The sequence below is a fragment of the Colletes gigas genome, unplaced genomic scaffold, assembly GCF_013123115.1.
Source record: "Colletes gigas isolate AHSC1104 unplaced genomic scaffold, ASM1312311v1 Colletes_gigas_Sc00001, whole genome shotgun sequence".
Classification (NCBI taxonomy): domain Eukaryota; kingdom Metazoa; phylum Arthropoda; class Insecta; order Hymenoptera; family Colletidae; genus Colletes; species Colletes gigas.
In genome coordinates this window covers 7,116,472-7,374,553 of record NW_025106630.1, presented here as the reverse complement: position 1 = coordinate 7,374,553, position 258,082 = coordinate 7,116,472, and the positions used below count along the sequence as shown (strand labels likewise).

The following is a 258,082-nucleotide window of genomic DNA, read 5'->3' as shown; positions in this document are numbered from 1 at the left end:
ATCGCGTGAGCGAACAAAGCAAGACCTTTGTATACAAATTTTCCTTGGGAAATTATGGTTATACATAATTTACGTTAATAGATCGTCCTGTGGACGTCACTGTCATTGTAAATGAAACGTCACTGGATGCTAACTGAATGAAGTCCGTGTGCTCGTTTGGATAATGGTGAAAAGTCAATGTCGCGATCATTCCGCACGTCTTCCAAGAATGCTTTAAAATAAATATTTTTCAAGCGCTGGGAATTTATTTAACTTAAATATTAGTCGTAATTCTTTTTTACGGCGCAATTACGAACGATTTTTAACGCGCAAAAAGTTATTTTCGGTCGAACGACACCGCAGCGTCGCGAAGCCGGATTTAACCGGTGCCACTAATCGACCCTAATCGAATCGACGTTTCCGGTGGGCGATTACACCCTCGCGTATCTGCCCGCGACTGAAATTACAAATGATATGTCGCGAAAGGATTGAACGTCGCAAAATGTCAGTCGATCCCGTGAAATACGAATCCTCGTTGTCCGTTCGGTTCGATTCGGTGTATTATTTTCAGCACGCTCGCCAGAAAAATAAATTAAAATCAAACGTAACTTCGTCGCGGGTTGCCGATGTTCGATAAAAAATAATTATTCGATTCTCGAAAGGCGTAAAACGCGTTGTACGGAATATCTGCGAATCGAGCGATGAAACTGTGTCTATATGTTCAATGAGCAAAAGTACAGAACAAATTTACCGAAGCATCGTTTGTGTGTTTCTATGTTTATATAACATTTTTCTTTCAACTCCACGACTCGTGTATCTACGTAATTCATTACATTTCGAATTACAATAATTTTGATCCTCCGCGTACCATGTGCAATCTATAACTGCACCTGTATCGTTCTTTATCTCTACACTGTACGACTAGAAGTCGAACATACGATAAAAATATAACAGTGGGGGGCAACTGCAAAGTTATTTTAGAGAAACGTCCACGTTAACAAAATGTATTCACGATGATGTTTGATCGAACACATTCAGGCTATCTATCAGAATTTCTTTTCCGTTGATCTATAACACAACTACGCGCGTTTAAATTAGTCATCCTCGAAATTATTGAAAAGAAAAATCATCGTGTACGACATCATTGTTTTTTTAAATTGAATTGCAAATGATCGAATCAAGTAGAACGTGTTCGAGCGAGTACTAAATTAGACTTTGATACCACTGAATGTGTTGTACGTTACTTTAATTCATCCTGCATCGAAAGTCTATCGCTTCGAAACTGCTGTTGACGTTTACAACGCAATACTGCCACCCCTGGATAATAAAGTGACGCGGCACACAGCACTGATATCTGGAAAGAATCGACGCGCGAGGTTTTGATACGCCAACGATCGTACAGATCGGAGGGAAAAACAATGGTAAAAAATTATATCAGGTTCCGTTGTCGTTTGCGCGCAATTGAAGCAAAATATCGTTTCATCTCGTACGTTTTCAATAGAGGCACATCATCACACTCAGAGTATCGATATGGAACAATAAACATTTATATAATGACAGTTTTTTCTTTTACAACGATCCAAATCTATCAAAGTGTTCAGATATTAATAGAAAATCTTTGTCGACTCGGTGTTCATGTAATGAAAAAACTTATTTCCTTAACGTTAGAAAAGTTTGACGGAAACAAGAGTAAAAATCGCGTAGGAACGATCGATCAGCCAAAGTACGAGTTAGCATCTGACGCGAGCTAAAAACGCAATACCCTAATAGAGAAGCTGCCTACGAGCCGGTGCCATGTCTCGCGACGCGTTGGTCAATTTCTCCCAATCTGCACGGTGTGTAACAGTAATGGAGCGAGCGGTAACGGTGTATTGTAACGAATTATAGATAGCTTCTCTTCGCTGAGAACACGTTCGACAACTCGAACGGCCACGATCCCCGAGACAAAACTCCGAGCCGCTGGCGACAACAACGCGCGCCCGTGGAAATGTTTCCAAAACAAATCAACAGGTACGACGACATCCTATATCGCCGCAACGGGGAACTACGCACGCTACGCGTCTTCACCGTACGACCAACCGAAATTTTGTCGCGCAGATTTTCCTAACGGTTTCGCGATCGACAATGCAGCACCGAGCCTTTTCGTTTTTGAAAGTTACGAGCCGTTCACAACGGTTCTATGCACGCCATTAACAGGTTTACCTCCAAGGAGAAAAAAATCCAAATTTCTACCAACACTTGCCAGCCGGTTGCGCCTCTCTTAATTTCATATTTGCTGTTTTAAATAGAAATAAATAAAATAACTAGGTTTTTCACGCTAGCTGTAATTTTGTAATTTTGCAAACGTAACGAATATTTAATTCTGCAAAAATATTTCGATCGTCGGATAATGGTTTCTTCGATACGGTATAATCTACTAAATTTGACTAGATAACGTGTAATTGGTTATCGTACGCGTGAACTTTGAATTTGAACTTGCCCGTCCTGAGTTTTGAATCGTCGAATCTGCTCGTGCTACTTTGTGTCGAGCGTGTCCTTTCTTAGTATATTAGTAGTCGCAAACTATAACTATACTAACTTTCAATGCAGCAGTCGCCGACTGAATGACACTGTTAAAAAGGAATTTCCTGAATCATTGATGAATATAATAAATATAATAAGCGATGCTTAGAGTTAGATTCCAGACGCGTACAACCTTCGTTCGGGCACACTTTTCGAATATCGATTGATAAATTGCAAAACTTTCTACCGAGGGACGAAATGTGTACTCTTTACCCTAGTTTGCCATCGGGTATCGGAATAAAATTCCGCGAAACGTTGTAACGGACGAACCACACGCGACAACGAAGAAACTTAACGAAGAAACTTAAAACGGAGCAGAGAACGGGGAACGTTTTTGACAGCTAAAGAATGGCTATAAATAAAAAGCATAGAGCGGAGCGAATGAAAACTTGACTATTTTTGCTCCGGATCGCGAATATTGTTATTGCTTACCGAACGAGCGTAACCAAACGCGTTACACAGTGAACGTATGGTTGTGTGGCACGTCGATGATCCCGCGCGTAACGCTCGTTAGTATCGCGCGCACGACGAATTACGTTACACCGACGAACCATGATTTTCTGTAGGTTGTATTATTTAACGAACATGTGATCCGTCCACCGAACCCGGTATCTCTCCCCGTACAACGCGATTAACTTTCTTTTTTTGCTGCACCCGTAAATCGTATCGAATTCGAACGACAACTCCGTAACGGGTGTCCGTTTCCGTAGCTCGCTCTTTAAAACAAATATCTCTACCGCATTCACGAGCACGTACAGAGAAATTGAGATTTAAACGACGTTGAAAGTGTACATATTCGACGACATTGACCGTGCACGATTTCTCGACTCCTGTTCTTCGACGAGACACAATGACACTCGACGATAAACAACACACCGTTACATAAACTCGAAATACTGGCAAGCCTCGAACCACGTCCGTGCGTTCCTATTCCGGCGAAAAGTAGCCGCGAATAATCGAGAAGCAAACGTTAACGATCGTCTGGTAGCCGTATGAGAAAAAGAGGAGCGTGGCATCGTAGAAACTTATATCTGCAAACTCGTTTCATCGCACTGGTAGAAAATCTCACGATTCCCTCGAGACGAACGGTTCACGCGTGATCGCTCGCGAATAATAAAATGCTCGTAGAATAAAACAAAGAAGGAGCGTACCTTTCTGTTTCTACCCTCGTTGAAACCGTCAGTTAGTTAACCTTCTCAGAACTAGGTGACGAAATATGTACCGCCTCGTTCTTGATGTTCCAATGACCGAGAGCGCACAATGCAACAAACACCGATCGTAAATGCGTAAATGAAGTACGACTTCTTCTCTTTTAAATCTTCCTCGACGAATTCACCCTTTGCTCGCAAACCATAGAACCAAGCGACGTGACAGCGAACCAAGACTGAGATGCCGGCACCACGCGGCCAGAGCTAAATAGGATTGCCGACGAGCACGAGTCACGGCGACGAACGCGCTCGCGACGCCAGGCGGAAACACCAGTGGCGCCGCCACGCGACGCTTGGACGAGCTTCTCGCGACACTCGAAAAGCAGCGGCCTACGTGATCGTTAACCGAAAGAAATGCCGGACAAAAACATTTCGACGATCTCGATGTCTGATTATTCGTGCCGCCAGTCACCGGTTGATTAAAATTTCTCTGTTTGCCTTGAATACCGGGAATTACCGACTCGGCCAATTTTATAATGCGCACTATGCGAGAACATCCGACTTTGTTTATTTTTCTTTGTATCCCCCGGCTATTCGACCCTGTTGCCGTATCCGAAAACATGACCGACGCAGGAAACGCGAATCGTGGATTCCACAAATCGTTGGAAAATCTTTTTGTCAGTTTTTAGCGATTTTTTTTTAAATATGGTCGAACCGAGTCGTACGTGACGAGATTATTTTTTGCGTACAATTCCGTCCTTTCACGGCAAACAAAGCGACGGTGATTTTAGTTGAGATGTTAAATACCTTATTTATCATTATTTTTGTGCGCAGTCTATTGAAGTCTACGTCAACGAGGCAACGCGATTTTTTTCACGGTTTGAATACTCGATTCGATTTCACTCTCGCGAACACTTGTTATTTAAATAAATTTTTCTCGGAAGTCGGCCATTATCTTCGGTCGGTCATGTAGGTGCTGTTCTAGTTACACATGAATTGATTTCGTGCACCATGAAAGATTATGAGTAAAAATTTATATATGAGAATATGCATTTCTTCCATATAGATAGGATTGATAATTATTTGAATTCCTATTCAAGGATTTTGGAGCAAATTTCAGGATTTACGAAGCATCAAGAGGTATCTGTTACTTGTAAAAAATCTCTAGCACTTTGAAACAATAATTATAACGTAACTATTTATGCTCATGAAAAGAATAGATCTCCTGGACCAGTTAATTGAAAAGAAAAACAGCTTATGACATATTACTTTGACGATAGACTATGCAGTCACAATGAAGGCAATTAGTCGCCGATGAATAATTTTGTATAGTCTCCAACCCCGAGATTGAGGAGTCGTTCACGGATCTCAAAGAAAAATGCGATTGCTTAAAAAACCGATTTGACGCGTATTTCAATTTCGTCGTCTCGAATTTAATCTGCGATTCAAAGTCCAATTCTGCTACGTCCCGTTGATGACTCCACGCCATCATACGAAGCGGATGATGACAGAATCAGGGGAATGATGTAACTTGACCGAGCGAATCGACGAATTGCCAGATGCACTATGAAGTGTCATCATGGATTCTCGTCTACGAGCATCGTCGTATTCTTGGCCACGTAATTGACCGCTACGTGGTCAACTTTTGTTCTGCTGAATCATCCGAGTGAATTGAACTTACAACTATCCAAGCGAGAACTGGCAGAAAATATAAACAAACGGTGCTATCGATTATCGATAGATTATCGATATCCAAACCTTTTGTAAAAACCAGCAAGTGAAATACAACGCTATTACACATTACTACTTTTTTGCTCTGATAACGTCTCATAATTACGACTTGACCCTATCTTGTTTAAAATTAATGATTCCCGAGGGACGGACTGTTCGATGTTTATGCACAAAGTTGACTTACATGTTTAGAGATATTGAAGTTATTTAAATTGTATATGTTAGCGTCAATTCCTTTTTCATGGGGTGACACGTGTCAAGGTCAATGCATTTGAGGCTATGACCAGATTCTCAAGAGTATCGTAGGTATCGATACCGGAACCATAAGTCTGTCATCAGACTTGGCCCACTCGAGGCGCGACGAATTCTAGGAGTCGCGGATGTTTTGTTTATATGTCGGCGATAGGGAGCCCCATCGCCGATTCTCGAAAGGTACCGTGCGTGTGGCCGATGACCCGAAGTCATGGTGCTGTACGACACGTGTAGTACGATAAGGATTTTCTAGAAGGATCTGGCCACGGAGTGGGGAAGGCTTTGCCTTTTGGTAAGAGGACTGTGATGAACCCCACGGCACTTACCCCAGAACCTTGGTAAAACGCGGATCGTAAAAAGATTCTTCTAACATCAGAAGTGGGATAAGTAATCCAATTTAGTCCGTGCTAGTTACAAGCGGTATTGCACTATAAACTATTTCGCGTATAGCTATACTGTGCTTTCGCGTGAAATTATTTTGTGGGTAACACTCGTGTCGTGTGATTATTAAAAGACAATAATAATATTAAAAATGGAAAGTGATAGTGCGGCACTTAATATGGAAGCTATTGTTCAACGAGTGTTGGAACAAGTCAATAGGCAGTTTACGTCAAAACCCGTGAGTGTTCCCGTGACAATCTCTCATCCTCTGTTAAATTCGATACCGGAATTCGACGGTAATGAGTTAGGGGATGACGCGACGGTGTGGTGTCGTTTGGTTGAGGAAATAACCGTAGGTGTTAACACTCAACAAAGACTCAGCGTGGCTACTCATGCATTAAAAGGTGCGGCTAAAACGTGGTACCGGGAATGGAAGGGAAGGCCCCGTACATGGGAAAAATTTCAAGAAGACCTACGGGCTGTTTTTGTTTCTGAGAAGAAATTGCATGTGCGATTACAGTGAGCGTTATCATACAATAGTGATGGTGCATCTACCTATGCAGAATATGCCAGAACGAAACTGACGTATTTAGAGCAAACGCAAGTAGGTTTCACACCTGACGAGCTAGTGGAATTAATAAATGCCACGATTGTTGACCAAAACGTGCGACAGGCAATGATCAATGGTCAGTATGAAACCACTTCGACTTTGCTTGTTGGTATTTCCCAATATGTTAAAGGAATGAAGGATTCTAAGGATTTTAAGGAGAGGAAAGGCTCGAACGACGAGTACAAAGAGCGGGACCAGAAACAGCGTTCGACCAGGAAGCGCTGTTACGGCTGTGATGGGACTGACCACGTTGTGAGTGAGTGTCCTAAAAGACGGAAGTTTGCGTCTGATACAAGTGTGAGGAGCTATTCAGCACGTAAGCAAATTGTTTCGTGCACATATTGTGCTAAGAAGGGACATGAAGAATCTCACTGCTGGATCAAACAACGAACTGTCCGCAACAAGGAAAACTACAGAAAACCAGCTGTAAATGTCTGCAATTCCAATTTTTGCAATTTAACGCCCATCGTTATGCGTAACACAGCGCTCCAGTGCTTGTTAGATAGCGGAGCAGAATGTTCTCTAATAAGAGAGGGCATCGTAAGACAAATTGGTTGTCGGGTAACCTTGCAGTCAGGAGCGGTCCAAGGATTGGGTGGCCAGCAAATAAAAACAATAGGTCGTATAACAGAAATTGTTCGATTTCAAGGTACCACGATCGAACTGGAATTGCTTGTGGTGCCAGATCCTCATATTGCGCAGGACGTAATTATTGGAAAGAACGTGCTGAAACAAAGCGGCATGAAGATGGTGACGGATGCTACAGGTTCGAGACTGGAGTGTGTAGCGGATCTATCTGGACAGGACAAACCTCCGACTGAGCCGCAATGCCTCCTGATTACCGGAATCGAAGATGCGGTGCAGGAACCTTTGAATTCGCTGCTCGGACGATATCGAGAGATAATAACAACTGGTAATCCCGTGCGTCAGGTAACTACTGGCGAGATGAAAATTGGGACGCAGGAAAACAAGGTAGTAAATTATCATCCGTATCGATTAGCGCATGCTGAACGCGAGAGAGTTTGCATTATAGTTAATAATTTGTTAAAAGATAGTATAATTAGAGAAAACTCATCTCCGTTCGCTAGTCCTGCAATCCTCGTCAAAAAGAAGGACGGGTCGGATAGGCTATGTATAGATTACCGAGCGTTAAACAAAATTACTATCCGCGACCGGTATCCACTTCCGCTAATCGACGACCAACTCGATCGTCTAGAAAAAGGAAAATATTTTACCACTTTAGATATGTTGTCTGGTTTCCATCAAATACCCATAGCTCCTGATTCTATTCATAAAACTGCTTTTGTAACACCAGATGGACACTACGAGTATTTACGTATGCCATTTGGGTTGACAAATGCACCGGCTGTTTTTCAGCGAGCCATTAATACGGCTTTAGGCAATCTACGTAATAAAATAGCTTTGGTGTATATGGACGATGTACTCATTCCATCACAGACGATCGAGGAGGGTCTCGAAAGACTAGATAAGGTTTTAAATGCTCTATTGAAAGCCGGATTTTCTCTGAATGTTAAAAAGTGTAAATTTTTTCAAACAACTATTGAGTATCTAGGTCGAGAAATATCTGCCGCAGGAATTCGACCTAGTAAAGAAAAAATAAAAGCATTGCTCGAGTCCCCGGTCCCAACGAGTGTGAAGCAAGTAAGACAATTTATGGGGCTTGCTAGCTATTTTCGTAAATTTATACCGTCATTATCAGTTCGCACAGCTTCTATTACTAAATTAACAAAAAGTAATCAAACTTGGGAATGGGGTAAAGAACAAGATGAGGCTAGGCAATATATTATAGAAAAGTTGATCAGTGACCCGTTATTAATTATTTTTGACCCTGAAAGAGAAACCGAGTTGCACACCGATGCTAGTGCTATCGGTTATGGTGGAATTTTATTTCAAAAAATAGATGGAGATTTACGGGTTGTTTCTTACTTTAGCCGGCGAACAAGTCCTGAAGAGTCGCGATATCACTCTTATGAGCTGGAGACTCTGGCCATAGTAAATGCTTTAAAGTACTTCCGGGTTTATTTACTAGGTATTAAATTTAAAATTGTCACCGATTGCAATGCCATCAAAGCAACATGTAACAAAAAAGACTTGGTACCACGCGTTGCGAGGTGGTGGATCTTTTTACAAGATTTCACCTTTGATCTTGAATATCGTAAGGGAAAATATGTAGAGCACGTGGATTACTTGAGTCGTAATCCTCGTCCTGATTATCGGGTAAACGTAGTTTATGAAGGTTCGTGGCTCGAGGTGGCTCAAAGAAATGATCCGGAAACAAAAAAAATAGGTGAAAGAATTGTTGCAAAGGATTCCATTATTAGCGATTTTGAATTTAAAAATAACATTCTTTGTAGAAAGATACTCAAAGACAATGGTCGAACTATATATCGGAATTTTATCCCGAGAGGGTATAGAATAGGATTATTGAGGATATATCACGATGAAAATTCTCATGTCGGTTACGATAAAACATTTGATAAAATAGCACAAAAGTATTGGTTTCCCCGTATGCGGCATTTTGTCAAAAAATATATAACTCATTGTATAACTTGTTCCGTGAATAAACGACATACTGGTCCGAAACAAGGCTTTCTGCATTCGATAGAAAAGAAACCTATTCCGTTTGATATGGTCCATTGTGATTGTGTAGGGCCTTTTGAAGAATCGAAAGATGGTTACTGTTGAGAATAGATATATTTTCAATGTCTAGCATTGCGATTTTTCCCTGCTCGACGTCGACCCAGGTCGGGTCATAAAACCCATAGGTCTGCCGATGATTTGGCGACGCCTATAAAGCCGGGCTTTTTCTCCGTTTGAAGTTAGTTGTGCGACAACCCTGACCGCGGAGAAAGTCTCTCACTTAGATTTTCGCCTCCGTGTCTTGTAATATCCATTATTATACTTTTCAATAAACCATTTTTTCTTCTGCATGTAAGCGGTTGAGTTCAATCTTTCATAACGGTAGATCCTCAACAGGTTATGGGCCCAGCACGCTTCCACTGCGCCCGCTAGAAAGAATTTGTTTGTTGATAAGCCACGCTGGCTAAGTGAATAAAGGTATATCTTTACTGAGTACCAATTGTGTAAGTGATTTCTTCGCAATGTCCGACAAAGAAGTTGGAATGGAAATCGTGAAACTGGACGGCACCAACTACTCCATGTGGAAATTTGAAGTAGTGATTGCGCTAGAAGCAAAAGGTTTGCTTGGTTTCGTAGATGGTACGATAGTAAAACCTGCAGAAGACAAGGCAACGGAGCTCAAAGTGCACGGTCAAAAATCAGCGCAGGTAAAAATGATTATACTGAGTACAATCGCCCCAAATCTTCGCCGTAATTTGTACAACTGCTCCACTGCAAAGGAAATGTGGAACAAGCTGAGGGACCTGTACGGAGATGCAAGTGAAGACGCTGCACAAACTGCCTGGGAGCAGTTTTATAACTTTCGCGTTAATGAAGAGGAGCCAATTGCAGATCAATTGGAGATACTGGAGAGCATCTGTAGACGCTTGCAAGATGCGGGTGAGGAACCGTCGGACAAAGCTGTCATGACAAAACTGCTGCGCAGTTTACCCGCGAAGTTCTCCATTTTCCGCCACACGTGGGAATACATTCCTGCTACGGGAAAAACAAAAATGAACTTGATCAGCAGACTGATTAAGGAAGACAGGCGTTTTGCTGAGGATGAAGTGTCGACGCTCGCACTTCATGTCCAAAAGACGTCCCTGAACGACGCAAAGAGAAAGAAACGCTCCAAAAAGGATATCGAGGAGCTGAAAAAACGAACGCGGTGTGGAATCTGCAAAGAAAAAGGCCACTGGGCACGTGAATGTCCGAAAAATCAAGCTGGAAAATCATCGGACAGTTCAGCGAGAAATGCGCCGGCGTTGGTGTGTGACATTGTTGCAACATATAAATGCACCCGCGAAAGTGACAGTGACGTGTGGATTGCGGATTCGGGTGCCGGAATGCATATGACTTTCCGCAAAGACTATTTTTTGGCATTGCAGCCGAATTCAAATGGTCATGCGGTTAAGGTAGCGGATGATCGCATCATCTTAGCGGCCGGTATCGGAACAATTAAAATCCAAGAAGTGCTTGAGGGAGTGCTATACGAACGCGAATTACAAGATGTGCTCTATGTTCCAGAATTAAAGTGTAGTTTGTTTTCTATAGGGTCAGTAAATAAAAAACGGTACTCTTTTCATTCGTTTGAAAACAAATGTGAAGTTCGTGATAGTAAAGGAAAACTCGCCGCACGTGGAATACCGCATGGAAAACTGTTTAAAATGTGTTTCAAAGTGAAAGTGCCAATTGACTGTAAAGCGTTGAAATTAGCAGATGGTCAAGAAAAATTAAAACTTTGGCATGAGCGGATGGGGCACGTAAATGTGCGCGCCGTAAAACACACGTGTGAACAACTCGGCATCGACGGAATTGAAAAGGACAATTTGACAAAGTTTTTTTGTGAAGGATGCATTATGGGCAAGCAGTCCCGAAGGCCGCACCCAAGCATTGGGGTTGAAGGCAATTACGAGCCAGGGGAGAAAATTCATACCGATGTCTGTGGCCCTGTAAACATAAACTCACCGAGCAACACGCGGTTCTTTTTACTGTTTAAGGACGAGAGCACCAGCTATAGGAAGGTATACTTCATGAGCAATAAATCAGAAGTGTTCAGCAAATTTAAGGAGTTCGAGGCATTCGTATCGACGCAAACAGGAACGAAAATTAAAGTCCTGCGCTCGGACAATGGGACGGAGTATACCTGCAGCCAACTCCGGGCCTTTTTAGAGGAAAAGGGTATAATCCACGAATGCTCGTCACCATACATTCATCAGCAGAATGGTCGCGCTGAACGCGAAATTCGTACGCTCATTGAAAGTGCACGTTCTATGATTCACGCAAAGAACATGGATCAAAAATTATGGGCAGAAGCAGTAAACACCGCGTGCTACCTGCTGAACCGGACCATCCTAAAGCCAGGTGAGACAATTACTCCGTTCGAGAAGTGGTTTAAACGCAAACCTAAAATAAACCATTTAAAGGTTTTTGGATCCGTAGCCTACCTGAACGTACCGAAGGAAAGACGGCAAAAATTCGACCCAAAAAGCAGGCAGGTCATATTCGTCGGTTACGATGGAGAGTCTACTAATTATAGACTCTGGGACAATAGAATAAAGAAAATTTCTATAAGCAGTGACGTAACCTTCAACGAAAGTGCCCTACCAAGTGCCGAAACGCATGCCGAAACCGATATAATCATCAAATTCGGAATTGAAAACGAAGTAGAGACGACTCCTACTCCAGAAGATGCAGCCGAACACCAAGCTCCAGTTGTGGAAGATGTCGCCGAAACACGAGACCTGGAAAACAATAGAAATGAAGAAAACGCAGTTTTGCCAGAAATAGAGCAGGTAGCAGCCAATGAAAATGCTCGGGAAGGTAGAAAATTGCGCAATAGAAGCACGTTACAAGCACCTGACCGATACGGCGTACCTATCGCTTTTTTGGCTGATACGGTGCCTATGACCTACACCGAGGCAATATCCAGTGACGACACCAGCAAGTGGAAGGAAGCCATGGACGAAGAGATGCTGGCTCTTGAAGAAAATCGCACATGGACCATATGTGCATTGCCGCAAGGAAAACGTGCAATCGGGTGCAAATGGGTTTTCTCAATTAAAAATGATACAGCTGGAAATCTGAAGAGATACAAGGCGAGACTTGTAGCGAAAGGATTCAGACAACGAGAAGGAATCGATTATTTTGACACATTCGCACCTGTTGTTCGCTACGAGTCCATCAGAATTCTTCTTGCGATAGCTGCGAAAGAAGATCATGAAATAATGAAGTTCGACGTGAAAACCGCTTTTCTATATGACGATCTTCAAGAAGAAATTTACTTGGAGCAACCTCCAGGATACGAAATTGAGAGCAAACCGGATGCAGTCTTCAAGCTACATCGGAGTCTGTATGGAATGAAGCAGTCACCCAAATGCTGGAACGAGAAGTTCACGAGGTTTCTGAACGAATTTAATCTCGTGAACATCGCAAGTGATAAGTGCGTGTTCGTCGGTGTAGTGAAAAATTCAAAGGTGTATTTAGCCCTGTATGTGGATGATGGTTTGATTATGAGCAAAAGCGAGAATGCAATTAAGAGCGTCTTAGATTATTTGAAAGGTAATCTTAAAATCACGGTAGATCGGGCCGATGAATTTCTCGGTTTCGAAATTAAACGCGATCGCGAACGTCGACTCTTAAAAATTTCTCAATCGGGCTATATTAAGAAAATATTAAAGACTTTTAACATGCTTGAAGCAAATCCGTCAAGTGTACCTGCGGAGCCAGGTATGCCCTTGCAAAAACAAACACCTGCAATTGACAGTAAAATACCGTTTCGTGAGGCAATAGGCTCTTTATTGTTCGCTGCACGAGTTTCTCGCCCTGATATCGAATTCGCGGTCAATTACGCAAGTCAATTTCTGAGCTGTTACGATGACACTCATTGGCAATCGGTAAAGAAAATAATGCGTTATTTAAATGGAACACGTGATCACGGAATAGTTTACGGAAACAGTGGGAGTTCGCTTGATATTTCGGGATTCACGGATGCAGACTATGCCGGATGCACAGAGACTCGAAGATCTAGGAGTGGATTTGTCTACATTTTGAATCGTGGACCAATTTCGTGGTCCAGTCAATTGCAAAAGGTTGTTGCCCTTTCAACTGCTGGGTCTGAATATATCGCATTAGCTCACGGCGTGAAAGAAGCGGTTTGGTTACGTCGTATGTTGAATGAGTTGGATGTTGTGTGCAATATTGTCCCCGTTTTTGTTGATAACCAAGCGGCAATAAAAATTGCTAATAGTTCCGAAAACCATAAGCGCTCGAAACACATTGACATAAAGTACCATTTTACTCGTGATGTCGTTAATCGTGGAGAAGTAGAAATTAGGTATGTTCAATCGAAAGAACAATTGGCTGATATCTTCACTAAGCCTTTGCAAAAACAGCTATTTGGCTATCTGAGAGAAAAATTAAATGTTAGCGGACATTCAAAATAAGTGGGAGTGTTGAGAATAGATATATTTTCAATGTCTAGCATTGCGATTTTTCCCTGCTCGACGTCGACCCAGGTCGGGTCATAAAACCCATAGGTCTGCCGATCATTTGGCGACGCCTATAAAGCCGGGCTTTTTCTCCGTTTGAAGTTAGTTGTGCGACAACCCTGACCGCGGAGAAAGTCTCTCACTTAGATTTTCGCCTCCGTGTCTTGTAATATCCATTATTATACTTTTCAATAAACCATTTTTTCTTCTGCATGTAAGCGGTTGAGTTCAATCTTTCATAACGATAGATCCTCAACAGTTACAAGCATATTTTAATCATTATTGATGCTTTTACGAAATATGTCCAGTTGGTTCCGTTAAAATCTTTGAGTGGACCTGAAACTTTACGTGTATTTCGAGAACGCCTTCTTTTATTTGGTAAACCGCGTATTGTTATTCTGGATCGAGGAACTAATTTTACATACAAACCTCTGGAACAATTCTTAAAAAAAACATGGTGTTCTATTACATCTTATTGCGACAGGAGCACCGAGAGCCAACGGACAAGCCGAGAGATATGTGGCGACAGTTATAGATTTACTCACAGTAGAAATATCAAAACTTTCAGAATGGCCGAACAAGCTCGAAAAAGTACAGTCTTCACTAAACACCACAGTGCAAAAGAGTACTGGGTTCTCGCCGATGCGCTTGCTGTTTGGTATAGAACGCAGTGTGGGACCGGCGGTACTTGCCGAGGCGGAATTGACAATTCCAGAGGACAAAATTGACATCCAAAACGACCGCCTACTTGCGTTTGAGCGATTGAAAAAGAATGCCGAAAAACAGAACGAACGGTTTAACAAAAGACGTAGAAATAACGTAGTGTTCAAGGAAGGTGACAGTGTTTTTATACGTTCTAGTGATTTGCGCAGGGCTAAGTTAAAACCCAAATATACAGGACCTTTTACGATTAATAAATTATTAGAAAATGATCGATATGAGATCTTAGGTAGTAGTGGTAGACCACAAGTAGCGCCCAAAGATCGGTTGAGATTGTGGAAAGGTGAATGGTCTGGCGAGGATGACATTGATTTGTCGGATGAACCGTGTTAGCGGTTTAATTTTATGTTGTTGAAATATATAGTTTTTCATATATTTTATTGTTATTATGTTTTTCTATGTATTGTATTATCATTATGTTTATATTGTGTTTCCAATATATAATTGGTTGAATTGATATTTTTGTTTGTAAACTTATTTATCCTGGAAGGATGATAATTTTTACTAACTGCGACACTTTGTGTGTCTTGGCCTTTGAGCTGTTGTGAGACACTTTGTGTGTCTTGGCCTTTGAGCTGTTGTGAGACACTTTGTGTGTCTTGGCCTTTGAGCTGTTGTGAGACACTTGTTGTCTTGACTAATGAAATAAATGCAAATTATGGGTGGATGCTTCTCGAGAGCGCGAAGCATGTCAGGTTGGCCGTGTTAGCGTCAATTCCATTTTCAAGGGGTGACACGTGTCAGGGTCAATGCATTTGAGGCTATGACCAGATTCTCAAGAGTATCGTAGGTATCGATACCGGAACCATAAGTCTGTCATCAGACTTGGCCCACTCGAGGCGCGACGAATTCTAGGAGTCGCGGATGTTTTGTTTATATGTCGGCGATAGGGAGCCCCATCGCCGATTCTCGAAAGGTACCGTGCGTGTGGCCGATGACCCGAAGTCATGGTGCTGTACGACACGTGTAGTACGATAAGGATTTTCTAGAAGGATCTGGCCACGGAGTGGGGAAGGCTTTGCCTTTTGGTAAGAGGACTGTGATGAACCCCACGGCACTTACCCCAGAACCTTGGTAAAACGCGGATCGTAAAAAGATTCTTCTAACATATATTTCTGCTAAAAAAAACTAGGAAGTGTTTTAAGTTTTCTGAAACAGGTTGTGCGGTAAATTAATTGTATTAATCATATGAGCGTATTAACTAACGAATACAATGATGCTGTCGATCGCTTTTGCAATTCAAATCAAACGATCTTTCTTTCGTTTTAAAGAAGCTACGAAAGTTCTGATATCTAAGAGAATACTTCTATTGTATAGTTATTTGTATCGTCGTTGTTCAAAATGTTACATCGGGGTTCGTTCGTTGTTATTATTTTAAGAGAATGTTCTCGTTCTACGAACGAGTTGCGAACACGAACTTTCGTAGTAACACGGATTCGTTTCAACGGTAGCATCGATTGCATCAAATCAATCGATTTTCTGTCGACGCATAGTAAATACTATTATCGACACATCATTGTCCTCGTTTGCGGATGTTATACACAAACGTCGATATAACCGTTGCGCTGATTTTTCTAAACGAGTAACCCGATTTCACCTCGTTATTCTCGACGATGCCTTTAGAAATTCTCCCGCAATTTCCCCATTTAAATTATAAACCGCTTCATCGACGGTGACCGTAAAAGGTGTCCAAGTTAAACTGCAAGAACGAACATTTGATAATTAAATTTTAAACCTCCAAACAAGAGACCACTTTGAAAGCAAGAATAAACAAAAGTAATGCTATCTAGACCGTCACTTTTTCGGCTTTTAGTCGAACAGGGAAGCCCCTAGGGATTTGGAAAGTAATTAATCGTAGTCGAAGTGTAAAAAACGTCGGAAGCACCGGTAAAATATGAAAAACTATTCCGCGTTCGCTGACTCATCGTTGTATTCTTTTGTTCGGACAATAGTAACCTTTAAAACTTGCTTTCCGATATTGGATATACACCCGTCCCTCGATTTACGTCACGTATTACGCGAAAAAATATTGGAAATACGTAATTATTTCACGTAGCTTAACAAACAAAATAATTACGACGTTTGCAATTTGAAAGAGACATTTGCTAGATCGCACTCAAGGAAGAATCGTCGTTCGACGATCCATTTCCTTTCCTCTTGGGGGTTGGTGATTAGCAAGAACTGACACCGCGGGTGCAATTAATTCTCTCGGATAAAAAATGGGTGTTCCATCGATCACTATATGAAAACTAATTTTTATCGCATGCGTTGAAGCAAGGACGAGTCGAAAGGACTTCTTAAGATGATCCCCAGTCTGTATTCGACCGCTGTCTAAGCCGTTTCGTAGCTCATGCGGTCATCGACGAAGAACTAGAACGAGGTGCTCGCATTTCTCGTTATTATTAATTAAAATTACAAAAATCTGAACCTCAGCGACGACCAAACTCGCAGAAAAATGAGAACAGGATTTTTTATATCTACTTTCTGCTTGGCCACGGGTACATGCATCCTACCCTCGCCGTTAACGTTGCAATTAATCCTGGAATTTTCTAAATTGAGATCTTGGGACCAAATCGTGCTCTTCGAGAATTTAAGTTCTCTAGGTAAGTGAAATTCAATCTACCATACTTCACAAACATTTTAATTTAATTTAACTTCTCTTGCCTCGTTCAACACTCGGTTATAAAATTCTGGCCGATATATTCGTGGTAAATTTTATTCACGAATAACAAGTAAATATTGTAGTATCGTTCGTAAACTAACTTCCGTCCACGTTTCACTCGTAGATTCATTAATAAATTAGAATCCATCAACGAACGTATAAACCCAGATCCAGATGAACGGCACTACGAACGTAAGAAGGCTTACGAATAAATTTCGTATTTGTATTCATTATTCTTGAATAAAATTTTATTTACTCTGACACAAAACTATTGTACTTCGCTGAAAGCAAAAGTGTGTGGGAACCCGGTAGAAATGTTAACGTTTCTCCTCTAGAAACGTCTGAATTATTAATTGGAAATTAAATATATGCGTTTGGCTATTCGATGACAACGTTTACTTGTTTTATTTATGAACTGAAACACTTCAGTCTTCCTAAGGCAAACGAAATATGCTATTTTTCTTATATTTTCTCGTATTTTGGCAGACTGTGTGTTTGCTTACGCCAGACCTCTGATCTCGTGTCTCGCCGAAAAAGGAATTAGCGTGTCGGTTCAATCAGCCATCAATCCCAATATACCTGATGCCCTTATGATCCAGAAGCACCGAATTGGATCGATCGTACTGCTGGACGGGCTCAATCTCACGTCGCCAGAAAACGTGCTTCACGTGGTGAGAAGCATACGTAGTTGATTCATAAATAGCTTGTGCACGTTACGAGCGAACGTTTAATTACCCAATTCATCGAAATCATAAATAATGCTAATGAAGTAGTTCGTAAGTAGTTCGTAAGTTCCGCGTCTCGTACAAGCAGAAAATTTATGTTCCAAACTCTCGACTCGCCTGATTCGTAAACATTTATTTTAAAACGACCAGCACCAGATAAGTGGTAATCCTTCATTTTCCGTCTAACGGTGGAGATTACTTCGGATAAAAATATTGAATTGTTACGATGTTCTTTCAAAACGGTCGTTTGGAAACACCGGAAACTTTCAGGATGACCCAATAATTGCGTATTCCCGTCCCGCCTCTGCTATCTGTTGTAGACATTGCGACGATTAAATGCTAAAAAGTTCGCAGTTGTAATTATCTGCACTCGTTAAGATCACGCGATAAATCAGGTTGATTTGCATCTGATGTACGGAGGTATCCCTTAATGGCTCGCATAATTTAGATGAAATTGATTCTGCATGCAAAAGTAAGTCGAAATCGTTGAATAAAATATTTACGTTTTGGAATATGAAACCCGATTCTAGCCGTTTACTAGTCGTTGATGGATTTTGAATGACTCTCTATAATCGTTAAAACTTTATAACACCGGTATCCTTTCGTTGGGCACGCGATCGTTATTGCAGGCTTCCCAGAAACTTCTTTTCAATTATTACGTCTCGTGGCTGATGATAACTGCAAGAAACACGGACGCGACGATTGATAACGTGCTTCGACATTTGAATATTGGCATCGATAGCGACGTGATTGTCGCGATGTCCTCTTTGACACACGAGGCGATGCAAAAATTCTACTGGAACAGGTATTAACAAATTGCATCCGATTGCTTTTTGCTATTGCACTGATTTTTTTGCGTTTTCATCAGAACCTCTCTGTGTTTGCGTCGCTATGGGAGTCATTACGAGTTTCGGGAGCCTCTCGTCCAGCGAATCGACGAGAACGCGACGATCAACCTAAACTACGCCGTTTTGAAGAACAGAACGGTGGCCTTCTATTTCGTCCATGTATACAAGATTCGCCACAATGACAATACCAGTTTGGTGACCGATTCCCTCGGTTCCTGGAACCCGGGCTCCTGGGAGTTCCGGGACCCACCAAGCGTGAAACTCAGAAGCAATTTTAACGGACTTCCGATAGTTTTTGGTGTTTTGAATGGTACGATCGATGGAGAGATGGACGTGACGGATCTAGTCGAGGCGAACGACATCGCGCCGCTTCTCGATTTCGCCAGATTTATCACCAGCAGCGTAAATGCAAGGTGCGTATCGACTAATAGATCACAATCGACTGGCAACGATTAGAAAAATTTCATTCGGAGGATCTAAAAGTTTGTCAGTACAATCAGGAGAATCATGGTTATCAAAATGTGTACAAAATGTGTTTCTTCGTCGGTTACAATTGCAAGAATGATTGATATTACCTTTCGTGCGCGATACAAAAACCCATCAAGATAAACAAAGTGAATATCGTATGAAACTACTTGTTGTGTGTTTGCAACATTTCAATAGCAAAAACATTGACAAGACGGCTATTCCATATGTATCTCGAATTAATATCTCTATTATTAAGCGCGATTTAAAATTCATACGCGTTGATATTTTTAATGGTAAACTTCCTATTTAAATAATAAGAGAACGACATACGTATAATTCTGTATACTGCAAACGTCGATGAATTTTTTCTAATCTCATGTTTGTAAAATGAAAAATCAAAGGCGCAGATATTTCCATCATAGTTAAAGTTAATTTGTAAAGAAATTACTAATATTCTAGTCGCGAGCACACAGTCGACTTTCTGCTAAGATTTAGAATGTTACCAAATCTCGGAGCTACTGCTATGTAATTTACAAAAAACATAATCTTATTTTTAACGAATGTACCTTGCACCGTGGACTAACGTACATACGTACGTGTATAAAAGAATCATTCTCAATCTTCAAACATCTGTTCAGGCGGAATTTAAAATTTGCAAAGAAAGAATATTGAAATAAGATAATATGAATGACGTTTAGGATTCTTAGAAATATTCACGTAGATTTATTTCTTGAGCTATTTGAAAACTGTAATAACAATTTTCGTTCGACCACGCGATTTCTTTAATTACAGTAATTATTAAATTACCACGATATGACGTCTGAAAAAGTACAATATTTTTCTACATAAGAAAAAGTTATAACGATTGAAACCGTAATACTTTGCAAGGTATCTCAGTTTTTATGCAACGTCTCGATGATGATCTTAATCGCAAATAGAAATATTAGCATCAGACAATTTTCAGCATAGAACTGGTGCCGCACGAGAAACTTGGCACGTTGAACAACAAAGTTTGGAACAACCTTCTCGGGGACGTCATTGCTGGAACTGTTGACATTGGATTAGGATACATAACCGTGAACGAGGAACGACAGGCAGAAATGTTTTTCAGCCACCCTCTGATTCGCTATATGTAAGAACATTCGAGTATTTCTAGAAACTGAGTATTTTCTAGAAACTGAATTCCATATTTCCATCCAGGAGAAATATTTATTATCATCCACTGGAAAGTGGTACCATGAGAGACATATTTCGCCAGCCATTCAACAATTGCCTTTTGGGATGCGTCGCGTGCACGTATTTTGCAATACTGATCGCAATGGGCCTGATAATTTACGCTACGAAAACCGTTCTGCATCACGAAGAGGAGAAACGCGTTGGAATAGGGGAAGCAGCGTTATGGTGCATCAGCATAATGTGCATGCAAGGTTTTCGTTAAAGACAACCTATTCGAGTTAGATGACGAGTTATGTGACGTATTTGTAATTTAAAAAAATTAATACAGGTTCGCCATGGACACCGCGTAATCCGTCTGGGAAAACAGTATTATTGTTCAGCTTAATGTTCGCTCTGGTAATGTACAACGCGTACGCTGGTTTCATTACCTCGATACTGTCGGTACAAGCAAGCGGTATCAAATCTATCACCGACCTTTTGTCGCACAATTTCAAACTGGGATACAGCATCACCGATGACGAATACATTCGCGTGAGTTTATTCGAATAACATCAAATTCCATTTAAATTCCAACCGAAGGATTATTCAGATTAAGTATCACGTTTCATGAACAAACCATCGCGGATACATTCAAAGTTCGTTTGTAGCTTGTTTTCGCGAGCTTGGCAAAATTTTTCTGCCTGAATAATCAACTTTTTTTACCCTTTATTAATGAGCTTGTTATATTGACAGCTAGGAACGATCAACATTATCAAAGTACGATTACTCGTATTTTTAGTCGAAATTGGATGATACGGACGTGAACGACACGTGGTTTTAACGAACTAACAAACAATATTATAGTTGTTATTAACGAAATCGAGCCCCAGCTGTGTGATAATATAACGAAGAATTGGGTAAAACGAGTCGAGATCGTGAAAAAAAGCCGAGAACATTTTATATCAATTTAAAGATGTGACACTCAATTTAGATAATTCTCCTAAATAACTCTCTCAGCGCCGAAGATACGAGTGAATGTTCCAGAGGTATTTCAAATTGTTTTACGAAGAAGTTTCAAGCTCGGTATGGATTTTTTTTAACGTTATAGCGATAAAATTAAGGTAGCATATGCTTGAAACGTTCTTGACCCTGAAGTTCAAGAGACAAGCCACTTTCACTGTACAGTTACATCTAGATATCGCAAAAAATTTAATTCGTGTTTGTAAATAGGGTCCGCTTGTTATCTCGTTTGTTCTACAAGGCCACCTACCATCAATTCATTATCTGAGGTTACCGACAAAGGTTACATAATATATGAGCAATTAAAGTATTACAGTGATTTACGTTGCAAACAAAATTATTTGTCCGTCGTGTTTCCGTGAATATCATCTCTTCCACAAAAATTAGAATAATTTATATCGATCAAATTCAACGTAAATAATATTTATCGAATAATGTAAATTCCAACGCAAGGAGTTGAAAGAGGAACGTTAATCTTGCACAGTAATTTTGTTGGTTTTAGAACGTGAACGACAGTAATCTTCGCGAGCTGTACATAAGAGCATTCAACAACCGAGAGTCTCGATTAGACACGACTTCCGGTCTCGCGAAGGCGGTGCAGGGACAATACGGTTTCTTTGTCAGCGCCACCCTCGCGCGACGTGCTCTCAGAACGACGTTGATTCAAGAGCGATGTACTTTGAAGGAACTATCCATACCGCAAACGTTCACGATGGTGGCCTTGCCGATGTCCAATTCCTGCCCTTACAAGAAAATTATTAACCTGAAGTACGCGAACGATACTCTGAAATACAAAAACCCTAACAATGCGTACGCGACATTACTTTTTAGAAGTCTCCTCCAGACTGACGCAGAATTCTTCGACACGCGTTGATCCGTTGCGATTGCAAAAATGAAATATAATTTTTAGCATTCTGAGGATACGGGAACGAGGTGTCCTGAACAGAATAACGGAACAAATGCTACCAGAAATGCCGCAATGCAAATCACCGACAACGTTTCACAGCGCCAGGCTGGCCGACGTCTATTCCGCCTTCTTCATACTGATCGCTGGAGGTTTGACGGCGATTTCGATCTGGATCGCGGAAAGAATCTGGAACAAGAGACTGCAAATGAAGAACAGCATCGTGCGAGGGATGCGTCAGCGTCATCTGATGTCGAGCTTGTCTAATTTGCCTCATTTGCGCCATTTCCCCCCGTTTTCTCGTTTCCCTCATCTGCATTTGCATTCCCATCGCGGCAAAAAGCGGGATTTTCTCGCGAACCATCGGATGCAACGCGACCCGACGAACAACGACGAGCGCCTCGTTACGGATTTTACCATCGCTACGCAGGATGGACGACCGTGGAAATCGATCTCGCCCTTTGGGGCAAAAGAGGCCGATAGGGTGGCAAATTCTGGCGAGGAAATCGATCGCCCCCGTTTCGAGCCAAGATTCTATAATTGGAGAAGACGGACCAGCTTTAACGGGACAAGCGTCTCTGATTTGCCGACAAAGAAATTCCAAGCGATCGAGGAGGACCGTAGACCTACCGATAACACGGTTTTCCCGTTTCATCAATGAAGTATTGTTTTTCATCGCGAACAAGTCGTTCTAGAAAAATTACTCACGATATCGATTAAAGTCTAAAAAGCAATCGATCTTGATCAAGATAAAAACAAGATTTATCGTGCGACCAACCAGTATTTTTGCATTTTTACGCAATTTCGTGCAATGAATCACCGATGCGTGAAAGATTATTCATTTTTTCGGCCGGCAACGGGTAAATATTCATTAATTGTTATTTTTCAAACCGAGAGCGCAACTATGTAACGAACGAGGCGTCTTCTAGAACAGATAAGAAATTATTGGTTGCACGAAGTGCGAACGTGATAACTGTATACATACAATCGCATCCAAAGTTTAGCATTGAATATAATTAAATGTGTAGGTTTCTGAAACTGATATAATTTATTGTAAGTTGTTTGGTATTAAATTTACATGTATCAAAAGATAAGAATGTTTGTTATATTCGTAGCAAGTTTTGTCGTTTCCGGCATAGAATAAATGCGCGTAGAAAATGTAAAGAGCTATCAAATAAACGATTTAATCGCCGTCTACATTTCACGCGATAGATCCTCAATCGTCGTACTTTCCGTATTTATCGTACGATGCGATGACTGATACTTTGGCATTGTATGGTTTAAAGGGAGACTCGTATTTAGCCATGTCGACCATGCTTCTACAGTCTCGTAACGTACCAAGTGAGTTTCTACAAAAAAATAAAGGCGATAATTGTTCGTTCTACGAGAGCTTTTCTTCTTTTATTACCGGCACATAACGTTCGTCAAGTTGGGAAACTTTTCATCGTCCTTGCACCATTGCTGCCATTGCTCGTAAAGTGCCACCTCCCCGATCTCGTCGAGATAATAGTGACATAGATCTTTTAGTCTGAAGAAAATCAGGTGTTAAGAAAGGAAAAATCTGTATCTACTTTTCGATAGTTGTTAATGGAACCAAAAATTTTCTTATTTAAATTAGGAGGCAAGATACTGACTTCTCTCCCCAGAGTCCATCCGAGGACGTGGTCACCAAAATGGAACCGGGCAGCCTGTCGGAAATGAATCTTATTCCGTCAGCTTCTCGAAGACTATAGCTATGAACATAACAGTATAATCGATTTTATCAGTAATGGAATGGATTAACATCGAAACTTGGGCGAAATTTTATCGGATAATGGTTGACAATTAAATATCTGGAATAACATGTTATTTGCCCTCGACGAATTAATGTCTGTTGGATTAAACTTTGTTTTGGTGTTGTCTATATTGAAAAGATACGCTTACTATTGAAAAGAGTGGTCGCAAATGGTCCTCAAGAGAAGTTCGACTTCGGTATCGTTTAAATTCGAGTTGGAAGCCATCATTTCGTGGACGTCTAATAAAGTTTGATTTATCTGAGAAGAATTTAAGCTGTTGTTAAATAATTCTACTGGATTAAAGGTAACAAATTTACCTTTTCAGCTATAGCGAGACACATTCCGCATCTAATGCAGGCGGATGAGAAATTAATATCTATAGCGTCACACGTGGAACAAGTCCGCACATATGGAATCTTCTGTACTATGCCGAATTCGGTCGAATCGCAGTCGTAATAATGATCCATCGCAATTTGATCGTCAGGGGGATCACGAAGTTCGTTTAAACTCTGCCCGTTTCCTTTGCGACAGCCGGAACTCGATCCATTTGACGTTAAAATTAAAAATATCAATATTACGAAAAAGACTTTCGCCATTGTGCTTCAGTCTTGCCAAAATGTTCTTCCTAACAAATGTTTTATAAACTTTTACAAACTTTCTTTGAATAATATTTCATTAATATGCCTCTAGTAAAAGTATAAATGTTTATATAGGTTATTGTCGTACTCTTTACGTAAACATGTCAAAAATAGAAACAGAAGACAAATTTTGAAGTTTTTCGTTTAAAAATAGGGATGGTAATAAATATTGATTCAATGTTTCCTTTGATGCCGATAGGCGCCGCCACATAATACTAATATCTTTCTTTCGTTCAAATGGATCGAGCAACCACGTTGTTTAGAAGTTTTTGAGGTTAGGAACTGGAATACATACAATAAAGTAGAACCATGGTGAGATTCAATTTATCTTTATACGATTTCTGCTAAGGAATATTTTCATGTTCTCACGGTGAACTCTGTTCCCTTAACGAATACTTTTTTTCACAGTCTGTTGCAATGAGAAAGGAGTACTTAAAAGCAAAGAAGATTCTACATCCAAATAGCAGGAAGTCTCTTGCTATTGCCAAAAGGGCCAAAAAGTAAATCAGATTACCTTTAAACTACACAAATGTTTTGTATCTAAGTTCTTCCAAGTCTTGACAGAAAAAGTATAAGATGCATTTTGTTTCAGAATAGTCAACAGACAGAAGACAAAAATGTCTGGTTTGATAAAGCAGAGTTTAGTGGGAGAGAAGATGCTATGGATCCAAGAACACATGATTCCAGACGTGTGCCCTTATACCCCAGAATTGACAGCACGGTTGTTAGAAATGTAGGTGAATAAGACACAAATATCAAAGCCGTAACTACTAATAATTGTGTGTTTGACTCAAAGGTACATAGCAAGAAACGACGAAGAATTGGAACAAATTGCTATAAAACACTCTGTGGGTGGTAAAAGAAACAGACAGCATGCAAGCAGGGAAGACATAGTAAGGATGACCAAGGAACGCGAGCAAGAAGAATACAATACTTGTGGAATAGGTAAGCTATTAAAAATGCTTTGTTTGCGAGAGCCTGTGTAATTGTTTTATATTTCAGAAATTCCTGATATTCTTAACGCTGCTCAATGCGAGATGTTGAGAAAATGGGACGGTGAACTAAAGTACCTACCCAATTTTAAATTTAGGAGATTCGGTAAAAACCATTTAAACGATGCGTTACGGAAGGCAAATAAACAGCCAAAGGAACACACGTCCGAGACGCAAAGTAAAAGTCTCGAAAGATCAGGAAATCGGGAGGAAGAAATTACGTCCGAAAACTCAGACTCTTCTATGAACTCAGAATAAATTAACTATAAATATTTTATTTCATCCCGTATTTTATTTCTCTTTGTCTACCCTCTCCTACTCCTGCTCCCTCAAAATAGCGATTTTTCTCGGAAAAACGAAAGCGGATTGCTTCGTTCGTTTTCGCTTGCGTAATTCGGCGCGCTGCGTTAATTGCACCACTCTCGTCTCCAGCAGGGAACAAAGGTGTCGCGAGGAAGGAAATCACGATAGAAAAAAGTTCGATTGCGAAATATGCAGTGAACGAAACTGGAACATGTGAATGAGTTGTGTGCAGCTCGCAAATCCGCCGAACTCCATTCTTGGATTTCCTCGATCTTTATTCGCTTTACTTCACTTACATTTTTTCTTATTACGTAAACTCCGAAGGAGATTCATTCTTTTACCAATCCCACGAGCTTACGCTCTTTAAATCGTTCCGAACCATATTTGTAACTAAACGGAAGATTCGAATTGAAGCGATTGTGATCAACGTTTTTACGCTAACTTCCGGTAAAGGAAGGGTTAGTTGCAAATAATCTTGTCGATCTTGCTACCCAAGAAGATGGACTCTCATCTTCCTCGATTTTTCAGATAGATCGGTTAATAAACTGTACGCTTCTGGCGCAGTTGCAGTCGCAAGGAATGTCTCTGGAAGACCATGGATCATTCTGGCGGAGAAAAGCGAAGAGGGGGACGACGATCACGTGAATAAGAGTGAAAGTTAGCGGGACTTATGCTTTGCAAAATTATCGGTACACTCTGCCTCCTTGTAATAAGACGATAATCCTTGATCTTTTTGTATTATTAGCGTGTCTATCACGTATGACATGGAGAAAACTTGCAAGAATTTATTCGTAAATAAGATTGGTCATACATTCACAGGGTGTGTCATCTAAACCAGGCCACCTAAATATCTTTACCAATTGCAAATAATATTTTTACTTTAAAGTAAAATGTAAAATTTGAACACTTAAAACAAGTCGTTTAAAATAAACCAGAAACAGAGGACACGAAAAACAGAACCGTTATAGCTTGTGCTGCTAATCGTAAAATATTTGAAAGCGCAAACAGTTCCGGTTCGAACATTTATTATAACGACTTGCTAATAAGTAATGATACGACTCTACTTCGATTTGAGGTGTGCGTAAGTACGCTACTCCGATCTTTGCAGCATATTTTAATATATCGCGTCCGGTAGAAATGGTGGTGAAAGTATTATAAAGATAGAATTCCAGATACGTAAAGATAGAATTTTTCCACCATAGAGGCGATACGATAAAAGTAAAACGTTCTTTCTTGCGGAGAATGTTGTATCTTTGGTAGCGCGTGCCGCGTTCCACGAACGAAGCAATAAAAAAAGAAGTAATGGAAAGTTATTATTATTATTGTTTTCGCGAAACGGAATAACTGTTACGCATTATCGTATCTGGATTACGCAAGCCTCGATAGCCGGCGGATGGTAAACGGTAGACGTTTCACGCCAGTAATGTCGGTCGATGCAGCCGATGGTGCATAGCAATAGGCAACGGTGAAGCCGTCATAATTCTCGTCTAGATTCTGTTAGACTATCGGGCAGATGTCATCGACTCGAGAACCCGAGCCACCATTTTTACGCTCGCTTAAGCTTTACGAGTTTTTGACGTCCTTGCGTTCTGCCGACTCAATTATACGCGACGCTAATCCACCGCGCCGTTAGACAGATCCGTGCCGTCGAATTAGAAAGTCAGTCGTTCAGCCGCGGCCTTTTCAAGTTTGTCTCCGGAATTGTCTGCGTGCACCTCGGAAACGTTATGCGGAAGAACGTTCGCGGATGATGCGCTGTGCTCTGATAATTGGTGCTCGAAAGACGCAACACCGTACAGTCCGCAACACCGCTCTTCTTCCAACGAGGGGACCATTAAAACTCGAAATTTTATGATTCAAGAATTTTGAGAAAGGCTTCGAATCGATTTAAAATCGCTATTCGTTGTTCGCGAATAGAGTTCGCCCAATTCTGATGGACACACATGGCCGCTAAACTTCCCAAGTTATATTTAACTATTAACAGGTACCGGTTTGTACAGGTTGAATGTTAAGCCAACTGGCTCTCGGAGCTGTTTTCACCACGGCGACGTCAGCCGTTCAATTTCGCGGTCCACGAGCGTGACGTCCACTCGAGATGTAAAAAGAGAAGAGGAAAAAGAGACAGAAAGGGGAGTAATTTCTCCGGTGGAATGTTCGGCGACGGAATTCGAGAATCACTCGCTAAGCGAGTCAACCGACATCGGCACGAATACTTTAAGAGACGGGGGCTTGATCGAGCCAGAGGCCGCGGAGAGAAGACCACGTTCGTAAATGTAGGTCCTCGGGTCGCCACCTATAATACGAACCTCCCACCTTGCGAGTCGTCCCACTAATCGTACAGGTTCCTCCAACAACCGTGCCCTCCGTCTCTTGGCCGAGTTCGTTCGACGCGACAGGTGGACCGCCATATTTGGAAACGTTCGATGAGCCTCGGTTTGACAACCCGAGGCTCGCGTCTCTGCAGAGATGCTGCTAAGTTCGCAAATAGTGTACTCTGTTATTTAAGGCGCTGATTAACTTCTAAACGAGGGGTGGCGAATTGGCGGTTCGCGAGTCCTTCTTCCCCTACTTTTCTGTTCCGTTCAACCGCAAAAGACCTCCCCCTCTATGCCTACAATGCAGAGTTGGGACTGAGGCTCGCGCTGAGACCTAACTAGTGTGAAATCGGGAGACGCGTAGTAGTAATTTTTAACAAGATTTCGATTGCAAATTACCTCTGCTAACTAAATATGTAAAATGACACTTATGGACGGCAAAATCGTGTACAGATTCCACACGAAACTCGCGGACATTCGAAGGGGACATCTCGACTGTGGGTCAACGTTTCGAGGCGACGATTCCGCATAAATTTCTTTTCCACTCGGAGAGCCGTAAAATCGCAGATCGCGGGCGTTCCGTTATTTTTGAAAGTAATTTTTAACAGCCCGCCCAAGAATAGAGAGTTTTGTTGATTTCGACGCTCCTTTGGCTCTTCCGCGAATTTTCACCGCTTCGAACTTTCTACCGAGGTCCAGGGACGTTTCTACTTCTAGATCGTCGATCGAAATTTAATCGAACAGAGCCGAACACGCGTGAAACTAAAATCGACGTTCAGTTTACCGAAATCGATATTTAATATCGGTATAATTCTTTTAACGATTGCATTTCATCGCGTCGTTGCCGAGAATGATCGAGGGAAGTTATAAATCGAACAATCGATAAACGAGCGGTTTGACAGGCAAATTAGCGCAAATGTAACAGCTGCTGTGATGTCTTGCGTCGCTATTTGCTCCGGTTGGAGTTACGATCTAACGGGTGGACGCGTGGCACGGTAGAGTAGAAATCGATCAGAGATAAGCATTAATCCAACGAATTTGTTACAGATACTTTACGTTAGAATGAAATTCTCGTCTGTTCGTGCTGCGCATTGAAATGCAGAAGCTTGGAATCCGCGAATCCTGTCGAAATGTCGGTTTTCATTTCTAACTGTCCCCTTCTATCCTTGCAGACCGCCCCCCCCCCCACCAGCCGAAAAGGAATAGGATACGATAGCAGCCAAGGCCGCGTTGTCCGCAATAATTTCGCGCGAACAGCGTGCGCAATTACAATGACAATAAGACAGCCTCCAGAGGTAAGAGCAGTGTGCCTCGCGAACGGTCCTGTTCGCCACGAGGAAGAAGCTGGGAAAGGGTCGGTTGGACAGAGAGAGAGAGATTGTTGGAGGGGGCCTGAAACGGGAGGGGGTAAAGAAACGATAGAAGAGGGGCCTTACCGGCTCGCCTCTGGCCTCTCTCTCGATACACCTTTCTCCGGTTCCCAACACCCGGCCGCGGGCCTTGCTTCCCCTTCAGTCCTCACCGGGACACAGACAAAGTTACGCACCCGGAGAAAGGTCAATCGGTCGGTCGTCGAGTACCGAAGCTCTCGTTTAACGCGCTCTCTGTCCGGTGAACCAGGTGGACAAATTTTTTCGACGTACCCCGACACGCAGGAGCAAAGAATCGTGTCTCTGGGTGCCGTTTGTTTTGCCATTTTTCTTTTTTTTGTTATTATCTCGTTGACAGAAACGCGAAACGCGGACAGAGCGGGAAATCGGGACTCCGTTCGGGCAAGGTGATTTTCCGTGGTGCTTGTTCGCAGTTGGAGCTTCCGCGTCGTTCGGTTTTTGGTACCCATGTAACGGGCTACGTTTCTCCATCCGGGCCGGAATATTGTGGCACGGTTCCGTGCGAACGGGGAACAAATGGCCAAAGACATGTGGAGGCTCTGGTTCACCAAGTTGCTACTCCTGGCGGCCCTGATGCTCGCCGCGGAGACGAGATCCGAGGGTGAGTTTCCTCTTTTGCCTCTCGCTGAACAACGTCAGAGTCACGTGGAGTCCTGACCACGAACCGCGAACCATTACCGAATCTTTCGTAATCTTGAATCTCGGGTACACGACGGTCGCGAGCGTTTCGTAAACGGCCTTTGCATTTCGTCGCGAATTACGCGGCCCATAGAGCGGCTGGAAAACTTGTTAAACACTTTCTAATTCGTCGCCTCGAGAAGGGAAGAACGACTTGTTTGTCGCGGAAAGGTGTTGTGCAATTCACGATGCAGGAAGAGCACCGCGGAGAACTCGATTTTGGCGTGATCGCGTTCGACCGCTTTCGAGAATCGACCGTCGACGGAAACACTTTTGTTTGTTTTTTTCACTCCTTTATTTTCCAAGTCGCGAGGCCAAGCTAGCGCGACGGTAATTCCTCCGGTTAACAGCTGTTCTTCCGCGTGGCTGACGAGATAACGTAGTTGTCTTCCGTTAATAGGACATCCACTTTTAAGTGGCTCGTGTTAGCTCTCACCGGGGGAATTGTCCGGCGCGAGCAACTGTTTCCCTGGCAATTAAGATGCAACGATGTTAACGCGCGGGGACAGGCACTAACAAACGAGTCGCGTGTACCCGCGAGCTTCGAACCGTTCGTTATCGCGAACGGCCAAGACAAAGCTCCGTACGAACTGTTTACGCGTGTAAATTCTACGAGACGCAATTACGGTTAGAATAAACACCTCTTCCAACATCTTCGGAGTCGCCATTTACAGTTAAACCCTGCTGCACAGTGAATCTGTACTTCAGGGTTAAATATTAATCTTCGGTTATTGCACGCATGTTATATTTTTGTTAATTTATCACAAGAGTATAGAATATTTCGTCTGCAATTTCTGACGTATTAAAACCAGTAAAAAGTTCACGTTGCAAGGGATAACATTGAATTAATGCGAGCAGAGGCTGGGGGAATCACTGAATGGAACTAATTTTAAGGAACGCGTTGCACGGGTTCGTTAAAAACGTAACTCAGCGACCGGAGGTGTTGCAAACCGCGTAACGATACGACGTAACAATTCAAAATTTACAGCCAAGTCGGGAAACTTAATTCTGTTTCGCCAAAAATTAGAGAAACGTTCGTTTCTGCTACCAACGAGGTAGGACAATCGGGTAAAAACGTTGGCAGAAGACTAATTCGTACCAGCACGCGGCCGAGACGGTAAATTACGAGCGTGTTTGCGGAATCGTGGGTTGTTTTTCTGATCTCGCGAGCGCGCAATCCGAGTCATCGTTCGAAACGATTCCTCTTCTGGAATTAATTGAGGTGTAGTTACGTGCTGGCTCGCGTTTGCGAACGGTTACATGCATATTTAATAAAGACTCGTTCGTTGTATCGAAACGCAACGACCGTTAAATTAAACATTCGCGAACATCGAGGGTATTTCCAAGGGAGGGAATCGAACGCGTGAAACGTACACGTCGAACCCGATCGCCGATATTGGATCCGATCGAGGGATCGAAGAGGCAGATGCCCGAGTAAAACGCGCGCCACTGAGCACCACGAGCCGCGCGAACCGTTATACCCGTTCCTAACACACAAAGCATCGGCATTATTTTCTAATGTGTACGCGGTTCGCAGGTCCTAATTTCAGTCGGATTATATGCCTCGTCCGCGTGAAAATCGGTTTCATTCGCTAGTTTCTGCTCCATTTTCGCGGCACGATGATTGCTATTCATTACGAAAGCGGTGTAGATCCATTAAAAATATACGGAGTATCCGCGAACGGTAATTAAAGAACGCTCGTCTTGTCTATAAAGTAGTTTTAAAGTAGACGAGGTAAAATTTTTACGATCGCGCCAGAATTCGATTGCTAAAGAGAACGAGCAGCAAAGCAACTCCCACGAAAATTTTCAAAGTTTCGAAACGCATTTTTCTTTAAACGTGTCTTCCATGAGACGCCATTTGCTACTTCGAGGGATACATGACCAGCTGTATAATGTCACAGAGGCGCGAAAGAACGCTCGGAGTCGCTCTTATTCGCCACGTTTCTATCACCGAGAACCGGATATCAAAAGAAAAATAATTGTTGCGTAACCGTGAATACATTCACGTTTCGAATGTTCTTTGTCTTGGCTCTTGTCTTTTAACATAGCGTGTACAAGAAAAGACGAAGATTTCAGTAAAATCGACCAGCATAGATTGCGTAATCATGTTTTATTCCGGACCGTTTACGTTTCTTACATTCAGATTAGGCGGAGAATGGTTTAGTCAAAAGTCCTGATTATTCGAGATTCAAGGTTTTCTAAAAATGACTATGGCTAACAGCGACGTATTGTTCCATCTATTATTCGAATTATTGCATCTAAGGATATCTTCTCTTGGACTTTTTCTGTTTGGTTTTATGTAGTCTATAATATTCCAGCGACTCGAGCAGGGACTAGTATACTATGAGGGTTTTTATCAGCGGGCGGTTGGCCTCGCGGACGGTTCCATTCACTGCTGCGAAACAGGAGAGATCGTCGTGGGCCCGATCGCCGCGAGCCACCAGTCGTTCGTCTTCTCGGTGAAAGAGTCGTCTACGGCTCGTGAATATGTAATATACGATTCTATCGGTCCTTACTGCGCGAGCACCGCGAGAAACCCGCAAACGGACCGCGGCGCAGCTTGCAAAACGCCGCCGTAACGACGATCTTATCGCGAACGCGGTTTGTTTTTCGCGGCGTATTCGACGGCTCTTCTCCGAGCAACCCCCTGGTGGTTCGCGTTAAAGCGAGGACATTGGCCCGTTGGATTCCTACGACTATGCTTGCTAAACTGCATATATGCATTCATCCAACCGTCAGTCCTACTATTAAATTAAAATATTGGCTCTATTTTTTCTAAAACGCAAACTCGAAGTAGATACTTTCTAATGGAAATGAGTAAAAAGAGTCAAGGTTTCAAAACCATCGAGGAGTCTTCCCTACGAGTTCCTAACTATTATTCAAATTGCCAGACTGAAACTAATAGGATAGCATTGTTTTCGTCTGAAATTGCCGAGAATATGGAAAATCTGATTCGCAGGCTTTGATACTGCGCGCAATTTTCACGACAAGGACGTTCGCTTTCGTGCTTGTCCCCGACAAAGCGGTACGAGAACGTAATAAAAGTTAAACGAAATTAATTTCCGTAATTGGGGCCACGGATTATCATGGTCGATCGTTCGCGTCGACGATATTCAAGGTCAATGAAAATCGTTTTGCCAATTATGGGAAATCGCCGGTAAGAGAATATTTCAAGGGGAAAGCTTTCGATCGAAGATACAGATTAATGTAATTGGAAATCTCGGTCACAGACCGTAAGAAAAGCGATACCGCGTTTCGTTGCCTTTTCCGGAAGATCGTATTGGGAAATCTCTGGAAAGTAAACTGAGAATTAAACGTTTACCATCGTTGGTCAGCTATAGAAGTGCCCGAGTAGCTTTAAAATACGATCCGTGCTTAGTTTGAATAGAGAAAACCATCGAATTTATCTGCCACTGCAAAACGAATTGCAGAAAAAGAGAAATAATTCCGTCGTCGCAAACATCGTTGTCTCGGTCTAATAAAGTCGGTAATTAACTTCGGTCTAAGAGACGTTCCAAGAGGGAACAAGAGTATACGAATAAATGAACCAAAGCAGAAACAGTTCGTTGGTCGTTTTCTCGAACGAAAAAGGGAGCTACACTGTTGCGGCAACAGTATCCCAACGCTTTTTTCCCGGCCTTTGTCCTCTTTGGCACATTTCTTCTCCCTCCGCAGCCCTGAAACTTTCTCCACTCGATGGAAGAAGGAACCAATGCCACCGAACTGACGAGAAACGGTGCTACAGTCCGCTTTGCGCAATTATTGTCCGTCGCGAGCCTTCTAAGGGAGGAATTCCTCTTTACAGTCTTAATTTGTCGACGTTCCGTAATGCCGGATCAACGCTCCGACCAATAACGACCAACCTGCGCATTCCTCGACATCTTGTTAGTACATTAGGTCTTTCTTCCATCGGAACAACTCGGTATCGGGGAAAATTGTCTCAAGATCAGGAAACTTGCATTTTTCTAACGGTAAATCGAACGAGAAACTAATTCGTAAACATTTGGTAAAAATAAGTGAAAAGAATTTTAAGAACGAATAAAAGGGTAACCGTATATAGAGTTTCTTGGAGCAATTGTGACGGTGAAGGTGAATGATACTAAAACTCGTACACCTAATTCCACGACAGAGACCTGTTCGGTTCGTTCAGCGCGTGCAAAGCGATTGGTTACAAGTTGGTGGAGCGACATTTTCGTGACATTTGCGTCAGACATTTCGACTGCCTACGTAAAAGGATACTGAAAGACAGATGTAGGTCTATGGTACAAGTCCAATATAATTATGTCGACATGGCATGGTTAATACAGTCGATAGGATTGAAAAAATCTCGCTTGAGATCGAAAGTGGTGTCGTACCTGAGATTTTAAAGAGGGAAAACGATGATTCCAGTATCGCAGAAAGAAGAACAGGTAGTTTGTAAACTTCGTTTAATCGAAAGCTTAGAAGAGTCCGATCGAAGTGAAATCGCGACGAAATATCACGTAGCCCCGTTTTCTCCGAATGATCACGATGCCGCCTTCTATACGCTCTCGACAAGTGCCAATTACAGGCACAAAGCCGCTTTTGCCATTTATATCCATTCTGTTCCTCTCCGATGGTAGCAGTCTATCTTTGTTCGCCGGTATCGGTCGCAATAGAGTCCATTCAAAGCGCCAGAATCCCTGGGAATCGTGTCCAAACATAGTCTGAACAGCGAAAGATTCCCCCGAGCCTAAATATATCCTCTAGGCAGCCGTACTTATTTCCGTGCCGTGGTCGTACGCCGAGTGAAGTAACAGTAAGTCCGATTCAGTCTTGATCAAGGACGACTCGAGAATTCGAAAGGGACGTGTCGGGTCACGGTCATCGCAAACCAGTGTCCTTACGCTGCACCGACTCGATGACGTTAATCGATTTTTCTAGATCCCTGCCCGGAGATCTGGACAAGATCTCGACGATTTTTATTATACCGCGTATGAAATATTAAATTTATTGCACTGATTTTTAACACTGAAGTTATATTTATATTACAACTTAGTTTTCCGAAAAAATATTCATAAGCACAAGGTACTTTTAAAGCTGTTACGCTGGTATACCGTTTTCCAAGATGGTTGTAAAGAAATTAAGGTCAAACCTCGAAGACGCGTACATACCAACCGTCGAACGAGTAATTTCACCGAATATTTTACTTCGAAACGTGTCGAGGATGTGCCGACGAGGACGGTAAAATCTGAGCATCCGTAGAAGAAAAATGTACCACGGTGGGACTCGATTCATGAAAGTGGACACGTGGATATCACTCTCTCAGCATTCGAGTGCTCCGGGCGATGAAAGTTCGCGTTCTCCTTGTATCGAGTCCTCGGACCAGGCCCTAATTTCGCGAACGTGAACTCATCCGTGAGCTCGAACGAGAAAAGAAGCGTGCTTCGATCGTTTCCTCTTTATTCCCGAGAACGATATTAAATTATCGAACAATAAATTAAAAAATTCAGCAGTGAAACAATTACCGAATGTAATTATTAGCTTGGCACATAATTTCAAACAGATTCTCTCGTATATGTATCACGCGAGCATCATTAATCGACGGCAGATATTGAAACTACTCGCCTATCGTATGCTACCGTTACGGTAACGCTGCTTGCTCCTAATAAACGAACGAACATAAATAAACATTTTCCGTTTCCGTATCGAGTACCATCGACGCCTGGGATACGAATTTTTCTACACTTTCGTTGCTCGTATCTAGATGACTATCGCGATGCAGTTTTATCATGATCGTAGGAAGAAACGGTTCGCTGGCGGTGGAATTTCTCGATGACAGATCACACGCGATCGGCTTAACGGGCCGAGCGTACGCGGCGGGCATTCTAAGCCTAAACAAAGGCATCGGTATGCCAGATGCAACGTAATTTAAAGGCCTACGAACCGCGCGCCGTCAATCGACGTCCAGATTGGTTTCGCTCGTCGCGATTGCCGGCCTAGATTTTTGCATAATCTTATGCAACTGTGTTAATAAAATGCTTTCCTAACGGATCGTTACGTGACATCACTGGCAAATCTCTCTTCCTTGTTTCCGAATGATCCTCTCGCTGCCGAGAGTGGAACAGTCCTCGTTGGGGACACCAATTCAAGTTCACGGTGTCCGTCGAAGATCGAGGACAAAACGCTTAGACGCCAGTTCCTACTTTCCCTTTAGATCATAGATCCAAATTCGAGTCGGTGATCGAGCTCTCGTTCCTTTCGGTAGGATGATTTGAATTTTAGATAATTTTCCTGCCACCCGTATATCGATAACGTGGCAGTCAGAGTGCTAAATAGGTAGCTTAACGCTTTACCGCGCATTGAAATCACTCTGAGATCGTTCCTTTCCATGCGTTCAAGTCTCCCGAGCGGCCCACACTTCCTCGACGGCCTTATTTAAAATTTACAGATGGAGTTTGTTTTTCTTCTGAAATTACTGAATTAAGTTAGAGATCTTTCGTTATATGACCTTTTAAAAATGTGGAACACCTTGTGTCCATTTTTTCTTCTTCATCTTGCTCTTACTCTGCGTATCAAAGGGTAAATGTCGAATTAAAATGACGAACGCAGCGTACCGATACAGAGTTGTACTTTGTTGGGTTACTGTCGCAAGATAGTATCGGTCGATTGAAAATAACACGCCTTTAGAACGGGAATTTCAATGTCACTTTTTTGAAACAGAATGGCCACGAGCTTAACGTATTCTCCTTGTTTCGCGATCCGATTTAGTTTCAGACTCGTCGGCCTATCCGACAGAACTAGTTTACGTAAAAAATTCGTCGTAAGCTAGAAACCTATTTACGTGTTTTGCTTGTACTCCCGTCCTCGTGGCCTGAGAGATCGACGACTCGGCATGAATTCTGATTTTCCACTAGCACTTCGACAGTTACGACCTCAAAATGCCTCGTTCACGTTCACATTAATTCAGGCTCGAGCACACGTTGCGTTAGTTTTCCCATACGTTCTACCGAATTCCTTTGATTCTCTTGCCGCGACGAGATTTCACAATTCCAACGAATATCTACGCGAAAAAAATAATTGTTATACCAGACCTAATTGAAAATTTGAATAGTCTGGTGCAAGCCTTGGACAAAGGACCAAGTTTCCTTCCACATCGAGGCGTTGGAGAAAGTACGCGTAAGAAAGAAATTCAAGCGATTCGCGGGAATGCCCGTCGATGTAGGAATGTCCAAGTTCCTATAATTCAATTTCACAACCACTGGTTAGATAACGAGAATCAAGTCGACTCGCGGATAATCCAGAAAGGCGCGAAGCTCGATCTCTCGTTGAACTCGATCGAAATTAACTTTAATTAACGTTAGAGGAGGTCAATTTAACAACAAGGTGCGTATCTCTTCTCTGTTCTTGGATCAAGAAACGAGAATCGAACTTTTACTGGTATTGCTAACCACCGACTACGCTGTAAATCATAATCGATGTAATATACCTTCTAAAATTTTGTCTTTTTACAGAATAGATTTTACTTCGTTTACTCTCTACGAATTATTCAATGTGGAAACTCTCCTTGGACGTTTCTCTTAATTTCCCCGCTATCAACGACGTTCTAAATTTATCCGTGATCACAACGGTTCTGTAAAAAAATGCACGCTAATTTACGATTCGTCGGAATGGTTCGAGATTCTAACAGGTCCCAAATCTTGCGAGAGCTTAATAACACAGGGTGGTCTCCACTGTGGCAAATTCTGTCGTGACATCAAACACAAAGAACGCACAGTCCGGAACCAGTTTTCTGAAATTCCATGCTGGATTTTTTTTCCACGATTCTGGCCAGTCCCGCGATAATTTCGAGGTTCTAATCGTTTTGTATCCGACGGTGGTACGAACGGGATAAGATAAAATGGATGAAGCGTCCATAAATTTACCGGTCACCGAACGAGACAACGTCGCCGATTCTCGAAGAAGAACCGTTTCTACCTCTAAAATTCTGGGTGTTTCTATCTAGCGTAGAATAAATTCCAGAAATCTATTATTTTTTAGTGTTAGAAATAGCTGGCAACCTACGCACTCGCTGTTAACAATCATCGACAATGGCGAGTAGAAAGGAAAAGGACTCACGCATCCTGCGACAAACTACAGCCTTCGTTCTATCCTAGATCGCACAATTCGCGAGATCTCCCATCCGCGGCTGGGTAATACCGTTGCCCGTGGCAATCGTTGCTTTAACGAGCTGTTGGCGCACAATCGAACCAGCAACTCGGTGTCCTTCGTCCTAGGACGCCTTCGTCGTCGTTTACCGTTGTAACGCGGCTCTCGTCCTCCGCATTCTGTCACCTTCCACCTCCGCCTTCTCCTAGAATCGCTATCTTGTCGCTTTATAACACGAATGGAAAGTGCAGTACAGTAGAATTCCAATTATTCGACATACTCCGGGACTGGGGCAATACCGGATAATCGGAACTCCGCCATATCGGGAATAGAGGCCGTCGAAGCACAATATCCATCGAATCTGGCGCGTGTCAAAAATTAAGTCGTTCGAGCACGGAAAGACGGTCGATTAGAAACGACGTTTAACATTTTTCTCCATTATCGTAAGCGATTAGCTCATCCGCGAGTCATCGACGCGTCCTCGGCGCTCAAATACGGAAGACACCGTCGATTTACCACGGACGTCAACGATATTTTTACGTAAGAAGAAAGTAAGACAAACGGTCGCCGCTGCAACAGGCTCGGAAAGATCAGCCACTTTGTTATTATAATACGCGTCCTTCCATTCCTGCGATCGCAGATTAGAAACTTGCGTCGGAAAATTGTCATATTTTCCACCTATGACGCAACGGCTCGCAGACCAAAGCGATCTGAAATTCCATTCGTGTTCCATGAAATTTGTCCTGGTGCTTAATTTTGTAATATATTTGAAACTCATGAATCCTTAATTTCTAAAGTTTATATAAAAGTCCTGTGACATTTCATTTTGAGTTGAATAATTCATAGTATGGAACACAATGGACGTCCCACGAAATACACAACAGTGCCTTGCGACCATGAACGTTTCGCTTTGGCTGCTTCGGAGTACTTTCGCCCCGACAGACTTTAAAGGAACGATTATTCGAACGAATATGCCTTAATACGTGATGCTTTTTTACAGAGGTTAGCTAACACAATGCGGAAACTAACATAAAGGAGTAAAAACGCATTGCAACATCGTCTGCGATCAAAAATATGCCTCACCGTTAAATAGTAACATTAATAAGTTTGAATTCTTTTAGGCATACGTACTACGATCTTTTCACATAGCTATTCCCTTGCATTTATCTATTATTTTTTCTCGAAACAGCTGAATGGACGAGGGAACGTTTACGGGTGGGAATCAGGGCACTTATCGCCTACACTCGAGGCTCGAGATCGTAAATAACGATCAACGCGGATCGTCCGTCGCAACGATCGTGATCGAACGACCGGGGAAAAACGGAATGCAAACGCGACAGTTGTCCGCAAAAAGGCAAATGTATACGATCGTAGCGGAATGCGGAATAGCGATGCGAAAAGTCTCCGCGAGGCAGAGCGGGTCCGCGCCACGGATCAGTGACACGCTGCAGCCGTTTCGTACCTATAAATATCTTTCCTCCTTCGAGTCGATGTCCTAAATCTCGATCCTCCGCGGTTCTTCTCGTTAAAACCGGCACGGAACGAAATTTCAAACCGCGAGTCGACGCACCGGTTGAAAGCGTTACGCAACCAGCGTAGAAAGTCGTCTGTCACACGCGCGTGGACGCCGCGTAAAATCAAACGCTCCGCGGCGAGGAAAGCCCCGCGATCGTAAAATCTCTAATACCAAGAACAGCGGGGCCTAATTCTTAGGATTGGGATTCGACGAAGGAAGATACCTTACAACTTTTGAACTCGAGTTCGACGTTCGATATCCCGGAAGACAAACTGGGTCACCAGTCGCAGATATCGAGGAAACATCCCGAATGGTGGTCAAGGACAACGACAAACGTTCCAGCCGCTCGTCCCTAATTACGTGCTTATTAACGTCCCATCGTCGGGACTCGCAGGCCGCGCGTTAATAGTCAGACTCGGTGGATGCACGCACGTCCTGGCACGTGCTGCAACGACCGAGTAACTGTAATGTCCGACGATGTTCGCGGAAGACGACTAATTAAACCGTATAAGCGGTCGATCGTGTAAGGCACAGTCGCGTCTAACGCGAGGGAAAAAGCAACGGGAGCAAAACTGTTTCTTTTTTGGCGTCGTTTTCCGTCGCGTTGCGATGACATAAGCGCCCGGTTGTCGTTGCACGGAATTAGAGCGGCGAGCCGCAACGAAAGCGAGCAACGCTCGTCCATTTTTACGTCGCGTGAATTTTTCTTCCCGCCGTTGATTGAATCACAGGCTCGAGCAGGGATTTATAATACTTGTAAAAGGTAAGGGCGCGCCATGGCGCGTTTATCGGCATATTTCCTCGGCCCACGTGCCAGCAGCCTACCCTTCGTTCTAGCGGTTCATCGTTTGCTTGGCCAGCGATGCAATCGTTGCATTGTCCATTATGCGCCGGCCATCCGAGCAAGTAGGTGGCCACGGCAACTTTTACTGGCGCCGAAGGTAATAACTACAGGCACCACGTGCCGATCGGGGTTTCCTCTCTTTCGAATTTCGCGCGATTTTACTCGCTGCGCGAACAGAGAGACTCGGCAGCCGCCGTCTGACCTGGAAAGTCGAAACGGTTTTGCTCGAAGGAGAACGAGAAGTTCCTTCCTCGCGTGGAACGCGGAGGAAATATATTTATTGGAACGTTCGACGGAACGGAGGAAAATACTGGGGTGTCCCAGAAATTGTTCAGAGTTTAGTCACCTTGCTTCCTGTTATTCTAATTAAAAGTATAATTAACCCAAAGCATGGTTGAAAAGTTGCTCTGTTCGAGTATACTTTTACCAAGCAATGGCGTAATCGAACGTGGATAGTTATGCGTATTTTCTTTCCATCCAAATGGTATTGCAGAAAAATGCAATTGCTTTTGCAACGAAGGCAGATCCATGATAAAACGTATTATGTTTTAAAATACCGTAATGACTAGGTATTTAAGACCGAAAATATTTTCCGTTAATAAAGGTGGCTAAAGTAGGACGCTAATGGTACAGAAGACTGTGTATCGGAACGGAGCATGGCGCGAGCGATAATTACGGTTGTTTGCTGTTTCCCAAAGTGTAACAGTATTCCTCGGACTACTCCTCGGAGTCGATTTTCATGCAAAGACTGTGCTCGTCGACGCGCGAGGCACGTGGCGATTGGTATTCCGAATAATCGTCGGCCGTACGCGAAACAGTGCGTCGTGCGTGGAAATATGCGATCGTCACAGTAACACGGTGAACCGATTCGCAATCTGATCCGCATCCTCGATGTTGCGTGGTCTGTGACGCAAATTAGTCACCAATGGCGCATTTTACGGACGCGCCTGCGAGTATTTCGAGTGTTAGCAAAAGTGCTCGTCAAATACTTTGTACGCTTCTGTAAAACTGGGTCCTACATAGAGTTAATAATATATTTGCACGTTAACAACGTCGTTTATCTCGATAATCACATAGCCAAGAGTGAAAAAGATATAATTATACGAAGGAGAACACTTTAATGAAAAACCAAGTAGTGTGAAACATCGTCCGCCTCTTCTAAGGAAAGAATGCATACATTTAATTAAAACGTATCTCGGGACTACCGTTAAGTTTCGTGCGCGTTAATAAAAGAAAAATAACTATCGGTTTATTCGTTGATCACGAACTGGAGTAACGAATTGTAATTGTAATCGAACTAGCTAGCTTGACACAGGACCACGAAGGGTTAAAGCAAACTGGACTGAATCGAGATGGTTTTAAAACTGTCTTGGCGCTTTCGAAACTGGCCTCAACGCGTTTCGTGCCCTCGCCGAACCGGTCCACGACGCGTTTCATTTATCACCGGTCTCGAGAACTTTTCCGTGAGCTCTATAATTTCGCGGGACGAAAAAACCACCGCGTGTCCATGGCTCGTTTCTCGAAAAGGAAATTAAATTTAAGGCAACGCTCGAACGCGCTCGCGTGACTCTGGCGTGTTTCCGATCGCGTGAAACCTCGATCGTTTCGATGGATTACACGTATTCTTTTTCACTCGCGATGCAGATAGCGAGAACTCGACGTTTTCTCAATGAAAACACGACGCACGGAGGGAGCACAACGAAGGGAAATATTCTTCCGAGATCTTATTGGCGGCGATAAAGTAGAACGGCGTAATCGGGTTAGAAGTCTAAGGTGGGGGAGGCGAGGATGAACCGTAGTCTTTGTTTCGTTCCAGTACGATCACGCGCCGCGGAGATACGAAACTTCAAAGTACATAATTTCAAGTTTAGCGGCTGAAATGAATGGATCGTAACTGGGTCACGCACGTTGTCTAAGAAAAAAAATAACGAATGTCAGTGGATAGTAATCGTACGCTCGCGTGGTAATCGCAGGGAAAAATGCTGACTCGCCGTCTTTCAATAACTTCTCAGTGAAAAAAACTGTGGCTGATTACTGGCGCTTGGCTGACCAGGCCCCGGACGATACCACTGCCGGCTCAAAGCCAGATACGATTGAAATTACGTTTCTTCTATCCTCCCGAAACAAGCTTTACAGTGGACTATGTGAAATAAATAACTAAGAAAAAAAAAAGAGAATCGATCACTTTTCCCTTAGACGATGCAAGTCATGCTGATACCGATTAACAAAAATTTTAATTTGAAATTTGTCCTAGTGCTTATTTTTATTAACATTCCACCGTGATTTTCTTAGTTCCAATGTAAAGAGTCCTGTGATCCATATATGGGTCAGGTGGCGATCAACGCGTTGGCAGGCAAGAAAATGTAGGTTTTTTGGTCCGAGCTCGATCCGTGGAAACGATTATGCTGTCGTCGAGCGCGCATCCTCGCCCTTCTCCGATCGATTAACGATCGAGGCTGCCCCGATCGATCACGCTCAACGTGGAACGAAAGTTGCATAGTGGTCGCGGGGTGTATCATCGAATCGTTACGGCGTTTCGTTCCGCGTTGAGAACTCTTGTTTTTTCGTCTTCGATTGTTTTCCACGGCTTCATAGAGGTAACGACAGGTTCCGTAGTTCCGCGTAAGCATTACCGTTATAAACATAGCGATCGCTCGAGCGGAGGTTGACATTCCGTCTCGTGCCGTTACACGGGGTGTCTCGAAACGAAAGTATACCGTCTATGGATCCAATTGAAAATGCCTATTCAAAGGATAACGAGCCCCAGCAAATGTACGATCGGAAATTGTTCCTTGGACCGTTCGATCGATTGCTGTTATTGTTATTAGAGATAAATTCACTAGTTTGCAGTATTAGCATTTTAAATATATAGCTAGATGCTGGAAGCGTTGATCAATAACGGTGTTTTCAAAAGTTCAGCGAATTTTGCGAGCGACAATTTGTCTTGCTTCGCGTTCGACGGAATATCGAACGAAAAAGACGCAAACCGGACTTGAAACTGCGAGCCGTACTAGGTCAGGCGTTTTAGTCAGCCGTCTCGAGGCCTGCAACTGATTAAAAGTTACTCCACACCAGTGGTTCTTAATCTTTTTTTTTCACGAACCCTGCTTGACAGTTTAATGGACCTAGTGGACCCTTTCTCGGAACAACGTTCTTAAACATTAGTGAAATTAATATTTTTCAAGCAAGGTTGAAAATCACGACTCGTTCCTAGCTACTAGCACAAGTACGAGTACAGTGTTTTCGTAGTTGTATAATCTAATCCTTATAGATGAGTCTATCAATTAGCGTGGTCATGAAAGTGTTAAGAACCACTGCTCCGCGTCTCCTAATCAGTGATCGATCTTTCTTTCTCTTCGCAATAGGTTATTAGCGACCTTTACCGGCCGAGAATGTCGCAATTATTATCATTATCGAACAAAAACCGTGTAGCCGAGATTAATTGATATCGAAATGATTTGCGTTGTTAAGCCTGGGACAGGTATCGCGATAGACGAAGACCGTTCGCGTAACGAGACAAAATCCCATTGTTCGTCTCGTGTGAATCTTTGCGAAGCCGACGCGTCGGGACGCGTCGCGAGACGCAAATGTAGAATTAACTCGCAATCAGAGGCGAGCGTGTAATTGAAGCGAGCTGGTGTTACGAATCCGCGTCTCTGTGGGAAAGGGAGCCGACGCGAGCTGCGGAACGTGTGTCAGGTTCTTGCCCCCACCAACACGCACGGCGACAATAAAAAACGGGGCCAAAATGTTAACCGCTTTCTAGAGTCTCGAACCACTTGGGTTTACGCGATCCGACTAATTAACGGAAATAATTATAATCGAACGATCGGTGGTTCCCAAACGCTGCTCTTCGTCGCGGCCAGTGGGGATCCATCTTCGAAAAAATTATACTTTGCGTTCCTTTGACAATTTCAGTTTCTCTTTCGTAGAATCGTTCGATTAGATTTATCGAGAACACGAGTAAAACGCCGCATGGAAAGTGACAGTGAAATAAAAATCGTGACTTGTTTTCGGCCGATTAAATTGCAAGGTTTACGCGGCACGAGCGGATTTATTATTTCGCCATTGTTGAAGGGGGCGTAATGAGAGACGAGTTCAACATCTCTGCTTTCTACTTAATTACTATCCACTTCGTTAGGCAGATTGTCTCAGCGAACACGACGGTCAGGAAAAGGTTACGCAACGAGGAGCAACGCATCCGTGCAACAGGTTAAACTTCTTACGACACGCGTAATCTCTCGTTACAGTGTCAAGACGACGATAAATCTCGCAACAGTCGCGAAAGAAACCTCGAAACCGGGGATCGGAAAACTACGGGGCCGCAAGCAGAGTCGGGCACCGTTCCAACAAATTTCCATTCGTGTAATCGTTCGAACAAAGGTACGAATGATTTTTCGAAAATGTACTAATTTAAAATTATGCACGACTTATGAACCACTTTCGAATCTTCGAGGGGGCCGCTGCTTTGTCGCGTAACAAAGGAATGGCGGTGTTCCGTTTTGCCAATCGCCGCTGGAGTTGCATTTGGCTCGCCTGTCAGAACCGCTTTTACATGGGTTCGCTATTAAACGATACACGTCACTGACTTTGACGTAATAGGATTTTTGTCGACCGCGTTTAAGAGCTACGAAAGCTCGATCTGGCGCGTTGGATTCGGCTACCGGTTGGATAGCTTTTCCGGTTTCTTATCGCTGCCTGTGACGAGTTTCGTTCGTACACGCCCACGAGCCGTGCCGTTTACTTGTCATTTCTTTTAGAACGGCCTTCCGAAGCTTTCACTAGCGCGTTAACTCGGTTATTTTTTAGGAATCGGGTAATGTCGAAAAGAATGCACGGGACTTTAACCCAAATAAAGTTTATTAAGCCTCAAAATAGCGAAGGAAAATCACATTCCACAAAAGTGGACCAACGAACAATAATACTGGAGGGTTTTTCGAGCATCGAGAATGAAAAAGGTCAAGGATGGAACGAACGAGTTTCAAGGATCGGTCGCTCGAAATTTTCTGGGTTTCGCGATTATCGAAGCGTTGAATTTGCAGGGCGTGTAGCTTGACCTCGGTCTGTCACTTGGTCGGAATAGTTCTTTTTCTTCCGCGAATTAAGCCGCCACGACTGGCCGTTCCGGCTTTTCTCGCCGAAGCGTGTCGCAAAGGTGGTTAGGTGGCCGAGTTTATACAGTGTATTTTTTTTTTTTCACCGTACGAGAACGCCGAGAGGCGGCTCGCAGACGTCGTATCGCAAACGACTGTATGTACTGTTAGCTGAATGTGGGATACAAGGTGGATGTTCACCGGCCCCGGCTACTGGTTTCATTATCGTTCCAGATAATATTTGCGGCCGATCTCAAATCGATGCTCGACGTGGCAGACTTTGGCGCGTCGAAATCCACTCTAGAACTCCGTTTATTGGATTGCAAACTAGATTCCAACACATTTTTGAATGAATTAAAGAGCAAAGACAAACTCAGACTGTCCTCGCAAGTTCCAAGATTACGAAGATTGAAATATTACTCTAATCCGAAGAATGAATACGATCGAACCCACTTATCTGAACGAGATCGCCGATTATTTGAATGAAAGATTGCAAATGGCGGGGATAATCAATGGACTCCTATTATACGACCCTAGCTGATTATATAAACTGCCTGCCTCCCGTTTGGGTTCTGAACGAATAAATGGACTTCTACCGTATTTGGCTACTCGATCGTTCATAATTTTTCCAATTCATTTTCACGTTCATGGTCATCCTAAAATGGTACACGGTGTATTGCAACAAAAACAAACACGCGCAAGTGGGTCTCTCTCAGGATATAAACAATTAAAGAATCAAAGGCAATATTAAGTGAGACGATCGCGGAGTTTTCGAAGTATTGTGTGTCAGAAATGTGGTCGAACTAGGCTCCGCGGGTTCCCAAGCGAGCGTCGACGATTTCGCAAAGCTCGGCGGAACGTTGGCAGGAGAGGAAGGCGAGATAAGATCTAGGCTCGTTGCATAAGGATGAAAGTACCGACTGACTGAGTAAATAATAACGGTTACGTGGCGTGGAGACGACGGTTCTTCTTCGTTGAAAACACCGTAACGAGCGGTCGGGGTATAAAGGCGTCCCGGTGCGTACCGTGGGATCCCTCACGAAACCTGGCCCATTGATCGTCACGGAACGAGCAGCAATTATCGTTGCCACTGTGCAACAATTATTTCCGAGACTCAGGCGTGAATCAACTCGGCCACGCGGTCGCAACTGCTCCGTTCCAACGAGCTTTTGCTCCTTTTCTTACTTTTATCCGCGCGCCATACTGTACGCGGCCATTTTGCAAACTAGGACAAGCACACAATGTTTGCTTCACTCTATTTATCCATTGTCGACCGATCTTTGAACATAACGCAAAATAACAGCCCGAAATTTATTCGTATCCATTGAAGATGAAAGTGCACTTCCGCGGTTATTCCTTTTCTAATTGTTTGCTGTAAGAAGGGGTTACAACCGTCGCTTTCTTCTTCGAAGTGAAAATCGTCGACGATAATGCGCGAAGCACGTTGACAGGTTCAAGGATCGAACGTAAACAGCGGTTGGTCATTAGGTATAATTTGTACGCGTACCGACGCAGAGCGCCCTCCACTTCCGGAAAGTGGTTGGGTTCGAAACCGTGCAATCATCGTTCCCACTCGCGTGAAAAACTTCCGGAAAGCCTGGCTGCAAAGTGTTCCCCATAAATTTTCTTCGATGTCTTTCAACGCGAGTAATTTTTATTTCAAGGTACGTTGCAAAATGGCCGTCGAAAGAAACGATGAACGATAAAATTTCGAAGGATTCGATGAACGATCGCGATCGATGGTGGGGTATGACGTCGGTAAAAATCGATCGTCGACTTTCCCTGTTTTCTAACGGCGAGGACGTGCAGGCAGGGACGATCGCGTGGCACGAAACGCGATGAACTCGATAAGATCCGTAAGATGTTGCCGCATGTGCTCTTCGAACCATGTAAACACGACTTTACACGCGAACCAAATCGCACGCGTAGCGTGCATTCGGGGCATCTCGTCGATGCAACCTCCTGTTTCAGTTTCACTGCCGCTTCCGTTTATTTTCCGCCCTAAACTCCGTCTAATTGGCTCGCAATTTCCGCGAAACATCGTGCACGATTAATAATATTGACAATACCGGCGAAGGATCGATGAATTTTTAGATGTAGCGTTTCGACCTCGTAAACTTTGCGTCGCGAACGAGCGCGAAACGAATTACGAATTCGATTATCTTCGCCTGGTCTGCGCTGAGTACCGGAAATGGAGTATCGGTCTCCTAAAACGAGGCACAGAACTCGGGAATGCGATTGCAACGCACGAGGAAAATAGAAAACTACAATGAAATTGAAATATACTTCTATAATGAATTACGTTTCTATAAATAACGTATCTCTTCTTTTCGTTTCAGGTGAGTATCGTTCAACTTCCAAGTCGATGATTGAAATTCCATTCGGTGAGCACCAAGATACTCGACACTCGACAATAAATTGCCTATTACGTAGCGTGTTTATCCAATTTTCATCCGTTTTTTAGTCCACGTTCTGTTCGAAAGTCTGGGCGCGTTTCGCGAGACTGGTAGCATAATTTATGCGCGACCGTGAAAGAATCGTCCCGTTTGCGTAGAATATCTCCGCGAAACCCTGTAAGAGTGTTTCGAGTCTCGTTGAAGTCGTAATACGGATAAACGTTGAAATTTGACGGACAAATAGGAGGAATTACAATATACGTTATTGGAATGTTAAGCAGCCCCGGTGGAAGTCGAGGCTGCTATCTCGACTTCTGTTTCATTACACTTTTCCACGCTCGAACGTTCTATTGTCCTATCCGTCGCGTGTCCCTATTGGAGCGCACAATAGAACTCTGTATTTTCTAGGTGGAGAAATTGTTCGACGAAATTAAAAAGTTTCAAATTACTCTGGAAAAGTTATTTTCGATTGCAGGGGTCCGTTACAATCATTTTTGGCCAATAGACATAACCTCGAATTCTTAACCATTTTCGAGACAAAAATTCTTTACCGAAAATATAATGTGTGGCCAGAAATGGGGCTCTAGAGCCCCCAAAAGATAGGCCGAAAAAATACATTGGATGTAAGGTCTACTCGTATACCTCGTCTTAAATCACTTCATATGTAAAATTTGTACTATTTCTATTCGAAATCCTTATAGAAATCTCTTTGACTGTAGTATATCCAGTTTGCTAAGGGTCGACATAATTATAAATAGTAGCTGTTTACCCAAGAGATATCGAGTCGTTCGTTCGATAGTGGCACCGTATAATCGACCAGTCGATCGACGGGTTGAGTAACAGGTCGAAAAAACGCCGATGAAAAAGTACATAATTCCTAGGCTGGAGGCGAGAATCGATTCAGCAACGATCCCCTTTGCTTTATTTCGCGTCATCGCGGTGTGCTGTTGGCGAAAGTGTTTTGTATCCTTTATCTACCGTAACGCGATGGATTTCATCGACGTTGGGCGGGATAATACGATCGAAGAACGCGCGGCATCCCGTCCGAGCACATTACTTAACGACATTCTTCTCCGAGAAATGCTTTTAGCGAATCGATAGAAACGCAATGTTTTGAAACGAAACGCGCGACATTTATTCGCGGAATTATTTAAACGACCAAATGGTCCTATTTGCGAAATAATGATAAACGAGCGCGAATGCCATGCGTTTCTGTCATTCCGTTGCTTAATATATTGCTCAAGATGATCAGGGGAATCTCTGACGACCTCATAGTGGCCCGAGCGCCACTCTTTTTACATCATTTATTTATTTTACTAGCCATATAATTCATTACACTTTTCTCGACGCAACGGTTTCAAATTTGCGTCGTTTTATCATTCCCGGTTAGTGTTCCATCAATTTCAACTAAGTTGAACGATGTTCTCTAGTTGAAAAACACGAATATTCTTGGTAGATTTCACGCAAACGCGTCCGATCGGAGGGTTTTTGCCGAGGGTTGCGCGAGTCGCGTTCGGAACATTAATAATTAACCGTTAACGAGCAAACGATTCGCGATGTTCGCGTTTAACCGGGACGAAACGACGATGCAACGATGTAACGGCACGCTGAAATTCTTCATCCCGCTGTAGGTTCTTTCATGGTTTCGCAACGCGTAGAACTTTAATGGCGCGGAATAATCGACGCGCGACGTTGAACAGGTGGCTCATGCGCGTAACGCGCGCAGGGTCAGCGTTTACGGAGATTGATCGCGTCGGTCATGTTTCTGCCGGCATCCCGCGAGATCGTAAAGCGAAACGATCGAAGCTCCCCCCTCGAGTAGGAGTTAAATCTTCGAGAGATCTGAAATTATCTACGAACGTTTACGAAGCTAACAACTTATCCTTACTTAATCTTTATCGGTCGAAAGATTAATCGATAGGAAGCTTAGGATTTTTAGTCGAATTTTCATGACAACGAAGATGGAACGACGAAGCTCGTTAGGATCGCCTGTCGTTGGATACGCAGGAATGCACGCTGAATAATTTCACTTGCAAAGATACCGGGAAGACTGAACTTGTAAACCGAGAGTTTGCCTCGCGATGCATCGCGGTTGACTGATGATGATTCGATTTTATCCGAATGGAACCATTTGGCCATCTTTCTTAGAGGTAATATACCTGTGAAAGAGAGTAACTAGAACCCTTTTAAGATCTTCCGGCCCATAAATACATCGTAAATGTTTCAGCGATTGAACGATTAAGGAGATGATTTTCATCGTTAGAGTTTTTAATGTACTAATACAGAAAATTGATATGTAGAAATGCTCGTTTCAGAGTGCAGATTATCAGTAGAGGATCAAATAATATACCCATTTGCGCAAGCAGAACGTAGAATATGACGATAAAACTTTTATGGCTACTTTTAATCTATTTAAAATCGTTTGAAACTATCGGTTCTTCTCTATCGATTAGAGAGTTACGATTAAACCCTCGGTAAATATAAAAATTTACATCGACGCCTGCATAACGCAAGCTCCGGATCATAGATATAGCGAATTACTCCGTCAAAGGAATGGAATGTGAAAATCTTATGCTGTGACGCAATACGTAAACAAGTCTACGAAAGGAACGAAATTGTAAGCAGAGTATTAAATGCACGCATTTAGAACGATTATTACGCTCGCGAGTTGCTGCTCGTTGCTTCACTCGAATTGTGTATAATCCCTTAATGATGCGAAGTCGCCGTTTGAGGACGAAAGATTGCGTAGAAAGTGTCTGGGAAACTGCAAAGATCCACGTCGACGCTCTGACGTAATTCTCATGCTTTCCCCTCGAGTCATCATACTTTTCGAGCAAGAAACCTCGCGACGGAGAAGAGTGACTGGCCATTGGTCCATCCGATCGCTAGGACCAGCAAAACAGAAGTCTTCGATCTTTTTCATTTGTTTTCCTTTCGCTTGATCGTCTCGCTGTCAGTTTTTTTTACCACTCCTGTTTGCAGCTTCCATAAAATCTTTTTGTTGTATTATATCGATTTATTTTCCACAGTTGTCGTATAATCTGTACACTTTATGTTTTGTGGAGCTGTTTTCTAGATTGTACTGTTAGATTTTTTTGTACATTTAGATTTCCATCCGATAGTTTGATAGAGTCCATAGTTTCGATTTTGTAGTTACTTGACAGTAAAAATGTTCAATGTTTTAACAACTTAGAAAGCGTCGCAAACGTCGCGGTGGTTTCGTCACCAGTTTAGAAATCAAACTTCTTTTGCGGAACGCGTTTTGAGATGCTCGCTTCGACGGAATTTCGATTAATAATTTTACGGGAGGCGATGTCTACGAGGTTCGACGTGACGAAACGAGAAATATCGTCGGATCACGTATAGCGAAAGAGTTTACGAAATTCGATGCTGGCCTATGAATATAAAGACGAATCCAATGGGATTCGTACAATAGCCTTATCTCGCGAGGCGACGGCGGCGTGTTTAATTAATGGCTTGCTCGTTGCAATCTCGCTTTTCAGACTACAATTATATCCGGGGAATCTGTACGGCTCCTTACAACTTCCAGATCCAAGTACCGCTTTTCACGACATTCGCGAAGCTGGAATTTATCTGCTAGAATTCATCTCTTTCGCGTTTGACTCGCTAATTAAGTCGATCTGATACTCTGGTCTGGAGACGAAACTGTTTCTAATTTATTTTATATGGGCTGGATAGAGAATTAGATATACGGCGTAACTATGCAAATTTAACTAAAAACACGAGCGGTGCTTTGTTAATAATATTATCGCGAATGAACCCGTTGAGAACGAAGCGTTTTCTCTGAATTACAGTACACGTTTGTACTCCAAGCACGTGTTTTCGTTACGAAATATATGAAAACAATATCAGAATGAAATTTCTACAGAAATAAGGTCTCTAGATTCTAGATTGCACACGCTACATTTGATCGTGAAAAAGAATATACTGATATTTGGATTTTTCCCCATTACGCGATGCTCTTTGTGCGGTGGCGCGTTACCACGCATTGAAATCACCTGTATGGCGGCACGTTTACGCGTCCGTGGAACTTTTGCTACACGATTTACGAAAGGTCATAATTATAAAATGTTCTACCTACATACTGTAATAAAAATCAACACTTATAAAATTGTTTCGTCGACGTTCGAGACATCGAAGAATAAAGACTGCAAACTCGCGTGCGTCGGATCGGAGAATAATAAGATCGCGGAACGATTATCCGTATCGAGGATCTAAAATTGTGCACGAAAAGAGAGTTACTCGCCGATATAGGCGGGGACGGTGCATTCCCCTCGCGAATGGCTAAAAATAATTGCGCCACGAGGAGGTGCGAATGCGATCCACGAAGACGATTACGGTAAATTATTCCAGCCAGACGGATTCTACGTCGATGGGTTTACGTGTTCTCGCAGGCATGCGTTTCGAAAGTGCAAGTGCACGATGCTCGAGGATGCGCCTCACGTTGCTACGCCCCTGCCACTGACATTTTCCATCGGTGCATGCTCGGATGCAAAACGCGAACGCGACGGCCTCTGAAATCTCCATACACGCGAATCGCCGAGACCGTGGCGCATTCCTCCAGCAAATTTCTTGCACTTTTTCGCCGCGAGTCGACCGCGGATATTCAAACAACGCCCGAGCGACGTTCTTTTTTCAAAATCAAGCAAATCGGGAGACGCTGGAAACAAATACGTGTCTGCAATACTCTTTCAACACGTAGACAAGCATCGAGAACGTCAGATTTTCTGTACAGTCCTTTCCCCGCAGATTTGTACGAGGGTTGACGTTACGAAATCGGGGAATTTCTCTATTTCACGATTTTAATTTCTCTTTTCGAGCACACGCAATAACAGCGACCGCGAGCTAATTGTCTCTCTTAATGCGTCGCGTTACCATTGAGAAACTGACGGTGTCAACGTGCGAAACATAAGGGAACGAGTCTATTATGCTACGTTTTGAATCGCCGGCCATTCCGAATTCAATGTTTGACGGGCATTGATATTTCCCTGGCATCCAGCCGTTCTTCTCTGCATCTGTAAACGGTGAATTCTCGCTTAGGAATTCGTCGCGAATGCCAAGTCGTGTTGTTGCGAACTCGATTTCGTGGGCGAGGCAACCGCGAGAGTCGAGGGTGCTTCGATCTTTTCGATGGGATCCAAACACTTTGGACATCGATAAGAAAAGACCATGCGTCACGAACTGTCCATTTATTACGTCGATGCATTATTTAGGAACGAAATTTTCTTTCTAATCCTACGACCGGAAAGTGCTCCTGTATTTTATGCCGGCTCCGAACGCAGAGTTTCCATGGTTCTCACGTTAAAGTTCGTCGGTTTCCCTTCACACGATTCACGGAACGATACACCGCGAGCGGGACGAAGAAAATGATCGTCGAAGAAATCACGCCCTGACCTCACCCACTCGATCGGTAGAACGATTGTACAACCACCGGGGACACGATTCGGTTTTAACTTTCTTCTTCGATGCTACCAGGATGCTCACCGATTCTCGGATAATTAACGCTCGGTTTTGCGCAGTAAAAGTAGCTTGAATGCTTTCGTGAAAATTTTTAATGGTCTGCGCAGCCATCAAAGTGTTAAGCCGGTGCAATCCCGGGATAAATGCTTTGTTTACGTCCGACAGCGTTTAATTCCCGTCGCTGGCCACACTTTCTGCTCTTTTGACGACCATACTGATTAACGGAATGTCCTGCGTCGCGCGGGGGCTGGCTCATCTCTCGCGATCGTTCGAAACCCCTCCCATCTGCTTTCACGAGACGCTTTCTCGCGGATCGAAGTTCGAACCTTCTCCAGGAAGTGGTCGCTCGGATTTGCAGCTCGTCCGGGTAGCCAGATCCTCGAGGAAAAAGAATTCCACGCGGAGAGCGAGTCACTCGACGCGTGTCTAGTTGCGTAAGCGGCTATCGGTTTCACCTGCGCAGCAAGGTAGCGAGAAGCTGCACGCAAGTGCAACCATAATTGTCTACAATTCGCGACCAGAACTCTCTGAACGTTTAAATAATAACGCGGATTGTTCATCGGCATCTGTTAATTTCTATGCACGATCTAGAATGCGAACAAGTAGAGCGACTTTCCACGTTCCTAATCATTCGCGATTAAAGCAACATCATCTACGCCGAAACTTAACTACTTAGACTACGTAACCTGCTGGCTTTGAAACGCGATCCCTTTCGAACGTTCTCAGACGAAGACAGTCTTGTATTCGTAAAGAATAAAGATAGCAAGAAGAGATCGTCCCAATTGAGCGGCTCACCTTGCGGATTCTGATCAGGAAACGCAATAAATTCCTGCAGTTTCACGATCGGCTTTTCCAGCCTGCTTTTGAGGAAGTTTCAGGTCACCCGCGAGATTCTGTGCCGTCGAATCGAGGTCTGATCGGTTTATGCGATCTCGAACGAACCGTCCGCTTACCTATTTTCGACTTATCTCGCGATCGCGCACACTAGATTACGTGTACACGGGGGATTAAATTCATTCGACGAGAAAGTACCGAGCGAAACGACGACCTTTGGCTTGTTTTATGGCAGGAGAAACTACGCCGCGCATCCGTCCTCTGTTTTACTATGCATCTTCGATAACGTTCGATCGAATTCCGTGTAAATCATTGACCGGCTCGAGAGCGAGATCTCACGCGAAAGCAACGAGGTATTTTTTTTCTTTTAAATCGAAACCAGTCCGCCGGATAGTCTTACCAATTAATCCGCTATTCAGCGAATCCAGGACGAATCGTACCTTGTCCTTTTGTTTCCTTCGCCTATTCATATTGTAATCCCCCCATTAAACGTTCGAACCTACGAAAACGGACAAGCATACGCAAATGTTGCGCGTCTCGCCTTATACGTACGACTGTAAAAAGTGTTCGTGAAGCAATTAAATTCCGAAAGAAACTTTCTATAGTTTCGTTTCCTGATACATTATCATAATACAATTTGTACGCGTTTCTAGAAATCTCTGGAATAAATCTAATACGAGAGAGACTTGAACGTTTGCGTCGTTTACGAGGATAGAAGAGATCAGACGTAAAGTATTTGTATCGTTATCACCATTAAGCAACAACGAAGTCGTAAGTAAATTCCTTCGTATCGGTGTTTTGCAGGATTAATTGTCGTGCCTCGAATTACATCGAGCGTGGCCATAACTCGTGCCACTGAAACGACGAATTTATACGTCTCCGAGTGTTGGAGGGTACGGCCAGAACGTAGAAAGGTGCGGTATTTGTGCTAGTAGGTCGTTTATGGACCAAGCCCGTAGAAGTTCCTCGGCTTCTAGCGGCGGGATCTCGCAATGACGCATTCACGTCGGCGAGGCCGAGGGAACAATCTTCGATTTCCGCGCGATCGAGCCTCGCCGCGATGAGAAACAACGCACAGGAACGCTTGGAGATCCTAGATCGACGTTCGATCGACTAATGAAATCAACAGGAACGATCGAACCAGTCTAAGAAGGAGCCTGTAAATTCCCAGCTTATTTAACCACGAGAAACGCCCTTTATATTTATGTTCATTAAGTCCAAAACACCTTCTACGAGATAGCAACTCCTTGAATTCGCGTAACGTGCTATTAAATTCACCGTCGTGAACGCCTTAATTAGAAATCGCCGTGGTTGCTGGCCCCGGCGTAGGTATCGCCTCGATTTCATTATCATAACATCCCGCGGTCGTTCATATTAATCGAGCGCTGTGAACCGAGTGTGCGTGTACGTACACGCGTATCCCACTCGAAGTGAAAACGCTTTCTAGCGGGGAAATTATTCGAATTCCGAGAGATCGAACACGCTCGACTCGGCTATTAATCACTTCCGTTTCTTCTCGCGAATAGATGTGCGTTGTTCTTCGATCGGATCGATGTTTTTCTTTGAAAGATAACAAAGCAAATCGGGTCCCGAATAATGTGTAGATACTCGTATGTACGTAGGGACCGGCATCGTTCAGCGAAGAGAAGGCAAGAGTTTCTTCTTGGGAACGAAAGTCGCTGACGCCCATTCCATTCCCATAGCCCGCATTAAGATCGTGGAAAAGCCCGAGAGACTGGAGCCACGTGCGTGTAAAAGGGTGTATCCGTGACCATACGAGATTATTTATCCCGTGTCATCGTTACTTCGAACCTATGTACCAATAGAAATGACTACCATAAAATCCTAGGGAAAAGAATCCAACGATTGAAATTACTATTGCGTACGCCAACTTCCCCTACGGCTGTCTATCCTTCATTATGCAACTACGAAAGCAAAAGATTCATTCGGAGCTCGTTCGAAAATTATTCACTTTGTTAATAAAGTAAATAAAATTCTTCTTCGGCTTCAAGTTTTGCTTCCTCCGCGGATCGCGAATATCTTAGCGATCGATGCGATTAATTCTCCAGCCAGTCGCAAAAGACTTGCCCATTCCTTTTGCTACGCATCGAAATACCATTCTACATTCCGCCGCTGCTCTGCATACTGGTATAATTCGTTCTTTCTTACGTTTCCCGGTGTACTTTTATTTTCTCAAGCGTGACGCGCTACGTTCGTACGATATCATTGTTCGTAGCGCTCGGTAAATTGATAGCCCATTAATTAAACGATTCCACTCTATCCTGAGATTATCTCCCACGATATCAAATTTTTTCGATGACTTAAACATTGCTTTAAAATACTTCAAAGCGGACTTGTTTCTTCGTACAACGTAAAGCATGGTTTCGCGAAGGTATCGTTAACGCAAAATGAAAGATTATTCGATCGTAAGCTGTAATCGAGAATTTTGCTTCGGACTCCATCGCGGAGAAAGCTGGCCGCGGAAACCAGAACACGATACGCGTACAGTGCGTTATCACACACGATCCAGAGACTTAAATAGTAAACTTTAGCAAAAGCTAAGAGACTATCGAAGATTTTTCCGGGTCTTCGAAATATGTCGTCGAAAGATCCGAAGTTTGTTTAAACGGGAGCGCGATAACGAGATTGCTGGCGACGATCGCGAAAGTAAGACCGAACGAAAGAGAACACACGCACGGACACATAATAAATAGGAATTGCAAATTGCACCGAGGCAGCACAAAGGAGTCGATTAGCATGCGAGTGGGCACGCAGCCCGCGCGTATTTGCATCGGGCAATTACAAGGAAGAGTGTGGTCGTCGATGAAGTCAGTGTGCCGTTCCGTTATGGGCCCCAGGCTATCGGGATTTCGGTGGGACAGTCGGCCCACATCGGGCCTCGTGAGACCGCCTGGTCTCGTAGGCCCAAATCGAGAGAAAATCGAGGACTCGCGACGAACGCTCCTCTAACGCCTCGATGACCATATTGGTACGTTCGCTCGGTTATTAACCGATTCTAACAAGCAAATTACGGATCCACGGATAGCATCCCTCCTACGCCTCATCCATTTAATAATTTGTGTGGAGAAAAATAGGTAAAAGGCAATCGTCGGTTTCGAGGACGAGGGATCGAAGAAATCGGTAAATAAAGAACGTATCAAACTTTCCATCGTCGAAAGGCTCCGTTCGTTGACGTGTTACGAGCGGTTTCCACGGGAAAGGCGAGGCTTACTCTTCCGCGACGATCTACCCTCTTCGGTTTCCGATCGTCGGGCGAAAGAATCGCGATGATGTTCAGCCGGTCAAAACGCGCGCGCTGGATCGGTGACTCGCGGCGCGTGTTTTTCGATCCAGTCAAGGCCAAGTCGCCTTTCGCCGCATCGGAAACTCGAAAGGAAGGCGGTACGGTCCGTCGACCGATCCGATCCTACCGCAGGTGGATCGAAGCCACGCTCGATGGGCCTGCGAATTGGGTCAGCGAATCGCTCGGCTTGGGCCTGCGATCAAACAACATAGATCCTCGCGATTCTCAGCCGCCACGCATGCTCCTTCGCCTACGACGCGACGACGATCCTCGTTAGCACGCCGATTAAACAAATCTAGTCAACATATTGTGTAAATTTCGATACTTTAAGATGCTCAAGATATCAGAAGGGTGGCCCACCTAACAATTTTTTTACGATAGAATAAGATATACATGTGTATATATACTCTGGGCTGCGAGCCAGACGCGAGCTTGCAGACATTTGTTTCACCAGATACCTATCGTGGATTCTATGAAACGTCGATTCATTTTGGAAGTCAGTCAATGCTAAATATAAGCTGAAAGGGTTCCTTGATGCTATGATAATGGACGACTGAACCGTGTATTACGATTGTAACGTTTGCTAGCCTGTTCGTTACGCGCTTCAAATCTGTTTTTGCGCGTATTAATCAACGTACTACCTTTGAACCCAGTCATTATCCCCGCTCGATGTCTGTTTTTGATTTGACATTCAGGGACATCAGTGCCGACGTTGATCGAATACCTCCGATGCCCTTTGACACGTAAAGTTCTTTTTTATTAAGTATAATCGTTATAATGTTGCTTTTTAAAGGCGACGATGTCGATGGGATCATGAATTATAGACTAATTATGGCTGGAATTCATGAGCACATGATTGCTAAAACCTTTGCTATGTATCTCATTAATATTATTTATGATGCAAAACGTCGCTTCGCTAGTGGAAGATTTACAATTATACTGCAATCATGTTTTTTCTGCCCCAGGATAAAGATATCAGTCGTATGTTATTTACACAAACTTTTTCGAAGCATTTGTAAATTCTGCTCTATTCAGACCATACTGTTACATACCAGAGTAAATTTACCATAAGTTTCTACGTTTCGTTCCAACATGGTTTTCCTGCGAGTAACTTGTATCGCGTTCGCGATAATATCTTAACTCGTCTTGGAAATGCGTAGAGATATCAACTATCCGATCTTTCTCTCTAATATCATGAATAGTTTTATTAAACGTCCACGATTACTCGAGAGAATCAATATTTATGTTGGATCTCTCGAGATACGCATACGCTATTATTTATATCGACTTTTTATCTAAACTAGATACCATTCCTCGAATATGTAATTTCTAATAATATATTAACTGTTTCTCGCGAAACGTCCACCTGCAAGCTGCATTTTGTAAATTTATCTAACGAGTCAATTTCTTTTTCTTTTAGCAATCTAGATACCATTCCTCGAGCATATAATTTACACAATATTAACTGTTTCTTGTGAAACATCGGTCTGCAAACGCTTTGTAAATTTTCCAATCTACCGATGCTTTAATATCATTACAATTTCTGTAGCTGTTTGCTGTTTTATATTTGTCTAGTCGAAAATCGTCGCGATCTGTGGTTTTCTCGAACGCTCTTACGCGTCGCTGGTTCGTTTCACGGCGAAAAGTGTCGGAAACAGGTTGCGGGTGGGCCGAGATCGAGGGGATTGCAGAATCGAATGAGCGGAAGCTCGCGATTCAGCGAGATCGGCGAACCGCGGAACGAAGAAATCGAATGGAGAACGGAAATGGCGAACGCGTAATGCGCCTTAAAGTGTTGGTGCACGCGCTCGACTATTTCGCGTGACACAATCGCCGATTCAATTCTTTCAACGATATTTATCGATCATCGATCGTTGCCGTAACGTTTGCACGGTGTACTTTTTCCAAAGGTGCATTTCGATGTCTTTTAATTAAGCTTACAAGTCACTCGTACGCCAATTAAGAAATTTTTAAGCGATTCCATGATGCGCGCTCGTTGAGCAAGCGATAAGAAAATTGCAGTAATTTCACGGAAAAACGTTTTTCAAACTAATCGCGAACATCGCACTCTCATTAAACGCAAAGGAAACTTTTTTCTAGATTTTTTTTATCGCGGCGCTATTTCATTTCGCGGTTGGATCGACGCGCGATAATCTTATCGAAGAAACGTTTATATTTATAGAGAATTCGTTGACCAAAGTCCTGCCGAACGATTTCAACCAGAAACATAAACAACTTTCTTCTAGTTATCATTTAACGTCGTTTTTTCTAACTAATCGTTTAATGTTAGAATTAACTCTCGTGAGATAAGGTGCCAAGTAAAGTAAACTTATTATTGCAGAGACATCCGCTTTCGCGAAGAAACGACGAGCGTGTTCGTCGCGGAGCGCGGTATCGTGAATTTGATCGTCGACACAGTATTTGCGTGATTCTAATCGCTCCTCGAGGCCTAACGATAATGGGCTGTTCCGTCTAATGCTCGCGCTTATCGATTCACGGATATCGTTAGGACGTCGACGCAATTAATCCGGCGCATCGAAATAATTGGAAGCGATTTCGAGGTCCCAGATAGATGCAGAAGCTGATCTCGATACGCGAAACTTTCGAGATAAACTGGTTCCCTGTACGCAGATCGGAATTTGTCCCCGATACATCTCATTAGCTTCGTGCATCCTATCCGAGACATCGATAACGAGCAGCTTCTTGCATTCCACGTCGCGGAGTACGCTGTTACGCCCGATTGTTGCCATTTCCTCGGACGATAGAAATTATTTGGGATCGCGATCGGTCGCGCACCGTCGCTTCGATGTCCGGGATCCTCCACTGTACAACAAACACATCGCTTTTACGATGCATCTAGGCTGCCATAGGTTACTATTTGTTAGACTATAGAAAACTGAATCTACTATTTTTTAAAATAGCATCTGCTCCGAGCGGAACTCGTCGGTGTTGTTTACCATAGTTGCTTTGTGATTCGACAAGATATTCGAAAAAATTCGTCGGTAGAAAGTAGGCGAAAGAAATCCCATATTATTACGCACGTGTTCGAGAAGTGTTTGACCAGCTGTTGACTCCGGTCACGCTAATTGTCATAAGCGAAGAAAGTCTTGGTTATATTCACGGGGATGGTTGAAATCGAACCGTCGAAAAGGAATGCAACCCATGAATAATTTAACATCGTCCGCGGCGAGTTTCTATTTGAAAATTCATCGGTTGATTCTAACGGCTGACGCTGCTTGTAAATCAGACTTTGCGTTATCTTTGTTTACTATAATACGATGCATCGCGTAAATAAGACCTTCGAGTTTCGAGACGTGGGCGATGATAGAAAAGGCACGAAACAGGAAACGATGTAGGCGAATCGCGGACGCGGCCATTTGTCAAATTGCTTCGGTGTAACGACTTAATTTTGTTTCATGCTGCGCGGGTTTCTTCGCGTATCGCTAAATAGCAACTTAGCGCTAGGTTGTCAGCCGACAGGTATGACTAATGGCTAATTTTCGCGAAGCTACACCACCGCTCGTAAGTATAATCGACCTAATATATGTTTGGAAATCTCGATTCCTTCGTCGACCAGAACCGGCGTATAACAGTTCGAGACAGTTATCGAATTTTTTGCTACCTCCGGAGCAAAGTGGATGGAAGAATGAAATTAATCGTCCGACACGACCTGTAGCCGAGAATTCGCTGGAAGGAACCGGCGCAAGAAGTTTCACCGATGCACTGGCGAACGAAAGGGGATCTTTCGAGGGCACGGGGGCTCCTACCTTCCTTTCCTTCCTCGCACGTAACAGTCTCATTGTTTCATTGTGCGTCGTACACGGGGCTTCCTATTTCGAGGCGGATGCGCGCTCGGCGCCCCGTAACAGTCATTTCTCAGCCGGGTCCCTTCGAGCCGAACGAGTAACGGTCCGTGAGTCGATTTTTCATTCGAAGATCAGAAACCGAAAACAAGAAAACACCAAACTCCAAACTCTGGGGTAGACGCGTGGTCCAAAAAAAAAAATGACGTCATTACAACGAGAGACGATTCTTGAAAACGTCCTATTATCGATTCTACGTAGATTCCGTTTGTTCGAATTCCAGATCGTCGATAATAGACCGCGATTTTATCCGCCGGAACTCATAATTAACACCCATTCCCGGCGTCGAATTTCTCGCGAAGCGTTACATCGACAGGTTCAAAGAAGAGATCAGTTTGTTACGTTATCATCGTCGACACTGCAATTATCGATAGTTTCCGGGGTCGTTGGCGCGTGGAAGATCCTTGGAAATAAACGTTCGTCCGATCGGGGAACCGTTAGAGAGGCTGAAAACGACTGAATCTCGGCGCGACCGCTTCGAGACCATTAGATTTATGTTTCGATACATCTCGCGTCTCTGGTCCATGACCCACTTGAGTGTTCGCCGTAATTAGTCTTTTTCGAAAGCAACGGTGAACGGGTTGCGGTGTGCCGGAACGATTGCGGCGAAAATCAACGTTCCTCGAGATTAATAATATCCGCGAAACGAGCGCTTCTTACTGTTTTTACAGTTTTTCTTGAAAAAGATTCATCGTATCATTTTTGTTAAGCTCAAATGAGCGTTTCCAAGGTCCCTTAACTGATCGACATTCGATCCGATTTTGTACGGTTTCTGGACAACCGGCCGACCGATCATCGTTCGTTGTTCGTTCGATACTATAGATCCCTTCGCATCCGCGAGTCACAGGCGAATCCTTGCGGGTAAGTAGAAAGTGAGTCCAGGATATTTGGGTCACGCGAGGCCGGACTGCGATTAATCGCTGCTCGATGGGACGAGGATGTCTGCGAACGGCTCGCTGTTAGCTTATTAACGAATCGCAAACGATATTGGCAAACGCCTGCCGGTAGCTTCGTTTTATGTTACGAGTTACCGTCGCTCAAATAAATTATCCACGAACGGTAGTCTGCGTTTAGCTTATTACCGCGTGAAATCAACGATTCTCATGGGCCGTTTAAGCTCCCCTGTTATTTTCCGGGGCCAGAACTGTTGGCTGTTAATTGGTCGTTATTCGATGTAGGTTACAGTGTCTGTCGCTTCTGATAGGAACATACGGGCGAGGTTTGCACGTTCGATGAAAGTGTGCGGATCTCACTTGGCGCACGGGAGAGGAAAACACTTTCACATTTCTGTCGTCGAACGATCGTGGTGCTTTTCCCTTTTAAATTAGGCTTTATTGTTTTCTTAACACGATGCAGCAGTGCCATTCTCGTCCGAATTACGTTTTACCCGCAAAATGCCCATTTTTGGTTTGCCTTCCAGAAAAATCGAAGTCGGTTCTTCAGTTTGACTTTCTTTTTTGTAATTAGCGTTGACAGGGACTGGAACTGATTGCACGGACGAATAATACGTATTTACCGTTGAGCAGTGATTATTAACTTGTCACCGCGTCCTGTTTCGCTTCGATAACGTTTGTTAAAACCGAAATAGAAATGAATGGAAGTAGCTCTGGACAGGGCCCGAGTCTAGGTACTCGGTGACCTAATAAATGGGCGGACTGCATCGAGGTCGAGCTCCATTCTAGGGGCCCGCAGTGACGCAAATCGTCGTTGGGTGGAAAGATGCAAGAAGTGGTTCTTGCACGGCCGAAGGAACCACATATCCGTCTGTCTATCTGTTTGCCGGACTCTCTGACACACTGTCGGTCACGTGCGCCCGACAGGTCACGTGGCAGTGGTCATGCTTCGTGCATAAGTACTTATCGCCCGTGGTTCTCAGCGTTTGCTTCCCCTATCGCTAAAAAATACAGTCAAATTGGACACGATCCGATCAGGTCGAACTAAACCGTGCACGGAAAATACGCGGAAAATTTGTTTAAACAGTTACGTAAACAGTTACCCCTATATCTGCGCGAATCCAAATACCCACAGCCCTGTTTTCGACACAATACCCGCGCGTAGTGTAACGTTATAGTTTAACGTCCCAGCCGGAAGTAACTCGATTTACAAACGTGGTCCCACGTCAACGCGTTCACCGAGGATAATTAATTGCTTCGCACGTTTGTCCCAACTGCACGGCTTGTTCTCCTTATCGACTTTGAGGAACCGTACGAGTATCGGCGTGCTGCAGGAAGAAAGGAAAAGAGACAGTTCCGGATCAAGGGGAATGTGACATTGCCAGCGAGTAGAATGTGGACGGCGTAGAGCAATTTTCGCCTTACGAAGGCGGACTATGACGTCTGACCCAATACGACTCTCACGGAAGGTCTTTTTCCCCGGAAAGTAGGTTCTATAATGTTCGGAACGTTGACGTTGGCTTTCTAGCAGATCTTGGACATTATTCGCTTATTTTGCACGACAGATTCCAATGGCAAGTCTTACGATCGATGTAGATTCGGTTCTTCGAGTATTTGCATCAACTTTTTACTCAGTCTGTACATTCGTGACTTAATTACCGTTCAAGGTAAATAATGAGTGGATACGTAGACTCGGTAAACCTGTTAACTTTTCAGAGATTGTTCTCGTTGCGTTTTCGATTGATGATATTACGCAACATAAGGGTCGAAGGCAAGACTATCTCGCTAATAACCAGCAGACGTCCAATCGAACGGTAGAGGCACGAATGTTTCCTGTGGCGGGCTTTCTCTAATTTGCAACAACACCAGGAAGACGGTGTTCGTTTTCCGCGGAAGTAGCATAAACCGTGGCTGTGCGGGCGCCTGTTTGAATGGCAGGACGCGTAACCGAGCCGCCGATCGTAAGATATTTTCGTTTCCACGGGCGATCCTCGATTCTCCCGCCGAGTACATTGTACCAAAGGTTGATCTTGAGTTTCATTGTTGGCTGATAATGAGTCACGGGTTCAACTGAGAGGCACTGTCGCCGTTGTTAAGGTCGAAACGTGACGGCGAGACTGTCCAGGGTCGTTCTCCCCTCTAACCTCGTATCCGTTTCCAATCGATTCGATCGATGTTCGGAATTATCGTACGAGCTCGGTGTTATTAAATTTCGCATGTAACCATGACGGAAATGTCACTTGAAAAACAAGAAGCTTGCATTTTTAACGTAGCGAGAAGCGCGCGTGAGAATTTACCACCTCTTTAAAGTGATTCATTTCCTCGGGGCTCAAAGGTCAAGCGGACAATTTCAGTTTCGTTCTCACAGAAAAATTATTCAAATAATCTCTTTTATCGTCATAAGTTTATTTTTAACGCGCGGTGTTGTCTTTAACGCGTCGCGTATTGCAAATAACCACTCGCGTGCACGCGTTGTATGCAGGGCGTTTTTGATCATTTAGCTTTACAGTATTGTAAATCGAGTAATGCACTATTAAAGATATTGCATAACATGTGTTTTGAATTCGTCTCAACGTTTTTTACAATACGATGAGAAAAAAATGTACGTTCCTATTTACAAAACCCAAGGTGATCGAGTTTTATTTGAAAACTGAGTGATCAAACGTTTCTCGAGAGCGAATTAATTCGAAGCGGAATAGAAATTGCGAGCATAGCGAACTGTTGCGTTCTATTGAATTTCGCAAGCATCGACTTATCCTGAACAACCCCATTCAATTTCTTTCCATCTAGATTCGGTAAGTTTACTGTGGGAAATTCGAAGCTGTGCTCGAGGTGACGGATCACGTTGAAACTAAAAGTATAGAAAATTTAAAAAAAAAACCAATAAGATTTTCAAGATATTCCAGACTCCGAAGCAATTATTTCCAAGCGATAATACGTTGCGCGGAATATAATAAGTGTGAACAGAAGCAAAGTAATTCCACGTTCAAAGTCTAATAGGAAAAAAGTAGAACAGTTTATCCTACATTTTATACATTTTACTTGTTTCCTAGGAAACGCCTCGAGTTATAATTCTAGCAGGATTTCTAGACGACATCAATATTTTACTATGTTTCAAATTAATTACCTTGCTACGTTATTTTAGTTGCTAGAAACTTTTTAAAATCAACCCAAGAAACGATTATACCAATTTCTCCTCGCAAATCATCGTCGAGCTTAGAATTCACTTACGCGTCCTAATTAGCACATAGTTTCAGCGATCAGCATAATTTTCTGTGTTTTCCTCCAACGGTATTTTAAGTTATCATGTTCAACGTCGGTGCCCGCGACTCGCGAATAAATTTAGATAGATTTTCACGCATCAATCTGATAGATTAGAAAGAATGATGTATGGGTGAAAGGTAAATAAAGGATGCCCGGCGGTTCGAGTTTGAAAATCGAAGAGTCGATGTGCAATTTAAATAAATTGCTTTCGTACTAATTTTTGAGAACTCGTACCAGAGATTCTGTAATTTTATTATTTTTAACCTAATGTCTTTGCAACATCGCCGGTAATTAATTGTCAAGTAATCTATCCAAATCAAATATTACGCGATCGGTGTTAGTCACGATAATTTCGAGTCCGATGAATATGCATCTATTAGTGTGTTAATTTTTTTATGTGACGCAGGAAATGAGTCAGTTTTTTAACGAATCGACGTCGATCAACGCGCAATAAACGATTTATAAAGAGCAACGTATGATAGCGAATCTCATCATGCTTCTTTTAAAATTAAAAGTATAAAATTAAGAGGAACCATCGTAAATAAGAAATAATACAAATCGTGCTGAAAGCTTGCAAGAGACCAGAAAAAATTGAAAGATTCGCAAGTATTATTGTCATTGATAGTGATTCCGTTCGAGTAATCAACGCATTCCATGCCACGTGTATCGTATTCGGTATTCGAAACTCGTATCTGCGCCAAATAATGTTCATGTCATTAAGACATAACGAGGAAAACAATAATCATTATTATTAATACTAATTATCATTATTGATATCACTTTTATGTGCTTTATAATGACATTTCGGTGGTTTTGTGGGATCGGGAAGATAATGACTCCGCTCTGTTCCGTTCCGCACAATTTTATTGTTGCTGTCGTACAACGACGTGACTCGTGGTGCGGGTTACGCTCGACTCTCTGGTACGATCATCGCCACCGTACCAAGAGGCCTTCAAAAACAAAAGACGGTCAGAGACGACGACAACGGCTTTTCGGCTCACGCGGCTCTGGTCGTCTCGTGTGCAACCATCGTCTCGTGTGCAACCATACATTGTAGCGGCTTCGAACGGCTAAGGCGTATGTGGTGCCTTGGCCGCCACACTACCCCCCTGCCAGTAATTGGCACAATTACGAAAAATTGACCGACTACATTACCACTACCATTTACTCTATTATATAAAATACGTTATCCTAACTAAGATTTACATTACAGTATTTGAACAGAGTTGAAAAAAAAAGGAATTTACATGGAGTTTAATATATAATACGTAATACCTAAAAATACATGAAAGTACATAAAAGTGATGGATAAAAATAAATGGTATATGATACTTATTATAATAATGCGCAAGCCTTAAGTACTACCGCGTAATTTGAAATCGCTCGGGAAAACGTACGCGTCTACCTGAACGCGTGACACGTTGCTGTATAACCGGCGCGTTGTCAGGTACGTTTGTTTGTGTGACCGGCTGATTTTCTATGCTCACGGGATCCGGTCTGTTTCCTGCTAGCATATAAGCAGGCTTTAGCCTTTCAATTGATATATTTATTTCCTTACCTCTAATGTTTATTGTAAATGTTTTTTCGCCTCGGCGCACTACGGCGTATGGACCTTCATAAGCGGGTTGTAAAATAGTTTTGGCTGAATCTGTTCGGATGAAAACATGTGTTGAACTGCTAAGATCTTTGAAAACGAATGTACGATTAACGGAATGGCGTGATGCATTAGAGGGACTCAATTTAGAAAAATGGTTGCGTAGTCTATTAGTAAAATCGGAAGCATTTTCTGTGCCTTCCGCTGAATGCGAAGACAAGAACTCTCCCGGTAATCTTAATGGCTCGCCATAAACTAATTCCGCTGAGGTAGCGCCGAGGTCTTCTTTCCAGGCGGAACGAATACCGAGTAGAACCGTCGGAAGTATTTCTGTCCACTTGTCGGATCCGTGGCACCTTATAGCCGACTTGAGCTGTCGGTGAAAACGCTCTACCATCCCATTGGCCGCTGGGTGATACGCCGTTGTGCGAAGGCGTGTGGATCCAATTAAATTGTTCAGCGCAAAAAATAATTTGGATTCGAACTGCCTACCCTGATCGGTGGTAATCCGTACGGGAGCACCAAACCGCGCTACCCAACCGTCATAAAAGGTTCGAGCTACGGTTTGGGCCTCCTGATCGACCATGGGGAAGGCTTCCGGCCACCGCGTATATCTGTCTACACAGGTCAGACAATACCTGAAACCTTCGGACACCGGTAAAATTACTATGTCTAAATGAATATGTTCGAATCGCGCAGAAGGTTTAACAAATGTAGCCAATGGTGCAGTCACATGACGGGAAATTTTTGATCTTTGGCACGGTATACAGCAACGTGTCCACGTGCGAACATCTCTTTTAATCGACGGCCAAACATAACGTTGCGTTATGAGCTTGATCGTCGCGTTAATACCTGGATGTGATAATACATGTAACATATTAAAAACTGCACGTCGGAAAGGAGGGGTGACATAAGGTCTTACATTCTTAGTCGAAATATCGCAAAAAATTTCGGAAGACGTGCCAGGCAACGAGACTTTGCGTAATTGCAGGCTAGATTCGCTATTCAACAACCGCTGCAACTCCTCATCCTGGGCTTGCGATTTTGCCAATTCTTCGAAATTAATCGAGTGGTTAACCGTTTCCACTCTGGACAGTGCATCGGCAACGACGTTGTCTTTACCGGAAATATGTTGAATATCTGTAGAGAATTGCGCAATGTAATCTAGGTATCGGAATTGTCGAGGAGAGCATTTATCTAATTTCTGTTTGAAAGCGAAAGTTATGGGTTTATGGTCTGTAAAAATAGTGAAATGTCTGCCTTCGAGCATATGTTTGAAATGTTTTATTGCTAAATAGATAGAAAGTAGTTCCCGGTCGTAAGCTGAATACTTCTTTTCGGCAGATCCTAACTTTTTAGAAAAGAATGCTAATGGTTGTCGTTCGTTGCCGACGCACTGATGTAAAACAGCTCCTACGGTGTAATCAGAAGCGTCGCAGGTAACCGACAACGGAGCGTTGACCGCAGGATGAGAAAGCAGGGTTGCGTTTGCTAAACTATTTTTGGTATTTTCGAAAGCCTGACGCGCTTCCGAAGTCCAGGCTATCGGGGTCTTGCCCTTTAAATTGCCGGCTAGAAGGTCGTTCAAGGGTGCTTGAAAGCGAGCGGCATCTGGGATAAAACGGCGGTAAAAATTAAGCATTCCCAAGTACTGCCTCAAATCCTTCGCGTTTTTCGGAAGGGGAAATGACTTTATGGCTTGTACCTTGCCGGGCAAAGGTTGAGTGCCGCTTTCATTTACCCGATAGCCTAGAAATTTAACTTCTTCCTGCCCGAACGTGCATTTATTCGGATTAACAACAATGCCATAATCTTTTAATCGTTTAAATAATAATTCTAAATGGCGCAGGTGATCGGCTTGGGATTCTGAGGCGACCAAAATGTCGTCTATATACGCGTAACAAAAATCGAAACCGCGTAAAATTTCGTCGATAAAGCGCTGAAATGTTTGCGCGGCATTTCGTAACCCGAACGACATGTACGGGAATTCAAAAAGCCCAAACGGCGTTGTAATGGCCGTTTTTCCGACGTCTTCCGACGCAACCGGAATCTGATTATAAGCTCGGACGAGATCTATTGTGGAAAATACCTTTTTGCCACTCAGTTGTTGCGCAAAATCCTCAATGTGACGCACGGGGTATCGGTCGGGAATTGTCCGTGCGTTTAACGCTCTATAGTCACCGCAAGGCCTCCAAGCTTCTTCGCCCTTCTTCGGAACCATATGAAGGGGTGCTGACCACGCGCTCTTCGAAGGACAAGCGATGCCCATCTTCACCATCGCGTCGAACTCCTTCTGGGCAGCCCTGAGCCGGTCCGGTGCAAGCCGCCGCGGCTTGCTGGAAACGGGTGGACCAGGGGTTGTCTCGATGTAATGCACCGTTTGGTGCGTAGTCCTCATCGGGGTGCCGCTAGGCCGTGTAAGTTCCGGCATCTGCATCAGGAGCTGGTGGTAAACGGTAGTCCCTGCTACTGTCTTCACCGACGGCGTTTCATCCTCGGCTCGTGTTCCGCGGACCGTTAACGACGTGGTCCGATCGACGAGGCGACGATTGCGGATGTCCACCATAAGATCGAAGTGATCGAGAAAGTCTACCCCGATTATGGGTTTTGTAACATCCGCAACCACGAATCGCCACACGAAATCTCGTCGTAGGCCGAGGTGCAGGTTTAACGACACTGTCCCGTAGGTGTTAATTACACTCCCATTCGCCGCCGCCAGCTGGTACTCCGATCTTTCTCGCAATCCGCCTAGCAGGCGGCGCGGAAAAACGCACAAATCGGCCCCGGTATCCACTAAAAATTCCGTCTTCGAGCTGTTGTCTAAGATGAAGAGGCGGCGTGATGCTGGATTTGTGTCGCTGGCCGCCATCAACGACTCCCCAGGTCGTTTCCCTGATCCGTGGCGTTCCAATTGCACGGTGCAACGCACCTCTGCGCGGCCGGACCGAACCGCCAATGGTACCAGCATTTCCCTTGATGGTCCATTTGTCCTCCCGCGGGCCGCTCTCGCGATCGCGATAGAGATCGTCTGCGGTAGCGCGAGTTTGGATGATTTCGGTGGGTCCACCTGCGACGGGAAGATTGCCCCTGGTCCACCAAGGATTCACGGATGGCAGAAATTTCCTGCCTCAAGGAAAGAGCCAATTGTGACATCTTAATGTTTAACATGGCCTCGATGCTCGGGCCCGGCGGGGGTATTTGGCAGGATGTAGATACGCCCGTAATCGCGGCCTCCGTGACGTGTACCCGCGGTGTCATCGTATCCGCAACAGCGTCTGCCAACTCTGCCACCTTATCCAGCGGGGTGTCCCGCTGCGTGGCTAAAATCACCTGCATATTAGCAGGTAGTCGGCCCATCCAAAGCGTCCGCAATACACCGTCCGAAAAAGCCGTACCGGCCAATCCGTGCAGGTGACGAAGAAATTGGGACGGTTTTCTGTCCCCGATTTCCTCGTGTTCCAATAACCGTCGCGTTTTCTGTTCCTGCGAAGCACTAAGCCGGCGAATAAACTCATTTTTGAGCGTCGTGTACGGATCCGTGGCCGGAGGATTCATGATAATGTCTCTTACTTCCGCGGCGTGTCGCGCACTTAACGCGCCGAGAATGTACCCGAATTTCGTGGTCTCCGACGTTACATTGGATACCTCAAAACTTCTCTCTACCATCGAAAACCACATCTCCGGGTCTCCCGGACAAAACTCGGGTATTCGTACAGCGACGCGATCAACTGCCAACGGCACACTCGCGGATGTCCCTGCGTTAACGTTAGGGTCAGTCATTTTACCAGTCTTAGTCACAAAAAAAAAAAATAGTTTCACCGCACACACACACCGCGCTTACTATTTGTCAGACCGTGTCCTTTTCTTATGTCCTTAACACTATACACTTATTTCTCTACACTAACTAATATTGTCCGTATACAAAAAATGTCCAAATTTTCTTAAAAAAACTTTACTTGCGCGGCGAGATCACGTCGGGGTCACCAATGTGGGATCGGGAAGATAATGACTCCGCTCTGTTCCGTTCCGCACAATTTTATTGTTGCTGTCGTACAACGACGTGACTCGTGGTGCGGGTTACGCTCGACTCTCTGGTACGATCATCGCCACCGTACCAAGAGGCCTTCAAAAACAAAAGACGGTCAGAGACGACGACAACGGCTTTTCGGCTCACGCGGCTCTGGTCGTCTCGTGTGCAACCATCGTCTCGTGTGCAACCATACATTGTAGCGGCTTCGAACGGCTAAGGCGTATGTGGTGCCTTGGCCGCCACAGTTTTTTTAGCCGTGTGCTGATAACGATACGCGAGACGTGGGGATGAATTATCTATCCGTTCCAGCAAGTAAAAAACGATGCGAAGTAAAAGAAGACGATAGAAAAAGTTTCACAGTACTATAACTAAATATAGAAGGTGAAGAAAATTTAATGATTTTTTAGAAAGCTAAGGAGATGGTGTAACTTTGAGAACGTCCTAAAAATAGAAAAGTTGCTCCTCTATGAAGATGATTCTTACAGTTACGATGTCGCATTTTCACGATCGTGGCATTTAACGCACCGGTAATTGATGTTTCGCAATTAGCATAACGCCGAGAAATCTAGCGGTACACTGCGTTCGAAACAAACGTTGTCGCGCGATGATAATACTGTTACCGGTTTCATCGAACACTTTCTCCGTCGAAACCGCTCCGCACGCTACGTGCACAGGATTTCATGTTTCTAGCGATTCGAACGTGCAAAACGCACGCATTCGTCGTTATTATAAACATCGAAGCTGACTTTTATTTTCAAATTTGAAAATATGTTTCGAATCACCGCGCGTTATCGAGTTATTATTATTATTTTAGCCTGAATTATCCTACCTTGGTAGTCATTGCTATAACGCTCTTCGTTGCCAATATAAAACATCAATTTTACGTTACATTACATTCTAAATCATCTGGCAAATTTATCGTTGTACCAATGTCTAGAAGGGTAGTTGAAAATCTCGTTTCAAAACGTTGACGTTAACGTTACGTAAGGAAACGAGCCTGACCTTTTCCACACTGAGCGCTGAAAACCTGAAGCTTAACGCTCGAGTTGTCTGCTTCTTACGCTGCCAGTATATCGCCCGCGAACGAAAGGGGCACAGTTTTTATATTCACTTTCGGTAGCCTTTTCACAAAACGTCAAATCTTTAACAGATTTAACATATATGAATAACATTCTACGAACGTAATGTTCATTATCTGGAAACGAGGATCGGTCTCGTGGACAATTTGAAGGGTTTGGTCCAGCATTTGGTTAAATATGACACAACGACAAGACGTTCACCGGCCATCGTGGAAATTACGAGCTCATACGACACGCGTTAACGGCTAGAGACCCATGGCCTCGTGACAACTTCAATGATGCTCGGTGTAAGTACACGTAACGATGGTCGATTGCGAAAACTCATCGAGCAAGTGAGAGTAACCATCATCAATTCTCGGCTTACTTGTTAGCGAGAACGTGCGTTAGGAGGTTTCGAATATATTTTATATTTACCAGCGACTCGAGGGTACTGGAAAGAACATTCGTGCAAGTCGCTATTTCTATTTATCACACTGTGAAACGAAATTACATGAATGTAAATATATGGATATTTATGATCACCAAAGCCAAAAGAATCCTCCATAAACAAAAATACATGGACACAAAATAGTGAGCTGCTTATTTTGCTAGTTCAATTATTTGAGGAATGGGCCTAACAGAGATAATATGTTATCAAACGATAATAATTAGAAAATACAGAAATGTTTACACCGATTAAAAAAATTTCTTTAAATTAAGTGGCAGTTGGCCACGAGGCCTCAAGCTGACATAGACGACCCTGAGTCATAGGTCTCGATAGCTGCGAACCCGAAGCGTATAAGTTGACTTTAATGACCCAAGAATATCAACGATGCCGGTGTTACATGAGTCAACTTCGAGGAAGGTCAGAATTGTATTTCACCCACCGAGATCGAATTATGCATTTCTTCAAAATCTTTAAAAAATGACTTACAATTAATTCACAAAATATATTATTTTCGTCCTTTAGGGGCATCGTCGGATATCAAAAAATAATTAACTTTGTTCGACCTCTCAGATATTTCGACCTTTCAATCTCAAGCGATAAAGCTTGTCATTTAAACTTTAGTGATTTTTTGGAGAATTACGCAATAGGAAAGAAATTTAAAAAATAAATAGATATGACAATACTGTGAAAAACATAATGGATATCACTTGACACCGGATTCAAAGTTAATGCTTTAAAGATAAGATCATCGATTTTGAGCGTATTTAAAAATATTTCGAACGTATCTCAAAAATTTGATTTCCGGTATAAAATTTTGACCTTTCCTTGTAAGACGAGCATCACGATGGAAATAATTCAAGGATGTTTTCTTCCGATAATACGTAATCTCCGGCCATGTATGTTAAACACGGTGTCCGCGAGTTTCGATAACGATGGTCCATAGTCCTACGAGCGATCCACGACTCGCTAGCGTGAAAACGATCGATCGAGAAATCAATCGTGTTGTAGAGTCAGGGTAAACGACTCCGCCCACGACGGAAAGTGAGATCTGGTGTTTTGCATCGGACGACAACTGGGTTAACTCGACAGCGAGCTTGTTGAAAATTGCGACACGTTTTTACCTCAGGGTCAGCGTGTCGGCAACTTCATGCTGGAAACGGACATCCCCGTGTGCGCGGTCACGTTCCTGGCTGTCGCCGAATTTCGTTTTCCTTCTTCGATAAATTCGCGAGGACGCCGAGTCTCCAAATAATCGGGCGTAAACAGTAGTTTTCCATAGAAATATTTCGTGTACGAGGTTAAGAAGTTTATCTGGGCTGGTCGATTGCATGGAAAAAAATTAATCGCGCCTACTGGGACGAGACTTTCCGATTTTCTTTCGTCTGTTGCGATAAAAGATAATGGACTCGATGAAGCTTTATTATCGAGACGAATATGCGTTAATCGTAACCATATTAACACTGTTCCACCGAATGCATCGTTCCTAATTTTGCCTGTCTTGAACGACGTTTCGCTACACGGATGATGCTAGTCGAATTTGTCACCGCGTGGCCGTGGAATCACTGTTTCCCGCGTGAAAACGGAATCGACGGATGCCATTGTCGCCGACCATTGAATAACAGAATGGCCCCCTTGGCAGCGGCGGTAAAACGGCACCCGTTGGCCTCAGGCCAGACTGTCGGAGAAAGAAGGGCGTCACGAAGCCGACCAGCTGACCCAATGCACCTGGAAGAGGATGACCTCGAACCACGAGAGTACATCGGTCCCGATTGGCGGAATACCAAGAAACGACCACCGTTGGATAACCGGATGTCTGGTCCGGTGGCTGTCAATTTTCGACACACGGATCATTTTCGATGTTACGAGTATTCCTACGAGCTTGCAAAAGATAGTTTACACGGTCTGTTTGCGCGATAATATCGTGGACACTATAGTGTTGTAATAAAAGAACCCGAGTGTAAACGCAAACCGCCGTCGGTCGTTTGGAATAGAACTTTCAGTGAAATAACAGTAAGCGTCGGTTAGGTGGAATCAACTACCCGTGTCAAGTGCTGAAACAGTATTAATTGGAGAACAACAGAGGTGAATGAAACCTGCAACGCCTTCTCATGATGTAATATCTATCGAGCTTCTGTTTGAACTCAACCTTATGTTATTTCAACCATAACGCGCACACGTTCCTCCCACGTTTACGAAGCATTTTAATGGCCAGATAAGATTTAGAAATATTAATGCTCAAGTCGAAACGTAGAGGGGAATAAATGTTAGCGGTGGATGTATCGAATAGTGTATTTTCGAGTATCCGCCCTTTTTCCGTCCGAGACGCCTCAATTAAAAGCTAACGGACTACGGCGGAACAGGTGAGACAGGTGGTAGGGCAAGCTGGGTCACGACGGCCATTCAAGTCGGAACGAAATTCCGCGAAGTCGGTGAACTCGGTAAATCGAGCATGACGGATGAATGAAACATCGCGGCGAACGATTCCCTGGACCAACAGGGTTAAAAGAAGAAGATCGGGATCGCGGATTTTTACGGTTTCGTTCTACGAGCGTTGCAGACGACCAGCACGCGTCTTTCAAATTTCAGACTCTTGTAAAAAATACCTTGCACCGTGATTGTCGCGGTTGGCGGCTCGGATAATGGTTTATCGCGTTTTAAATGTCTTTTGAGCGAAAACCGGGTCGAACGAGTTAATTTGTAGGAGCATCCGGTATCGGGGAAGATCTCGTTACGAGCTGTGCGCGTAAACATCGTGCACGCGGTGTTGTTCGTGTGCACGTGGCGCGAGTAGAGTCGGCGGGGGAAATATTCTCGCGAGGAGAAGAAAGGAGTCGGTCAGATAACTGTACGTCGCGGCCTCCCGGACGACATCTTCAGCATCGTCGACACCTGGAACCTCTTCTTCTCTCATTCACGTACGCACACCTTATTCAACGTTTTCCCGATTCTAACGCTTGCCATCTCTCTCCATCTCGCTCGCCGGTACTCGCGACTTTACCGGTTTACTTACTTCGTCCCGTGGAATTCGAGGCCTTACTCTAAAATCCCAACCCGACCGCGAGCGACGCTTCAATGGTGCTGACGTTACGACTACGCGATTGTTATGCGTTCACGCTAATATTATTATTATTGCTTGTCCTTTTCCGACTCGCTGCCGTAATTCCTGCGGACGTAATTGTCATTTATTTATCCGAACACGTGCAACAGCTTGTTTCCGCGCTTCGTTATCGCGAACAGCTGTTGAGATCGCGTTCCAAAGTTCGTCGGCTTCGATGACAACTCGTCGACGATTAAAATCCCCTGTTACACGGTCACGAGTCTCGAGGAAAGTTTCTGGCATGGACCAGGCAACGTCCTAAGAATTTGTATCATTTAAAAATGATTAAAACTCGAAGATAATAATAGTTATACTACGCATTATTCACGAATATTTCTCTATCGGGGTATTTTAAAACGTTTCCTAGATCGAAAGCACTAGTTTCGATATAAGGTGTCGAGGCAGCAAGGGTCAGGGATCAACTCCAATCGACTAATTAAAATATGATTCTAAATTCCGCTGACAAAGATACACGCATTATCGTATTTACCATATACGTGCGTGTGACGCAGGCCTTTTAATGGCAATAATACGTAACACTTTTATTCCTTTCGTGAAGATTTGCAATTTAAAAAAGGAGCCAATGTCGATCGATGATTCTATGGTAAATCAACCATCTAATATTTCTATAGAGTATTTATAGAAGTTGCCAAGATAGTTCTTGATGCGTTTTTAATCGCCGGATATCGATAAAACTACACGATGACCAAATGCAGCCTCGAGAACACGCGCATCCTTCGAAAACTTCCCTTCACCACCCACTGCTTCTTTCCACGGAGGTGTCGTTACACGTCCTCGACTGACCTATTCAATATTTAGCATGCAACGCCTCAACTATTGTACAACGGATGCTGATCGTTTACAGCGAATCGATTACGCGCAATTTCCATCGAACAGTAGCGCTATACACGACCGAACTTTACGTTTCTTCTCTGAAGGAAAACTAAATTTACAGACAGTGCAGCATATTTGGAATACCGAAGTATTTAAAAAACTATTAGCAAATTACCGATGAAAATAATGCCCATAGTCGTTATTACGCCGAAACAATAACAGAGATATCGTTTTCTTTTTTTCAGACGATGAATCGTTGACAGATGTTAGAGCACATAGATTGGAAAGGGATCTGCAAGGTAAGCCTCTCGATTTTCTTATGCCTGCTTGTCTTGCATCATACTTGTATTCTCACAGTGGAATTGCACTTGCAACCGAACTTCCATAAAATTAACTACTTCCTAAACTCGGAGTATACATTTTGCAACACCATTATTCTATCGTTCGTCGATAATTCGAAGCGAGGCGATCGAGTGCAATTCTCTCTCTTTCTTTCGCTTGTTTCTCTCGTCTCTGCTGTCTGACCTGTCTCTTCTCACAGTAAAGCACGGTTTGTCTCTAAAAGATCTTCACTTGTGCGTGTCGACGCGAGGTGCGGCCTCTAAATGTATATAAAAAATATGTTTTCTCGAAACGTCTCTTTCTCTCTGTGTCTATTTTATTTTTATTTTTGTTCGTTCTTTCTCGTACACGTTGCGTGTCGTTTCCGTGGGTACGAGGGCTCGAATCCTGGCAAGCGACATACCGCAAAACGTAGCCTCGGGGGACTTGATAATCGATCCGAAGAGAGGATAGAAGAAAGAAAAAAAGGAAACGAATCGTAGAGAGACGACTTTCACTCGTCGAAACGCGAAATTAATTGTAGGTTCGCACGGGCCTAGATCGGATAATCGGACACGGTAGGTTCGAAACGGGTTCTCAGGTCCCTCGAGCCGCGACACACGCGTACGCGTCTAACGCCTGGTACCTTTCTTCTTTTCTCTTGGATTTTCTCGGACGCGCGCACGATCCGAAATGATTCGGCCGTGAACGTGCGACGATCCCGGAAACCGATACTCGCGACATGGTAACGGGTACGAAGCCGTGGCAGGTGCTCTAGGTTACGAACAAGAATTACTCGTCTACTAAGATCGTCTGTCTCTTTTTTTTCTGTTTCTGTTACTGCTCCCGCCTGCTCCTCGCCTTCAACTCTTGTCAACAACTGGATGCCGTCTGCCTCCAACGTCCGCCCGCCACTCCGTCTCTCCGACGACTTACATTATCTAACAACAAATACAAATCAACACGTTCGATCGAACAAAACAAACAAAACAAAATTATTATTTTTAAAACACGAACATCGACCATTGGCAACGCGTGAAAAAAAAAACACGACTCGAACGAATTTACTACGACTGGACCGTCCCTTGATTCCGTTCGGCCCCCGTACGCGACTCCTTCCGGTCTACGCGCGACGACTGTCCCGAATTCGCGATAATTCTCGACTACCGAAATTTATCAGGTGTGACAACGGTCCTCCTAGTCCCGGCGCGACCCGGTAAATCCGCCCCACCGGTCGGTCTGCTGACGAAAACCGCGAGAACGTTCGTGCAAGATGGTGCTAGCACGGAGTTCGCTACCCAGGTCCTCGGTACCACTCTGGACAATGGCCGTCTCTACGCCAGGATACTGTCCACGTCGAGCAGGGTGTTTTACGAGAAGGAACCGACCCCGGACACGCCGAGTCCCTACCTGGTGTACCCGTCACGAGCGCCCAGCGACGACTGGCAGCTCAGGGTGGCTCTCGATAACGCGCCTATCAAGGCTCTCAAAGAGATAGAATCCCCTAGAGCGGAGGAATCTGGAAATAGGAACGACGACGACGATAAGGCCTCGACCAAACTGGACGAACTATCCAGGGAAAATGACATATTCAGCAGACGGGAGATCAACTCCGACTCTCAGAGATTTAAACCCGCGAAGGTCAGACCCGCGGATAATTTACCAACGTTTACGGTGAAGCACGAGTACGTGGCCAGCAGCTTCGACAACATCGAAGACGAACAGCCAAAGAACTTCAGGCCCCGTTTGCCGAAGATCTTCAAGCCTCAGCCGAAAGCCCTCGCGCCCAAGAAGCCCGACACGAAGCCATTAGCTACCGTGACCTATCACGGTTTCGCCGATTTCACCACTACCGTCGGGGAAACCGTCATCGTTTTCTCCCCCAGCACGTCGCCCGCCCCCGCGGGTCGTCCCGCCACCACGATCAAAGGAGATGCGACACTCAGGCCCGACGACGGGATCGCCGTGATGGAAATCAGGCCCACGAGTATCGTGGCTGGTCAAGAGAAGACCGTACAACACCCTGGACTCGAAATACCGTACAGTTCGGAGGGTGGATCGGGCGATGCTCTGTTGGACGCTATCAACAGTGCCAACATTCAACCTAGCGTCACCGAGGACTACGAAATCGACTCGTCCACCGTGTCCACGGAGCCACTGCTCCTGGTGCCGGACGTGGAGACGGGATCTCTGAAACCCACCGGCCTTCTCAAGGTCCTAGATTCGACCACCTCTCTGGATGGCACTACCACCCATTATAAAAGTCTCATTTACGGTACCTACATAGGCACCAACTATGCTCAAATCATTCACACGTCCTCGAACGTCTACTTTTTCCCCGACGAAGCCACCAGGATCTACGACACCGAAGATACTACCGTGGATTACGGAACCACCGTCGCGGAGGATAACGAAGGCGAACAAGAAACCACGTTCGAGGTTACGACCGGTACCACACCAAGAGCGATCGCCACGAGCGAGGAAACTCCGGAGATCAACGAACTGACCACTCCGTTGAGGGACACCACCGACAGTGTGCTGACTACCCTGAAGGATATCTTGGAGAGCGCTAGGAGGGTTCTAGGGACCACCGAATCGGCTGCACCGGTCCTGAACGACGAGATTCCAAACGATATCTTGCCGGGAGATCCGCAAGGACGTAGCATCAAAGGTGGTAGTCCGAAGAACGATCTTGGGCATAATCGCAAGGAACATGGGTTCACCGAGACGGAGGAGAAGCCCACGCTTGCCACCAGGATCCTCCCGTCTACCGTGTACAAGACTTTCACGTACTTCACGACCTTCTTCATTCCCGATGGCGTGGAAACTACCACCTCGATACGTTCCAGGGAAGTGGTTTCATCGGAGGTCACTTACTTGACGGAGCTGATTCAGCCGAGCGAAACTACAGCTGTTCTTCCCACGGTACACGCGGAACCGACGACGATTCGAACCGCTCCGAGCTTGATCAGTGCGGCGGAGGAAGAACAGACCACCAAGCAAGACGAAGAGATAGAACTGATCTTCAAGACTCTGTACACCACTTACACGTACTTGACGACGTTCTTCCAGGAGAACACGTCCAGCGTCTCCAGCCGCGAGGTCGTCGAGACGAACGTCATTACTCAGACCGTCGGCCCCAACGGCGTATCCGCGGTCGTTGCAGGACTCTTCGAGAAAGACGAATCCGTCGCCATATCTTCGACGAGAACTTCCGAAAGCATTCTACCCTCGGTCGTCCCACGGCCGGAACAGGGAACCGAGAAGTATCCTACTACCTTGGAACAAACCACGGAAGATACTCTGACCACGTTGCAAGAACAGGATACTACCACCGATCAGAACATCCCCACGGAATCGGAGATAACTGTCAACGACTTCGAGGACACCGATCGACCCATCATCGAACCGAGTCCGACTCCGGTTCTGCCAACAGAGTCTGCCAAGGAACAGATCAAGACTTATTACACCACGTACACTTACTTCACCACGATCTTCGTCGACGACGAAACGGAAATAGAAACCAGAACAGAGGTGTTCACGAACGTGGTGACGGAAACTATTCAACCAACCGCCGTGGTACCGGCCACTCAAGAGACTCTAGAGCCAACGACGCCGAAAGTCGAGCAACCTAATCAACCAGCCGTTCCTCCGGAGATTTTGGCCTATCTGGAAGCACTCCAGAGACAGAAATCCCAAGAGGAGGCGCTTCTTCTGGCGAAGAAGGCGCAGCAGCAGGCTGCCACCGGCGAGGATGAAAATACGACCGCGTTCGAAGCCAGATCGGAAACGACAGAATCCTCCACCACGGTGGAGGATAAATCGAGCAGCGAGAATCTCTTCCGTGGTTTCGAAGTAAACGCCCAAGTGACACCCAATCCTCCCGTGGAAGGCGAGGTGTTAGGATCCATGGTCACAGACGTGGTGTCCTCGTCTAGTTCCGGCGGTGGAACGGTCTTGGACGCGATGGACAAGCGAAACGCGGTTCCAGAGGATCAAGAATTGTCGGAGTCGAACCACCACGACGTGGAACCAGCGCCTACGCTTCTTCTTCAAACCAGTTACACGACTTTTACGTACTTCACCACGATGTACAAGGGTGACGAGACGAACGTGGTCAGTCGCCTCGAGACTGTAACCAACGTCGCGACGGAAACCATCAGGCCCACGGCCGTAGTACCCGTGGAGACGAGCACTTTGCCCGTCACTTACTTCACAACGTTCACCTATTGGACGACCTTCTACAAAGCTGGCGACACCGTGACGACGAGTCGCGAGGAAACCGTCAGCAACGTCGTGACTCCAGGAATCGCGGCCACGCCGACCGTGGAGCTTGGCGTCATCATGACTTACAGGCCAACGACTTCGTTAGAGGAAAACGGTCTGACGACCGACAAAGAATCGAAGATCACAGCTGAGAACGAGGTAACGCCCTCGGACATCGCTCCGACGGAAACGTCCAAAACGGAGGAAACGTCTTCGACTTCGACGTCGACTACCACGACCTCCAAAGACGTCCCTACGGTCTCTCCCACGGATACCTCGACCGTTTCGCCAGAACCCACCACCTACTATACCACGTACACGTATTTTACGACTTCTTACATCGGTAACGAGACCATATTGAACAGCAGACTAGAGACAGTGACCAGCGTTTCGATTCCGGAAGTGGTCGCGACGCAACAAGTAGCGACCGGTAGAGCAATCGACGGTCCGGTGTACCAACAGAGCCTGGCGACCGAGGCGAAGCCGGTCACGCCGTCAAAGGTTACCGAACAGCCAAAAATAGGTCTGATTTCGACGATTCGATCGAGCCAGGTCAACGACGGGACCACCACCCATTACACGACCGACGTACACGGCACGTACATCGACGGATTGTACGCTCAAGTCGTAGAGAGCTCGACGAGAATAGAGAAGCCGCCAGTACCGTCTTCGTCCGTTCCTACTCCCGTTCTTCCGACGGGAGTGTTGTCCTTGAACAAGGGTAGCGTCGTGGACGCTGACGAAATAACGACGATCTACTTCACCACGAAACAAATTGGTACCCTGTTCGACGGCCTGTATGCCAAAGTCATCGAGAGTACTTCGAGCACGAAGATCGACGCGGAGAGGAAGGCTACCGTTTCGCCTGTTCCGGGTCATCGAACCGGTCTGGTACGATTGATACAGGGTCAGATCGAGAACAATGGAACCACCACGTATTACCAGTCGAAAGTAATCGGTACCAGCATCGAGGGCAGGTACGCCCAAATCATCGAAAGCACCTCGAGTTTCTTATCGGCGACTCCGACGATCAACATCGCTCCGACGTCGACCTTGCCACCTACCAAACCAACGGAAATTCCAGAAATCTCGCCCTCGCCGGCGGTGATCCAATCGTCCCTGTCCGAAGACCCCACGACGGAGTCTCCCGACCAGGAAGAGGACTCTGAAGAGAACGAAGAGGAGGAAGAAGAGGACGAGGAGGGCAAGGATGGACAGAGTTCCAAGAAGAAGTCGAGATTGACGTTCTCGACGAAAAAGAGGTCGTTCACTCCGGCCATCAGGCCGTTTGCCTCGAGAAACAGACCGACGTTCAATCCTAAACGCAAGGGAGCGCAAGGAGCAACTACGATTACCAGAACGGATATAACGCCCACTATAACAGCAACCTTGGCTGGAAAAGGCAACAGATTCGCTTCGTCCAGAGGTCGAATCAGCTCACCGATAGGACCGTACTCGTCGACGCTCTCGCCGTCGGGCTCCAGGAGGTTCGCTGGCAGAAGAGTCTCTCCAAATACAGCGAGTTCTTACGCGTCGACCGTGCCAGGAAGCACGAGAGGCAGACAACAGTCCAGGATATCCCCGTCGTCCGTCTTCCAGGGGAACAGGCGAGGACCGACGTCAATCAGAGGTTCCTCGGCCAGAGCTGCGACTCGAGCTTCGAGTTCAGCGTTCCCCGGAGCGTCCACCAGATACAGATCGCCCATCCGTCCGTCTTCGACTCTGCTTCGAGGACAGGCAACGGTCAGACACGACGATCAGGAAAACGACGCCAACGAGTACACTACCACCACTCTAATAACGGAGGAGACACCGTACACGGAGGATATCGACGGCGGTGAAACCGTCACGGCGCTTTTGCAAACGACCACGGAGTCCTCCAGAAGATCGACCAATCCTCTGCTGAGGTTCCGCAGACCCATCAATTTGAACAATTCCGGAAGAACGGCCACGACGGCCAGGTCACCGACCACCACCAGGAGAAATGGTAATTTGAACAGACCCACTTCACCGACGGTTCCTAAAGTCAGCAACTCCCGAAGCAACGGAAGGACGACCGTTCCGATATCTACTAGGCCGCGTCAGAGCGGTATAGGCCTCTTCCCGCCTCGAGGTCTGTTCGGGAAGAAGCAAGAGTTGCCTACAGAGGAGCAGATTGAGCCCAACGAGGAGCTGGAGAATGACGGCGAAGAGAACTTTGAGGACGAGCCGGTGGAGGAAATAGTCGACAACGATTACGAGGGCTCGGAACACGAGGACAGAACCACGAACGTGAATCGTCGTTCCGGGAAATCCGTGAGACCGTCGCTACAAGCCAGGCCTTTCACGAGAGGAAGAAGAACTCGTCGACAGGCGAGTCAGTTAAGATCTTATTCGAGTCGTTTTCGACGACCGAGTCAGCCGGGTTCTTCGAAAGCCGAGGATAAGGCTAACGTGACCGAAAATACGTCCAGCAAGGAGGACACTGGAAAATCCGCCACAAAACCGATTGCTCGTTACAACAATCGCGGAAGGTCACTGACGACGTCTCGGCCACCTCCGAAGACGGCTAACAATCCGGAAAAGACGTCCGCAGAGTCGACGGAGCTCAGTCAAAGCAAAGTCAGACCTCGAGCTAAGCAGTCCAACGGCGACAGAACCGCCGCGCCCAGAATAAAACCATCCCCCGCGTCCAACAATGGCAGACAATTCACGTTAAGAGAAAAGGATGGCGCCTCGTCGAGCAGATCGAACTATAAAAGACCCAGCGCTTCGGGAACGAGAAACAACGGTCGATCCACGAGCACCACCGACAGAGTGAGACCCCCGAGGTTGAAAAACGGTTCCAACAAGTCCTCCGAATCGTCGAGTTCGAACTCGAGGCGAGTGCCTCCATCTCGCGCGCCCTCCAGACCTGCGACTAGAAACGGTAGTAGAAGGGGTACGTCGTCCTCGCGATCGAAAGGATCTCTCGAGGACATTAGGGAATCGCCCACCGTTTACCCAGACTATGACGGAACTATCACGGTCACGCATTACGTCCCCACCGAGGTGACGATCCCCGTTGTAAATAATGGTATCACGGAGCATCGAAATATCATAACGGCCCAGCCTAGCACCGAAGTTTTAGCCCCCTCTCAATATAGCACCGTGACAGGTGGCGACGGCAGGCCGCTCGTTGTAATCGTTAGCGAAGTGACCGGTACTAACGTGCAAGGTCAAACCGAGGTCACGCGATTCCTGCTCCACGAGACGCCCACCACTCGGGTCTCCCACACGCTGACCACCCTCGGGGGTCGCAGAGCCTCGCAATCGGTGATCGTGCCCACGACCGTTTATTCCGTAGAGAACGTCGTCTCCACGGTGCAATCGTCTCTCTCCGGGAACGCCCCGCTCGCGAACATCCTGCTATCGCAGCTGCTTCTCGGTCAGTTAGGTCAGGCGAACCCGTTGCTCCAGCCCCAGGGCACCCCGTCCACACAGTACAACACGCGCACGACATCCTACGTCACCACGATCACTAAACAACAGAGCACCGTGATCCCCCTTACCTTCCGGGGTAAGGAAATCCTGACGACTCTGGTGGACACGTCGACCGGCGTCGTCACCGCGACGGAGTTCATCACGGACACGGTCGTGGTGACCCCGACAGCGGCCCTGCCCGCGGCCAACCTGAATTCCCTGCTGTTGCTGCTCCAGCAACCCCAGCAGTCGTCCAAGAACCCCAATCCCCTGCTGGACCCTCTGTTCGCCGCGACCCCGTTCACCCAGAGCAACACGCTGCCAGGGGAGGTCGAGAGGAGGCACCAGCCCGCGGATTCGGACTACAAGCAGGACAGCTACGAGTACTCCGACGACGAAGACGCGCGCGACTACAAGTCCTCCAGGCCGCGCAACAGCCGAGGCAAATCGAACGAGAAGAAGGACGAACGTTCCGCCGCCCCGAAGGAGGAATCCAGCGTGGTGACGCTCTACGTCTCCGGGCGGAGGCCAGGAGAGTTCAGCACCGTTCTGAGCACCGTAAAGGTGACCGACACGGTCAGCTCGTCCAGGAAGCGACGGGCCGCCGGAGATGATACCGTCGAGGTTCGACCTTCCGTTCCGCCGTCCTTGCACGCGGGTCCTGAAGAACCGACTATTCTGGCGGGCAGCGAGGATACGAACGACGCACACGCACCGACAGAGAGTCTCGAGAGCGTAGTGGGTGACGTCGGACGGCACATTTCCACATCCATCCTCGCCTGATCCTTGACGAGCCTCTTCACCGATCTTTCCCCCTTCTCCCCTAACTGTCCATTCTTAATTAAGTTGCGACTCGCGGAAACCCACCTAGACCGAAGCTGACGACCTTTCCGGGCGTTTCGCGGGGGAGGTCAGCGGCTCGCTGACCGTGTAATATAGCGGAGCCCCCAAGGATCGCTCCTCGACGAATCCGCGACACAATCTATCTCTATCTATTTCTCTCTACTATCTCTTGGCCGGAGAATCGTGGAAAGCTCGCAGCTTCGGTCGACCGAGAGCCACGCGCTAGCTGGACTCTCGGTACCCGTACTCTTCGTCCTGTTCGCTCTCCCCAGTCTTTCTTCTATTATTTTCCTTCGAACACTCCCCCTTCGAGCGTCGTCCTCTTACTTCCATCTACTAACACAGCCTTGAATCCGCCGCCGCACGCGCGCCCACACGACCAACAAACCCAACGCATGGTACCTCCCTGTTTGTCGGACAACATCGCAGTAAACACACCGCGCGATGGGGATAACCGCTACTATGTGCACGAGAAACAATGTATGATCGAATATCGGATGGTCGTTTAACCCACCGGACGCTTAACGCTCGACGAGAATCCCCTTCTGCTCGGTTGCTCGGTCGCGTAGTTGTAACGAGAAGCAACGAGGATAAACGCGTCCACAGAAACCAGCCAAAACGTCGACTTTTCAGATGATAGCCCCGACGACTATCCGCACGCCGACTTTGATAGCAAACGCGAGAGAGACGGTTGGTCGAACGACGAGACCGACGAGAACGGCGAGAACGGCGACGACTACCTCGAGGAAACGCCGAAGAAACGGGTCAGAATACGCGTCCCCGTTGTCAGAAAGAATGGCAGACAACACAAGCTGACCGTGGTTAGGCGCAGACCTCTGGTCTCTCGAACGGAGGATCCTCCAGCGATCGTCGCGAGTCATACGCCGCGGAGAATCGTCGTAACTCGTGTCAGAACGCTGGGGTTGGCCAATTCTGCGCGCAGCGAGGAGCTCGATGCATCCCGCCGCGAGACCGGAAGACACAAGGTGACCATCACCAGGCGTCGAAAGATCGAATCGACCCCCGTTCTGCCAACCACCAGCGAAAAGAGGGCTAGAATTACCAAGAAAAAGCTGATCGCTGTTAGACCGGTGCAACCAACACCGACCTTCGCCATCATCACGACCGGGTTCTTCACGGCCCCGTCCACCGAATACGACGAGGAATATTCGGTAGAAGATGACGTTGAAGAGGAAGAGGAGGATGGCAAGCAAGAGGTCGGTTTAACGATTACGCCAGAATTGGAGGAAACTCCCAATGCAATCGATAATACTCCTGATATCATGCAAAGTACAACAAAGGTCGAAGAGACCGAATCGATAGAATTGAAAGAAACCACCGTCGAAACTCCGATCATCATCACGGACAATTTCTTTTTCCCGCCGTCCGAGAATGAGTACGAAGAGTACGACGACGAATATTCGGATACAACCACGCCCGAAGATGCTTCGACGGCGACCGTTCCATCGCAGGTCGACGAAAACGTCGTGTCGAACAAGTTGGACGCCAGGGCAATGCCTGAGACGACCACCGAGAAGGAAACAGCGACCACGGAGAAGCCTACTCCGGAAGACGCAGCAACGACCGAGGCCGTTCCGGAACAGCCGCCTACGACTACCGAAGAGACGTTGCACAAGCTAGAAAACGTAACCGAACAACCGGAAATCCTCGATACCACGTTGCAGGAGGATAGTTTTACTACAGTTCGGCCGGAAGTTAAGGAAACGGACGATGCAGAAGAGATCTCGACAACGGTCGAGCCGGTGGAAACGACTGTACCCGTGGACGAGACAACGGTGATAAATATCCCCGAAGAGCAACCCGAGACAACGATACCCACTGAAACCCAACCTGTGAGTACAACCACCGAGAAAGAAGAGACACAGGTGAGCACGGAGGATTCTGTGTCGTTCACCGAACCGCCCGAGTCCCAAACGGAAACGCAGATCGAAATCAAGGACGTTTCTTCGGAAGAAGAGATCGAATCTACCGTCGCGACGACGCAGGACCTCGACGATTCGCCAAAGGACGCGACAGATTCGACCGAATTCAAAGACCCCGTGTCGGAGGATGTAACCACGCCCACGCCTAGCTCGAACCCGGAAACCGAGAGTCCCTCGATGGGAGATCCCGTCGACCAAAAGGATAAAACTCCCGCGACACCCGACGAGAAGGAAGAAACGACGGTGCAACCGATACACTCGGTGGTCGAACTATCGTTGGAAAGTTCGTTGGACGGTTCGTCGTCCTCGTCGGAGGTTTCGTTGTCAGCAGACGCGACGGCCAGTTTCGCGAGCGTGTTGCCTTTAGAGACGTCCCAGTCGATATCTCGCGACACCGCCGTCCCTAATTACTTGGACGATTCCGATATACCGAGCGTGATCCCTCTGGGAGTCGAGTACACACCCGGGTCAGACGCGAGAGGGACCGCCGAGGTCCTCGAAGCCACCCCGAGCCTCGAGTTGCCGACCCTGACGACGTCCATCGCGTCGCCGACTCCCGAGGACATCGAGGCGGGATTAGCCGACGACCTTTACCTGTCCCTTTCGAGGCCAGACTTACCCGAGATTTTACCCACGAGACCGACCACTGTCGACCACAAGACCAAGACCACGCCCGACTTAGAACCGAGCACGAGCGTTTACTATACGGAGACTGTAGTTACGTCGACGCGATTAAGGACGTACACGTACGTCGTAACGCAACTGAACGGACTGGAGACGAAAGTGACGTCCTCGACGACCGTCAGACCGAGAGTCACGACTCTTACGTTGACGGTGCCCGTCACGGTGACTGTTACTCCTACCGTGGAGTCATCAGCAAACTCCGTGTCGTCTGTGTATAATCCAGTTCCTGTTCTCGGTGAGTAGCTCTACCGGCCGTCTGAGCCATTTCTATCGCGATCGTTGCGTTGCCCGAACTCTTTCCGATCGCAACGAACGGATTATTACAAGGAATAAATAATTAAAACGACGCTCGATGGAATCGTTCGGGACACGCGACGATCGATGTAAAAAGTAATCCTTAGACTAATATACAAACTTCCGCTCGCGGCGACCTGCTCGCGCGAGATTGTACAAATGCTCCTCCAAGTTTCACTTCGATTGGCTTATGGCATTCTAAATTGTTTCCCCCCTTGTACAAAATAGAAGTCCCGGAGACGTGTACATATTGTAAATGAAGTCGCGGTTTTGTACATAAATATCTGCTGTTGTTACGTTCGATGTGTACATTCTACTTTCGTACGTTGATCTCAAATGTTACCACTTATTCTCTCTCTCACTCTTGCTCTATCTGTTACGCGACGTCGATGACGCGACGCCTGAATGGCTGCAACGATCGATCGAGGATGCACCGTGCACGAGCTGTTCAGGCGCGTACCAGTTTGCGAAGGATTAAACACTGTATAAGTTTGGTTCTTTCTATCAGAAACGTCGTATATATTTACGTAACGTATAATTAAAAAAATTCGCGTTACCGGTTAGTCCTATTAACCGCGATGTGCCCGAAACGAGACCATGTTCAGGTTGTAATCGATCGAATTGCAATGACAGGAGAACACGAAGCGAAAGATGAAGAAGGCCGAAGGTTCAACCTGGCCACTCGCGTAATGTCAAACGGAGTCGAGGTGATCGTAGCGGGTCCGACGCCAGCGTTGCGATGGGAGAATTCTGTTCCTCAGCCTACGCTAACATTGTCTGACGCCGTCGTCATGATGCTTCCGCAAGATAAACCCAATGAGTTTGTTACTAAGACTTGTACCACCACCTTCACCTATCTCACCACGATTACCAAGGACGGAACGACCACCGTTTCCACGGAACAACAGGTAAAAAGTTAGCTTGTACTTGTACGTGTTCTTTTTAATATTAAACTCGTCATTGCAAAATAAGGAATTCAAACTCTACAGCTTCGAGGTCCGCGGATCCATTAAAGGATAGAGGCAAAGGTAAAGTCGATGATCATTGAGAAAATCTGTTCAAGGTCGTGGCAAATACAGCCACGGAGGAACGTCACCGGAAACCAGGCTCGGAAACAGCCGCGGTTACGCTAGAGGCGTCGCCCACGCTGCGCACGGAAGTCTTCAAGACGACTTATACTTATTTAACGTTGAACACCGATCATCCAAACGTGAACGACGCCTTGGAAAGCAGCACGAAAGTGATAGCGAATACGGTAACCGCCCCCCAACACTATCTGGACATGATTTTGGAGCCGTCGGAGGCACCGCAACCGGAAACGAACACGTACCTGAGTACAAGAATGTTGGAGAAGACGTTCATGGAGGATGGACGAACCAGAATCGAAACTACGAGCGACACTGTCACTCAGGTGTTTATTTTTACCTACGAAATGTATATTTTTAGAGGAAAAAGATCTTTAAACGAAATTGTTTTGTTTCTCTTGCAGCTTATAGTAACGGAATCCGCGCCACCCCCTCGTCCAACCAGTGTCACAACCACTCTGACAGCTCTGGATGGTACCGAGGAGAGCATGACCGACGCGATGAAGACTTACTATATCACCTACACATATTACAATACTTTCTTGGAGAAAGGAAGTACCGTGGTTCGAACGAACGTCGCGACGTCGACCGACGTCGTCCTGGAGAAAGTTCCTGTTAAGAAAACCTCGACGAAGACTGCGTTGGTTAACGCTACCCCGGAACCTATTCAAATTTTCGCCACGAAAACGTATCTTACGACGTTCACCTACTTTACCACGCTACTTCAGGTACGTTTAAATATGGAAAGTAGAAAAGTAAGAAATATCTTATAAATTTTGATTGGTATACAGGCTGGAGCGGACGGAGAAACGTCCACCACAGTGTCCTCGCGATCTCATATCGTGGAGAACGTCGTCACGGAGTCGATAGCTCCCAGTTTACTGGATGCTGGCTACATGAACGCTCTGTTAACCACGGCCCATCATTCCGACCCGGTGAAGAACGTCGTAACCGGATCGACCATCATCTTCTTCGACGAGGAGGATCAGATCGATCCTACCACGACCACCAGTTTCCCAGAACCCAGCTCCACGGTCGAAATCCAAAAGGACGAGTTAGTTTCTACGAGTCTGATCGCAACCGAGGCGACTCCCGTCGTCAACGAGCCGAATCTGAAGCCTGTCGGACAAATTAATCAAGTAAGGAAAATATCGTGAAACGAATAGTTTAAACCGTTACTAATTTCGAAATATTAAAATTAATTCCAGGAAAATAACTCGACAGCCTCAGCTCCGGGAGAAGCCGGTCAGAACAAACGACCTCCGAATCAAAATACGAGTGATCTACAAGTGAGCAACCTTTTGAGTCTAGGATCATTGGGGATCAACAGTTTGTCGGCTCTGGGACCAGTAATTACAGCTATGGCGGGTCTTCTGCAAGGGAAACCATCGATATCTCGCAGAAACGACACGATACCGCAAGCAGAGGCCCAAGATGTCACCACGCAAAGATCGCCAATTTATATACCGGTGGCAGAGTTCGCTGACGGAGACATAGAGACCGCCGAGAGTCAAAATATAGGTAATACGCGCAAAGCACAAAGCCACAGTAGTCAAATAACAAGCGAAATTATTCGAAGGCCTACTAAAAAAAGAATTTACTTTCAAGGTGCTCATCTTGCGAACGTGAATCACAACTACATCGCGGAAACGCGTCATAAGGTGGCGTCCAGCCTGGCGGATGGAATCCCAATTTCTCCGGGCGAAGTAATTACCGCGAACAGCGACGTGATTATCGGCAAACCGGGAATAATGGCACCGAGACCGCCTCAAACCTTTTTGGAGGACGAAGAGCACATCGGGATGAAGCCACCCCCGCTGCCTGTCCCTAACATACCCGTCCATCCTGTTCTCGAAGTTTTGGGAAACGATCGAGAGGACGGCCAGCAACAGCAAACACTCCAGAGTCACAAAGGTCCGCAAATACAAATATATCCCGCGCACCAGGTTTACGAGGAGCATCTGAAGATCCCGGTCTCGATGCCAGTCGACACGAATCCGATACTGTTGCCCAAACAACCTCAGAAGTTGCACCCTGTTCAATCGTCGCCGCCAAAGAGAATGGGATCCAAGCAGGACGTGTTGGAGAACGATCCGTTGTTGAAGCCACCCGATAGACCGAACGTCGAACAATACGTGAACCCGAATTCGAACCCGAAGGAACCAGAATGGAGCCCAGATAAACCTAGGAGGCCGTGGAGCGCAAAGGATCCTCTCAGACTTGCTCCGCCCCGTCTACACTATGATCAAGTACGCTCTTTTCACATTTTTAAATTGCATAAAATTACAAAACTCTCGAATATTAAATTGATTTTACACTCGCAGAAAATCGACTCGGGAAAGTCGCCGCTGGAGAAGAAGCCCTGGCCCAACGTTCCGTCCGACGATCAAAAACGACCGCCGTGGGCCCAGAGGGATCCCTTGCTCCCTGATTCCTCCATCGTCGTTCAGTCTTCGGAATCGAAACCCACGTCATCGGAGCCCATAGTGCACCAGGTGCCCCACGTTATCGATAGATCGACGGGTCAGCCTTTATTGGTCAACATTCAACCTAGTCAAGTAGCCAATGTTGTGATCCCTCAAGGCGGAACTCAAGCATTGATATTTGGCGACACCAGCGAGCCGCACATAAGCGGACAGTACTTCGACGACCCCTCACCGTACCCGGAATCCGAAGTTGGTTTAGGTTTCATCGGAATCCAAAGGGTACTGTGACTACATACGTATTTTCTAGTTAACGATCAACATTCTATAAACAAAACACTTTAAATATTCTGTTCTCTTGCAGGTGGAAGACTTGCCGCAATATACGAATGGAAACGACCCCGCAGATTACATGGTTCCACCATCGCCACCCCACAATTTCAAGACTATGCCAGAGAAACCAAGTTCCTCGAATCGACCGACCATTCCCCTATCGCCGGGTCGTTTCGATTACGAAAGACTACAAGATAAGTTGGAGGCGCCCTTGGGAAAGCCTGATAAGAAACCATCCGACGTGCATTTGATCAGACACTCGGATAGTTCCGGTGCTCTGGGCGGTCAAGGTCACGTGCACACCGAGATCTTGGTCCACCATAGACCGGAGACGGTGAACATACGGCCGGAAACCGCGTTGTATCCACCCACTCACTCTCACGGGCATTCCAATAACCATCCCCCATCCCATGGGCAGTTTACCAAGATCCCCAAACCTGGAGAGTCGGCCGTTCCACCTAGACGAATCGAAGTGTCCAATTCGATGGATAATTCTCATCGGTATATCCTCCTAGCCAAACCAGACTCGGGAAACGAGATCATGTTGAACTCCAACTGGAAGATGGACAAGAAACCGCCACGGCCTCCGCTGAATAACAGACTGAGACCACGGCCACTCATATGGTCGACGACCACTCGTCCCCTCGACAGACCGATCTACGTCGAAAGGCCAAATATCAGAAAGCCTATGTACGGTGGCCCGCAAAGACCCCCGCCAAAAACACCGAATTCGAACGCGTTCGTGCTTCCGCATCGTCCCATACACCACGAAGTTCATCACGAGCCCCCAAGAATTACTCCGACGCCGGGCGACGGCATCAGAGAAACGACCACCGAGAGACATCCTCCGTTCGGGCATCATAGTCACATCGATCTTCAGGAGAGACCACCTTACTTCTATCACGAGAACAGGAGACCCAGCGTCCAACAGGCCAGACCGCAAACGGAACACACCGATGAGCACGTGCCAACCGGGGCAATAGAGTACCACAATCCCTCTAATCCCAAACCGAAACCGGAGGATCCCAAACCGGCGATGAACGGTCAGATGGAAGGTTTCGGGCAAAATCTGCCTCACAACGAAGGAACGTCGGAAACTTGGCACGGCAACACGCAAACAGAGAAAACTATGGACTCCGAAATTGGCGCCTCGGAGTACATAAAGTACCACAATCGCGTGAACGAGGATCAGGACTCGGAGAAAACGATGGCTGACCAGACTGTCGCCGTTCAGAGCAATAACGAAACATTGAATGGAAACGTGGTTCCCGGTAATATAGTGGTTGGAAAGCCAGTGAGACTGGATCAGGTACAAGATCAAAAGGAGAAACCTGCCTGGTTACACCCAGGAGTTCCGTTTGGTCACAAAAACGAAGGTTCACCTAACCAGGGAATGCCCTATGGAGGACCTTACTTCAATGCCAAGCCTCACGATATGACGATCGTTCAAGGGAAACCGTTCGGTGTATACAATGGGCCCGAAGATGTGACATCTTATGGGTCTAAACGGAAAGAGAACAGGCCTGACTACGACATAGTGCAAGGCATACCTAATATGTATTACGGAAACAAAAAACCACCGTCCAGCGATAAACATCAACAGGAAGTACAGACGTCTGCAACCCACTCTCACGAACGTGATGATACCATAGACCTGAGGCCACCAGCGATTATTCCTCAATTCCAACCGGAATCGGACAAGCCTGGTAGACCGTACTCAAGGCCACCCATGGTAAACAAGGTCGAAACAAGGCCTGCGTTGTATCCCAGACCGGAAATTACCTCCCACCCGTCGGAGACGAGACCTGATCGGGTGAAACTGGCCAACGAAGCCAAACCAGGAATCCTGGAAACGTTCGCGAACAACAGTTTGAGTCACGAGACCAAAGGGAATCGAAGTCATTTGCAGCTGGGAGGATTCGTGGACCTAAATTGGGAAGGTGGTGCGAAGCTTAACGATCAACGGTTCGACGAATCAAGGCCTCGGATCAACGAGAGCGAGATCGTGAGAAACCGCTTCAGAAACAGCACGTTCCCCCAGAAAACCGACGGCCACTTCCCTCAGACGAATGCTGAAACCGCAAATTCGGGATTCGAAAACAATCGTCCGAGTTCAGGGACGAGGATCCATCCCGAGTATCCTCACATCGTCACCAAACCTAAGCCCCAAGTGCCTGGGCCCATAACCATCACGACAGCCAACTCGAAACCGGACACACGGCCCAACATAAGGTTCTCCATGCCCGTCGAGGTGATTGGCGAAGAGGTCGATAGTAAAACGCAGACTGAACGACCGCCTAGCATGCTGGTTCCAGCAAGTAATTCTGGCGACAAGAAGACGAACGAGGAGTCTCTAGAAACGGCTTATCAAACGAACTTTGCCGCCTCGGGTGGAGATCAAGATGATTCTCAGACCAACATGCACCCCGTCGAAACACCAACCGGGGACATTTTAGGTAGAGATCATGATTCCAAAGGTGTACAGGTGTATTCGAATATTTAACGTGAAATAAGAACCTCTGATTTTAGGTAACATCGAAGGAATAGATGTTCCATCGAGAGACATGATGCCTCCACCCTTGAGACCCTCGGTGGGAGTGAATCAGTCGAACAAGAAGGAAGAGGAGGACTTGAAACCTCCACCGATTCCTTCGCGCGACGTTCTAGGCTTGTCTCCGCCACCGGTCGATATCACTACGACCAGTGGACCGATGGAAGATCTATTCTCTTTCGCAACTGCAAACGAATCTGGTTTGAAACCCCCGCCAAAGTATATTCCTCTTAAGGAGTCTTCCGGCGCGCCCTTGCCCAGCGTCACCATGGTTCCGCCCAGCCCAAGACCCTCTATCGCGAGACCCTTCATCGTGGAGTTGCTTTCACAGGTAATTTTTCATCTATTTCAACAAAATTACTATTCTTAACTCTGGTTAACTCCATTGTGTCGCGTTTATTATCGTTTAGGACATGGTGCCTCCACCGCCAGCAACGCAAACAACAAGACCGCTAGAAATTGCCACCGTTCGGCCAGCAGTTGCTGTTTCTGGATCAATTCAGATCGCTACTGCCGTGGCAAGTTCCCACATACCGGTCGTCCACGATATCGAGTCGAAAATTCCAATTATACACGGGACCGTGGATCTTCCTGTCGTCGTCGACGTACCGGAGATCCTAAGGCCGCTCGAGACGAGAATGACGGAGCACGTTAGCATCTACACTGTCCGACCGTTCGATACGAGACCAGTGTCCAGGTATTCAAACGCGTATACTCGAATTCAAGTCTCGCTAAGTTTATGTTATACTCGGCAAAATTAAACGATCGCTAATTTTTCAGAGTGTCGATACAATCGACGCCGATGCTGTCGCCGAGCGTGGTGGTCCCGACCAAGTTACGACCACTGCAAGTGGACCACATTCAACCTAGCAAAGCGTCAACCACTAGAGACGTGGAACCAACCAGGTCCCACACCTTCGAGATACCGCGAAATCCTGTCAAGCGTCCGGAGCATCCGGTGTTTTTGGAATCCAGCTACGACCACGGTCACGTTCTACCGTCGACGAGACCGGAACCAACCGAAACTCTGACTCTAGTGACCATCGCGAGCCAGAACAAGGAGCCAAGACCTACCATGAAGAGAGACGAGAGCACGAAACCGATCGTTTCGCAGGCTACGAAACATAAACGGCAAAACGAAACGACCACGGAAGCGTTGCCTAGCACAGTGACCAGGGTAGACAGTTCCGTGACAAAGGTGACGAGTACGTTGCTGAAGAATAACAACACGAGAAACGCGTCGACGATCAAGACAACGAAGAACGTCGCCAGTGGTGCCACACGGAAAATTGCTAAGGAGTCTACGACTACGCACGCGAAGCCTAAAGAGGTAAGAATAAAATAATTATCGCGCGATACAATGAGGCTTGGCTATCGAGGCAAGTAGAAACAGCGATTAATGGTCAGACGCGTTAGGGAAATTTTATTTCTGAAATTTAGAAGACGATCTTTTACCACATAGGTTACGCGATTCCAGACATCTACCGTGACGAGAACGGAAACGTCGGTGTTAGGGTCTCCGCCCACGACGAGAACCCTCCTCCTCACTCACACGCTAATATCCACAACGGTGGAAACGGTCACGGAGACTTTGGTACGTCCGACAAGCGTGGTCGCGACCATAACGTCGACGATATTGCAATCCGTGGTGACCAGAGTGCCCTCGTCGTTCGAGAACGTGGTCGACAACGACTCCATCTTCGTGGTGATGAGCGACCAGAAACCACCCGCGCCCGGCGCCGAAGAGGTAAATGTAAGACGCATTTCCTTCAATTTCTATAGGCTTTCCCAACGAGGGTTCCGTCACTTTTATTAATTATTCTCGCAGGTGGAAGCTGAATACGGTGATATCTCGAGAGACGAGCAAGATCCGACCGGTAACGAAATTCACAGAGTCTTGGCTGGCGGGGTTCTTGGAGCACCTGTGGTGTCCATTCAACCAATCGTCAATCAATGCACGCCCGAGTGCAGAGCTTTCAGAGCGGAAGTGTGCTCGGAAGTTGGAACCGAAATGAGATGCGTTTGCCGGCCAGGTTTCGCGAGGATGTTCCCTGATCGACCTTGCAAACGTAACTAGTCGATTTGCAGCTTAAAAAATTATTTTTTAACACTCTGTTCTCTGCTTTGGTATCAATTTGTTTTTATTTCCAGCAACGTACACGTACACCTTGCGAGTCGGCTTGGATCGAATCGGAAACGAGCCTGTGACTTACGAAGCCAGCATGAACGATTCCACGTCGACGGCGTACAGAAGGCTGGTAGGTCCAACCAAAGACGCTCTGGACAGAACTCTGATGCAAAGCGACTTGAGGGACGTGTACAGAGGTCTCAACATAGCTAGTTTCATGCCTAAGCCAACGAAAGTCGAGTTCCACGTTCAACTTAGCGACAACGCCAACGAAACGCGATTAAAAGAAGTTCTCCGGAAGTATTTGATCGGAAGTAATTACAGTTTGGGGGGCACCGAAGTGTTCGCCTCGAAGAATCTCGACGCGGTGAGCGCGCATTTCGACTGTTTTAAGGGTTAAATGTGAATGGTCGTTGAGAATAATTTCTTTCAGATCGAAGCAGTCGATTTCGACGAGTGCACGATCGAGGAAGACGGACCTCATCATGATTGTTCGCCGAACGCGGCCTGCTTCAATTTGCGAGGTTCTTATCAATGTTCCTGTAAGGAGGGTTGGGCGGATTTGTCCGAAAACCCAGCGTACCCTGGAAGGTTTTGCTCCCAGGCTCCGCTGGGCTGCCCTAGTTGCAACAACAAGGGACACTGTGTGACCAACACGAACGGACACGAAGTCTGCGAATGCTTCCCTTGGCACAGTGGCCAACGATGCCAAGTTAACTTGAAAGGTCGGTCGAAACAACCCATTCAACCCCTACGTCAACAATACTCCTTTCCATATTTAAAAAAATGTTAAAGTTTTTACGAGTACGAACCATTGGAAACTATTTCGGAGACAAGCGTTGGAGTTTCGAGTTCCAATCGTGTCGTAAATTCTTTTTCAGTGCTGCTGATTGCTCTGGTTACGACCGGGGCGATACTGTTGGGTCTTCTGGCGGTATGCGTGGGCATGGCGTGCTTCCGTCGACCCATTCGAAAACGACAGGCCGGCGACAGAAGGGCTATGATTCCTGGAACCGGCGGAGATACCAGTAGCGAGGGTAGCGTCACGGATCTGGCGATTCCTCATCACGTGCCGCACGTTTTACCCCCGCCACCTCAGATGATAGCACCCCTTCCGCCGACCAAAAGACCGGCACGCAAGATCGCCGGGAAGCCTAGGCATCCGGCGCGGAAAGCCACCATGATGCCCGCCTCAGGTTCGTTTTCCACAATCTTACGTTTGCCCTGTTACCATTTTCTAATCGCGAGTGACTCTAACGAATAATTACAGTGCCTGTGAACGACGAACAACGGGATCGATCGTTGACGGTGATGATTCCGCGCGCGAAATATCGGTCGGCGCCTCAGTCGCCTCAAAATTACAAATCTGGGATGAGCACGTTTTCGACGGAGGAGCACAAGCTGCTCAGTTATCTCGATAACGGCACGCACGTTGCTGGGAACAGAAAGCAAAGCGTGTCTAGCACGAAGGACTGCAAGGAAGCCGACGTCCAAGTGATCAGAACCCAGACCACGCCGGCTGGTGCACTGGTTAGCGCAGGTTTTCAGGTATACTACTACTATAGTGACTCCAATGAATGCAACCTCACTCGATAATAAATTTAGTCACTCATGGTGTAAACGTTTGATCAGGTGTCGGCAACGGTGACGCGAACAATGGACGCCGATTCGACGTTGGCTCGTTCCTGCGGCGAAACCACCGTCGAAGCGGCGACAAAAGTTTTGCGAACCGCGGACCAGGCCGACCTGTGCTCGACTCTCGCGCGATCCTGCGGAGAGACGACCATCCAAGCACCGACCAAGCTCCTAAGACTCGATCTAGGGGAGGTGGGATCTACGCTGGCTAGATCTTGCGGGGAAACGACCATCCAGCCGCCGACGAAAGTTGCCGACGCCCGAAGGAACAGCGTTAAAGACGCCAGAGACACCAGGGACAGTGCCAGCGAGGGGCACACAATGGCTGAGAGGGATCTGGGAAGCACGCTGAGACTTCCGGCCCAGCATCCGCCTCTTTATAGCCCGGACAGGGTAAGTTACGAGCGAAATTCTACCTCTCTCTAGAATACCCGAGTCTTTTGTTTTCTACATTTCGAAACTGTATCTTTACGATAATCCAACGTCGTTTATAGTAAATTAGAAGTTAAGGGAACCGAATGTTGTTTATCGTTTACAGACCAGCGATCGAGAATCGAACTTCGACTCCCTGTAAGCACCGAGAATCCTCGATATAGGACATCAGGTCGATGGAGGGACGTGGACGAAACCGCTGGACGGTAATCTCCGCTGGTTCGCGAACCGTTCGATTAAAATTCCTCGTTGCCAAATGGAAGGAGAGACAAAATTTTGCTAATCGATGCGCTCGAATCGACCGACGATCGAAATTTTCCTGAACATTTGTCGGCGAGCGCGTCGGAACGACGATGAAAAAATTAGCAACGTATTAAATTAAAACTGTATTTATTCGAAAGGAAAACCTCTCGAACGAAATATTCTCTCGATATTATATGAATCTTGGAAACAAAGGTTGAAAATAGTTATCTTTGGAACCGTTTTAACCATTGTTTCATGATGAATTTGTTAAAAAATGTTTCCGAAAGAAGAAGAAATGAAATCGTGAGAAGCGCTTTCCTTTATTTATTTATACTCGCTCGACATTTAGATACTTTGCGTGGACGTTTCAGTCGCGCGGAAGCGCTCTCTTTGCCATCGACGGGATTCTGATCGAGTTCGATGAAACGTAAAAGAAAATAAGATTCTCAAAGAGACGCGCGCGTTATTTACCCCCGTGCCAAAATACAACCAATGAAAGAGAAGGCTCCTCGAAGAAGCTGCTTCTCGCCTTTCTGACTATCGTTATCGCATTTCTTCGAAACGGTCGCGAAGGGCTCGAAACGTTGTTTACAAATATTATTATCCCCGTTGCAACTCCATCAAAGGGTTGTCTGTTTCGATAGAACCATTAGAAAAGCGCAAACATATTTGTTACTATTACTTTAAAAATTTTATATTGGTTTCAAAGGCCAATATAAATTCGAACAATCGTTTCGTGCCTCTTGCTGTACAGCACGCGAATCGTGGCGTGACTTAACACAGTGTCATAAGTCGTGGACGGCGCCGATCGTCGCGGATTCGACGACTGCGAAGGCAGACATTATTATTATTGTTGTTGTTGTTTGTTTGTTTAGTCTATTCTCTGACGGGTCTCGTCATGTTGCCCGGCTTCGTCCGGAAAATTCGTGCGTCGCTGCGTGTAATTCGACCGAATTCGATAAATCGTACTACCATTCGATCGCGAGCGGCGCTCAATCGTGGTTTCCCGATCGAACGAAACGTCGTTTCGTTTACAAAATCGATAACTAGAGATTTTCAGACGCGAGTCGTGTCCCGGCGGATAGTCAGTCATAGTGCTTATAACGCGTCGATATTTTCAGAAATGTGTACTTTTAAAAAGGACTCGCCGCGCGTCTGAAAACTCGAGCTTCCTTTTGCTACAATTTCCTCTCGTTCCTGACACCAGGCCGAAACTAACATATCGAAAACAATCTACCTCGATCGATGGACTGGCAGATATTCTGTGAAACGCGATGCTCGGGGGTTCGAAGTCGGTTCGATCGGCCGATTCTTTTTTTTTCCCTATTGCATTTAACGTCAGCGATTTGATTCTGGATGCGAGAACGCGATCGAATGTCCGCCAATTGTTTTATCGAGACGAAGCCGCGGCAACGTCGCTGAATTAGACTCGAGTAAGAGCGAGCAGGACGTGTTGCATAACGCACGCACATGCAACTTTATTTAGCTCAATAGGTAGCGTAAGCGGATGCATTACGGAGGACAGGTGTATCATTAACGATGTTACTCTTATTTCTTTTCCTTGTAAGGCCGCGTTTAACCAAAACACCGTCCGAGATTGTCTCGGACGAAAACAGAAACGAAGGCGACGATGCTCGTACCTTGTATCGCATCTATGTACTAACTTGTCCTTTCTCCGTCCAAATGAATTGTTCTTTATACATACATATACATATACGCATAGATATTAATTTTATACATATATATATAATATGCATATAAATAAATTCTATTGTACATATTACCTCTTCGAAAACCTCTACTTGATTCTATTGTAATTTTGTATACTTAGAGCCTGTATACTTGTGAGTAATTTTAATAAAAATGAGTAATACTTATGGACTTTGGCGAATCGTCACCCTCTACTATTTCCCCAAAGTTTCGATATTAGAATATATTCTATAAAATGGTTCGATATAGGATGTATATCTGGTCTGTGAACGCAGAATCGGAGGAGGCTACGCCACTGGAACGGGGACAACTTGATTCTCGCGGTGGCAAAAAGTCGAGACGTGCGCCAAGCCGCGTTTCTCGATTCGTCGCGGCGCGAGGCGCGGTCTGCAACTAAAACGAGCCTAATCCACGCAAAACAAACCAACCCGCTGGGCCCCGTTCGTGAAACGTCCACGGTGTCGCGAGCTCCGTCTCCCATACTCGACGAAAGGCCCGATTCGTCGAAGGGCCGTTCGGACGACTGGCAACTACCGCAAATGACTTTATTTATACCGTCGGCCCTTATTAGGACTCTCCGAGCCATCGCCGTGTAAGGTTGTCGGAAGGTAATTTCGCCGGTATCAAGCTTCTTTCGTCGGCCCTCGGTTTTTGTACGGCCGTCTCCGCTGAAATTACTCTCCCGACGAGCGTGCAAGTTTTTCGTGCGAGCGTTACGCGAACCGTTCCCCGCCGATCGCTCGATCCTCGTCGATTTCGTTGGAAAACTGTGCGATCGGTTCTTCTGCGCGTTCCTCGAGGGAGATGGGATATAGCACTGCAGCTGTACGTTTCGTGTATTCGACGCGTTGTGGAAACTTCCTTGCTGGAAGAGGTGAGTCGAGAGTGCGTTAACCGAGCGCTCCTCGGCTTCTCTTTCCAGTAATCGGTTCAAACAGTCGCGAAACAATTCGAACACATTTCCATATTTCACCTTTTAAGCGCTCAGAGACAGCTTTAATGTATGTATAAATATTTCTGCTCCGAAATTTGTATTTCGCTTTTTTATTATCTCGGTAGCTTGGCACGGGTTCGTTGGATCATCGGGCGTTGTCCGATTTAAGCCGACCACGGCAGGAAAGTTGTTCAAGAAAAAAAAGAATTTGGTATCTCGGTAGGGTATAGTACTCGGAAACGTAAACAACGAATGTCCTGTTAATGTAAGCCCGCAAATGAATTCTGTCAGAGTGAGATTCGGTGAAGAGATTCGGGTTAAAGGGGGTATTCCACTGTACAGCAGGTACTTTTTCAGAATTTTTCGAACAACAGCTATATTATACGTTCTTCTTTTCCCAGATTTCACGCACTTCTTTATCAATATTCAAATATTAATAGCATATGCATTTACCCGACTGTACTTTGATTAGACGAAGATTAAGATCGAAGGCGGACTAATTATTTATCAGCAATTTTGGTTGAATTTGATTACAGTGACGATTTCGATATACAGAGTGTCTCCGAAAATTGGTATCAAACTCTGGGAGCATCTAGTACTCGTCGAAAGAAGCAAAACGATTTGAAACGTGGGTCCAAATGGAGCTGAAATCCGACAGTTTCTCCGCTTTCTCTTCTTCTCCCGGCCATTCGTTCTTTTCCTTCGCGTCTTGATTTGAGACCCACATCGTGTTTTAATTTCACGGTCCGCTCACCCCTTTTCTTCCTAATCGTCATCCTCCACGACGAGGCGACCAAGGAGAATCGAAATCACGGAGAAGGCAGAGAGAAAAATAATCGTAGCTTACTCCTGCTGAGATAAAATTTCTTGGTCGTAAAAAAAAAACACGGAAAAAATGACAACGGAGGAATATAAAATTCTAACGTTACGCGAGCAAAGTACCGGCGGCCATGATTTTCATCGAGTTCTTTCTTTTCGTAGCAAACGCGGTCACTGGAATGTCGCGCGGCAAAAGTCAAGCGGAAATGGCCGTGGATTTCAGCCCCGAAACGACAGAAGGATGACACAGTGCCACTTTTTCCCGGAATTGGCAGCCTCGACGCGTTTTTGCGACGTGTTGCGCCGGAGAAATTGGAACCCTTGTACCCTCGTGTGTCTGGCAACGAACCCCCGCCGATTTCCCGGTGCGCCCTTTCTCTCAGCGTATGATTTTCGTCGTGTTCCCTGCCCGATCGCAGATAAGATTACATCCAAAGAAAATACGAGCAGTCTACGACCCAACGAACTGTCTCTGTACCCCTCGGAAACTGCTGAAGAAATTATGTACTATTCGAGCTTTTCGAAACTCCAATTTCTGCCCCACCGATCTTTCAGCCCCCTCGACACGTTTCTGTACTTAACTTGCGAATCACCGTCATCTACCGGCACGATTTAGGAGTCATGATCTTAGATCGATGTCTGAAGAGAAATGGATATTTTTAATAATGTTCGATTGTTAAAATTCTGTAAGTTTCGAGGAGTCTATTCGGTCGCTGAACTTCCCAGAGAATTACAAATGTTTACCAGTTGGACTGATCTCTCATATCGAAATCGTCTCGCATCGTAGCCCAAATAACAAATAACGCAAACGTTCCCCACAATATGCTTTCTCGAACGAAAGCAGAAGCGACCCCGGGTTCTCCCCGTCGAAAATAGGGTCGAACGTCGTTGAATTTCAGGTTGAAGGACCACTCCGTATCCGCGGGCACAATGGCGTTGCACCGGCCGCGCGTTAAAGATCCCTGAACGTGTATCGCATGCCATGAAATAAATTGTCCAGAAATTTGAAAGGTCGGCGTTCTTTGTGGGATTAGCCGGGCACCGCGGGCTACCAACTACAAATCACCAGGTACCAGTTACCAGTTACCACCTATCACGTGGCTCGCTGCTCGCCGAGAGCCGCGGATATATGCGCCGATGGGGAATTATTGCGATCCAAGTGTGAATAGTTGAAGAGGATCGTCGAGACGGCTGCGTCCATTGTGCCCGCGCCGAGTGATAGTCACCTTGTTTGTAAACCAGGCGTGATCGCTTTTAGACGATTTATACACTGCGTTCAGAAACAAGTACAAACAACTAAACAAATATTGGACTGTAAAGTCTCGATATTGTACAGAAGTTATGGAGATTCGATGATTGGTTCTTAGAGAGGAGAGTCACTCGTTGCTTAAAAAGGAATAAAGATGCTTTTCAAGAGCCCTAAAACTTCGTAGAGGAAGCGAGTGTTTCTGAAACCGTTCGGTTTAGGAAGATCGTTTCGAACGAGTTTTTGGTGACGCGCGACTGGCAAGTTGGCGAGTCCTGGAGGGACTTTCGCCGAGTTCGGCGCGGCGAGCGAAGCGTTAATGAAGACATCTCGTCGGTAAGACGGCGGTGAAAAAAAGGAAGGTCCCTGTTCCCCGGTTCGAGGCTCAAAATCACCGCACAATGGGCAACTTCGCATCCATTGTCGACTGCGGAGCCGCGACCGGATCGGCTTCTCGTATAATGCCGGAGAACCCAGCATTGTGCCGCTTCCTGAAAGGTGGACAGAGAGAAACCTTGGCTGTGATCTATGGACCAGAACACGGTGCCATCCGACCACCGCCAGGCTCCTCCTCGCCCCCGTCCAACGATCCGCCCCGTTCTAGCCGTTCGCGGAACCAAGACGCGTGAAAAGGATTTCACAGAAAATTCGAACGCAAAGGATGTTGCCGTTTTACGGCCGTCAGCTCGCTCAGGACGTACCTGTTTTCGGTGGCGGCCAGCGACGCCTTTCAACCGACCGAGAGAACCACTCATCGATACGGTTTTGCTTTCTTGTCCCACTACTTTTTGGCCACGGGATTCTTTCCCAAGCATAAGCGTTTCGTGGACACGCTCTATCAAAGCCAGATTGTTTGAGCACAAGTTCTCGCAGACGCACAGAAGACGCGACGCGACGCGACCTTTGGACGATCAAAAAAGGAAGGAACAATTTGACAACGCACGCCTAACGCGCAAAGAATTGTCTGGTAGTTTTTCTAGATCGTTATTGCCGCGCAAGGTGCGTTGGAGCAGGAAGCAGTGGCGATCGACGTTCGATGAAAATTGTTCTTGCGCTTTGTTCGGGAAATCTCGGGAAATGGTAGTCGCCGCGCAACAGCATTGTTAGAAGCCTCAGGCGGAAATCGTTAGGGATAATGAGGGATCCGGGAAGTTCTTTCAAGACGGGATGACGCGGTAGTTTCCAGCTAATAGACTCGTCTCGATTTTTCACGGCGACTTTCGGCTGTATTCCGAAAGACACTATGATATTCGTTAACATCTGTTCCGACCGACAGACAACATCGTTAACAGTACCACATTTTAACGAATCGTTTCTAAATCCCCAACAACCAAGAAATTCACGAAACGAAGTGTTTTGGTAAGCGAAGTGAATTCTCTAAGAAGATTCGAGTCCACGATCGTTGGCGTAACGTCTCGAATAAAAGAAAGAAAGGAGCGCTCGTGCGCAGCTGTCGACTTTTCTCGATTTTCCAGACCCCTAATAGGCGCAACGTTTTCAAATCGAGATGCTCTGCGACTTGCTGCCAGTCACGGCGAACAGAGACCGTCCGAGGTGACGAGTGACACAAAGCCAGGACATTAGCGGGACAGATCCTGTCATTTGCCGGGTCTTACCTGGCTTTCTATCCTTGGCCAGCAACGCGTTCAGCCATTCCGCGGTTCGTCAAGTCGCGAAACACGACCGAAATGGCAGCTTTCGAGCGATCCATCACTTTCGCGAGGGAAATTACACGTAACGGGTGTTGGCTGGCCGTCGTGGCTCCGTACCCTTTTCAGAATTTCATGGATGAAATTCAGCGTGACTGACGAGCACGACAATGACGTCCGTCGTCTCACGGTCTGCTCGCGGAGCTATTGAGATTCACCGATGGAAATTATACGGGCTCTCGGAGAAGGAAAAATATCAACGATCAAATTCGAAATGCTCGATCGGAAATTGCTGAATTGCCCCGTTTCGTTCTACCTCTCTTCGCGAACGTAATCTTGCATCGCGATCCAAGTCTTTTAATTTTAGAGACACACGAATATCTAGTAGCTCTAGCCACGAACTATAAATCGAATCGCGTCTCTGTTTCGCTTTCTCGTTTATTTTCGTTTTACTCTGGCCACCGCTTCTGTGAAGCTACTCGTTGCGCAACGCGTTCCTTTTAACAGTTGCGCAAACGGTCAACTTTTTGATAATGACGTCGCACCGAAGGACAGACCGAAGTCGTTAGAGAACGTGAATCTAAAGACTGGTAAGCTGGAAGGCCACGAGATTTCACGATACGAAGAGGATTATACGTCTTGAAAGATTCGAGTCGACCGTGACTTTTAGAAAATTCGAGACTTATGCAAAATTGTTTAAATGTCCCGTGCCGTGATTAAACGGTACGCGTTACTCCTGCGACAGCTTCCGTTGGATCTACGACACGGAATTTTCTTCAAAAGATAATTTCTATTACCTGGGGCAGGTTATTTCTGTATGGAATAACCGTGGAACCACGTTGTATCTAGTCTTTTTAAGTACTACAGCGATATTATATTTCTACACTCTTTCTTGGACGTTACTATTCGTTGGAATAATCTAATTACTACTTAACGGGAGTTACTGATCGTTCAACGAAATAAATAAACGACGACTCATAATTTGCGTTAATTTGTAACAAAGTTAGGGAATCTTGAAAGACGAGTTACAGTGGCGTGCGTTAACACCGGGGTCCCAGAACATCCATTCGACGTCCATTAACGTTTCGTCGTGCCGCGAAAATGACAAACAGACGATGAAATCCGATTTTCCACGGTTCCCCTACCATCTCGGAAACACGTTTCCCGGCGCATCAACGAGTTCCTATTTTCCACGAAGCGTTCCAAATCCCCGGAACGTGTCGCAATAAAGGCAGCCGGGAAATCACGGGATCTCGAGGCGTGACACGTCTCATAGGAATCCATCCTCTCCCTCGATTTCTACGGTGCACCACCGTGTCTAACCACCATACAATGGCACACGATCGTCCCAACATTAAATTATCCTTGCAGCGAGAATTATTCGTAAACGCGGGAAATACTAAAAACTTCTCGAAATACGTATTCTCGTTACCACAATGGGAGTTTCGTTCCGTCGAAAATCTAGCTCGACTACCCGGAGATTGTTTCCGTTCAGGGTTCACGGCGGTCGACGAAATCGTGTTGGAAAATTTCGGAGCGTCGTTTCTCCGAAACGCCAGGCGTCAGGAGAGCCTTGGGCGTCGATTCGTTCGAGCGGCTCGGGCTGCTCCTCTTTTCCGGGGCTGCAACCCCCGCGACGCATATAAAACGGAGCAGCGACGTAATTAGCGCCAGTTCGATCCTTTGTGTTATTCACGGGGCGTCGAGAACAAGATGATTACCGACTCTGTATGGGGCCCCGCGCAGGCGGGCGTTGCCGGCCTGTTCGAAAATGAAAAATCGCGGTCCACGAACCGTTCTCTTTCTTTTTCTCGCCGCTGGTCGCTTCCTTTGTACGCCGGGAACCGGAGCCCTTGCCCCGCCCCGGCCCCCTACGAACATGCTCGTTTTAGATGCTCGGACACCTCGGAAGAATACCGAGAGAAAATCTACGGTGCACGAAACAATGCTGAATCGAGAAGCCAACGGAAAGAAAACGATCAACGGATCGCCCGTCAACGATTCCGAGGTGGCGTTTATTCGGACGCGTTCGCGCGACTATTTGGGGACGTTGTTTGGTGTGTTTTAGCGGCGCTCTATTGATCCTTTTGAAACGGAGACGGCTCGAAGCTAGAGAGAATGAGAGAGCTAGTTGGAAAGAAAGTCGAAAGAGAATCAGTACAAAGTAAACGATCGCTCAAAGTCGAGATTAACATGTTCCGAAGTCTCTGAGCGTTTCATGAGTCGCCGGTAATCGGCTCGTATTGGACGGATTCAGGCATAACGAAAGGCAAGAAGCAAAGAAGAATCAATTTTACTTTTTCCCCGGTACGAACGTCGCGGTTGGCGCGAACGGACAGCAGGCAGAACAAACACGGAACAAAGGGGCCCTGACGGGTGACTTGCGAAACTCTCAGACCCCAGAGGCTTCTTACGCTCCTGAGCGAGCGTCGCGGGGCCCTTCGAGGCTCGTAAAGGCCGCGAGAGGGGCCTCAACCGTGGAAAAACAATGAGGCGGCCCGATCGGACTCGGACTCGCTCCGCGGCCCTTCTGATTCGCCATGAAGCGGACAAGAAATCGAGAACGATGGCTGCTGCCTCCCCTGCCGCAACCACCGCTCCTCGCTGCCCTTCGTTCACGCGATACTCCTCCAACAGCCACCAACGGACATTTTTATCGCTTCTACACGAAAATTTCTAATTATTTTGGGTCCGTGCAAACGTTTCGATGACTTTTAAAATAAACGAAGAGATTATACTATTATACCGATAGGAATTCTATCTCTTTACTCACTAAATTCATAGAACACGGGGCAACAACTACCAAAATGGAAAGAGACCGATCGAAAAGTCAGTCGAGGCGACTGGTACGAACCGAATCGACCGGATGTCGAAGTCGGGGCGAGGTTTCCGCTCGGTTAAACGACGTCCGGCGGCCTCCGTTCGAAGTGTGACTTTCTGAAAGCTTCCAGGGCTCGGAGGCTCTCGCTAATTCGTGGACGAGCTTATCTCGGGATCTCGTTTGGGAGCAAGCTACTAACTCTCGACACCTCGGTGGTAAATTCTCCCTTTCCGGGCCTCCCCGGGCAGCCGTGTCCAGGATCCTCGTGCCAGCCACCGGGGAGGGAGCGGGTCGGTGCACCGGGGGAGGAAGGATTCCTCGCGCGGACGTATCTCAACTTCCAGCGTGCAGATCGGCCGGGAAGATAACAGGCCCGGCTCCGAGACACCAGCGTATCCTCTTCGGAGAATCACACGCCGAGGATCCTCCGAAAACCGTCAGGTACCGTCGTAAATCGTGATTCGTCGGTTTTCGTCGGTCGATTTTTCGTTACATCGAAGTGGATCGCGCCCCGAGGGACACCCCCTACAGACTTTTCATCGTTCGGAGCGTTCTTCGGACCGTGTCGCGTCGTCGCGACCTCTCGTTTCCGTTTCTTCTTCTATTAAGGGGCAAAAAAAAAAAAGGAAGAGCCGCGAAACAAGAGTCAGGAACGCGGGAAAAGAGAGACAAAGGAGCGAGTCGGGCACCGCAGTGGGGGCTGAGGGGTGAACCCAGAGCAGAGAATAGAGGAACGTGATAAATGGGGCTGTAAATCTAGCGGGCAGACTCATTATAAGTTTATTACCGTCTTTCCTCGACGCGCGACACTTCTTCGGCAAGAAGTCGGATTCGAAACCTGTTACACGAACAACACCGCGCCTCGAGTTGTAACTGGACGAAACGGCAGGCACGGGAGGAGGATATTAATTATGTTCGCCTATTCTGTCGGAAATGCTTAGGATATTTTATCCCGAACGCCGCTTCGATTCCTACGGTCGATCGTACATTTCGAGCTCTGTTCTCCGAGGTACGATGGGACTCTGATTGGTCCACAATCCACCACATTCTTGCGTTAGGTTCTCCGAAAATTATACAGTGAATAATTAGAAACTCCCTACTAGTTTCGATACATTTATCTCCGTGTTTAATTGCTCAATCGTAGCTGTTGTCGAAACCGAGACGTTTCGAAGCCAGTTTCTTCGATGGTCGCCGCTTCTGGTCGATTTCATCGCGTTGTAGTTTTTCGTTGGTACCGGATATATTTGGCGGGGCACCGGCGAGCGTTTCCACGTGGAGGAAGGTAGGACGAGGCCCCGAGGGTTTAATAACACCGTGGGCCCGGGCATAACCGACCGAGACCGCGTCGAGGGGTTCCCCTTCTTGGCATATATATAGCAATTAGGCCGTGGAACGTCTCTATCCCGGGCCGCGGCGGCCTTCCCAGCCATGATTAGAGGACATACGTACACGGCGGGGGCCCCGCGCCACGTCCACTGCAAGATTAAGGCCTCCTCCACACCGCCCCCGACCACCTCGAGCGTCGTTTAACTGGGAACGAAATCCGTTAACGTCCACTGTTTAGACGGCTAGCGGGAGGAAGCCTTTTTGATGTCACCGGCCGATCCAAACGACGCGAAAGCCTCGAGAGTTTCGGGGGAATTATCGACGCCCTCAGCTTTGGACGTTAACGTTTAGGAGTTTCTAGCGTGGAACGTGTCGCGTCGTTATCTAAACCGATCGAATCGTTCGAGACAAATTTACGAGCACTCTTGGACGTTTGTCGTCTATTTCTGGAATAATCCGTGAGAACGAGAGTAACCGAAATCCCGTGGAATTTCTCGTAAGACAATAATTATTTATTCCAAGATATTTTTCACACTATAGCTATACGCGTAATAAATTCCTGGATGGTAGAACGTGCGAGCTATTCGGAAGGAATTCGTACATTATGTATTTCGAAACAGCTACGAACCTAACGAGGAGAAGATCACGGCTGGATCATTAGCCGGCAATCTTGGGTACAATTTGTAGACACGTTCCCGCCGTGACAGAAGGAAATCGGCGGTGTGAATAGCGTTTTAGGCCTACCTCTAAACACGAGGAAAGGTACCTGCCCACGGTCGTGGACGAAATAAGGATGAGATTAGCGTTGCGGTCGGATGGCCGAAGGAAGACGTAAATAGGACCGCGGCGATATCCCGAGACAGAGGCGGCAGTCCGACAAAGATGTTTGCGTCAGCCACGGAAAGAAGGATACATAAATAAAAGACAGGTGGATTTTCTGTCCACGGCCGAGATAATCCGTATCGACCAGAACGAATCCACCGATTTCTCGTGTTCCAGCTTGACGTCTTGCCTTTTTAACCCGAAGAAGAATTCTTCTGGCCAAGATGGACGCCCTTGGGGCCGTTCGGCCCCGTTCTTTGCAGCATTCGTTCCACTTATTCTCTTTTCCACGACGTTAACGATATTCCTGCGGCTATTTAAGCCCCACGGATTTCGAAAAAATTAATATTCGCAAATTAAATGTCTCGAAGCGTTCGCGGTCCGAATTGTTGCTACCTGAGCAAAAGTCCGATCTCCGTACGGGAGCCTACGATAAATAAAAAACGTGTCGTAACGATAGCGTTTTTTCTTGCGAAGAAGAAGTTTGTCCGAAATTGCTCGCGAAAGTTTGGTCAAGCATCATCGATAAACTTGTCGAACGGAGGAGCCTCGTCTCTCGGGACGGCCGTGTTCGGGAGGTCTTCGCGTGGGGCGAGGCCACCATGTTTCTTCGGGTCTTTTCGAACCTCTGTTCGTCCTCGTTCCACCGACGATCCTCCGTTAGCTCTGTCCTCATCCAGACCACGGCGTGCGAGCATCGGCCACCTTGGGGCGCCCCCGGGTGGCGAACGGACCAACCTGTCTGCCTCGCGCCACCTCTGCTCCAATCCCCTTGCTGTACCTCTCCCTTTCTGTTTCTTCTTCTTCTACACTGCGTACCACCTGACTCTCTGTCTATCGCCATGGAAGATGCTGGCGAATGCGAAATTTCTCGAGATACTCCGAAAACGCCGTTAGACTAATTCATTTTCACGATTATCAGCTCTTTTTCGAGCTCTGTTCTATCCAAATCATCGACGATCCCTTATCTTTCCACGTTACGAATTTCTATAGCGTAAGCGTAGTTTATCCCTTCGTCGGTTCTTTCGAAAATAGAAATCCAAGTCCGGTTTTCGACAACGAATACCATACAAAACGGTTTAACTTTAAAGACGTAGATTTTCTTCTATTTAAGCTTCGACGATCGAATCGATGCGTGCAAGCACGTTGCACCATCCCCCTGCCCTCAAACAGCGAATAAACAACGAAGGGAACAACAAAACGGAATTACGATCTATTATCGACAATCATTGATTGGTTTCGGGTGGCGAAACGATCGAGAATATGACAATTTTGATGTCTCCGAACCGTGATGATCGTATCTGCCCTAGTCGTAAAGAGTTCGCGTTACAGTCGGCCGTAATTCGTTTCTGATCGTGTAGAAAATTTCAGTGGATGACACCACGCGACGGCAGGGCTCGTTTCGGAGGGCTCTGGATAAGTTGATACCGTCTCCCGCTCACGAAATCCCAGGAAACGAGGAACAAATTATCTCGTCAGACGGACGCACACCGGTTTAAAGCGACGAGATCGCTCGTTGAGGCCGCGGGAGGGGAAAAGGGGTCCGATCCCCCACTCCGACGCGGACTCCCGCCGGTGTTAGTCTCATCACGTGACTCCGTGCCCCTCCAGCGGGCCGTCCGCCCCACCATTCGTGCTGCCGGACACCATCGGACCCGCTCTCCCCTCGATAACTAACTGACCCAGCGCCTAGCGCCCCGCGTGTCGGCACAGGCGGCTCCTTTCTTACCTGATGAGCGCGTACAGACGCACACGCACGTCCTCGAGAGCCCCGCCGTCGCGCCAACGACGTGCAGAACAGGATGACGAGGGAAGGGCGGAGGGGAAAGGATGACGGTTAATGAGCTAGAACCACGGGGGAGCTCCTCCGGGCCCCGAGGCTCCTCCACCTTTCTGGGAAGTCACGAATTGCAGCCTCGCGTTCCCACTCCTTTGCTCCGGGTTCCGTTTCTCGCGTGAAACCTCTGGCTGCTTTTACGACCGTCTTCGACTACCGAGGGCGAGTCGACAGCTTTCCGGAGATGTACGAGCCGATGACGACGGCTCGTTGAAGGGGTTGAGGGTCGAAGCGATTAACGATAATGAATACCGGCGCTCCGCTCGTTTGTACTCGCGGGAACCCGGTACATCGTCTCCGGGGGTTAGAGGACGATACGCTCCGTTAAAGGTTTACCGACAAACTCGATGCCCACGGAAGGCCGGTACTACTAGTAATTGTTTGCTTCGCATGCTAACCGAACCGTGGCTGGAATCGCGACTTTATTGCTACGTCGAGGAGATAAAATCATCGAATCTACAACTTTGATCAAAGTTTAGAGGACCGAAGTCCGTTCACCGAGCTATAAACCAAAATCTTTTTAAAACGATATTACGACGAGTACTTTGCGAACGTCGAGTCGCTTTTTTTAACCGTTAGTGGTGACTGATTTGCTACTATTTGATGGATCAAAGTCGTCCAGAGGCGACTCTCGTAGTAGTATGTTACGAAAAATCCCTGTTCGCGCGACTCGAGAAATTTCTCGAGACCCTGGACGTGAAGCAAGGGTGCCGAAAGATCAAAGCGGATCCGAAGAATAATCCTCGCGACGGCCCGATGCTTGGAACGGAACAAAAGGAGATGGTACTAAGGTTTGACGAGCGGCGGGAGAGAGAGGAGAAGAGAAAGTAGCCCGGACCGAGGATGGAAAGAGAGGCGAGTGCGATGGGGCAATAGTGGGGCCCACCTGACCAACAGGTACCTGGTAGGGCCCCCCATAAGGAGTCTCATCATTGACCCGGCCCACTCTCCCACCACTCTGCGGAGGCTAAAGGGTTTCAGTCCTCCCTTTCTGCAGTCAGCACCCTGCATCTTGCAGCTAGGATTGCTCGCCGACGACTCAAGATGCAGATAATGAGACTTTTTTACGAGCAGCATAATTTCGTCCTCTAATTAAATCATTCTCGTCCAAGAATTTATTAGCAGACGCTTAATGGAATGTTTCGAGCAATTCTCGCTTTGAACGTTCGCTCTCGGTTCGTGGCCACCTTATAAACCGGCCGATGTAATTTACGACGAAGTCTTGTCCTCTTCGCAAAGAAGACTCTCCAGTCAAGATGAAAGAATCCAAGAAAAATGGTGGAACGAAAACTTTACGACGTTCCGCTACCTCCTCGCCCCGGGACGACATTAACACTCATGCTATCCAAATTCCATGTCGCGTTAGAGCATTCCTATCGCGCGTCAAACATGTGCAGGAAGGACAACCGAACTAAATAACATTGCAATCTCACGAGGATGAACACACGTTCAGTTTTCAGATCGATTTAACCGAACGCTCACGTTATTAACCGAGATTCATTGAGTTCTTCAATTAAACTATCGAATAGTTACGTTACATAGATTCAGAATCTATATAGAGCCTATTCTTCCTAACAGTTTCGAGCAGAACTTTCATATAATGGAAAAACGAGGTAGACGAGGTATACCAATGTACATCCAATGAACAATATACTTTCCAGCAATTTCTCTGGAGCTCCAGAGTCTCATTACTAGACCGCGGATCTTTATGCAAATTCACATTTTTATTAATAGAATTAATGAAACTAAATATTATAATTCGTATCTTACTTGAAGTATTTCTTATATTTTTCCATATTAAATGCATTCTGTAGTTTTTTGAGGATTAAAATTTCCCATAAATGCATAAACATCCGCAGTCTACTCATTACCATTCCGTTGTTACTCGCAACATTACCCTAAAAGACAAACGCGAAAAAATAATCGCAACGCTAAATCAATCGCGATCAAATTCATATTATTTGAAACTTGCAACGCGATTAGTATTCATGTATCGCAACGCTATTGCAAACCGAGATTAAAGTTTACACGCAACGCTACCCTGAAAACCAAACACGAAACATCCTTCGCAACTCTAAATGGAACTGTACAATTGCAAATTATTTGCAACTTCAACTAGACAAGAAAGCACGAATAATGTATATTTCGCAACGCTAATAGCAAACCGTCATGAAATTTTTACCCGCGACACTACTCTGAAAACAAACGCGAAAAATATTCATTTTCCGCAACTCTAACAGTAATCATGATATATTGATATTAATCGCAACGCTATCCTAGAAGCAAACGCGACTACTCATATTTCGCCACACTAATAAAATCGCGTATTAAATGATGCGCAACGCTAATTTTCTTAACGAGTTCAGCTGCCCCAGGTTGCTTCTCGATGCTGGAGTAAGTACCAGTGTTATATTTGGCATTTTATTAGTCGCAACTCTACATTAAAACAAACGGGATCAGTAATTATTCGCAACCCTACTCAAAAAACAAAAGCGAATAATACAACCGACCGTAACTCTAAAAGTAATCAAAACCGGTTCATTAATGCGACGCGATAATCACATTTCGTAGCACTAATGCAATCCGCGATCAGTTATACGCAACACTACCCTGAAAGAAAACGCGAAAAATTCCCGTCGTTCGCAATGTTAATAACAAATCGTTATCAAATTCTAATTCGAGACATTACTCTGAAAACAAACGCGAAAATATTCAATTCGCAACGCTAAAAATAAACGCGATAAATTTGAATTACTCGCAACGCTATCTTGAAATCAAACGCGATCCCTCGTATTTCGCAACGCTAATGCAAACGCGATGCCCAAAAACACTGTACGTTGTGGTACAAGTACCATCTGAAAAACTACTAAAAACTACAACTACAGACGAATACAGTGACAATAAATAATGATTCTCCATCCTTATCCGAAGATGAAGATGAAGAACCATTCGTTGCAGCCCACTCTTGCGACAGTTTGTCAGGGCCTCTTCGAGAGTCTCTTCTTTCTTCGGCGGTCCTGCCGATGCCTGAAACTTACGAAAGACTGGGCTCGAGATTCCGTGCAATACGCAATCTTCCAACAATATACGAATTGTTGGAAGAGAATACGTGAAAAATCTCGAGCGGGACGAGCGTTTCGGGGAACCTACTACGACCGCGACCGCGACCACGACCGCGACAAGGGACTGTAAAGCAAGCGATTCCAAGAATCGAAAGTAATGCCAAAACAAACGGTACGGTACGAATCGTTCGAATCGGCTAACTTTTCAACTCTCGAAATCGAACTACAGGTACAGGACTGCCACGCGATAACGCGCCTACCCGAGAAAAGATTGTGAACAGTCCTGTCCTGACCCTTCCTACTTAGGTTTAATACACACATCCAGAAAGTAAGCTACCTACCTACCTAACGCTTTATTTAAAAAATTGCAAAACGCATTCTCTCAACACACACACTCCACGGTCCACAAGCATAATGTTCGGGCGCAAGAGCCTAAACTAGAGAGGATTCCCCGGGGTTCCTCCGACACCCGAACATTGCAAACATTCACACGCTAAGTTACGTACCAATTTCCTGAAATCAACTGACAAAACCTAGTGGCCATTGCGTATTTATATTAAATATACATATTACGTTATTTTCATCTAGTAGAATTTTTTATAAAATATGTTATTCTATAAATGATCGTAATCGATTTACATTCTGTGTTTAAGATCAAGAAGCTAGTTATCGTTTATGTTTCATTAAATATGTTGTACCATGATCATATTGTATGCAATGAATATGTAAAAGATGAAATGGAATTGTTATTGTTAATTATAATAAACTTTTAAAACGACGCAATTCCACAGCCTAACCACACACACACATGCGGAAATTGCGTCGCGCACGATACACTAACGCAATGTCAGTCGCACATAGATATTATTAGGAATTTTAAACTAAATCATCGTGCCCATTACCTTCGCTCACACAAGTAACACCTGGGCACTTGAGTGAGTTTAGGCAACGAACACGGAAACGTTTCCTGAAAATCCTCAACTAGAAATAATGATTATAGTAAATACTAACGTATTACGAAATAGTGTTCCTTTATTCTTTCTTATTTTATTTATTTTAATGGACTTTCTACTTGCGATGAATGAAGAACAAACATTTAATATACATTAATAGTGAAAAATATTATTGGTAAAGAAAATTATTCTGATTAAAATTGTATATTCAACCCTCGGGAAATTCTGTCATCAAAGCATATTTTTTAAAGATGAAAATAGTATATAATGCATGATTCAAGAATTTATCCGTCGCGAAATGTTTTCTTGTGTATGAATTGAAACATATTTTTTAATAAGTAAGGAAAGACTTTGGTATCTTGGATACAAAGTCATCAAATTATATTTAAATGTGAGGCATGTACAATATAAAAAACAATCAATATTCAATATTATATATTCAATAATCATTAGCATAGTGAATGTAATTAATTTAATAAAATAATTTGCCATAGTGTGGAGCTTTCATTTGTCATATTAAAAATCGTGAAGCACAAGAAAACCCTAGCCTAAACTACAAAAATTCATAACCGTGGTCAGTGTATTCGTCAAAGATAGCACGTATACAACTGGTCACCCGCGTCGATTCGGACCTTTTTGTCCTACGACGTGATTGGGGACCAGAGGAATCAAAATATCATGCGACTCACCGATTGTAGAATTCAAATACCCGGACGACGATGTTGGCTAGTAGGAGTCATCGGGGAAGTCATCAGGGAGGTCAGCAACGTAGACAGCAACGTAGTCAGCGGCGAAATCGTCTAAGAGGTTATGTGAATCCGTCAGTAGGTACGTGGGTGGGATGTCAGGATCCTGTAAAAAGAAACGGCAAATATGACACTCTATTTGTTAAATTATAAAGATTTTAATTTTAATAAAAAAACTTCTGCTAATATTAAAAATTTAATGTAGCAAAATTTGAAAGAAACAATTTTTTTCTAAACGTACTCGGAACAAATTACGAAGATACTTACATTTTTTGTTCGTGGGCATCGCCAAATGCTCCTCTTTAGTGACGAAGTGACTCTATTGTCGCGATTTAAAAAGAAAAGAGCCATGATGCTCCGAAAATAATTTACAACTACGCAAGAGACACTGACTCGACCTTCGCGTATACCTAAACTGTAAACGATACTCTCCTTGAAGCAATCTGCTTCGAAAAACAACCAACTATTCTACGAAACAAGCACTGATTCTACCGACCGCATTGCACGCGATCATCAGAATTTCTGAAAAAAAATCTGAAATTAAGAATAAAAAATAATTAAGTAATCGCTCAGACCTGTCCATTTATCGATTTAGTATTAAATTTCATCGATAAAAAGACAAAAATATATAAATATATATAGGTGCATACTCATTTGTTATAATGAAGTTGATTTTACATATATTGAATTTCCACTTTCGATTTCCCAGCATAATGGCGTCCATGGCATGCCGGTAACGTCCCTCCTTCCAGTCGAATTGCAGCAAAGTCTGTAACAGACATGAAACAAAAATTACGGTCTAATGCGTTAAAATAAATGTATCTGTACCTTAATTAAACATCGACTGAACCCGAAATATGGTCTATGAATTGGTAATTACGTTCAGAAATACCATAAATGATGATAAGGATTATGTATGGAAGGGGACCCGCGAGAGAGGTTGGAAATATTTCGCGATTCCGTATGATTTTATAATAGAAACGTGTTAATATTACAGGAAAGCACCAACAGAAAGTACTAGGAACGATTCGGAACATTAAGATGGCAATAATTAAAAAGTACAAACCTAATTAGACGCGAAGCCTGTCACCGTACCTCATCACGCCAGTTTCCAGACGAGGAATGAGGAGCAGGTCCGGACACGTTTACCGCGCGAATTAGTTGATAGGGGGCGGGCGGGGTGAGGTTGTCTCGTCACGTAGTCCCGTCCCGCTTGGCGATGTATATCTTCGAAAGAAAAGTTAAACCTTATATCTCGAATAACTGAAAATAAATAATGCAAATAAAGAAAATAAATTAAATAAATACAGAAAGATACCAGACAAACAATTAATTAATGTTTTATTATCTTTATACTCTTGTGACGTCACGATGCGCAGCAGCCAATCAGTGGCGCTGTTAGAAAATGAAATACATCGATCTGCTAATCGACACGAAAATAACTAGATCGATTGAAATATATTAATTGTAACGGTAGTCATATAATGTGTAATTAACTTGTATAAATTTCAATCAGTTTTTCATATTAATGGTCCATTTGTGTGTAGTATGTTTTCTGAAGTTATTTGTTTTAATTCTCACTAGATTCACATAAAAATCTGTCTTGATTCTGTGTCGATAATACTGGATTTGATACACTAATGGTAAGAAGACTGTAGTACAGGCATAAACGAAGTATGGAATAGAGGTCAGAAGCAGTATTTTTTCGTGAATACCGATGAAGGGCACAGACAATGCAGCGTGTAGACGTGTAAAGCAAAAGTTTTCCGTACTACTGACAAGGAATTCGTGAGCCCAGCGCCAAGGTGAAATCGAGTGGCTGGCGGTCGAGAATACAAACACAGCCTGGCCGAGCTTTCAGAACACAACAAGCGTATCGGATTACTGTCCCAGCCGTGCTAGCTATGGTAAGAATAAAACTATTTTAAACGAATATATTCACAAATCATTAAGAACATATTTCAATCGTCCAAGTTACCTATGAATATCATCTCCAATGTATTCTTTCGACCCATTTTTCTGGGTCTCTAGTGCACCATTACGAAGTGCATCGAATTTCGAAGGTATGCGTTTTCTAACAAAATAATTGTAATTGATCCCCAAAACCGAAAATAATTTTTCTAGAACGATTTGAAATGTTTTTTTTCGCCGAAAAATTTAGGCACCTAACCCCTGTCGATTTTTCTTTAACGAGTAGAGGACACTAAAACCATGGTAGTCAGTTTGGGGCCACGAAAGTCCATAAGGTGTAAGGTCTACTCGTATACCTCGTCTGTGATGTCATTGTCGGCTCTGTCGATTAACCGAACAAACGATCAATGTTTCAGCGACGTTATCGTTGCAAGATGTCCGAGGGTATTGCTGCGAAGACGAAGACTGACGCGAAAGGTTGGAAGCTGGTGCAAAAGGAGATCCAAGGATTAAACGGAAGGAGATACTGTAGGCGTTCGTCGCAACAAGAGGCGTTGTTGCCAACTCGCTTGTACTCGGTTAGAGCATGTAATACGCATCTCTTTTTGTTTACACTGGATTACACGGCTACCACGAAGCAGTGTAACCACTTTTTGCCGCGGTTAAAACAGTAGTTCAAGACGGATCGATTGGATCTGCCGGATAGTTGCATTCGCTTTCCCCGATAGGGTGGTGCAGTCGTCGATAAGGATACATGTTCGGACATCAATACTGATTCGCTGTAATCTCGACTGTAGGTACTCGAGGTTTACAGAAAACAGAGACGTTCGCGTGGACAGTGTAAAATAATTAACCTTCGTACATTTCTTATAGAGATTTTAAACGCTACTTCGAATACAATTCAATCTCCGAGTATATTTCCCTGCCAATGAGGTCGATTGGAAAGCATCGAAGATTACGAGGTAGTTCGTTCTTTATTCGATATTAGTATGAAGTACGCCTGGAGTTATGTCAATAACCGAATGTGTATTCGCAGAGATGGTATTTTGTTGGAAGTATGGCGGAGCGAAAGGTAGTTCCTCCGCGAGGACCGATCGGTGCAGTTTTCCCCAATCGCGAGAAGAAAGGTGTATCGTCATCGCAGGGTGGCCAATCCCCGGCCTGGTTCCCTCGAGCGAAGGGACGACGGCTGCGAGAAAAGGGCCGATAATTACCGGAGGGATGAAACGCATAGAGTCATTAACTATCCTGTCGGCTCGTTGCGGTTGTCCTCCGGTTCTTCGGACCCGGTCTGGCCGGTGCCTGTCGTAATTCTCCTGTCCAGGTACCTCTGTTCGTCAGCGGGAACGCGTCGCGTCCGCGTCTCCCGCAAACACCCGTGGCCGCTTATTATTTTGTTGATTTTGCTCGGCCGGTCGTTCGACTCTTCTCCAACCACGTCTCGGCCCGTTCAACCCGGGTCCTAATTATCCTCGAACGACCGGCCAATCAACGCACGAAACGACAGCTCTTCTTCCCTTGGTGAACGGGTGCCCGCGCTACCGACGCGATCCTCCATGAGGCCGCGCGCCTTTGGGGCGGCTCGTTTCGCTAAAATCTGCTGCGCCGCCCTAACTGTCCCCCTCTGCCTCGATAACTATTCCACGTCGCTCCTCCGATCGCTTCCTCGGTGGAAACTGCCGGCGAAGAATCAAAGGACGAGGGAACCGAACGGGCCGTTAACGGGCAATTTGAGAGAAACGGTTCGTTTAAATGTTAAAACAGTTTTCTCCCCGTTTCCGAGATGCCCGACGCGTAGCAGGAAGGATCGCGCGCGACGTGGATGGGAATCGTTTCCGGGGGTGGCACCCGGAAACTCGGAGGACAGAATTAACACTGTGGCACTCGATATTAGCAGCTTGTCGCTATTATCGAGACTTTCGACCCTTCGATAACCAGACATCGAGGTATCTTTAGCGTCGGATAGTATCGTAATTATATCGGTTCGAATCGCTGTGGATGGTTTGATCACGCGCATCGATAGAAACGTTGCTTTCGAGTTTGAGGCCTGAAAATTCGACTCAGATTTGGATCGTGTTCGGAGCGTAGGATTCCTCGAAACGGTAGGCCGTTTCCGAAACGAGCTCTCCATACGTAAGGTCTTCGGTTGTGGCACACGTGTGGCGGCGACCGCGTGGAAACACGAGACCGACAGAGGCGCAAACGCGAAGAGAGGCAGGACACGTTGACAGTAGGCGGTTTGGGTTCCGAGGAATTTGTGTCGTCGGGTAGCCAGATTTCTCTACCGTTTTCGAATTTACGCAGGCAAAGGATCCCCGCGTACGGGAAAGAAAATATATTTGACCGTCTGTTGTCGTGAAACTTGGAGCCTGCCGGAAGTTAAACGCTTCGAGTACCACTCGAGTTTGTTGTCCGAGGAAAATGGAGTACTCTTTGGGATAGAATAAACAACGGAAAGATGTCTTTTGTTTTTAGTCTGCACTTTTGATAATGGTTAGATGACAGTTTCGTTTCACCCCGTGAAAGTTGATCGAGACTCGCGGAGCCATTTAAAATCTCGGCGTGGAAGCCGTTGAAAGAATCCGTCGGGTCGATTGTCCGGTGTAAACAACACCATCGGGATCCACTAATCGTCCCAATCACCGGACACGAGCTCGTCTATATATCCTTGACGGATAGTTTCTCCCCCTGGAATAGTTTCGTCCTGCCCGTTGCGTCGGGCGCGTACTCCCTTCCCCTTGGAATGCGCGTCCGCCTCGTACGCCTTCGCGTCCGAAGGGACGGTAGAAGGAGCCGAAAGGATCGGAGGTGGGAGTCAGGGACGGCTGGTGCTAGTTGAGTTGTCGAGCTGACACGCGTTCTCCGTCCCGTTCCAACCTCCGTCCCAGAGAATCCTCTCTGTCCGACCCATGTCCCCACTAACTCCTTCCCTGGACGGTCCTCGTCGCTGGATTCTTCCCACCATTTCGTCCCGAGATCTACTCGAGCCCTCACGATCTCCCTCCCTCGTATTTACCGTCGACCCCCTCGCTTCCTTCTTTCCTCGTTGCTCGTGGAACATCGGCAGGGGCGTTCGTCGTTCGTCTATCGCGCTCCCTCTCTCTCTCGATCATGAGTTTTCCAGCATAAACGATCCTCGTCGCACGCACGCCCACCCGAGAACGCACGACCGCAGCCAGCAACGTTCTCGTCCTCCGTTCGTCGACGCTCGTGCTGCCGCTGCTGGTGCCGGTGGTGGTGGTAGTTGTGGTGGTGGACTCTCAGTACCGCCATACCCGCCAAAGCACGAGCACCGGTGATAGCCCCGCACATGCGTCTCGTCCCGCGGATTTTTCAAACCCGCAACCCCCGACACCGATCGAACCCTCGAGAGTGGCTTCTCTCCACCCTCGTGAAATTTTTTATAGCCGATCGACCGAGGTGGACTCGTTTCGCGGTGACGATCGTCGCGAGGAGTATCGTCGTCGGTACGCGTAGGAGTGGTTGCAGTTCGGGGTGGTGGACGGTGCGACGTTGATCTGTTGTGGTGCGCGTGTCATGGTGCGACGCGTGAAGATATCGGGACTGTCCGATGGTGAAGGGGATCCTGGAGCGGTTCTCCGATGACTCAGTGGAAAGTATCAGTGGACAGTTCGGTGGGGTTTCGTTTCTCACCGACTCTTGACAACTCGTTAATCCTACCGTCGAATCGCCGGTTACGCCGCGAGCCGATAGATGATCGTCAGGACTAGAGTCGTTCGCGGACGGTGGGCTTAGGTTATTCGGTTTATTTTAAGACACCCTCGAGGAATCGGCCGACATCGTCGGCTGCTCCGAATCATCCTAGTGACGGTTCTCGAAACGAGCCAACGATTAACGCGAATCACGGAATCAAACGAGAACGAGCCTTATCGCCGAAACAACAAGAACGGAGGAACAGTCTTCCCGAAGAGCCCATCAGGATTGGTTCTCGCCAAGCCGCCGACGGGTTCACCGTCGGAAACCAGAGTCCCATAGGAGCCGATCCCGCCACCGACGACGAAGATGTAGACGTCGAGTGTCTGGATAGCTCGGAGACACCGTCAGCTTCCAGCTGGAACGTAGCACGGTCGAAGAACGTTACCGTCGAAACGATCGGCGGACGCTGTTCGTCGAACGGTGACGATCTGGCCTGTTCACGAGCGGACTATGCTATCGTGGATCAAAAGTCGTTCGCATCGTCGGGCACGGGGTGTCAGACAGGACGATCTCCTTTGATCCTGGACGAGGAGGCCGCCAGCTCTTTGGCCCAGTACCTGGCCCTGGCTAACAGTTACAAAATGCCGGAAAAGGAGGTCGCCTATCATCAGGAGGCGTTCTCCCTGTTGCCGCCACCGCCGCCTCCGCATCATCCGCACTCCGCCTTCCACGCAGCGTTTCATCCGCACCCGCATCCTCATCCGCCGCCGCCATTTCATCCTCACCATGGACCTCCGCCTCCGCCGCACCCCGCGGCTGCAGCTGCCGCCGCCTGGGAGCATCACGCGGCCGCCGCAGCCGCAGCAGCCGCCGCAGCCTTCCACGCGCCGCCCCCTCATCCGTAAGTTTACATTTTTATCATTATGGAGTATCCTCAACGATCATCAAAACGGCTGCAACTAGCCAACAGAAAGGGAATGATCTTCCACCAAAACAATAAGAAACTCCTTAAATCAAGTTTAGAATCGCGTTTGATGCGTATTGATATAAAGTGGAGCAGACAATGACTTGGCATAAATATAATTATATATCGATCATGAGATCGCTGAATGCAAAATCACTGATAACTCGTACGACTGCTACTACTCCAATTTTTGAATCGATCGAGGTTGTAAGCTCTTCGCGAATTTCGGAGTAAATTAATTTTTACGTCCCTAGAAAATCGCTTAGGATGCTCCATCATTCTATACATCTGCATGTAGCTCTAATTTTCGATTGTCTGATCTAATAATTTATCGTAATAATCATTCTCACATCTTTTCCGTTTAATGTTTGCTTCTTGGAGTATACTCCAAAATATCTCTTGTTTTCGTCCCATTTACGTAACAGCCACGAGCAAGAGCAATGATAAAGCAATTTTACTCGTCTCCGATTGAAAATTGGCCTTTCAAATAGTTTCGACACGGTATGAAACTAGAAACAGACCCAAAACGAGTGTTACGTGCCTGTCTAGATTACATTCGCGCAACCCCTCGGGCTAAATCGTCCGTCGGAACATCCTTCGTTGAACTTTGCATGGTGCTATTCCCGCTGTCTGTCGCTGTTCCGTTGAACCAGTCTCGTAAAACGCGGCGAAGAACTGCGACCGACAGATATCGCGAACTTAGTTTTAGGCATCGATTATGTAGATACGTGCTACGCGAAACGCGAATACAAAGTAGGAAGACCGTAAAGTGCACCTGATCGTAAGGGAAGCTAGCAAGGTGGCAAGGCAAAATGGTTCGATTAGAAATATTTTGTTTCTCGTCTGTTGAAACGATCCAAGGATGCCAAGGATAAAAAAATGTAGTCACCATATTTCGTAATTTTCTTAATCCGACTAATCTTTATTCGACGCGCGGTACCGTTTTGCGCGAGCGGCAATATGGTTGGCGATCATCTGCTGTTAAGGGATGGTCCGCTAGCGCGAAGCAATCTTTATCATCGCGTCTCGGTAAAGATTTCTCCGCGCAAACGATAATCGCGTAACAATGTAATAAATTGAAAGACGTAACTGGACGTTTGCACGCGAATGCTTCCACGGCATTCGTTGGCGCAGTCTGTTCGGTAGTTAACGCGATATTTAATTCAATTACACATCCGCCGCAGCATTTTAACCCGAGACGCGCACAGAAGCCGGCTCGGCGTGGCGTCCGACGATTCCTTGACGCGCGAACGTGCGTCGAATGAAAGTTAACGAGGCAAAGCTTAATGGCGATCTCCTTGCGGATTTCATTCGCCTCGTACCCCCTTAATCATCGCCTACGGTCGCGCGCTTATCTATTAACACATCGGTTTGATTCATGAGCCTTAATTACTCGTAATGAAACTTGCCGAGTGCGAGGTCACTCGGAACCGTCTTTCTTAAGTTTCCTCGCGGATCGCGATAGGATCGTTCCGTGCCGACGAAAATCGCGATGAAAGCGTTTTCCGCCGCAAACCTAGAGGGGGAGAATGGTTTCTCGGTGGTGAGAAGCTCGCGTCGCGAGAGAAAGGGGGCTTAACGTCTTAATCGAGTTCGTTAAGGCTCCTTCGCACGTTTTCACGTTCCGCAAACACGACACGCTATTGCACGCAACGAGATTACCTCGACGACTTGTTAAGGCTAGCCTGACGGGCTCGCGGAAACGTTCCACCAACGACCGACGCCGGGGATAATTAGACGTTTCTAAACGACGTCCTTAACCCTTCTCATGCCCGATACACGAACCTCGTCGATAGAATTCCCTGAAACTTCTACTATCGTTTGGAATTCGACGCGTGGGAGCGCGTATCTCGAATTCGATTCCTCTTATTTGTCCATCCGATGAACAACCCTTTGGGGGGTATTGAAAATAGAAAATATAAGATGTTCCACCGAAATTGTTGAATCTGAGATTTGGATAAACTCTATCAAGAGAGGTTAAAAAACTGCACATACTTTTATCGAATCTCTTCAAGTTAGAATATATATTCGCGCGATTACATCGATCATACTCAACGTAAATTACCAACAGCTAATATTTTCGCATCCTGACACTTTAAATATAGAATCTGACACCTGTCCAACTGTAAGTTTTTGTATGCCTGACATACTCGTCGTACATGAATGTACTTACAGGCATCTTTTACATTAAATATCATTGGTTCTGCCATCGTGTATCTGCCCGTCCACTATTTTAAAACCCTGATCGCCAGAGATGCCTTCGACGGTTAATAGTATTCCGAAACAGCTCCGTTCGATAAATCCTGAACATTTTTACACCTTGTTTTTCTAAAAATGCATTGCTTCTTTATTTGAATTGCGTCGATGCTCCGATACGGAAGTCGCGAGGAAATACGAGTCCCGATCGAGCAGCGACGGGAGGCGTAAAATTCACGATCCGCGTCGGGCGGAGTTTCCCGTCGACTTCCTCCGCGGATATTTTCGTCTGTTTGCGAGGATGCGAGAGCCGTGCGATTTATTTTTGCCTTCGGCGTGTGTTTTGCCCCGTCATGGACGAGACGGCATCGTCCATTTCGTTCTCCGTGACGAGGCTCGATCCAAATGTCCAGCGGACTGGGTCTTGGTTGAAAATCAACGTCGACGTTTCTTCCTGCCTCGTTCCGTCGAGTAGAAATATTTAGAAATATTTATATAATGATTAAAAGGGACGCATACGCGAGATGTTGTGATTTCGAGTCTATTGGGTGCTCGTGTTTCAATTTTCTAATTACGTAGGTACAACGGTTTATCGTTAGTTGCAAACTTTATGGCCAGTGCCTACTGGAACATCGTTTTCAAGAGTTGATATCGAGACTCGCTAGCGAACGCGCTAACGAGAAGGTAACATTTATTTTTTCACACGAACGCGCAGAAACCGATTTTACGAGATAAGGTCCAGCACGAAGGCTCTTCCGTTTTCTCGTGCGATGTTCTTATTCCCGTTTGTTAAAACACTAAAATCCTTAACAATTTTTTACAACCGCAGCCCCAATCCTTTCCTTCAAAGATCACCGACGTCGCGAGATCTATCGATCCTCTGTAGCCAATTGCAGTAAGTACAGTCGACTGTGTTATTATCCCACGCGATGCACAATCGTAGAACCACTTTTTTCACGAGCCACGAGTCGTTCGAGTCTCCTTAAGGGGTTAGTACATCCTCGTATGGAAAAAGAACCCATACCATAAAAATGTTCACGAGAAAACTCTGCGCTTTGACATTTTTTAGTGCTCGCCACAACTTCCAATAAATTCTTATTTAAGAGTCTCTTCTGACCCACGCGTGAAAGCTCGTTCTTTAAGAATGCGTTTCTAATATGTGAAAGTAAAGAAAAAAAAGTTGCAAAATGAAATGAAATTTTTTAGCCAACGAGGATATCCTTTTAACGCGAGTGTCGTTTTATGGATAAACAATTCCCCCATATATTCGTCGTAACTACTCATAGTTGAATGGGCGTGCGTTGAACGGTCCGACGACGATTCATTCCGGGACACGACAGGCCAATGATATTTGCATTTTCTGGCACAATCACGCCGTTACTCATTACCCGGGGCTCGTTGCTCGTCGACAGCGTCCAAGGAACTCTGCGCGGACACTTCCTGCGGACCGGTGAATGCGATCCAAGTGCTCTTGCCGATTGCAAATGCCGGACGGCCATCGTTTCCCTAGCAAACGCTCGCCGTGTAACACTCGCCGTGCTGTCTGCGAACACGTTATGTCCGTTGCACGCCGCAATACCTATGATTTAAGCGTTCGTTAACGCCGTGCCTCGTTCCGAGAAAAATGATGAATCGCGCGGCGTGGGTGAATCGATTTTAGAAGATCCTGGATTCCGTGCGCGCTGCGTTTCTTCCTCGATCCTGCCAAAGTCCCGGACAAATTGCTTTAAAATTATTCTCAGTATTTTTGCGCGTCTTATTTGGGACGCGAAACAACCGATGAAGTTTCTTCGGAGCTAAAACGCCCACGCTGCTTTACTTCTAATTTACAAAGGCATTGTAAAGCGAGATTAACTTTGCCAAATTGCTGATCCGAAGCTAGTATACCGATGGGCTTTATTATGCCCGTTAAATCTGTTCGTGGAATTTTTCGCGCGTAGACGCGAGGAGAAGATGGCGGTGCGGATAGTCGGGTGGATTCATCTCGATACTTCCTGGATCGCGCGCGATCCATTAAAAGCCAAACAAGTTTCGTTTACAGCTTCGTTCCGTCGTGTTCTCGCGAACGAGCGAAAAATCGCGCAGGCCATTACGATTCCCCGCGCGAAAGAACTTGCTCCTCGAGCACGAAACCGAACGCATTTCCCCGGCCATCGAAGCCTGTTCTCCGCGCGCGATCCGACCGAAAACCCTAAATAATTGAACCGTGCCCCGGCCAGGGGACCCCCGCAATCGGTTCGAGCATCGACATCGAAACCTCTCCTCGTCGCACCTTTCCGTCGAGCGTATTTCCAGCTCTCGGACCGAAGAAAAAGAGCAGCGAAAAAATCCCGAATCGATTCCCCCCTTATCCGTGGTCGAACGCGAGCATGGAAGCTCCAGATTCCCGGAGAACTCGAGCACCGGATCGGTCGTAACGTCAGGTAAATCGGGTACCTGGTCGTCCTTAGGAATTTTTATCGCGACCTGGCCCCACGCACCGCTCGTGGGAGGAAAATCTGGTCCCGCGCAGACAATGAACGCGCGATCGTCGCCTCTCCCGTTTACGAATCTCTCGATCGCGTGGGCCCCCAATGTCCGACGACCAGCGGAGAAACAAACGCGCTACCAGAACCGCGATTTTCTTATCGGCGACTCTACGAGGACGTTCTCGTCTCGATCTTGCAGCGTCGCGGGCATTTTAACGAGATCTGTTTTTCTCGTTTCGCTTCCCAAGAAACCCGAGAGAGGTACGATTACGTCGGGCTGTTTGGTCAGTTCGATTTGCTTAGACTTCGATAACGATTCTCGGACGATGATGCCACGTTTCGATGGTGTCGTAGGAACTGGAGGAGTTGCTATCGGTATTACGATTAAACATTACTTAATAAAATAATGAAATTGTGCCCCTCGATTCGGAATGTTCCGGACGTACCGAAAGGGGGAAGGACGCGATCCACCCCGTCTACGGGTATTTGTTCGTTCTCTTGTTACCGGTTCGCCTAAGGGTTCGCCGGGTGTCTAGGTGGTGGTGGGTACAAGCCGTCCCTCGCGCCACAGTGTATAAAGATCACGGTGTACACGGGGCTCGGTATCGTCCGGTATCGTATCGTGGTCGGGTATCGTGTGTCTCTCCGGTGCTCGTACCGCGGCCGTGTACAACGCGCACCGTGGCGTTATGAATGCCTGGAATTTATCAATGGACGGCGCGCCAATGATAAATCGCGCGTGCGCTCGGTATCGGTCCGCGGCTTTCTATTCGCGCGAAAGGGGAAGAAAGAGAGCCGGCCAAAGGGGAACGGGGAACAGAGCTTACGCTAGGGAACGTCTTCCTTCGACGAGCTCCTACCGTGTACATCGCGATCCCGCCTCGCTGACAAATCGGCTCCCGTTTTTACTCGCGCAACACGCCTCGGACCTACGCTCCCAACCGTACACGCAACGAGCATTCCTTAAAAATCGACGCGCGATTCCCTTGAAACGGACCCTTCAGTTTTGGAGCAACCGAGGATTCTGAAAATCGTTTACGAATTTAAATTGCAGCCTTCCCCATTCTAAATCAATGTTCACAAATGCATCGAAAGTATAAAGTATTCTTAAAACGAGGTTCGATGCAACGCAACGAGAACGCAGACACGAGAACGATCAATCGAGAACGCTCGAGCCACGGTTCCCACAATTAATTGTACTGGTTTTTTCAACCTTGTCCCATGCCACGGGACAAGTGTGCTCATCAAACCAATAAGGATTCATCGGGTTTCCAGCGGTTCAGAGAGGGGAGGCGCGACTTTCACGCCGGTCGGCTGCGACAACTCGGTCCGTCCGGCTCGAAAAGACCTAATCGCCTTAACGAGACAATTAGCCGATGATAGCCGCCGATAAATCCCGGTTTGTTTTGTCTGGTTCGCCGTCGTTGTCTCTTGTGGCGCGATTGCCACGGCCAAATATTTCTCGCGACTCGTTCCGATTAATATTTCCTATCTCCGCGGCTTCTCCGTTTGATCGTCGACGAACGTTCGCAGAAACGAAATTATAATCTGTAAAATACCGACAGCGAAGACGGTACAAGGTTTAAATAATGTTTATTATAAACCGCCGAGACGACGATTATTCGGGTATCGCCGGTCGACGTATCAATGGGAACCCCGTCTTTTCTTACGCGAGATAATAATAACGACAGTGTGCAGATAAATGTTTTCCTCGCGTAAACATAAAACAGTTTATAAATGAAAGCGAACACCGAGTAGGTAAATCAGCGAGGTATAATTACGTTGCGACGGTTTCGTAGTGAAAAAGGATCGATGGATCGCGAGGTCGCGGGCTGTTTTGTGGGGAAATATTGTAAGTGGGAGAGGCCGGGACCCGGAACACGCGGGAAACGTGCACGCCACGTGGCCAGACTTTCCTTGGCCAAACAGATTTATGCCGGCGTGTTGTCTTTAGTCCGCAAACACAGGAACACCGTGCTGCAACCACTTCCGCCCGCTTTAAATCTCCGCCTCGTGCGCACCATTTCGGAGCAGAGGCTTCCACACGCCGGGCTAATGTACTCGAGGACGATTCACGGGGTTTGTTCGACCGACTAGGTAGCAGCCAAACGAACCGTGGCGCCGAAAGGGAATTTCTGCGTGTTTGCACGCGGCGCTTGACGTCGTTTCAAGCACCGAGGTAGAGGCAGGCGTCTATCCGCTTTGGTAACTAAACGTAGAGAAAAGAAGTATCAGGTCCTTCGTAAACGGGCTCTAGAGAGTACTCGGAATGTATAGGGCGATTCTGCGCTGTTCAACTTTGCCACACTTTTGTATACGTTTAACCTTTACCCAGTTGCGTGGGAGGGCATTTCTTTCGAGTCACGCTATACGCAGAGAAAAGAAGCAATCGTCGATCCAAATAATAGTTGTTAGAGGGTGAACAGGTATGGAGAGTGATGGAGGAATCTCGAGTCGTCAAAGTCATCCGGAAGCCATAGAATGATCCCGGTGAAAAGAAAACACGGTTCGAAAGGGGGAGCCGGGTGAATCGATATCGAGGTTTGGCTCTGTGAAAATAAGAAAAAGAGGATGACCGTTTTCTGAAACAACAACGCATCTCGCGCGCGCGCGCGTAGGGCGACGGGAAGGAAAAGGAGCGCGGTCGAAAGTGAATAGAATCGAGCTTCCTCGAAAAGCGCGACGTCGAAGGAGCCCCGCGCGCTGGTGCATAAACAACGTCGTTGCCATGGAAGCACGCGCAGCTCGCATAAAATCTCATAATGCCCTTGTCCAAACAAACGCACGGTGGCAGTGTTATGGCGTTCGAGAATTTACCACTCTGAAAAGCAACGGCCCTCGCTCGCGCGCGCGATCCAACGAGAGAAAGAGAGACGCTCGGGAGTGGCCAGAAGAGAGATCTTGGCGCGTAGGAGCGGTACTCGAGTCCGCTCGTTTAAATCCAACTACAAGGTAAACCTCGCTCGCCCTCCAGCTTCGATCACGCCCCGTTTCCCTCCGATCTTGTATCGAGCTGCGAAGCTTAATCCGATTGTTGTCGGATTGTCGCGCATCCAGCCGCGGTCGCTGAAACGTCACGAACGGGAAACGCTCCGGATTACGGGGGATCTATCGCGGGATTCTTCCGTTCCTCTGAAAATCTACCAACCTTAGTTAGTTAGAAAAAATTATAAAATGGCCAAGTGACCGAACATTGAAGTTACTCGCGATCTAGGCGATAGATTCGAAGGAGACAAAGTTCCAAAGGGGGTTTGGAGTTTAGAATCGAAGATGGCGAGAGAAGAAGGGCTTTAAAAGACCGATCGCGAACGAATACGCGGAGAAGGCGGAGAATCTTCTTAGAAACGGCATAAAGATAACCGCTCTATTCGAGGAGCGGCGAAGCAACTGGTAATCCGGTGCCCACGATCCGACGCTATTGACTTCTGTCCACTGTCAAGTTAACGACGCTTAATGACAGCTGACAGAGGCGGCGGCGGGCCGGCTCGGGTTCCTCGGAGTTCTTTTTCCACGTGTTCACGGCCCGTGTAATCCTTCGTACCGCGGAAACCATAAAATCGCTTGCCCGGGACGACTCGGATGCCACGACCCGATCTTCCCCGTGCTCGTTCTCGATTTTATCATCGATCCCAGCCCTGTCGGAACGCCTGGTAATCGCTAATGCCCTCGATAGAGGTGTCCAACCGCTTGAAATATTTGACCGCAAGAAATTCGAGTCGGCCACCGCCACGAGCTCGTTCGATCGAGCTTAAAAACTCGATTGTTCGAGTCAGTTCGGAAGCATGCTCCCACTAAATGAAATTCGATGACGGGGTTAAGCCTTTTCGTTTCCGACGAACATCGTAAGCATTGCTTTCCTCGTGAGCATAGAAGGAAATGGAGCCTCGCTCTACTTTCGACGAAACGAACGGATGCAATAGATCATCAGCGTGTAAGAAGAAACTTCTTCGCGATCGTCTCTTTCGATTTTCGTGCGGTCGCGTCGCAGAAGATAACTATGGGAAAATCCGCTTTCCGTCGAAATGCGTTTCCTCGATAAAACTCGATGAAAAATCTGCTCGATCGTCGTGGACCGCATTCCCGTGTACGCGCTTGGCGGCAAAGCGAACCAGTGATAAGAGAAACGTATAATAAGACGTGATAATAGGATCGCAATAAAGATATGGAATGCTACGCGACGTCGGAACGGAATGTATTTCGCTCGTTCCACAATACATAAAGTCTCGCAGAAATTTCTGTAAACCCCTATACGACTAGCGTATAACTCTAGAAAAAGTGAACGCTAAAAAAATCCAAACAGTTTCAAGGATTCGAAAATTACGATATAAATTTTCGAATCTATGCGTTCGGGTGTAAAATTTACGGCGGTTCGCGTTGCATCGAGCTTTCTCAAACACGTTTCCCTTTTTATTTCTCACGATACTGCAAGTACGGATCGTAAATTTGGCACGGTGTACGTTTAGCCCGACTCGATTTTTTCTGTAAATATTTTGCTGTTCGAAATTACGTTAATTAGAATATCATGCAATATAATCGATAGCGAACGTTCGTACGAATCGTAACAATCTTTATTCGACGCGTATAACACGTTCCTTTCGTTCTGGATACAGGTTTGCGAGTTTTTATTATTTCCAACGAGCAGAATTATAGAAATTCTTTTTCACGAATGTGTCTGCTTTAATCGTAAACCATCCTCCGGAACGGAAGAATATTAAATTATTTGTAGTCGTTTCTGGGTTTGAGAAGAAGTTGGACGGAAAGCGAGTTACGCCTCTTTTTGCGAGATCGAAGAAATCGACTGCTCGTTTTTCCTGCAAAGTTCCTCTCCATGCTTTGCGGCCGCTAGCGCACTAATCGAGCCATTAACTTGGCCGCTTTAATCTTTCGTTTCTACCCTCTCGGCGCGTTCGATTTCCTTCGTTCTTGGAACAGAATAAATGGTTCGAAAGGCCTCGAATCGATTCCATGGCAGGATGCGAACGAAGGCTAGAAAATGTCCAACGTTTCAACAATCGGGACCATTCATTTTGACCCTCCATCGTGACTTGTAATCGCCTGTCTTGGAATATCATAATTATAAATAATAATTTATACAAAATATCAGTCCAAAAACTACGACTTCGTATTGGAATACTCTTTTAAATTTCACAAGATAAAATTTATGAAAAATAGTAAAAAAAAAAGGATTGAAATTTGTCGACAACTTATTCGACGTTCGATCAGAAGAAGCGGTTACGAAACGTCGATTTTTCGTTACGCGAGAGGAACTTTGCCTGGTCGAAAAATATAAAAATAACATCGATGGACCGATCGACTCCGTGTTCCCCGAACGCCGCGCCTCGAATCGGAGATCGAGATACGGAAGGCGATTCGTGATCTTTGTAGGAGCGAGAGATTCGATGCTGCGGGAGAACGCCTGAAAAATCCGCGTCCTAAACCAACATCTTTATGGACTCGGTATTTCTTTCCGGGGCCGCCTTATTACGTTGATTTATCGCTTTGTGTTCCTGGCACCATCTGCCTCCGTGGCCCGGTCGGATCTATAGATCCTCGAATCCATAGAAGCCGCGTTCTTTCAGCGGCACACTTGCTGGACACGGAAATCCATCTTCGTTCCAACAAAATTTATTCCTTCGCTCTGTCGCGCTGATTTTAGAGACAAAGAAATTTTCTCTAGAAACGGTTATTAGTCAATAATATCGAGTATTTTCAAGCACGATTAATCAAACGATTGAAACGTCTCATCTTAGTCGTTTCGGTCGAGATCGAGCGATACGAATTAGAGTTGACACACGCTTAACAACCGCGCGAAGGTGGCAATAGGAAAATCGTTTTTGTGAGCTCCTTGGACGGTGGAATCTCGAGTAATCGGTGAAGGGTATCTCGAAACAGAGTTTGGCCGCGTTGTGAAAAGGGCCTAACAGATATCGAGATGCGCGGCCGCGCGGATGGGCGTGCATCCGATTATCTTGGTAACTCAATCTCTCCTCTCGAGCCTAGTCGTTTCTAGCCTCTCGGCTCTCGAGATCTATGTGATCACGCGCATCGAAGGAAGTAGTGTTTTAACAACGGTAGCGTCGCGTTCGTTTCCGAGAACCTTTTAATCGTTGCTTAAAATTCTTCTCTGGACTACCATCCGATCGATCAAAAAATTTATTCCAACGAGAGTCGCTTTTATCGAAGCAGCGATGGAACGTTTTAAATTTCACGTTCAATTTTCTTTGGAATTAAATGGTAGATATTTGTAATATTTTCAAACGAACCTGCATATAGGAAGGAACCGATTTCTGAAATGTTCGTTAAGAAAAGGTTGCTCGCGAGTCGATGGGGCCCGTGTAGGTATCGAAAACAGAGATGTTGGCATGAATCACACCCAGGGTTTGCTTACCACGTGCACCGTGGAATTATTGCGTACCTGCTTGCACGCGTTCATCTTGCGTCGTGCACCCACATTAACCGGCCACACGCGCCAAAGTGTGCGTGTGCGTGTGGGTGCGGGCGATCACTTTGTTGCCTCGACCCACGCACCCTGCCCATCCCATGGGAATCTCCACTCGTCGGAATCGTGCGAGTTTCTGAATACCGTTCGAAATTGCATTGTCTTTTAGGCAACAACCTGCTTCGAGCGTTCCTTCTTTGGACTTTTGATATCGATCTGAACGTCGATTTAGAAAAATTATTATCGCGACTTATCGGATACCCAGGCGAAGTCAGAATCCGTTTTAAACATTGATCCGTTCCGTTAGCTCGATCGAGGAGTTTAAAGCTCTCTCGTTGAAACGTCGTGGATCGCCATCGGGCCGATAAACGCAGAACTTTTGGTCTGGTATCGGACTGCGCACGAAACACGTTCGTATAATTGGTGGTCGGGATGGAAATATTTCTCAACGAATCCCGCTTAATTCTGGCCTCTTCAAACGTCCAGCTTGATGAGAAACAGAGCTCTCCTCTGAAAACCCGATCTTCTTATCGGCGCTCTTGAGGTTCGGTACACGAAAGGGAATAACGGCGTACGCGGAAAGAAGAATAAATTCGAGCGTCGGGCATTCGGGATCGTTAACGCGACCATTGCTAATTGGCAATAAATAATTACGATCGTTCCTTTGAAGCAAACTGGATGGTCGTTGGTCAGAGAAACATGTTGCTCGGCGCATGAACGGTGGCTGTTCTTAATCGGAAGAGCAAACTTTGTATTTATTTATTCAAGTGGGCTATAATCCTCTCATTACAACCATTATTGTAAATTAAAAAGAAACGTACACGTGGTATTTAAGTTAAACATCGAATCGAATTTCGCAAAAATTAACCATACATAAACCGTGTACCCTGTGAAAAATTCTTTAAGAAATTCGAAGCAAAGTATATGAGCGACGATAATTAGAACTGTAAAAATTTGTCTGCGAAGCTACTATACAGTCCATTGTTTGACAAGCGCAAGAACGTTCGTGAAGCCGATCGGAACGACTTCGACGTCGTTTCCACGCGATAACGACGGTAATCGCGCAACATCGCTCCAGGACGTAGGTGCATTTGTATGCACGAGAATGCATCATATATAAGAGGGCTGCAGGTCCAAAGCTGCGTCCTGCGACTAATGCATCCTCCCAGCAGGTACTCGCGATCGGTATATCTTCATCGTTCTTCGAGGTAGGGAAGATCCGCGATAGAGCAAATGAAAGTAGAAAAGCGATTAGCGTGCGATCGTTCGGATCAAAGCAGACGTTTCGAAGCGACAAAAGAATACTTGCAATCGATGAAAAATTGAAACAGGAGCTACTCGTACGACATAACAATATTTTGCACGAACTTGATTCCACGGGAATTTAGCTATTCGTTTGTCGATCCATCGATGCTGGCTCGAAGTTGAAAATATCGGTCGAATTTGTTGGAATTGCTCTTCGAAATCGCGCGTAAAGTTAGAGGAACGACGTTCGCGAGCAAATCGTAAACCGTCGTGCCCGATTGGCTCTCGATCGTGTCCAGCTATCTTCCAGGTTAGCTCGCAATCGATCGATCGATCTCGACCCCTTACAGGGCCCAGCCGATCCACGGGGCCTTTTTTGCCAGGCCGTAGGGAGGGTTCGAAGGTGGTTAGGCCGAGTCGGGAGGTAGGTAGGTATCCACGGTAGGACGATCTTTTCGAAGGCAAGAGGCCAACCGGAGGAGGAATCGCGAGGAGGAACGAAACGGAGCGGAGCGGAACACGGCGGCGGAGAGGTCCGAGGAGAGGGCAGCAAGCTGTCCGGATCGATGATGCATGGTACCAGCAACTCGGTCGTGCTACTCCCTTGCAAACTTCATCTTCGTAGCTGCTTCCACCTCCTCCTCCTCCTCCGCCTCCCCCACCCGTGGCTCCGAAGCCTCTTTATTCTGGCGCCGATCCGCGGGGCCGCGAACTCGGATACGTGGAAACGGCAACCGGATCGGACACGGATTTCGCCGAGGTCTTTCATCCCCCAGCGTGTTCCTCCCGACGTTCTTAAGAACCTTAAAGCGCAGGAAAGATAGAAAAATGACCCCTCGAGAACATTTTCTTCGCCGTTTCGCTACAGAAACTATTGCGTTCACCTAAAAGTGACCACGTTCCTTTCTCTATCGCCTTTGTGTTACGAGAACAATTTAAATTTTTGCAATCGTACCGGTGATCGGTAAACGCGGTGGTTTGTTCTGGTCGATGACGTTCTCCATACCGGTTTTCCGAGGATTTCGCGTTCCGAGATCCGACGAAATGTTCCAGGTTGGCCGTGGCACCCCGTTCTCTTCGCCTTTGCTCTTCGCGGCCGAGGAATACCAACGATAAACGACGATCGTTTCGGTGCACGGGCCGACTGAGTAAATCTAGGCACAACCCTCTGCTCGGATAAGATCGCGGTGCGGCCTCGAGTAGACGGCGGAGTTAAAGGATAATTTAGTAATTACGGCCAGATGCTTGCCCCCTGGCTAACCTCCACCACTCCCACGAGCATAATCGCGTGTGCGCGCACCGCCTGGCCAACACACGCGCGAAATCCACGAGGGTCGTCAATATTTTTACGCTAATTTTAACAAACACGAACTCGATCGTTCGTCGTGTCAATTTATTCGGACGAGTTAAGACAATTCGTCGAGTTGTCACGATAGATTCGCGTGAGACCTTCATCTTGAAATCGAGAAAGTTTGTGGGTATCTTTAATCGTGTGCCACAATCTTTATTCGCGCGTTCACCCACGTACATACGCTCGCGTCCGCGCGGAGTCGCCTCCAGCATAAAGATCTCGAGAACCGTAATCGTAGGAAACAGGAAATCACCTGAATCTAAATATCTTCAACTCCCCATCTTCTCTAATCATAATCGAATAATTGTCTGGAGAAAGGGGTTAAAGTTACATCTTTATTATTTCGCGTTCATAATCCGATAGAACTGTTTGAACGGACCATTAGCTTCGAGGACCATTGTGCAGGTCTAGGTCATTTCCAAAAGTCCGCGAGCGCGTTCGCGAGCTACGCAAAGAAGAGTGGGTGCGTGTGTGTACTGTGTGGGTGCGACTTGCTCGAGGCACGAAAGTACGTGCAGCCAAAGGCGGTTTGCGCCACGAAGATCGTGCGAGTTTACTGCACGAGCGCTTCTTTGTCTCGCATGCTCGCACACGTGAGGGCTCTCCCGCTTTCCTGCTTTCGCTCTGCTCGTCTCTCTCTGGTACACGGAGACGCGCACGTGAATTTATGCGTCGGTTCTTCTCCAACGAAGGGACTGTATCCTCGTCCTCGTCCGATTCATCGCGGACCAGCGGAGATGATGCATCGTCTCGTGCGTCTCGATCCTCCTTCTCTCTCAGCCGCGATGCACCTCTATCCGGCCCTCTTTCTCCCTCTCCTTCTCTCTAGCAGTCTTAACAAACGCTGGATACAACTCAATCGCCGGTCACGATCCTTAAGCGGCTCTCACAGTGGGCCCTTTCAGGCCCTCCGACCGTACCTAACCGTTCCTTCGGTTTTCAAAGCTGTTTGCGCCACTCGTTTCGAAATACACCGGCGGCCATTTCTAACCAGTCCAGATCCACGAAACTTTCTACCGGATTAATATCTTAATCATAGACGATCGGAAACATTTTCGTAGACTCGCTGAAATTCATGAGCTCTATCCACGTTTCTTTTTCTTATCAATTTATCTTGAGTATTAATTTTTGTAGATCGTTGGTGGAAGTCAACGCGTTAATTTCAAAATAGTGTATTTTATTCTGAATTCTATTATCCAAGATAGAAGTTATCTATTCGAAAAATTCAATCGATCTTTTTTACATTTTACGCAAAGTAATGATCTTCGAAGAACTTTCCTGTGCTCCGATCGGAGTGGAACGAAACTTTTCTAAAGGCGAGAAATTTCGGCTACGGCGCCATAAAGTTCGCGAAACATTCGCCGCGGTTCTCGTCGAGAGATTCTCTCTCGAGTCGTCGAAAGTGACGAAGAAGAAACGGCGCAAAGCCGACGAGGGATGAAGAAAGCGGAACGCGGCCCTCTGGCCGGCGCAGCAACATTAGAGCGAGTTTCCAAGGGCATTAATCAGGATTAAGCGGCACGCTCGTCGGCGTTTCACGGCCGAAAACACTCGGATATTTTTTCAGCCATGGCTCCTGATTTATTTTTTTCTACGCGCAGGCTTCCTCGCGCTACCGACTGTCCATTTGTCAAAGTGCTGGCTAGGGCCGCTTTTAGGCTCTTTTGTCGCGGAGACGTCCGCTGGAAGAAAGGGTTGAAGCCTCCGTGTCTTCGATTTCAATGAAGACAAACCTTCGGAGCCGCGCTGCTCTCCTCGAGGCCTCTTCTCCGTTTATCGTTTGCACTCGTTTAAATTCATCCCTTCGAATTTCTCTGACTTTGTTTCCCCTCCGTGATTCTTTGGTAAACCTGTCGCGTACAGGATCGTTTTAGAACGTCGTTCTAATTTGCGATTTCCAAAAAAATTTCAAACGGAGAAGCAACACGTTGAACGTTCTCCGTTGCGAAAGTAAATATTGTACCGTTGGCTGTCAACGGTGCCGCAATAACCGATCGACAGAGAAGAAGCGTTCCTTTTATCGTGCGGGGTTATCGGTCGCTCTCGACATTAGCCATTAAAATGATTGGTCCACCAATAATCGAGTCGCCTCGACAACTAGTACCCGCATGCGTTTCGCCACGCGAATCGAAGCAGAGGCAGCTTCGACGACGATGTCGCGTCGAATTCGCTTGGACCTGTTCGAGTTTCGACGTTGTAAATCGTTTCGTAAAGATGCTCGATAACATCGGACGACCGGGAATCGCGTCTAAATAACCTAAACGGCCTCGTAGAAAATTTCTTCCGAGGCAGCCGCGTTCTCGACGTCTCGAATGTCCGGCTTGAGCGATTTCTCGAGCCCCGAAGAAGTCACGAGGATGACAGAAGACGAGAAAAAGCGTGTCGCGAAAAATGTCGGCGCGTTACGCAAGAAAGGCGAAACAGACGCAGACGGAGTTATCGCGAAGACGGGTTAGCTCGAGCGAATTCAATGAGACCACTGTTAACGCACGAGTTCATTGATATCGCTCAATTAATAAATTTAAATAGCCCGACGTAATTCCACGGCATCTCGTCGCCGTCGTCGAGCAGCGAGGCTCCGAGAGACGCACCAAAGACATCTCGCTTCCCCTAATCGCCATTATTCTAATTACCAAGCCTGGGTAAGCTTATATTTTCACGCTCGATCTCGCTACGCGCGGAAAACAGATACGATCGAGCGCAATATCGCGTTTCCACGATTGGCGTGACTTAAAAATAATAATAATTGTCTATTCGATGGGTCGGTTTTCCTTTCTGTATTAATACCGAGTCGACTCGATTTGACAAACAATATTACCGGTCAGTAGTGACCACCAGGACGGTAAACTCGGTGAGACTACTGGTTCGTCGTAGGATGTTTAACAGCGGATAAGTGGAAGGCAACCGTATGCAAATATCTTATTCCGCAGCGTGAGTTCCTTATGAAACGCAATCAATGATCTAGTTAATTAGGCGATCCATAAGGCGCGTCTATCAGGTGGAAAAAGCAGAATCCGGCTCGTAATCGATGCGCTCCGGATATAGGTGCGACATTAGAGAAGTCTGGAACGATGAAACGGAGGCTCGTTAGCGCGGCAGGACCGTACGAAGGGTAGGTGCAAACAGGTCCATTAAACCGAATGGCGAGACATTCTTTTCGCGCGCCCGCCGCTGATGTAAATCGACCTTAATGGCCCGTGTTAATTGAAGCCGCGTCCGTCCCCGGGGCTGCTTGACTTATCGCGGGAGGAATTCCGTGCAGCAGGTTGTTCCAGGAAAAGAAACGCCCGGAGAAAATGCAGCCAGCCACGCCAGGACCACATGTTCCCCGCTGCATTTGCATTCGAGTACGTTTCTATCTGCACCTGCCCCTGAATACGACGCGGTTCAGCCTTTGCGTTCGGATAAGCGACGAGCTCCTATCTTGCCTGCGCTTTCGACGCTCGCGATTCTGACCAGACGATCTCGAACACAATTTTTTTATTTCTTTTTATGTTAGCTTCGTTTCAAACCCGAGACGATAGATTTCGAACCTATCTATAATTTAGCGTTTCGAACCCTTAACGCCTAGCCGATTCTGGATCTATTTTGATCGTTGCAAAGCAATGAAATTGATGTAGGATTAGACGTTGGGACGCTCGTAGCTAACGATTCTTTGTATTTTGTATCGGTGTTTCGAGGTTTCTTTTTTTTTTTTTATTTCGGCGTGGTAAATGCGATTCATTCGGTTCGCGTGATGCGTGCGCATTTCGGACGAAACGACGAGCAGCAGATATTTACGAGGGGAAAAATGTGCCGACGTAGCAGCGAAGGCCCGCCGAAAATTAGTCCAGTGACAACGATTAATGATCTCCGCAGGCTCGCTCGCGCGATTTAAATCTCGTCCGCGACTATATCCGCGCCGCGTTCTGCTCGCATCTGCGAACACTTTTTGCCGCCCTTTCACGACACGGTCACAGAGCTTGCCGAGTGCCATGAACTCGTGAACTCGATCGGCAGAGCTTTGGTAAACGTTGTCGTTGTCCGGAATATTACCTCCAATCTAGTAATCGTTGTTCAACCCTTACGCTAGCAGTCAAAGTTTAAACCCCCGACTGGAGTTACCGTAAATTTACCGTTCAAAATACGTACAAATTTTGTTAACAGTCTATTATAGAATCCTCCATTAAAAAAAGAACATTTGGCAACACGTTTTTCGTTTATTTTATTTCCGATTCCCAGGAATACAGACGAGTGATAATCGCGATCGACGCGAGTTTGGCTTTGAAAATAAAAGAAATCGTCGGAAAAGAGTGGAGGAAGCTTCTATCGATGGGCATTTCATTGCCGGCTGTCTCGGGCCGGTCCGCCTAACGAAACCTCGATATAATCGCCGGCCTACCGAATTAATGAAAGCAAAATTAAAGGGCCAGTCGCTTCTCATTAATCTCCGACGTCCGCGTAAGAAGCAAATGACGGGTGTCCGGGGCCACGAAAAGATGATGGACGCGAGTTTTCGGGACACCCCGTAGAGCACTCGCCGGTGCACTCTCATCGAGCTCTCTCTGCCTTAAGTGATGGCGGTCATAATGTTTTATGCAACGGAGTAGGCGGATGGGAACTCGAACCCACCGCGGGCTGTCAACGCGCGATCATAATTATTTGCCGTTCCGTTCGATGTGGATTCCCTTTGAGTTCCAGGGTGCGAGCCTACGTTTCGCGTATCGCGTTATAAATTCACTTAACAATATAGCTTATTCGGTTTAGAGATTTTCATAATATTTTCGATATCTTTTCGCGGCGACACCGAGGACCCTCAGCCTTCTTCCGGGGAATATAAATTCGTGGTGGATGCGTTCTCCGATTACGCGACGGTTCCGCCGCGACGGAACGAAAAGGAGGAGGTTCGGCCGATCGGGGATAAGAAAAAGCAAAGATTTTAAAGGAGGTCGAACGCATCCCGAGGAAACGAATGATCCGCGGCAACGAACGCAACGTTGTGTCCCGAGCTGGCCCGAAACGTTCCAATTATACGCGAGAAACGACCCGAAACAGGTTCCACGGCGGAACGTACACATAATTTCCCGCCCCGATGCCAATAAAGGAGCTGGCCACGATTTTATAAGAGCCGCGCCTTCTTAACGCCTTTTTCTGCCTTTTGGCCCCGTGGATTTCTCTCGCTCTCCCTTCCAGTTCCGCGTCTCTCTCTTTATCAGTATATAAAATCTTTTTTCTTTTCCCCACCCGAGGTAAACCTGGAAGCTACCTTTGCTCTATCTTCCTCCGTCGCCTCTGTCCCCTTCCCTCCCCTCTGGTCTCTCCCTGTCAATCTCTATCTTTATCGCATCCTTGCGCTCATCTTTTTCTCCTCGTTGGTTCTGCCGGTCTCTGCTCGTCCAGATATCTCTCTCGCTCGTTTGCTCTTGGCTCTATGTGTCTGGTTTTCCCACTCGCTTCGAGCTCTCGGTCCCCGTGCCTTTCTCTCTCTTCGGGCCAGTTTCACGCGGGCGCATAACAAGGAATCCTACGACTTTATGGTCGCCGGACGGCAGCACCGAGCTTTTATTGGTCCGACCATCGGCCGACTAATGGTTCGGTGGATCCAGATCCGCCGAGTTCGCGCCAACCACCACACAACTTCTTCATTTTACCACGCCGTACCTTCTCCGCCGCCACTGCCGGGGTACCTACCGCGCTGTCACGGGGCCCTCTCTCCACGGTTCTGGTCCCCGGTTTCGATATCGAAACGCGCCTATTCCAATCTCGCTGGATATCTTCTCGTACCTTCGCTGCCATGCTCGTCGTCCTCTCCGTTTTGAGCACGTTGGTTGCAAAAGTTGCTGAAACAGACTCGAACCAAATTGATGAAATAGTACTTGGACTCATGGGTCGTTCACCCCCTCACGGAGAATATCAAGAGGGTTGGTAATTCCGCGTCAATACCCCTTGGCGTTGATGAAGGAAATTTGGATAAGAAGAACCTCTTAGAGCCGTCGCGGAGCGAAACCAGAACAACTGGAACAGCGGGAACAGAGATATAAAGCGGAAGGAAACCATAAAGAGCGCGGAGGGGTAAACGGGGTCCGAGCAAAGCCAAGAAACCGTAAAGGGAGAGAGCGTGAGGGGAGAAGGGAGTACCGACGGAGCAGGAATGGAACAAGGAGAAAGAGTGGACCCAGTGATAATTGACCGTTTAACGATCGCGGCGATTTCCTCCCCCTGCGGGTTGGAGGTCCTCGAGCGGGCACGGGCACGGGCACGGCCGTATACGCGAGAAAGCTAAACGAGTACGAGTAGGTACGAGAGAACGTGCGAGTCGTGAGTACAACATCATCAGAGGCAGGCCTGGTCGTTGGGTTCCTTGGTCCGTTCGTATAATAAAGACGCGTTCTGCCGCTACCTCCAGATTCACCCTCTCCTTCTTTCGCTCCCTCGCATCTTCTTCTCGATTTCTCCGTCTTGTGCTATCCCGCGCACCGTCCTCCCATCTTTCTCGGTTCTTCGTTTACGTTCCTCTTCCTCTCTTCGATCTTCCCCTCCGCGGTTCGTTCGGATCTTTTTATTTCCCTGTCCCTTCTCTTCGCCTGTCTGGCCTTACGTTTTGCCTCGGAGATTCGCTGTTCGAGCGGTCCTCGCGTTCGTCCTTTTCCCTCGTTCGATGCCCGCATCCCTCCGTCGTGTCGTCCTTTTCCAGATCCGCCTCCTCCTCCCCTCGGACCGCCCCGCGTCCCTTTCTATGTCTCACTCTTCTTCTTCTCTCGTTGTCGCGCGCTCGTTGTTCGGCTGCTAGCTAATACCCTCTCTCTCTCCCGATCTCTTGGTCTCTGTCCGTCGAGGGCTCCGGCAACCCGCCCCCGTCGCCCGCAGCGCGGGCATCCGTGGTATTTTTGAACCGGTCCACGACGGGAGGCTGCTTCAGGGCCGCACTTTTCTCAGACTCCGTCGAAAATTCTCCTACGGACGACGCGGGCCTGGAAATTTCGTTAGTGAAATTAGACTCGGCCAGAAACGTGACTCAACATCGAACAGTTTATATTTTCTTATATTTTCTACATCCACCCTTTGCCTCGACGAAAGCTTGTGTTTCTTCAGACGTGCTTTTGACAAACTCGTTAAAAATCGACGATCTCCTCCTTCGATCAACTCGAAAACAGTCGATGGGGTTTGAAAACCCGGGGCGCGCATCTCGCGAAGACGCAAGGTTGCGACGATCGTCTCGCGGATGAATTATTGAACACGGTCGTTGATCAAAAGCGGCCGCCGACCGAGCGACACGGTGCCTAAAGGCGCTCGCGGGTGCGTATTCCGGTCGAGCGACAACTTGCCCCGGAGACTGACGTTCGCTCGATTTGTCCACCCGGGAGTCGCTGTGGGCTAGCCGCGGTGACGAGGCGCGAGATAAAAACGCTGTCCCCCGACAACGATTGCAATTTGCGATTCTGATGGCGATAATTAATTTGCTCGGCGGTCGGATTCGTCCTGAGCTAGCGCGCCTCGAGATTCCTTTGCGAGCTGCGAAACGTGGCTAGCGAGGGAAGAATGCAGCTCGTCGCAAGAATGCAGTCGAGAACAGAGGTATCGAAATGGCCGCTCGAAAGGTTGATTAAGTAATTTCTATTGTGATTTCGTGGCGCGGTCGAATAATTCCATGCGGTTCGATACGGAATTGGAGGAGCACCGGAGATTAGCGATCTCGATTGCCACTCTCCGAGCCACGCCTGGTTATTATTATAGCAACGGTCCAGGGGTACGCAAACTGTTCCGTGATCGGCGTACTTTTCCGCGCGATATATATAAACCGTTCGGAATGTTCGTAAAATGCGTTCGGTTTGTTTAAATTGCTGCACAGAACGATGGAAAAGAAGAAGACGCTGATCGTGTTGGAAGATCAATAAATTGCGAAGAAAGGCTGTCGAGTCCGGCTCAATGTAGGTCCGCGAAGGGTTAACCCTTTGATTGCGGATGATTTCGATGCAATCGCATACTGTGTACGGAAGACTTCATCACCCATTGATCACGTATACACGCTGAACGCTCGTAGGCGTTCACCGCACGCAAGCAATTGATCGTTCGTATACGCTGTTAGCGGTCGAATGATTGAACACCCGATAAATTTACTTATCGCCAATCACCAAAAGCATACAACGAGTCAATTAGCTCTTATCAACGTTTTTTAGTCTATATGAAATTCGAAACTTTTTGTACCGCGAAGCAGAGATAAATGAACTCTCACCACTTTCGTAATCGATAGTAGAGAAAAATAATTCACGTTGCAAAAATGCATCGCTACGAGATCCTAATGTATTATGATTTTTTCTGTTAAGAGCGAGAGACTCGGATAATGTAACGTGTGCTCTAATAGGCATAGGGTCTCGTTTACCTCGTCAATTGCAATCCGTAACGCAGCCGTCGATGATTAATTCGATCCGTTTTAGGAAGCTCGTTAACTTTTCATCGCGGTCCCGATCTCCGTGGGGAATTTAGTCGGTGGATCGCGATCGTTGCAGATTGCACCGCTAGATCCATTAATTTCCCAATTTCCGCTTGGGTAATCCGCGCTCCGACCATTTACGTAATAAATCCAGCAGTCGGCGTAATTGCGTTGCGCAATCGGCTAGTTCGGAACACGCCGGTTAAATAGTAGTTGTCCCGGGCACCGGGGAAAATTATTTTCGCGTTTGTCCCGTGGCCGGGGCTGGGGCCCGATGGAACGTTCCCGATCGAATTACCGTTCGCGACGTCGAATTAAAATCCGCCGGAATAGACCAGTTATCCACGCAATTTTTCGGCCAACGTTAATGCTCGTGGTTAACCTAATCGCGCGCCCGTGGGTGCAGGGGAACTAAAAAAATTAATGGGGGACCGGTCGCAAATGATTATCCTCCGCAACGGCATGGGTTCGCGAGCAACAGGTGGCAGTGTTGCGTACGGGAACGATTCGCCCCAAGGGTTTCGCCAACCAGCCCCTTTAACCAAACTGGGCTTCCCTCCAATTTCACCCTCGGCCGTGTCAGAACAGGTGTAGCTTGTTCTCTGCTCTCGTTCACATTGCCGCCCCGTAACGACTCGATTTTTCTGCTCTCGAAGCACCCGCGCCTCTTCTTTCATTTTCTATTTCGACGTATACCGTAACACGAAGCTATTGGTGTCTTTTATTTGAATCATTGAAATTTTCTAACGCATCGAAAATAAAATTACTGTAAAATAGTCGGATGTTTGACCCAACGTCGTGACGAGAAGGTGGAAATCGGCGTCCTTGGGGTACCAACCACAGGGAAACTTCGCTTTCGACGGCCATACGAGGTCCTCGTCCGCGCAAAGTACACGCTGTTCCTCTTTGTCTTCCTCCTCGAAAGGGCCCGCGATGTGAAATACTTCGACGTTAAAACTCAACAGGTGGTATCACCGAGTCCGAGGTGCGGAGTATCTCGTTTCAAGCCGCACACTGTTACTCAAGCACTACGTGCCCACTGCGTGTCGTATAATAGTAATTAACGCCGCAAGACTGTTAAAATATCCTCGACGTTCCGCCGTACGGTCATTGACACGGCCGATAAACGGGGAATACGACTGTGAAAAGGCAACGGACCGCGTGGATCCGTGGATAATTTTCGAAGCTCCGATCGGAATCTCGTGGCACAGCCTCTGAGTGGTCGAACGCTCGTTTATCGCGACTAACGAGCAAAGTGCAAGACCTTTGGTTCACCGATTTATCCGTAACTTTGTACGCTGATAGACTTTGACACCCTCTTTAAGAAAACGTGCCATTATAGGGTGAGAAATTCAATACTTTTCGAGTTATTCCCTATCGAAGTTTTCAATATCGAGACCTTACTAGGTTCACTTGAGAGTCTAACAAAATTTTTAACTGTACCATGATAATTGACATTGTCGCTTCCCTGTAAAAACAAAGTGTCGACTCGTGAATGATTTACGGAACCAATCTTGATCGCTCCGAACAGTTTAATACAAATGTTTGGATCGAATAGAGCGATGAACACGTTGAACGAGTTAATGAAATCTCTCCCCGCCTATGGTGCAATTAACCTACCTCTCGGGCAACAGCGCGCAATTTGTAACAGGATACTCCTCGACTCGATGATACCACCTGTTAAGCTTCAACGCGCGAGTATTTCATATCACGAAGCGTGACGCGGCGACGGAGGCTATCGTCGTTGAATCGATGAGCTACGAAAGACGATCCAGGCCGAACGAGGTCAATGAATGCCACAGATAAGAGCTAAGAATTGCGAACGATCGATTCACCCTAGCGGTCACGACTTTACTACGAAATCGGTTGGCAAACGAACCGACGAATCGAAAGTCTCTTGTTCGATAATTCCGACTCGCTGAAGTCATCGTCAACGCGTATCGCTGAATCGTAAACACGCACCAACGCACACGCGTCAACGTTCAATTAATTTCGATAGTTTGCCAAGTACCTCGATCAGCGAGATGGCCAACGCCGGAAGATCGCGTCGATTTTCTGAAAAGCCGCAAGGTTCGAGGCAGGTTGAGCATCACTGGGTATAATTATGACATCTAATTAGGTTTTTAGCGGTTGGCGGTTGGTTCGGGCCGCAGCAGCCATCCAAGACTCGAGGAGCCGCAGTCAAGGTCTTTTTTCCACCAGCCAGCTCTGGTTCTGGACTCTGGCTCGACCTCCCCCTCCTAAACCCCGATCCCTCCGCCGCGACCCTCTCGCCGATAGAGATTCCAGGCGAGTCCCTTTGTTTTATCCCGGTCGCCCTTTTTGCACCGCGACCGATTCAATCGACTCCCGTGTACAGTCGAGCGTCTCGCTTCTCTTTCTGCGGAGAGGGAGACGACACCGCGATGAGTCCCCGCGAGAAGTCAGCCTTGGAATCTAGCTATAACCCCGGGAGAAAAGCCGACGACGATCGGGTCCAGAGCGTCGTTTGTCGCTACTTCGGAGGTCGAACGATCTCAAAACTCCTAGAACGAGGAATCGGTTTCGTACGGTAACTCTAAAAGGTGCTCTGCCACTTGGAGAAACAGCTTCGTGGGTAGCTTTGTAGGCTGGAGTGTTGGAGGGTGCAAAGCCTTTCCGAACCCTTTCCCTATATTATTTTTATAGTCCAGTAAAGTTTACGCGAAAAACGCTGTAGTTGCAAACTGTTCTTAGTTAGATTGGTCGACACCCGCCGCGAAGCCGGCCAGAGCTTCGAAAAACTCGCGCGGTCGGTAACAATCAAACGTGGGTCTGCGACAACAAATCACGGACACCGCGATAAGCATCGTGATCGAACTTCACCAATAACCGTCATGCCCTCCCGTGCGCGTCGTCCGGTTTCGCGCGAATGGAAGAGGACAGGGATAACGTCGCGACGCTTTGCTTAGCGTCCGCGTGACGGAGAAGGAACGAGGGATAGAGAGAGGCAGAAGGGAACGACTCCCGGGGGATTAGCATTGGAACGTGAAAAAGTCTCTTGTTAGATGGCGGTGGTACCCGTTCGTTCCAAGACGTCATTAGGGCACGCCACGTGAAGCCGAGAGGCCCAGAGATCGGGCTGCGATAAGCCTCGGGTGGAGAGACAGAGACGAGAGATGGGGTTGCGAAGAGAGAGAGAGGGGCTCTGGGCCCAGTTGGATGGGCCTGCCGAGAAGTGGGGGAACGACCGGGACGGGGGGAGCGGAGGGGATCGGGATGGCAGAGGGGGGGCTGTCGACGGTGGAACGAAGAGAGAAGACGAGTCAAAGAGAAGAAGGAGGAACGGAGGAGGATACGAGACGAAGAGTGATTGAGCTGTAGTCGATCTTGCTGCCCTGTCGAAGTCTCGAATGTCTTGATGCTGGCCAGTCGAAGATCGAGTTCGCTCTCAATACGGGAAGGCCCTTCTCCTTCCTATTCGTCTCTCCTACTTGCCCCTCGCTCGTCCTCGCCTTCTTCTTCTTCTTATTTTCCCCTTTTGTTTCTTGGTGGTTTTCTGCTCGCGCCACCGGCTACTACTATCGTCTCCGTCATCCGCGGACGATGTTCATCCTTAGGTGCTCCTAGCATTTCCCGGACGCCCGCGCGCGCCCACTCTGGCGAACTTCGCTCCCGTCTCGCGGTTACTTCTGCGAAGTTGCGACACATCCGGATGCGCGATCGCCCACGATCGAGCCTGCCCACGACGCGTGCACCATTTCAGGAAATTCGGAGTAGAGAACCACTGTTGTAACCGGTGACCAACGGACGAACGGTCGGTGTGAACCGTAACAACCACGAACCGACGTCTCTGAACGCTCCGAAAGAATGGTGTTGCCCGCTCGAGAACGGGTTACGAGAATAGCTCACGGAGAAACAGTTTTATTTTAAGGAAAGTCTCGGACGTGACCTTTATCGAGTTTAATGAAATTTATACGTTAACTTTGTTATTTTTCTCAAACGTTCGAAATGAAGTATTCGTTTCCTCGTTGATGATTTACGAGTTACTCGTGTTTGATGATTACGTTCGCTTTGATTACATGTGATATTCATCAATCACGATTACTTATTCGGTAGTCATACTCATCGATCACTGGTCTAATTACACGGCAATCGTAATCGTTGATCGGTAACCAGATTACGCTTGGCTGAACATTGGATTCTATGGTTGAAACAAATTCAAGATACGCGTTCTTTGGCTCCGAACCGGAGAAACGGAAGGTCTGACCTAATTCGCCGCGAGAGAAGCCACTTTGAATTTACTAGGAACAGTTTATAGGTCTCGAGGATTCGACGATAACAGAGTCGACGGATCATTAGGAGGAGCGTGTAAAGTAACTTGGTTGCACTCGGTAAATAAAATAATCCTTGTATCTTTTCGGGTGTAAAAAACAGAATTTCCTTGAGCATAAATCGAGACAGAGGATCGGATGGTAGGAATACTTGCCGCGTATTTGCATACAGCCGATAACCGATGCGGAAAGCGCGCGCTTTATTGTCGCCGCTGAGTCGGGCATTTAGCGGCGACTAACAAGATTACCGATGCGCCGAGAAGCAATTGATCTCACTTAATTACAAGCCCCGCGGTCGCGACAAACGCTCGAGATTACAGCGGTCTCGGTATCTCGTTCTCGAAACCGCGACGACCATTTTTTCTTCAATCAACGTTAAATCAATTTGTACGTTGTCGAACGAGCCGTCGTATGAAGTAATTATTCAGAATTACGTTTCAGGGCATCGTTCGCGCAAACTTTTCGCGGACTATGTATCAACCAAGCGTAAACAGCGACGCGGAGGTAAATCTAGAATGCGAAACGATACAAAGGCGTATAGACAAGAGATTTTTTAGAGATCCAGAAATTTTCAACACCCTTAATTGATATCCAATACAAACTATATTTTTCGGAGTCGTAGATTAGATTTGGAGGGTGTAGACGAGCATGTATCGTTGGTAGGAACGATACGCCTCGGGTGTCTCCTATAATTGCAGGGTGGTAGGTCCAAGTCCATAACGTTTTCGCTAACTATGGGCAAACTCTTCGGAAGCACCGCGAAAAGCAAGGCGAGGTAAGATTCGGGGAAGCAGCCGTGCAACGACCGGCTTCTCGTCCAGTTCGTTTATAAATCGTCAACTGGTTTCGGTGAAAGGTCAGCGACTACCGTTTCCACTGTCCGCGCGAAGATTCGCTCGGTGAGATATTAACTGGCTTCTCCGTCCGTATAGAGACGTCTGGGATTTAATGGGGTTGAAGCAGTCTGCAGAAAGTCGTTTGAAGACGCCTCTTTCGACGATCCTCCGGTTCGTCCTTCGATCAGTGCAATTTTGTGATTCTAGGCCGGTCGAGGGGTTCGAAGGATCGGGGACGAGGAGCTCTTTGGCGCTACGCGTGATTTATGGCATTTAAATCAAGGAGGATCGTTAGGTTTTAGGACGTTGATCAAGCTCTTTACGCGGGCATTGATAACGAAACGATCGCTTCTTCTCCGACGTCAGGAATTATATTTAAATTGAAATATGCTAAAGTTCGTGAAACATTATCCCTACTCTGTTAAGTTCGAAAAAAGACTCATCTTTGTTCGCAAAACACGTCGACGCGAAACGCAGCACGAACGCGCTCGGTTAAGTGATTTTCCTTAGCCGAAACCCGTTCGTCGTCCCTTGTACGAGCGTCGTTTAATAGACTCCTGGCGTAAAAAACGGTTTAGAAAAAAGTAGAGCGCGTGCTTCGTATATCAAAGCGAGGTAAATTATCAGGTTGCCGGGACACGGGCACCAGTTTTTCCCCGATAGAGGACGGTTATAATATAATAGTTCACCTGGAAGGTATTCCATCAGTCGCGGAAGATTACCAATTAAAGGAGCTGCCAGGGAGAAGTTATGCGCGGTTAGATGCGGCCCTGCGCGTGCATCGCGATGCTCCTCGAACGAAAGCCCCGGGGGAGTGGAGCGAGCAGAGTCCGGGGCCAGCCTCAGTCCGGCGATGATCTATGGCTTTATCGCGTTCGGAGTCTCAGATCACAATCATCCCCCTTTATCGTATTCCTTCGTGAGTTTTCTTTCTTAGCAGGTGCCCGCCGTGCACCGATATATTACGTACCGGGTGTCCAGGTTTCATTTCGCCCGGCATTCATCGTCAATGGGCCACAGATACGGCCGATTACGGTTAAAAAATGATCCTCGGTCCCCGTTGCTGCGATCCCTCGGACCGATCTACGAGTCGTGTCCCGTTCGCGAAACGGCAAGGCGAATTTCTTTCCAAATTTCTTGGGATCCGTGTCGACCGTCGAACGTCGCGCGATTCCACGGGACAAAGGTGGTCTCGATCTCCTTCTGGCGAGCACGGGGCCCGTTTCCTTCGCTCTGGTTCTCCGGTTCAGGCACAAGCGCGCGACGTTGCCAAGTCTCTCTCTCTCGAAGGGACTCGCGAGTCAGCGACGAAGAAAGCCAGTGAGGGAGAAAAGGTCGAGGGAAGCGGATCGAAGGTAAGGGGCCGTTAAGTCGGTAGCATCCGAGACGATTGGCGCCTGATTGCTCGCGGTTTCCCGCGACGACCTTACCGGAAGCTGCGCCGCGGTGCACGCGCAAACCGCAAATAACCGCACGCGATACCCACGCGTTCGCTCCGATGCATACGCTTATACCTGTAAATTAACCAGGTATCGGATGCGTGCTAAAGCTTTCGTACAAATAAAAATATATCGGAGGTTATATCGGAGAAAATAATTCAGTTACGTTCAATTAATATCAGCAATCTTGTTCGTCGAAATTCGCGGTCTTTTCTTTTATATTATATTTTTTTATATTCTTTGAAATATTTCAATAATCGGAAGTCGACAGCTCGGCGTACGTGATATTTTACGCGCTGCGCGTCGAGATCGATATAGATACGAAAAAATTAATTCGGACTTAAGCACCGTAGGCTTTCGTGTTACTTAATTGCCTCATTATATACGATGTAATGACTACCGGATGAAGGACGAGGCGGTTGCGCGGAAGAGGTGCCTGCGTGCATTGGTTCGTGTTCGGCTTTCATAAATTAAATTGTCCGCCGCGAAGAAAGCTTTCTAACGGCCGTCGGACTTATCGACTACCAGGGGGACCGAGCGACGGAAATTTACGGCCGCTACGAGCAGTTTCACGGGAATTCCTCGATCGGGGACTTACGTTTATACGCGTTTCAGAAATCGTCTCGCTCGAGCCTCTCGAATTACGGCGACAAAAAGGTGCTCCTAAATTTCTTCCTCGCGCGTTAGAAAATAATACCCGTGAGCGTGTACGGTAGAGCGCGATCTAACGTCCGAGATCGCGAGATCGACGATCGAATCGGGCGTTGCGTCGGGACAACACAGTTATTGCGTGCCGAAACAGCCTTTGTCCCCCGAGAAAGTGAAAAGTTTCGACGTGTTCCTCGCTGTTGTTCGCCGGGGCCCCTCTCGGTTCCAATCGTATTGGCTTGTACCATCTCGGGGAGAGAGACAAGTGGGGCACGGGGGGCCACGACCAAGCCACTAAATCTCGAGAGAGGCTTCGACGTTGAAATAATAAACATGTCCACCAAGACTGTCTCTCCCTAGCGTGGTTCCGTTCCGTTGGACGAGTCGTAGGACGTAAAAGGGCGAGCATGCAACGGGGTCCAGGGGTCCGCGATGAAAGAGGAACAGGTCGTCCGTACCCCCATACATGGAACGCGACGGTCCACCAAATAGAGCGGTTCCCTTCGAGGTTCTAATACGGCCACATTTTTCGCCTTTATTGTTTTTTTCCTCTCTTTCGGATCGATTTCTCTGGTCACTTTTCGATGAGCCGTCTCAATTAATGACTTCTAGGTTGGAGCTAATTTCATTGGCTCTCGACCCCCCCAACTTTTTGATTCTTTCAACTCCTTCGGTGGCACACCTTGGCAAGACTGTTGACCTTGTTTTCAAAACGAGAATATTTATGATCGATCCAAAAGAAGTCAAAAATGACCTAACATCCACAAGACGAGGGTTAATCGCTCCGACAACGGTTGTCAAAAGTTGCTCTTCCTATTTATACGTTTAAGGAAAGGTACAGTTTCGCACACTCGATACCTTATACAATTTTTTGCGTCATTACTCTGAATTTAGGAGTCTATACAAGCTTACACCAGCGATACGAGTGTATACAGAGCGAAGGTGTACGGGGAGGTACCGGTATCCGGAGACGTTGGTCCGGCGCAAAAACAGGCCCAGGCGGACCGCTCTAAAGCCGTTTTAGACACAGGGATGTATCTACCGATTCCACTCGACTCGTTTGACGTCAAAATCGTCGTTGCTGTCAGCAGACTCGCGTTCCTTCTCACGATTTCCACGCTCTATCTCCCGGTGGTACGTATCGAGGGGGGCCCGAAAGATCGTCGAAATCCGCGACGGAGCGAGTGGGCCGGAATCGACGAAAACGCGGCCGATTGTCCTTGGAATGTCGGCATTCGCGAGGAATCGAAGCGGGTGGCAGAAGCATACCAGGACAGAGGAATACGAAAGGAAGGGAACGAGCGAGTCGGCGAACTAACTCCGGTCACGCGCGGCAGCTGTAATCACGTCAGCACGGTACCCTGCTCTCTTGATTGGACCGTCCATCGGTCCCCTACCTCTGTTTCTCCTCTTTTTTTCCCTTCCCTTTTCCCTCTGTCCACCTATCTTTCCCGCTCCGCGCGGTGCTTCCTTTTCGCTCCGCTGTCCATCGGTAGCTTCTGGTCCTCTCTCGGCGAGCACGCATGCTTTGCGCTCGCTCTAGCTCTCGCCCCATTTCTCCGGGGCCCTTTTCTTCGTCCCAGGGCCCGGTCTAGTTGACCGCTCCCCTCCCCACCCCTCCTCGTTCAGCTCTGTCCTTTCTCTCCGCGGTGTCCTCTTCCCCCCTCTCGTCCTTCCCTCCCTCCACCTATCTGACTCTCTCTCTCTCTTGCTCTGTTGTCCCTCTCTGGAAGCCGTCGCGCACAAATGAGGTTGTCGCGTCAGCGCGTGCCCCCACGATGTCCAGGGGACCGGGACCAGTTTTTTTTCACCCCCACCACCCGCCCAGTTTTGCTCAAGATTTCTTCGTTTTGTCATTTTCTACGGTTGCCCCCCCGCCTTCGATCATTGTTCTCGGAAGCGACGTGGACAACCCGGGGAACGGGGTGAACGAGTTCGGGAGGACACCGGGCGGTACTTGCTCTTTCGAAATTCCAACGGAAAATCGTTAAACGAATATTCTTTTTTAAACAGTTACCGATAGATAATCCGTGACGAGTATCTTCTCGGCGATTAGGATTCACGCTATGTGGCAGGAGGATTCGAGTTCTGTGTTTAGTCGGCGTTATAAAAGGTGGGTTAGGGGCCGAGAGAAACGCGTGTCTTGGCGTGAAAATAGCTGTCCGTCGCTCCCGTGGCGACGTAACACGCCGAAATCATCCCTCAGCGATTTCATGGCTGGTTTCCACGCGCAGGGACCTCGAAAGTCGTAAATAGTCGGTAAAAAGCGGACCCGGACGCCATACGCGATATTCACGCATACCGAGGATACCGAATACGGAGGTACGCTACGACTTTATGACGGTCCACCATAAAACGCGGATGTAGTACAACCGGAGTAGTCGGTGGTAGGTGTGCGCCGTTTATACGAACACGGGACAGGGCCGCGAACAACTTTATTATTTTCGGGACGTTACAACATCGCTGGAATTTCCGAAACGAGTCGAGAAAAGACGATAATCCAACGCCCGCGGCCTGTTGTGCAACGGGATCACTGTTGTCCGTTTTACAACGATGTTGGAGCCTTCAACCGTGGAGCCGAGTAACGTGGTAGCAATTCTCGGAAGATATTATTGCACCCTCGTCTACTAAAAGGTTTCGTTCTCGAAGCGCTCGTAGTTCGTTTACGGATTTAAGAGCAAGCCTCTCGGTTTAAAGGTCTGCAGAGACCGGAGTACATCGATGTTGGAGCGAAATTCGAAAGGTCGGTTCAAAAAGCGTCCGATTACGCGTGGAATGACCAGATGGTACAACGGCGGTCTCACTCGCGAAGGTTCGGTCGCCAGATTCGGTTTAATTGCTGTTAAATGCGTCGCACGTAAAAATTCAGGGCTTGCCGACGCAATCGTACAACTCCCGCGAGCCGACGACAAGGGAGATCAAACGCGAGCGGCACTCCATTCCCTGCAAATTGGTTAAATTGCCACATTACGTTCCACAGGCCGATTCCCTGTAACTGATCAGCTTTTTACCGGACCGATCCCTGGCATCATAAGAAAGACATTGTACTCGCCTTTGTATCTCCGACGTTTCGCCCTCGATGGCCAGCAAATTATCGCGAACAAAGCACGTCGGTCGGTCCGCTCTCGGAGGACGCTGCGTCGACATCCCTCCGATGCCTCGCGTACACCCTTTCCCGCGGTTTGTCATTACCGTGGCAATTATTAAATTCCCGCGTAAACGCGGCCTGCCAGGACCGGAGGTTAACAGGATGAAGCAGTTATCTTTGCGTGCCGCGGGATAAGCGGTCCGAAATTGCGCACGAACGGCTCCCGTCGGAATTCGAGACGTTTGTCGAAAACGATCGTCGGGGGCGCCCGCTCCGAACCAACTCTGATAAGCCAAAAAGAAACGGTTGGAAATGCAACGCGTCCATGTTATGGCTTTTATTACGGGGGTGGTTTCCTTCCTTCGGAATTTTTAGAATAATTCTTATCAAGAGCGTCGTTCGTTTCGCTTGATTTCGTAGCGTACGATAGTTCTAAAACTCATTTTTACTAGCCATATGTTGGTACTTGTTCGGTCCCAGTAATTGTTCCGAGGTTTGCAGAAAAAATAAGAAAGGGAAATATCGTAGTAGGTGAAACGGGACGGGCGAGGGAGGAGTTTGAAAAGGCAGAGGTCCGCGACGGGGTTGCAAGGCCTAACCGAAAGAGAGTATTATGCGCAAACGCGAGATTGGGCCTCATTACCGGCACGCAGCTGCTTCCAGGCTAATAAGCCGTCACAGCTTCTGTGCAAACGCGCCTCCATGCAAATGTTACTTCTTCGAGGTACTCTTCCCGGGCTGATGAAAGAGGGAAGAATGGGAATGGCTTCGGGGAGAGAGAGCAGGGAGAGAGAGATGGCTGCTATCCCAGCGAAAAGGCTCAGGTAACACGGTGGCCCTACTCGAAAGACTTTTACGAGGGAGTCGAGTCCGGGATCGACGAGATCTTCTTGGTCGATCGAGCTCGGCGTATCTCTTCGATCGATGCCCCCATCGATAGCACGGGACACTCGATACTCTCTCGCGGTATTGTTTCGTAACTCCGCGGTAAATTAGGATGTACGATGGAATTATTGAAACTGGCTGCGAGCTTCGTTTGTTCCTCCGCTTGTTCGATCAGCTACCTAACTCTGATTCAACGATTGAATCGATCGATGTCGATACTCGAGTCTTGCGTTTGTACTTTGTTGCACGATGGTCGTAGGGAGAACAGAAAATACAGGATGACGGAACAGTTTGACGCAACGCGCGTTCCTCCGAAACGCAAGTAATTCCGATGACTCGTAGGTCGAGAGGATGGACGCGCGTCCCGGAGGACGAAAACCCTCGGGAAGAGGGGCGAGGGGCAGGAGGCGTAGGAGGCGCGCGTTATCCCGAAAGTTTAGTGGCTGGCGCGAGGCAGCACGAAACCGGTAGTAAAGTTATTCAGAGGGCGAGGGGAGGGTCGGAGGACGGAGATAAGAGAAGAAAGGGAGCGAAAAGGAGGCAGAAGAAGGCCGGGTATCCGAGTACCCGAACCGATCTTCACAGATAAGGGCAGAAGGTGTAACTTACTAGGCCTGTTGTATACCTCGATACATCGTGCCTTTATATATCTCCGCGTCCTCCCGTTACATGCCCTTCTCTGTATCCTCCCCGGTCTCTCGCTTCTGCGTGTCCGTTTCCTCTCCCGCTCGCGTCGCCGACCTCGCACCACCCCCCCTTTCCTTCTCTCTTTCGCGACTATTATGTAGCTTGTAAACCTTTCGAAGCCACCTATGTGTGTATACGTACTTATATAGAACGCGTACGCGCGACCCTGTGTACGTGACGTGGAAACGCGGACCGTAGTCTGCGAACAGCCGATCGAGCAACGTATAAGAAGCTCCAAAATATGCCGCCACATGCCGGCCGGTCCCACGAGCGCAAAATAAAGACAATGGACCGCTGTTTCGCCGTCGCGTTTAGGTCGCGGTTCGAACGATCGCCGAACAACCGAATCGACCGTGCCGGTTTCTTGCGTAGACTCGCGGGGCTTCCAGGAGGACGGGACACGGACGGACTGCTTCCGATTCAGGTTCGAACGATCGCCGGTTTGCTGTCCTTTTTCGGCCGGACGATTCAGGTTATGAGTGTTCCTCTGCTCGAAAATTGAAACACAAATATCGGGAATATCTCGTCGACCAGAAACTCTGGTTGTCCCCACCGGTTCCTGGAACCGCATCGACCATCACCGTTATCTGTGCCTTGGTCATTAAGAGACCTAGTTTCCTCGAAAACGAAAGCTCGAAATAGGGTGAACTCGGACGAACTTTGTTTTAAGTAAAATTGCTCGGTTGGAAGAAAGACAGAAGCCGAAAGGAACGAACGAGAAAGGTTAATTAGCGTACGCGGAGAGAAAAATTGCACGACTCCTCGATGCGGTTGCGTCGCGGATCGACGGAGAAGATGCACGGAAAGTGGTTTTCGAGAGACGTCGAAAGGCAAGGGGCAATCGTAAGGGGGCCTCGACAACAATTTCGTGCTCTACCTTCCACGGACGGATCTTCGCGAAGGAGCCAAAACGGCTCGTTCGAGATTTAACGCCTCAATTACGAATTCATCGCCGGAGGCAGAGTTTGGGTAGCGATGGGATGAAGACGATTTCAACCGTCTCGGAGCACGAACGCTGCCGAATATATTGAACACCTTGAAACGTTTTAAAGCCCTCCGTGTATTTCGCACACCGTGAGTTCCTCCGACGGCTTCGGAGTCGTAAAGCAGTCCGACGAAACAATAACCGGAGGACTTTGAAGCCGCCATCGTCTACTCGAAAATCTCTGTTCCTTAAAAATACAACGTACGAATCTCGAAGAACTATCGTTCGCGCTACATGTTCCGTACGCGCAAAAAAGAGAGGACGCATCCTGAAGAGAAATCGGTCTCCAAAGTCACGAGGCCGGCTTTACTCGAAGCGAGAGCCACCCTTTTCCTAGGCTCGAGATTACGATCCGAGTGGCTCTCGCAATTTGCATGGGGTGTAGGTTTTCAGGATTAGAAACGCACACACGTAGAGGCAGACGCGCGAGAACGCGGACGTTTTTCGTGGCCGAAACCGGCCGAAGGATAAGAGGCCTCGGAGGAGGAAGGACAGAGACGGGGAAGTATGCGTGTACAGGAACGAATTCACGGCTCTCCTTAATACTCTTGCTAAGGCGATTTATCCTCGACGCCTCGATCGGCGCGAGCAAGAAAACAAGAGGATGAACACGGCCGTCCTGGTCGGCTACAAGACTGCGAGAGGAACGCGTTTCGCGTAACGTCCGAGAAACCGCGTTGTTTCCAAGGATTTCAGCGTGTCCCTTCGCTCGAGGTACAACTTTTATCGGGGAGATTATAATTTTCAAATATCAGTCTGGCAACTAAAATCTTTTACGACGCACGGTAGACAATGTCGAGGAACCACATTTCGAAAATTCTGTAGAAATTATCTGTCGACGAAAATCTGTCGAGTCTCTAAGGGACTTTGGGGCAGGGCTCACCTGCGTCAAATTGCCGAGGATTCGGGTGGAATCTGATTATATCCTCAGTCAGCGAGCGCCATTAACCGGACAGATGGTAACATTGACGCTTGTTACGCGTTCACGGGGTCTCGGGAGTCCGCGATCACGCGTTGGATCTTCGAAAACCGACCATCTGCCGAAATAACGACTTAATTCGGCCGAGTCTCTCGCTTAGCCCGCAGCCAAGGTGGCGGCCTCGTCGGTTTCTCGGAAGCGTTCGACCGTCGGTTGGCGCGCGGAGTTCCTGAGTCACCGATGTCCGCCCGGCTACCGAGCAGCTCTCCGAACAGAAATTCGTGATTAAAATCTCGAGCTACGGGGCCTCGTTCTGACGTTCTCGGTGCCAAGGACACGCCGCGAACCGTCGCCCATTAATTCCTATGCCCGTTTTCGTTTCACGCTACCGGGACGAGTCTCGTTACTGCTCCCAGCTTTGAAATTATGTTGTCCCCGTCGAACGGTCAGCGGCTCTATCCGCTATACAGGGGCCCGACGTGTCCACTGACACAATACTTACTGGTGACCGACACTTCCGACTCACTCCATTCCAAATTAAGTTTTTCTCTCGCGAGTTAATTAACAATTTACAAAATATGCCGGATGCGCGAGCGTCAGATGTTGTTCGTAAAAAAGTACAAGTTTGACGGAAGAAGCCAATTTTCGGGGTATTTGCACCCGGCTGTTTGCTAGATATACACCAGCGGTCGTCGCGGCACCCACCAATTTCGATCTATAATAATTTAGGAACGCTAGGTTCCGGTTTCTCGAACGGACAACACTGTTGCCCGCACCTTTTCATCTCTTTGCCGCGTTTCGGTCGACCGATCCTCGATTAATTGCTCTTTCTTTTTCTGTTTCAGGTGAGTAGTCTCTCTACGCTTTAATCGGTCCTTTTCCCAACCAACTGTTGGTGAGTAGAAAAGAAATCCTTCGATCCAAGTCGCGACTATACTCGAGAAGAACTCAATTATGCGAAACTGTCGAAGAAGCAAAGAAAGAACAAGATTCCATCGCCCTCGTCAGAATGGACCAGCTAAATTCTCCCACGCTTATCTACTAAAGAAGTTCCAACCTCTGTGGACCATCTAATCCTGTCCTAAGTTTACCATACAAGGTGCTTACACCCCATTCGACGACCTCGACGATGAGCGTCCTTGCCGTGCACGGTTGGCTCGAATTGGATCGTTCCCACTTATCGCGCGTTTCGTTCGAGTAGGTTGTTGACGAGTCAGGTGACGTTATTCCCCGGGCGCTGGTTGAATCGTCGCGTCGCGCGGTGGCTAGCGTTTGCAGGCTGTCGTCCGTGCACGCGCGTAATCGCCGTCGCGTACATCCCGACGATAATCCTTTATCGCTAAAGAGCCGGAGAATCGTAGGCAGATACGAATGCGATTTTCAGAACCTGTTATGGTCGTTCCGGGGCCTCCAAGGTGGTCTACAATTGCAGTAATAACTCAATTATCCTCTCTGGGCTTCGTACCCGCCTATCTGCCTCTTTTACTCTCAAATCTCTCACTCGTCCCTCCCTTGGCCGCGCCGTCTTTTTCTCCATCTTCGTTGCACCGGGCAACCCGCCGTTATCCCTCTCTGTCCAGCTTTCTTGCGGTTTCTTCCTGCTTTTATCTCGATCCGAGACCCTCCCCTCCTCGCGGAGCGTAATAATCCCTTCGATCCCATCACGATCTTTCCGTCCACATATTATTAGGGGCTGCGCGCACACACACGCGAACGCCGGGCCAAGAAATCGGCCTTCCGCCGGCCATAGAATCATATCGAAATCGTACAATTAGTTCGAACGATTGCCCCGCAATGATGACTTCTCTCGTTGCTCGCCGGTTCTACCGTAAGGGTTCCAGCCCACTGGGGGTTCCTCTGTTTTTTAATTAAGGCGCCGTCGACGCGCCTCTACCAACCTCTTCACCGAATCGTCGCAACGATGGAATATACAGGTTCGATTCTTCCTTCGCTTTTCCAGAGCTTGTTTCCTGTCAGATTCAATGAACAACCGTGATGACAAGAGTAGCCATCGTTGGGTACGGCTAGCTAATAATGGTGGTAGGGAAGCTGCGAAATAAACCGTGGTCGTCGTCGAGTGCCGGTCGAATGGGGGCTGGAGCAAAGTTAATCGGGAATATCTCAAGCTCGGGCGTCCCCCTCGGTGGCAGCATAAATCGCGAGAATCCCCGGTGAACGTTGCACGGTACGGGCCCGGGTTGAACCGTTAGCGGCGGGCGCGGATTCGCGAGCGTCGGCCCGGATAAAGCATGCGTCTCGAACGCGAGAGGTGGACATTCCAAAAGAGATCCAGAATGAAAAGGGAAGAGAAATCGACGGAGAAAACGTGGAGAGGGCCAGAGCGTGTAACCGCGTGCCGGAGGCAGCACGGGTTGTTCGGTCCAGTCCAGAGGGGTTAAGCCAAAGCCCCATCGATCATGGGATCCGGCCGGTCCACGATCCCATGACTCTGACCATAAAGCCCCGTAAGAACCGCGCCGCGCGAGAAAGAACGAAAACGGAGAACGCGTTGGCGAAAGAGAGACCCGGTGGAAGAGCCGCAGACCCCATAACCGTGAACTCTGCGCGCCGTGGCTTTATGGCGGTACGACGACGTGGAATTACCCCCGTCGTAAGCAGGTATATACTTAAATCTCGCGCTCATGCACGTAAGTCGCGCACGAAATTGCACCACGGCCGATCGAGATTGTGGAAAAGCCTCGCGATCCCGGCGACTAACGTCCGTGCACGCCGTTCCTCCCTATGGGGGTGTGGCGTGATTTACCATTCGGAATCGGGGCCCCGCGTTTATGCGCGCCGGTTTTTCACCGGCCCGCGCACGCCACTCCGACACAGATACTTGACTCCGAGAAATATTGAGTCGCCGCCAGAGCAATTTGCTCTTTATGGGAATCAAGGGACGTCCGATGCCCGCGCTCGTCGAAAGGAAGAGTCGCAAGGACTTTCTACGAGACGGCTCCGGACATTCCCCCGTCTTTAACACCTTTTACATCGGTCCTCCATGTGCTTGGTCTTCCAATTCTTACATCATCTTTACCCCCCTCCCCCCGCGCGGCCATCTTTATTATTATTTTAATAATTAACGGGTGCGAGCCCTTGACGCAAGTCGAAAGGTAAATCAACGATTCTAGTGGCCAATTTGTTGATCGAGGCTTCGTTAAAAAGTTATTAATAAAATTTGTCCTACACGAATTTTTTTCTCACAAGTGCGTAGGATTTCGGCGATATGATGCAGAGGTGGCCGAACTCCCTGTATATTTCCAAATAAGAGCGGCGTTTTTGTAATCGCGACGCGTCGCATTCTCGTTCCAAGGACAGCGCTTCGAATTAACAACTTGGAAAGTTTTTATACTTGCAAAATTTTTCAGTGTCTTCTCCCCCGACCACAGCCTTCCCCCGACTTTAATTGAATTATTTATCAAACGCGGGAATTCAATCAATTACATTGTTGCCGTGCCAACTTCTCTTTACAACGATACTTTCGTTCGTTCCGCTCGTTACCGGTTAACCTTCTCAACAGACGGTGGCTCCTTTAATTGATTGCATCTTAATTAATCGCAAATGGTAATTCTGTGTAAATTGTAGTACGTTTTTTGAGATTCCTCCTACTCGCGAATATATTTGTTACTTTAATAACGCTGAAAGGAAGAAAAATGTCTGAAAATCAAGCAACCGATTTCTTTGTTACTTTTCTTAACTATGAGAAGCATCTCCCGTTGAATTCATTCATTATCTGTTGCGAGAAAAATAAATTACCGTGACTGGGATATTTCGTTCGACAGATATTTTATTAAATTCTATACATTCTAGGCTTAAGAACAATAAGAAATATTGTTATTTGATCTTGCCATCGAGTGACAGAGAATTTTACGTTGAAACGATGCTTTCGAAATGGACGTTTCCGCACGCGTTGTCGTAATAGTTTCACATCCAATTCGATTCCCGTGATAATAAAAAGATCCGAACCATGTTTCTAATAAAGTGCTTCCTCCCGACAGACCTTGGTCTCGTCTTGTCTTCATTATTTCCGGGGCGAAAAAACCACGACGAAGGAGCACGAAATTCAGTCAGCGCGTAGAATCTTGGGGAATGCGAGCACAGGCAATTATCGCGAGCACTTTATTTACTTCGTTGGCCTACGCCGAGCTGATTTACGCTTGCACGGAACCTAACGCATCCACCGTGAAATAGGTTTTTCACCAGTAGCTTTTTTACGTCCACGGTATTTGCGAGTACTATAACGAATCATTCCACTTGCTACTTTACTGAAAATTAGCACGTTAAATCACCGGGCAAAAAAGACGCCGTGGTTCTTCGTCGTGGACGAGCTCGGGTAAAGTTGAACGATACGAGGCCGTAAAGTGACCAATAAAATTCGAGCTTGCCCGAGACATTGGTATCAAAGACGATCACGAACGAAACAGGAAATGAGTAGAAAAACAGCCGTGATTTCTATTAAAAACGAACGAATCTTAATCGTTTCGCGATGCAATTAGCGTTCGAACGAAACGCCTTAGGTAGAGAGATTGACTTTCGCTACAAAATATTGACTGTTTTATAAAATTGACATAACATTGAACGATTCCGTATAGTAGGGATTAAAACGATTGGTTGTTCGAGGTTACAAGAGAGGACTATCCCCACCTATCGTTCGGTTGTTCACCCACTCTGGGCTCTTTGATCGCTCGTTGCAATCGCCGTGGCGCGTGTTTCTCTCTCTTCGAAACGGAAGAAGCAAGTTATTGCGCCGCGAAGTGTGATTCGTGGTCGGGGAATCCGGTTGAATTCGTTCCGATTATCGACGTTTCGATTCCCTCGATCCTCGATCGTCGATCGTCGCGGACGTACGACCGGACTTGGCTCGGAAACTAAGCGCGCGAGAGGGAAAAAATCGAGCAGCAATTAACGCGACGAATCTCGATCCGATCTTATCGCTGGCGGGGCGATCGGCTAAACGATCTCGTCCGTTCCTTTGCGCGGATAACAGAACGGCTCGCGGATCCCGGGGATTTAAGAGCTGTCGTTAAGGCGCCTGGAGGTGATGTCTCCCTTAATGGGCGTCGTTAAATTTGCATCGAGCTTATCGCGCCGGCAGGCCGTGCGCAGATTAAAACGGGCTCGGAAAAATCGTTTCGTCGCGATTCTCTCGCCTCCGACCTTCGCGCGTTCAATTAACTCGCGTACCCGCGATCGACGCACCATCCTAAATCGCGAGAACCCGGCTGCTGCGATTTTATCCGGTCGAATACTCGCGCGATTAAGTCTCACACCCTTCCCGAACCCGTAGTCTTTATAAAATCGACCTCAATCATTTTTCTTCGTCGATTGCACCGGGTATATTATTTCGATGCAACAAAAATGGAAATTCGTTGTATGAATTTTTTATGGAGGGTGGTATCTTTCTGTTGCCGAGTGTAATAGCAAAGAGATGGTCGAAGTCAGCCGCGGGCGGACGCAGGAATCCGAGAACTTGGTTGGCTTAGCCGAGAATATACTTATAATCGTTGGAGCAGCCAAGGGAAGAGTCAAATAGAATTCCGAGCTCGTGAGCGCAATTAACAGGCGTTGAAACTGCATTTTTGAGGTACATGGAATGATAGGAATCGTGCCGTGGATAACATAACGTAAACGATTCATTGTACACCGCAATTTAAAACGATGAACGTCCGATGGCAAGTTAAAAAGATCGTTCTGAAAAGATTAGCCCCAAGTTTTGACATTCCGAAGAGTTAATAAATAATAACGATAATTCTCGATAGAATTCTCCGAGGAATACCGGAAACGGCGTGAAAACAAGTAGAGTTATAGCCATTGATCGTGACAACTCGAGTACTCGAAGATGAATAGCTCTTTTAAGCTGATTTAATAAGCTACACGTTTGATATAAATTCAAGTTGGTTGAGCTTAGCAACAAATTCAATATATCACGATTAACTGTATCGAAAGCTCGTTTAAGATTTGTGTGTTCAGTGCGAATTTGTTTTGGTCGTTCAAGAGCCATCGAGATGTAAGAGAAAATAACGATAGATCGATAACCGTAAATAGTAAATAATGGCACGTTTCTCGTCACAGATCATGTCCGCTGTAAGAGGCGGCAGTTTCGAAGTGACAATTTTCTCGAATAACTTTCGTTCGGTAACGAGATTGGTCTATAGTTATTAACCTCGTCTCTCGTTCATCCAACTTAAATATATGCATAATCTTCGCGTCGAATAAAGAAGAAAATAGTTGCTTTAGAGTAAACTTTAATCGTGCGTTCTACTTTCCATCGTGAATTTATGACGCAAGTCACGAGTTATCGTCCACCATCGTTAAAAACGTGCTCGAACGAAAGGAAGGAATACATTTCACTTAATTTTCCTTGAAACATTTTTAGGAAAGTGGTATAAAATTCTTTATTAATCGAAATTTAAACCATCGTAAATGTACCAGATATATCGGGCAAAAAGGGAATTAGTTTTTGACCTCCCCAATAGTTTCTCCGTCATCGCATCCAGCGAAGGTTCCCGGCCAATCAGCCAGCAGACATCATCGTCAGAGGTAGTCAGCCAGCCAGCCAGCCAGGCTTCGTTTCTTCCTTCCTACCTTTCTTGCTTCCTTCCTTCCTTCCTTCCTTCCTTCCTTCCTTTCCTCGATTCGTACGTTCGCCCTCGGCCGACTCCTTCCCTTCCTTTCTCCCTTGCCAAACCAATCTTCCATCCCCGGAGTAAGACATTGAGGCACCTGCTAGAGTCCAGCTCAATCAGGGAGTATAGCGTGGCGCAGAGGAGCCGTGAGGCGGTAGTGGGAGAGGTTGCACGGCATAGCCAGGGAACTGTATCCGGACGGGGCAGGGGCCCTCGACCGACTGGGTGGTCCTACCGCTTCAGTTGTGTTCCGACGCGCTTCAAGCCAACACTACGAACACTATTTCGATCCAGCGGTGTGTCGTTGTCCAACGCACGGGAGCAGCTCGAGCCGACGGAATTGGCCGCCACGGAGTCCTACCGGTTCCACCGACGATTCGATCTCCTCTCTGCGCGTTCGACACGCTGCTCGCCGGGGACTCCAACTCGGACCATCGTCCAGGCGAGTCGCGAGCGTTCCTCCAGACACGCTGTCCTGTCGCGAGTTCCGTTCCTCTTTCGGTGGTGTTGTTCGCTTCGCGATTCGCGACTCGGGATTCGGTATTCGGAAGTGAGGATCGACGGCTCCAACATCGAACATAGGTTTCTTTCGAGCCGATCGGTCAAGGTGAAAAGTGCCCCGGAATTAAAGAGCCCCGTTTCCGTGCAACGAACGTTACGGGCTGTCGGGAAAATTGGCCTCTCTCTCTCCCTCTTTCTCTCTCTCTCTCACACACACACACTCTCTCTCTCTCTGTCGACGAATTGTTTTTCCGCTCGAAAACAATTCCAAGACGCGGGCAGCCAAGCGGACGATCGGTCGCGCCGCTAAAGGATGAGATAATTCTTCGCCGGTGAAGTGAAACGATTCGATCGGAAGGCGCGAAGGAAGGAGAAGGTATAAGGGACGATAACGACAAGGTGGCACGGGGCTGTAATCAAATGCAGGTTTATTTAGAACGGACGCTTTGATAAAGTGGTTAGCGCGAAAGCGTGGATCGAGCCAATCATACCTGATTGCCCGGACGTGAGTTGTGCGAACCGAGGAGAGAGAAGTAGAAAAGGCGAGAACGGACGGACGCTCGAGATGAAGACGTCCAGTGCCGATGTTGCGCGTCGCGATTCCTAGATCGTCCCTATTTCTCGAATCGTTTGACGAATCGTCGCACTAGCGATCGCGTTCCACCAGCTTCGCGCGCAACCGAACGTCGATCGCTGAAAAGGATCGATCCGAAAATGTGAAGATCGCCGTCCTGTCACAGCGAAAAGAGGGTGAGTTTTTTGCACACGTAAAATCGACGATGCTACGATCCCGTAACATCCGCGTTCCCTGAATTCATTCTCTTCAACATTATAGCACAAAAATAAAAATCATACTATAGCTAATTTAAAAACTAAAGCATATAACTTAATCCCGATGTGTCTACGCAAATCCTAAATTCGACGATGCTAGATTTAAAGGAAAGGGGAATCTCCAGCGTTCGTGCTAGAGAATTCCGTGTACCATCTATCGCCGACGAACGACATTCCCGAGGCTTGTCGATTCCAAAACACGACGCGTAGACCGTCCAGAAATTAATACAGACTCGCGACGACTCTCTAAAACAACGTCCATTACACAGATCTCTGTGAAAGATACAGACGGTGGGCCTGTTGCGCGTTTCTCGAGTGAGAATTTCCCGGATGCTCGTGGTCCTGGTTCTGAAGGAAGACGCCTCTCGTCTCTGACCCTTCGAGGTCCCAGGTATGCGCACCGACCACGAACGGGGGGCCCCCATTGGGCGTTTTTTCTTATTCTTTCCACGGGAGTTTCATCGGTGGAGGACCGTGTCCGTAGCGACGGCCACGAGACGCCTAATTCCTAATTCTTATTCTCGCCGGGCCCGTTGGGACGTTGCTCGGGCCTCTGTGCCCGTCGCGGCTAAAGGGACCGTCGGTTTTCAAATTCACCGACCCGGTTTCGTGAAATATCTCTATTATTGTCATGGAGATGACCGACCGAGGAGAATGGCTCGAGGAGAGAGTCTCACGGGCGGAAATTGCGCCGACCTCGACCGGCCACCTAAAAAGGAAATTATCCGTTGTCCGTTTCCGTGAAAGGAGACCGTCGGGGATGCTCTCTGTCATCGATTTTTCTTCCAAACGCGTTAACGACGTGGAAACGAGCCGCGAGATTCGTGGAATCGTTCGAAAACTCGCGCCACCCGCCTCGAACGCCTTCGTTTCCGATCGAGAAAGGAGAAAGTTTAGTTGTCTTGTTGTTGCTCGGGGGACTTCTTTCGATCGAAGCCGGCGTATATCGACTGAAACTCCGGGACCGTTTATCCGAGTTGTAATCGCGATTAGGCGATCCGGTTTCGATAAGGAACTCCGTGTCTCGACCGATTCCCACATTTAGTCAACGCGTCGATCTCGAATCGCGTTTCTTCGTGGATCGTTACGACGCTGCTTTATAGATCTTGTCGCGATCGATGTTTTCGCCTACCGTTCTCGCAAGGAGGCGACGAAACGGGACGAAAGCGTGAAAACCCGAGGCGGGTGGAGCGCGTCGAAGAGGAAAACGAGAGAGGATCGCCTCCCGCAGGAGGAACCACCGATGCCAGCAGGCAATCGTACAGACGGATGGACACAACGCGGGAGAACCAGTTCTCTCATTTCATTGCGTTCGTTGTCCGATAATGACGCGCAGCACGGCACAGCACGGCGCAGCTCGCCGCGTAAAAGCGCGCGCGAAACCCTAACGCATCCAAAGCAAACATCGCGAGTCGGTTTCCTCCCACGTTTCCTCCTGAAAATCGATCCCCGACGCGCTTCCCCCAACGCTCGCGTACGATGCACGATCCGGAAACGAATTCCATTTCACGCATTAGCCCAAATACTTGGCCATGCACCTGGAACATTGTCGGAAAGAAAAATTTTAATTCGATAATAAATTATAATTTCGACGCGCTACATCGTCGTGCGCAATTAGCGGAATTGGTTTCCGATTGCCCGGTAAATTAAACCGTGGAGGGATAATCTTTTTAAATTTGACTTAATTCCGTTTGAAAATAATGTTAATTCGTTGTGGAAGCGGTGGCTGGCTCGTACATATTTATCCAAACTCATCCTTATGCAAACACAGCCTCCATCCAGCACGAACGTCAGAGGCTGATCACGGCCCGATAAGATCGATAGCAACTTAATAACAGAGGCAGCTGGAAGACGTACAGCAGCACGGAAAGCGATCGAGTGAGGCGCGCCATCGGCGTAGCAAACGATCTCCGCGCGGTGGACGTTGCGATTCCTGGCGCGTCGCGTCCGCTAAATTCCCAAATAACTGTATTAATCGGCTCGATCCCCTCTTCCGGGCCAGGGGGTACGCAGGCCGATCGCGAGTAATTCGAAGTAACGTCCCTTTAATGAAATTACATCCTATTTGCATCCATAATACGATCCACATCAAACAATCGGCCAAAGGGGGCCCGAATAAAAACTCGTTAATTTCCTCGTCGACCGGGTACCTCGATATCATTCCGGTTTCAGAGCGGCGCGTCCCGGAGGAACGAATGGAGAAAAAAGGAAAATGATAAAAGGGAGAAGAAAATAAAAAGGGCGAAGGAAACGAGTCTCGCGTCGTGATCGATCTCTCAAGCGTATCCGAGCGCATGTACGAACGAGTTACCTGTTACCACATGTTAATCGCCGGGATGCGACTTTCCTCGCCCCCTTACATAAGCGACTGATGTACGTACACGCGCGTCCAGACCCGGTCTTCCTCGCAATACGCGGGATCGTGTGCGTGCGAGCAAGCGTCCTCTCGATGCCGGTCGCGTGAGACGCGCGGCGATCGTCGCTCGTCGTGGGACGCTCGAGTAATTAGCGAACGGTCCCGCTCGTGTAGACGTTAATAGACGTGTCTAAGGATTATGTTAAACGGCGACGATTATTATGCCCCGCCGCGGATTCGGTATCGCCTCGATAAATATCGCGGATACGGCCGGGTACGTGCGTGTTTTCGTGCGAGTGCGTGCAGAGCGGCGTTTTGTAACGTCGCGTCCTGTCGTGCAGCGAGTTTCGCGACGCGATTGGATAATATCGATGATCGGGAAACGCCCGACGACGGGGAATCTCTTTCGGGACTGTCATTATCGGACGGATGACAGAGAGTCCAGCGGCCCGATACCCGCGGCCCCTGACATTGATGAATTTGCTATTCGAGCGAGCTTATGAAAACCGGACACTGTTAACGAGCATGTTCCCCCAAGGATTCTTGATTAGATCGCGTTACAGTTTCCGATTAGTTTTACCGATAAGTAATCCGAACTAATAACTAATAATCGTCGGAGGTATTCTTCGAGAAAATGTATAATTCGATGCAACAAATAATACGGTGGAATACCCCCAAGTGTCTTCCCGAATAAAATTCGCCACGGTAATTGCCGCACTCCGTGATCCATTACTCGTCCTCGATTATTTCCAGGTTGCGATTTAATCGGAATCCTTAACGAGTCGGTTTACTAATTATTTTCCACGAAATTTTTAATCGTTGCTCGAGCGAATCGAACGGTAGGCGTTCGTTCGACGAAATAGCGGTTCCACCGGTTCGATTAGATCGGATCGATTGGCTTCCAGATCGTGGCTGCCGCAAACGATCCCATTCGGTCACGTTGCTAATGTCGTCCCATCCTTCGTCCCTCTTTTGCCGTTCGTCTAATCGCGATCGGGTTTTAGACGCGATCGTGTCTTCTCTTCCCGGGAACACGGCGCTAACCCGTCTCTTTCTTCGATCTCGCAACTCCGACCGAGAATCTTTGAACTCGACGTTTCCTAACAGTCGATACGTATTTTTAAAACCTGAATCTGAGTATTCTCCCGTATATAGGACTAAAAAACTATGAGAAGAATGCTCCTATCGGAACAAATACACTGGCCACTTAAGGTCATCCAGCGTCGTTTCGTTCAGCTACCCCCGCCCTTCCCAAAGTTAATTCCAAAGATATAACTAATTAAAGCAATATATCTTGTAAAATGTACCGTGAATATCACTCTCTCTTATCGAAACGACCGTTGCACGGATAGTATGAACGGTTGGTTCTTGTGCTCGAGGTTACGGGTTCTCGACTCTCGTTCACCGAATATTCTTTTTCCGTTTTTTTATTATTTTTCGTTTATAATTGCGTTGGCGATGATACGCTGAAAATACGACATCACGAACAGACAATGAATGTTGTCTTGAATCGATTTAATGCAATAGTTGGCATATCGAAGAAGATAGGGGTAGTTTTAATAGAGACCAAGCAGACTAATTATTCTCTGCGTTTCCCTTGATGTTACACGACTTGCGTTAGAAACATATTTTCACGTAATAAACCGGAGGTTAGATCCTTCATCTTGCAACACACTGCCACGTAGGTTAATTTAATTAGGTACACGTTTAAAATTATCGAAGCGTCACATCGTATTTACACCTATTAACAAGGAGTTGTAATGTAAAACCTTCGTGCAAAAGTAGGGTAGAATCGTTTCTCTCCATCGTTAGTGCGATATATTAGCCAAGTATTAAGCGCAGTTGGCGGACCGATTAAACAGTTTCGGATTAAATTGCGGGTTAAACGTAATTGGCGCACGCTCGATCGCAGAAATCGGTAGGACATATTTCTACGTTAGGTATTGTATACTCGTCTCGAGACGTAATGTGTGTTATTATACGTTATTATTCGGTTCGGCTTTTAATAAAGCCTCTGGCGGAAGAATAAGTTCAACTCGGCTTTTCTTGCCTCCTCGCGCGTTAATTCTTCAAGCATCGCCGAATTCGGGCGAAAGCAGATAATTACGGCGTAATTAACGGAATAATCGCGAAAATCTGGGTTAACGAGACTAAGCAAAATGGGTGAATTAAGAAACAGTGGAGAACGCCGAACGCGATTGATCGATGCTCTGGAAGCAACCCCTCGAAGTTGATCCAGATCGGTACCGCCCGGCATTTTGGAGGTGGTTTCGTAGGATCTATGGATTCTGGGACGCGTAACGATCGCGGTAGCTGGTGAGTCTTGGTTCTCGCGTTGCAAAAGTTAATCCGGCGGGCGTCAAAGCGCCGCGAGCCGTCCCTGAGCGGATCGCGACGGGTTGTTTGCTCTCGCTCGGATTTTACGGCTCCGACAGGCCAGGCCGGACAATTACTGGTTGTTAAACTCTCCGACTGCATGGGTAAAGCGATCGCAAAGGTCCGCGGCTTGCATCGCGACCATCGGCAGCTGCAACTGCGCGCTTTAAGAATCACCATCCAACGCACACCGGTTTCTGTATTTATTTTTGCGCCGTCCTATCCCCACCCTACCCATCCTCCCTTCCGCCCCGCCCGGTGGCTCATCGTTCCGATTTATGAACGACGATTATTCCGAGACCGAGTGCACCCGGTAGACGGGGAAAGGGATCACGCTAAATTACTCATTAATTCGACGTTAATGCAACGAAAGGGTGATTTGCGCTTTTATGCCGGTCCGGTGTCTCAGCCACTTTTCTCGTATATTTCCTTTAATGGAAGCAATTACGGGGAGACTGACAAGGTTCGCTTGCCTGCGATTTTTCTGCCTCGAAAACGTATAAATTTGCATGCTTCTCCATTTTTCTTGGTCGTTCGTCTCCTCCCCTCTCCCCCTCCCCCTCGTCTTGCCGAATTAATTTCCTTGGAACTTTGACTCGGATCGTTTCCCACGCACAGCGAAATCTTTTCGGAAAGCAGATCTCAAGCAGCAATATTGACTGTCGACGCTTCCAAGTTGAACGAAATGAAACGTAAACAATTGGTCGCCTCTCGGCCGGCACTCGAGTTGCGTAAAACCCGGTGGCGACTCTCGGTCGGCTCTCGGCCGCAAAGGGTTAATATTGCGCGGGCGGATCAGGCAAACAGAGAATTCGGAGCGAATTCTATTCCGGGAATTCCGCGAGCCACTGCACGCTCCTCGGAATGGCCGATAATCGGGTTTATATTTAGTATCGAGTAGCGTTTCGTCGTACGACGATCGAAGAAACATTGTAAACGGAGTTTTAATCGGCGTGGCTTACGGTCCGTGGTCGCCGGCTCGGTCAATTAACGATATTTCCAGCGGCCATAAACAAGCCTGTCGGAGTAGCCCGGCCACCCCCGAATGCTCGGTCCTGCCTGCCGTCAGCGACGCCGACGTCGGCGTCTCCTCCCTTCGCGGGCCGCTCCTCTCCTCCTTAGCGTACGGTAAACAATAGCCGATTGTTTCTCGTTGTTTTCGCCACGGCTCGGTCTCTCGGCGAGCCGGGCCGATTGTTTGGCAAACAAACGCGCCGAGTCCGCGGCTCATTGTTGGCCATCGGCTCGGCACACGCCCGGCTTGACTTCTCTCCCTCTCGCCGGCTCGCGAGTAGCACGCAAAATAATTATATTGTCGCGCAATAAAGTCCGCGGGGTACGTCGCGTCGATTTAGTCACGGTCCGCCGAGCCCCTTTGTCGATACGAACGCGGTGTCACCGCCTCTCTTCCGCTCGACGAGGGTTGCGCGCAGAAGGGTTAAAAGGTGACCGATTCCGGGCACGCAAGTGCGAAGAAAGGGCTCCGTCGATGTAATTGAACGCGAGGGCTCGATACGCGACCCCGTTTCGACGCATTATTTCAATCGTTACCTCCTCTGTCGTGCTTTGTTCGCAAGGTGGAACGACGTTCCGCGTCGCGACGCGGCACACGCCCCGTTCTTCTCGGGTTCGACGGCGCCCGTTGTCCCGGGGGACGACGAAACAATACCGATTTCGCCGCGACGACCTCGACGTTTACACGCGTCGATGAGCCCTTTCACCGGTTTGACTGCGCTCAGAAATGTTGACGGATTCGGCTCGATCGCGTTCAGTTCCACGAATAATGGACTCTCGGATACGTAGCCGAAAAAATTCCAAGGCTTTTCGATAGGTGTACGTTCGCTAATACTATGAGATCGCGTCTGTATGCAGTGATAGCGACGAATTACGTTTTCCGTAGAACGAAACTATCGTTCTGTATTCGATGAATGGATTGAATACGTTCCGAGTACTCGAGCACCGCGGTTAAAACGTCGGTTGCCAACAGAAGGGTTAAGAAACAGCCCCCCTCCCGTCGCGTTTGGCGCACGCACGCTTAATTGTCTCGTTGCATCGAGAGAGCGTTCCGATCGGAAGAGTGTCCGCAAATGCGTTGCCGAACCCTTTCACCGACCCCCGAGGATCGCTCGAGACAATGATCGAATCGCGTGCGTTTCCGGTTCGGTGGTTTCGTTGGAATCCTTGAAAGGGAATCGCGGGTAGTTTGTCGAGAAGGTCATCGCGCGTTAACGGTCGCTGTTTTGCCGGCGTTGTTCTAAGCGACGCAACCCCCCTTTTTTTGCTTTTTTTCATCCACGGGCGGAGAGACGCGACCGCAAACGGGGAACAAAGACGATCTGCGGTGGCGCGCCGCTGAGAAGTCTTATTTGCATACAACTCCGGAGAGCAGCTAGCCGCTCCAAATGTCTTTATATCACCGGTGACTTTCCGCATGACTTGTCTCTTTCGCTCGGCACCGAAGATGGAATTCCTTTTGAGCAAGAAAAAAATAAACGAAACGAAAGCTAAACGGTCATCGCACCCCGCCAGCACCGGATTAACCGCTCTATGATCCGTTCGGTAGAGTCGATTCCGATCGCCTTCCACTTGGTTTCGCGCTTTATTTCCGCTTCCGACGCCGCTCGATTAAACTGTTTGGATTGTTTTAATTCCCGACGAGGACCACCTTCGTTCGCGAGAATGGCACACGCCGGGATTAATTGTCTTGGTCGCTCGCGAACAATCGAATCGTTGGGTTTTCTTCGCCACGGAGGCGAGCAACTGGCTGTTTCAAGATCACTCTTTTATCTCAGTGTTATGGAGCTGCCCCTTAGCGGGGAACTTGGGGTTTAAAGAGCACCGAGTCCGTTATGGAATCGAATTTCGTCAAATTTGGGACCAGATTTTTCCGAGTGAAAACCCATAGTCGTCGTCCAGCTTGCTTCTTTCGATGATGATATAAGAGACATCCGTCGACCGTTCACCCAAATTCGTTTTATAGCTTGTCTCGAACGGAACACGGGACGATAAAAATGAGAGCGTAGCTCACGGGCGCATTTAGATTCGGAACTATATTTAAAAGTAATGGAACAAGGACCAATGGCCGCGTCGGGAAGCGCGTTTCCAGTCCAACGGCTGCTGACACGGTTACGACGACCGTATGCGACTCGCGAGACGCGCCTAATTTCAGCTAAAAATTTCGTTTCCGTTCTGCCTCGCCGGAAAGGGGAAAAGGATTTCGTTTAAATCGTTGCACAATTATTTCATCGACGATATTTACAACGACACGATCTCTCGAGACGAATGGGGATCTCTTAATTTCGACGAGACAAGTTTGTAGAAGTGCCCGACTCGTTGGTTCCGTCTCGAATCATGCTCGCGGCCGATGGACAACCAGCAATTATCTTTGGTAAACTAGAGATCCCCGTGATTGCACGCTCGGTCTCGCGTGTATTTTCCCAGACGCAGAATCCGCTTTGATCCCGGGCCGTGTTTTTCCCAGCGCCGGTATTATTAACGGGCCTTGTCCGTGCCACATCAAAAGGTGTAATTTCATTTGGGGGAACTCGGTATTCGCCGCTCTGCCTCTTTGGCGTCCTGAAATTGAACGACGCGCTCGCGATTACAGGGAGAAAATACGGAAAAAATGTCGGCGATCAGCGCCCCGTAATGAGATCGACGACCATAGACGAAAACAACGTCGCAAACGTTAAACGCTCCTTCGCTTATTGGTACAGTGTCTTCGTAAAACCTGACACTGCTCGAAGAAATTCCCTTCTCTCGTACAAAAATAATATAACGATCGAGTGATCGATATTGTAGATAGCGCAAAATACAGTCTCGACGCTCGGTGTTTCCTTTAAACGTAATTAAAATGCTTTCTAAGGGTAAAATTCCTGGTTTTGATGAAAGCTATTGGCATGCTCGTAGCGTTGTCCGCGAAACTCTCGAAAGTTAGCGTCGTTAGGAGTCTCGATCTCGAATCCCCGGAGTCGAGGGACACCGCGAAGCGCTTCTCGAGTCCGTGAAACCGGTAAGAACATCTCGGGCGTTTCGATCGTAACGCCTCGCGAACGTAACGACTCCGCATTCCGACAAGAAAAATGTCGACCGGGAATATTCTCCACAGGCCGTCTCTCTCTGTTGCTTTTTCCATGGTCGGTTCGCGGTCTCGGTTGTTCGCGAAGGGACACGCAACGCGCAGGAGTCGCGAAAGAAGGAAGAAGAGGAGCAGCCGATGCGTACGCGCGGCGTAAACGCGAGGGACAGAGAGGACGGGGAAGGCCCCCTCAAGCTGCTTCACACGTGGCGACAGTCGCGACGTATTCACGCGTGCGTACGTATTTATAGCGGCTGGTACATTGTCGGGCGTCCTTTTAAAAAAAGAACATCGCCGCGACAACGAGGAGGAAGCGAGCCGAAGAGCGCGCGCAGATCCCGCCTGGAGGTTGACGATCCGCGATGCTCATTGTCGCGACGTTTCCGCTTCTTCGTGAAAGCGCGAACCGTGCTTTATTCTGCACGGAAAAGGAGAGGAGAACGTGCTCCGTTTGTTCGAAACTTGCAACGGTTTAGCAGTCGACCGGACAAACATTTTCTACATTTACTATAGCCAACAAGCTTATATTCTCGTTAAATCGATCGTTCGATTCCAACTAAATTTATATCAATTAAATTAGAATTGGTCACATGTATTTTTATATTCTGGAGTACAAATGTCGTAAAAGTCGAAACGTTAAATTCGTTCGGTCGATGGGGGAAGACGGGAACGCGGAGAATTGGAAGAACGAGGACTGGTCGTCGCGATGAGACGAAATAGGCAACGTTTCAGCTTTTTATCGTCGCGTCCGCTGGCATAATAGAGACGACGCGGTAGCCCTATCCAGACTACCGAATCACCGGGCCTTCCGCGAAGGGCCACGACAGAAAAAGGCATCGTGGCATGAATTAAGGACGACTTCCGAGTAAGTAGGAGCCTGGTACACGAGAAACCCCTGCTGGGACTCGTTACCGTCCAAATTTTTCTCTTTCTCTCGCCCCCTTGTTATCATATTCTTATCTCGTTCCACCGAAAAACGCACTCTGGACTTGCGGTAGTATAGTCGTAGACAGTTACGTCGAATATTTTAGTTTTGCCAACGAACCGTAAATCTATCGTAAAGTTTACAGCTCGGGAATGCGTGTGTGTGTGTTTTAACGCAAAGATAAAAATCTGCAGGCGTTGGTTCGTTGACGTCCGAGTAAGCAAACTCAGCGTTGGGCCAAAAGCGACGCGTCCCCGGCATCCGAGCATCCGCAAACCGACTGTTAACCGCGTGTTATTCGAACGAAGCCACAGTGTCTTGGCGACGGTGGGAAAGTGAAAGTCCTGAAAGTTCAACGATTCGGCAGAATTTTTTCGCCCGGACCGATGAATCGATTGGGGCAAAAAAGGAACTGGTAGTAATCTCTCGGCGGGCTAATCGCTCGCTCGATCGTTCGACTTAAAAACGTTTGTCGCCTTAATCGTTCTCCCTTGGATAATTAGCGAATCTGCCGGATGGATAATCGATACTTGTTTTTTACTCGGTCTGTACCGGTGCCCGTCAGGCTCGTCTACGGTCCCCGAGACCGAGACCGAGACCGAGACCGAGAACGTCACGTGTGCGTCTCCTTAATCCCTCTTAAAGGCCCCTCGGGACGAATACTCGGACACGAGGATGCCCGAAGTAACACGAACGTAATCACGAGGACGAACGCACACGCATGCACACACCCGCGCTCTCGAGGACTTCGACGGGGCAGACATCTCTTTGTTAGAGGGTCCAGTTCTTTCCCCGTTCGTAGGGAAAGGTTCGAGTCAGGCCTCGATACAACCGAACGGGCCCCACTTGGTGCCTCATCCCTTGCAACGGTCCAAACGCTAAATCGTCTTGTTCATTTTTTGGAAAAGTTCACCTTGGAAAATTCGTTATTACTTATTTGAAAACAGCAGGTGTTGGCCGAGCAATTGAATTTGTCGTACAGCGTGTTTGTATTGCCATTGCACGGAAACCTTCTCTGTACCCGTTTATCCGATCGACGAGCAAAGGGGCCCCGTTTTTTAGGATCGATCGATCTCGAGAAACGAGGACCGTTCCATCGCTGCGAAGACACACGCATAAGCGACGTGTGTAGATTGGGGCCCGAGAGAAACGTGTACGCTAGTTAGTTAGACCCGCTGGCGGACTCTCGGGGCCCGAGAGAACGATACACGAGCTCTCTCGATGGCATTGGTAGCCGTTGGTAGGACCCGGTGCGTGTGCCACGGCGTATATATCACCCGTGGACTGTGTGCGTCGTCGCATGCGAGGTACGAGGTTCGCGGGAGATACATATTTGTTACGGAGATGTCCCGTCTCGGCGCGGACGTGATTCGCCTCCGCGACTTCGGATGAAGATCTCCCCGGCTGATGGACTGCGTTTCCACCGCGGATTCGTTCCTGTCCCGCTTTTCCAGAAAAACATTTTCCATACTCGACTTTCCATCCACTTTCTGTCCACACACTTTTTATGGAAAAAAAAAAAATATAAATGTTTGGGTACGAACCAATTTATAATTCTAATTAAAATAACATAGAGTTACAGACACTGAAATTTCTAAACCTATGGTATTCGTCTCTGTGGAATTTGAATTCCATTCTGCGCTTGAAAATAGTCGTTTCCGTGGGTTCTCACGGGCCGTTAAAAAATTTCCTAATTAGTCGTCCGCCATTCCGAGCGGCCGTTTAATCGCGTTTCGCATGCGGCGCTTGAGCCGCGTCCGCTGGTAGCACGATTTATCATGTTCGAGGGAGATGCATATTTGTTACGAGACGGTGTCCCTCCCCGGCGTGGACGTGATTCGCGTTCGTGATTCGAATGAAGACCTCCGGCTTGTTGAATTCGTTTCCAGGGCGAAGCTCGTCTGGAATCGCGAACACGCTTCGAGGGAGAGAGGAGGATTGGCAGCCGGCTCTAGCGGGGTACGGTCTCCCTTTCTGTTTTCTTTTCCCGTCTTTCTAATGGTCCTTCTGTAATCGACAAACACTGCGACTCCCGTTGAAAAACGACCGGCCGCTAGGTGCCATGAAACCGACTTTCTTCCTTAACGCCATTTGCTTCGGGGAATCGTACGGAATTAGACTCGTAATTCCATCTCGTCTACGCAAACTGAGTAAAAAGAAGAAAGACCACGAATTAATCTGCGAGCAGAGAGGAATCGTACTTTCGTTGTTCCAGTTGCGATTTATTTCCGAATCGTTCTGGGTTAGGGCTGGGTTCGTTTAGCGGAAGGCCAGTTTCCCAGGATACGATTTTTCATTGCCAAAGCGAGTCACGAAATACCGTCTCGTGGCGAGATCGTTGGAGAGAGGGCCTTATAGAATCGTTACAGCATCGAAGTCAGGTAGCCAGGTAGCGGCGGAACAAAAAAAGGCTGGCCGTGCTGGCGGACGGAGGCGGCGGCAGAAAAATCGGGAATCGCGGATGCCGTGGCACGGATGCACCGGTGTTACGCGCGTACACGCACCGCAAGAAACGTCCCCTCGTTAGTGCCACTAATTACGAGCCGGCTGCTCGCCCCTCCGGTTTCCCCTTAATGAGTGCCCTAGTAAAGGCACGCGAGAAAAAAATTGTAATACCGGTGGAATAACTCGGATCGGGCGGACGCGTCGAAGGGGAGCGGCTGGATCACGTCGGAGGAGCTCAAGGCGAAAGAAAGAGGAAAAGGGGGAGTCACCTTAAGCCTTAATTACCGATTAAGCGCGTGGCGGAGATTACGAAATACTATCTCTGTCTCCCTCGCTCGTTCTACGCTGGCCAAGTAATTGCCTCTCTGGCCACCGATCTACGACGCGAACAATTCTCCGGGAACCCGGAAACTCGAGGAAGTCTCAGGTAATTGGTCCAAACAATCGATGATCGGGAACTGACTGAGAAGATGTCGTCACCGGCGAATTATTTTGCACCTGTGCATGAATTTGGATGACACTCCTCGAAGAAATAGTGGGAGTATAAATAGATATTACACGGTGAACGTGTCGCGAATGAAAATTATCGAGCCTCTCTAACCAGGCGTTAAAGAGTAATAGAACCTGGTACGAACATCCAACAGTTTGATGTTCGTCTCCGGCCAAAAAGAGCACGTTGCAAGCAGTACGTCTCTTCTGTATTCGGCTTGCAATGTTTGCTTATTTAAAATTTATCCTGCCGGCAGGTGCGCCGCGACAAAAAATCGAGCTCGTCCTTGTAGAGCCCGAAGACAAGGGGTGACCGGTAGGGGGACCGTCTACGCAAGAAGATGGTGTCTGTGCGTCGTAAAAGTCTGCCCTCGGTGGGTCCGGCTGACGTTCCAGCAACAATTAGCCGAGTTCCAGGTTTCTTTTTTGTTAAAAACGCGCTCGCCGTTTGGGGTGCAGGTGAGAGGGCCGAGCGCAATCCTCCGCGCAACCGTCGGTTTACAGCTCGAACGACAAGGATTCCCCGTCGTACCGGCGGATCGAGTGCACTCGTTGCACCAACGGCCGAATAAGAAAGGTGTTCGTCCGGTCGTTAGGCTCCGGGAAAGCGCGGGACGGTGCACCGCAATTAACGCGGACAAAAAGCAACGACTTTCGGTTCGATGGACGAGCAAGTACGAAAAAGGGATACGGCTGGCGAAGAACAAGACGAACGGAGAAAAATTAGACCAGCAGGGATTGTCGGCGGTTATATTGGTCGCCTAAACTCCTCTATTTGAGAAAATTATTCCCAACGACTCGTCACACTTCGCCACGGAGGACCATGTCGGACGAACGTGTCCAAGAAGGTGGAGAATGACGAGCGAGTCGAGCAGGATAAAGTTGGCCGGCAAGAAAAGGGAAGACGAAAAGGACGAAGAAGCAGAGGAAGAAGAAGACGCAGGGGAAGAAGGACAGGAGCACGGTACAGGATGGAGGAAGGCAGGAATGCCAGTGCGTGGGTCTGTTGCCTCTTAGACAACGTTGCCTCGAACCCGCGTCTCTATCAGCCACCATAAATAATTCTGCCGGGTACGTCGGTTGTCTCCTCTTCGTCGTTCGCCGCGCGGCCTCCTTGTTCCACGCGCACGGTACCGCAGTGTTTTTCGGCCATACCGTGAACACGGTGGCATCGCTGTGTCCGTGGACCGGTTGGACTAGAAGCGTTCGTATATGCTGGGCCCTTTAAAAGAGATAGCACTCGAGATGGGGGAAAAAAGAACAGGTGAAACGAACCCAGGGACCCTCTCGAAGAAGCGGAGCCTGATCGAAGCTGCATCGAATTTGGCTTCGGGTCTTAATTCTTCACGGACCTGCGCCCATAGGCTGTTTTCTGTCTTTCCAACCACCGAGTGTAACGCTCCGATGGACCAGAGTTGCGTAACAGAGTCGTCTCCGGGGAATAAAGATCCCACGAAACGCGATCGAAACCCTCTTGCAGTTGGTAGCGATGGAATTTAGAACTCTTCGAGTTTTGTAAAACGATGGAAATTTTTCAAAAGGTCCACGTTTAGTAATTTTCAAATTCAATTCGAGGGCAGGTGACGGTAAACGCGCACGCCCTTTCTTTTCCGCTCGATAAGTCGTGTATTTTTCTTTCCCGACGAAGCGTTGGGAGACCGATCGAGTTAAAATTCGAAACGTTCCGTAACCGATTTCTCGCTTCCTGTGGTTCCACGCGGAGTATACAGAACCGAGACACCGGGTTTTTCGCACGATGTTTTTACCCTTCGGACGATGAGGTGATAATCTTCATCCCGGAGGAAGAAGCCCGGAACGCGGCTCGATGCTGTTTTTGCGCGCAACTTTGTAGCGAGAAACATCTGCTGGTTCATAAAATGGCCCGGAGTGGCGGGCGTTTCGTGATCACAGGGGAAACGAAGGGTCTAAATTGTGAATTACGAGTAGAGTCGTAGAGTTTGGACGCGTTGAATGGGGAACAGCTTGATCTCAGGGCCAGAAACGCATAGATTGCACCGGTAACGAACCGATCGGGTACTAAAAATTGTTAGAAAAATAATAAGATAAAGAAAGCGAGATACGCGCTAGCGATCGTTCGTAAATCCTCCCCTCTGGGAAGAGAGGGGGAGGCACGAGCAGCGCGGCGAGAGTTCCCCGCGAGCGTAATAACTTAATTACGCGATGCCGTGGCTGGATAACGTTCGGGTGTTGAGCGTGGGGGCCACGGGAGGTTAAGGTGGGCCCACAAACTTTTCGTGCGGCGCATCCGGCGAGCAAGGATCGCCGGAGCAGGCCCATGGGCCCAGAGACGAGGAAGGGACGAGCCGCGGACCGGACTGTGGGTACTACGAGAAGCGTAGGCGTCTTGCTCTTTGGCCCGCGGGGGGTTTTTTGTGGGGCGGACAGAGCCGCATTCTCTTATTTATTGCCCGGAATATTAAGTTACCCACGTTACCACGGGGCACCGTGAGGCCCCCATGGATCCTAACCACCAGCACCATCGCGAGCGACGCTCACTTTCTCTCTTTCCCTCTTTCTCTCGCCAAATTCCGAGCAATTTAATCTTCGCAATATTCTCGATCTGTTCGGGAAACCGACGCCTTTTTTTTTTATTCATCAGAGCTTTACAACGTGGATGACAGGCCCCATTGAGGCGTCACCACAAGGCGGTTCTATGCATTATATTATTCTAATCTTTGTTGACGTACGATGCATTCGAAACATCGTAATTTCCGATAACGCTTGGGAGCTGGTAATCGTGGTAAAACAATGCAAGAGCAGATTAGCTGTCTCCGTTTGGTTAAAGAACCGACGCAAGTTTGAGTTAGGTTTAGAATCCTTGATTGGCACGGACAGGATGTTAAAAATTTTTCGAGTCTCTAACACCGCCTCGTTTATAGCGCCGGTCGAGACGAGTCCAAGAACCTTGAGCCACGAAGAGCAACAATACACGACACACGTATCCACCGACATCAGCGTCGTTGTTGGGGTCTCGCGGCGCGCACCGAGCTTCTCCTTCGGTTCATCCTCGTCGCACCTTCTCGAGATTGCGGCCCGTGGGGCCCGTGGGGCATGCCGTGGTGTGCCCCTCGCTGGCCTTCTCCACGAGAGGGTATCCTCCACGGCGAGCGTCCTGGAAGAGGACGAGGGGGATGCTCTATCGTACATTCGGGATCTAAATTGATTTTAGATCCCAAGAACCGATTGGGCCACGGCGAGAGTTAATTAAGAGAGTCTGTGCTGCCGTCTCAATAAAGGTGGATCCATGAATTACGGAATTATGATGGGAGCCGATCCGGCTATCCGAGCGACCGGTATCGGGAATCTTTGCTCGCGGTGCTTCCGGATTACGACGACCCGCGTCACGGTTGTCTCGAAATTACACGCTTCCCAAACGTGACATTCAATTCCAGTCGGAGGTGGATCGAGACGCCTCCAGCAGGTTCAGGGACGCGTCGCGGCGCCATTGAGGCGTCGACCGGTGATCCACTTGTCGACAACGACACGCCAGAAACGATACGTTGAGCGGGGGAGAAGATAACGTATGACGGTAACGATGAGTAAACAATGTACGATTCAAATTGACGGAGGGAAATGAAACTGTGTTTTTTGCGTGCGTATGCCAGGGGGGAGGGACCACTGGGGAGCAGGTATACTACTCGCGCTAAGGTCGAAATACAAAGCAAAAAGAGGCGGTTGGTGAAGCGGAGGGGACCAGGGTTAGCAGCCTGTTTCGGTCGTTCATAAATCCTCCACCTTGGATCCAACCTCTGCCTCCCCTCTGCCCCATCGCCACTCCTGCGCCTTGCCTTTACACGCACGCCACGCAGACAGCCAGAAATTTAGTCGCGCGCACACCAATCCTCCTTACGTTCTTATCCAATTTCTTATCCCCCTACGCCCCCCTCCATCCCCTCACGACCGCGCCATTATGCTTCGCGTCCCTTCATTTGTTTCCCGGTTTCTCCTTGTCGGGCACCCTTTTACCGTCGACGAGGAGCAACTCGCCCACGCAAATTTCATATGAAATCGCGTAAACGTACGGTTTCCCGCCAAACGACCGAGCACCAAGTACGGACGGCGAACAGAGCACAGTGGAATTCCGTTGTTCCAGTTTCTTGTTATCGTTCCAGCGCAAACAGTCAAGTTTATAAATATATCTTTGTAAACAGAAGAAGAGAACCAACCAGCGTACAAAGTTCCATTAAAATCGGTGATGGTCTCGGTACTCTGGTCGTAAGTTATAGGACGGACTGCGTCGAGCGCATTCAATTAGAGAGGATACTTTAGAGCGAGCGAGTAGCGCGTCCAGGGTTGATCCGCCCCTGGTGCGATCGCGCAGGTTGCATCCGAACGCGCATAGGTGCCCACGGGGTCCGTCGTGTGCGCCCGACGACGCGATTGTGTTGGTGCACTTCGTGGTAGAAGGTGGTGGAGGTGGAGGTGTGTCGACAATCAAGATTACGTGGGCGGATACACGCGCAGCCCAGCGCCGGCGGCCTGGCTGTCCTGTCCCGCTTCTTCTTCGTCGTGATCGTTCTCTTTTTCTTTTTCTTCTCCGCGTTCCACCTCTTCTCCGTGTCCCTCCACTTGGGTCCACGATGTTCTGCATCGTCCCTCGCTGCCTACACTATTTACAATTCCCGCGGCATGCCGTGCAACCGCACGAATCAGTCGCAAGCTTTAGAGGTACTCTAGATCACTCTCCCTCTCGTTTCGACCAGTTCCCCGATTAACTTACATCTCCGACCGCGGAATCCGCGCTGACGGTGCATCTACGCACGCCGAACAAGACGACCCCGGGGGATTTCGCGAATCTACCTCGACAGAGGGTGTCTATTCCCACCCTCTGCTTTTTTTACAGAGTCAACACAAACGTTTCAAATTTATTTCTGCTCCGCAAGACTTGGAAACGTAACCAAGGGCCAAGAATACGCAAGCAAATGTAGGCGATAGCTTTCGTAATCGCGAGAACTTCGCTGCTCGATGTCGTTAATACTCGTAGCGTTACTTCGCGAGTCTCTCGCGATTATTTATCGTAATACGAGAGTGAAACCGTTGCGTTGGACTGGACCGAGATTTTGCAAGATACCCTCACCCTGCAGCTTTTATCCGCTAATTGGTTCCTTCGTTAATTCTGTCAGGTTCGGTGAATATCAACGGCGCGTCAACTTCGATATAATGATCGGCCCGTGTTACGGTCTATCGAGCTTCGGAGTCAGCCGTTCATAAAGTACGACGTACGCTCGTGATAACTAGATATTACTCGCCTTTCAACGTGATCGCTCGTTACCTCGTCGATCGGCCAGCTTTCCGATATTGGCCATTGCGCGAGTCGAAGCTCCATTCATGCCGCAAAATGCCCGTACGAATACGACGACCGTGCGGCGCGGGCTAATCATACTAATTAGTCGGTGTTTCGCGTTGATCCGCGGTAACCAATAAATCAGACTGTTTTACGGTCGGGATTAAGTCCCGAGCTGGCGGTGTGCATGGTGTTTCGCGGTGGAAAAATGCCCGATCGGACGTGGGAGTGCTCGATTCCCTCGGTTTCTGGAATTTAAACGAGACGAAGGATTCAGGATTTGAAGATTCGCCGACTACGCTCGTTCCACTCTGTTTAGTCAGCGTAACAAATTTAACGAGCCACTCGACGTGCTTTCGATACATTTAAATTTATCGAACGCTACGCGATTGTTCGATTTCATTAATATACTTTACAGTACAGAGGACATTTGGGTGTTTCGATTCTACCGGAGAGTGGCTGACCGGCTAATGTGCCTACCGTAATTACAAATTAAGGAGAGGCTAGGGAGAGTAGGAAGCCTCGTATATTAAAATAAATTATTCTTCGCATAAATCGTGCTTGACGAACAATCATTAATATCTGACGGTTACCGTAATACGTCTCGAGGTAACATCGACGAAAACGGTAATCGATTTGGCGTGGAACGATCAAAGTTCCATCGATAAGTTTCGATTCGCGGTGTTCGGAGTGTCCGGGAAAACTGGTCCAATGATACGGGAACGTTATCCGGCTATCATCTCGGTCTCCTACGGCTGCTCGACGGCGAGGAACGGCGGAGGACTCCTCGGAGGATAAATTCATGAGCGCGATGTCCTCGCGAGCACATAGCGGCCTCGAGAAGCCCGGCATGTAAATGTAAAGAGGGCTTCGCGCGCGCGAAGCGAACGAGCCGAGTGCATTTTACTAGCGCGAGCCTGCAGGAGGAGGCGGTGGCAGCGGCGAAGAGAAGAAGGAAGAGGTCGATACCGTGGCGGCGGCTGCGGCAGTGGAGGCGTCGGAGGGCCAGGGAACGGGGAATCTTGTAAGCTCGCGCTCGCGTCGACCTTGCTTCGCGCGAGCACACGCGGCGCTATTACGACGCTGTTCGCGCGACGCCGGCCACGCTGCTTCGTGGGATCCCCGGGAAATTAACACTAAACCTACCGATACTTCGTGTATACCTATTCCTACCATGACCGGTCAAATGATTTCTAATCGCCTAATTTTTGCATCATATCGTATAATACACAGTCGTATGATCAGTAGGAATTGCTGAAACTTCTTTAGGTATGTAGCGTCAAAGTAAATGTGAAAATAAACATAGAAGATAAAATAATTTATAATAGTTTTTATAGTCATCAGATAGAGGATGGAATGCCCTTTAAAACGAGCGTTTGTACGAGTCGATAGCTTCATTAGTTCCGGAGATATAGCGATTTTAATTTCAAGTCGATGCGGTGGCTAGTTTCGGAGATACGACGGTCCGAAGCCTTTGTTTACGTTCATTAATAATCAATGAACTCGCGCGCGTGAAAATAGTAAACAGTGCGTAGTAAATTCTTGGAAATACTACGCGAAACTAGGTCACGAGAGTCACGATTCACGTGCGACAAGGAGGACCGGCGCGACGCGTCAGACGAAGACAGCGATAGTCAAATTAAGAAAAATACCCCTTTACATAAATTACGATATCTCGAAAACGGTAAGTCCGATCGACAAAAACCAAAAACCATTTTAAAGGGGAGGCCTTGCCGCTTCTAACAATACCTTAATAATTAATAAAACTCTAGTAGTTTCGGAACTGCACGCGTCTAAAGTTTTAGTATTTTTAATACGCGTTATTAGACTGTCCTAAAACAATGGAAACTGAATACTGGACTATATACAGGGTGTTCGGCCAGTCCTGTGAAAATTTTAATGGAAAAATTCATTGTACGTATGCTATAAGAAAAATCGTAAAGTTAAATGTGCGCTAAAATAACATTGTGCGTTAGAAATTCTAAACAAAATTTTAAAAACGGTCATTTGACCGGTTCGTGGTAGGTTTAGTGTTAACGACGACGCGCCGTTCGTTCGATATGTGCTCGTCGATATTTCACTCCCGAGCACCGCGGCTCGCTCTTTTATCGCTGCTCCGAAACTATTATCGCGCTGCCAGATGAAATTTCTCTGCAAACTCGATGAGAAAAACTATCAAAATACGTATTGAAACACACTGGGAACTACGTTTATGCGAACCTGACGGGGGGGTTCGTGTACAGTTACTCCCACTATAGTGACGCACTATATAAATGACTATTTTTCGTACTAGCAATTTCTATTGCAAACTAGGAAGGAATCAGATAACTCATCGAACAATTGTCGCGCGTTTAATAGCAAAGGTGCACCACTAGCGGATCGCGAATTGGAAACTCGATGGGGAGTAAGAAAAGTTACCGGCGAAGAACTTAATTTCACGATCGGTTTTCGCCAAGCGGCGGGTCCAGAGTCGGGGCCCGGGGCCCGGGGTCGGGGCATACCGGGGCATTTATCCCAAAAGGAAGAGCAGCCGGTAATTTCGCTGGTCGGAATGAAGCGTGGCGTCCGGGCAAAAAGAGGGCCTCGGTCGTTTTATGCCTTGCTCGCACCGTGTTGTACATTAGCTGTAGGTGTGCGTACACACCGGAGGGTACAGAAAAAGACCGTCTGAAAAGGGGTGGGATCATCGGGGACGGGCGGGGGGTGGCGGCAGAAAGACCAGAAGGTAATTGTACGAGGCAATCACGAGCACGTTACAGCGTTCTGCCTAAAAAGCGTGACAAAACGTGGTGGCTTCTTCAATTTAGAGAGAAATAGGAGAAAGAAGACGGCCGAGGGGGCCGTGGAAGGGAGATAGAGGCCGGGGCATAACTAAAATCTTCATCGTTTCTGCTCACGGCGAACTTTTGATGGGCTGTTCTCCCCGTGCAAAAAACGAGCCGGCCGAGGACGAGTTTCGAGGGAGCGCCGATAAATAAGACTCGCGTTTTCCTTCTTCGTGGAATTACGACTTTTAAAGCGTTCGTTCGTCCCCGCGTTCCCCTTTTTGCCGCGAGAGGTTACGCAAGCGATTTGGAAATCTATTGCTCGACCCCGGGTCCGAGGAATTTCTTTGTATCGGTTCCCCGTTTCCCGGTATTTGGATCTCGACCGTGGAGTTTCTGCCTCGCTCGATCTGCCACCTTTTCTAACTTGTCGCGCAGTTTTTCTATCGCTTCTGAAGTGTCCAGACTCGAGGTGCTAATGTACGACCATAAAATGCAAAACTCTATCTTGTAATATGCTTTGCTCTACGGACGTCTGCGTTTGCAAACTATCTTTCGCTCTTCCCGCGAACGATCGCGAGAAGAAACGTTCGGTGACATGAAAATTTGCCAAAGATACCGCGAATAAAAAGCACCGTTTCGAGAATTCCCTCGCGGACGATCTCAATCCTCCTAATAACCATCGTGCAACTCTCCGGCGTTCGCGCGAAGGAAAAGAAACGGGCAAAAAGAGCGTGACGCCGGTGAGAAATGCTGGTCCGCGGCCACCCGTCGCGTCCGGCATTGGCTTCATTACCGAAAGGTCAGCCGCGACACTTTCTGACCTTCCTTTCCGAAGCTCCACGGGCCCCCGGAGATAACGAGCGACGTGGAAAGAGGCATCGTGGCATCGAGGCATCGACGGGCCAGGAAACTACGAGAGCGAGAGAGAGAACGAGAGAGAGAGAGAGAGCGGTCAAGTCGGTTCCTCTGTGCCGGTAAACGACCTTCGGTTCTCCTCTGGTTCCAACTTCTCTCTCCGAGCGTCAATAGAGTCATTAGTCACGGCCCCTCGGTGTACCCACGATATTCGTTCCTCCTCTACCTGAGGCCCTTCCCCCCCCTCCTCGCCGTCGCCCCCACCTCCGCGCCGCCTTGTCCCTTTTTCATCTCCACGGATCGTTACTTCCCACACGGCACGGAATGTCTTGGAGGATGCGCCAGCTATTCTGCGAAGACGTCTTAACGCCTCGTGCAAATATCGGTGAGAAAAGAGAGGGAGGCTTATCGATACCGAAGGGGGCGCAATATCGTACAGAGTGATTGGATCGTCAGGTGGTTCCGTCTTTGGTTTTAGTCCAGGAAGAAGATCGGGGGATCCCCCTCGAAACCGGTAAAGCGTGAAAAACATTTAAAAAATCGTTACTGAATATATCGTCCGTAGTTGCGAAACGTTTGAGTTTCCTCGCGTCGCTGAATTCGATTTCGACGAAACTATTCGAGTTGCTTCTAACGTTTCACAGCCACGCGCGTAGAATTCTCAATGTATCAGCTAGCAGAACGACGACAGGAATTAACGAATCGAAATATTTTTCAGTCGCTTGCGTAGGTACTGTAACCAAAGTAAAACAGTTTTTAAAATCGTATTCGTTGGAACGCATTTTGCAGCTTTAAAAATTTGGGTCGCGAACGAACGATTTCTCCGATAAGGAAAACGTTCGCGGAGGTTTCCCCCGATCGTAGCGGCGATTCCAAAGGCGTGAAGGGGACGGATCGTTCGGTGTCGCGTTAATGGAGTCGCGCAAAAAGCGCGCGCGCCGCCTTCTGGCAGGAAAATGTCCTCGAGGATTCCAGCCGGTCGGGGGCAGAACGTTTTCCAGCGCGATCGCGACCGATGAATAATTCACGGTGAACGGCGTAACGTTTTTGCGCACGAATTACTTCATTAGCGGCAGCCAGTCGCATCCTGTCGCGGCGACGGAGCCGGTTGCCTGCCTTGCATGTCGATTTTACCGAAACCTGAAAAGGAAGAGGCGACAAAGAGTCGGTGAGTTTCTATGCCGCGACACCGACGGGGGTGAATACCGTACACCCGTCACGTATCCGGCTGGATGTATTCCTGAAAAACCTCCGAACGGTAGTCGAATCTCGCGTGTAAATCGTCACGGGACAGAAGGAGGCGTCTCTGGCCCTCCTTTTTCTGATCGTCACGCTCTCAGGTGACGAGGAGGACATCGTTAATTAACGGAAAACCGCGGCCACTTTGATTTAATGGCCGCGCCGCGCGAAAGGAAAGTCCAGACGTTGTAGGAATGGAATTACAACGAGATGCGACCGCTCGTTCTAACGACGATCGAGCCGATGCACGCTGGGCCAGATTTATTTATTTATTCGTTAGACGGGCAGAGAACCCATTTTGTATACGAAAACACGCGTGCAAAGACCGCTGTGCAAATTAGAAACACTTTTTTACATATAATAACAGCAGATCGTTTGAGACCTAGTACTATGATAACTAAAATTGATGAATCTTAGCAATTTAAAGAAAATCCCTTAAAGACTAATTAATATCCCGTTGTTTTCCCCTTTTGTCACGCAAGTTCCTCGCAACGTCTTGGCATCGGTTCAATGAGACGACAAGAATGCCACCGGAATGTTACTCCATCCCTCTTGTATAATAAGACAGAGTTCACCTAAATTTTTTTAAACGGTTCGAAACCATTTCTACGACAAGCGGATTAAATTATTATCGAGAGAAAATCTTTAAAATTTATTTACTACTTTACTTATAGCGACTAGATAGAATAACAAAAATGGAACGTAAATGTATAATTCCAGTCGTTGCGTGTGTTTTCGGGTGCAATTACTATGCGGCGTTTCAACGTTTCCGAGTTTCCTCGTCTCGAATGCGCCGTTCAGTTTAATTGCCGGCGCGTGATCGCTGCTCGTGAATATTAATGGAGGGATACCTTCGACGCTGCTGTATAATTAGATTGACGTCAAATTTATGAGGAGGAATTAGTAACGTTATGCTCCTCTGTATGCCTTAAAGATCGACAGATTGTCCAACGATTAAAATATAAAAAATAAAAATATTCGAGAATGGGTTTTAATTTATGTAAAATATACGGAAGCTAAAGTTCCAGCCCACGCGTTACGAGGAACGATTATCTCGAAAATAACATCGGTTTTACGCGATTTTCTTTCCGGCCTCGCCTCGATTTCCTTCCCCATAAAAATGAATAAAAAGCAGACTCGTCCCAGACTATTTCGTGTCGCTGTTGCAACCGCGAGGGTTAGAAAAAACGACGCCGGGTAGTGGGGCGATAAATTCAGCGGGTGGCGCGATAAATTTCTTTCGCGGAAACACAAAAAGCGCATTAACGTCGCTCGACCGGACATCCCCGCGACAGGACAGGTAACCGGCGTCATTCGTAGAGAAACGACTAATGGGTGCAACCAAAAGAACGGACGTTTGCCAATCGACCTTTTAAATGTCCAAAAAGTAACTTGTAGAAGTATATCGAAATAATTTCGAATTTCAAATCCAGTTCCGGTCAGCCAACCGATTCGATCGAATTCCCAACGATTGAAAGGGCGAGCCGGGTTGGCGCGTTCGATTCGACAGCGATTGAAGCGGCAAATCGTCGATATTAATTCGATATGCTGATTGAAGAAACATTCCAGCGTAACGATTTCTCGGGCCGTGATCGTGTCCTCCGTTGTCCCCGGCGAATTCTCCGAGGACGAGAGCGTGTGTCCGGCTGAAATGAATTAGACTCACGTACAACGAGGCGCTACGGAGCGTTCGAATGGCCTATAAATAACGGCCGAGGCGTAGCGTATAGCGGGCGTTAGGCCGGATTTTCAACGAAGGAGCGGCTTCGATCGATTCGCGGCCGCGGTTCGCATATCGATGCCGCCGCGACCGAGCTCGCGTGTAAATATCTTGATTAACGAGGCCCTCATTTACCCCCGAGAGGCCTTCTTTCGCCGGTCACGAAAACAACCGGGGCCAGTTCTCATGCGGTGACTCGTCGATTAAGAGAATACTTATGGGCCGACCTGTCGCTTGAAAAACCGTTTTTACGGCTCGCCGTCGCGACGAGGGACACCTTGCCGGCGAGTTAATCACGCCGTTCGATCGCCGCACTTCCAAACAGAGTCGGTATTACGAATACCGGTATTTCTCGGTTACTAATACAGGTTTTGCTCTCGAAATTAACGCATTCACCTTTTTGCTCTATAAATTAACACTTCCGCGAATCTCGGTCACCCTTCTGCAAATCAAGTCGTTCCGGAAATTTGTTTCCCACAGCGTGACCAAACGTAAAGTTATACTTCTATATTCTTACGTTCGTTACAACGCGGAGTGTGTACGCGAACAGGAAGACAGAATAATAGATCGCTCATCTATAAATCCTCGGTACGTAATAATATTTAAACGAAAGGAACCTGGAATACTTATTCGACGCTGAAAGTATCAATGTAACACAGTCACGCATCGGAAAGTCCCATGAAATTACGGCCTGGACCCGATGATCGCGGATGGTTTTATGCTTTCCAATGCGACCAGCGACGAGAAACGCTAAACATAAATCCACATGACTGAACTACGACCTCGTGAAAATGCCTGTTAAAAGACTATATCTGTACGTTCGCGGAGAATAGCTCGGTTCTCCGGGGGTTTCACGACTTTTCGCGGTAGGAAATTCGCGCGGCGTTTCTCGCGCCGGTGGCAGCGTGCCAACGTCGGGGAGATGAATCGCGGACAGGGTCCGCGAAATTATCAGAAAATCGTCGAAATCGCGGGTGTGCATCTTCGTTGTCGGATCCTGATTAAAATCTTTTCTTCTTTTCGCGCGCGCGTCCGCCAAAGCACATTTCCTCGAGTTCATCGACTCCCGCGGGGACGCGCGTTTTCGTTCTCCCTTCTAATTATTCCCAGCGTTCGTCTATCCGTTTCGCGAATTCCCGCGCTTTTTCCGTCGGCGTTTAGATCGAAATAGAATGCACGGTTACCCGGGACGCGGCGAAAAGAATTCCTGGCCATTTTCCTACGGCGTTTCGGCCGTTTCTCCCGCGAGCCGTTCCTTTTCTTTCCCTTTGGCAGTTTCGCGTCCGCGTTTGAAGCGCGTGCCGCTCACGGGACCGGCGCGGCGCTGCGTCAGCCATATGGTTTCCTTCCCCTCTTTATCGCCGTGTAGCCGGGTTCACCAAGCCGAAGCAATAAATATCATAACCTGAAACCCCGTGGAAGTGTTAGGCTCCCGACTTAATCCGAACCAAAGCCGCGAAACTCGTCCCGGGGGCCGTGAGTTTCTCGCTTCCTCGGTTCTTCGCGGTCGCTTTGTCGCTCCGACGCCCCCGATACTTTGTCAGCCTGGGATTTTCACTGGTCCGTGAGATTACAGGGCCCTGAGATATTCGTGGAATATTTTGTCAACCTGTCGTTGACGAAACACGCTCCTCGATCTTTTCATGACCCGCTAATTGGGAGAACGTTTCGGACTACTGAAATACCGAGCGTTTTAAAAAATAATCTCTATAGACATTTTCACTTGGCTAGCCGTCTTTTTACGGTGTTTCCTTATACGGAAGAATCCTGTCGACGGTATCGTACTCTTTTCGTTTTGCCTCGAGACACCGGGGAAACGTGGCAGATGTTTCTGGGCTGCGCTTAACTCGCCTCATTACCACGACTCGTGGTAATGAGCTTGCGACCCTTAATACTTCGCTCGGCTTCCTCCGCCCCTTCCTTTCCTACCGTTCGACTATAACCGACTTAAGACGCAACGAAGGCCGCGATACGTTCGAAATAATCCACGAAAACTAAACGATACGATGCAACGAACTATCCGGGAAATACTCTGGCACTCTAGAAATATTTCTCGTGAGAACGAAGAATAGATATCCAAGATATCCGTAAAATTGTTCAAGTCTGTTTACACGGGACGTTCTCCGTTGCTGAACCTGAAATTTTTTAGTTGTATTATTTTGCTGCCGGCGCGAAGCGAACAGAACGGAAATCGCGCGGTTTTCCTTCGCGAGGGACAGAAAAGAACCGGCAAGGAGGAGCCGAGAGTCGTAGGAATTTCAAGAAGACCCCTGGCCGCTGGCAGACGGGCCGTAGATAAAGATAGATGCGTCGGTTTCCGGCGTGTCGAGTTAACGACTCGAGTTTTATCTGTCGGTCCTCCCTCCGTGTCCCTTGTTCCTCGCCGACCGTCAGACTCGGAAAGCGTGGAAAGAGGAACGCACGGAGGAAGAGAAAACAACTCTCGAAAGGGAAATTAATAATAGCTTAATTGGAAGGGTGAGGAGGAACGGGCGGGAAAAGCGTAAAGAAAGTGGAGCGGATAAATAATGAACGCGACGACGAAGCATTCCTCTCTGTCTCTGTCGGTGACGAAAATTATCCCAGTTATTAGTTATAAATTACGGGAGCTATGAACATTTCATTGGCATACGGTATAATCTCCAAAGCTTTTTCACAAACGATGGACATTGTCAGCGCGACGAATATCCGCGAAGAATTTCGTAAAAGATCAACGGCGAGCAAAACGAGCAGGAAACTGGTCGGAAGAAAGGAATCGTAAAGAGCGAGCTGAAGGGGTTGACGGAAAGAAAGGTGGCGGAGGGGGCGGAAAAAAGCGAGCGCGAAGACGGCAAAAGATGAAGGAAGAGGAGAAGTCGGAGGCAGAACCATACCTCGAGTCATCTGGCACTCAGCAGGATTCGAAATAGAATCGGTCTCGTTCCCTCCTCCCTCGCCTGTTATTTTTCCTCTCTGTCGGCCGTTTCTCTCCTGGAGAGTGAACAGAAAACGACGGGCAAAAAGACGTCGAGCCGACGGAGCCGACGATGTTTTCATTGTAATTACGTCCCCTGTCCCTCTGGCCTTCTCCTGGCCGAGCTTTTTACGAGCCTGCTACTAAGCAGCCTGTCAAACCGTCCTAATTTTTACCCCCGGATGCGTCGCCGCGGCTTTCCGCAGCCTTGCCAATTTCTAACTTCTCGACATGCTGCTTCGATCTTTCTCGATCGAGTCCGAAACTCTTTATCAAATTACTTCGTACAGTCGGCGCGAGTCCATCGTGTTTAGCACCGAACTGCGAAATTTGCGGAAAAGTTGTCAGAGATCGCTAATTTGGCTCGGTATCGTCGTGTCGGAGAAACGAGAGGGTCTAAGAGACACTCGTCGTTTTCAGAGGCGACTCGTCGCGGATTACACGACAGACCTGTTAACACGAGCGGGCCGCATAAAGCAGGTAACGAGCAGTCAGTAATCGGGATCCGTGGACTCTAAGTAAAGTCAAACAGTCGATCCGGTTGTCTTTGCTCAGCAAACTCGCGTCGGTGCGGAGCCAATATTTAGACAGCGACCGACTCAAACATCGTAATACGCGTTAAAACGTTATGACACGCGCCAATTGCTGTCTCTATTTCCCCTGGCCGGCGTTTACCCACCTGGCTTCTTGGCGTCGAGACGCGTCGCGCTGTTACCCGGTGCCAACACGACGCACAGAGTGCTAAACATTCCTCGATAACTTTTAATCAAAAGACACATATGTTTTTTAAGTGTTACAAATTTAAAAAAAAGGGTTCGCGATAGAATATTCCCTGAAATTATCAGAACTTGCCAGGTTCCTTAATTTCCTGCAGGACTTTTCCACGGCCTCGGGGAAATTCCTCGAGTGCACGACCTTGGCAGTGAATTACTCCAGCTTCTCGGAGTCTTTCGCAGCTGCAGAGGCGTCTCGGCGAGTTTCCAATAAAGATCTCAAGCCACCTGACGTTCCTTGTGATTCCTCGAAGAATCCTGGTCGTACGGGCGCGCGTCGTGCAAGAGATCGTCGTAAAGAGGCACTAACGATGCGACCGAGCGAAGAGAATATCTTTGAAGGTACGGGACACGCGCCATTTCCCGATAATTCGAGCGTGGCGAATGGCCGTCAGTCAAAACGCGAACTGTTCCTGTCTCTTCCTCTGTGCCGCTCTATCTTTCGACCAACCAGACCAAAACGCGATCTTCTCAAACCCCGCTCGTATAAAACTATTTTCTACGTGCCCCATTCTGGAACCCCCTTGTCACAAAATGCCTCTGTTCTCTCGTTCCTCGATCGACGAAATATTTCCCAAGAATAGTTTATTTTATCCTTAAGAATAATTGAGTCAATAATCATTGGTAACCACAGGCGTTTGATCGAGTGTCGCGAAGCGTATGTTCAAATTGCCAGTTTCTGTGGCGCATCTCGGTCCAAGAGTCTCGTAAAAAGAAGAACGTTCGATCTGCTTTCGAGAAAAAACTCGTCCAAGAAGGAAGCTCGCTATTGGTAGGAGACACCTGTTCCATCGTGAACGAGACAAAAATAGAGTCTTTGACGAAGAGACGCGCGCCATTTGTCGCGGCTTTGAGCGTGTCGCACTTTCATTCGTCAAACGAGCATTCGTTTCTTTGCATTGTCCTTTCGAGATGATTAATCTGCTATTCGAATCCTGTCCCCTTTCCGCGAAACGTTCCACGCTTTTTTAAACGTTCTAAGCAGCATACATATATTCAAGTTGACGGATGCTGTGGCGATTCTGTTGTCTCGGAAATCTTTGAATATGTACCACCTATAACAAGGATGGAAGGTTAGGTGTTATTAAATTTAAATATTCTCTCGATGGAGATTATCCCTTCCGAGCCCTTGATTTAAGGAGGCCATTAATTCTCCCCAAAAGAAAGACTGCGCCAGAACCCTTTTTATTCGTAACAGTTGCAAGTAACGCGTATCGCAGGATTTCAGAAGCAAAACTAGGTCCGTCAGAAACGAATAAACCCCTAGTGAGACCTAGGAACAGTGCTTCGTGGTTTTCGAATCGGTTTACGATAATTTTAATCCGTCGAATTGTTGAAAAAAAGGAAGGGGGATTAATGGTTAGGGTTTGTTTCAGATTGCCAAGCAGTACGACTGCGATCGGCAGTGCAGCCACCGGCGGCGGTGGCGGAGCGAGCGGCGGCGGAGGCGGAGGCGGCGGGGCTGCTGGGAACGGGACTTCCGGCGGTGATTTTCTCCGCAGAAGTCACCCCCTCTCGGAACATACGGCCCTGCGTCCCGCCTACCGGCTCAACTACATGGACCACCTTTACCACCAGCTTCAGGCCTCCACGCACAGTCCCAACGCCTCGTTACACGGTAATTACCCTGGCTTGTACCTGCCCCGAGATAATTAGAACGATAGCGGCCTGGGACGTCGCCTAATTTCAACGACGTCGCCCGGAGACCTCCAAGTTTATTCGCGTCTCAAAGGATCGACTAGACATCGATGTTCTACGAAGATTTCGCAAAGTTACGCGTAGCAAAGAACAGTGTTTTATTTCATCGAATAACAATGTCCGCAATGAAATAGGAAATTTGCATTCGCCAACCCTCGTGGATCCGTTTCTCAACGCGCAACGAGAGCTTACGATATCAGTTCCTCGTATCGTCGTTGTCTGTCCTTTGATAAATTTAATAAAGGAAGCATCGGTAGAACACTCTGTCTATTGTTCCCCTCGAACATCGAGAAGCTCGGTGAAAAGGACCCGCATTTCCGCCGGAAGGAACTCTTTGAGAATCGAGGTCTTTGAATGCGATCCATTGGACGCTGTGTACGACACACGATACAAGCTTCCTACTCGACAAGTTCCAAACTTTTCAACAGATGTAATTACATTTGACACGGTTAAATTACATGTAATTATATACTTTTTGCACGCTTCAAAGGTGTGCAATTACGATGACAGTTACACGATAATTACCGTGCGATTGCATATAATCTTGTGGCAAATGTAATCGGATCACATTTTGCCTAACCCTGATTTTCATCGAGCGAACATTTTTTTATGTTAATCGTCGTTTCTTTGGGTGTGTTTCTAGGACTGGGTGGTTTGGGGCCCGAGTACCTTCTACACGCCGCGGGACCAGCAAGTACTCTCGCATCCACGGAATTCCCCTTCTCCATTGACGGTGAGCTGCAGTTTTCTTTCTGCCTCGAAAGATCTATTTCCAATCGAATCGTTAGCTAAATACGGGGGTAGTAAGTCCAGCCTTGTGCAGCATCGAAATTAGTTAATACCAGATTGTTGCACGTCCGTCCGTTTCGACGAACGAAATCGGCGATTCTTTCGATCGGACGATCGAGGACGACAAGTGAATCTAATGAAAGATCCTGATGCACGTTACGTGCGGCTAGCCGTAGGTGTAGTAGCACTAGCAGCAGGTAGGAGATCGACCGGTTAAGAGGCCGAGAGGCTAAAAGACGACTGAAAGGGTAAACGGGGCCTCGTTAGTCGCCACCACCGCATAATTGAATCGACTCGGAGCGACACGACCTCATTAACACCTTAGCGCCTACCCTACAGGTTGTCTCACGTTTCTTCTTCTTCTTACTTCTTCTCCTCCTGTACCTCTGCTTCTTCGTGTCAGTCTTCGGTTCCTGTTTTCGTGCTATGTTCTGGACGTTCGATCGAATTACGCGTCGAAGTCGATCGATAAATCGCAGCTCGTTACAAGGCCCCAGGAGAGCTCAAAGAATATTTAAGAACTGGGAAGAAGCAACTTGGTTCTAACGCTATTGCTCTCTCCAAATGGACAATTTAAAAAAAGTTCCACTACGAATGAACTCCCTCCGGAAGATATCGATCAAATGTTTCGTCACGATCTATCGAGGTTGATTTAAATCGAAGAGCTTGCAAATTCCTCGTGATTCTACCGATGAGATTCCTCTGTGAGTCTGAAAGGAGGCGTTAAAAATGGTCGCGGATCGGTCGTTTGAGGCGACCTGTAGCACGGTAGCATGCGCCGAGTAGCGTCGAATGAGCCGCGCCGATCGGAGTGGCCGATTGCACCAATTTACATGTCTCAATCCCATGTTAGCCCCGCGAGGAGCACGGGGTACAGGGGGATTGGAACGTACGGAGCGTGTAGAGTCCAGAGGGTCGTGGGTCACGAGGACGTTCGGGACGAGGCGAGAGGGGCCCCTGAGAATCGTTCGCATATTCATTAAAGAGGCTCCTTCGACGAGCAGACCAACCCTCCGCATCCAACAGATAAGGAGATCGATTCGCTTTGCCTCGGGGGGAAAAATGCATCGAGAAATCACGCCGAACCGGATAGCGAAACCGTTGCGTGAGCCCCGAAGCGCGTTAAACGATCGCTCGAGAACAGAAACTCGTACGTCCGTTCGAGAGAAATATTTCATCCTCGATCGTTAAATGAAATACAAAAATAAACCGGGGAAAAATATTTAAACATCGAAGATGCGGATCTTGGGAGCTACGAAACGTTTAAAAAATGTAGACGTTCATTCCCTTGCGACGGACTCGCTCGGTTTCCCCGAAAGGATACAAAGTTCGCAGAAACCGCAGACGAGCGGTTCCGTGAAATTGCACAAGAACGCGACTAGCGTAACAAGATCGAGAACCCCGAAAGTGGCGCGCGAGGAAGAAGCGAGAAGTCGGGTGGGATCGGAACGACCTCGATCCCGACCACGAGAACCCATCGAGGAACCTTAAACGGTCCAGCTCATGCGGAAAAACCGCATGGCAGCCGTTTTCCGTCTCTCTCGCGCGTCTGTTCGCTCGTTGACCACCGTAAATTTGATCAGTGCTCGAATTAATAACCGGCAAAGGGGATAAAGGAGCGCGTTCGCGAGAGGCGAGACGGAGACGAGAAAGAAGCGAGGGCCCCGACCGCGAGTAATTCTATACCCGTTGTGCGCGAACGAGCGATCAACCGAGTGGAAACCGAGGAGAAAGAGCTGGTTCGAGCCTCCTCGTGGCTCTCTGTATCGCGTTGCCCGTGTGAGACGACACGAGGAGATAGAGGAGCCCGAGGAATAGCGAGGGAGTTGAAACAGAGAACGGGGCCCGACCACGAGAAACCAGAAGGGTACCAGGGACTCTCGATCTAAATACGAACGGAATCTTTCTATTAAAATAGACATATTTATCAACTATAATCGTACGAGTCCTCCACAAAATTGTAACATTACTTAGAAAAAACTGATCAAAAATGGAGAAATTTCGATCGTGGAAGGTGGCGGAACGAAGTGGGAGGCGAAGAAGCCGGGGAACCGCCAGCATATAACCAGCGATGGTTCGTACAAGCGAGCCGCCACCGCGAGCTTAAGAAAGTGGTTTGTATATTACGTCGTTGGGCTGCGGTTGCAGGCAAATCGCCGCTAAAACGCTCTGGCCGCAGAATCGGCCTTCTCCCTCGCTTCTCTGTCCTCTTTTCCCCGCCTTCCCCGGTCAGTTCTGGATGTCTACCTGGTTACGAGCATGCTCCGAAAGGTGAAACATTAAAATCTTCGTCGGCCGTGTAGGAATATTCTCCGATAGAACGGGGTGCAAGAATTCGTAGCGCTTAATCGAACCGGTACCGTCGATGGTCGACGATCGTGTAGCTGCTCGATATTAGCCTCTTTGCACGAGCTACATCCTAAAAATTAGTTCCGTTTAGAAATATAATCTATGGAATCGCAATTATGCGACTCTTGGAGTTCCCGGGCTCAATGAGACCTTAATGCCCGGACAGGCAATGACTCTCGAAGAGTCGTTCACCTGAACGCGAAACGTCCACGACTGGTTTCCTATGGATTCGTGATAAATGAATCGAGTGACCTATCGACAGACGATTGGTAGATTGTGTATTTATATAGGGCATCCCACGCGACTAAGGAAAGGCAGATGATGGATGAAATAGTGCGCAATCTGGATCTAATTTTATGCTTCCTTAATTGCATCCTTCTTCTTGATAGAACTCTGTAATGTTCACAGGCGTCGTTCGCCAGATTACCAATGTTTGATATAAATTGAAAATTGAACGGCGTAATTTTCAGTGTCCGCGTCGTCGAGGCTAGGAAGCCCAAGGGCGTCGACGATCAGAGCAAGCCGGAAACGGGCACTGAGCAGTTCCCCGTACTCGGATCGCTTCGACATCGACAGCATGATCAGATTCAGCCCAAACAGTCTGGCCTCGATCGTGAATGGATCGCGGAGCAGCAGCGCGAGTGGCAGTTACGGTCATCTTTCCGCCGGTAAGCAACCATTTATGTATCATTATTGCCGCACCGGCTGCCCTGTCAAACTCATTGAATTATTCCCCCTGGACGAGATTTACTGCGTAATTAATTAAACGCTGACTGAAGAGAGAAGAAGAAGTCCCCGGGATTGGTTGACGTTCGATCGGAAACCCCGTGCAATTTTTATAATTGGCCGGAGTCGATCGTTCGGGCTCGATTACTCATTTCTCGGTTGTAAATTTAGGCGCGTCGAGTCCACGCGGAGCACCTGTGCCGCGTAATTATTCCTTCCCCTCCCATTCGAAGTCATGAGAGAGACGTTACGAGCGATTTACACCGAGAATAAATATCACGGTAAATCGCGATGGCCGGGGAACGTGCAATTAAGAGATCACCCGCGCACGATACCCTCCGAAAATGTAAGTCACCGGGTGTTTACCGGGGGTACGGGCGCATTTTCACCGGGTGGCGAGCGGTGATTGATTGCTCGTAATCACCGACGCCGTCCCGTAAGCTCGTCACTGTCGGCGAGGTGGGGGCGGAAATCGGACCTCGGCGCAACTATAAACGTTTCGCGCGGGATACGCGATACGTGAATTATACGCGTGTAATTACACGTGTACCCGGGCAGAAGTTGTTAATGCCACCAACGCGTAACAACCATATTTCCCGAGTTATTGCCGCTACCACGGCAAAGAATAAACGAGGATCGTAAACACTCCGGCGTTTACATACAGGGATGTAAATTAGCTATTCGTGGTCGTGGATTAAAAACTGCTGGCCGAGAAAGATTTCCAAGTATCGACTACGGTATATTTCTAGAAAATGAATATTTTATTCTACGTCTATCGGGCAGCGTTCATTTTTGCCAACAAAATTACATTTTGCTCTGGAAACATAGACGAAATCTACGAAAGCGAATTTCAGGCGTTTTACAACTTGACGACCGACGACCTAACGATCTCGTTAAGTATCGAGCCTGGTCTCGGATCGAACCATGCTCGCAGCGATTTTGCATAATTCCCTTTAATATTATCAACACAGGCGGCCCCAATCGTATATCATTTCACCGTCCATGGAACATCTTTAACATTGGTCGTAAAATGTCCGCGGTATCGGAGGCGTCGTGGTTTCTCAGGAAAACCGGGTTTCCGAGATCGAAATTACCATAATTACACGGACCTATACGAAAGGAATAAAGTCATTGGCGGTGAGCGTTAACGCGGGAGCCTCGTCCTCGTAAGGATCAGGTCCTGACGTTTAAGGGCGTGCAAGAAGGGGCCTTGGGCCCCGGGGAGTGCCGGAAGGGGCCAGCGGGGGAGCGGACCGTCGAATTAAGGTGCCGGTGCGCATGAAGCCATTATAAGAGCCGGCTGCAGCACGAATCGCGGTGCGTCCCACAAATCGGCCAGACCTCCTTGCTCGCGAGTTAAGAGCAGCCGGTAATTTGCGATTAAATGAAGTAATTAACGGATTAAAATTCAAGCGACGCGACGCGGCGCGATCGCCGATCGTTTGTCGGCTCGGCGTCCCACGATACCCCCGCTGGACGTTGTCGCTCGTTATTTGCCTCCCGCGTGTGGACGACGTCGCCAGCCGTCCTCCCTCTTCTCGCATCGGGACGTCGCCAGTGATGGAATTCCAACCACCCTCGAACTCCATTTACTCCAACGAAACCAAAAATCAATCGAGAAACATAAGAACCCCGCCGGTCCACGCGATTTATTATATTTTTGCACGGATTAAGCGATTATCATTCCGAGCGCGAGGAGGTACAATCCGATAGCGCAAAATGATAGTCCTTTTAAATAAAATCTCGTAGGCGTACGCTTCGAGCATTCCTCGGTTTATATTCATTCGAATCGCGACGAGCGATCGACGAGCCGTGAGAAATACTACCTGACGCGTGTTTTATAGTCGCGACCGGTAAAATGGGATTTCTTCGCCGTTCCGTACGCGGGACGAGCAAAGAATGGGACGTAAAGTTTACGGTCGCGACGATCGGAAGGAATCGCCCCTCGAATCCCGAAAACCAGTAGCGTGGTTTTCGACGCTCGAGGAATCTGTAAAATCTATCGACCATTTGTTGTTTCTTTAAATTTCCTATTTGAAGTTAAACTTAAAAATATTTGAACGAAGACGCTTTAATCGAACGGCCTGTACATTTGTGGGACACGGTTCGCGCAACGTTCATCAGGACGTGGATAATAGACAGTTTCGAAACGAGACACTCTGCGCTGTTAATCGCTAAGCATCCGTGGGCACGCAACGTGCTCGCTTTTATGAACCACCGCCTAGAACGTGGACTCGCATGGGCGTGACCGGTCGCCTAAGTAAGTACTTTGACGCACGTACGTGATGGCACCCTGAATGGAGCTTGATTGCATCGACCATAGAACCTTCCTAGACTACTAAACATCGGCGCGATTTAGAATGGGAAACACTACGGCCTAGGATAGTTCACCGGTAGCCGTGGAAATCCTGTGTTGGATCGTTCGAGCGAGATCGGTAGCAAGCTGTTCGACGACTGCTTTCTCAAATGGACGTGTTTCGATGTTTCGAGGAAATGGATCGAAGGGAGGGGACAAATTTGATCGAATTAAATCACCGACAGCCGATTTATCGCTTTGGACAATTATACGTTAATTTACATTCGATTGCATTACACGTTCCTAATCGAATCGATGGATACTGGAGGTTTCGAAACGAGCATGTCGCTCGCAATAACGCACGAATGCACGGAATAAATAGAAATAGGAATAAGAGAGATAAAGTCGCATATTTTGCGTAGAAGTACGCGGGCGTCGACGGAACTGCAATATTATCGCGGCTAATTTATAGACCAGCGATAGGAGCAGCGTCGGTAGAGACTTCAATTAGAAGGAAGCGTGATTCGAAAGCCCGTCACGTATCGTACCGACAAGACCATATCGAACCCGTGATTAATTTAGCCACGGCAATTTATCGAACAAACTATTCGCTCTGGCTGCGCCGAGTATTAATATTTTATCGCGTAACGAGCCACCGTTGTTAAACTGCAAGTTAACTCGGTACGATTACATCGAACCGCGAGCACCAGCGATTTATAGTATCGAAATTACCTATCTGGGAATGGAAGTTGAACGCGCGTACGGAAACCGCAACGCATTGCGCGTACTTGATTTAAATAATAATCGGTCGAGTCGCGCGCGACGTTCCCCTCCGGTGTTTATAAACGTCTTTTTTTAAGTAGGATCGTTTATCCAGTCGTTTATCGCGTCGGTCTCCCGACGAAGGGAACACGACACAGTCACGGCCTACACGATCGCTATAGCTTTATGGTTTCGTAAGAGGGACCAGAGGGACTTTACCATTGAAATGCAAGCTTAGCCTACGTGCCGGAAGTCCGGCGTGCCGTGCTCCGACTGTCAAGAGAATGGACGCGGTCCGATTTCGATCTCTATCGATTATCCGCGCGTATCGCCACCCCCGCCTCCGTCCGTGTTAACTATTAAACGCCATGCAATGGCCGACGTTTACCGCGCGTTCGACAACCGTGCCCCAACCGTCAAACTGTTCTCTCATGGTGAATTTCATGTACGTTTGCTTTTCGTTTTAGCAATGAGTCCGACTCTGGGAATGCACCCGGGAATGGCGCCGCACTTGCAACAGCTACAGGCCCATCTCCTGAGGAGCGCAGCTGCAGCGGCGCTTCTCCCCCATACTCATCCCTTGCAGCCCCACGCACCTCCACCCCCGCCGCCTCACCCGCACCACCATGCCCACGGGTTATCGCCCCATTCGCAATTGTACCCCGGTGTGCCGCCTCATTCCACGGCCTCGGCGACTCTTGGACCCCATGGCGCAGGACTGCCGCCAAAATCGGAGGTGGGTAAACCAAATCGACCATCTTTCATCCGTGAATATCCGAGTAAAAATTCTTATCCGAGTAAAAATTGAACGTCATCGATCGATGTTGAGCAAGGCTATCGAAGCGAACGGTATCGTTGACTGGCGTAATTAGCGGCCACGGTTGGGTGCGTCGACGATTATGTAAAGGCACGGTGGATCTTCGTCCGGTATGATCGCAGGATGCATCGCGTATACAGGTGCCTCTCGAATTGTTATCGCCAGTCCGGGCGGCGATGTATGCTCGGTAGCTCGTCATCGATTCATCGAGAATAAATAATCGCGTTCCAGCAGCCTCTCTCGTCCTCTCCCCCTACGGTTCGCCGGTTTGTCAGCCTCATCCGCAACGCAGCGCGCGAGCGACGGAGAAAACTGTAGAAAGAGAAAACGGTTGGGTCAGCCTCGCATGGTCCTCGGGTTACAAGCAATCTCGCGCACATTATTCCGCCAGATTCCACCCCCATCCCTGGCCACCTGACCAGCGTCTTTTATCTTTTTCGGGCGTTCCGCTCTTTCTTCTCCGCGCTGCTGTGCTCCTTTTCCCCCGTGGACGTCACTCTTAATCGTATTCTCCCTGTTTCGCTGTCTCCGCCTCGCCTCTCCGCGGTTTTCTCTCTTTCTTTCGCTCTCTCGCGTACACAGACAGGGGACGCTGTCCCCCCGGTGCGTTTCTCCGGGCTGCTCTGATTTATTTGCATCCGCGGCGGCGTTTTCATTTTCTTCTCCGCGACACGGCTCGCCGTGTGTCCGCACGCTGTAAAGTTCCCCGGTGCCTGATTGCATCGGCTTGCATTTCGCTCGTTGCGCTCTCGCGGTTGTCGTCGTGCCTCGATGCCGATTCGCGTTTCCGTGTGCACCGTTGCACCGTGCTCGCTCGTTCCCACCGGTGATCGATGGATTTATAGGGTCGTCGTAATCGAGAGGTACCCCCGAAGAACGGACTAGACTCGGTTCGGTTCCGTTCGGTTCGAGTTTCGAACCAATAACGCTCCTATCGTTGCGATCGGTTGCTCAACGTTTATTAATTCCATCGAAACCAGTTTTAGAACGTCAGCTTTCGGCAAAAAGAGTTTCGCGACAACTCGAGCGCCGCAATCTTCCGACAATTCCACCTTTCGTATCTCTCTTCGAACTGTTGTGATAACCGTCTGAAGTGCTCGTAGAAAAATTATTCGCGCGTTGCATTTAAAAGAAGAAGGTTTATAGTTACCTGGCTCGTTCATGTCGTTTTTAACGATACAGTTACGACGCGTGTCTCGTCGATCGTTTCGAGCGTCTGCTCGAAGAGTCCGCGCCAAATACGTTCGAAATAACAAGCGCAACGATACCGTTCTGCTGCGTGTTCCTCGTTTGTGAAGACACGCCACCCGCGGTCTCCGTTTCGCCCTTACGCAGACGAGAATATTCCAAGTTATGTCTATATCGGCTCACGGACTCGCCGGTGAACGGTTTACGACGGGCCTGTACGATCGATCGAATCGGTACACCCTATACGGTACGCGATAATTGCAAGATCGCGTGCTGATCGTGTGTCACGACGCGCGATTCGCTCTCGCGCACGAGCGGCGTGTTTGTTTTAGAAAATCGCTGGCCCCGGTGTCAAAGATCGCCGATACTGTTCTCTGAATTCCGAATGCCGATTAAATTAATGCGCCGGAACGATACCGGATGCTATCGGCCCGTGTAACTCTGTTGCTACCTGATCGACGCGCTATAATTTTCCAATTACCTCCGACTAAACGAGACGTATTAATTGGAAATTCAACGATTTGGTGTTTCTGTTCGAGCAGAGCGCAGAATCGTGCAGAAAAGCGTCGGAGTCGTCGACCAGGTCGGTGACGGCGGAGGCGGACACCTCCTCGAGGAGAGCCTCGACGAAGGTAAAAAGAGAACCGGCAACCACGACCACGAATGCTACGACAACCACCGCGCCACCGACTCATCCTCAGGGGCTAAGTCCCAGCGAGGATCTTCGGGACGAACCTGGCGATTTCATCGAGACAAATTGCCATTGGAGGGACTGTGGCCTCGAATTTCCAACCCAGGTACATTTCAAAGTCTAATCGTTGCTGTTAATATTGTCAACCTTCGAGAAAAGATTCGTTTTCCTGAATACCTTCTGTTCCTTCCCGCTTTAGGACGATCTCGTGAAACATATCAACAACGATCACATCCACGCGAACAAGAAAAGTTTCGTTTGCGGCTGGGAGGAATGCTCGAGGGAGGAAAAACCGTTCAAGGCCCAGTACATGTTGGTGGTGCACATGAGAAGGCACACTGGCGAAAAACCTCACAAGTGTACCGTGAGTACATCGTCTTTCGAACGAAAATCCCGCGACGATTTCGACTAACGCGCGCTCCGACTCTCGATTGCAGTTCGAGGGCTGTTTCAAGGCGTACTCGCGGCTGGAGAACCTCAAGACGCACCTCAGGTCTCACACGGGCGAGAAACCGTACACGTGCGAATATCCGGGGTGCAGCAAGGCGTTCAGCAACGCCAGCGATCGCGCGAAGCATCAAAATAGAACTCATTCCAACGAGGTGAGTGGTCCGACCGCGAAGAAAACGAACGCCAATCGAGAAAGAACGTAACGTTTGATCCGATAAATCTTCCAGAAACCCTACGTTTGCAAGGCGCCGGGCTGCACCAAGAGGTACACCGATCCCTCGTCGTTGAGGAAACACGTGAAAACCGTGCACGGGGCGGAGTTCTACGCCAACAAGAAGCACAAAGGCGGTGGCGGAGATGGCGGAGGAAGCGACGAAGCTGGCGCGGGCGGTAACAGTCCTAGCAGAAGCGAGGACCTCCATCCAAAGACGCCTAGCCTGTCGAGTCCTAGTGTGAAGTCCGAGAGCGAGGCTAACAGTCCACCTAGCATGATGCAACAGCAAGGAAGTCCTCTGGTCGGTGGCTGCAACGACGAGGTGGCGGGTGTCAGTGCGTTGACCAGCGAAGGCGTCTCGCTCACGGAGGAACCTTGGAACGAGGAACCCGACGACCTGGATATTGCCGATCTGCCGGTTGCTCTTCGTGCTATGGTGAGTCTCAAACTGTCTACAAACTGTTTATTTCCTCAACTTCCGAATAAATTGTTCAGTTCCACGGCGAAAAGTTCTGACGCGCGTTAGTCAAAGCGGTTAATTTGAACTCACGGACTATAACGCGACCGATCGTCTGCCCTTAGGTCGGTGGAATGGAGTCGCAGCAGCAGCAACAGGCTCCGGCACCCGCCTCGAGGAACCGTCTGAAAGGAAGATTGCACGCCAAGGGCATGTCAAGCCTGTCCGTGGTGCCCGGAATGAGGGGAACGCGTGGCGTGGGTCCTCAGGGTAACATCGGCGATCTGAACAGAAGGATCACTGACCTGAAAATGGAAGGCGGAGGTCCTGCCCGGCAGACCAGTTTGGCCGACCTCCAGTTGAGGCTGCAACCTTTGAACGAGCCGAGAAGGGACAGCAACAGCACAGTGAGCACTTATTACGGCAGCATGAAGTCCACGGACTTTTGCAGCAGAAGAAGCAGCCAAGCCAGTGGCGTCAACGCCGTCAGAATTGGCCACGCCGGTCCCGGAAGCTTCTACGATCCGATCAGTCCGGGCACGTCTAGAAGAAGCAGTCAACTGAGTACCACTTCCGGCAGAATGAATCCACCGAGTCACCTCCAAGGGCCCTTCTTGACGAGCAACCTTGTCGTTCAAACGCAGAACATGTCCCTGCAAGTAAGTTCGCAACATCTTAAGAACGTACGGATCTGAAATCCTCCGTTCGGTCGTTAAGATGATCTACTTCTCTCAGGGCATTCAGGGAGCACCGGGAGATTGGAACGGTTCGAACGGCCATTGTACGCAACCATCCGGTGATCGTCGTATGTCCGAACCAACCAGAGGCCAACAAACTCAAAGAAACTCCCCCCTCGTACCACCCAGGCCCAGGTCCGTTCAACTTCCGGAGCACCATCCTAACCAGGAAGTTATTTTGGACGAAGTCGGAGAAGGTGAAATGGTAGAGAACAAGCTGGTCATTCCGGACGAGATGATGCAATATCTGAATCAGGTGTGTTTCTTCGAGCAAATTCGTTACACCGGTTGGAGTAATATCGCAGCGAAGGCGGTTGAAACAATAATCGAAATGCATCGTTTGTTGTTTGTTTCAGGTTCAGGCAGGTGGAAGCCAGATCAGTTATCGCAACAGCCCCTTACCGCTCTGCCAATCCCCGATATGCAGCAATCCTCTGCACTGTCAACGCCAGATGCAACCCACCTGTAACTATAGTCCGACTCACCAACAGAACTGTTATCCCCAACAATCGCTCAGCCAACCTCCTTGCACAAACTATCAGAATTCCTCTCCGTCTCCTTACAGCCAATGTCCGAGTTCCCGGTCCGCTCAGCCCAATCCACAATACTGCCCTCCGCCCAACTATCCCTCGCAACCCAACAGCGGTCAAGTCCTTAGCCCTGCAGCAGGCCAAGTGATGTCGCCTGGATCTCATTACGCCCCCAGTCACATCAGCGATCAACCTCTAACGTCCCCCGCGGCTGGGGCCTTGGCGCCTCAACACGCTCCCCAAAATCTTCCTCAAAATTCTGCTCAATTGACCAGGAACTGTCCCCAGACTCACATGCATCACGGTTACTATCCCGGTTACGGTTGTCAGGGACAGATGAACGCGAACTGTACCGGAAATCCGAACGGTCACGCGAACCACCACACGAATCTTAGCTGCCTCCCAGCTAGCCACCCCGCGATGACCCAGCAGCAATGCAGCCAACCGCACGCGGCTGCCAATTGCCCTCAGTTGTCCCCGCACTGTACCCAGCCACCCGTTATACCCAATCAAACCATCGGGCATCCTAATTCCCAGTGCGGTCAGACGGGCAACCAGTGCGCCAGGCCAATGGTCACCCCCAACGGTCAGGTGTCGAACTTCCATTCTGGTCAGCAGACCACGGTGACGAACCATTGTCCCCAGTTGTCGCCCCACTGTTCCCAATTGACCATGAACAACCAGACCAAGCCGATGACCAACATGACCGGTCTCCAAGTCTGTCAGCAACAGCCCCTCTCTCCTTGTCTCCAAATGACGAACTGTACACATTCGAACGGCGGGCATCGACCAGCCGTGGACAATGCTCTGTCCAAGAGAACGTCTCCCCAGTTGTGCACCGTGCAGCAAACCAACTGCAGAGTGCAGCACCAACAGCATACCTGCACGCACAACTGTCAAGGTCGGAACAATCCCCCGAGCCATCAACAGTACAGTTGCAGCTGCCAATGGAATTACGGTAGCGATCAATGTTATCACGAGCAACACGGAGCCTCCATGCCCGAAATTCAGTGTCGGGACATCAGTCAATCCCAGCAGGGGTCTCCGATGAAGCCGCCGCAAGGGATGAGGCAGGATTCGTACAGACGGACGCTAGAATACGTGCAACAGTGTCGAAATTGGTCGGGCAATGCCCACACGCACGAGACGAATGTCTCTAGTTCCACCCACCCCATGTCGCTGCCGCAGCCATTGCCGTCGAGCGCGAACATGGTGGTGAACGACATGACCTCGTCTCTCAGCTCGTTGCTCGAGGAGAACAGATACTTGCAGATGATTCAGTGAAAGCATATACGTATGTATAAATATTTTTCTACCAGGATTTTGCGCGAGCAGAAGGAATCGAAACGACGGACAAGCAACGGAAACGGTTTGTCGTGGAACTGTTCGGACATTTGTATTTTTTATAAAACGAGAGAGGTCTTTTTGTAGAAACAGATGTTATTTTGTATTGTACCGTTAAGGGCCTATGGTAGCCGATACTTAAATTAATTTAGCGAAAAATTTTAGACTGTGACCTCACACGGATGACATTCTCGGTGATTAAGTAATCGTAATCGAAGTGATACGTATTGTATGAAAGAGTTCAAATGTGTTATCGACGTTGATATTGTTTATAAAAGTCTAATATCTTGTACAAAAGTTACGAAACATCGAGGTGCCTTAACGAAGAGCTAGACACACGCGGAATAATTTATTTTTGGAAAATTGTATTTAAAGGGGAGCGATCGAAATCGATATGCTAAATTTATATAATATATATTGAATTCGCGGAAGAAATGCAGAATCTATGCTGCGTCAAGATTATTATTAAAACGGAATCTTTCGTCCGTCGCTATAACGCGCACAAGACAAGAATAATATTTTTCCAGAAACCGCTATATAGATCAATGGTTGGATAACTGATATCTTCTATATTCTCGTAACGAGGTTTATCCGATTAAAATAAGACCAAACACGGTATAGTTTGCATCAGTGGAAATTATGTATGGAGATCTATATCAGTGGAGATATATATATATCTGTCTTGCAGTTATCCAAACATTGCTGTATATTTTTCGAAAAAGTCCGTCTACTCGTGGATAGATTTTTGTATCGTATTTTTGTACGACCAGTCCTTCTTTTCAAGCGTGCCAACACAGTACTTCTCGTGTCATCGTAAGTTTGTCATTTTTATTAGCGTAACGACGAACGGTGCACAACGTGTACTGTGATACAAAGTAGGTAACACCGTTATAAAATAGTTTTCTTTTATGGTACGAACTATTACGAACGAGATTAACCGATCGAAAGATTACGTAAAAAGAAAGGCCAATACTAGGATATAAGGTCTGTAGATAAAAACTTAATGTAATAAATAATTAGGAGTTACGGACAGCGTGCATGGTAAAGTTAGAGAATCATTTTGCGAGGGTGCTTAGCGTGCGTGTGTGTTCGTAGAATCGAGTATCTTTAATACGAATCTTTACGAAAAAAAACGTAAGATAGTTGCAAACTTGCGTGATTCGTTCGGTTTAACCGGTCGAAAAGCGATCCAAGAGTCTCTTTTTTTTTCTAAATATTCGTCGAGTGCCTTTCGAAATCGTCGTTGGACGATGATGAGCGTGCAGGGGGAGTCGAGAACTTAGCGTACCTATAGCTGTTTTTGTTACACAAACGACTTTGTTCATCCACGGATCAGTCCACGGTAACGAAGTCCGAGGAGTCTTGTGAATAGTATACATATCTATGATATACATATAGTGATAGTAAACTCACTGCGCATACGAGTGTGTGGGCGGGAAGACGCGTGGCGAGAAAGTTTTACATCCTGAGAACTGTTAATTATTTTAAAATAAATCATATCGATCCCATCAACACAAATACTCCCGTCGGTATTCGCTTTTATCCGCACCATTTCCAATTTCTAACGAGATCTACGTATCCTGTACTGATTCTTTATTTATACAGCAAAATTAGTAGGTACAATCGTAGAAGGTACAAAACCGGAACGGATTCGTGAGTCGATCACATTTACTTCCGCAGTTAGGAACAATAAGAAATTGCTTACACCGATACAAATACGATAGCACATCGATATTAAAAATATCATAAAAAGTGTTTAGTAAAAAGTTCGGGGCGTTGAATCGACGAAACGGTTTGCATAGTCTTTCTTACAATTACGAAACGAAGCACATCAAATAAAATAGTTCGATAAACGAAAACAACGGTTCAATCGATTAAAAAAAAAAAGAAAGGTAAAGATTCGTTACCGTTTCGATTAATGATTTTCGACGACGAGTCCAAATATTTTCACTCGTCGCGATTATATAATGTTTATAACAAGAGTCGACACATTTGATGCGCCAATGCACGGTCAGCGTCCGATATACACATGTTTCCGCCTTCGACGAAAATAAACGTCGAGCAATGTTTTCTTCGTACAACGAAACTCGTGGGCATTTCAAGGTGCATTATCCGGCGATGATTCGTTGCAGCCGCCGCTCGAGACGGGTGTATTGGAATTTTCGGTACCTTCGGCGACCGGTGATTCAGGTACCTAAATTATAAAACAGTTAACAAACGCTTTGTTTGATTTACAAACACGTAACGTCTATTTAAAGCTGTCGGTATACAACCACGAGATTTTACAGGTATTCCTTTCTAGTTTATCAGCGGTTGAAGAAATATACAAACTTATTATATAGCAAAAGGCACAGCAAGCTATACAAAACAATAGGAAAATTTTACCTGGCGAGGTAGATCCGTTAAATTCGTCTGCAATCTCCGACTAGGTAGAACGTCTGGCATGGGAGGGGGTACCGGCGGTTCTCCATAGGCCTCGTGAAGTTCCTCGAGTCTAGTGCTAAGCACGGAGCCCCTTCTGCTGGTCGCGTTCATTTTGTTCATCAGCCACTTGGCTTGTTCCTCCAGTCTCCTCAATCTGTCTTCCCTAGCGGCCAAAGCCTCTTCCGGCGTTCTAGTCTTGACTTTGTTCTCTTCTTGTTTGGAGGATCCCACTTCCGAGCTCTCCGTCTTTCCAGTCTCACCTAGGGACGACGCGGAGAACTCTTTGACCGTTTCCAAGCTCGAGGACGAGTCGATGGAGACGCTGTCAGAGTCGACGACGCCTTCCGTCGACCTGGTGCCGCGTTTCTCGAGACCTCTCGATTCCGTTTCTTGACTCGCGTTCGATTCGAAACGTTCTTCCGTGAGCGGCGCGCCGAAAACTGGAGCAAAACATCGATTAGACGGGCCATCGATCGTGGTGTCGGTAAACTGGACGTTTTTCACGATCGTGGGCGTCACAACGGGCATAGGAAAGGGCCCGATAGAGAAAACAGGCAGCGTGCTGACTATGCTAGTTACGGTAGGTGCGTGAGACTCGGTCAAATTGGTGGATTTTTCGATGTTTGTTTTCTCACCCTCCGGATCCGTGGTTTTCTGACAGTTTTCATTTATGCCCGATGGCAGGTCGAAGTCTTGTACGGAGATCTCAGGCACTATAGAATCGTTTGTTATTAATGGGTCCCCGTCGCACGGTGCTTCGTTGCATTCGAGATTCGAATCTATCGTATGGAAACTTTCTAAGAACGACGAGTCATCGTTTGCTACGTTCTCTGCGACGTCCACTTGTACGATCGGACTCGCGAAGGTCGTTGAACCTGGTTCGTTGATCGCTATAAGGTTTTGGATCACGTTCGTCAGAGCTTGATCCAGGGGATCGAGCGATTCTTGCGAACCTTCCGACACCGATTGCTGTAAACATAAAGCAACGAATGTTTAATAAATCTTTCCATATGTTCTAAATCTAATAATAATGGTCGTCGACTAACCGGTGCTTCTGTCGCGATTACGGATACCACGTTCAACGTCTCGTTCGAGGCTTCGGTCTCGTCCAGTTCAGTTTCCGTTTCCGGGGTGGACGTTCGTTGCTCCAGCGTCGCCGAGGAACCTGTTTTCGGCTCCGACAGCTCGGTGTCGGTCGGTTGTTCCGATTCCGTATCCGGCGATGGTGCTCGGGGGCTCTCCTAAAAATTGATCGTTTTTAAAACGCGTCGACGGAATTGAAAATGATGTCCAACCTTTCGCGGTTTCCTGCGTGGGCCTAGTCTGAGCCTTCCTTCGACCGCGTCGTCCTCTTCGTCCGTGTCGTCTCCTCGCTCGTCGCTGAATCCACTCTCGGCGCTACAGAAAAATGTATCGGGTGATATCGATATCGTACAGCCTAGAAATTTAGAAATCGATATTTTTCAGGCATCGCTCACCTGTTGTTGAAGGAATCGTGAACAGCCAGAGCTTTCCTCGCGGCAAACTCTCGTCGCAAGCATCTCCATTCCAACTCGGTGTTGGTGTTCTTCTGCCTGGCCGACTCCCACTTCTCGCGACAGTATTCCAACTCCTGCTTCAGCTCCTGAAGCATCTTCCGTTTCTCCTGCAGCTCGTATCGCAGGATCTTCTCGTGGGTGTGCAGTTGCTGGTGTTGAGCCTGCATCCGATCCACGATGGTCCAAGTTTTGCTCAGCTCCGCCGACACAGCCGACAGCCTCTTTTCCTGTCGTAACAACGCGTCAAATTCGTCGCTCGGAAATACTCGACAGAAGCATTTCAGTGTTTCTCACCTGTTCGCCGAGCTTGCTCTCCAAGTGAGTGTTCAGCTGTTTCATCCGGTTCATCTCCTTCTCCAAGTGTTTCTTTTCCAGGATCAGCTCCTTCAGACGAATGTACGTTTTACTGACGGATATTACGAGCCTTGGACCGGCCGGAGTGTCCACGGATTTGTAACAACTGTTTGGATCCGCAGCTGATGCTGCTGCAGCGGACGGGCTGCCCTCCGCGTGGCAGCTCAATAATTCCAAGAGAACGCGCCACACCTGAATCAAAATTTTTCTATTTATTTGCTGTAATCGCCTAGTACAGATCGACCACGTTGTCCACACGATGTTTACGTTACGCTCTTCCGCTCATTTCCCACTCTCACGTGCACCTTGTCTCGTCTGATTCGTCTAAGATCGCGTCAATTATTCTTACTTCCGTCGCTGCTGTTGTCTCGATTATTCGCGGGCTTAATACGAACGCGGTACAATATCTCAATCCTGTACTATACGATAATAAGTTTTCTAAAGTCGTTCACCTTGGGCAGATTATGAGCTATGTCTTCTTGTTGCAGATCGTCCTCCTTTTTCTCCGCCTCGACGTCGGTTTCGCCGCTGTTCTCCCCGTCAGCACGTTTCTGAGTACCTTTGCTACCCTCGACCTGCTCCACCAAGTCGAGAAGAAGTTTCGGGAGGGCTGCAGCTTCGGTGCTCTCTTCTCTCGCTATGTCACTTATTAGATCGTGATTCTCCTAACGAACATCAACGAAATCAATCGACGGATTGTTATTTCTCTAAGTTCGACGGTACCTGGAGCAGCTGAGTCAGTCGATCGAGGTCCATGTCGGCGGAGGAAGCACCCAGCAGCATCTGGGTGAACAATCCATTGATGAGCGACATTTGATTCTGAAGATCCCTGCAGTCCGCCTTGGTAAGTCCCAGCTGCGACTCCAAATTCGATATCTCGGTATCTTGGACATCGATCTGTACACAGTGGGGGGAATAAAAGTTTCAGAATGCAGGTTCGATCGCAACGGGGCTGCGTTGAAATACCTTCTCGTCAGCCTTTTTCAGGTCCTCCTCCAAGCACTCGGACTTTTCCAAGGTATGATCCAATCTCTCTTTCACGTCCACGAGTTCCCTGATCGCCGCGTCTTTCAACTCGGTCAGCACTTTCAGCCTCTCGTTGTAGAGACTCTTCAGGCTATTGATGTTCTCCAGCTGACGTTCGCACTCCAGAGCTACGTCGTCCTTCAAATCCAGGAAACTTCTGTCCCCCAATCGGACCAGAATCTGCGCTAGATGGTCCTTGAGCTCGTTGGCACGACGTTCCCTCGCGTAAACTGATTCCCGCGTCTTATTCGTAACCTCCGCCAAACATCTAATGCGATAGCGATGCTGATCCGGCTCGGTTTCCAGGTGATAACGCAAGTTGTCCAGTTTCTCCATTTGGAAGCGGATGTCGTTCCTAAGTTCGTCCGAGACCTAGAAACATTCGCGCGATAGTCAACGATAGCTGTGTTCTATTTTTTTCGACTAAATCCATACCTTTAAGACGCTGGTCAAACGTTGGGCTTCCACGCGTTTCGTTTCCAGTTCGTGTTCGTCCGGCTTCGAATCCTTCGTTCTAGTTCTCGTTAAGTTTCCATCCGCTTCGCCGGTTTCCTGTTGAGCACGAGGATCGTTCTGAGCGGATCTCACGAGATCCAACACCCTCGATGTTTCCGAGTGGGCCTCCTTCTCTGCGTCCAGTTCGCGCCTGAGTCGCTCCATTTCCGACGAAACGGCCGTGATTGCTCGTTGTCTGGCCTCCCTCTTCAGAGTCAATTCCTTTTTAAAGTCCTCTATGTTGGTCGTGCGATCGGTCGCTAGGCTGCCTTCTGGATCGTCTGTCGAATCGATCGAACCTTTAGAGTATCGTTAAAATATCTTCGGTGCTCGGAAACCTTGGAATACTTTACTCTAGAATCCGCAGAAAAAGTAATAATAATCGAATAGAACAGACGTACCAACGTCTTCGTCGTCGTCGTCGTTTTTCCTTTCAGTCTTGATAGTCTCCTTCAGTCTTTGAATCTCGTCCAAAGCTTCCTCGAGAGCTTTTATTTGTTTCTTCTTGTCCGAGACCTCCTCGGACAACTGCGCCTTCAATTTCAAAGTTTTCTGATTCTCTATGCTCTTAATTTGCTCCTTTTCCAGCAACGACATTTGTAGATCCTGCTCCAGACTGACGATCCTGGCTTCGGCGGTGTCTTTCTGCGCGTTGAAGGCGTCGATTTCCTTCAACAGCCTGTCGGTCTCCTGCGTGGCGACGTCGAGCTTCCTCGAGAGCTCGTCGTACTCTCGTTTACGCTCCTGCAGACTCGATTCCACTTCCTCGTGACGCGCCTTCGATGCCTAGAAACAATTATCCGGTTTACCGAACGTACACGCGCAATTTTCTATTCGAAGATACGATTACGACGCACCTCGTAGCTTTCCGTGAGGTTCTGCACCGTGGCCTTCTGCTCCGCCAGCTCGCTGGTCAGTCTTTCGTTCGCGTATCGAATCTCTGATCGTTCAGCCTTTAATCTCTCAATTTCCTCCGACAACGTGATTACCTCCTGGTTACCGGTGCTTTTCGTCCTGTCTGGCTCGTCCTCGATCCTAGATTTCACCCTGTCAGACTTTTCTAAATGCAAATTCACCGTCTCGTCGCTCGCTGTATGTACTCGGCGAACGGACGTTCTCCAAGCCTCGTCGTTCGTCGTTTCCAGCCGACTTTTCGATTCCCGTTCAGGTACGTCGTTTAGAACTCTGTCGGGAGAGTTCTTCGCCAGCTGCTCCAATCTCTCAATTTTCGATCGGAGCTTCTCGTCCCTCGGCTCCTCGTCGTCCAGGTCCTGCTCGATCGTCAGTCTTCTCCTCCGAGCCTCGTCCGACGAAGCATCTCGTTTCTTCAGCTGTCTCTCCTTCCTGAGCTCGATGTACAGCTCCTCCAGGTGCGCCAGGGTGGCCGTGTGAGCCGAAGCTAGCTGCTGGTTGGCCACGGCGAGCTGCGTGATCGCTCTCGAAAGCTCCATGGCTTCTTGGTGTTGATGAGAGAACGAAGGGCTGTGCCCCTCGGCTGTCTGCCAATCTGTCATCTGCGCCGCGTACGTCAACTGCAATATAAATAAATGGACTAATTTCAGAGATGCTGATCGAACCGGCTGATCGACGATCGGAATTCTGGATCAAGGAATGGGTACGTGGACCGTTGCTCTTTTTGCATTCCACGGCGAACGGGCTGCTTCTAATTTGTCGCGATGGTTTTCACGCTAGAAAACTACGGTTCGTTTAGCTAAACGACGATAGTATTAGGCTGATTAGGTAAACTAAATTTCTCGTCTGTTGCAGTATTTACGATCATAACGCGAGCTAGATACGAAATCTCTGGAATCTAGGAAGCTTGCAGCTGATCTCTCGTTCCTTTTGAAAATTATCTTACTCCATCTTCCTATCTTCCTTCCAGATCTCGACTCCATAGACATTGTTTACGAACACGATAGATCGCTCGATTCTAGCAATAATCATTAAATCGAAATAATCGTTGCATTCGAAAAATCACTTACACCGAAAGCGTACGGAATTCCAAGTAACTTTCCCACCAAGCAGTGCTTTGTATTATTTCTTCGAGTCGTCTCGAAGTAACTGGTATCCCCGAAGGATTCGAGCTTCGCGGATCCATGCACGCGGACGCGAGGGAATTGGTTCTCGAGCGATCGATCGGAAAGCTCGATCCACGTCGAATGATCCGCGGGAACGCACTGGCAGAACTCGAGAGCGTGTTCACCGAAGGCACTCGACACACGGTGGCACGTGATCGCGGATCGATGCCTGCTAACTCGTCGTTTACGTGACCGTGACTCAGCGTGTTCTCCCGAAATCACGAAGCGTCGTGGAGCTTGTTGGAGTGCAGCCAGCGGGCCGCGTCGTCTTTTCCGCGCGGAACAAAAGACCGCTTTCCGCTCGGAAAATTTCTGCGCGCCGCCGTCGCCGTTTCTCGACAAAAGCCCGCGGTGTTTTCCGAACGTTTCGATTAAAATTAGACGTCTTCCGGGGAACCGGATGCGCGGTTTCGTTTTAGCGCCCCCAGCATTCGGGATGCTGTAAACCACGCCGGAAGCGAGCTCGAAACTTCCACGGAACAAAGAAAAGCGTCGCTTACCAAAGTCTGCCGACGAGACGGTGGCAAATTCGACAAACTCGGCACCGATGGTCTCTGACTCCAGCATTCTTCGTCCCTGAAGGTCGCGTAAGGACTCGGACCCTGCAAACGTTCGTTCCGACGGAATTGAACGGAAGTCTCGAAGTCTTTGTGCAGGGTGTTCCGGAAGGGGATCGAAAAACGTTTCCAGCGGCGTTCGACGGGTCGCTTCGAACCAGGAAAATCACGCTATCGATCTATTTCTATTCGTTACCGATATAAACGTTGCTTGGTCTCGAGTACGTGGGTCCAGACAAGTTACGATGGACGTTTTTGGTTCGCAATAACCCGTCGAACGTGCTCGATTTGCTCGTTATATCGAGGAACACCCCGTGTATGCAGCTTAAAATGTTTTCCCGCGACTAGTTGGTTGTTCGAGTCGGTCCCAAAACCAATAAATATTCGTTTTAAATTTAACCTGCGATCGAGGTTCTTCACCCACGTCGAACGCGCTGGCCCTCGTCCTTTGTCGTATATTTTCGTTCGTGTATTCCGGACAGCAGGATTCCTCTGTCCCGTAGATAAATGTTTCCTCGCTCCGCGGTCTCAAAGGTGCCGATGGAGGAGGCGCGACGTTACTACTGCCAGCCGCACCCATACTGTACTTACTCCACTTCAACTACTAATTTCCCCGTGAAATTCGTCTTTTCGGACAGTTTGATCGCCCAGCCTTCGAACGAGCCGATAAATTGTCTGAAACGGTAACGAGAATAATTTGCAACCTCATTCGACTTCTCGAACTATCGTGTTCCAAAATCAGTGTTTGCCATTGACCCGGGTAGACACTCGACATTATTTTACCGATATAAATAAATCTGTAAATTAATCTCCTTGATCTACGGTATTACAATTAGCTTCAAAGATAAAGAGAGAAAAAGAGAGAGAGAGAGGGATTGCGAGTTGGCAGCGGAGAAAAAACTCGGACCAGGTCAGGCTGTATTTTTAGAAGATAGATCGATCTAGATCCTTTATTTTAAAATCTACGTTAGTCGACGTTGCAAAAAAAAAAAAGAGAGAAAAGAAATTGAAAATGAACAACGTAGAATTTTCGACGGAGATTTCTGGCGTATCGTTTCTAAAATTTCAATGTCCGTGCCACTTGGGAAGATCAAAGACTCTTCTTTACGGGTGTAAATCCTCGAAGAAGCTTTACGAGTCGCGTGCTACGAGGAGACGCTGCAGCACGCGGCTCGATGTAAATACGCTTAAATATAACTCGATCTGCGATCGAAAACGGCCGCGCATTTCAAGCTCGGACGAACGAAAACAAAGAGCCCGCGGGAACGAACTCGCGGCGCAGAATGCGCCGGGAAAAGAAAACGAGAGGAAGAGAGTTTCGTGGAAATTCTATCGAGGAAACTAACAGCGACACACGGACGGAGTATTCGTCGTAGATGCAACCTCGGTTTATCGAAACGAAACAACCACGAACACGCATCCCGGTGCCATAAATACGTCATAAATAGTGGCGCACCGAGCGCTTTGGCACGCGGTCCAAATTTAGATTCATAAGAGCAGCCCGATAAGTCCCACCGAATGGAACGGAATAATTCCATGCGCGAATCGCGTAATCGTCCAACGGACGCCACGTCGATGAACAAGTTGCACGAGATTCGATGGAAGTTCGGAAAACTCGCGGATATCCAAGGCGGCGGCGGCGTCGTGGAGGATCGATAGGAAAAGCAGCGGTTTCCGGCGAAGGTGTCGCGATCGTTTCGGTGTTTATCGTTGCGGCTACTCACCGACGGTGGTCATCCGAATCGACGGATGTTCGCAGGGCACGATTTACTTAGGGTCAACGGCGACGCTTGACTACCGTCGCCGCTTGCGGCCAGCGACTCACTTCTCTAAAAATACCATTTCGAAAGACCGCGAGCGCGAGGACGGCGAAGCCTTCGCTCGGAAGATCTCGCGCCGGCGCGATCGCCATTTCCGTCCGACTTCCCGCGATCTAGGAAGTCGATTCCCTCCCTCGATCACCCTTCAACAAGAATTTCCGCGATATCCACTAGGTGTCCCTAGTAAACCAGGTCTACCTTAGGTTTCGAGAAACACGAATTTTTCGTCAGGTAAAAGATCCGAATGCTTGGACAGATCTCAGTGCTTTTGAGAACGGATCGTTTCAGGAGGACCCTCCCCCCTTTGTAAAATATTTAACGATCGGTGGTCATCGATAAATTTCGCGGTATCGTAAATTCAAGCTTCGCGACGATTGAACGAAGACAGGTCTGAACGAACGACGTAGCCACGAAAACGCAAGCAACCTAACAATAGCGCCGCTCGTATTCTATATTTAGTCAGTTTTTCGAACTGTTAGGCGAAGCGGTACACGTGCTCGAGGACAGAAACGATTCGACTTCCTGTTCTTTCCTGTCACCATAGCGCCTTGCTTGTCTTCGAATCGTTCAAACACAAATTCGTTCGAGTCCCGTCAGGCCTGTTCCAACCACCGTCTCGATCGTCGACGTTTCGATTTCACGATCGAGAAATCTCGAACGCTCTTATCGCAACGAGAGTTTTGCGCAGCTTTTGTCGTTTCCTTGCATTCGTGGACGCTTTGTTTTAAAAATAATTCAAGGAACGACGCAGGTACCACGCTGCAAAATGCACTGCCCGCGCGCGTACCAATATTTATTATTACGCGAAACGAGACGCCGCTTCAAGGCTGCTTTTCTGCTCGGAAGAGATGCTCTGAAATACATTTATTTGAGACCAGATACGATCCAGAAACCAGTTGCAATAACAGCAATAACGCGTCTTTATTGTATCAAACTTGTAAACACATATTTTTATGGAAGCAACGATCATAAGTATTGATCGGAAAGGACAACATTTTCAGTATCTTCTACATTCATGAAGACAAATCAAAGGTTCTACCTTCACATAGTAAATATAACAAATTCAATGATACGAAGAAAGAAACATAACTTCTATCGTGATTATCACGACGATCGAAATTCCTATTATTTATAGTTACTTTTCGCCTTCACCATCTTTTATTCCTATATTTTCAGGTCGTGATTACTGTGATTAAAATCTGTAATATACGATTATTATTACACCTACAAGAATAATATGTTCCAAGAGAAACTACAAATTCAAAGATCAATAATTACGTAATGATCGCAACCTTATCGTTCTTTCCCGTTATCAAAATCGTGGGCGACACCGATCGAAATGCTTTGTCGTCGACCGTATTTTCCGGCCGTTGCTCTAACTTTCCCATATGGGTGGCATTCGCCGATGACGTATCTTCCGTTGCATGAGTTTTGAGACAATGTTTCAGGCTCTCCACGCTTTTATCGATCACTCGATATATTCCGTTGGCCACTTCCAAGTCGCATCGGCACTCGAGCGCCCACTCTAAGGGAAAGAAGGAAAATTATTTTTCATTTTTTTCATCGATCAACTATACCTGACCTTCTCACCTTGCGCGTTTCCTTTGCCAGATTTCTTGTTCGCGATCGACGCTGCGGAACAATTACGGTGGCAATCGCAGCAACACACGCGGGAATTCGTAGCCGCGAATGGATCCACTTTTGCCGCAATTTCTTTATCGTCGACCGCACTGTTTTTCATTTTCCTCGCCTTGCCCTCGACACGGTTAGTTTCTTCGATTTTACAATTGTCTTTGCATGTATTATCGTCTGCTTCGTTTGTCGCGCCCATGGCCTCTTTCGTTACGTAACCGCTGGAATTATTAAGCAACGCTTTGCTCGATTTTCGACATGGAATAAAACGCGTTCCTCCTTACCGTGGACTCTCAGAATTCGACGGGATTTCCACCGTGGATGGGACCACTTCCGGAAATTCGTTTTTCACCCACAGCGACGGTTCATCGATGGTTTCGTTTAAATTGTACGTGTCTCGACGTCTATTGTAGGTGTGCTCTCTTTTAGAAACTAATCTATCGTCTCCAGAACTTTGTGCCACCGTTTCCTCGATCTTTATCGATACGTCGGGCAAAGTACTCTGATTCGTCAGAAATTTTCATGAATTAATATTGGCAGTTGCAATTCTTTCGGGTTTTAAAATTAATCGATCAAAGATCAAATTAAGTTTGCCTGGTAAATATGAAAAACTTTACCATTTCCTGCGAAACCTTTTCGACTTTGCACTTCACCGTGGCCTCCGCGTGTCTCCTTGCTATATTTTTCACCAGAGATATTTCCGGAATCGAAACAAGCGTGTCTTTCTCGCCACGCATATAAGACAATTCTTTCGTTTTTACTTTCCGTATAACGATCTAAATCGAAAACGAACAAGGAATTTAAGTCACGTGCAGCGACTAACGAAAGTATTCGAACACCTTATGAAGTAAAAGGTAACCTGCTTTCCACTTTCATCCGTAATCTTGACAATCCCTGTCCCGTTTAACCGCCTAAACATTTCCGCGATAAAAGTCTCGTACGCCTGCAACCTGTTCGTCAAATCCGCCCTTGCCATTTCCCCTCTTTTCATAACCGCCTCCGTCAAATCTAAATCGCGCATGAGTCGTTTTACGCGTGCCCACAGTTGCTCGTTATGGGACTCCAAGAACTGAACCTAACGCAATTTAAGAACTCGTGAGTATTTCATTAATTGTAACCGATTTTAATTCAAGCGCGATGACGGATGTGGACAATGTCTCACTCGGTTTGTCATAAACGTTGGAGCCAATTTTTGATGGTTGGAGCACATTCTTTGATTGTGATCCGAGCGCGAACGATAGGGTCGAGCAGCGTCGTCGATCCTTCCGGTTGCTTTCGCGACGATTTCCGTGTTATTCAATGGCACAGACGTAATGTCGTCCTTGATGGTTCTTAATTTCTTAAACAGAACTGTATTGGCGGATGGACAGTGGGACCTGTCACAGGAGCAATGCATTTTCATGAATATTTATAGCGGAAAGATAGAGCCAAAGCCAATATTCGGCAAAAAGACAGATCGCAAACGGTTATATCCAAAATACACTTATTATATCCTAGGGGGCAGCCAAGCTGTCATTGCATTGAATGATTAATAAACAGAAGAACTACGAAGACGTTCATAAATTAACCGTGAAAAATAATAGTCTATTACAATTAAAGCATTAAAAATCATTCGTCTGTGATATTATCACAGACAAGGTATACAAGAATTTAAAATAAAAAATAGAGGATTTGCAGGGTGCTTATCAATAAGGTACATCTTTACGTATTTTAATAATCTTGAAATCTTTAAATAATCTTAATCGATTGGTTACTCCAATGAAATTAATCGATCGATGCGAAATTCTAAATCGTACAGCTTTCATTTCGTTAAAAAATACTAAAATTTCTGTAATTTCATTTTCTGTCTCACTTCCACTTGTGTTTACTTCTAAATCTGTTGGTAACGTTGCGAGTGACACGAAAATGGTAATGGGGTTCTAGAGCCCCAGAAAAATGGGTCGAAAAAATAGATTGGGTGAAAGGTCTACTCGTATACTTCGTTTGTGGTACAGCTTTCATATTTTCGTTTTTGTTATTGCCCGATTGGAAGGAATGACACAACAGCTGCCATCTGTCAGCGTCGCGCAGACAATCGTCAAAACTTGAATCCATGTTAGACAATCGTAAACCTGCTGCACGCAAATTATTTCACGGTCAGTATCTAACACGACTCTAATTCCGATAACGATCAGTAATAATTTTAGAACAAAGAACGGACCGTCAACATTATTTTGCTTAAAAAGGATTTGACGTTACCGACGTCGTATAAAACAGACGCGAACGACTAATACGCGTTTCTATGGTCTCCATCGATGGAATCACATATATTTAAACCCACCATCTGTTCTGTATTGTTATTTGTCACATTTCCTTGGGTTATGATGTACCATTAGAGGTAATAAGTATTAGCGTTACTCGACACATATTTTTTAAACTAGGAGCGTTGTTTTCACGTCATCTACTTTGCCTAATATATTATAAACTTTTCCAATCTAACAAAACCATGGGTTCTACAAAGCATTGCTCCAAATTGGAATGTCCGATGACTATGTATAGGAAAAATTGGTAAACGTGCCAATAGAAAAAGAGCAATATTCACGCGATATCGGGTAACCTCGTTATTACCATTTATTTTGATCCCTGTAAAATTGTATAATTATTTAGCGTTTATCGTAGGTAATTATAAAATAAAATAAGGAATAATATTGACGAAATGTTATCAAATGATGGCGCCACGCGGCGTGAATGTAGCGCATGCGCGAGATCCGGTACGTCGTACTCCGATTGGTCGAGGTCAGAGTCGGTCTGTTGGTGTGCACGCGCGCTCAGGTACCGTACTGATCGCTTCGATGACGAGGCTGTCAGTTACTGTTCGTGCACGAATACGACGAAACGCCCGGGTGTCTTGGCGGGTTTTCGCTCGGAGCTGCGCTCACGAGACCAGCTCGAGGACGAGGAAGCGGAGGTGACGTTTTTACCATCGAAAAGAGTGATCGTCCAGCAGTAGGTGAAAGGAACGAGGAGAAACGAAGGACTCGCGTTTGAAATATACCGAAGGACAGGAAACCTGTCGAACTCCGGGGCTGCATTTTAGTCCAGGTTTGACCGCACCGATAGACGGACGATTCGCAGGTGAGCGAGCTGCAAACGATGCGTCGGCGCGACTGAGCACGCGGTTCTTCCGTCTCGCTTTCTCCTTTATCCCCGTCACGTTCACCATGGAAATTCCATAAGAATTTCTGTGTTATCGGGAACACGGACTCCGCGACTCGTCTCCTTCACGATCGTTGTCCGTTGTTCCCTTGGATCTCTGTTCACCGCCGGTTTGTTCGTCGCTGAGGCTGCCTCGGGATTGCGTGACAGTGTCCGTACGGTCCAAAGTGACCGACGAATATTTGACAGCGGACTGACAGAAACTCGATTATCGAGGCCCCGCTGCCGAGACTCGGATCGTTATCGATGCTGCCCTTTCCTGTCGGAATTCCGAAATATCTCTTGTTCTCGTTTCCACGGATGAAACGTCGCGGTACGGGTATTTCAGTGCATTGAAATATTCAACGGATCTCTCGGTGCCGTTCAAGAACCGTCGCAGTCGATCGCTCTTTTTTTATCGATCGATGCAACGTACTCCGTCGAGACGGATTCGTCGGAATTAATGATCAAGGTAGGATCGCCGGAGAAGCGTCTTTAGCCGTGTCCATCGACTTCCTAAGCATACGTATCGGAAGACCCTCGCCTCGCGACCTTGATCGCAAAGCTGGTATAGCGGTATACTCGAGCAGCGCGCGTCGATAATTCCTGTCGTGCATTCTCTATCTCGTATTCGCCGTCTTCGCGCCAATCCGCTTCTCCCCTATCAGCTGTGTGCTTCGATGCCTGTTTACAACGTGTTCCTCGTCTACCAGTCGTCAAACGTTACGTCGTTTAATCCGTTCATCTCGAGTCGTCGTTAGGATGCAAACGTCTTTTGACACACACACGACATTCTAATTGAGATTGTACAGGATCACCCAAAGTTAGTGCAAGAGATTCTATGGCTCCAAATAACACGAAAATCAACAATGAAGGCCTCGTTCTCCATCAACAAAGATGGTGCTTAAATGACTATCCATCAAAATTCACACTTCGTATATAGGTGACAGGATCTTCCTAATTAATGATTAGCAAAGTAAAAAGTTAGTTGTCACTCGTTGAGGAAATATTTATTTAATTGACAACACATTAAGGTAGAGTTGATCGTTGATAGCGAACAGTGTCTAACATTGAGTCCCAAACATAAGCAATCATGCTTGTTGAAAAAAATCGGAGCATTTTTCTCCAAAACGAGGCCTCGAATGCACTTTTGCGATTCTTGATTCTCGTCTTATCTCGAGCCAGAGAATCTCCCTGACCCTATTTGTACCACTAATTTTTGGTCATCCTGTACGTATGCGTGTTACGATCGGAGCATGTTTATTTGGAAAAGGAACGAATCCGATGAAACTTTGTTAGAATAAACGTACATCAATTCATACCCCCAAAATTGAAGTTTTTTTATTTATTTGTCTAAATAGCTTGGTTCGATACCAAAGTCTAATACTCCAGCCATCGGTGTATATTTACTATTGACTTTTTGGCGTTCGTGTGGCATTATGACACGAAATGTTACAGAAGTTTCACCGAATCGTGTCCCAAGCATGCAGTCATTGATTTTTCTACTATTTTAAAGCATCTTGATATCGAGGTCAATCTCCTCGTAATTTGTTCGTCGAAATTTTGGCATTCGCCATAGGAAACCTTAGATTTTTACAAAACTTTAGAAATTAACATTGTTCCCCGAAAGTAGAATTATCAATATAAACTGAATCTGGAAATCAAGAAGTTATATAAAGTCTGCGAATAAACGTTTTATTTTAGAGCTAGAAACAAATATTGTACGAATAGAGCAAGCAACGTATTTTTTGCTCGCACAGCACGTAAAAGGTCGATTGTGTTTATCTGGATCGCGTAGTTAAGACTCGCTTAAAACTGGTGTCCCCTTGTTCAAATTAACCCGTTGAAAACAATTTAACGCGCGTTGCAAGTTTTAAGCACCGGTCACCAGTGACCACTGTGACAGTGAGCGCGAAAATAGAACGATTTCAAATCTTATGCTTTCGATCTAATCGCGCTGCAATTTTTTCTATTCTCGGTCTAGATGCACGTTTTGTTACTTTTTCCCCCCCGTTTCCAGGCGACCACCGATTCATAATCAAAGGTGACAATCATTGGCGTCGCAACATTCTAATCGCAGTATCAACGATGTTTCGATTCCGTGACTCGGATAGATCGCGTGCGTTCGTTGCATCGCGCCGCGACTTGTTCGTAACGCGAGAAAAAATCCTAACGCGTTCGATGCTCGAAAGTTTAACACCGAAAATCAATTGGCAAACAATAAAGGATAATCAGAGCATGGCGGGGAGCAGATCGATGCATTCGATTTCGCGGATCCGCGAGCATACCCGGATTTAGAAGTTAATGTAAATTATTTGCATCTCCTTCGCGTTTCGTCTTCCTCGACCTATACGCAAACTGGAAAACAAAAAGTCGTAAAACCGGATCTCGACGTCATTACGCCGTCTCGCGTGCATATTTTCAACTGTATTTCGCTCTTTAGAAACTTTATTAAATTCGAAGCCCTCCGACGAAAGATCGCCGGCGGTAACTCAACGAACATAAATTTATTTAATACTATAAACGAGAAAATTCTATTAACGTGCATAAAGGTTTATAGGATGCTTGATAATCGGTCATTCGGATAATTATAATCGATGTTCCACTGTACTTTGCTTTGAACCGTGATTTAGAAGGTCATCGACACTTTTAATTTCTTTGTAACGTTCTACCCGTTTCTCAACGAACTCGAGTACTCTTATCTGAAACATATTTTATAAGATTAGAGGCCTTAGTCATCGATAAATCACCGTAAATCAATGTGGCATAAAACAAAGGAAAATGTCGATATTTTGATTTCTCACTTTCGCAATCGAACGCAAATACGTTCGATGGTATGCTTCTATAAATATATCCGAAATATCAAAATTTTCGTACGTTTGTGCTTGGCCAAGTACCCAAGGCCAAGCGACGATTCGTTCTAAAGATGCTGCAGATTATCCACCGTTAATTGTAAATGATCGTTCTATCGTGATGTAGAGGTCACGTGGTGATAATTTGGGTCATGCATTTTCGACCGTTCGCGTTTACCGCCTTTACATCGACCCGCCTCTTTATCAACAGCTTCACCGCTCAAAGTCTACTACTCTCTGAGCGCGGTATAGCTTTAATTAACATATTTCATCGTGACACCGTGTTAGCGTGTTCACGGTCCCGTGTACCGTGTCATCCTACAAAGTTAATAGATTCGAGTCTACGCGATGATCGTTTCGAGCTTGCGTGAAACACCGAGCTTCGTATAAATTTAATTCGGTTTAGGGTCCATCGTCTTTTCGCCGTCTTGTCCGGTTATACGGTCCATCTTCCTACGGATGGCCGCGTTGTCATGCATGAAGGTAAAATTTCTAGCCTCGTAACGGCGGAAACAGGTGGCTGGTGCTTTTCCTAACACACCTTTGTAGTCTTCTCTGTTCATACGAGTAGAAATTACTCGCAAGTCGATGTTTTCGAAGGCCGGCGAACGTCGTCCGAATCGCGAACTTGCCGCCTCGAAAAGATAGGCTAATTACGCCAATAACAGCACAGTTCGTCGACATCGTTCGAACAGTCAGTTCGATCGCTTTGTAAAAAAAAAACTGTTGGAGTCTCCTTTTATTTCGAGTCGTTGTCGTTAGATCATGCATTCGCGTTTGGTTTTTATCCCTCTCGATCGCGTTCGGTCGGGGGAACAGTTCGCGTGTCGCCGCGACGGAAGAATACCGTTCGTTTTTCTCATTAGTTATTTAAGCGGATCCCGTCGAATGCAACGAACGCACGAAACCGGCGACGGCGTTCGTTCGATCCCCGTTGTCGCGAATGACAACAATTTCATAATTCAGGTCACGCATATCTCGAAGCCCGTTATTATACCCGCCGCGTCGACTATTGTTTCAATGACTGCTTCCCGATCGGCGTACTCGAATGAATCGACAGTGTCGACTCTCGAAACCGACGCGAATCGATACCCCTTAATTCCACCCCTGGCATCACGCGTTTACCGTTTAATTCCGATACACGAAAAATTCTATTTTTTCAACTGGAATTTCGCGACGCTCCATCAACGAATACTTATTGTTGAAAAATAACACGAAAGTTAGGAAGACGAGGAGCTCGTAGGACGCGGATGACGCGGTGTTTGCGTACGCGGAGAAAGTTTGAATTTGAAAATATTTACTAAGACGAGAAACCACTCATGGATAATGGATAAATACGTCGCGCTCCTCCGAAATAAACTTTGCCCGAGTCAAATATTCGAGCAAAGTAGCCATTATGAAATTTTGCTCGTCGATAATGGTTATTCGTAACCAGAAGCCATTTCCATCGATTGCAATTGTTATTCGTAACGAATTAACATTCTCGTCGTCGATAACTGTAATTCGTAGCCTGGAGCATGAGTCGATCGGTAACCAAAATGTAACGGGTATTCATTTTGGTTACAACGGTTATAGTCCGTGGTTATTACTTTCGTAATAACCGGCCGGGATGGACTCGAAAAACGCGAAGATGTTGCAAGCAGGACGCAGCCTAGATATTACAGACGTTATGCTTGCTGTTCCGTTACGACCGTAGATATACCTTAAGGGGGTTTCCCGCGTGTAATCGATACTGGTTTGATAACATTTCTCAGGAAATGTCGGGTCAATGCACCGATGTAACGTTTCTACCAGTACGCTGGAACGTTGTGCCAACTTGTGCTTTCTACGTACGATCATTTGGCATCCCGCGTTGGATCGCGTCGAATCTTAAGCTGTTCGGGACACAGATCTCCTATCGACGATTTGGGTCGCGAGCTCGTCACCATTATTTACGGTCTTTAATGTTAATGGCCTAGCTCCGAAACGCGTATCCTTCAAAAACCGTGTTCATTGCTTTCGTCCTCCTACTTTGCGAAATCGAGCCAATATCGGGCAGTGCACCTTCTTCTAAATCAGCATTTGTTTACAAATCTACCTACACAAATTTAGAACGGCCAGAAAAGGCAGTTCGTTTTTTAAACTACGTACAAGTTCCCAAAGTTTTTCTGCTCGAATGCTGACCGACTTTCCCCGGCAGAGTTAAACTGAATTCGCAAACAAGTAAAAAGTGGCTCGTTAATAAATTGCGAGCGACGAATGATCGAAATTCTTCCTCGCGCAATGTGTGCGGAGCACGACAGGCGATAATTGAAAAATTTAATTTCACCCGGTGCCAAAAACTTCGCGGATTCGAAAACCAGCGCAAAAGACGGCCCAGGGGATGAAACTTTTCGCGCGATGTTCTGTAGTCGCGGAGATTGCAACACCGAGTGCCACGAAAGCTCGACGCTGAGGATCCTCTCGAGGCTCGAGGAAAAATGTCGTCGAAACGGCCAGGTCCCGCTAATTAGAGAACGGTCCGCGAAATTTCGGTGTTTTGACGACGAATTTCCGAGACACGGAACTAATTTGGTTTCAGTCCCTCGCTCGGTTATTATATATTACGAACGTAAGAGGAATGGAAACTTTAGCCGCCTCCACTCGCTCGAGAGCCATCGGTAACTCGTTCCGCGTAAAAGATAAAACGATTACCTGCAGCTTACAAAGAAGAGACCACGTCATCCTAACTTAAATCAGAATTGAACACACTCCTTCCTGTTGACGAAAGATACAGCAGCAATTTGCGACGTATACGACTCGTCGATCGAACGAAACGTCCACGTACCGAATTATCGTTAACAATAGCGTCCAGCAAGTGAATCGGTATATCAGTTGCGTTACTCGTGGGACGAGCCAATATCATAGATATCAACTTTCTATCCGCGTTTCGCGTATAAAGTATTCAGCGTTCCCTTGGACGCTTTCGTATCGATCGGGATGAATTTTTGTCCCCGTCCGTGATCTTCGTTCTATGACATTCGGGACGCGTCTCCGGAGTCGAATAAAAGGTGAAACGAGGGGAAACGTCGAGCAACGGAGGAACAAGGAATCAGGAAAAATTCGCGAAACGGAATGTATATGGCGCGAGAGCAAAAGGAAAATCCTGTTCAGCCACGTGCCTAGGAACGTGTGTTCGTTGAATTTGATTGTTCCTATCCACGCGAGACGCTTCCCTTCGATTCGTTTTCCTGCTGTCTTCGGCGATGCTTTTATTCAATTTATGACGGCGATCGGAATGAATTCGAGACCTCTTCCGTGAGCTTGGTATTCCGTTCCCCGGTACAAATTGCATCCTAAGCGAGGCGAGAATTAATTCCAGGCTTATTTCGCGAGTGTTGCGAAACTTGCTCGAACAAGAAAAATTAGCCGGGAAAAGGGGGTGGCGAGAAAAGTTGATGAATATTTAAGCCGTTCTCTCGATCTCCTCCAAAATAATGCTGGAAGTTTGCTTGTTCTCTTTTTTTTTCTTTATTTTTTCAACGTCGGTGCACGTTTCGCGCGAGTTCCCGTAATTCATTTAAATTTCACGGAAACTTTTCGTGTTCCTTTCGAATCTACGTCGAAATTAGGACAATTTTTCGGGACGTTATGTAAAGGTTCGAGTGATGCAATCGGTAGTAAAGATAATATTGATAAAAACGTTGGTCTGTGATTTTAGGACTCTTCTATTATCAGCTCGTATCAAACGCGGCGTCGATTCTATGATGAGCCAACAATAAAATTATCGTCGTTACGTAAATAGGAATCGCATTACCTACGTCAACTTAGCCAATTCTAAACTTCTTTTTTTAACTACGCGTTTCAACGAGAGTTCCGTGTACGTGGAAAATTAGTCGCTTACATTTTTCACGTCGACCGTGGCAAATAACTCGTTCCTTCTTCTAATGAAAAGTGTTTGGAACTTTGAGTGCTTCTTCCGTGTTTTGAATTTTTTATACGATGTAGTTGGGGCAACTCGATTCGCTGTTAGCGTGCACGATGGATACCAAAACTGGATCATAACGCTTCGCCAACAATACAGGAGAAAAGAAACGCGTCGGTCGGCGCCAATAGTTGAAAGCCAAATGTTTATTTCAGCTGGTCCATTAGCTATTTCCATCAAGAACGGAGCACAATTTATAAAGGAACAAGAAAGAAATCGTGTCCGAATAAATTGAAGAGGAATCGAAACTCTGTTTGAAGAATAACAAGTCTTTCGAGTAGCATGAACGCTGTCGATCCGGTACCTTTGCAAAATAGTGCGAGGCGAAACAAAGGAAACAAAGCTTATCTTGGAGAGTTTATCAATTGTTTTACCAGCCTGAGTTTAATATAAATCGGACAAAGAAATCGTTGAAATCGTTATACGTATTGGATTAGCGACTTGGTCGGAAAAACACATGGATAAATTTCAGGTTATGTAGTTTCAATACCGTTATTGTCACAGAACAAGCGACTGCTAGTCTTTTTCTCAGAGAGACATCGAGGACGAATGAATCATATGTTGATGATTAAGTCGACCGTTTAACTACGTCGTCACCGTTTTACGATCCTACGAGTTTCCCAAAATTAAATCAACAAAGCGACGAAACGTTTTTAAACCGCTATTTGCATAGGAATTACGTCCCGATTGTTACTTATTACTGGCTGAAAATACCAGAATGTGTAATCATTGTTTTGTTAACGAGAATCGCTTACATTGCCAAGAGGCGCGCCCGGTTCTTCCGTTTCATTTTGCGTTCCGTCGTCGCCCACGGAATACAGCGAGGAGCAAAACCGCGTGGAATTTTAACATAAATAATATTTTATTCAATATCCGCGGGGTCGATATTCCTACCTTTTATCGTATACATTTCTACAAATGGAGCATTTGTATTCTTCTATAGAAAGAGCAAACTTCTTTCTTTTCAACCGCTGTAGAATCATCCTCCTTTGATGCCTCGAGCTATCCATTTACAAATTCTTTTGTCAGTATCTTTTAATAACAATTTTGCTGGAATTGATACTATCTTTGCTCCTGCCTCAACAATATACCTTATTAATATTCTACCGAAGGGATAATAATTCCCCAACCTGAGTTTGTAAGAATTTCACCGCAATATATTTCTCGTTTGTAATTTGCTATGTAGATCATAGAATGATAATATTCCTTCGGCTTCGACAAACGCGAAAAAGTAATATTAACAAAGTTTCCGTTGTTTTAAAGAATTCTGATGGGGTGCAAAATTGATTCCTCGACAAATTTAATATTCATCATGGAAAACCAATGTACTGTTCATGATAGGATGGTTTCTATTTTTTTACGTTCAGTGCTCATTGAATAAAATATTTAGTTTTGCTCCTTACTGTACCCCGAGAGCCGATGAAACGACGTAACGCCAGACTAACGTCATTTTAAATGACCTATGCACGGATATTGAATCTTACGTCACGAACGTATCGTCGCTATACATTTGATTCGACGGTAGATTTGATGAAAATGTCCGTTTAGAAAGGTCGGTGTTTTTCTCTATCTCGATCAATGTCCGCAATTTAGAAACGTTTAATATACGCGACGTCGGGTAAATATTAGCTCGGGGCGCGCCTATTTATGGAGTAAAGACTATTATTCTTATATACCTTCTTACCGATTGAACGTCTCGATGAAAGGTCGAAAATAATTTACTACGATGATATTTCGAAACTTCTGGAGTCCTGCGATTGATTTTAATCGAATCGTGGCTCTGATATCACAATATCGAGTATCAAATATGTCTGGAGTACGACGCTGTGTTAATGTTTTGCTTTGGCGGTTCGTCGCAAAGGAAAAATACTGTACATATACGCACCGCGGCAAACCGACTGTAAAAATGTGCACCGCGCCAATTATTATTTCACGGTAATCTTATCAAAAGTCTTATCTGAATCCCGTGTGTAATCTTATTATCCCCTACTTTTCTCGCGCCGATACGTTACTCCCTGACAGTCGCTCGGTTTGTCACGGAATGAAGAAAGCGGTTCATTTTACGCTTCGTACGCGGTATATTCTCGCAGCCACGTTTCTTCGATTGATGCCTCGTCTCGTTGTCTAAGGCGTAGGTACGGTGACAGTGTTTACCAAAATTTCATCGTGCAAATATTATCGTCTCGAATGACGCTCCACGGATGATTCTTGCATTTTTCATGCAAGGCTAGGCTACCATATTTTAACCGTAACGAAATCCACCGTACAAAAGTGTCCGTCTCTCGTCCAGATATAATTATCTATGGCGGCAAATTTCATTAACCCAATTATGTCAGGAAGTTACATAAGCTCTTTATAATTTTAATATCGGGGAACATATTTTGTGTAATTCGTTTAACAAGAATATTACATACCAGTTTTATATAAAACTTACTGGATCAATGATATTATGTGTCGTCTCGTTCTTCGTTCTTCTGTTCCAGTGCAATGATTGAAGTAGAATGTCTAACCAAGCTACAATCATTTTTTGTTGGCCATTTACTTTGTACAGCTGCTTTAATTTACACAGATGCGAACAGTGTCTTGTGCTATTAATCGTCCAGTTATGCAATAAAAGTTTATAATTAAGTACCGCCATCTAAGCGAATGGACTTACTATGCAACTTGTTATCATTATCTGTTAATGGTATCGAGTGTATCGACAATTTTTTACAGCTTTCTCGTATTATGTAACGTTCAAATTTAGCCTATCAACCGATCGATCGTGATACAAAATATTTTATCTTTTGTCTGCATCGTATCTTATCCAAACTGTAGATAGAGCTATCCACTATCGTTTATAGCAATATTTCTAATAACGCGTCGACAAGATCCGTTTGTTAAAAAGATTCGACAATCTACGCAAGTATGACCCAGATCGTTTGTTTAACAATCGTCGGCCTTTCCGCGCCGCTGCGTTTTGTTTTTAAATACCTTTGCTCCGCTTTATCAGAGACGGCATTTTACGTTTCCTCTGTAACTATTCATTTCGCCTGTAATTAATACCGCCAATGAAATTGTACCCCTCCCGTCATCGTGCGATTTTTCTTCCATGTAAATTTCCCTCGGTACTAATTACCAACAATAAAAACCGTGACGCAGTCCGGTGGCGTAAAAGTTGCACGGCTCTCTCTGGCGAACGCTTTGTTCGAAACCACTTCCCCGCGGGGACCAATAAAGGCCCGTATACTTGCCCACGTATCGATAAAACGCGGCCACGAAGGCGACGAACTAGGTGTGCAGTTCGTTTTTATCGGTGTGCAAATGGACGAGGAATCAACACGCGTTATTGTCTCACCGGGTACACCGCACCTCGGAAGAGATAACCCGACGATTCCTCGAGTTGTCGTTTCAATTTGATATTTCCAACGCTAAATGTGACGTGTGCGAATTGTACGCGTATATTTTATATAGAATTACATGATACTCTTGATCGTCTCTTCCATCGCTCGCGAGAAACGAAATCGAACGGAGTTCTGATCGTAGCGATAAATGGGTCCCCGAAGATTGCACGATTCCGTAAATGTTTTGAGGTAAAGTTAGCAATCACGCCTTCTAACCAACTGGCGACGTATGATACTTGACCGATAAGATCTCCGGTCCTCGACAAAAGACGTTCCAGCAGGGCTCTTAGCGTCTAATGAAAAGACACGGTTCCGTGTCAAGAGCTCTCGGCTGTTGTTCGTGAAAGAACGTAGTACAGCGTCAACGGTTCTTAATTTTGCTCGTGAAAACACGCGATATCCGCGTCAACGTCCGGGGAAGCCATTGATAACGTCCGTAGATCATCTGCTTGGCGTTTTAACCCCGTTTTTCGATATCAGGAAACTCTGCAATATTATTCCGGCCAAGTTTCTATAACGCAATTAATAGGTCGAGTGGAACGGAATCCGGAGATCCTCTTTTCCCTTTATTTTTTCTTCGAGCCAGCTGTTTTCGCTTCGTCGGCGGTCAGAAACCGGTCACAAAGGATTTGTTTGGAAGCCCCGCGTTACAGAACGCTGCATATCGAAAAGGCTTCCCTCGGTGCATTCGTCTCTACCGCGCCTAACGTGTTCGATCATCCCCATTGTGGGTCACTGGTGGGTCATCACTCCTCGACACCGCCGCTCCAAACGTCCCACAAACGCTTTCGCGTTCGTATCGTTAAATCGTTCCGCAATCTGTTATTCTTCCTATCAAAACAGAGGAATTTAACACTTTGCCAGTCGTTAGAAATTCGCGCGCGCGTGTGTGTGTTACTGGTCGTTGAGAACGATTGAAACTTGTGCATGTTACACAGAAACACCATGAATCGTAAGTACAAACTTCACGGAGTTTTAGGGTACTTTTCATCCTCTTAATCTCCTATACTCTGTATGTCCAGAAATTAACCGTTTCAGGGATATCGAATTTTCTTCCGTAACAATAAGTAGAAATACCTTGTAACGTTACGTACGCTTTCCATACATACTCCGCTTTGCTTACTTGATTTGTCGCCGTCGTAAATGCCACCTGTCGCATATAGAAGCGTGCATTCAAATGAATTGCCATTATTTTGAACACTTGTTATGAAAAGCGTATTGCGATACGTCTAACGTGCGTAATCCTATACGGACTGATTTACAAACTAAAAAACATCACACTTGGTTACAATTCGAAGCTACTTTGCGCGTAGAATATTTACAGGATATTTCGATCTATGCAGCACGTTCGCGTTTCTAGTATCCGGCACTTTCTTGCAAATGAACGGCGTATCAGGCATAGCTTCCCAGACAACGTGTCATAACCAATTGGGTTATGCAAACCGACGTCCGGAGATCTTGAGAGACTCTTTCTCTAATCGTAGTGCACGAACTCTCTGCCGTTTGCGAGATATACAATTTATAAGAGTGCGAATCCAAGTGTCTCCTTCAATTTCTAGTCGCGAGAAAGTCTCGTAAAGAGTTTGAGAATTTACCTTGTCACCCTCCCAGGCGAGGGTGAGACACGATTCTAGCAGTTAAAATTAATTTAGCTATTCCAAGCACGAAGCTTAAAAACCGGTCAATTTACAATTGACACCACTGTCCTCGAAGTTGCACTCGAACTCGAAAGCGATCTTCGTACGTTCTCTGCAAACTCTGATCAATCACTGTCAAACAAAAGTTGTTAGAGAAATTGCATTTCGCGCGAGCGGCCTACGACAAACTTCGCTCACCGTATCTTTCTTCCTTTTATTTTTCATGATTCGTCGCGATATCGAGCGATCGTACCGAGGCGAATTCTCAAACTAGAGACGCGTTAGGCTGTTCAGAAAAGTTCTTTCTTCCTTTAGAAACTTACTTCTTGCGCATTGTTTTAAACATTACCTAAGCCCGCGAAAGGTTAAGGAAGAATCGTGTTCGAAAACTGTCGAAGGCTGGCAGCTACCGGAGCTACCGAACGAGTCGGACTCTCATTTAGCCGCGTCGCCGAAGCGAAGCTTTCAGACGGGAGCTTTGTTTCATCTGCCCACCCGTCCAGAACCCCAACCGCCTTTCTATTAAACAACAAACGACCTCACACACGGCTCACCGGTCAATCGATGTTCCACATTCGAACAAGGTGAACATTTGCGAGTTAACTTCGTGTCCCGTTTCTCTTCTCCAACCGCGGGCCTTCCGCGCGAGCGCTCTTTCATACAGTAAAAAAGAGAATTCTACCCCATGGACAAAGAGACGAGAATCATCGTCGTCGTGCATTAAGCGACCAATACTTTTTTTCGAAGGAACCAGCGCGTAACTAAATTCTGCGACTCGACCCCTTAAAATATCCAATCTAACAGTTTGTTCCCTCTGGTCGCTGATATCTATGCGTCGAAACAATGATATCTTGTATTAATAAAAATGCAAAATAACGTTTCGTGAGTTTGAGCAACTAAAATTCAATTCCGGCCCATTGTGCGCGACAAGGCTACTTATCAATTACTCAATCTGCATTTCCTGTCGCGTACCACGTGTAAAGGAGTTAAATGACACCGTTGATCGATGTCACGAGGGTAATTTATCCCTTCATCGCTGTTAAGTACACGCCAATGAGCAAAAGTTATAACACAGTACTTTATAACTTTCGTTCCATGTTGGAGCGTATTTTTTCCATCGGACCAGGAATCACGACGTTCGACGTCGACGTTTGCTTGACATTATAACGAGAACAACCCTTCGGTGGAAGAAAATAGTAATCCATAAGGGATATATGTAGGATGAACGTTTCTTGCAACAGTTGTATGGTTTCCAGGTGTCACGGTATAATGACGGTAAGTTTCTTTCCGGGAAGAAGACGTAGAAAAGATTTAAACAGTGTTGGTCACCGGTGACCGACATGGCACTAAAGCGTGCAACATTGCACGATATTTAAAATGGATAAGTTTCTTTTTTAAACAATGTTTTCCTTTACGATCGATTATTCCGGATGTATTCTTCGCACGCGATAGTACTAAGAACTTTGTTGGGTAAACATTATAATTCATTTATGCGATCGATGAGTATCTTGTTCCATATACTTCAAGGCTTATAACTCGAAGAGGAGTAAATTGTAAGAATACTACTTTATTTCATTGTACAGTTTTACGTTGCTCAACGCGAACGAGCTATAGTTGTTTTACTATTATTATTTGGTGTATTGATCGACGCAAACGACAGGTATACCTTGCAGTTTTATCTATTTTTCTTCCGCTCGTGTCTCTATTTTCTTCCATTTATAATACAAATATCTCAAAAGAAGTTTCGATGTTGCGAAGGAAGGAGATCTGAAGAAACTTGGAAAGAAAAAATATGAACGCAGATTGGATAGTTCGCTATGCATTCTGCATTCTAAGTTTATGCTCTCAAGTGTTCTCAAATTCCTTGTGTTTCTCGTGCTGGATCTCGATAATGATACGCGTAAACTTCTCTTCGGAGTCTCGTGATCTTAAGGTTATGCAAAATAGCTCGTAGCGTGCAATTCCAGTAAGAGAGAATGCTGGAACTTAAATAAGTTCACCATGATTTGAACAACAAAGGAAATTGGCCACGACTTTTGAGCCAAACAAATTTATCGCGACATACTTTTTCGTATCGGCAAAAATATCGAAGATAGCAGGATATGCAAGATAAAAGAAACACATCGCAATAATTGATACGTTCGATCTCTTTGTCTTGAGCCTCTCGAGAAATCTCGAGACTGTTTAATTTTGGTCAAAAATGCCCAGTGAAGAGTGTACGATGCCTGAAACCTCAGGTGGTCGAATAGATTCGCCGTTTAAAAGGATTGGAGGGACCTAGTAACGCGTCGGGGTCGACGATCCTGTTCTTTATGGGGTTGCCAGGACATAAGTTTCGCGGGAGGACAGACGGCGCCAAGCTCTGTCTCCTTGCCATTAGGGAAGCCTACATTCTATCCAACACGGACACGGATCCTTTGCACGTGATTCGCACACAATCGAACGTTAACGCGCGGCACGTGACTGCACGCGCGCAGAACGACGCGATCTTTCACGAATTACGTTGTTTTTCGAAACTCCCGATATCGGGGTTACGTCCTTGGACAGACGCTTTCTCGTTAGCCCGGGGTGCGCCCCAGATTTCCATCGATAGAATTGTTTATTTTTAGGTTTCCGCGATATCGGAGATAGCTCGCGTCAGCGACTGTGTCATCCCTGGCTCTCGAAGCAGCTCCGCCGTCCTTGGATTCTTTTGGCGTTGGATGGACGCGATAAATCCAAACCATCGCCTTTACGATTCCCTTTTATAGTTTCGTTACGATTAAAAATATATCAACGCGCGCGTATCGCCCCTGTATTCGTTTTATTAGAACGGCAGAACACGTGGCACCTATGGATGTAGCTTGAAGTTCGCGCCATTTTAGCGTTGCTTTGCGTTTCTGCGTCAACTGTCAGACGATGTTTCGCGTGGATGAATGAAAAGGTGAATTCGATCCCAATGAGAAACGATGTAGAAAGGGGGATAGATAATAGAAATAACGGGAATATTTTGTGAATAAGTTGAGCCACTCATGGAAAGTTTACCTAAGATCGTTTTGAAGGTTAGTTGACCGAAAAGTGAGGTTAGAATTCCCTTACAGTGTCTTGCGAATACAATCAACTTTGGAGGATGTAAATGACGGAGAATTTTTTGTTGCAGCTGAATGAGGCTCATGGAACCTTTGGGTGTCACCCCGGATGTGGTGGAGACGGGCACATTGAAGAGATGGGCCGACTTCCCCATCCAGCACAGATTTACAGACTACTCCAATTCCATTGGGGAACCGTCGCATCATACCATAAGTCCCTTTCCGTGTCAACCGGCGCTTAACAATAAACTTGCACTATGGTAAAAACAATCTAACGAAAAGACTTTACTCCGTTGCTTGGCATAGCATTGTAACGGCATTCTGTTTCAGGACTGGTGATATTTCTGTTTTACAAGTCGATGCTGTAGTGAATTCCACCAACGAAACGATGGATGACAACAGTCCTATGTGCCAAAGAATATTTGCTCGGGCTGGTTCGGCTCTTAAAATGGAAATATTTAACGAAGTAAAAGGTGCGGATCGAACTCAGGAGTTGCTTCCTTCTTGTACATTAAATTATACTCGAATTTTTGTAAATAAACGAATAAAGAAAGAAACGGTTCGATTGTTTGTTTATTTCACGGTAGTAATAATTTGCAGAATGTAAAACTGGTGAGATAAGACTGACACAAGGGCATGGATTACCTGCGCGTTTTATTATTCACACTGTTGGACCCGTATACAACGTAAAGTACCAAACAGCTGCCCAAAATACGTTACATTGTTGCTACAGGTATGTGTTTTTTTTTTATCGAAATATGCGTCGCTTATGTTCGAACTATTTAATATTCGTTCGTTGCCTGTTGTAGGAATGTTTTACAAAAAGCAAGGGAACTTGGACTACGTATAATCGCGTTGCCAGTAATTAATTCCGTGCGAAGAAATTATCCTCCTGATGCGGGAGCGCACATCGCTCTCAGTAAGTATACGTAATTCTAAATTAATATAACCTTTAAAGTTAATTCGAGGTTTAACGTAGATTCAATTATAGCTTTCCGTTCTTTGTTTCGATAGGAACAATAAGAAGATTCTTGGAACAATACGGTGATTCCGTAACGTGCATCGTATTTGTCCTGGAGCCGTGCGATCTTGGAATCTACGAAGTTCTTCTTCCTCTTTATTTCCCTAGAAATTTAGCAGAGCAAGACAATGCTTGTTGGCAGTTGCCAAACGACATAGGCGGGATGGATGGAGAACCTTTGCTGCCTGACAGGCAAATTAGAATCATCGACAATCCTCAACATGCTTTGCACGGTAACGACACCAACCGAGCTTGATACGTTCCTTTTACCATTGCAAACAAAAATCTACGTCCGCGTTTATTTCTTTCTTACAGGCGACGAGAGCGTAGAATTGTCCGCCCAACTAGAGACATCTGTAAACATCGGCGAGCATGCTTTTGCACAGATGCAGGGCGATTTAGACCGACAAAGACTCCTCGGAGAAAGACCACCCGCCGACCCGTTAGCGGATATCATGTTAAAACAAATGCAGCAAAAGGAAAGGTATCGTTTTTATTTTTCTCGACTTCAGGAAAATTCCGATTGTAATTCAAATCGAAATATTGAAACATCGCTAAGCGAGTAGCGGTAAGCATATCGATATATCGAAATCATTAGAATCGGTAGATACAAATCAAATTATTTACTGATTCAGATACTATCATTTTACGCGTATTTTCACGAGAAAAACGATCGTTTAGTAAAATATATAAATTTTCATTCATGCAATGCATTCAATGCCAACTCGTTCGACATCAACGTCGTTCCTGCACGTCATACTGCTATTTCTAACTATTTAAACACGGGCTGTGCTATTTCTGTACGTAAATGCCGCTACGAGATCTACGCGCTGTTTCGTCTATGAAGGGCACATTGACTTATTAATATTCTATGATACATATTATATACACCCACACCACAAACGAGGTATAGGATAGACTGTCCATCATATGGAAGCCAGTGTCATTCGAACTGAATTACCGACCTGGTAAAAAACCAATGGTCCTCGAGTGACCTCTTCGTTGATCTTGAGAACTATGACCAGTCGAACTACCGAAATCAATAAAATTATCAAACGTAGGAAAGTCTTCCCTTGCATGATGTACAGGGTTGCTATTATTAATAAACTATTTTAAATTCGCAGTCATTAGCTCGGTGCTACCCACGATGAAATATTTTTCCTCGCGGATAACACCGATTACCAGGTCTCACCACGAGGAGGTTGCTGCGTAAGGAGACCCAAAAGAAGATACATTAAATTCAAGTTCCATCGGTTATTTATGTTATATACAAATCAATATTTGTCAACCGTTACTTTTAATTCTTACCGCCATTGGCGCTGCGGTCTGATTCCATTTTGAATCGATAACGCTACCTTTGATACTGAAATGGTCGAGGGTCGATTCATTCTTTCATTGAATGATAGGTCCATTGCGTACCTCGTCCGTGGTACTATTTACACGCTATCGTTTAAACAATTTGTATAAAACTTACAAGCAACGTACATACGATAACAAAGTAGGGTTTACTGTTACGTCAAATTTTTTTATTGAAACTTACACAACTATCAAAGTACGCATCCTGAACGTTATACTAAATGTTACTTTTCATCATAGTAGTCAAGATTTACACATTTGTCCCATCGCGATAGTTTATAAATTCTATATTTTTTTTTTTAACTAAATTGCATTCATTGTCGTCCAGTTTTAATTAGAATATCGTTCTCTTAATAATTCATTAATTTCTGTTGCGTTAACTAATCGAAAATATTAGCCAGCTTTATATGCAGTCCTCGTCAATAATGTCATCGATCGAAATGGCCTCGTAACCTTTCGAACGCTCGTGGGTTCGTCTATGTGTCTCGAGAATAGCGCAACGCGAATAAAAATAAACGAAAATCACGCAACGTCCGATAACGAAATAAATTATCTCGATCGCGATGGGACATTCTGTGTCTGCCCCTAACCAAAGTCTAGGAATCAATAGCACGATCGAATAGGCCGACATTGCGTCATAGAAATCAGCCACACGCTCTCGATCGTGACTTGCTATGTTAAAGATGAGAAGCACCTCGCCTTTCGAGAATTTTCGACGTCAAAGCGTTTTATCGCGATGAAATCAGACTGACATCGTAGAAATTCTCGTGCAAAACGGTCTGCATGCTCCAACGAGGGCAAGCAAGAATACGCCCTCGGGACAAACTGAATATAATTTCCGATTGCATCGCGTCCAGGGCTGTTTTTCAAAACGCTCGTACGTCGTTCGCACCGGATGCACGTCGTTTATTTCCCGCATAAAGCATTAGTAAACATTAGTTTTGACGTCTGCCGATGACGGTAGCATCTGGCGCCGCTTGACGGCGTGTTTTCATACACAGGGCGTTCGTTTGAAAACTTTACGTTTAAATGTTTTGAAAATACAAGTATATCGGTTGTTTTCCCAACGAGTATTAAGGATTTTATTTATTTTTCACGTATGCACAAGATGCAGTAGGATTCAATGAACGTAACGATGGCATCTAACGAGTGGGGGATTTAGTCTCTCGATTCTCTTCCCCTAGTTTCTAGACCTCGATTATTTCGCCAAAATAGCACTTTGAATCCAGGCCATGGTCGCAAAATCATGGTTAGATGACGTTCGAGGTCCCACGCGTGGTCGCCATCAACCTTAGCCATTCTGGGAATTACTATTTTATTAAAACCGCAATCATGACCGCGCCTTCGCCCGTCACGAAACCAGTCGTTTCATCGAAGCTCCTTTAAAAGCTTCGATCAAATTAAGAAGTTACCGCGAGTAATAATAACATAAGCGTCGGTTAGAAAGCACGTTAGACATGTTTATTACTTTCTAAGATCCGGGAAGCGTTGGCAAAGTTACGCTAGAAAGCCAGAAGACAAAGAATAATTCCGCGATTAGTCAATGGTATGAAATTAAACGTTCGAATCGACTTAAAAATATCCCCGATTCTAAATATACTTGCGTGGAGCTCGTACCACGCATTTTGACGATTCGTTTGAAATTATATAGCTCGTTCGAATATTGCTTGAAAAAAAAAAAATTCACAGATCGAACGTAAAAGTTTATGAATCAATCTAAAAGCGTTCGGTGAATAAAATTTGCCCGACTCCGTGGTTGGAGCGTAAAACGCGCACCACGCTACCCGGCATCGATTCAGGGAAATTTCATGGCGAGAAGATTCACGTGCTCGTCGTCGCGACTTGGAAATACACCCCTCTATCGATCCTTTTACGGCGGACGAACGATATTCTCTTCCCGCAATTACTCGACGCCTCGAGAATCGTACGTAATAACCGGCCCGCAAATCGCGCCCCTGCTCTTCTACCCCTTCCCCGTGGGTTTTTACTCATCGAACACGTAGTACCCTGAGCGAGCAGGCGCCGTGACGCAGCCAGAGAGCGTAGGCGCGCGCCCACGAACTCGACGAAGACGCTGCGTCCCGACGTCGTCCGTCCGCGCCTCGTCGCCTCGTCTTCCTCTATCGGACGGCTCAGTGCGTTGCGGTTGCTCGCGAATGATCGTCGCGTCGAATCGCGTTCCTCTTCCAAACCAGATACGCGACTTTGTACGTTTTGTGTTCACTCGGTTGGACAGCGAACGGAAACAAGTCTAGTTGGAAATATTCGGGTCGATCCACGGTATCGAGTTCCGTATCACCGGGTGTCCTGGACTGTGATGTCACTGGCGATCGTGCAGAGATCATCTCGGTGGTGAAGAGATTTTGTTCCCGCGCTCCGAGAGTCCCATTTTCTCACCCGGAGGCTGTAACGCTGTCAGCATGGTCATGATCGACATGGTGGACGTGATCGAAGACGAGGACCGGTGCGTATCGAAGAAGACTGGTTCGACCGTTCGTACCGTCGTTTCTCGTCCTTTCGACACCCGGAATTCGCCTGCCGTGACTCTATATTCTCGCATTACGTAAATGTTCCGTGATCGACGCCTGCTGGATACGTCCAGCCGTGTGTACAGAACCGTTTCGCGTCCCCGGAATTTCGTCTCGAAGGACGATGCTCGAAATCTCGACGACGCGTTTACGCGTTAAACCGAGGACACGGAAACGTTGTTCCTTTTTTTGGTACAACGCCCAGTTTTGTTTTTCGTCCTTCGGTCCACACTGCTCCCGATTTGGTGGCCGTCCAACAAACAGATTTTTTTTCCCTGAATTTATTATCAACGAAAACTCCCGATCCTGGTTGGTCGGTGTACGCTTGTACGTGTTTCACGATGCGTTGCTAGTTTTGCCCTGATCGATGCCACTTTACGCTAGCTTCCACTGCGCGTTGGAATATTCGAATCGAGAATTCGTCTCATTGTTTCTTATCCATCGGCGTCTTTGCTTCTTTTATTGAGTTTCATTTATTTTAGCAAGCACGTACCTCGACGTATCTTCTAAGGGAAACGTACGAATGACTCGTTAGACTAATTCGGTCATGATTCTCGCGTACAAATATCGTTCTTCCTTGTGTAAATATTTGTTCGTCGCGAATTATGTATGTTTGAACAAGGATTCGGATTCTCCGAAAATGCAACTTCAACGCGTTTCGCTTGAAAAACGAGTCCAAATTTATAAATTAAAATCACAATGCCAGATTTAGTGAAAATCGTGCTTTTATTTAACGATTATATTCAACGAATAAAGTAAAAGTAATGTACGTACGTAGTACACCGAGCAGGGTGAAAGGGCGAGGTTCAGCGAACTAGGCTGTTTTACAAATCTAACCCAATTCGATCTGTTTAGAATAAACTCCGCATTTTAGGATTTTTATCTTCTTCGGTTTTGCTTTCGACTTCCTCTACTACGATGCTAAAGAAAACATGATGTCAGTCTTACGTTACTGTAATTCTCAGTGCCTCAAATGTATTCTTTACACGAATATATTCACGTGATCTATCGTGTTAAAGAAATTCTCCGAGAAGAAGGTACCACTAAATTAATGTAATAATCATTATGGAAAAGGAAATTTCCAATTAAAACTTTTAAAGGCGTCTTTGTTATTTACGTAAAAATTTTTACTACTACGCGATAAACATAAGAGGGGTCATGATATCGCTAACAAGACATCGATATACGCGAGCATAGTAATTAAAGTAATAGTCTCTTATCTTTACCACGTAGACTAACGATTAAAAGTCCGGCCGCACCTGCATCGTTTACATTTCACAAACAAATTAGCGATCTATAAAGCGAATTAGAAGAATTATTGCGCGATAAAGCCAGAGTAAAAATATAAAAAAAAAAAACGAAAAGTGAATGAAAATAACCGGCCTGCGGTAATGCGAACGGTCATTAACGATAAGAAATCAGACGTTTTAAACGGAAACGTACAAGCAATAATTATAACGAGCTGCGTAGACGATACCGTCCAGTTTACATGGATTTTATTCGATTCTTGCGTATCCAATCTGCGGTTAATAGCTTTTTTTACGCTACCGGTAACGAATGGCTGACGTCTAGGTTGGCGTTACGCTAACATCGATTGAAACCGACGATGCAGAATTCACCAACGTCTCTCTGGTTGAGACACCCGACGATGAAAACGAGTCAACGGCGTTGCTGGAGTTCTGATTGAAGAATAAATAGAGTCGCGTGCGTATCGTTTCTTGCGCGGTCACTGTTACGGCCTTGAACGAACTTCGTTGGAATAGAAAAGTTAAAAACGCGACGGAAAGTCGATAGCGTCGACGAGACTCCGTTTTCAACAGGAAAATCTGACTGTTCAGCGATCAACCGTCTTGACGTACGATTCAATTACGAGCAATATACCATATTTTTATTATTTCATTTTCGCGGTCCTATACCGTGTCCAGCTCGACATAGAATCTTTTTAATAGTATCGTATATTATTTTAGTGGTTCATCCATACAAAAATTTTATATCTTTATTTTACGAGAGAACATCATTCTCAGTGGATAAAGACCTTACGAGTCAGACTGGTAATTGTCGGGCAAGGGGTTGAATAGCAACCGGGCCGACACCGATGTGTGAAATTTTCATGGTGCGCGCGTGAAGCGCGTTCTCATTGATTTCATCCAAATAGAATATTCATGGACGTCCACGCCCGAGTTCCGAGTATTTCTATCGCGTGTCGTTTAAATAATATCGTGTGAGGGTTGACAGCTTGTCGGGTGGAAAATATCGCGTTGAAGTTTCCACTGAAAGTTGTGTGTTTACGGGAAATCGCACGCCGCGGTTCACGCTACTCGATGCAAGTTGACAAACTTGCTTTTATTTCTATTTCAAATGTCTACGACCGTTGTTGCTGGTATATTTAAAGTTTCATTGAAGTTCTCGCAATTGTTTCAGGTACGAGAGGCTTTTAAGACGAGCGAAGACGGAAGATCTATCCGAAGTGTCGGGCATCGGATGCCTCTATCAAAGCGGCGTCGATCGCCAGGGCCGACCAGTGGTCGTGTTCGTCGGCAAATGGTTCCCCGCCACAAAAATCAATTTGGACAAGGTGAGATTCCGCTTTAAAGAACTCTCGAGCACATTAACGATACCGAGACTTTTATATCCTTCGTATTCGTGCCAAACGACCGGTTCTAAAATGAAAGTTCCAGTTTGCCCGACCGCGAGCATATAATATAGTCGATTTAAAATAGGGAATAACAATCAACGTAACTTTCAGACGAGATAGATATTTGCCTCGGAAATGATAAAACAAACGAAGAAATCGTTTAATCGTTCGTGGTACGGTAAATGTTAAACGATTCGTGGTTACTTTGAGACGCGAAGTGTCTACTTTATGGCGAGACGTTCCAGCAAATAGAGGCGCGATGAGAAATTGTTGGAAGTTGGAACTTTACTCGTTCGTTGGTTCGAGATCGATATTCTGATGCGAGTTAACAGAACGAACTCTTTTATTATGAACTAGCGTGTTTAGCAGTTCTTTCCAAGCTGATCGATCCGTTTAGCATACCTGCGAAGGAAGAAGAAATTGGCTCGGTTTTCTGGAACGAAATTGACCGTCTCTGTCCCCGTAGTCTTTGAACGTTTCGCAGAACATCCGCGTGTAATCGAGCGAACCGCGGATCAGTCCGTGAATCGAATTTATCAATGAATTTATCGCGCGATCTGCGTGAACGGTATTTTATCAATTATGGACGCTCGACGTTAATGAAAACGCTTATAAATATTTAACGACGACGAGCTGGAAAGCTCCGTTTAAAGCGGATATTCGCTCGACGCGCCGGTGGATGGAAATTAAAATTGGGGGAAAGAAATTCAAATTTAATTCGAACCTCGGGATTTTTCTCTCTTTCAACAATTTGACTGCGAGAGACCCTATATATAGAACGAGTCTCGGGACTCGATCGCCTCAAATAACTCGTGTTATTAATTATAGAAAAATTATCCCTGTATGGGTCGTTGTTACATTCTTGATGGCTATCCGTTATCGTTAATTGCAATCGTTCAACGTTCGAATCGAGTTCGTATTTTTAGCCGGCGATTGACACTTAAACGTTAAATTTTAAATACCTTTAATTTCAACCTACGATCGGTACCGTTTATCGATCGAAGTGAATTATGAAAGAATCTAAAACGGTTCGTAGGGAAATTACAAAATCTCCGTGAAAGTACCGTGCAGGCTTTGGTGCGTTGAAACGAGCCACTCGATACCGGAAACGGCGCGTAGGAATTATTCATTCGATCGAATATTCGTTGTATTGGTCGTCTGTTCGGTTGCCCGGCTAAATCCTCTTGGACGAAGCACTATAGCGATCGCCGCTTGACCGTTTGACCATACGATACCGTGATGAACAGGGATAGCCCTTCAAATGATCAACCCGCATCACCGACCCGCGCTCTCGACGCCAAGGCGCAAGGTTCAAAGCTTACAGCTATTATAAAAACTCGAATTTTCCTCGTGCAAAGAAAACAATAGACGAACGCGATAACAAAATTCATAATCGGGGAACGGGGACGTTGTAATCCATTATCTTACCCATAGCTCCCCTTCTTGATACACTTGAGCCCGTTTACAAGCCAAAGTGATCAGCACCGCTTCTCGAACTTTTTAACATTTGTTATTTTATCGCGTATGAAAGTTGAAAGAATTACATCTTGAAAATGAAGGTCCATTCGGTGGACCTATGGTTTTCCTATAGCAGGCGTGCAGTGTTTGTTTTACGTCGATTAAAAATCGGGTTTCCAGATCCGGCCTCCTATCCTTGTCAGTCAGAAATTTTGTAGCTCCACGATCCTATTATTCGTACGTGTCGATATCATCTTTGCTCCTTCCTCTCGTGTCCCCTTTGCTCGCTGGTGGCAAGCGCACCGCCAGTGGCAAATCGATATTTACACGTCCAGAAATAGCCCGACCACGGAACAACTCCTAAGCCGAGAGTACGCCAGTTGTAACGTTGTTGTCGCGAGTCCGCCGATTCGCCCTGGAAAACTTTCTTCCCGTTCCTACGAGCACGACCCTTTTTACGTCCCTCGGACGTGGCATCCTTTGAAGGAACTCCGGCGCCAACGTCGACGCCGGAAATAGCCGCCCCTGAACGAAATGAAAATGCCCGTTCGACCTCGCCCAGATCCGCGCCTCGATCTCGTCGATACTCTAGCTCGCCGTCGATAGATCGATTATTATATTCCAACTTCGCTTCGGTTTTTTTTTTTTTCGTGGGGAGTATCTGAATTTTATTTCAGTTTTATTATTTTGCAATTTTATCAACGCCAGATTTGCGAACATTTGTCGTGTATTGTAGTATAGATTACTTATCGTGTATTCTCTGATCCGTAAAGGATATACGAATCAAGTTTAGTCGTTAAATTGCATTGGGATCGAACTGGTAATTTGCATAGGCATAAGTAATACGATAAAAATATATAGGGGACAACGTTAAAGAAATTGAGCGATTCTTTGGTCGAAAAGTAGGTCGCTGTCCGCGATTCAAGGACGCATTCGATCATTCTCCCCTGACCTCGCGAGAGCAATTTCAGGTCACACATTTATCGGCTTAAATTCGGTGAAAAGCTGCATCGAAAGGATATGCTCGAGCACCTGTCACGAGGAAGTCTACCTGTCGATTCGTTATTCTGCCCCCCTCTGACGTTCGAGGTATCGATAACTCTTCCAAAGGTCTTTCTTTCTTACAGTTCGGAGTAGATAATTCTTAAAACTGTAATCTTTATTATTGTTATAGTTCTATTAATCTGTCTTAATTTAATTTGTCAAGAGAATAAAATTCGTGAAATTATCGTCCACTTGCGACACGACGATTTAACAAAGTTAGACTTATCGTACGAGGTATTACCAACGTTTCGTCAACCGCTATTGTAAGATAAAATCGATAAGAATCGTGTAAATTTTATATTGCGTCAACAAGACCAAATTAAATTGTTTATCGCGATTAAAAACGGATAATGATCGAATCAGATATAGAAGAGATGGTATTATAAACAAGTGGCTGATGACGTCTTTATCGTGATTACATCTCCGGTGTCAAAGTCTCTAAAATTTTTACTTTGATTTATCCGCGTGATGTCAATACGACAAAATATATGGATGTTCCGATCCCCGGTTCGAGCACGTCTCTTCTCAGAAACGATCGAAGCAACAAAAACAATATGCAACATATGCAAATTCTCCGACTTTAACGATTCCGTGCTTTTGACCACGGAACAGTGGGCAACAGACGAGAATACAAAGTACAACGAATTCCAAACAAGCCTGTACCTACACATTTATTTCCTCGGCGTACTAAATTTACCTCCGGGGCCTTGAAACGAAACGAGATAAAAATTACAACCGCGTCGCAGAAGCTGCTGCCGTCGCTGTCGAAAATATATAGTTGCTGGTATCTGTTTTTCGCATCGGAATCACAAAGAAGACGCTGTTGAAATAGTTGCACGTGACGTCGACACCGTGTGGCAGCCCGTTTGTTAAACGATGCATCAAATCGCTTATGTTCAGCGAACAAACGCTAATTAAACGACCTGTCGAGATAATGAGATTTCAGGGTCGCGGTACAGATAGCGGCTATGTATGTATTTCGAAGCTCGTCACGACGGCTGGCTTAATTCTATACCGTCGTTAAATCATCAATGTTAAATTTCTCCTTTGACAAGAAGGGCGTCGGCTGTCGTTCGTTAATATTGTCTACGAACGATCGATGCAATCTTTTTTTCTTTTCATTCCTCCTACTCGAAACCGGGAGATCGCGGTTTTCGTTCGTACATCGCGAATCCGATGTGCACTCGTGCATACAAAATAAACACCGTTGCGTCAGATTTTGCGAAATGTTGAATCGCCTGCTTCGCAATATTTGCATTCTTCTTAATCGGAGCAACCGGAGTCGGAGCAAAACTTTATTCCGATCGCAGGCAACAGATAAAGGCCAGAAATAAACACTTTTATTCGAGTTAAAAAATTATATCTAGCCAACGATTTTACATTACAGCGACTATGCACGTCCTGCTACGGTTGCACCTCGGATCTCGTCCAATCAAGCCCTATTCTTGCGGCAAGTTAGGCTCGAATTAAATAGATTTCTCATGCTGACAACGCTGGACGAGCAACTAGGCGCTGATTGGAAAACGATCGAATCGTTTTGTCCGTTACTCGACTTGGAACCCCTCTGAATCGAAATTATAAATTGCTCTTCGCGCTCGTCGTGACTTTACTCGCGTTTGGTTCTCGTGCATCGTGACGTAAACATGTCAATCGTGTAAAAAAAGCGCACTGCTAATTGGCATCGTAACGTGGGGTATGCTTCCGGTTCGCTGACAGATGTAGTTGGTAACGGTAACGTTAACGATGATTCAGCCAATTATTACGTTTCCCTGTTTGCAGAGACGACGCTGGGAAACGAGCGCCGACGAGAACTTGAACTGTTCGGTGTTTCGAAATCTCCAAAGGCTTAATCGGTTCGCGGAGCCTGAAAGAGACTTTTCTCTCCATTTTCGCTTGAACTCTGTATCCTCTCGTCTAGGAGCACCCTTTTGCCACCGCCACGTTGCTTTCTTTTTGGCTCGCGAGGCCTCCGACCTGATTTTCCCCGCGATTGTTCGACCTGTTTGCCCGGGGGACGAGAACCCAAAGGTTCGCGGAGCGTTCGATTAAAACGGAGTACGCTTTCCTTCTACATAACAAACTTGTTTGTTACGCATTTGCCGCTGACTCATTTCATATAATACTGAAACGAGAATAATCTGATTAGCTGTCCGCGTTGCCAACTAATCGCGGAGCTTAATCATTCTGACTGTGCCGGGACCTTTCAAAGGAAGACGACGACATAGTCATCCGGAGTAAGACGGTTCTCAGAATCGTCTAAACGAGCATCGAAATTACGAACGTCAGAGCAGCATTTTGGGGCGTGTTCGATGATACCGTTTTATGACCGAATTAAATAAAAATCGTGTTTGACGTAACGTATACTAGACTGTACAGAAACTGCGCGAAATCATAACCCGTGTAGATCGTTCGAGACACGAACAATCCGTAAATTTAGCTATGACGCAGCTCGTTAACATACTGTTGACCAAGAATGGCTCTCTTTTTTGTTCCAGGCGTTGTTATATCTAATTCAGCTGCTGGATCCGATCGTCAAAGGAGATTACGTTATCACTTATTTCCATACGTTGACGACGAGCAACAACTACCCCAGCTTGCACTGGTTGCGTGAAGTTTACAACGTGCTTCCTTACAAGTGAGACTCGAACTCTTCATCATCCATTTACTCGCGTAATTTAAATCGATAATTACGAAGGTCGCGATATGGGGACAGCCAGAAATAGAGTGCATTTCTTTAATGAGACACACCTTAAATTACAAGCCTCTCGACAGGACCATTTAATACACACCCACTTTAGGGCGTGTACGATCATTCCGCGATACTAATGAATTACAGCTGATACGACGCGATGCTAAATGAAAATCTTAGGCCGCTTTCGTAATAACCGGTTCGTTATTCGAAAAGAGTACACCGTACGTACACGGAAGCGAAAGAATGAATCTTTGTAGAAGAATTAACAAAGAGATTAAAAGTACTTTCTTTGCTTCGATAGCTATCAGCGATTTACATCGTTCGTTTCTATTTAGAAATGATATGGCAGATAAGCGAGCGATCCAACAAGTGACGTCTTATCTTATTTTATGCGTCATACGATGTTGCGGCCATGAGAATATAGATTTATAGATACGTAGGTCTGATGCAAGAGCAATGGAAGTTTCAGACAAACTGGTTCAGATCGAGGAAAATTTTTTTTTAAACAAACAACGTGTTTCTTTTTAAAGAGAATCGTATCGTCTGTACACTCCGATTCGCAAGAATTTTCATTTCTTCGTGCTAATTACTTGGTCATCTTTGAACAGTATATAATTGAAACGTATTTGTTGCAGGTATAAGAAGAACCTAAAACACTTTTACATTATCCACCCGACTTTCTGGACCAAGGTGCGTACCGATCAGCGTCGTTTCGCGAAATCATTTTACACCCTCGCGCAATGGGGTCAAGAGTTGTCGTATTTTCTTTAACTGAAGTATTCCGCGTCGTTTCGAAACGGAAGCTTTTTTTCTATCGTCAAGGATGGAGTCGAAGCGCAATTTTAAAGACGCAGAAGTGTTCCCACGTTTACATTTCAGAGCAAGCGCACAATTCGCGCTCGCGATCGTATCGAATCGACTGGCCTTCGGACCGCCGCCGGTTAGCAAAGATGTTTTCGCGTGGCAATTTGTAAATAGTCTTGGAGTTGCCTAACTGACGGGAATAAACCAGGCAAGCTGATATCGTTGCTCGCCGTTGACCGATTCCTTCCTTGTTCGTTGCAGATGATGACGTGGTGGTTCACGACGTTCATGGCCCCGGCCATCAAACAGAAAGTCCACAATTTGCCCGGCGTCGAGTATCTCTACGAAGTCATGTCGCCGGAGCAATTAGAAATCCCAGCGTACATCACGGAATACGATATGACGGTAAGAAAGTTTGGATTTTCGACTTAGCGCGATACTTGCACGAGTCTCATCGAACATCGAACAGAGGTATCGAAGAACTGATTGATCGATTGAATGAAGAAACTGTGAAAATGTTTCAGATAAACGGCATGAGGTACTATCAACCGGACCCCGTGGTGTCGTCCCCGTCTACATCCACGTAACTTTCGAACGGGATTCGGTTGCTCTGCAGCGATGCAATGGACAGAACCAAGTCGGATCGATTGTTCCGTGCAATGCTGGTACGGTTGTACACGCGTGTGTTCCTCGAGTAAACCCATCGTACGCCCCTTTCGTTCATTCCACCGACTCTGGACGACTATTGGACGAGAAACAGGGCTGCTAATCGGGCAAGATCGCCGTCACGATCGGATGGTTCCTTCGAGCCGCCATGATAGCTCGCCGTTACTTTGCCGCAGTGCCTCGTGATGGATGGAACGCGTAGGGGGGAAAAAAAGAGTACTCGTTGTCGGTGCTTCGCGCGACTATTTTTAACGAACTGATTCGCTGAAAAGTCAAGAAACCCACTGCCCATCCGTCTCACCTGCGCGAGTCCCGCGTCTCGATCGTACGTTATTCGGATGCTGGATAATCTCGCTTCCCGAACGCGGGATACACATTAGACAGACCGACGATATGGAGGCAACTTAAAACCAACCACCGGTGGAGAACGAAGAAAATTTCTTATTCGTCCGAGGCGAGTATATCGGTTGCCAAAAACACCAATTAATCAGTATTTTCGTGGCCGTGTTGCCGTCGGTACAGGGATCCTCGGCCCGCGTTCTCTTGTAAATATTACACTGTTCATCGTTGACGGGATGGAAATAGAAGAGACGACGACGACGAACCCGAAGCAAATGACGGCTTAATACGAACTGACGATCGCATTCTATTATTTTCTTATCCGTCGTTATACAGCGAAGAGCGTCTATTTGAATTATTGTACGTCGTATTTTATTATGTAACGTCGTTGATGAATGAGTCGCGTCCCCCACCAACCGCCCCCCCCCCCCACCCTCCGCTAGCGCGGTATTTTCGATATGTAAAACAAGTAGAACCTGTAACTCCCGTGCAAAGAAGGAAATAATAGAACGGCTGGTTCCTTCCGTGGCGTTACGGCTTCGGCAAATTAATGCGAACTCTGAGATCGCGTGTCCTTCGACCCGCTGCGTAGAACCGATCGACACGTGTACGCTGCATTCTCGCGTGTTTATCGATAACGAATCGAACGTGACTCGCTCTTGCCTCGTTTCAATTTCATTTATTCGACTGCCTAAAAATCGTATTAGTATTTTAAAACGAAACTTTTATCCAACCCTGACGTTACTAAATTGAAATCATCTTTTATCGTCTCACAATATTATTTTATCCGACCCCCCGATTAATCGGATTTTATTTACAGCGACAGGAATTATTTTAATGAAACAGCAAATACCGTTTCGCTTTCGAGTCAGCGACAAAGCGAATTTGATCCGGTAAACCTGTAAAAGTTTGCGCGGGTTACGTTGTAAAAGCCCGTGGGACTCGGTACGGTTTAAAACGAAGCTGCTTTTGTCGTCGGTGTGTTGCAACCGACGCAATCCTGTAAAGAGATTACAACGGATCGAGCGGAGGCATTAAACTTCGGTGAATCTGTAGAAAAGAACCGATTCGTCATCGATAGGCAGATAAGCGAACTATTGCGGCGCTAAAGGCCGAGAGGTGCCGAGGTCGTACTCGCGGTTCAATTCTAGATTGGATGAAGCAATAAACTTAAGAGCTTTCTCGCGATGTATATTTCGGGAGACAGAATCGTTATACTCGTTGTTAAGCATTTTTAGCGTTTGAAGATGAAAAAAAAAGAAAAACAAAGTTGATATATATGTATATAACCGACGTCGATTAGCCCATTTCTTTCATTTTCTCTGTGTCACTACAATCGCATGGATCACTCGCGTCCCATCGTTGATCAACCTCTACCGTGCGACGAACCGGAAGCAACTCGAGCGTTCATTCGTGAACCAACGAACGAGAGGCAATGGGTTAATTGGCCGTACCTCGGTCGGAGATGCGTGCTAACGTTACTACCGAATAGCTCGTGTACGCGCATGATCGTTGAAATATATATTTTTATTACGTTTTTATTACGTTTATTGTACGTTACGTTTGGAATCCAAACTATGGATACGTTAAACACATATTTATTCTAATGATAGCATACAGCGTGTTCCGCTAACAAATAGGAAATTCGATTTATTTCGATCAAGTCTTGTCTAACACGCGTCAATGGGTGCAAATCGATTTATTTTCAACGTTCGCTTTTAACGCGACGATGATCGCGTCCATTATTACATTTTTTTTACGTTTAACGACCTCACTGTCCGTCCCTGACAATCGTTTATAGCATGTAGCGAAGCGTCGCGCAAGGCATCGTCCGCGCAGGCTGCATTCCGTGGAAACGACTCGTCCGTTTGGATGTTCGACTAAATAATAATAAAAGAAATTCGCCTGTTATAGTTTTCATATTCCTTCGAGACAAACGACGAGTGGTCCGCGAAATCCAGATCGTTTGAGCGAAATTTTAACGACCGGACGGACGTTGCTCTTGTCGCGGCGGTTAAAGTTAAATGGATTCGTGCGATCTAACGTGGAAGGTGTTGAGAAACCGTAAAACATAAGTGGATGTCGTAGGCGAGGCGAAGATCGTGACAATGTGGAAACGGGATGATTCGACATCCAGGATTTGATAGTTTCGGATTGCAAACATTAGGCTTTACGCTTAGAAGATAATCTACGACCTCGAGAAAGAAATCGACTTCTATTCGGTTTTCTTGCTTTTAGGGACCCGCGATCGCAAAACG

General features: G+C 46.9%; 9 protein-coding genes across 11 annotated transcripts; 6 read left to right on the top strand and 3 right to left on the bottom strand.

Annotated features, from left to right (window-relative positions):
- The first annotated feature begins 16,843 nt into the window (after window positions 1-16,843).
- On the top strand, window positions 16,844-23,591 carry LOC122404908. The gene is made up of 9 exons (XM_043409282.1): window positions 16,844-17,116; window positions 17,662-17,846; window positions 18,530-18,705; window positions 18,769-19,161; window positions 20,181-20,348; window positions 20,417-20,643; window positions 20,721-20,923; window positions 21,894-22,159; window positions 22,302-23,591. The coding sequence occupies exons 1-9, from the start codon at window positions 16,969-16,971 to the stop codon at window positions 22,954-22,956; spliced, it is 2,421 nt and encodes an 806-aa protein (XP_043265217.1). The 5' UTR covers window positions 16,844-16,968; the 3' UTR covers window positions 22,957-23,591.
- On the bottom strand, window positions 23,512-24,537 carry LOC122396722. Its single transcript, XM_043395355.1, has 5 exons — window positions 24,388-24,537; window positions 24,219-24,328; window positions 23,930-24,028; window positions 23,704-23,823; window positions 23,512-23,644 (listed from the first exon to the last, which is right to left on the bottom strand). Exons 1-5 carry the CDS (start codon window positions 24,535-24,537, stop codon window positions 23,512-23,514), a joined length of 612 nt encoding a protein of 203 aa, XP_043251290.1.
- Window positions 24,538-24,891: 354 nt separating this feature from the next.
- On the top strand, window positions 24,892-25,958 carry LOC122396714 (translation machinery-associated protein 16). The gene is made up of 5 exons (XM_043395343.1): window positions 24,892-25,020; window positions 25,117-25,208; window positions 25,301-25,441; window positions 25,505-25,653; window positions 25,711-25,958. Exons 1-5 carry the CDS (start codon window positions 25,018-25,020, stop codon window positions 25,956-25,958), a joined length of 633 nt encoding a protein of 210 aa, XP_043251278.1. The 5' UTR covers window positions 24,892-25,017.
- Window positions 25,959-30,041: 4,083 nt separating this feature from the next.
- LOC122403352 (mucin-5AC-like) lies at window positions 30,042-86,634 on the top strand. The gene is made up of 3 exons (XM_043406873.1): window positions 30,042-30,310; window positions 77,291-77,344; window positions 78,547-86,634. Exons 1-3 carry the CDS (start codon window positions 30,226-30,228, stop codon window positions 85,854-85,856), a joined length of 7,449 nt encoding a protein of 2,482 aa, XP_043262808.1. The 5' UTR covers window positions 30,042-30,225; the 3' UTR covers window positions 85,857-86,634.
- On the top strand, window positions 86,395-99,686 carry LOC122396706. The gene is made up of 21 exons (XM_043395329.1): window positions 86,395-86,416; window positions 86,523-88,778; window positions 89,471-89,745; window positions 89,901-90,248; window positions 90,327-90,650; window positions 90,714-91,061; window positions 91,131-91,443; window positions 91,531-92,171; window positions 92,247-92,627; window positions 92,710-95,134; window positions 95,208-95,560; window positions 95,640-95,926; window positions 96,010-96,559; window positions 96,692-96,982; window positions 97,058-97,298; window positions 97,381-97,724; window positions 97,791-98,082; window positions 98,239-98,553; window positions 98,628-98,905; window positions 98,990-99,385; window positions 99,531-99,686. The coding sequence occupies exons 1-21, from the start codon at window positions 86,395-86,397 to the stop codon at window positions 99,564-99,566; spliced, it is 10,716 nt and encodes a 3,571-aa protein (XP_043251264.1). The 3' UTR covers window positions 99,567-99,686.
- A 24,115-nt stretch (window positions 99,687-123,801) lies between these two features.
- LOC122395917 (transcriptional activator cubitus interruptus-like) lies at window positions 123,802-211,240 on the top strand. Its single transcript, XM_043393884.1, has 12 exons — window positions 123,802-124,061; window positions 197,629-197,870; window positions 198,594-198,683; window positions 201,559-201,756; window positions 205,340-205,608; window positions 207,420-207,674; window positions 207,768-207,932; window positions 208,006-208,170; window positions 208,246-208,668; window positions 208,815-209,348; window positions 209,425-209,682; window positions 209,783-211,240. Exons 1-12 carry the CDS (start codon window positions 123,802-123,804, stop codon window positions 211,238-211,240), a joined length of 4,317 nt encoding a protein of 1,438 aa, XP_043249819.1.
- Window positions 211,241-212,306: 1,066 nt separating this feature from the next.
- Window positions 212,307-221,620, bottom strand: LOC122395780 (cingulin-like protein 1). 2 transcript variants are annotated; one of them, XM_043393678.1, is made up of 15 exons: window positions 221,497-221,620; window positions 220,173-220,447; window positions 219,716-219,817; window positions 217,995-218,669; window positions 217,539-217,923; window positions 217,078-217,418; window positions 216,583-217,014; window positions 216,340-216,513; window positions 216,069-216,281; window positions 215,557-215,808; window positions 215,203-215,489; window positions 215,020-215,122; window positions 214,771-214,965; window positions 213,686-214,693; window positions 212,307-213,494 (listed from the first exon to the last, which is right to left on the bottom strand). In XM_043393678.1, the coding sequence occupies exons 2-15, from the start codon at window positions 220,350-220,352 to the stop codon at window positions 213,399-213,401; spliced, it is 4,443 nt and encodes a 1,480-aa protein (XP_043249613.1). In that variant the 5' UTR covers window positions 220,353-220,447; window positions 221,497-221,620; the 3' UTR covers window positions 212,307-213,398. The 2 variants fall into 2 exon arrangements, with proteins under 2 accessions (XP_043249613.1, XP_043249695.1); XM_043393760.1 differs by lacking the exon at window positions 219,716-219,817.
- A 1,246-nt stretch (window positions 221,621-222,866) lies between these two features.
- Window positions 222,867-225,318, bottom strand: LOC122396698. Its single transcript, XM_043395317.1, has 7 exons — window positions 225,203-225,318; window positions 224,387-224,600; window positions 224,084-224,299; window positions 223,842-224,000; window positions 223,509-223,726; window positions 223,183-223,445; window positions 222,867-223,117 (listed from the first exon to the last, which is right to left on the bottom strand). The coding sequence occupies exons 1-7, from the start codon at window positions 225,316-225,318 to the stop codon at window positions 222,867-222,869; spliced, it is 1,437 nt and encodes a 478-aa protein (XP_043251252.1).
- A 722-nt stretch (window positions 225,319-226,040) lies between these two features.
- Window positions 226,041-257,557, top strand: LOC122397419 (protein GDAP2 homolog). 2 transcript variants are annotated; one of them, XM_043396575.1, is made up of 12 exons: window positions 226,041-226,338; window positions 241,353-241,541; window positions 241,612-241,754; window positions 241,882-242,014; window positions 242,091-242,200; window positions 242,296-242,535; window positions 242,618-242,786; window positions 248,608-248,761; window positions 253,819-253,958; window positions 254,651-254,705; window positions 255,081-255,224; window positions 255,344-257,557. In XM_043396575.1, the coding sequence occupies exons 2-12, from the start codon at window positions 241,357-241,359 to the stop codon at window positions 255,404-255,406; spliced, it is 1,536 nt and encodes a 511-aa protein (XP_043252510.1). In that variant the 5' UTR covers window positions 226,041-226,338; window positions 241,353-241,356; the 3' UTR covers window positions 255,407-257,557. The 2 variants fall into 2 exon arrangements, with proteins under 2 accessions (XP_043252510.1, XP_043252518.1); XM_043396583.1 differs by lacking the exon at window positions 226,041-226,338 and adding an exon at window positions 241,118-241,254.
- Window positions 257,558-258,082: the final 525 nt, after the last annotated feature.

Coding starts and splice junctions, on each gene's coding strand:
- LOC122397419 (XM_043396575.1), top strand. CDS start 241,357: ATGAGGCTCATGGAACCTTTGGGTGTCACCCCGGATGTGGTGGAGACG. Junction 242,201..242,295: donor GGGAGCGCACATCGCTCTCA/GTAAGTATACGT, acceptor TTGTTTCGATAG/GAACAATAAGAAGATTCTTG. Junction 254,706..255,080: donor ACCCGACTTTCTGGACCAAG/GTGCGTACCGAT, acceptor TGTTCGTTGCAG/ATGATGACGTGGTGGTTCAC.
- LOC122396706 (XM_043395329.1), top strand. CDS start 86,395: ATGTATGATCGAATATCGGATG. Junction 88,779..89,470: donor TAATCCAGTTCCTGTTCTCG/GTGAGTAGCTCT, acceptor TTGCAATGACAG/GAGAACACGAAGCGAAAGAT. Junction 96,983..97,057: donor CCGGCGCCGAAGAGGTAAAT/GTAAGACGCATT, acceptor TTATTCTCGCAG/GTGGAAGCTGAATACGGTGA.
- LOC122403352 (XM_043406873.1), top strand. CDS start 30,226: ATGGCCAAAGACATGTGGAGGCTCTGGTTCACCAAGTTGCTACTCCTG. Junction 30,311..77,290: donor CGCGGAGACGAGATCCGAGG/GTGAGTTTCCTC, acceptor TCTTTTTTTCAG/ACGATGAATCGTTGACAGAT. Junction 77,345..78,546: donor ATTGGAAAGGGATCTGCAAG/GTAAGCCTCTCG, acceptor GAAATTTATCAG/GTGTGACAACGGTCCTCCTA.
- LOC122395780 (XM_043393678.1), bottom strand. CDS start 220,352: ATGGGTGCGGCTGGCAGTAGTAACGTCGCGCCTCCTCCATCGGCACCT. Junction 215,123..215,202: donor CACGATTCCTTCAACAACAG/GTGAGCGATGCC, acceptor ATTTTTCTGTAG/CGCCGAGAGTGGATTCAGCG. Junction 214,694..214,770: donor TAATCGCGACAGAAGCACCG/GTTAGTCGACGA, acceptor TTATGTTTACAG/CAATCGGTGTCGGAAGGTTC.
- LOC122395917 (XM_043393884.1), top strand. CDS start 123,802: ATGCCGGAAAAGGAGGTCGCCTATCATCAGGAGGCGTTCTCCCTGTTG. Junction 209,349..209,424: donor CGCAGAACATGTCCCTGCAA/GTAAGTTCGCAA, acceptor TACTTCTCTCAG/GGCATTCAGGGAGCACCGGG. Junction 209,683..209,782: donor TGATGCAATATCTGAATCAG/GTGTGTTTCTTC, acceptor TGTTTGTTTCAG/GTTCAGGCAGGTGGAAGCCA.
- LOC122404908 (XM_043409282.1), top strand. CDS start 16,969: ATGAGAACAGGATTTTTTATATCTACTTTCTGCTTGGCCACGGGTACA. Junction 20,924..21,893: donor CCGATGACGAATACATTCGC/GTGAGTTTATTC, acceptor TGTTGGTTTTAG/AACGTGAACGACAGTAATCT. Junction 22,160..22,301: donor AAGAAAATTATTAACCTGAA/GTACGCGAACGA, acceptor TATAATTTTTAG/CATTCTGAGGATACGGGAAC.
- LOC122396714 (XM_043395343.1), top strand. Junction 25,209..25,300: donor ATTGCCAAAAGGGCCAAAAA/GTAAATCAGATT, acceptor ATTTTGTTTCAG/AATAGTCAACAGACAGAAGA. Junction 25,442..25,504: donor ACAGCACGGTTGTTAGAAAT/GTAGGTGAATAA, acceptor TTTGACTCAAAG/GTACATAGCAAGAAACGACG.
- LOC122396722 (XM_043395355.1), bottom strand. CDS start 24,537: ATGGATCATTATTACGACTGCGATTCGACCGAATTCGGCATAGTACAG. Junction 24,029..24,218: donor TGCGACCACTCTTTTCAATA/GTAAGCGTATCT, acceptor TTATGTTCATAG/CTATAGTCTTCGAGAAGCTG. Junction 23,645..23,703: donor TTGACGAACGTTATGTGCCG/GTAATAAAAGAA, acceptor ATTTTTTTGTAG/AAACTCACTTGGTACGTTAC.
- LOC122396698 (XM_043395317.1), bottom strand. CDS start 225,318: ATGGATTCAAGTTTTGACGATTGTCTGCGCGACGCTGACAGATGGCAG. Junction 224,300..224,386: donor CAACGTTTATGACAAACCGA/GTGAGACATTGT, acceptor AAATTGCGTTAG/GTTCAGTTCTTGGAGTCCCA. Junction 223,727..223,841: donor AAAAGGTTTCGCAGGAAATG/GTAAAGTTTTTC, acceptor CTGACGAATCAG/AGTACTTTGCCCGACGTATC.